The 277,516-nt window shown below is 41.4% G+C and overlaps 2 protein-coding genes and 1 non-coding gene across 3 annotated transcripts; all 3 read left to right on the top strand.

Moving 5' to 3' along the window:
- The first annotated feature begins 47,912 nt into the window (after positions 1 to 47,912).
- On the top strand, positions 47,913 to 95,460 carry LOC145341472 (transient receptor potential cation channel subfamily V member 6-like). The gene is made up of 15 exons (XM_080186438.1): positions 47,913 to 47,973; positions 50,353 to 50,447; positions 57,604 to 57,726; positions 60,591 to 60,731; positions 62,525 to 62,623; positions 67,818 to 67,990; positions 75,330 to 75,476; positions 76,747 to 76,953; positions 81,738 to 81,824; positions 84,123 to 84,199; positions 86,146 to 86,311; positions 90,784 to 90,850; positions 92,308 to 92,576; positions 95,101 to 95,210; positions 95,304 to 95,460. The coding sequence occupies exons 1-15, from the start codon at positions 47,939 to 47,941 to the stop codon at positions 95,458 to 95,460; spliced, it is 1,953 nt and encodes a 650-aa protein (XP_080042564.1). The 5' UTR covers positions 47,913 to 47,938.
- Positions 90,004 to 90,090, top strand: trnastop-uca (transfer RNA opal suppressor (anticodon UCA)). The gene has a single exon. It is a non-coding gene; the product is annotated as a tRNA-Sec (tRNA).
- Positions 95,461 to 129,153: 33,693 nt separating the features above from the next.
- LOC145341471 (transient receptor potential cation channel subfamily V member 6-like) lies at positions 129,154 to 259,891 on the top strand. Its single transcript, XM_080186437.1, has 15 exons — positions 129,154 to 129,311; positions 172,573 to 172,667; positions 183,408 to 183,530; positions 189,380 to 189,520; positions 193,102 to 193,200; positions 201,365 to 201,537; positions 208,184 to 208,330; positions 211,741 to 211,944; positions 215,619 to 215,705; positions 219,381 to 219,457; positions 230,691 to 230,856; positions 231,775 to 231,841; positions 233,238 to 233,506; positions 243,265 to 243,374; positions 259,026 to 259,891. Exons 1-15 carry the CDS (start codon positions 129,154 to 129,156, stop codon positions 259,198 to 259,200), a joined length of 2,091 nt encoding a protein of 696 aa, XP_080042563.1. The 3' UTR covers positions 259,201 to 259,891.
- The last annotated feature ends 17,625 nt before the right edge of the window (positions 259,892 to 277,516 follow it).

Genomic DNA, 277,516 nt, shown 5'->3' with positions numbered 1-277,516 from the left:
CTAATCAAATCTATCTGAAATTCAGTGAACGTTCCTGTCCCCGTGCAACAGGTTTACTAACAATATTTTCAAACTTGAAATTTGCATTTCTATGCTGTGCAGACATACTAACCTTTCCAATATAGTGATCTTAATCCTTACTCTGTGCAAGTGAATGTTTTGAATTAACTAAAATCTTGCCCAGTATCTTTACAGCAATTCCAAAATGATGTCTTGAATTATGCTATGGAATGACAGGATTATATTTTGCATGTTTTTTAGATCAAAATGGACATTCCCAATCCTTATGTGAATGGATAAGCAGACTTAGTATTATTTATTTTCATTTAGTACACTTGGTGCACAACCAGCTTCAATCTAAAGCATTATGCATTGCATGCAGTCAGTAGAGTCATACTCTGATCTATGTTTTAATGAAAAGTTTGTGAATATAAGATAGTTTATAGAGCAAAGACTGGGAATATTTAATCAATAAAATGTATCAATTTGCCTCCATCTTGAGTTTAAATCTAACCAATTTGTTGTTTCTGTTCAAATGTTTTTAAACAAGTTTGACAAGTTATCACTACATCCTTTACACTAATGACAGGTTCTAATATTTCCCATCCTTGCCTTCCTCTGTTCATGTATGGTCTTGCTAGAGTTCCTTTCCTGTCCCAAGTCCTTCCAAGATGAAGTCTCTTCCCCAATCCAGGCCTCTCTTTCACTCTACTTTATATCGGAACTGCTCCAATCAGGTTTCCATTTAATTTTTAATCGGAGACAATGAAGGCGAAATTTAACTCTGGTTGGTTGCAAAATAGCAATAGTGGATTGGCTGTCTGTTTCGCATTGACTTCATGGGAGAGGAAAATCAGCAAGTTGTACAATGAGCAGTTATCCACTGTCACCAGCATTCTGGCCAAAAAGTCTACCTTGTTTTTTTTGGAAATGCGAGAAATGAGATAGAACTCTTCTCAAATGTCTAATTTCTTTCAATTTCAATTCAATATCCCTTGCTTGCCAAAGGAAGTTTCAACATCTTACTTGCACTCAACAGTTGACTTTGGTTATTGTCTTGTGTTCGGAGATGTGTTCAACCCAACTCATTTCAGGATACATCATATACAATTTAGTGGAAGAAAACCCTCAAAGTCTACTGCTTTCATTAAGGAAACATGGAGCAAGAAAAGACTAATCATTGGATTCCAAACTCAAAAGTTTATAGTTTTTCATTATGTACAGATACCATCTACTTGTCATGGAATACTAACAGAAATTAAGATTCATTGTCAATTTATTAACACATACATTGCAATGGCAGAGCACTGTCATTCATTTTCTATTGCTTTTATATTAATAGAATCTGAGGAGGCAGCTCAGATAAATATTACAGAAAGATATGAGTACAATATATAGGCAGAAAATTGTCAGATTAAATTTTCTACTAATATGATACATGGGAAGAAAAAATGACATGCAATGAATTTTACTAAAAATGTTAGGAATCAAGTTAAAAGAGACCTTGGAGTCAAAATAGATTTTCTAAAATTTCACCTTGTAGCATGTGTTGATGTCAAGGCTGGTATTTATTTCCCATCCTCAGTGCTCTGAGCATTGGGGATTTTGGGCCTTTTCATGAACCACTACAAAGAGTTTGATATAGTGAAGTGACTGGCTAAGACTTTTTAGATGGCAGTTTACAGTCAAGCACATTAATCTGAAGCTGGAATCACAGATATATCAAATCAACTGAGTACAGTAGGTTTCCTTTGTTAATAAACTAGTTGAACTTTTGGACAATTACATTTTGTTTTATTTCCAGATTTTTTAAAATCATGTTCAAAATCTCAAGCCGCTGATTGGATTTAAAGTTACCTTCTTTGCAATTGTTAGCTCAGACCTCAGGGTGACTGGCTGATGACAATCATTACTGTCCTCGTCTAATAATACTGCATGCTTAATCAATACAAAACAGCACTTCACAAAGCTCATAGTGCAAAAGCAAAATACTGCAGATGCCGAATCTGAAACAAAAACGGAAAATGCTGGAAAATCTCATCAAGTCTGACAACATCTGTGGGAGAGAATACAGCCAATGTTTTGAGTCTAGATGACCCATCATCAGAGCTGCGTAAAACTGTCTTCATCATAGATAATGTAAACTGCATAGCCTCAAAGCAGGTCATGATGAGTTGAATGCCCTGGACAGACCACACTTTGAGTCCTATGTCTAAATTCAATCACCAAGAAAATTCCAACATTTTACAGGGATATGGTCATTGCTGCTGGGCCAGCATTTATTGCCCATCCCTAGCTGTCCTCCATTTCAAAGTTAACCATTGCTGTAGATCTGGAGTCACATATAAGCCAGTCCAGATAAGGATGGAGATTTCCTTTCCTAAAGGACATCAGTGAGCCAGATGGGATTTTATGACAATCAACAACGGTTTCAGGTTCCAGATTTTTTTATTGAATTCAAATTTCACCATCTTCCATTATGGCATTCGAACCAACATCCCCAGATCTTGCCCTGGGTCTCTAGATTACTAGTCCAGTGACAATACCATACTCCATCACATTGGAGGGAAACAGTCTGGAAACTCTTAAGCAACCTGACACAAAAAAGGGTAGACTTCAGGTTCTATCTGGATGATGAACTAAGATGGAGGGAATTGTGCTTCTTATCATAAATATTGTTAAATCTTGTAACAGGTATTTTTTTCAAAGAACTTTTGGACAAAATCGTATTTGAAATTAAATTGGATTTGTTTATTAGGCATAAATGTAAAATATTATTCAGTGGACATTATGTACAAACAAGCATATACACATGATGCATTAGTATTTTAAAAATAATTTAGCACATTTCTGGAATAGTTAAATACATTAAAAAGTAACATGTTTAATAAATAACAATTTCATCCAAAAATATTCAGTGTCATGATTAAAAATGGTTTAAAATATCATCAAAAAATGTCTTAAGGCAGCTCTTTAGTAGTAGTTTTCTTGTTATGAAATAATGCACATTCTGGAGCTTACAGGACAGTCCACAGATGCACAGTCAGCTGGCAGTTTCGGAATTCCATCCAACACCTTCAGATTTGGCACTGAGGAGAAGACTCTGGAAATACCGAAGCACATCATTTTCAATATTTGTGATATACACAGGGTTTTTTTTTGGTATAACTTCAGGTTTCTCAATCAGCTAGTCATAAAACAATTATCTAACACCCCAAAGCTTACGTTTTCTTAACACTGAGTCTTGCAAGAATTCATTGGCTGCCATTGACTAAATAGAAGCCGTGGGTACAGAAAACGTTCTGTGTCATTCCAGCATCTGCAGAAACCACTGGTTTGGCTGCTTCCATTCTGACTGCAGCATGCAAAGTAAATGCTTTTAGTCAGTCACAACCTAATGTTGAAATAGGGTCTAAAACAGCTGTTAGATTCTCCACTTGTTTATACAGTGAACCCAATGCTCATTTCAGGGAAGCACCCAAACAGATAGTACCCAAACTAATATGACTTTAAATGTGTTTTGATCATGTGCAATTGCTGACAAAAATTTTGCAGACATACTGTGCCCCCAAAAAAGTGCAACACAAGGTCCAATTCCTTTCCCTAAATTACTGCTTACATGAAAACCATAGTGGAATAATGTCAGGATATCTTTAGTGTCAGTAGCAAACCACAAATGGCTGACACTGGTGCAGTTTCAAATCAGCTCACTTTATATAACACAGTAAACACCTGGCCTTTCCACCACTGCCAATTGGGACCTCATCATTTGGACCATTGCACCAAATTAAAGGTTGGAAGCCACTTTGAGGGGTTAACTCAAGTTAAGAAAGAACTACCACAATTTGGATTGCTAACATTCTGTCAAATCTGCTGGAGAGCAAAAATTCCCAGGTCTTCTGATGATGACATTGAAGTGCCTCTGTTAAAAGAAAAAACAGAGAGCAAGAGTGGATGGTCTCTGGTGACAGATCAATTAAAAGGAGTCCACTGTTCACAACTGGGGCCAAGATAATGACTTCATTGCAGTCCTCTCTGGAGCATATCATAGATCCAGGAAAATGTACAGTGGAGGCTGCCATGACAGCTGCCTGCTTCTTTGGTCAGCATATGGAAATATTCACCAGAGATCATGCAATTTTGGACATCATAAATAAAGCCAGTTGATATGAATATTGGACTTTTAACAAGTCGAGACTTGGAAGTATTGATCCAGTTGAAATCTGAACTGGCATAATTGTTCTTGACAGCAAAAGGCCTCACCACCTAATTTGATGCATAATTTACAAACTTTACAGGCCAACTCAGCATGCACTCCTGTCATCCATGAAAGAATATGCATTCAGCTGCAAGAGATCTCACCACTAATGTTATTTTGACATTGTGACAATGAAGGAACAGCGATGTATTTCCAAGTCAGGTGGTGACTGGCTTGGAGGGAAATTTCAAATGGTAATGTTCCCAGGTGTCTGCAGCCTTTGTCTTTCTAGATGGTAATGGTCATGGGTTTGGAAGGTGCTGTCTAAATGCAAAGTTTGTGGAAGTACTGAGCAGAAAGTATTACAGAACCCCATAGAGAGAGCAAAGGATCTGGTAGACGCTCTGGAGTGGGAAGACAGCAGTTGCAGGGTGGAGTAGAGGCTTTGGAGAGAAAGCTCTGCACTGTGCCCTCTGCCAGCTTGGAGCCAGACTTCTCCATTCCTCATTGATAGTAAAAGGATGCTTTCTGGTAGACATTTTACACATTCTCTGAGCGCATCAGCATTTGCAATTTCAAAAATGTCATCCCATTGAATTCCTCATCTAAGTCCCCTGCAGCAGAACTGATCTGCGACTTTGCTCTTCAGTGAGCTGGGAGGCAAACTACCTTTCCCAGTGCCCTGACTGCAGTGCAGTTCTAGATTTGCCTCTAAGATACTGCAATGTCAATATCTGAGCTGTGGTTATGATTGTCATATCAAGTAGGATCCCCAGCTGCTCCACCAGCAGAATCTTCTGGTCCCACCAGTGGTGATTCCCCACCACAGGTTCCTCAGCAGCAGAATTTGCAAATGCAGCACTAGGGAGAAGCAAGGGCTCAAACTTACATGCAGCACTGGAGGTTTTAGTCATTAAGATGGACAGGAGGAAAGAGATCATGTTTCCACAGAAACCCAGAAGGCCCTACATGACCACCTTCTAAAAAGGGGATAGAGGTAGTTGGCCAGAGAAGTCAATGCAAGGAATCTAGTCCCACAGACTTGGCAGCAATGTCACTAGAAATTTAATAACTTCATGCAGGCAACCACAATCAGTGACTGTAGCTTTAAAAGACCTCATAATCACTGCACCACAGGCCATTCCTACTGCTCCATGTACCACACCCCCATTTTACATCCAACAATCCCTGGCACTCAGCACTTAGATATCTTACTCAAATACTCTGTCTCAATCTCAGTCACTTCCTATGTTAGCCTCACACCCTGCTCTCACTACTTCCTAATAACTCCAGTCATCCAACTGTGGCAGGCAACTGTTTCAAATTTGTTAATGATGATGCACTCCGAGAGACTGCGCAAAATGTCCAGACTGCCAGAAAGCCTCCCTTTACTGTCAAGGAGCATGGAGAAGTCTGACTCCAACTTGGCAGAGAGCACAGTTCAGAGCTTTCTCTCTCCACAGCCTCTGCTCCACCTTCTTGTAGTGTTACAGACCCAGAGGCCCTGCAGTTGCAGCCCACCCCTCCATGGGATAGAAGGGAGGCTGGAGGGAGGTTAAGAAGCACCACCATACTCTGGTGCAGACACTCATGAACCCCCATCTGTGCCTACACCATGGGGTTCACACCCTCAGACACAGAGGTCATGAGGCAAACAATGGTATGGATATCTCCTGCCATGGAATGCACATCCTGCATCAAGGTCTTCACTGTGGACAACATCCTCACAGTGATGGCCACAATGTGCTGAAATTACAGCACCACCTCCTTGTGTTTGACCCTCTCAGTTTCTGTAAAGGAAAGACACAAGTTCTGCCTCTTCATAAATCCCTTCACACACAATTCTCCATCAACACCCCAATGCCACCTGTTTACATATCAATGACTTCTATTGAGTAATTGACATCAAATTAGGACTTAATTGGAAGGTCTGTTAACCCATTCCTAACACTTGGACAGAAGGCATTGGGACTCCTCCAGTTATTCTTGCAGTCCAAAGAGGTAGTCTGTCACCCCTTCCTGATTCTCGTGACTTTGCCTTTGCAGTTCCATCAACTCTGGGATGGCCGGACCTTGGGCATGTCATCAGGATCCCTCTAGTGCCTCTGCCTGCTGCAGATCATTAGCTGCGAGTTGCTCACCAGTGAGTGACACAGAAACATGTCTACTCAGTAATCCCACCAAGGTGTGAGTATCTGTGCTGGTGCCGGGTGCGGGTGGCAAGTGTGACACTGCTTCAGTGGTGGGGTCCAAGGAGTCTCTCTCAGAGCTGTACAAGTCCGCTGGGTCCAGAGGGCTGAGGATGGTCCAGCCTTGTTGGCTGCTTTGCCTGCAAGAGAAGGGAGATAGCATGAGAGCAACACAGGGGATAAATACAGGGACATTGATTACTCATTTGAGACTGGGAGAATTGTCTGCTGCCCCCACTTCACCATTAACGCTGGAACACTCTTCCTCCTCCCTGGCCTGCTCAAGGACTCACTCCTTGCGTGACATGAGGATTTTGAGCTCTGGCATCACTCTGGCTGGGTGCGCTTGTTGTGATTGAGTTTGTTCTGCAATGACACAGATAGGGAGAGTGTAGGGAGGGGTGTTGACATTTAAGATGGTGATGACTTGTGGCAGTCTTGAGTGGGAGCTGGAGAGTGAAGGGCATGGTATAGAGTAGGGAGGGGGGGCATGGAGATTGTGGGAAGGAGAAAAGAGCCTCATTATCGGCGTCGGCAAAAACCAAAGTGGCTGGGTGAGAGATGAAGTTGAAGTTGCAAGGCGATCCAGAAAAAGGTTGCATGAGGCATGTATGCATTGGCAGAGTGAAGATCATCCATTATCCTGTGGCACTGCTGCCCTGTCCTCTCCCGCAGTGAGCTGGCACTCAACAGGGCTGCCACTGCATCCCAGGCAGAGGCAGTGACCTTTGTAAGAGGCCTTCTTCTGTAACGGGGATAGAGTGTATCCCGCCTCTGTCGCACCTCATCCAGCATTCTGCTAAGGGCTCCCTCTGAGAATTGAGGTGCAGGCTGCCTGGCTGCCATCCCCAACAATGTGGATCCAGTGCAGGAGAGCTGATCATATGGAGATCCCCAGTGTTGTAGCGATTAAGTTGAGCCGGAGCAGGCGAATCAGAAAAAGGTTGACACGAGCTTTCTTGTGGCCATTAACACTTTTACTTATGAGGTTCAAGGTTTGGTCTGAAATTATGCCAGAGCCAGCAACAAGATTTTTCTTGCTGGAACTGAGACATTGCCAAATTCTCAGTTCGATTAACCTCCCTCTTGTTTGTATATAGACTGATGATCGAGAATGTATCTGTGATACTGTGATGATTGTTCCTCTGCAGCTGGTGACAGTTAAGTTCTAAATGCTGTACGAAGAGAGGACAAGAATTCTCCAGCCATTCCAGCTGGTGGGATTCTTCAGTTCCGCTGTAGCGTGCCCCCTCCTGTGGGTTTTCCAGTAGTGTGGGGTGATATCAGTGGGAGCAGAGAATCCCGATGCCAGTGAACAGAGTGCCACCTCCCACTGCCAGGAAACATGTGGCTGAGGGGCTGGAGAAATCCCTCCAGTCTTCACTTTCATTCATGTTTATCCATTTACATAGAAACAAAGAAACTAGAAGCAGGAGTAGGCCACTTGGCCCTTCGAGTCTGCTCCGCCATTCGTTTTGATCATGGCTGATCATCAAATTCAATATCCTGATCTCCCCCTTCCTCCCATATCTCTTAATATCTTTAGTCCCAAGAGCTATATCCAGTTTTTTTCTTGAAATCAGACAACGTTTTGGCCTCAACTACATTCTGTGATAGTAAATTCACCTTGCATTCACCACCCTCTGGGAGAAGAAATTTCTTTTCACCTTAGTTCTAAAACCTTCATCAAACTATGACCCCTATTTCTGGACTTCCCCGTCATTGGAAACATTCTTTCTGAATTACCCTGTTAGAATTTTATGAGTTTCTATGAAATCTCTTTCACTCTTCTGAACTCCAGTGAATATACTCCTAACTGATTTAATCTCTCCAATAATGTTTACATATGCAGTCTGTGTATGGATATGCTGACAGAATAAATGGTACATAGCAGATATTAATGCAGTACAGAGCAGTGCCGAGTTCCCCACGACCAAAGTCTTACCAGAATTTTCTTCCCTATTAAAGATACTATCCATAGCTCATATTAAGTGTCAGACACTTCTTCTCAAACAGTTATCATATGTTTGCATTCCTTTCCCTAATGTGAGGGATTATGTGCCATTGAATTAACAATGGAGACATGTGTCTTTGCTCCTATTCTATTCAATCATTCATGAGGAGAGTGGTTATTTCAACCTGATCATGACAAATCATGCCAAAAAGAATTGCTCGGCATTTGAAAAATTCATCGCACTTTGTGAAAACCACACGGACTTCCTGCAAACATCCTGTCAGCTCCTCCTCGCGGCCCAGCAAAAACACTGCTAGTGCATCAGTGCACAGTAATTGCAAGTAAACATTACCTAGGAAGTGGTGTTAGAACTCGGATGACAGTTCAACAATCTGATTGTTAAATGCACTAAAAGTAAGAAAACACTTCCATTAGGAGCTTCACACTAGATAGGCGAGAAGTGTGAGTTCAAAGTTACATTTCAAATATCCAAGTCCTGTATTGTCCCCATAGCTGCTCCCACTCTGCTACCATGACTTTGCTGGAGGTGCTGCAGGGAAGTTGTGTGCCCGCGTAAAGGGGGTTTCTGCCAGATTTTGACAAAGTCTTGATGATAAAGTGGGAACAGTTCCAAGGAAAATCCAAATTTAAATTTAAAAGTTATACAAATTAGTAGTTCGTTAGTGCTCCATTAAACTTTCCCCAAAATTAAAATGTAATCAACCATTACACATTCTTACAGACATGGAAGAAGTCTATTTTGCTGTGGTGAGAAATGTGCAGTGCAGTTGGCAGTAATAACTTGGGTCTGCCAATTGCACATTGTGTTCAAAGATATTGGAGTACAAGGATGCTTATGTGATGCAAATAAAAACACAAATATTACTTGACTAAAAAAATTAGAGTGATCCTTCTCCCAAGGTTCAAGAATGGCTATGTTTAGAATTCTTCAGTCCCAAGAGTGGCAGATTTAACAATGAGGTGGGGTGGGGGATGGGGGCTGTTGGGGTGACGAGTGACAATGGGGCAGGAACTAAAATAAATTGTTTTCCCGCTGGCATTTAACAATGGTGTGAACATGCGCCCCTGTTCATCATGATGTGTCACTATTCTTGCCAGAGTCTTGTGTGAAACCACTCTGCATCCCATTAATGGAGTGCAGATGAAGGTTGAACTGGAATTGTCCCACCCAAGCAATCATCCATGCTGCCAGCGGGATATCATCCTTGTCAGGAATTGATGCAGCCTGCTGACCATTCCATCCACACAGGCTCCATCTTTTTCCACCCCTATCTGCTGGGTTGCTCCGTCCTCAAACTCAGTGAGGTTCTTGGGGATCACATCAGCCCCTCCCATCTTCTCTCTTTCTCTCCTATTGTGCCTCAGGCTTTTCTATGCAGAGAGCAGATTTGCGAGACCCCTCATCAGATGTCAAGGCTTGAATTCCTTCAGATGGTGGAGGCTCACTTTCTGCAATTCAAAGTCAGGAGGAAACACATCCCCACTGAATCTCAGTGCCCCACAGGCTTTTCACATTCAAATGAACATTAAGGGCCCGATTCTCCCACTGCGACATGCAAATTTTTTTGGTGGGTTGGGTTTGGAGATGCGTGTGTCGGCCATTTCACAGGATTTGTACATGCATTCCCAATGCATGTGTGTCTCCCACAGTTGAAGATCAGGCACAGTCAGGGCCATGCTGGAAACCGGCAGGAAGATAGGTAAGTGATTTAAATCTGTTTTTAATCTTATTTAATTGTCATTATCGGGCCCGGGACTGAATTCTCCAAGCCTGATACCACCTCCCAGAGTGGATTTTTTTCCCATTGGGCTTTAGAGTAGTTCCCTCCTTGAGGGGAGCTAGCGGGACTCCTGGGTATGGGCACCCTAGCAGTGCCAGCCTGTGCCCCTTGACACTACCCAAGGGGCAAAGTACCCATGCCCAGGGCACTTTGGCACTGCCCTTCAGGCATTGGGCAATGCCAAGGGGGTGGGGCCTAGGGGCAGGACCACGCAGGTGTTGGGCCTAGGGGTAGTACTTATTGTGGGGGGGTCCTAGGGGATGGGGCCAAGGATCAGACCTATTGTGGGCAGGGCCTAGGGGCGATTGGTGGGGATGGGGCTCCTGCTGCCAGTCTGCAGATAGAATTGGTCAGGGCTGGAGAGAGGCCAGCGATCGGGGCGGGCTGGGGAGGGAACAGTGTCAGGAATGAGCTGCCAGAGGCAGTAGAAGTGGGTAAATTTTAAAAAACATTTTGACAGTTATATGGATATAGAAGGATATAGGCCAATTGTGGGCAACTGGTGATAGCTTGGTGGTTAAAAACTAAGCAGCATGGACAAGTTGGGTTGAAGGGTCTGTTTCCATGCTATAAACTCCTATTACTCTACAGGAAAAATTCATGTGCAGGCACATTTTCAATACAGCACCTGGATATGACGGCAGGTCACATGTCATCAAAACTTGCCTACCATACAATATGTTGGGAAACACTTGACTGAATCATTAATTAGGTCCACATTGTGTGATTTGGTGCGTATTCCCACAAGCCTCCATGGCAGTAATCACTACTGGTTCCTGCCACAGGACTTTGGCCCAGAATGGAAAATTCCATCCTGTGTTTTGATTACTTTTTTCTGCCCCTTGATTGCTACAAAAGCAAAAACTATTGCATTATAATCAGAAGCTTATGTGGCATTTCTGAAATCTCCAATGTGTATCATGCAATCAAGGTTTTTGTTCTTGGGTATTTTTTTCTTGCTTTATATGATGTGTAGATTTAATTCTTGGTAATAATTTGGAAATGTTCCCCAATCTTTCTTACTGATACTGTTAGAGGTGTCTGTATCATCATATTTTAAAAGAAATAACCCATGAAATTAGTGACTTCCCCTGTGTAAACTATCTTTTCCCAGCAAAATAAAATTGCACATACTTGGATCTGTACTTATCCTGAAATTCACAGGGGTTCCTTTTCAAAGTAAGTGATTCCATTGGAGTTGATCCTAGTTCGGTAAGTCCTCTTAATGTCTCTATGTTGTTTTCAGTTAAAGACAAAAGTTGAATTTGGGGAATTTTCGGCAATTGTTTCAAAGACGTTAAGTGATTTTTGTTGAGATTAAGTTCTTTACATCTGCAAAGATAGAATAAGCACATTGTGTTCAGCAAGAATCTGAAAGACTACCAAATTATATATCAATCTGGGAAATTAAATCAGTACATTGCTTAATTTTCTCAATGATGAAAGAGAAAAACTTATTAAGATGTAAGGACAATGAAAACATTTGCGCTATGCACTGAAACCAAAATGATTAAATTCTCAATAAAAACCTTTTATCACAAAATCTACAGATTCAGAATTAAAACAAGTGAGTTTGTGAATTGAATGTTGAGCCTAAATACAGAAAGAACAATGAGAAAATATTAAAATCAGTTGTAATGGAAGGTAATTTGATTAACTATGTGTTTAATTTCGGAAGCATCAAATATACAGTATAGCTGTTTGTAATATTATTAAAATCAAATCAGAATGATTAAAATAATTTAAGTAAGAGGCATGTCCTAATATATCGAGGCCAAAGATAGAATAACATCATTCAGCAGGAATAAAGCATCATTACAAATCAGAAATTACAAATATATTAATTTAGTTATAGTTATGTTATCATTGTCAATTAGGGAGGGATATCCTGTAGTGTCAACAGTCACAAAGATTTCAGATTAATGATGGACAACACACAGTCATGGTCACCAGGCATGCAACAAGGATTGAAACTAAGACATCCAGTTGGAGAGATCCATTTATTGGTCCTTTTAAAATGAATAATTTTAATGCGATTTTATAGTCTGATTCAATGTGTTATATAACATAATAAACTAAGATAGTCAGAAGTCAATTTGAACGAATCCAGGAGACATTTTAAAACCTAGCCAGTTAGTGTATGACTGAAAACCAGCCAGGAATGAGTGAACAAATAGTGAGTCCCAGTGGCGAGACAGCTGAAGTAATTGATCACTGGATGAATTGGTAAAGGTTAGCAATATAATCTGTATCAGGTAGTCTGTAATGTTTTATATTTTAAAATAGCACATAATTTACATATGATTTTAACTTTCAATATACTCATGTTATATTATCAGAAATTTAAATTCATGGTTCTCAAGCTAGTTGAACTGTGCTGAAGTTGAAACCTTCACGACCTGGGGGAGTTACATTAAGTTGGGCAAAGAATTAAGTTTTATTCAAGTATTATACAAAAATCAGATATTGAAACACACCAGGTGAGTCCAATATATTGTCCTTTGAGAAACGTTCAGTAATGTTAGACAGCAATTGTTTCAATTAAATTCACCAATCATTGTTTGGCATTGAGGCTAATTCAAGATAAGAAAATATATGAGTTGAGGTTATAAAGTGAAGGTTTCAGGAAGCCATTTTGTTAGTATGTTGAAATTACTCCTCAGAGGCTGGTGTCCCTTCACCAGATTCACTTTATTTACAAATTTGATTCCACTCCAAGTGCTTCAGGTACAAAATCAGAATCCAGCGTATCAGTAGCTCTGACACTCCTATATATATATGTATATTTACAGGTGAGAGTCCCTGATTGGGGATCAATCATTACCTCAGCCATGGCGCTCATACTCCAAGAGGCCAACCTCATGGGCTTTGTTGAGGTCATTCCACATTTATCCAGGTACTGAGAGTCCTAAGGACCTGAATAGATTATCACCTATTCAGCTTGATTACCTGAGGAAACTGAGAAATCTGTTTAGTTATTAAGTCAAGCTTTTTTCCTTTTACTGTTAATTGAAAATTTGCTACCTGCAGATTGGGTGGTCATGTGGATGCTGGGACAACGTGGGTACGAAAGGGGTCACATATCAGGAGGTTAGAAGTTCTCCTCTGGGCAGGGATAAACACACAGCATGTTAGAACTGCTCAGTATTATCAATAAACCTTAATTACTGTTAGTCCCTGGTTGCCAGTTTTTGCAACCCAGTACTTCCACACTTTCTGTCTTTTTAACTTGTTAATTTGCTAGTTTTTAATTGTCAATAAATCTTTTCAATATACCATCTGAAGTGTTCAGTCATGCCTGTTGGTTATATCCAGTGTGAACCAAATTATTTATTAGATAATTCACAATCGGGGATTTATTGCAAATGAGGTATTTTCCTTAATTTATAGAATCACAGAATCTACAGTGTGGAAGGAGACCATTTGGCCCATCAAGCCTACACTGACAACAATTCCACCCAGGTCTCAACCTCGTAGCCCCACATATTTACAGTCCTAATCCCCCGATACTAAGGGACAATTTATCATGGCCAATCAACCTAACCTGCACATCCTTGGACTGTGGGAGGAAACCAGAGCACCTGAAAGAAACCCATGCAGACACAGGGAGAATGTGCAAACTCCACAGCTGCCCAAGGCCGGAATTAAACAGAGGTCCATGGCATGTGAGGTAGCAGTTCTAATGACTTTGCCACCCCTACTATAGTCAATAATATGAAACTGTGCATTCTAGGAATATAGATGGTGGATTTCACCAGCTTAGAAACTGACCCCCACACAACGCCCACCCCCACCCCTGGGGGGCTATTCAGGCTTTCCTGTCCTCCGGCATCAGATCAATCAAAGGTAAAGCAGTGACAAAAATTGGAATCATAAATTCAGGAGCAGCCAGTCCCTTTATGTATGAGATATGTGTGGCGTATGTGACAAAGGTCATCAGATGTTTCCATTTAAGTGCGAGAATTATTAAAAATAAAATGCTGAAATCTGAATCCCTAGGGAAGTCAAATATTAAGTTAACAGTTAATAGAAACCCATTTCCTACCTTGGCAACCTGATAGAACTGAGGTCTGTCAGATAATTGTCCACCAGCTGAAGCTTTTCCACTCGAATTAGCCTGTGAAGAATTTTATAAAAGTTTTCCAGCTGATAGGAATCACCAAGACCTTGGTATGAAAGGTTTATTTCCTGCTTGATGCAAATGAAAAATCTGTTAGTTTGCACATTTCTGACAAAAAAAAATGCACATGTTTATCACTGAGGCTGAAGTGGTTTGGAAAACTCTTAAATCACAGTATTTTAGTGTGATTCTGGTGAATGTGGAACAGATTCATATGAGACACGTCTGAAATCTCTGGCTGTTCAAACCTGCTGCCACTGACAGCGAGGACAGAGGATTTGGCACTCAGCCAAATCTCCATTCACTGCAGTGGGACAGAAGAATCCCAGCTGCTAGTGAGTTAGGAGAATCTGGATCATAATCTCACAGAATCACGGAATTGTCATGGTGCAGGAGGAGGCCATTTGGCCCATCATGCTAACACAGCGAGCATCAAGGTTTAGTGTCATTCCTCTACCTTTTCCCCTGCACATTGTTTCTATTCAAGTAATCATCTAATGTTTTGAATTGATTTTACAGTGAATGACATACAGTGAGAGAAAGATAGTGATTATTTCGAACGTAGTTACTGAATTGGCTGTGAAACTATTCTTCTACTACCAGTTTATTTCCAAACTTATAGTTATCAGTTTTGCTGTTGTTTAGAATTAGAATAAGGATCAGCCAATTATACCATGAAATAGTTCTGTCTACTTGTTGGCACTAGGGTGGCTTGGTGGCTCAGTGGTTAGCACTGCTGCGTCTCAGCTCCAGGGACCCGGGTTCAATTCCAGCCTTGGGACACTGTCTAGCTGGAATTTCACCGACATGCCAGCCCTGATTCCGGAGGCGTGCTTGGCTCAGAGACCGGCATTCTCCATTGGCCTCGGGCGGGATGGTGCGAAACTTGGGCAGACGTGCTGGTAAAATTTCACCCTTCTGTTCTCCCCATGTCTGTGTGGGTTTCCTCCGAGTGTTCCGGTTTCCTCCCAGAGTCCAAAATGTGCAAGTTGGGTGAATTAGCCATGCTAAGTTGCCCCTTAATGTCCCAAGATGTATTGGTTAGGTGGATTAGTGGGGTTATGGGAAAGGGCCTGGGTGGCATCTTTTGTCAGAGAGTCAGTGCAGACCCGATGGGCCAAATGGCTTCCTTCTGCACTGTAGGGATTCTATGATTCTATGAAATGCGCAATGTACTTTTCTGAATCAAATTCGACAAAGTAACATAACAGCAATTCCAGCAGATGATGGGATCATACAGCACAGAAGAAGACCTTTTCACTCACTATGCCTGTGTTGGCTTTTGAAAGTGATAATCCTTTAAATGCTATACATGTTTCACACCCACTATGGTATAACTACAAAGTTCTATCTTTCCTGTAATTAAAGTATGATATGAGTTTATTAGTCCATATTGTTCCAAACAAAATGGAACTAACTAAAATCATCCATTTCATTAAATGCCCTTAAGTGAGCCTAAAGAACTGTCAATAAAGGCTGGGCTTGCTTAATACAGTATGGACAGGATTTTACTGTCTCGCTCGACCTGAAACCAATAACTTCCACCCGAGGTCAACGGATATTTTCATTGCCTGCCCTTTGCCCACTATGAATCCATGATGGGAGAGCTGGTAGAATTCCAGCATATATTGCAATTTAAGGGTCCAATTTTTGCAGATGTGCAAAATAGTGGGAGGCAGCATGATTTTGAACTATCAGACCTTTAGCTCTACTGTGGTATTATGAAAGCATTGTAAATTAAAGATAGTTTGGCAATTGAATTTGATAATTATTGGGTAACTTCACAACACCAGGTTAAAGTCCAACAGGTTTATTTGGAATCACGAGCTTTTGGACCGTTGTCCCTTCATCAGGTGACTCACCTGAGGAAGAAACAGCATTCCGAAAGCTCGTGATTCCAAATAAACCTGTTGGACTTTAACCTGGTGTTGTGAGACTGCTTACTGTTCCCATCCTAGTCCAATGCCAACATCTCCATATCATTGGGTAACTTATTAAATTCATTTAAATATGCAAAATCATAGAATAGAATCCCCATGGTGCAGAACGAGGCCATTTGGCCCATTGAACCTGCACCAACAACAATCCCATCCTATTCCCATAATCCCACATGTTTATTCTACTAATCCCCCATAATGTACACATCCTGGGATACTAAGGGTTAATTAAGCATTGCCAATCAACCTAACCTGCACACCTTTGGACTGTGGGAAGAAACTGGAGCACTCAGAGGAAACCCATGCAGACATGGGGAGAATGTGCAAACTCCAGACAGTGACGCAAGGCCAGAAGGGAATCCGGGACCCTGGTGGTGTGAGGCAGCAGTGCTAACCACTGTGCTGCTGGACCCCTCCATGTTATACAACCTGTTTAGATTGGTTTCACAAGTCGGCGCAACATCGAGGGCCAAAGGGCCTGTACTGCACTGTTATGTTCTGTGTTCTATGCCTTATTGCAAAGTCTCACCAAACAATTCTCCCAGTTTTCAAGTAATCGTTGATCCAGTGCACCTTCGTTCTGTCTTTCCTTCACAGGTGAAATTCTTCCTTTGTCTTTGAAAAACTGATGCTCAGGTGGAGGTCCTATTTCACATTTCATTAAATTAATATAAACATTTCTGATTAATTCTAAAGACAAATATTTAAATTATCCTGTCATAATTCACTGTGTGCTTTTTCATAATTGGTAAGGTTTTTTTGTTTGTCCTCACAGAATGATCTGTTCATTTCGGAAATTCCAATGAGGCCTAACCCTGCTTAACCTTTCCTCACAAGACAACACCTTCAGCCTGGTGAACCTTCTCTGAACTGTTTCCAATGCAAGTATATCCCTCCTTAAGTAAGGAGATCAAAACTGTACACGTTACTCCTGGAATGGTTTCACCAATGCCATATGCAATTGTTGAAAGATGTCCCTACTATTATACTCCAAGCCCCTTGCAATAGACGATGCCTCCTAATTACTGTCTGTACCTCCATGCTACTGTTTTGAGGTTCATGTATGAAGTGACCCAGATCCCTCTGTACCACAGCATTCTATACTCTCCCTCATAAATTTTTCACATTATACTCCATCTGCCAGATTTTTGCCCACTCACTTAACCTGTCTGTATCTTTCTGTAGACTTTGTATTCTCATAAATCATAAGAGATTATAAATATGTGAGGCCTAGCACTGATCTGTGTGGGACGCCACTAGTTGTGCTTCACCAAGTTGAAAATCAACTATTAATCTCAACTCTCCCTTTCCTGTTTGTCTGCCAATCCTCTTTATACTGTATCATCCACAACACCATGAATTATTTTATGACCTTTTGTGTGACACCTTATCAAATGCTTTTTGAAATCCAAATACACTACATCTACTGGTTTCCCAATATCCATCTTGCTTGATATATTCAGAAAGCACTCTAATAAATTTGTCAAATATGGGCTTAAAATTTCCTGTCTCGCCCATTGTGGGAATCATAGCAGACGAGAAAATTCAACGGGCTATTTAAAGGCTTGTTGAGATCAGGTGGGAATTTCCAGTCTTGGGATAGGTGCCATGAGTTTTCCCTTTCACAAAACTATGCTGACTCTGTCTGGTTGCATTATCATTTTCTAACTGGCCATCTACCACTTCCTTAATAATCGATTCCAGTGTTTTCCTAATGTCAGATTTTAGATGGACTGGCATATAATTTCCTGCTTTCAGATTTCCTCGTTTCTTTAATAGAGGAATTGGATTTGTAGTTCCCTAATCCACTGAAACATTACTGCAATCTAGGGAATTTTGGAAGATTATCTTCAATGAATCCACTATCTCTGCCAACACTTCTTTTCTAGACCCTTGGATGAAAGTCATTCTGGCAAGGATTAGTCAGCTTTTAGATTCATTTGTTTTCCCAGTACCTTGTCTCTAATAATAATGATTGTTTTAAGTTTCTCAATCCTTTCATATCTTGATTTTCTTCTATTTTTAGGATGCTTTTTGTGTTATTTACTTTGAAGCCAAGTTCAAAGTCTCCGTGCTTCCTTGTTTGCCATTATTAATTCTCCAATTCCATCCTCAAAGCAATCAATGCTTACTTTAGCTACTTTTTTCAATTTTATATATTTGCTGATCTTTTACTGTCTGTTTTTAAATATTTGTATTTCATCTCATACCCTATTTTTTTCAAAGGACTGATTATAAATCAATGAATAAATGAGTTTGTAAGAAAGATGCTCTGAGAATCATGGGCAATTTTAATCTTCATATAGGTTGGATAAACCAACTTTGTTGGTTTCTAAAAACATCCGTATCTTCTAGTCTATCACTAATGTTGCAGCATTTTAAGCCTTTTCCTTCAATTTTATATCATCCTTAACTTCCTTAGTTAGCCATGAATGGTCTATCCTTCTAATTGAGCCTCTCTTTCTCTCTGGAATATATCCTTGTTGAGAGTTATGAATTAACTTCTTAAATGTATGCCACTCTTCTCTGCCATCTAACATTTTAACCTATTTTCCAAATCCACTGTAGACAACTCTTTCTTCATACCATTGTAATTGTCTTTATTCAAGATTACAACACTAGTTTTAGACCCAAATTTCTCACCCACAAACTGAATGTGAAATTCTGTCCTGTTGTGGACACTTATGAACAGCCTAGTGAATGCTTTATTATGAGATCATTAATTAATCATGTTTCATTAAATATTACCAGGTCTAAAATAGCCTGCTCCCTGGTTGATTCCAGCATTCAAAGAAAAAGAAAAAAGAACAAAGAAAAGAACAAAGAAAAGAGCAAAGAAAATTACAGTGCAGGAACAGGCCCTTCGGCCCTCCAAGCCTGCACCGACCATGCTACCCGACTTAACTAAAACACCCTACCCTTCCGGGGACCATATCCCGCTATTCCCATCCTATTCATGGATTTGTCAAGACACCCCTTAAAAGTCACTATCATATCTATTTCCACTACCGCCCTCAGCAATGAGTTCTAGGCACACACCATTCTCTGTGTAAAAAATCTGCCTCGTACATCTCCTTTAGACCTTGCCCCTCTCACTTTAAACCTGCGCCCCCAGTAATTGACTCTTCCACCCTGGGAAAAGCTTCTGACTATCCTCTAAGAAACTGTTCTGATTATACTTTATGAACTTATCCTCAAGTCTATATTTTCCAGTTTGATTTGTCTAAACTATATAAAGATTAAAATGGACCACGATTCTCACAGCATCTTTCTTACAGATCCCAATTATTCATTGATTTATACTCAGTCCTCCAGAGTAGCTACTGTTAAGAAGCCTATATATTACTTCCACCAGTGACTTCCTCCATTTGCTATTTCTTATCTTCACGCAAACTAATTCTATTTTGGTCTTCTGAAGCAAGACCATTTTTCACCATTGTACTCATCTCATCGTTTATGAATAAAGTTATCCCACCTCCTTTCCCTTTCTTCTCGTCCTTTTTAAATGTCAAATATCCTTGAATAATGAATGGGGGAGGCAGTGACACAGTGGTATTGTCGCTGGACTAGTAATCCAGACATCCAGGGTAATGCCCTAGGAAAACTTGAATTCAATAAAAATCTGGAATTAAAAAAGGATAATTGTGGTATCATTGCCAAATTGTTGTAAAGGCCCATCTGAGTCACTAATGTCCTTTAGTGAAGGAAATCTGTTGTTCTTACTTGTTTTGACTTACATGTGACTCCAGACACACAGCAATGTGGTTGACTCTTAAATGCCCTCAGGGATGGGTAATAAATGTTGGCCAGCGATGCCCACATTGCATGAATGAATAAAACAAAATTAAGGTCTCAGTTTTGATCACCTTGTAACCAGGTCTGTGTAATAAATAACTATCCTATCCTTCTCATTTATTTGTGTTTGTGCTATCAATTTATCCCCATTGCTATAAATGCTATGATATTCAAATAAAGAGCAATCAATTGTGTTTTTTTAAACAATTTTTCCCTATTTGGACCTTATTTATTGGTGCATTCTAAAATTTGTACACTCCATACCTTCCTGTCAGATTCTGGTCATCATTACCTATATTAGTATCTATATTTTTAAAGTGAACAATGAATCACGTGAAAAATGTCCAGAGGTGTAATTGTTGCAGTGTCATGAATGATAATGAATTGGAAGCCCATTTTATAGCTTGCCCCGTTATCTTTTCCATTGAGCTCAATACAAAGTGAATCAGGTAGATTGTAAAACTGACTGTCAGTAATTCCCCATCACCTATTCGGCACCACTACTGAAAGATAATTTCACACTCTAAATATTTCAATGCAGAAGTTCATATTTCTGCAGGCAAACAAAGGTTTGGATTTTTACATCCCTTCTGCTCAATGGGATAATATGGTCCAGGCTGAAGTAAGCAGCAATTTAATGAGCTTGCCAGATCTGCTGGGGTGGGAGGTGGAGGGACGGGGGGGTGGGGGGGGGGGGCAGGGGGTGAAGATGCTATGGCAGCCCCATCACATCCTAGTCAAAGCATTTATTAAAATATCCCCCCCGTTTTATGCATTGTGCATAAATTCCTACAATATTTTCAGGATGTGATCTACATTACAAAACAGAAGTTGTTGGGTGTTAAATTTGGTAATCTCCCTGACACAGCTTTCTTTCTGCAGACACACACAGTGAGGTCTGAGCACTCCAGGAAATCAGAGCTTAGGCTCCATCATCATGAAAATGGAGATACTCCAAGATTTGGCCACTTCTAGAATGGGCTGAGACATCATGATTGATGGAGCTTCACTTTGGAATTGGAGCCAACAGGAAGGATCAGACCTTCAGCGGAGGATGCAAGGAATGCATTTGGATTGTTGGACTCAACTTGTGGTCAAGACGTTGAAGGAAGGGTTCGGGAGTCTGGGTTTTTGGACCAAGCTGGAAAGAAGTGGCATTTGGTATGATTATAGTGAGTACTTAGCTTTTATTTAGGAGAAGGTTAGTGTTGGTCTTTCTTGAGCAAAACCAACCTTGCCACAAATACAAAGGGCCTTATGCCTCATTCAAGCGTGGGCGAAGAATACCTCTTTTGTTCTTACCCAATATGGCCTGCAATGCACTTCCAGTTGAAAGTGTGCACACGCTTCCTACACAGCACATGGAACCTTAGGAAGCTACATAAGCACCTGAAAAAGTAATGTTATGTGTCCCAATGCAACTCCTATTGTCTCGATGCAATATTGGTTTGAGAAAGTAATTCATGGATTTTATAAAGTTGGCCTTATGTTGTCATAATGCAGCTTTTGTGCCTTTTAAAATTTGACCAAAATTTGTACGATTTGTTATTTTTGTAATCTTTAGGATTTCATTTCTGATGTTGCTGTTACCTGTTCGGACTCTTGGACAATGAAGTTGAGTACCTTTGATGTTATGTCCTTCGAGCTCACGCCAGGTTCTGAACTTGAATTTATCGGATGGAAGCTTAGAAAAAAATGGCAAAGAGGTCCAGAGATTTTCACTTTATCACATCAGAATATTAATCAAGTAGTTATTAAAAGTCCCTAATTTAACACTGAAAGGACAAAAAAAGATTCAAAGTGAATTGAGAAAAATCATAGCATTCTTAACAGTATTATTAAAATATGTATATCAATTTAACTCAGAGTTTCTCACAGCTATACATTTCCTGATGGAAGATTTCCTTTTATATGATTATAAATAGGGTAAGGATGGAGATATCAATAGATCTGCATTACACTGAAATTAGATTCTCAATATTAAAAAATGTCCTCCACTGCAGTGCCTGAGTAGCACACCACCTGAATCCCAAAGCCTGCCCATCATCCACAAGGCACTTGTCAGGAATATGACAGAATATGCTCCACTTGGCTGGATGAATGCAGCTGAAACAGCAATCAATAAACTTGACACCAACCAGGACAAAGCAATTTGCTTGATTGTAACTTCACCGATTAGTCTAAACTATTGATTCTCTCCAGTACCAAGGCTACAGTATGGATCATCTACGCAATGCACTTTTGCAACTTGTCAATGGATCTCTGACAGCAAAACCACTGACTTGCAGCCTCTAGTAGGATAAGAGCAGCAGATGCATGGGAACACCATTTGTTCCAAATTCCCTTCCAATTCATACATGTACCTGGACATATATTACCATAGTTTCATTGTGTGTTGTTCAATATTCTGGAATGCTATTCTTACCAACACAGTTGGAGCTCCTCCATCCTTGTTTCAGCAAGAGTTCAAGAAGAAATCCCAATAGCACCCACACAATGGAGAAGGCAGCAAAAATGGGCAATAGATACTGACCTTGCCAGTGATAACCACATTCAAAAAATGAATTGGAAAAATAATATGTTGCATCACCAGGCTACCATGTTCATTTGTTTTTTCACAATGTGTGTAGAAAGTCCAAAAACGAATAATTTTACATGAACCATTGATGTCTCACTGTGCAACCAACAACTCAAATAATAGTTACCGTACTAATCATGCAGGATAACTTTAAAAATAACTTTCTCATTATTTGCTACATAGTTTTTCTTATTTGAAAAAGAAAATGTTCTTTTCAAACAAGATCTTTAGACCAATTACCGATTGTATAATATAATTGCCAACTGATTGTGACGACCTGTAATTATACAATCCACAGTCTGAGAATTAAAAAAAACAATTTCATCTCTCATTAAACAAAAAAAACCAGAAGATCATTACTATAAGCATTATAAAACATTTTTGGTTACCAAATATTTCTGCTAAAACACAAACTCAAGAATAAGTGGAGTAGATGTGAAACAAGAAGGTGATGTCATTGGACACTACAGACACAAACATACCCTTTTAGAGAACAAGTAATTGTGTACCTCAGGGTAGTACAGTGATTAGCACTGCTGCCTCACAGCGCCAGGGACTTGGGTTTGACTCTCAGCTTGGGACACTGCCTGTGTGGAGTTTATATGTTCTTCCCGTGTGTGCATGGGTTTCCTCTGGGTGTTCCGGTTTCCTCCCGCAGTTTAAAAGATGTGCTGGTTAGGTGCATTGGCTATGCTAAATTCTCCCTCGGTGTACCCAAACAGACACCGGAGTGTGGCAACTAGGGGGTTTAACAGTAACTTCATTGTGGTGTTAATGTAAGCCTACTTGTGACATTAATAAATAAACTTAAACTTAATCAGCTTGAAAGATTGTGAAAAAAAAAGCATGCAACTTCCCTGTTTGTCAAGCAAGTAGTCCTGTATTGTGGCTTCACCAGGTTAACATTGTACCCTCAAGCACTCTTTGTTGAACCAGGGTTGATCCTCTGGCTTAATGGTAATGGTAGAATGGGGGATATGCTGGGCCACAAGGACATTAGGAAGCCTCACAACACCACAACACAAAAAAGATTCATTTGGAATCACAAGCTTCCGGAGTGCTGCTGGTAAGGAATGACTGAGTGTAAATGCATAGCTAACTCTGAATCCTGGTGTGTTTTGATTTCTAATGAGCACGATAGATAATCAAAATGTCAAATGGGCAAAATGTAAGTACTGCTATTTACAAATTAACCTCAAGTAATTCAATCTTGGTACTTTGTGCAGACAATTCAGGTCGGGCAACAGCCCATGATCAAGGTAAATACTGTGTTGCTTTGTAAACAACATGGCAATACCACAGTATATCTACCTTTTGCTATCCTGACAAATTTATGTTGAGGAAACAGGTGAAATCTTAACATTCTCACTTTCATTAGTCACCAAGGAACCATCTAATAGATGGTAAAAATCCATCTCAGATTGAGGAATGAATGGACTTTGTAACAGTTCAGCACAATGATTGAACAATTGAAAGAAATGGGAATTTGTTGCGGGTAGCAATGGTAATTCCTGTGTCTCTAAGGTGTCAGTAAAAGCAAGGCCAGAGTGGTGTGTATAAATGATATTTGAATATAAATCTAATGATATGTGAAGTTTGTTTTGCTCAAATGGAAAAGTGCCTGGCCAAAAATCAAACCCATTGGTGAAAATGAAATTTACCACTCAGGTTATGTTGATTTATTCTGTCTGTGAAGCTCCTTTAAAGTGCGCCTCCTCTTATCCTTGGATTTCTCCAAGTTTTGCAGCAGAGGAATGGCTGGATGACCCATTTCCAGATGTGGGCCTGTGCCACAACAAAACTGACTACTCAAGATGGAGGAGATGACAATCCCTCCAAAGTTACCTTTCTCCTTGGGCAAGGTACCCTCCTTCCATTGAGTAGCTGCTTGCTGGAATGGTCAGATACAGAGACCGGGGCATGCAGAATGAACATCTGTTTGTTAACTGATTAAACTCTTGGCACATTTTGTGCACAATTGTGATTCCTAAGATGAGGTTCTCAAACTCATGGGTTAAAAAAAACTCTAATCTTACTTGAAAATGGCCTACTCCTAAGGAAAATGAATGTACACTCTCTGTTGGGCAAACAGAGATTTAACAAGATAAAGGTACAACAGTGCAGATGCTGAAATCTGTAACAGGAACAGAAAATGTTGGAAAATCTCAGCAGGTCTGACAGCATCTGTGGAGGAGAGAGAATAGAGCCAATGTTTTGAGTCTGGATGACCCTTCATCAGAGATTTAACAAGCTCATTTTTTCCAGTAGCCTGATTCAGATTGTTAAATGTGGTAAAAGATATGAGGGGCAATTTTCCCAGTCCACTGTGTTGCTTTAGCCGCGGGAGAAGATCAGGCCTGCTAAGGGGGTGGGGAGATCGTAGCGGGTGGGGGGGGGGGGGGGGGGGGGGGGCGGAGGGCGGGAGGCGGCGGAGTCGAGGCTGACCAGTAATCAGCAAAGGGGGAGTGGTAGTTGTGCGGCCAGCAGTGCGGAGTCATGGCTGGCCAGTGATTGGGAGGTCAGCATTGCATGGCTACTGAGCATGCGCCAATGTTTGCTGTGACAGATCAGCACATGAGTAGTGACCCGCTCAATGCTATGATGTTGGCTTCTTCTGTGGGAATAGGCCCTGTCCACAGACTTTAAATGAAATTCACGCTACTGCATTCTGCAGTGCACAGAGTATGGGAGAATCATTTTGAAAATCTTGCTGAAAAACCAACCAGGATTTACTCCAGTTTTTTACATGAATTCAACACTTAGAAATTTTTTGGGAGAATCTCACCCATGGTTGAAACTGTACATATGAAGAATTATTGCTGAACAATAATAAATGAAATGGTGGAAACTGGATTTCTCCATAACATGGTCGTACTTTATTTACATTTGTGAGAAAGCAAGGAGATATGCTATTTTTAAAATATGTTTTTGGATTCTCCTCTCAACTGAATTTTATATCACAGTTCAGAATTTAATTTGGATATTTAAGATGTTACAGCTGTATTTTCTCTTTTTTATCAATGGTTATTAGCTCAACTAAAGCACAGTTACGATTGTAATATTGCATATGGAAGGCAGAACAAAATGATATTTTCCATGAAAGACTTGGCCTTTATTTTGGAAACAGGCTGTCTATTGAGGTTTTACAATCTGCTTTTGGAAATAAGGTTGTATTTGATAATAAAACATCCCAGTGAAACTAACAACATGCAAGAAAAGGAATAAGGTGACATTGAGTATCGTTTGAAATAATGGAGACCAATAAGAAGCAATAGTGTTTGAAATGAGAATGATTTAGGGTCGGATTTCATCTAGAGGCCTGATTTAACTCGGAGGAGTTGCATTGTACAGGAATTGAAGTGAGTGAGAATCAACTATAGTTCTGGTGTGAGGCATAAGAAATTTTAACCCTGGAGCTTTGTTACCACATATTGCAGAAGGGATTTACTCCTGTCCAGATGGTTGTGCAACTTGTAGGGAGATGGTGGTGTAGTGGTAATGTCACTGGCCTACTAAACCAGAGGCCTAGACTAGTGGGTTCAAATCCCACCATGGCAGCTGATAGAATTTAAATTCAATTAATCCACCTGGAATTGTTAAAAACCTTCCAGTTCACTGATGTTCTTCCTTGGCCTACATGTGGATCCGGACCCACAATATTGCAATTGGTCTCTGAGATGGCCTAACAAGTCATATCAAACAACTAATGGATGAAATTGATGGACCACCCAGCATTAATCAAGATACCAGAAACATCAACAGCACACCCAATGCTGTCGACACTGCAAAATCTTCTTTACTAACATAGAATAATTTATGGCCAGTCGGTTGTGCCAGTTGTATGTGAAGCCACCCAACCTAATCCCACTTTCCAGCATTTGGTCCAAAGCCCTGCAAATTACATGCAGGCACCTTTCAAATAAATTTCAGATTTCTGCCTCTGCTGCATTTTCAGGCAGTGAGTTCCAGACCTCTACAACCCTTTTGGTGAAAATATTTTCTCTGTATCTCCCTTCTAACCTTTCTACCAATTGCTTTAAATCAATGCTCCTAGTTACCGGTTTCGTTGCTAAAGTAAATAGGCCCTCCCCATCCACTCTATTTGGGCCCCTCAGTTTTGTACATCTCAATCAAACAAGGAGAACAACACCAGGCTATCCAATTTTTCCTCAATGTTCTGCAATTCTATAGTGCTGGCAACATCCTTGAAAATCTCCTTTGTCCCTCTCCAGTTTAATTACACCCTAATGAAGTGACCAGATACAACACAGTACTCAGATTCTGGCCTAGCTAATATTTTATATGTTCTAGTATAACCCCCTATCCTATGCATCCTATATATATCTATATGCATCCTATATATTCTATGTATTGGCTAATAAAGGAAAGGATTCCATATGCCGCCTTAACCACTTTATCAACCTGTCCTGCTACATTCAAGGATTTGTGGATATTTACTGCATGGTCTCTCATTTCTTCCACACCTCTCAGTATGTTCCCATTTATGGAATAAACATCTGAGCACTTGTGCCAAAATTTGGGGAACTGTCTCACTGACTAGTCAAACATCAGCCTGACATAGTATTGCTCACAGAATTATGCCTTGCAGACAATGTCCCAAATACCACCATCACAACCTGTGAGTATGGCTCGTCCCACTGGCAGAATGGGACAGTGCAGGGAATTGGGGGAAGTGTATTGAGATGGATAGAGAGAAAACAAAGGGTAGGAATTAGTGGGTGCTTAACAAATTGGCAGGCAGTAATTAGTGGGGTGCCATAGGGCTCGGTGTTGGACCCCCAGCTATTCACAATATATATTCATGATTTAGATGAGGGAATAAAATGTAACATCTCAAAGTTTGCAGATGATACCAAGTTGGGTGGGAGGGTGAACTATAATGAGGATGCAGAGATCCTCCAGAATGATCTGGACAGGCTGGGTGAGCGGGTAAATCAATTGCAGATGCACTATAATTTGGGTAAACGTGAGGTTGTTCCCTTTGGAAGCAAAAACAAGAAGTCAGATTACTACCTGAATGGCTGTAAATTGGGAGAGGGGAGTGTGCAGCGGACCTGGGTGTCCTTGTGCACCAGTCACTGAAGGTAAGCACGCAGGTGCGGCAGGCAGTAAAGAAGGCAAATAGCATGTTGGCCTTCATTGCAAAAGGTTTCGTGTATAGGAGCAGGGATATGTTGTTAAAATTATACAGGGCCTTGGTGAGATCACACTTAGATGATTGTATGCAGTTTTAGTCTCCTTTTCTGAGGAAGGATGTTCTTGCTCTCAGTGGAGTGCAACGAAGGTTTATCAGACTGATTCCGGGGACGGCGGGACTGAAATATGAGGAGGGATTGACCAGGTTAGGATTGTTTTTGCTGGAGTTCAAATGAATGTGGTGTGGGGAGTGGGAGGGTGGTGGGATCTCAGAGGCTAATAAAATTCTAATAGGACCAGACAGGGCAGACGCAGGGGGGATTTTCCTGATGGTGGAGGAGTCAAGAACCAGACGTCACAGTCTGAGGATTCAGGGTTGACCATTTAGGATGGAGGTGAGGAGACATTTCTTCACCAAAGAGTGGTGAGCTTATGGAATTCATTACACAGGAACTGGTTGATGCCAAAACATTATCGCACTTGGGGCAAATGGGATCAAAGGTTATGGGGGAAAAGCAGATTAGGCTATTGACTTGGATGATCAGCCATGATTGTGATGAATGGCGGAGAAGGCTGAAAGGGCCAAGTGGCCTCCACCTGCTCCTATCTTCTATGTTTCTATGACAGGACCACCAGAGGAGGCAGTAGTAGTGCTAGAGTTAGGAGGGAGTTGCCCTCTGAGCCCATTACATTGTCTCTGATCCCCATGAAGTCTCACAGCATCAGGTCAAACATGGGCAAGAAACCTTGTACTAATTACTACATACCATTTCCCTCAGCTAATGAATCTGTACTCATGATTTAGAAGAAACATTGAGGTTTGCAAGGGCACAAAATGTACAATGGAGTGGGGACTCCAATGTCCATCACCAAGAGTGGGCCAGCTGGCCAAATCATGAAGGACATAGACTGAGGCTTCAGCAGAAGGTGACGAGACCAACAAGAGGAAAGAGTTTACTTGACCTCATCCTCACCAATCTATCTGTCGCAGATGCATCCATCCATGACAATATTTCCATGACATCTCAATGTGAGGATACTCTCCATCATATTATGTAGCACTATCACTAGATTCAAAGAGATCTAAAAATTCTGGGCATCCATGAGCGCTGTGGACAATCAACAGCAACTGTGTACAACTGCAATCTGTATCATTATGGCCTTGATGTGGAGATGCTGGCATTGGGCTGGGGTGGGCACAGTAGGAAGTTTCAGAACACCTGGTTAAAGTCTAACAAGTTTACTTGGATTCATGCATAATGTAGGCTGGGCATAAAGTCCCCTTATCAGTTTGTGGTTAGCCTTGCGTTACAAAAACAAAACAACATTCATGAAAACCCATGTTCATAGTAGATATCCTAGCAAATGCTGCCTCGGTGAACACAAGGAAAAACATTTTCAGTAATCTGCTCCTGTAGATTTTTTATTAACCTGAAAATTAATAACTGACCTACATCTGACTTGAGCAAGCTTGTGCTGTGCCATCATATCCACTGTGACAGAATGACACAAGTTATCTTTGAGAGACTAAGATATTTGTTTTCAGCTAGAATTTATGACTGTAACACTACATTCTGCACTCTCTCCTTTCCTTCTCTATGAACAGTATGCCCAGTGCACAAAAAACAATACTTTTCACTGTATACTAATACATGACAATAATAAATTAAATCAAAAATCAAATGAATTTGGTCAACAAAACTAACAGTAGAAAATATTGCTCAAAATATGATGAGAAAAGTATGCAAAAGGTCAATTATTCTTCAGATACAGCAGGACACATGATTCATTATCACAGAATCCATACGCATCAGAAGGAAGCCATTTGGTCTGTCGAATCTGCACTAACAGCAATCCTACCCAGGCCCTATCTCTGTAACCCTGCTGATCCATCAGGAGGAACTCTTCAGTTGGAAACAATAAAATAAAACAAGATGTACTCCAACTTATAAATCAAAAAAAAAGTTAAATGAAGAAACTTCATTACTCCAACACTTGAGGCCTCACCTGCGCCATTCCAAGCTCCACAAACCCTAGAAGCTCCTTATTTATACTGAGTCAGCTGGTCAGCTGACAACCACATCATTTTGTCATTGATTACACAGTTTACTGGGTCAGCTGACCTTTACAGCATGTTACCATTGGTCAAACTACAACAGATACAATGTTATCATTGGTTACATTCTAACAAACCTCACGTATTTACCTTGCACTAGGAGGCAATTTAGCATGGTCAATCAATCTAACCTGTGCATCTTTGGACTGTGGGGGGGAATCTGGAGCACCCGGAGAAAACCATTGCAGACACAAGGAAAATGTGCAAACCCCATACGGACAGTCACCTGAGGCCAGAATTGAACCCAGGTCCCAGGCACTGTGAGGTAGCAGTGCCAACCACTGTGTCATCATGCCCCCCTGTTTAAAGTCTCTAATTTAAAATGCAGGCACTGCTTACTGGTAAGGAAGGTTCAATATGTTCTGTCTTCTAACACTTCCAGTATCAGCATCATAGTGCATTGAAATACTTGTCTCGGCATATCTGCCTTTTGCTATACTGATACTTCATGTCAAGGGAACAGATAAAACCTTTTACTTTTGCTCAACATGAAGGAACCATCTGGTGAGGGCAAGGATTGTTGTGTGGTAATGCAGAGCTTGGCCTTTCCCAACAGCCTAGTACAGATCAAATCTCCACCACAGAACTTTGAAGCGCTATGGTGCAGAAGGACGTCATTTTCCATTGTGTATGTATCAGCTGTCCAAATGAGTGCAACAGTTTAGCATCATTCCCTTGCCTTTTCCCTGTACACCTGCACTTCATCAAATACTGAAAATCACATTGGATCAAATCTACTCTGAAATAGCTTGCGGTCAACCACCAGAAAACAATGCAACACTATCAGTACTATTTCTAAACTAATAATGTTTTTGAAGTCAAGACTTTCTGATGAACTCAACAGCTTACAATTATGTCTTAGTTTAGCAATGCTACTGTACTGGAAATGAAATATCCTCTGACTCAAGTAAGTAAACCTGTGCGTTAGTAGTAACTCTCGCATAGCATCACCAATAATACTTCAAAAGAAGGGCTGAAGTAAGTATTAATGTTCCTGATAAAAACAAGAATGGAAGAAGACAAATTTAGAACACAAAAGTTGGTCATACGAAGAGCAAAACTAGTTTCAAAAATTCCGAACTGGCTGTTATGACCAAACTGGTTGGAAATCTGAATCAAGATGGCCGATTACTGACCAAGCTAAATAAGGAAGTCCCATTATAAAGACTGGACTGCTTCCGCTGTCTGGGTTTCTTCCCCTCACCCTCCTTCATGTTTGACTAATTTGCTGGAATTCTTCGAAGATGTAACAAACAGGGATCCTGTAGATCTGATCTTCCAGAAAGCATTTAATAAGATGCTACATAAAAGATTAACACACAAGGTAAACTTACATGGGCTTTGGGGTAATTTATTAGGTTGGTTAGAGGACTGGCTAATCAACAGAAAGCAGAAAGACAGGATAAACGGGTCTTTTACCGTTTGGCAAGATGTAACTACTGGGGTGTCACATGGTTTGGTCCTCAGGCCCCCAACTATTTACAATCTATATTAAAGACTCAGATACAGGGATAGAATATAATATAGCCAAAATTGCCGATGATACTGAAATAGATGGGATAATTTAAAGGAAATAAATGGATGTGGATAGCTTTGGCAAGTGGACCAAAATAAACAGTGACCTCTTGTCTTTTAGGATAAGGGGTAGCAGATTTAAAATTGAAATGAGGAGGAATGACTTCTCTCAAAAGGTCATGAATCTGTGGAATTCACCACCCCAGAGCATGGTGGGTGTTGGGATTTTAAGTAAATTCAAGGAGGAGACAGGCAAATTTTAATTAGTAACGTGTTAACAGGAAGGTGGAGTTGAGGCCAAGACAAGATCAGAAATGAATGTAATGAATGGCAGAGCAGACTCAAGGGGCTGAATTATCTACTCCTGCTCCTAGCTCTTGTGTTCCTTCACCTTTTCCATTGAATGAGGACTCTGAGAAACGCTGGAATGAGATTTGGATCCGTTAGCATTTTGCCTTCTCACCTAAATGAAACATCGCAGACAACAATGATTAAAAGATGCAGAAATTGAGATGCCTATGGTAAATGTGAGTTTACAGCTTTGAGTGCCCTGCTTGCATTGTGCCTGATGCAGCCTTACCCTTAAGATGCTAATACACAAACAGAGGTGAGCTACATTCCATTCTAGAGATTTGACATCTGCATTCTGTGGGGTGATAAAGTGTAAATGAACTGATGAAACCAAAGTAGTTCTGAGCTTCATTCTTTAAAGTGACATACAAATGACCTTTCAGCTGGTCATGATCAATGACTGGAAATTGGTTGGCATGTGATGAATGGCACTGATTGTTAACTCATGACTGTCTTCCATTGATGGAGTATCACATATGATCCAGCTGTGTCCCCTTTACTATTGCCTTTATTTTCCAAGGCTGTATTCCTACCTTATTCCCTGTCACTGTTGAGGCTTTGATGTAAAGCTATTGAGTTCTTTATTTTATTCATTTGTGGGACATGCACGTCGCTGGCTGGCCAGTATTTATTGCCCATCCCTAATTGCCCTTAGAAGGCAGTTGAGCGTCAACCACATTGCTCTGACTCTGGAGTCACATGTAGGCTAGAACAGCTGAAGACGGCAGATTTCCTTCCCTCAAGGGAGTTGAGGAGAGACTACTTCTCCAAAGTGTTGTGAATCTGTGGAATTTGCTATCTCAAAGTGCAGTGGATGCTGGGACAGTAAGTAAATTTAAGGAGGAGTTAGATTTTTAATTAGTAATGGGTTGAACGATTATGGGGAGAAGGCAGGAAAATGGGGATGAGGAGAACATCAACCATGGTGGAGCAGATTCGATAGGTCAAATGGCCTAATTCTGCTCCTATATCTTATAAACGTATGAACACAGGAAATTCCAGTTGTTAGGAGGGCAGCAGAAATGAATCAAGAAGGTACTTTCATTTTTCCGGGAAGCAGAAATGGGATGTGCTTCTGTTGATCTCACAATTGTCAAAGGGATTTTAGAGTTGTTACCTATCCATGAAGAGCCACATGTATTAAACAATTGTATGGTCTAATAATCTTCTGTATGAAAATGTTCTTCTGATTCCCTTCTTTGTTCTTTTTGTGATAGCCCTTTGTCCTGCTCAATTCTGATTCACCAATCCTTTTACAAAGTCTTCCAAAATTTGTAGCACCTCTGTAGGATCCTCATAATAATCTTTTCTGCTTGCAAGAAAAGAAATAATTTTCTGAGCTTTTCTTCATAACTATAACTGTTGCTTTATCAATTCTACAGATCTACGATCAAATGAGATGTTAAACCATTTGCCCCTTTCGAGTTAATGCAAATAATCATATGGCTTTATTTGTAGAACAGTTGTGGAGTTCTCCTGGTATCTTGGCCAAATTTATGTATTCACAAATACTTAAAGCAGATTATTGACCTCCCACATATGTTGAGACTCTAGAAGGTGTAGGGCACTTCCCGTACCTTCACAGCCACCTTCCTCAAAAGGCCACCACTCACATGATGATCCACCATCGAATCAGCCACATCCAGTTTAGCCAGCAACAACTACAACAAGGGCCATTTGAAAACAAAGACCTTTGCAAGTCAGCAAAAGTCTTGGTTTACAGAACAGTTGTCATCACCATCCTTATGTACTGCAGTGAGACCAGGACTGCATATCTGTGACATGTAATAGTGTTAGAGAAATTTAATCAGCAGTACCTTGGCTGCATCCTCTGGATTCGATGGAAGACCATCAAACAATCGCTAGTATCTTTGAAGTCAGCTCCACCAACAGTCAAACAAAACCAAGCACATTCCTGTCCCCTAAGTATTCTGGACTCCATTCTTTGGTAGGCAAAGTGAGCCCATTGGTTTACAAAATTCTAGTGGACTCTGGGAAGACAGGATAGTACCACATAAATCAGACAAAGGCATGCAGTACCCAAAACAGCTACCAATTTCATCTAGTCCTGCAAGGATGTGAAACACTGACCCCCACGTTCCAACACCTTGCCAGTGATTTGGATCTCACAGAACGGGGGGTGCGGGGACGGGGGTGGGTGTGGGGGGTGGGGCGCGATGTGATGACCACCACGACCACTGACCTGAAACCGAACTAGAAGGGCAATGCTCTGCTTACAGAGCATCAATGAGTCATCGTGACTCCAGGACTCATGAAAGCGTTTAGTTTGGTATTCAAATGAGAAGGATGAGGTCGAGCAAATTCCCAAAAGCCAGAGTCCTCCGACATAAACACCATTCATTCTTCAGAAAACGTATGGCTATCACTGCACCGCCATTGATTTTATTGCTCGGAAACCAGCAAACTGAGTGTTCACGTAGTCCGGACTACAACAAACATTTAGAACGTTCCCTTGTCAGACACATATACCAATAATATTATAGGAGAGTGGCTTTCCCTCGCTTGTGTGTAAGAGATCAGCCAGTTAAAAGCAGAAGCATGTAGACTCTACACAATAGTGGTTGAAGACACAAAATCCTCAGAGAAAATCGCTTCCCGTTTTCCTCATCCCTCCTCATCATTAATGGCATGACTTCTGTCTCTGTGGATCTCTGCACATCATAATGGTTAAGGACAAAAGTCCTTAGAGGAAATCTCTTCCCGTTTTCTTCATCTCATCCCACCTCATCATTTGTAGACCAGCTTCCATGTCTGTGAAGCCCTGCATACCATTACCGTTCCTTCATTTATGTAGAGCAGGGAAAGATTCCAGGTAGCTCTGACTCCAACCATAAACTCCCTTATCTTAAGAAGCATCAAATCAAACAAGGCTGCACGACCATGAACACAGTCCCAAATCCAAATTTTGGGATAGAACCTCCAAAGGCCTCCAGTCAGGCTTGGCCTTCTTTCATACCTGACATAATTGATATAATAAAAGAAAAAGGTGAAATTGGGAGAATTGGATACAAAAGCAATCTGTCAGCGCAGACCAGTACCTGGCATAGCTGGTAGAAATCTCCACAAGCAAAGTAGGGTTGGAGGAAAACTTAAAACAAGCAGATATTATTTAAGAGTAATAATAGATGCTCCCTTGGCTTTTCCCCAGAATGATCTAAGCATATGGAATATCGCAACAGTCTTCACTGCAAGCTGGATAACCAGAGGAGAATCTTCACAGGAACCAACTGGACAGGAACTTGCCTACCCTGGATATACATGTTTGCCCAATGGACGCAGGCGAATGTGAGGATGGTATCATATGGGTACACCCCAATAACAGTGTAATGTTTGGATGTAACAATCAGCAGGCAGAATATAGAAAGGTGAATGGAAGCTCAAACTACTGTTATCCAAGCGTAGAACCCAGGGGTGATTGGTGGGGATTCTCTAATCTTGGGTGTACTGAGCTTGGGTGTCTAGTTACTGGCCCAGAAAAGGAGCTGGAATTAGGACACCAAAGCCCTGGAAAGCTTATAGAGGGGAAATGTATTCTGTACAAAATAAGAAATGGGCTAAGGCCAATGCCACCCCACTTGTCCAAAAGCCATTCTGAGACCCCAAAGTGAGTAGGTCTTAAAACACATGGACAAAATACTACCTGATAACATTCACCATGCCTGTGGTGGTGAACCTGTCTGGGGCTCAGCTGCCAGAGTGGTACCCTCTGCAGTGAGTCGACTGCTTTGTTGGTTGACCAGAAGCACAGGCTCAGTCATTAGGGACTGGTGCTGTCTGTGGGAGCTGCCAAAGTAAGTTGAGATCTGCAGTTCCCAACTCCTGAACAACTCCGCCTGTATCCTGTGCTGAGGTTTCGGTGAATTCCTGGTGGAGGATTTTGCCATATGTTGTTGTTTTAAATTTTTCTTAAGAGTTGGAAGTGGATTGCACTGCTGCCTCACAGAGCCACGGACCTGGATTCAATTCTGGCCTTGGGCAACTGTCTGTGTGGAGTTTGCATGTTCTCCCTGTATCTGCGTGGGTTTCCTCCGGGTGCTCCAGTTTCCTCCCACATTTCATTTGTGCGGGTTAAGTTGATTGGCCATGATAAATTACTCCTTAGTGCCGGGGGATTAGCAGGGAAAATACATGGGATTATAGGTACGGGGACAGGGCCTGGGGGCTTGTTGTCGGTGCAGAATTGATGACTGGAATGGTGTCCTTCTATCCTCTAACTCCTTGTAACAACTTAAGAAACTATAACTCCACTTAATCTGTACGTTACTGGGATGAGAGACAGGAATTGATGAGGGTAAAGGCAGACCCAGACTAAAAGACGTGGGAGGAGAGATCTGATGAACAATCTAGCTACTGTGTATGGGGCACGGGTATCCACAATCAGTGCCTTGAATTAACTGATTTAGACAACAAGCTCAGAGTTTTAATCTGAGAGGTTAAAGAGGCCTTGAACAGTGTAAATGAGGATACCAGGCAGGGTGCTGAGGGAGAATTGGTTGGAAACATCTATAGTAACCTCATGGTAACTGTGCTAGAAGGGCATGCTAAGTGTCTAATTTCTGGACAACAATAATCACTTTCTTGACTTTATATTCAATATATGTCTTCAAGCCAGGTGCTAGTTGCCTTTGGATGGTATTTTCTACCTGAGCTTCTCACACTTTAAATCGTAACGTATCTGCACGTCTATATCCCTTTGCAAAACCACTCAACAAATGTTATTTTTTAGTACGTTTACTACTTTCATTTTGATCAGGTAAACAGGAGGAAAGAGCAAAGTGCCAGCATTAGTGGACAACCAGAGGTAACTCACAGGCGATAGGATTCCTGAATCACAGCTCTGCTGTGGAGTTTCTTTTCTTCGACAGGCAACCGGCAGTGAAATGCTTGCATCGCTGAGGTTCAACCATGGTGAAGATTGAGTCTTAGGTAAGCTAATGCTGCTTGTATTCACTCCTGAAGAACTAGAAATACAACAGGAATTTGTTAAGCCAAGATATTTGATAAATATTTTCCACACATTTAACTCTACTTACCTAATTAAATTTTGAACACTGCTGTAAGAAAGGATTTAATGATGCAATGATTTAGTATATTAAATTCTTCAAATTTTCCCCCGACAAAGCCCTGACTGATCATCGTCCTCTAGTTTCTCTTCCCTCATGCTCTCTCCTTGGTTTATCTTTTCAATGAGTCTCATTACTTACTTCTTCAATCCAATCCCTGATAAACTCCTTTCCTGACACCCATGTCAGCTGACACCTGTAAATATTCCCTTTTCTAGTCATCACTTGGAAGTACAGAATTTGAATTTTATTGAAAAAAGGGACATCTACCAAAAAGCTTTTCAGTTCACACTCATCAGGACAGATTCACAAGAATACCAACCGTCAAGGGAGCAACAATTTATACTACGTGAAAAGAGAGTGCTGATTAGTTGGCAACTGGGTTCTGATTGGTAGATGCATTGCCATGGAGAATTCACAAAGGAAAATATAACTGCCAAGCTTTGTTTAAATTCAAACCAGGCAGGTCAACTCTGGTTGGTCATGGGGATTGAACCAGGGAATGGCTGTCTCCAGGCTTTTGTTTAGTTGGCAAAGTCTCAATGCTGGACATGCTCTTTAAGTTTGCAAAGGACAGGGTGCTGTGTGCGAATATACATAGTTTCTTGCATCTGTAAGTAAGACACACTTACACCAATATCCGTCAGACTTTCTTGGGCATGCCAGAAGTTAGTTATATTTATACAGGTTCTGCCAAAAGAGGTTTCTATCCCTATCATGACACTGAAATAATCCAAAGCAAAGTCGCAAATGGCACCCTCTTTCCTGACCTAACTGCAGCCATGAAGAAGATCTACTCCACAACTTAATTACTCCTCATCCACTGCTGACTTTCAACATCATCCAAAGTCATAGCATTGAAGACACTCTCTTTTCTATGTTTATCAGCCCCTCAGTCGTGTTAGTGTTGTGGAACATCTATTCCTGGCAGGCTTCAGTTTCCTCCAAAGGAACATTGCAACTGGTTGTCTTAGATGCAGTAAGGGCTAACATGCTGTGTGCCTCAGTGTGAACCTGAAACTGTACAGCAAGCACACTGTTAAACATCTTTAAAATAACCTCTTTTGACCCATTCATAATTCCCATGTGTGAGACTTTCCCTGTAAAATGAGAAAAGTGCATATAAGCTGTAATTATTTGGCATTTAAGTTTGGATTTAAGAAGGAAGTTGTGGATGATTCTTACGGTTAGGGTTACAATTAATCCCCAATTCATTCATGAGGTCACCATAGTAACTGGATACGTGAGCAGGTGTAAGTGAGCCATGGAGATAACATGTTTTTTTAATCAGGAACACATTCACAGTTGTGAAACACAATCTTGCTATTTACATATCTTACAAGGTTATCAGCTATGTATCAGTTGATATTTCTACAAACTCACAATTGTTACATTCTTTTAACCATCAAACGATGCACTTGTACTAATTTTGCCATTGACAGCTTTAAGCTAAGGTGTACTTGCCTAATCCAATGTGACCTAGCTGCAGCTTGTCATTCCACCAAACTGTTTTAAAGCTCTTACCTTTCTGACATGTTGTGCCTGGCTCACAATCCGTTTGATGGCCGCATGAGCTTCAATACTTTGTGTAAAGTTTTGAAATTGACCCGAATCCATGAGAAAGACACAGAGCACGAGAACTAACCAAACTGATGTGTTACCTGGTAACTTCTGAAAGCTAAAATGACAGACACGTGAGATGACCGCCAGGATGCGAGTTAGGTTGCATGTCAGGCGAAGATGGTTGAAAAAAACTGCTAATGAAGGAAATCAATATTTATAACAATAGATAGCAGAGGAGAACATCAATTTACACATGCAAGCTCCCACTGTTGTGCAAAGCCCACATGACTGATATTCATCATTAACCATTTGTCTTATAATTTAATGAATGGATATCAATGTCAGGTCTGAAGGATTTCTGTGTTTCCCAGGATGACAATCAGCATTCCAATCAGCGGATTGTGTATCATGCACAAGAAAGACAAATGCTCACTTTTGGCCTGAATAGAACCACCATTCTCCCAGAGATAAGACAAGCAACAGCTTGGTATTATCCAACCCACAGAATTATACCTAACAGCCAAACACACCGTCACCATCACTGACTTGATTTATCCCATCGGCAGAAGAGACCCACCAGAGATGGTGGCAAGTCTTCAGTGATGATGAAGCAATGATGAGATACTTCCAAATCTGGATGGTGTGTGGCTTGGAGGGGAACCTGCAATTAGTGCTGTTCCCGTGTATCTGTTGCCCTTGTCTTCCTTGGTGATCTTGGGTTTGGATAGTGCTGTCAAGGAAACACAGAGCCAAGAAAATTCCCCATGAGTATGAAAGAATGGCAAATCTGTTGTTCTGGTCCCTAATTTTTTTGAACATCTCCAAGATCACCGATAGTTCAAGGCTTGAATTAATTCAGATAAACATTCTATTGTTCTTCAAATGTTTTTCTATTTGAATTCATTAAACCAGAATGTCCTTCTTTTTATTCATTCATGGGACATGGACATTGTGGCTGACCAGTATCTATTGTCCATCCCTAATTGCCCAAGGTCAGTTAAGAGTCAACCATATTAGAAATCATAAAAGCATAAAATAGTTATAGTACACAAAGAGGCCAATCAGCCCATTGTGTGTATGCTAGCTCTGTTCTTTTTTAACTGCAAAAAGAAGTTTCCACAGGTAATGATGTGATTTTCTTTTGACAGCCACAATTGAATCAACATTCACCATACTCTTAGGTAATGTACTTCAAATGCTAACCACTCACTGTATAAAAATATGGAATACTATACTTTACTGCAAGAGGAATTGACTATAAAAGTAAGAATATAATGCTTCAGTTATACAGGGCATTGGTGAGACCACATCTCGTATACTTATTTAAGGAAGGATGTAAATGAGTAGGAGATGGTTCACAGGAAGTTTATTAGTTGATACCTGGAATGAATGGATTGTCCTTTGAGGATTAGACAGGCTGGGCTTGTTTTTACAGGAGTTTAGAAGAGCGAGAGGTGACTTGATTGAAATATTTACGATCCTGAATGAGGCTGACAAGGTAATGTGAAAATGATGTTTCCTCTCGTGGGTGGGCCCAGAACTAGGAGACACTGTTTTAAAATTAGGAATCACTCTTATAGGGTGGAAATGAGGAGGAATATTTTCTCTCAGAGGATTATGCAGCTTTGGAATTCTCTGCCTCACAAGGTGCTGGAAGCAGAGTCATTGAATATTTTTAAAGCAGAGTTGGATAGGTGATTGTTAGGCGAGGAAAACAAAGGTTATCAGGGATAAATGGGAATGTGGAACTTAACACAAACAGGTCAGCCATGATCTTATTGAACGGTGCAACAGGTTTGGGGGGCTGAATGACCTACTTCTGCTCCTGTTTCACACGTTCGTATGTCCATATATTCAAATCGCCATTATTGCTTTGGCCAATCACCTTAAACTGGTGCCTTCTGTTCTGAATCCTATTTCATTAACTCAATTTAAATTACACCAACTGCTGTCATGGGATTTAAACTTGTGTCCCCAGAGTATTAGCTTGGGCTTCTGGATCACTAGTCCAGTGACATTGCCACTATACCGCCATTTCCCCCTTCACTATGTAATGGAACATGAGTTAACACTACATTTTTAATAAAAGTATATCCTCATTGCTAATTCTTAATTTCAAACGGAACCTTTGATTCATTAGATCATTAAGATGACTGATCCTCTGCCTGTGAATTATTGTCTGTGAGGCACCAGAGTAAAAGGAGCCATGTCACTGTTTCAGAAATGTCACACCTTGTTATCTCTGAGGAACTACCAACAGGCAATCTGGGGACTGCACAGCCCATTGATAGATACACAAAGGCCATTTGTGTTTGATAAACCTTGCCTGCCAGCATAGTCAGTGGGTCCTATTTTGCCATTTTAATTCTAAAATGCTGGGTGGACTTGAAACTGGGACTGTTTCAGATCCAACTTTTAGACTTTTCTCAGGTTCCCCCATTCGCACTCTGCCTGAAAAAATATCACGCTGTAGAAGCCCGTGGGTGGAGTTTAATGCTCCAAGGTCCTGTAGCTCCAATTGGCGCCTCAACTGCACATGCCCAGAAAACAGAATGATAGACTATGGCTCCCCTGTCACATTCCTGCCCCTGGCCCCCACAGGTTTTGCCCCACCCCCCATAACATTACTGACACCCTTATCCCCTCCTGCCCCCGCCACCCAGACTGATCACAGGCCCCTCTCCCCTTCCCCCCACGATCTCAGGCAGCATGACAGTGGATCCACATCCCCCCCACACTTATCTAAGGTAGAGTGGCAGTGGACTCCCCACTTCACCTCCACCAATCTCAGGCAAAGTGATAGGGGATTCCCCCCTTCTCGCCCACCTTCCCCCCCAAACCCGCTCACACCCCCCCCTCAGGGTGAGAGCTGTTGTGCGCTCGACACTTACCTCTTCACTAACTGGAGCGCCCGAATTGGACTTTTATGGACCATTTCTGTTTCATGCCAATTCTGGGTGTGCTGGTGAAGTTGGACTCGCAGCCCAGTAAGTCAATTTAAGTGCATGCAAATGCATTTAAATTGCCATTGCATCCATTTCAGGCACGGTCCTGATCGTGGCCATTTTCGGGCCTTGGTAAAGGGAGAACCGGCACGGAGGCAGGCACAGATCATGCTACTTGGCTCACGCCTGACTTTACCAAGTTTTCACGCTAAAAAATGGGCGCAATGCGATGGTAAAATTGGGGCCAGTGAGTCTGCACAAACCATGGGTGGGATTTTACACCCTCGCTCGTCCCGAAACCTTAAAATCCTGCCCAAGGTCGAAGAACCTTTCTGTGGTCTTCCCGTCGCCCACTCTGATTCCCGTGGTGGGTGGGATGGTAAAATTCCAACCCGTGACTTCCCAAACTCCAGATCCTCAATAAATAGCACTTCTTTTAACCCATAATGGCTGCTATGTTATCAGCTTGAAACACACAGCCAATTTCTAGACACTGGATAAACATCCTTTGTTGAAGATACTGTAGTGATGTAAGGTCCCATGTCCTAAGATTCTGATTTGTTGAACGAGTTAATATTGCCTTTCTGAGTTGCAAGCCAGTTCACTTCTTAAACATCTGACTAGCAGGCCTTACAGAAGGAGTTCTGGCCAGATTGGCAACTGGCCCACCCCTCCTATCTCTGCTGAAAGTTTTGTACCATTGCCAAAAATATCTCTGTGTGCCTATTTTGTCTTGCAAAGTTAAAACATCAGAAAAGTGAATGTGACACCATTGGTTTTCAACCCGTCAATATCTGTGAAGGAATTTGTAATTGAACATTGATTCTGGACTCTGGGCCTCAGTGAACCAATATTTATTTTCTCTGTGGTCTCTATACTATGAAACCTTCTTTTCTCTATCCCTCTTGTTATTGTATGTATGCTGATGGGGACATTGTAGACCATCCTTTTTGTGGTTTGTTTTAATGTGTCATTAAACTAACCTTTTGAGTTCATCTTAACATGAATTTACTGTGGGGATATCAGCAGGAATTCGATCACATAAAAAATTGAGGAGTTGGTGAATAATTCAACTCTTATTGAAAAGAAAGCAGATCATAACACTTTTCTGTACATGGATGGGTAATGAGAAGAAAACTTTGTGCAGTTTGGATGGATCCTCCTCCTGTCTGGAACAGTTATCAAGCTATAAAACTGAAAACAGCTTTCTTTTTTTTATCTTTTCATGGAGTATGGTCATTTCCGTCAAGGCCAACGTTTGTTGCCTAATAGTCCTTGAGAAAGTGAGGGTGAACCACTCTCTTGAACTGCTGCAGCCAATCTGATGTAGGTACACTCATGATACTCTTAGGGATGGATTTTGAACCAGTGACGGTGAAAGAATGGTGATAGATAATGGGATTTTCTGGCCTCCCCCAGGATTGTCCAGTACAACCAAAAGTCAATAAAAGCTCCCACAGCAGGTCCCACCATGACACAGCCTGAAAATCACAGCTATAGTTCCAACTCAGGATGCTGTGTGACTTCAAAGAATCTTGGCAGTACAGAAGGAGGCCATTCAGCCCATCGAGTCTGTACCGACCACCATTCCACCCAGGCTCAATTCCCATAACCCCACACATTTACCTTGCTGTCTCCCTGACACTAGGGTCAATTTAGCATGGTCAATCAACCTAACCCACACACCTTTGGACTGCGAAAGACAACAGGAGCACCCGGAAGGAAACCCACACAGTCACAGGGAGAAGGTGCAAATTCTCTCCACACAGACAGTGACCCAAGGCCGGAATTGAACACAGTCCATGGTGCTGTGAGGTAGCAGTGCTGACTACCGTGCCGCTATGACTTGGAGAGAAACTTGCTGGAGGTGCTATTCCTACGCATCTGCTGCCTTTGTTGTTCCTGGTGGTAGAGGCCATGGGTTTAGAAAATGCTATCAAAGGAATCTTGGTGAGTTGCTGCAGTGCATCTTATGGATGGTACACCCTGCTGCCACTGAGCATTGGTAGAAACAGTGAATGTTTAAGGTGGTGAATGGGTGCCATTCAAGTAGGCTCTTTTGTCCTTAACGAGGTCAAGATTCTTGAGTGTTGTGGGAGCTGCTCTCATCCAGACAAGTGGAGAATATTCCATTATAATCCTTAATTTTGTGGACAAACTTTGGGGAGTCAGGAGGTGAAGTATTCACCTCAGAATTCCCAGCCTCAAACCTGCTCTTGGAGTCATTATATATGGCTAAGCTGTCAATTTTTGATCAATGGGAACCTCATTCATTGTGCCCCAAAAATATTGATAGTGGGATATGCAGTGCTGATAATGGCATTGAATGTTAAGGGGAGATGATTGGATTCTCTCTTGTTGGAGATGGTCATTGCCTGGCACTTTTTTGAAGCAAATGTTACTGGCCAATTATCAACTCAAGTCTGAATATTATCCAGACCTTGTTGTATATAGACACAAACTGCTTCAGTATGTGAGGAGTTGCAATTTGTGAACATTGTGCAATCATCAACAAATATCCATGCTTCTTATCTTGTGATGGAGGGAAGGCCATTGATGAAGCAGATGAAGGTGGCTGGGCCTAGGACACTACGGTGAGGAACTCTTGCAGTAATATCCTGGGACTGAGGTGATTGACCTTTAACAATTACAACCATCTTCCTTTGCACTCCATATGACTCCAACAGTGGAGATTTTCTCCCCCTGGTTCCCTTTGACTTCAGTTTTGCTAGGGCTCCTTGATGTTATACTTGATCAAATGTTGTCTTGTTACCTAGGACAATCACTCTCGCCTCATCTCATCAAAGCAAAACATTTAATGATTCTTCAAATAAAAATTTGAATGAATTTCATGTAGTTTTGTTTCAAGCATACAATAACACAAATAATGCAAAAGCATGTGGGCTGGAATTTTACCGTCCCACCTGGCACAGGAATTGGTGCAGGTGAGGAACGGAGCATGAGAAGGTCCAGTGGCCCTGGGTGGAATTTTATGGTTTCAGGAGGCAGTAAACTCCATGAAATATTCCTATATTTATGTCAAAAATGAGAAATTTAATTTTAATAAATTTACATTGCTTCATTTTTCACAACATTTTGCAGTGATCCTTGTGTTTCTTACAGGGCTGGCAGCAAAGTGAATGGCACAGCACAACATTCCCTTCCAGCAACAATTAATACACCAGACAAATTATTATACAACAAAGCACCTACATTCTCACACATTTTACTGGTCTCCCAAAGTTTTTCATTGTAAGTCAATGACAAATGTTTGAATTGACAATTAAATTGACTGACCTTTTTCAAAGCAATATGCGAGAATATGTTATACAAATTCATTTATTTATTAGTGTCACAAGTAGGCTTTCATTAACACTGCATTGAATTTACTGTGAAAATCCCTTTGTTGCCACACTCCCAGCGCCTGTTCAGGTACACTAAGGGACAACTTAGCATGGCCAACACACCTAACCAGCACATTTTAGAGTGTGGGAGGAAACTGGAGCACCCAGAGGAAACCCACACACACACATGGGGTGAAGGTGCAGACTTCGCACAGATAGTTGCCCAATCCAGGAATCGTACCTGGGTCCCTGGGTCTGCATACAATGGCTTATTCTCCTGAATTCATCTGATGAAGCCCACTGACAGGACACAAAGAAATCCAAGGAGAAGCAGTGGTGAGAGAGACTCGTTGATTAGTCTATGCAAAGAGCCGGATGGCCTCACTCATCTGTACTTTCGTGCTAGGCCACAGCAATCTAAAGCTGGGTTGCAGCGAAGGTGCCTCATGATGTTACTCCAATAGGTCTTCAATGGTGCATGCCTGCAAGGAAATAGAGCCTGGTTTGAAGCCTTGGCTGATTGTTATTTTCACTAAGCACAAGATGTCCTCACATCACTTAGCAGCACTGTTCTACATCTGGATCTCTAATCATCTGGATTATTTCAAGACAGTTGTCACTGGGTTTTTGTATCAGGACTTGCAGATAATGTTGGCGATATTTGGTGATTGTATCCAACCTAGATACTTTGACTGTAGATCATGTTGGCATTCCTCTTCTGAAGAATGCCACTGAAAGCAAGACATACTTGAATGGAGTGTTTCTGAAGTAGCATTCAAAGGTATTCAGGTGTTATAGTATTTTAGTGCTGCCATTGGATTTACTGGGAAGGGATGTATCTGTACATACAAACTGATTGCCAAAACAAACTCTTCCTTGTGTCTACAGATGTTGGTGTTCATGCATAAACTGGTGGGAATGGACATTGGGTAGTGTAATAAAAATAAGATATTTACCTTATATAAGATAAATATAAGGCTACTTATGAGACTAACTGATACTACTGAAGTCATAGTAGCACCCATGGCAGATTAAAATGTGCCGCACTCAATTATTTTGCAAGATCTATCTATGCCCTGCCTTTTCCAACATCATTAGTTCCAATTGTTTTTCCAAAAGTTGTCTATCCTGTTCCTAACCATCATAATTGGAATTTTACTCATTCTGTAAAAATATTTGAAAAAGCCCATATTCTTAAAAGAAATTTAACCTGTTCTTGATATTCTCCTTTTTGGTGTCTCCAAATCTTGTCACATTTCCCTTGAATTATGATACGTTTTTATCAAGTTGTTCATTGGAAATAATTTGAACCACAACAAGGAATCTATTCAAGTGTTCCTTCTACAGATTATTCCTTCTGTTTATTGTTAGTTACCAAAACAATAAATGCTCTCCCATAATACGATGAAAACATATCAAGAAGTTGACCTGGGTGTTTACAAAACAGTTAGACAGATAAAATCTCTCCTTCAAGGATTGTTTCTGGAGTCAATATCACATCACACTGAAAGATTTTACACAAGCATAATCAACAAGGGAAACTAAGGTAAGAATGTTAATTCTGCCATTATAGGCAACCTTCTTCAGGTGAATAAACATGAGATATTTATAAGTTTTCTGAATTTGGTAGTATTCAAATATTAATACTTGTGGAAAGACGGTGAATTCTCATCAATAGTTCTAAAATAATTCATAAAACAATTTTAAGTGATAGACACACAACTCAAAATCTTCACCCAGGAGACGGAAATAATTTTCAAGTTAACTTGACAATAAGTAATTCCTGGGGCGTAAACGACAATGTGACTAACATCGTAATTCCAATTTTGGCATTTAAATGTACAGAGGATAAGTGAATAAATGCCCACTGTCAAATAGAAATAGTTTGGCATTTTATTTGCTGTTTTATTCCTTACAAATATTGTGATAATTTAGTATAGCATTTTGCAATATAGCAGTGGAATACTCTATCATTGTTCCAGTGATTCAAACAGAGGCACACACTGATAAACTGATGCCCATTATTGCAATTAGCTTTAATATAAAGATACATTTTTCTACATTAATTGAATGGGGCACATTTGAATTGTCTTGTCACTTTGTTTCAGTGACAATATTTGAATCCTTAAAACATTATTAAGTATTATACCAAACAACGAAATGGCTTGGAATACCTCAATTTTACATATCTTCAGTTTATAAAATGAAAGCAAGTCACCAATACTCCATTTTAATTAAATAAAATAGAGCGTGTGCTCAAATAGTTCATAGGTAACAATTATGCTAACTACTCAATGGGAGAATCCATCCTAATGGCATACAATTTTTTTTAATCAAGTAATGGATCAGTTTACGAATATTTTAAGAAGCATTTTTGAAAACAGCTAATTGGCATAAATTGCAAAAGCTGGTAAATTTTAATTAAACATTAAATTAAGTAAAGCAGAGTTTGATTGAAAGATAGACTAAATATTTTCCATTTGTCTTTTAGATTCTCTGCCTGACACCGCAAAGATTTACAAATTAAAAATGTTACAGGAGTTTCATATTTGTTATCTCTTGCAAGAATACATTGATTAAGAGGTTAAACAGCTAGTCTAATGCTGCCATATAACCAGCAATGAATATCACAAACAATTCTATTTCATAAAAATCTGGTATGTGTTTACTGGACTGTGGCAGAAGATGCTGAATATCTCAATGGACAAATGTGGGATGCCAATGTGAGATCTCACTGACTGATATGGAACTTAAGGCTGCACTCAGCACCATTTGCTGGCTATTAATTTTATGAGGAGCTTACCTGCATTCTAGGCGGCATAGTGGCACAGTGGTTAGCATTGCTGCCTCACAGCACCAGGGACCCATGTTCAATTCCAGCCTTGGGTCACTGTCTGTTTGCAGTTTGCACATTCTCCTTGTGTCTGCATGTGTTTCCTCCGGGTGCTCCGGTTTCCTTCCACACGCCAAAGATGTGCGGGTTAGGTTGATTGGCCATGCTAAATTGTCACTTAGTGTCGGGGGATTGGCAGGGTAAATATGTGGGGTTACAGGAATAGGGTCTGAGTGGGATTGTGATGGTGCAGACTTGATGGGTTGAATGGCCTCCTTCTGCACTGAAGGGATTCTAAGATCCTATGTTAATATATACTATTGGTCAGCCAGGCTTTTAGCTTAGGGGTCCATAATACGTTTTTTTATTTTCAAAACTTCTAAATGATCTTTCCTCTTTCTTCTTTGTAAAGGAATCAACCACAACAGAACTACTGAAACCAACTTATAAAGTCCAAATGTATATCACAGTGAACATGAACGATACAGCGAGGTAACAAACTGAAAGACCTTAAGAACAGGGTTTATAAAAGAAGCTGAACCACACAACATAGTTAGAACTTTGTAGAACATAATGTAGGGGATGGGGAGCAACTGAGGTTGATATAAATTACGATGAAACAGTTAGCAACCAAAATAGAATTGATTGAAAAAATTGTGAATATTTTTATAAGTTATGTGTTATGCAAATAACTGTTTGAATTTATGCTTTTGAGTGTTCCATCTGGATGCTGAAAAATGAATTTAAAATTGGATACAGGGTTATGGATGAGCTTTTTAAATAACGGGACTAAGTTTCCTAAATTCATGCTTCCAATCTGAGCCTCGTTCACCAGTTGAGCAGAGCCGTTTATGTTTTGCAGGAATAATTATACTGAATTTTGGAGGCCTGTTTTTGGTAGAGGGGATACAGAGTGGGACTGTAACAGAGAAAGGAGTTCCATTTTAATTTTTATCAAAATTTTGACATCGTGTAAAAAATAAAAATAATAAATAAATAAAAATCTTTTTGATCACAATTTTGATAAAGCTTTATTTTAAGTTTGGTTAATCTGTACCATGCCTTCAAACTTTTAAAAGTCTAGGCATTGATCCTTTGAATAAGCCACATGTCTAAGAAGGGAAAATGTTTTAGAGCTGTTTAAGATTATCTGGCATTAAATGTTGATGTCATCTATATGGATTTCAGTAAGGCGTTTGACAAAGTCCCTCATGGTAGGCTGGTAGAAAAGGTTAAGGCGCATGGGATACGAGGTCAGGTAGCTAGGTGGATTGAGAACTGGCTGGGTAATAGGAGACAGAGGGTAGTTGTGGAGGGGACCTTGTCGGGCTGGAGGCCAGTGACCAGTGGTGTGCTGCAGGGCTCGGTACTGGGACCTCTCCTCTTTGTAGTCTACATAAATGACTTGGAAGAGAGCGTAGGTGGTATGATCAGCAATTTTGCTGATGACACCAAGATGGCAGGGTTGGCGGGTACTGAAGTGGATTGTCAGGTGATACAACAGGATATAGATAGGTTGATGCATTGGGCAGATAGGTGGCAGATGGAATTTAATCCTGACAAATGCGAGGTGATGCATTTTGGAAGGAATAATGCAGAGAGGAGCTATGTGATAAAAGGTAGACAGATTAGGAGTATAGAAATACAGAGGGACCTGGGAGTGCAGGTTCACAAATCCATGAAGGTTGCGACACAAGTGGAGAAGGTTGTTAGGAAGGCTTATGGAATGCTAGCCTTTATAGGAAGGGGTATAGAGTATAAAAGCTGCCATCTAATGCTTCAGTTGTATAGAACGTTGGTTAGACCGCATTTGGAATACTGTGTCCAGTTCTGGTCACCTTACTACCGGAAGGACGTGGAGTCTCTGGAAAGGGTGCAGAGGAGGTTTACCAGGACGTTGCTTGGCATGGAGGGGCTGGGTTACGAGGAAAGGATGGAGAAACTGGGACTATTCTCCTTGGAAAGATGGAGATTGAGGGTGGACATGATAGAGGTATATAAGATACTGAAGGGAATAGATAGAGTTATTAGTGAGAGACTGCTCCCTAGACTGGGTACAAATACGAGAGGTCATGATTTAAGGGTGGGGGGGGAGAGGTATAATTTGGATGTGAGAGGAAGGTTCTTTACGCAGAGAGTTGTGGGGGTATGGAACGCGCTACCGAGTAGGGTGGTGGAGGCAGGAGCATTGGACTCGTTTAAGGTTCAGTTAGATAGACACATAGAACATATGAGTGAAACGAGGATGGAGGGTTATGGTAGGGGCTATTAAATAAGGTTAGAACCTCGGGAGACACCGGAAAAGCAGACTTGTAAGATTAACGTTTTTGTCTTTTATTCCGCAGGTGGAGGTCCACCTCGTTGTCAAACGAGGGGCATGCACACGGTGGGTCGTGTGTGGGCTGCTCTTGGAGGTTCCAGGAGTGGCCTAGTACTTCGTGTCGGTGTGCGTGCTTGATCCTGGACCAGTAGACGGGCGCCGCAACAGCTCGGTGACTAGCACTGCTAGCTGTGCAGATACATGGATTTGGGCCTGTGTCTGTGGGAGTTTGTGCATTCTCCCTGTGGTTGCGTGGGTTTCCTCCGGGCGCTCCGGTTTCCTCCCACACCCCAAAGATGTGCTCTTAGGCTGATTGGTTTACCAAATTGACACTATTCTCCCCTGTATCTGGCTAAGTTAGGGGTTCCATTCATAGACGCGCAGGATAGAATAGGTGTAGGGTGATGCGGCGGCGCAGGCTCGTTGGGCCAAAGGGCCTGTTTCCCGTGCTGGGTTGTTCTTTGTTCTTTGTAAATGCATTTTAAATAGATTTGAAGTAACTCTAATGTTTCATTCCTTGAATAAATACAGAAACAAATGTGTTTTTGCAGGCATGGAAGTGAGTTTTTTAAAGCAGCTCACATAAATGACACCGTCAGCATGAAGTCCTTATTAACAAGTAAAGACTTTGACCCTGCCATTCGAGGTGTGTTTAATAATAGATGATTTCTCTCTACATTTAATTGTTTCCTCCCCACTTTACGCTCTTCTCTCCATCATGTGTTAACAATACAGGCAGGAAATGAATTTCCTCATTCGATGCTGAATGTTATCAGCAGTAAGAAAGGGATCTGGATTAACTTGTCTATATTTCTCTCCTTCTCTTTCTCCTCCTATTCTGCTCACTCCCTCCCCAACTATATACCTCCTCACATTTGTATCCCTCTTCAGTTCTGCGGAAGAACCATATGGACTCAAAACATTGGGCGCGATTTTCCAGCTGCGATTGCACCAAAACCGGAAAATCCTGCCCGAAGTCAACGGACCTTTCCATGGTTGGCGCCTCGTCCGTTATGATTCCCATGATGGGCAGGTCGGGAAAATTCCTCCCATTAACTCTGGGTGCTAAGCCAATTTAAATATTTATGACATAATTTACATGTCATTAGCAAGCCCTGGGTGTTAGCAATTCAGGGCAGGTATTGATATTCATCCATTGATGAAAGCCCAATGACACAATATTTAGAAACCAGATTGTTAGTTATGATATATTATGATAAAAATTGCAATTACAACTTACAGACTTATCACAACACTTCTGTAATGAAACACTGTTGCATCTTGACAGTGTTTTCATGTCATATATAGAAGACACTGAATAAAAATTCATGAAGTACAACATTTATTCTGTGTGTGAGAGACTGCAGCTAACTCATGAGCACTGCAGGGATTAGATTTTCATTTTAAACAGCTTAACACTCGACATCTTGAATTCCCCAACCTGTGGTGTTAAAAAGTCAAATGTGTTTTTTAAATTAGTTCTTGGATTTGATTTGAGTTGGAATTTTTAAGCATTCATACTGTCTTCCCATTTTTCTTTATTTTCTCTTAAATGCATGGACTCTTGCCAGGTATGACTCAATAAATGGCAACAGTTATGCTGGCAAGTTGTTTGGGCTGAGATATAAAGCATCACAACTGAACTGGCTAATATTCTTATGCAAGCACTGCATGTGCGCTTAACAATGGAGGTCACTGTATACAGTAGACCCACGTATTCTTCCCTTCTTGTTGGCCATCATTGGTGACTATGCCATCAACTGCCGAGGCTCTATGTTCTGGAAATCTCCCTACCTTCCCTCCCGAACCTGCCCATCTCTCTAGCATCCTCAATCATTTAAAATGCTCTTTAACGTCTACTTTGACCATCTGTCCTCATATCACTTTACATGGCTTGGTGTCATTCTGTTTGGTAATACTCCTGTGAAAAGCCTTGAAGCCTTTTACTGCATTATAAGTGCTATATAAATGCAAATTAGCATTGTTATAGTGTGTACTGAGATCAGTATTAACCTTCCTAATACTGTGAGTAATTAATTCAGCTTATAAATGATCACAATTGGAACATTTCTGATCTGCGTGGTTAGTTATGACATAAAACAATGCATTTACCCACTGTTACAATGCCCATAGCAATTGATTACTGGTGAAAAATAAATTTCCTAGCGGGTGACAGAAAGAAATGTGTGGCAAGATTTTTAAGACTATTACTGTAACAAACAACCTAAACTCGACATTAATTAAACATTATTTGATAGCCAATTAATACAAGAAAATACAGAATTTTCCCATTAACTAATTAGCAGAACCAAAAATGCCATGCCACGTTTAGACTTTGTGCTAAACTTACAACATATCTGTAGCCGAAGTACCAAACTCCTTCCAGTTTCCAACATGATCCCTTCTCCCTGCCAAATTAGGGCCAATCATTCAGTATCTTTTTAGAAGTTCCTTTATTCCATCTCCTGTGCATCATTGAACAGACTTCCAGTACCAAGGAACCCACTGGCAACTCCTTGCTCTTTAAATCTCTGTACGTTTTGTGCCTTGAAACAGGAAATCTTTTCTCACCAGCACCCTCCTTTGTTGGTTAACACAGAAACAGTCTTTTCCTTTGCTTGGCACAACAGCAGTTGTTTGTCTCTCTCTATCTGGGTGTCTGTAGTCCAAGTCTGAGGGGAGAACTTTTTCATCCCGTCCACCACGGGAATCATGACGGGTGGGGGTGGGGGGAGGCCAGGGTGGGGGGAGTGCACTGGGGGAATGGATCATGCAAAGGGCATTGACCCCGGGTGGGATTTTCCGGTTTTGGGGCGAGCGGGGCTGGAAACTCCCACCCTGAGAGTTTGCAGCAAGGCCAGCTCCCCTTCTTTTGTGTCAAGGTGTGAAAACTCAAATTTCTATACATTTTAACATAAGCCTCTGTCCCCAATATAACCAAAATACATACGGCTGTCTCCAGGGAGGTTCAGCAAACCATCCCCCATTCCAGGACATTGGGTGGAGTTTTTCCAAAAATATAATAATGGCGAGAAAAACGGAGCACAGTCGTACCACTCTTACTGTTTTTTTTGGAGATTGGTGAGTTGTGCACTGGTTCTGGGAGAGGTGGGGCTTAAACACACCAGTGAGCCAGGCTGCAAAGTGGTTGGGTGCTTTGAAAGGGTAACAGAATCTCACTGTGCACTGGAAGACATCGTTCCTCACCCCACAGATATCAGGACCCCCTTCCCTCATTGGCAGCATGTTTCTCTACCCTCTTCCCGACATGTATTGCTGGAATTGCAGCATTGAGGCCTCCCAATGGATCTCACTTTAGGACCCCTGACATGCCCACCCTTCATTCCCCATCACTTCACAATGCCTCCTGTCATTGACCCACCCTGCACAGCCCCCTCTTCATAGACCCCCATCATAGCCCTCTCTGCAAAATCCTCTGCATAATCACCCTTGGGTAAACCCCTTTCATGACATCCACTCTGGCTCTTCCCCCTTGGCCCTGCCCCAGGCACACTGGCAATGCCAGTTTGCCAGGTTGGAACTACCAGATGAGCACTGCCATTTGGGCACTGCCCATCCAAGTCTCTGACCACCTGGGCACTTCAATGGCCTCCAAGCCCTTTGGTTTGGAGACCAGGACTGATTCTCACCTGATTTGTGCCAAGAGTTGGGAGCTGGAATAATCTGGTGTTAAACAGGTTGTTGGGATCAGAATGGGGCACCTGCACAATGGCACCCAAGTGCTTTGAAGTTGGCTTCCCTGACGTGCATAGGCTCTGCCACCCTCCCCCGGCTCAAATCTCCCAACAGTCAAAAAAACTGAATGTGAGAAGATTCCACGAAATGCATCGCTAAAATATACTTTGCTGCATGAATCATTGTGAACTTCCTACAGACTCAGAGAGAGCCCTTGTAGGCAGTCTCCCTGTGACCCATGGAGGGGTCTGCTAGCTGCAAGGGCAATCCCTGTGACAATGCCCCCTGTACATGCCAACCACCCACCCCATCCCATGCTTGACTGGCCCTGGCGATCCCCTAACCACATTTCCCTTGTTCAGAGTGGAGGCCATGATGTTTCTCTTAGCTAGGTGCACTAGATAGCAATCCTGATAGCAGGATCTCAACCTTTGTAAAGCAATGCAAACCCCAAAGGCAGCTCATTAACTGTTATATTGCCTTGGAATTTTGTTGGGCTTCCCCAGATGCTCAAGGTATGATTGTCCCTAGCAACCAGTGCATCATTAGAGTCTACACCATCCCATTCAGTTCACTATTAAAATTACAATAAAGCTATAAGACTATAAATCCAATTCATTGCTTTGATACTATTGACATATATCATTACTTGGCTAGTATTTTCTATAGTTTCTTTGAAATGAGTACTTGATAATATGATTTTAAATATAATGGTCTAAATCCACAGGAGTTTAGTTGAAAATAATTCACATGAAATCTTGCTGAGGGCTTTGTTTACAATGACATATAATGAGATTGATGGTTTAGAAGTTTAACATTTACAACACATCATCAAGTAGATGTGTTTTAAGGTAAAACACAATGGGGATGAATTTCTGGCCTTGCTACGCATGGCACAGACCACACTGATCCCAAAGGGTTATGTGCGAGCCTAAAGGCATATTTTGCGCTCGGTACCAAGAGGGTTGCAATCGTCCTAGTCCCTTGCAAGTGATGCAAACTGGATCTCAACCAGAAGGATAGCAAAGCCAAATAGCATGTTTAAAATAGAGTTTAAATATGGTTAACCTGTTTAACGCCGGATTATCCTGGGGACCAGAAGTGATTCATGTCGTGAGACCGCTTGGTGACAAGGGGAGAGGCAGTAATAAGGCCGGAAGATTCTGTGCCAGTCCTGCTAATTGCATTGAAATTAATTCAATCCCAAGCAATTATCATAAAATTATCATAGATTTCCAACAGTGCAGAAGGAGGCCATTTGGCCGATTGAGCTTGCACCGACGCCAATCCCACCCAGGGCCTATCTCCATAAACCTACATATTTATCCTGCTGATCCCCATGACACTAAGGGGCAATTTAGCATGGCCAATCCACCCTAATGTGCATATTTTTAGACTGTGGGAGGAAATTGGAGCACCTGGAGAAAACTCACACAGACACAGGGAGAATGTGCAGACTCCACACTGACAGTCAGCCAAGACCTAAATCAAACCCTGGTCCCTGGAACTGTGAGGCAACACTGATAAGCACTGTGCCGCCATGCTGCCCTTTCTGGGCACAAAGCCATTTCTGCTGGCAACATGGCCTGACACGAATTTGATTTTAAGCCAATTGACCAGCAAGTTGAGCTGGTCAGATTGCACACATATCATTGCACGTCCTAAGTGATGGCACAGTGGTTAGCACTGCTGTCTTACAGCTCCAGGCACCCGGGTTCAATTCTGGCTTTGGGTCATTGTCTGTGTGGAGTTTGCACATTCTCCCTGTGTCTGTGTGAGTTTCCTCTGGGTGCTCCAGTTTCCCCCTACAGTCCAAAGATGTGCAGGTTGGGTTGATTGGCCATGTTAAATTTCCACTTAGTGTCCCAGGATGTGTAGGTTAGAGGGATTAGCAGGGTAAATTAGCAGGGGTTTCAGAGATTGGGATTGTGGTCAGTGCAGACTTGATGGGCCGAATGGCTTCCTTCTGCACGATAGGGGTTCTACGATTCTTCAAGATGCAAGGGTGCTTCAGCAAAACCTAGATTTTGCATAAATGCTCAGTGTGAAATGTTGTAATGTTTTCTCAAACATCTACTAGATTCCACAGGGAAAGAAGGGAAGCCTCAAACCAAGCTATGTATCAGTAAGCTGTATTGCATGTATTGATGTATTGCACCTCTATGACTTGATGAATGCTGTTGATGCCCACCCAGGTAATTAGAATAGCTGGTAGACAGCATGGGTTTTAGGAGGTGCTGCTAAAGACATTTTGGCAATTTCTTAGCTGTGCTAATATTGATGTGGAGATGCTGGCGTTGGACTAGGGTGAGCACAGTAAGAAGTCTCACAACACCAGATTAAAGTTCGACAGGTTTATTTGGAATCACGAGCTTTCAGAGTTCTGCTCCTAATCAGACACTCACCTGATGAAGGACCAGCACTCTGAAAGCTCGTGATACCAAATAAACCTGTTGGACTTTAACGTGGTGTCGTGAGACTTTTACAGTGCTAATATGTAATGGAGGTTAACAGCATGTCAAAATCCAGAAAAATAGCACGGCCCTATCATTTTGTTATTGGTGAAGCAAGGAATGTTTCCTTGTTATTCCCAAGTTGGTGTGTTTAATCCACATAATGGTCCATTCAAAATAATTCAGAAAGAGATAATTAACCTTCAGAGTTCCAAAATCAGGATCCTTTTTTAATTGTGATAATCAGAAACCTTGTTTTTTTGTTTCATTTTTACTCCTTTCTTAAAGTTACAAAGCCAATGTTCAGAATTGACTAGCGTACCTAACTCCTTTCTTTGCTTGCTCCAAAAATAAATTCAAAAATGAGTTTTATCCAGTTCATGGTCCCCTGAAGAAAGATAAACAATATCCAAACTGATAAAATAAGGCATTGCAAGCCATCTTGGGCTTAATCCGACAATGCTTGATCTTAGTCAAAAAGCATTGTCTCCATTCAAATAAAAAACATTTCTCACAAATCCAAAGCTACAGATCCACTGTAGATGTTGATTGGGAAGTGCATTGTCACTGGGGTTCTCTTGGTTGATGACTGTGACTTGGCAGAAGAGACAGAGAAAAGTGGCCAATGCCATTTAATGCAGTTCTTCCCTTTCCTCAGCTTTTCCAACCAAGTTATGGCAAATGAGCAGGAGAAATGTGCAGAAGTTTGCTGACCAATTCAGTAGGTTGCTTGGACACACTAAGATCCCACTATCAGGCATTCATCTGCTCCAAGCTGACGGTATCGCCCCCCCCCCCACCACCTCCCCTCCCCACTCTCTCCCCACCCTTCTCCCCCATTGACCAGAACACATGCACTACAATGTTAGCATCATTCCACCTGAAAGTGTTGGTAGGAAATCCTACAATCATTTAATAATGCAGCATAGAAGGAGGCCATTCAGCCCATTGTGCATGCATCAGCTCTTTGAAAGAACTATCCAATTAATCCCACTCTCCTGCTCTTTATGTGGAGAAAGGCAGCTCTTTTTCAGTCTTCGTTCCAGTGTTGTTAGCAGCCCTGATAACTGAAGAAAATTCACAAAACAAATTCTTTTACACAAAATGAACAAGCTATACCATTTAGAGATGTTTGGATAGCAAGAACTTGTGCGTTGATCTGTAATGCCAGCATAGGGATGGCACAGTTAGCATTGCCGCCTAGCAGCACGAGGGACCAATTATTGGCTTGGGTCACTTTCTGTGTGGAGCCTGCACATTGTCCCCATGTCTGTGTGGTTTTCCTCTGGGTGCTCCAGTTTCCTCCCAAGTCCAAAAGGTGCTGGTGCTGGTTATGTGCATTGGCCTTGCTAAATTCTCCCTCAGTGTATCTGAACAGGTGCTGGAGTGTGGTGACTACGGGGATTTTCACACTAACTTAATTGCAGTGTTAAAATGTTACGAATATATAGATAAAAATATTGTCAAACTGGCTGGTTAGATAATGACACCTATTTATACAGTGCTAGATATACTCATAGCAAACATTTGGACCTAAATCATATGTTTTGTTGTACAAACTGTAAAATATAAGTCGTAAAAGAATATCACCAGTGTTTTGGTATTCAATTAAGTCATTGTTCTGAAACTGAAATTCAATAATACAATTTAAAGGGAATTTAGAAGAAACGATACTGCATACTGCATTGTTAAATGGCAATAAGGAAATTGCGGAGTTCATTCTGGATATGATGCCATCGCTGATCAATGAGCCAATGACATCTGACATGTACAGAGGTAAAATATAGTAACAGCGTTCTTACTGTTGTAGAAACAGTTCTGACTGTGTTAAAGATGATATATAAATGCAAGTGTTGTTATTTTAGAATCTTATTCTCAGATTCATTGAAATTCAAATCCCAGTTTATGTGTATTTATCTAAATGAACACATTTGAAAGACAGATCAGGTGCTCATTTTATTAATCAGTTAATTAGCCATTATGCCATAAAATATTGGTTTACAGAAGCTTAATCTTAATCTGTCTATCTTTAATGGAGATCCTCTATTTTAAAATAACTGTTTCTGAACCTATTTAAAGAAATATCTTTGAGGTGAAAATGCCATAGAAATACTATTGAATGATGCAATTGATTAAACTCTGGCCTTTCACTTTTAACATATGGATCAAAACTAGCATAGACCGGCAGGATGAAAGTCTCTTCTGTTTTTTGGCTGTAAAATAGTTTGTACAATGCATTAGGACAGTCTCACTGCCTGGTTTGGCGTAGGATTACTACACAAAACTGCTTTTTGTGTAGTAAAAAAGCTACTACACAAGCTTTGTAGCAGTAGCTAAATGGCATTGTCATTCAGGATGGTTGTTGTGGGAAAATGAAAAAAATGTCACTCTTGTGTATTGACAAGTGCTCTCCTGAAGTTGGGCTGAAACACACTGTTGGCCAGAATGGCAAAACATTTGAAGTTGAGTTTTTGCTTACTTACATTGATAATATCAGTGTAATTCAGGCAGAATCATTGCCAAAGATTGGGAAATTGTAAACATGAGGTACGTCTAAAAACACTTGCAAATGTGTCTTCTTCAATCCTTTAAGCAGATTCAGGATTCAATTTTCTTGGATAAAGTTCTGCCCACAAAGCTGGTCAGGATCCCAGGTCTAAATTACAAGTTTAGGCCAATTGCACTGACTCCAGAATACTTTTCAAATTATACTCCTTAAGTACACTAGTAGAAATATTTTAAATGTTTTTTTCATAACAAAATGCTTTAACTTACTGTGAAACCCACTAGTGTATTCCAATGAACCTATTAAATGGTTCACGATAGTTTTAAATAATTTTCAATGGTTTTCAGTTAGGTTACTCACAGGCAGTGAGGACCAAATACCCTTCCTAAAAACACCGAGTTTGACAGATAAACCCATTTTCAGCTGTGTAAGTTAAAATGCACTGCTTAAATACTTAAAGAAAATGGAAAGCAATAAAGAAACAATTACATTCTATTATGTTGTTCAATTGCATGGGTTAAGAGAAGATTTTCCTCTAGTGATTATGCAAATTAAGTTCATTGCACACTGAAACTGTGACATAACAGTGCAATTTCAGTGCATTTTGGGCATATTTTCCAAAAAAAGAAGTTCTGCCCATGAACTTAAAATGGGAGGCACAGGACAACATATTGCTGACTGACTGCACAGAGATAATCACCAGGCAGCCTTTCCATGATGATGGGCGGAATTCTCCCAAATTGTCAAATTCACGTGAAAACTGGAGTAATTCACGCTGCTTTTTTTCAGTGGGAGTTCAGAGAAGAACCTCCCACACTCTGTGCACTGCAGAGGCCGCCAGCATGAATGTCATTAAATTTCAGGGAGCGGGGCCTATTCCTGAGGCTGGCAGCATAGTGCTGAGGGGGCTATTGCACATGCACTGATCTGTCAATGCTGAGATCGGCGCATGCGCAGTGGCCCAGCAGTAATGGTCTCCAGATTGCTGGTCAGCTCAATCACTGACCAGCTCTGCACTCTTGCAACACTGCCTCTCCGGCCCCATGGCCCGATTGCTGGTCCCGCGACCATTCTCAGGCCCAGCTCCAACCCCTCCCCAAACTCTCCTAGCCCACCGTAAGCTCTAGTGCTCCCCCACCGATTTCCCCCCTGACAGTAACCCTCCCTTCACAGTCATGACACCCCTGCAGTACTGAACCCCCCCAGCAGGTTGATCGCACCCCCCACTTCCTGCTGCTTACCCCCACTCCCCCATCCCTAGCCCGCCTCCCTGCTTCCCCCACTGATTCCTATGTCAAGTGGCAGCAGGAACCCCCACCCCTCCAATAACCTCCATCAAGCCCCACCCCCTAGGCCCCACCCTTATTACGCCTTGCCAACTTGGCATTGCCCCATGCCTGATGTACAGTGGCAAGGTGCTCCCAGGGGGCACAGGCTGGCACTGCCAGGGTGCCACTGCCCCGAGGGTGCCCCCCCCCACCTCCACAAGACCCCCAGGGGTTTCCAATTATTCCCTTCATTTCAGCAGTCAGGTCACTAGCTCCCCGAAAGTGGGAAGCGAATGTAATCCCTGCTGGAGTGAACCACTCTGGCAGGACGGGGGGAGACACTAGTGGACCCAGAGACTTCAGTCCTGGGCCCAATAATCGCATTGAAATCATATTTAAATGACCATTTAGATGACCTTTGTGCCTCCCCACCGATTTCCGACGCAGAGCAGGCACCGCTGGAAATCTGCTGCTGGGAGACACAAGCAGAGTGTGAATGTTTGTGTGAACCCCGCAAAACTATCTCTCGGCCTGCTGCGCTAAAAAATTAATGCAGCAGGATGGAGGATTGCGGTCATCATTTTGACACATTTAAGCTCAAAAGCAAGAACTGAAAATCCTTTGAAGTTTTTTGTTTTAATTCTCAGCCACAGGAGGGATGTTTGTTTTCTGGAATGTAACCTCTTTTTCATTTTTGTTCAGCATCTGACTCTCTCATGTTAAAATGAACCTTCTAGCAAAGTGAAAAACAAAAGGATCAGGAAAATGTGTTACTCAATAGACATCTTTAGCATGATGCTATTTCTCATACTGTTTATGTGAATGAACTGTTTCTATTAACACTCTCAATTCATCTCTATCTATAGGTGAGACACCCATGCACATTGCTGTTCTGAAACAAGATGTGGAAATGGTTAAAGAACTTCTAAAGCGAGGTGCTGATGTGATGAATGCTCGTGCAACGGGATCTTGCTTTGTCCCTGGAGAAGAATGTCAGTGTTACTATGGTAAAGTCTCATTTGTCTTCTGAGACTTAAGACGGTCAACTTTCTGTTATATTGACAGTTTAAGCAGTCACCAAAGGCACGTGAGGTTCAAGTTCATGAATTTGCTCGTTACTTAATCAGGTCTAATTTTGGCCTTACGTTTTCATTGATAGAATGTCACATAGAGACACTGGGGAAGGGATAAGTCCAGTTGCCCCAAAATTTTCTGATCAAGGCCTTCAGGTTTTGGTAGAACAGATCCAAAAGAGAAGCCAGTTCTCTACCCTGCTGGCCGCTGTAATCCACCCGCAGCAACCAAGAAGACCTGGGTTCAAATTGCAACTGCAGTGAGCACAGCACATCAGTGCTCATGGCTTCAGTACAGGGAAAGGCTCAATGACCTGTTGTATTCCGGCCGGGTGATTAGCTTGGTTCATCCACACAGCAGTCCAAAGGAGGGGTCATATCTGTATGCTATAGCTAAGGTGTGAGACACGGCACCCACCTCAGATTCAGTACTGAGGCTTGTATGTCTAAACTGTGTAGATGTACACAGAACATACAAATAAACACTGTGATGAATACAGTCAAGTGCAATATCCCTCTCTGCCCTGTACACCAGACTAACGTAATCATTTAGTTATTGCCTACCAAAGGGGCACAGAACAATACAGAGCTGGCCCAGACTAGGCAAGATCAACTTTCCTCAGACACGTATGTTCCATTTGCTGTGTACCATGCAGATTGTCAGGGTGCCTGAGCAGCTCTCAGTTAGTGATAGTGAATTGCTGTTAGTAGGTGAAAAAGGCTTTATTGAAACCACCTTCGAACATACTGGTAATGCCAGGGGTCATGATTGCCACTTTGTTGAGCACGATGGTATATTGGCATGAGCGGGTATGTAAGGATGGGATTGTATCATATGGGCAACATGAGCATGGTTAAGGCAGTCTGGAGTGCATTCAGAATAAGGAGAGCTATATGAAAATAACTCACATAGGTCCCAGCCAACTCTGCACCCCCCTCCCACCCCGGCGCAGGTTGATCTTGCCAGATATCTGGGTCCAATAAGACCTCTATAGGTGAGAAATTGGATGCAAACCCTATCTTTTGCCTAACTTGCAATTTACTGGCTTGCTCCCCTCATCGACCAGCAGGACAAGAAGGTAAGATTGCTTCTTTAGTCTACATTCCTTTATGTATCCTTCTCAAAGCTTTCCCTTGCACTTGGGTGCATGAATCAGTATGGGCAAAAATTATTGTCCTATCAGTAAGACCATCCTCCTCCCTTGTGTTAAGGTAAGACTGTTGGGATTTGTTTAGATGCCACTCTGGGACTGTGAATAGTTTTTGAAGTAAATTCAGCAAGGGTACATGCAGTTCTCTAAAGCAATCCAAAGAAATATACCAAGTTCAGACCTGCTCCTGCCAAGCCCAATTTGTACACCTTGGATTCCACACACCTGGGCTACCAAAATCTGACGAAATTGGGGGTAGATAATGAGTTAAATGGCCAGCTGGAATAATTATGGAATTCTTACCTAAGGGCCCCATGCACCCCAGACATACTCTCTTCCATCTTCTTCCATTGGGAAAAAGATACAAAAGACTTAGGACATGTACCACTAGCTCAAGAACAGCAAGACGTGTGGAATAATAATTCTTTTGAAATTTTTAATAGTTTTTAAACCTCTGTAAGATATCTATTGCAACTGTCTTTCACAATGTTGGCTGCAGATTTATATGCAGAATTCTTTGATCCAGTTTTACCCAAGTTATTGTGTCTGTATTTGACCATATTGTTTTATCTCCAGGTGAATATTTGTTGTCATTTGCAGCATGCATTGGCAACGAAGAGATTGTCAGGACGCTTATGAAGCATTGTGCACCATTAGAGGCACAGGATTCCTTAGGTAAGAATTCCATAATTATTCCAAGAGCTGTGCCTGAATTAAATTTCTTTTAAGAAATGTTCTTCTTTTAATCTACGGCAGATGTAAACTACAATCACAACCATTCATGCAATACAAAGGTGGTTTAAAAGATTTATCAATTCTTTGTTCTGAAATACCAGACCACAGTAGAAACTTTTTTCTGAAGTTGGAACAAGAGAAATGAAGCATCATACTGCAGGATAACACCACGGTTAAAAACATTGGGAAATAAGGTGTGATATGTTGAGAAGCATTAATAGATAAAGTCAACTGTGTGTCTACGGGCAGAATTTTACTGGCACGTCTGCCCAAGTTTCGCACAATCCCATCTGAGGCCAACGGAGAATGCTATTCTCCAAGCCAAGCCCGCCCCCGGAATTGGGGCTGGCATGCCAGTAAAATTCTGGCCTATATGTCCACTGGGATACAATTGTATTCAAAAATAAAACTAGAATAATTCTAGTTAGTGGCACGGTATAATTGTGGAAATGACCGCCCAGTGGGTGCAGAATCCTTTTTGATCTGATTTGATTTGATTTATTATTGTCACATGTATTAGCATACAGTGGAAAGTATTGTTTCTTATGCACTATACAGACAAAGCACACCAATTATAGAGAAGGAGAGAGTGCAGAATGTATTACATTTATAGTTAGGGTATAGAGAAAGGTCAACTTCATGCAAGGTAGGTCCATTCAAAAGCAGGGAAGAAGCTGTTCTTGAGTTAGTGGTACATGTCCTAAGTCTTTTGTATCTTTTTCCCAATGGAAGAAGATGGAAGAGAGTATGTCTGGGGTGCACGGGGTCCTTAATTATACCGGCTGCTTTTCCGAGGCAGCGGGGAATATAGACAGTGTCAATGGGTGGGAGGCTGGTTTGAGTGATGGACTGGTCTTTGTTCATGGCCCTTTGACATTTCTTGCAGTCTTGGACAGAGCAGGAGCTTTATCAAGCTGTGATACAACCAGAAAGAATACTTTCTATGGTGCATCTGTAAAAGTTGGTGAGGGTCATAGCGGACATGCCAAATTGCCTTAGTCTTCTGAGAAAGTTAAGGCATTGATGGGCTTTCTTAATTATAGTGTTGGCATAGGGGGATCCAGGACAGGTTGTTGGTGATCTGGACACTTAAATACTTGAAGCTCTCAACCATTTCTACTTCATCCCCAGTGATGTAAACAGGGGCATATTCTCTATTACGCTTCCTGAAGTCGATGACTATCTCCTTTGTTTTGTTGACATTGAGGGAGACATTATTGTTGTCGCACCAGTTCACCAGATTCTCTATCTCATTCCTGTACTCTGTCTCGTCATTGTTTGAGATCCGACCCACTACTGTGGTGTCATCAGCTGGCACTGTATACAATAATATGCATTGATTTAACAGCTTTAATTTAGTCTTGAGGTACTTTACAGAAAAGGTGGGAAAATATAAATGAAAGGGGAGTATTTACTGGCTGGGTTTTTCAGATTCCTCTGTTTTTGTTTCAGATCCTAGCATCTGCAGTATTTTGCTTATTTAAATCAGCAAAATGGACAAAGGACAAAGAGCCATTGTGTAGGAGTTAGGAATTCCTACATTATGCAATATCCTGCACAATGATGCTTCATTTCTCTTGTTTCAATTTAAAACAAAATAGTTTCCGCATTTCAGAACAAAGAATTGATAAAAACTTTTAACCCATCTTTTCATTGCATGAATGGTTATGATTGTAGTTTACATCTGTTATGGAGACATAGGTAAATAAAAAAAGGACCATTCCTTAAAACGTTTGGTTGGAAAGATCAGTATGAGAATCATTTTATAGAGAGGGAGGAAATTTGACCAAGTAAAGTTGTCAATGCTGAACCAACGGGAAGAGGCAATGCATGGTATGCTAGATAATGGAGTGAAAGGTAGAGACCAAATTGAAATGGTTAGAAGAGCTGGGAATCATCTGCTTAGTCCAGTCTGTTGAATGGGCAGCCCTCATAGTTCCTGTGTTAAATCCAGACAAAACCACCTCATCTGTGGAGACTACAAATTAAAAATGAATCAGCCTGCCCCATTTCAAAGCTGGCCAGGTGCCAATCTTATACAAAGTTAGACATGAGCGATGCTTATCAGCAGCTTGAGTTAGACAATGCTTTCCAATTTTATGTTACAATTAATACGCACAAGGGTTTGTTTCATTATATGTGACTCCATTCCACATGTCGCCAGCTTGTGCCATGTTTCAGAGAACAATAGGTTTGTTACAAGGATTGCCATGTATAATAGTTTGCCTAGATGATGTATTGATAACATGTTCAATAGAAGCTGAGCACCTAGCTAACTTGGAAGAGGCACTAAAAAAATTTCAAGAGGCTGGAATTCACCTCAAGAAGGAGAAATGTACTTTTCAGTCTAACGAAGTGGCTTATGTAGGTACTGGGTAGATGCACAAGGATTGCACCCTATGAAAGATAAGGTTAGAGCAATATAGGAGGCACTAGCCCCAGAAACACATTGTGCTGAAGTCCTCCTTAGGAATGGTTGATTATTACGAGAGCTTTCTGTTGAATTTGTTGACATTGTTGGCCGCCATCCATGTATTACTAAAGAAGCACCAGCATTGATTCTGGAAGGCTCCTCACAAAGAAGCTTTTAACAAGGTAAAACAGTTATTATATTTGTCTTGTTAATTGGTGCACTTCAACTCATCCAGAGAATTGGTGTTAACTTGTGATGCTTCTCCTTATGGCATCAGTGCAGATTTGTCTCACAAAATGGATGATGAATCTGAAATACCAACTTTCGAGTGCCAAATTCTCCATTCTCATTGGCAGCAGTGGTGGGGTGAATGATACCAGAGAACTCCAGCCCTGCAGAGTAAGGCAGCCATGCTTTGCTGGTGAACGTCAAAGTCATATTACTGTCAAGGACAGAGTTTATGGCTGGAATTGTACCCTCCCGCCCACCATGGAATTGGAGCAAGCGAGGACAAACAATGGGAAAGTCCATTGATCTCGGGTAGGATTTTGCAGTTTCGGAACCAGCGAGGGCATAAAAATCCCATCTTATGTGTTGTCCTACTCTGTGTGATCATTACGTTTTCTATGCAAAGAGGTGTATGTTTTTTTAACCTTGGAGTGTGCATTCCAACAAATTAATTCAGCAGCAAGCTTTTGTTAATTTCAAAACGAGAAAGGTTATTTCTTTTCATGCTCTTACCCCAAATTAAATGAAACATTACATACACTCGGCCTCACTCATGCGCTCCCACACACAAAGTTTGGATATTGATAAAGATCATTCATTTTACCGATCAGTTATCACAGTCTCTGATTCATGATCTTTGGTCTTCCACATGCAGGCCTGTCCTCTTTAAATATATTCAATGATTTAGAGTTAGAATGAGGATCTTGGAAAGCGAAGGGTTCACAGTAGGTTGCAAGGTTTCTTATAATCAAATAGCTAGGAGGTTTGTTCTCAGGCAAAGTTCGAAGTGGAAAAGTTACTCAGTCTGACTGCCTGATGTCTCAGAGTTTGAGTCTGAATCTGGTTCACAAACTGACTGAACTAATGCTTCTGATGACTTTGCTGGAACTGCTTACAAAGAACTGATTTCTAAAAGCAGACAAAAACATGGCTACCACAACCATGTGAAGTTCCACATATTTCAAGTTATTTTATCATCAAGGAATTGTATTTTTTTGATTTTACACCCTGGGTTGTAGGTTAACACTTCTATAGTGCACTCAATCTAGTGTGAAAAATGATTGTGATCCATTGTAATGGGGACAGAGGCCATTCACTTCCATCTACCACCAATTGTATTCCAATTTCGTTCCATGTGAAACATGGAGTCAGGCAGTGTGGAAAACTCTATATTTGGGCCAATCCTTAAACACTGAGATGTATGAAGACCTCAGAAGATTTTGAATCTCCATACTTACTTAGGTTTTCACTTGAAACTTGGCACCGTCTATAGCTCAAGGCCCAAAGGTATGATATATAACAGCCATTTTAATAGCTTGTTTGTCCAGTTTTCTTAAGTGTATTGACTGAAAGTTCATAATATGATGCATCTGCATTTGTCAGGATATTATCCTTAACATTTTATAACTTGTGCTTCTTCCTCTGTTACAGACTGCCTGGGCAGAATTTTCCCATCCTGCCGCCATGGGAATTGTAGTGGGTGGGACACTGACCATGCAAGGTCTGTTGACCTCGGGTGGGATTTTCTGGTCTTGAGGCGAGTGTGGCCAGCAAGTCCTGCCCCTGTCGCAATGAGCCATATTTCCTTCAAACTGATGTCAATAAGATCTAGGCATTCTGTTCTTGCCTCAGACTTCACAGATTTAGAAAAGTCTATTCCTTTGACTGCTGGATGGCAAATGCTGAATTTGATGAGGTGCAGATTTGATATCTTGCCAATTAAGAGCTAAGCTATGAACCTTGTCTTCTAATCATCCATAAAATGCTTTATTTCCCATTTCATAGCTTTAATGCATCCGCGTGGGATTTTCTATGTAGCCCATCGCATGTTAATCAGCAGTGGAGGCAGTCCACCATTGGCTGTGATTATTTGTTCCCACTGTTGTTTTGCTTTAACTTCATTTTATGGGATGTGCTCATTGCTGAAAAGAGAGGGGTGAGCTGCCTGCTTGAACTGTTGCAGTCCCTAAGGTGTAGGTAAACCCATTGTGCTGTTAGGGAGAGATTTTCAGTACTTTAACCCAGCCTCAGTGACGGAACGGCGATATATTTCCAAGCGGGCTCAAGTGTATCTTGGCTGTCCATCTCACTTAATAGTTAGCATTGTTGAAAATGTACACCAAACATTACCTGTGACAATAACAGTTCAACGTCCTGCTTTCAGCGTCAACAGTGAGATTGTATTAACCAAATGGAATCAAAGAGTATTAATTACTGCTAATACTGTAAATGCACATTAACCATGAATTTGCCAGGTTTGAATGGTATTAAGATTTCAGTTTGATTTATGAACTTACTCTAAATACAGACACGCAAACTCTTTTTTAAAGTGCACATTCACACTTGTACACGTGGTTCCTATGGGCTGTGAGTCATCAGCATCACTGTTAGGCAGATGAAGCTACATTGGTTTGAATACTTTCAAATGTTACCATGATTCGGAGGACATGCTGCTTACAATGGTGATTAGAAATGTGCATCATTTTTCTGCAGGTAATACAGTGCTTCATGTGTTAGTTCTACAACCAGAAAAAGAACAGGCATATTCCATGTATGATCTCATCACGTCACTTGTGTCTGAGAAACATCATCAATTTGTAGAAAACATTGTGAATAATGATGGCTACACTCCACTGAAGCTTGCAGCAGCTGAGGGTGACTTTGTAGTAAGTAAGCTGCTTTTCTGCAATTCAATGAACCTATCTAATTATTTGATAGGGTAAATGAGGTCATAGAAGCCCTACAGTACAGAACAAGGCCATCTGGCCCATGAAGCCCGCACCGACAACAATCCCACCGTACCCCCACACATTTACCCTGCTAATCCCCCCAAAACATGGGATCAATTTAGCATGGCCAATCAACCTCCTGTGGGAGGAAGTTGGAGCACCCAGAGGAAATGCATGCAGACATGGGGAGAATGTACAAACTCCACACAGATAGTGACCCAAACCGGGAATCGAACCCGGGTCCCTGGCACTGTGAGGCAGCAGTGCTAACTACTGTGTCATCGCCTCATGGTGAAGTAACACACTCTCTGAGTCAGGTGGTTTGGGGTTTAAATCCGACTCCAGGGACTTAAGCACTAGATGGTGGCTCTGATCCCAGCACAGTGCTGGAGACATGTTGCCTTTCTTCCGCCTCAGGTAGGTGTTATGAAGAACTGAACAACATTGAGAAAAGGGGATTATGTGGTCACTATCACATTACTGTTTATTGAACCTTGTTCCGTTCAAATTGACTACCACATTTTTTGTATCACATGTGTTGAAAATTTCCTATGAAGTAATCTATAATCATAATATCACGTAGGTTAAAAGATCCCTTTAAATATCTACCTTTCTATTTTTTTCAGACAAAACATTTTCACTTTTGAGAAGAGAGACATGTTATTGAAGCTTTTCATCTTCCACTCATCAGGACAATTCCAAGAATGCCAAATTTTAAACAATAACAACAATTTATACTGCAGGAAAAAAGGGTGCTAGTTAGTTGGCAACCCAACTCTGATTGGCAAATGCATTGCCATGGATAAGCAAAGGGGAACTCTAGGTTTCCCAAGCTGCTGGCTAGTTCAAAAAAGCTCAAGGCTTGAACATACTTATTTGTTTTTGTTGCTGAGAATAGGTCACTGTGCACAAATGAAGGTCACATTTAGCAAGTGTAACTGAGTCAGGTTATGACCTTAACTGATTATTTTAAATCGGTTGTTAGTGTCACAGTAGTTGCATTCAGGATTGATCAGCAAGTGCTGCCCAATCACAGAATCACATTTAAAAGTAATTTTGTTTTGGTTTTGCAAGTGTTGGTTAGTTGAGTATGTTCTGTACTGTGCCTATTCCAAACAACCAAAGGAACAGATTGTTTGATTCAATCAGCCAATATTTGGGGCCTGTGGCTTATAAATCTGGCATCACACAAGCACTAAAATTCACACATGACATTGCTCAATTGTATGATCGATGGAACATCTTTCTGGATTGTTGACAGCACCCTGTTAATGGGAAGTACCATTTGTGTAGCCACTGCATAATAATAACATGTAGTGGCTTGCTTAAATGTTGTTCACATTTTTGAGATACTTTGCATAGTAATTTGAAGTAGACTGAAGAATTTTCAGGTCTAAAAGTCTGAAATGCCTTTAGCCCATTGTGAATTTGTGCAATGCTGCATGGACAATGGTCATCCTAGCCATTACCCCACAGGATAGCTTTGATGTGCTCTATTTCCGCATCAACAAGCCTGCAGGATGAGCAAATGGCTCAGGCCCTATTTGCAGATAAAGCCCATTTTACACTGTGGTAACCATACGAATCCCACTGAGTATATTGACTGGTGAATGTAGGCTTGTAGTAGACATTAACCATCGAGTAAATAGAGTGAGCTGAACTGTTCCATCTCCAAAGTGAATTTTGGCTTGGGATGGAGTGTATTAAGATGTTGTAATGAAATCCTTATACACAGCTGCAGATTCAAAGGTTGCAAAGATATCAGCTACATATCAGAAATGTGCTCAAGGTAGGACGTAGGTACACAGTCCATTAAAAACAAATCAAAAAATATTAGAAAGAGCTGGGCCTGGAGGGGCTCTCCTGGCTACACTATCTATTTGGGCATATATGATCTCATTAAAACTGAACTCGACTGAGTGAGTTTCTAAGGTTATAAGCTCAATGACAGCAAGTTCAGAAAACAGAGCCACATCTGTTCTATACTGTGACATAGAGACACAGCACAAGAGTCTATGGCTTTTCTCAGTGGCACATTTGAAAGTTAGCTCATAATGTCAAACTAGCATATGAATGTTGCTAGCAATATGTAGGTCATGAAAATATTTTCAATTAAAAAATTGCTGGGAGATTATGCTAGAATTGTGTAAAACCCTTGTGAGGCACAGCGATAGTATGGCCTGCAGTTCTGCTCACTGTATTATATGAAGAATGTTATCATACCAGAAAGGAACTGAATGAAGATGTTACAAGGACTGGAGAATTTCAGAAATGAGGAAAGATAGGACATACTGGGATTGTTTTCAGCGGAACAGAGGAGGCAGCAGGGAATTTAATTGAAGTATACAAAATTAAGATGGATAGAGGGACAAAGCAAAAACAAACACAAGAGGACTATGAACAGCATTGCTGTTTCTCCACTCACAATGGTAAAACTATGTGATTGCAACAGACTTAATTATAAAGCCAGAAACAATAACAGTAGCCACACTCCGGTGAGGAACACTGCCAGTGAGGGACTGCTACAAATTATAAACCAAATCCACCTAACGTGCACATTTTTGGGTACTAAGGGGCAAAGTTAACATGGCCAATGCACAAAATCTGTAAATCTTTAGGCAATTTAGCATGGCTTACCCACTTAAACTGTACATCTTTGGATACTAAGAGGCAAATTCAGCATGATCAAATCTCCCAACCTAACAGAATATTGGGTTACAGGGATAGGATCTGGGTGGGATTGTTAAGCAGGCTGGATGGGCTGAATGGCCTCCTTCTGCATTGTATGGATTCTGTATTCTGTAAATCTAACTGATGAACAAAGAAAACAGATGACAGAGATTATGAAAGCCTTGAATGAATGCCTGGAGTCCCAAGTCAGCATTACATATGAGAGCTAAGCCTTCAACGCTAATGCACAAGAAACCATTGAACAGTACATGAGGGATAGTAACACTGTTTGCGGAAACTGGAGAATTTGGACAGCTAAAGATGATCTGATTATAGATAAATTAGTCTTAGCCATGCGAGAACCCTCAGTGGGAGCAAGTCTACTGAAAGATGGGAAAATGATGTTAAAGAAGGTAATGGATATGCATTGAAATGTTGATATTCTCAAGTATCAGCCAGAACACATGTATGGCTTCTCCAAAAATAGAGCAGAAACATTGGCCCCACTGACTCTTCTTGGGATTGCTCCCACTCTTCTTAAAGTTTAGTTACTAGTTCAGCTTCCTGGAGGAGTTGCTGCTTTTCATGCCCTTATCCTCCCCCATAAAAAATCGCTTCACAAGCCCAGTAATGGCAAGTCATCAGCTTCTGGAACAAATTCAAATGTGATTTAGGCCTCTGTGCTGGTACTATTGAATTGACTCTACACATTTAAGTTGATCTTAACATGATTGTTCAGTCCATTGCTTAATGGGCACTGTAGTTGAAAATTGGCTCCAGAATAGCTCACACTCAGGGACAGGCTCTTTCCTGCTATGTCCCTGTTCCAGTTATATCTCTGTTACATGAGGTTGAATGGATGGCACTGTGGCACGGTATTAGCATTGCTGCCTCTCAGCACGAGGGACTCAGGCTCAATTCTGGCCTCGGGTCACTGTCCGTGTGGAATTTGTACATTCTCCCCGTGTCTGCGTGGGTTTCCTCCCGACGCTCTGGTTTCTTCCCACAGTCCAAAGATGGGTGAGTTGGGCCATGCTAAATTGACCCTAGTGTCAGGGGATTAGCAAGGTAAATACGTGGGGTTACAGAGATAGGGCTTATGGAATTGTGGTTGTTGCAGACTCAATGGGCTGAATGGCCACCTTCTACATTGTAGGCATTCCATGATTACCATGGTCTTCACTTCCCATGCTGAAAATCAGTGCGGCATCTACCAGTTACATCCACTCATCCAACAGATTCCCGCACTGCCCTCTCCCACCACATTCACAAGTATTGGCTTTTCCTAAGCTGACATACGTGGACTGCTCCTACTACATGGAAGCAGTATTGAAATATAAGAATCAGGCCAGCTTTAACTGGTTAATTAGAACTTGCTAAATTGTCTTGGGTAATGGTAGTGTCGTTGTAGCAAAACAAACATAGAATACACAGTGGAGGATCTTTAAGGAGATCTTTCTCGGTGCTCAGCAGAAATATATTCCAATGGTAAAGAAGGAATGTAGGAGAAGGGATAATCAGCTGTGGTTATCGAAGGAAATAAAGGAGAGTATTAAATTAAAAGCTGATGCATTTAAAGTGGCTAAAAGTAGTGGGCGATTAGAAGATCGGGAAAGGTTTAAAAATCAACAAAGAATGACTAAGAAGTTGATAAAGAAAGGAAGGATAGACTATGAAGCTAAACTAGCACTAAATATAAAAAAGGATAGTAAGAATTTTTACAAATATATAAAGAAGAGGAGGCTGGCTAGAGTGAATGTTGGACCCTTAGAGGATGAGAGGGGGGGATTTAGTGGTGGGAGATGAGGAAATGGCTGAGGCTTTAAATAAGTTTTTTGCCTCGGTCTTCATGGAGGAGGATGCAAATAGTTTGCCGGATATTAAAGATAGAAGGATGGCAGGAGTTGAGGGCCTGAATGCGATCACTGTCACTACAGAGGTGGTGCTTGATAGACTAACGGGACTGATGGTGGACAAGTCCCCAGGACCGGATGGAATGCATCCCAGGGTTCTGAAGGAAATGGCAGAGGTGATAGTGGACGCCTTAGTGATTATTTACCAAAATTCGTTGGATTCCGGGGAAGTTCCGGAAGATTGGAAAATGGCTAATGTTACGCTGATGTTTAAAAAAGGTTGCAGACAAAAGGCAGGGAATTATAGGCCAGTTAGTTTAACGTCTGTAGTTGGAAAAATGCTTGAATCCGTCATCAAAGAAGAAATAGCAAGGCACCTGGAGAGGAATGGTTTGATAGAGCAGACGCAGCACGGGTTCGTTAAGGGGAAGTCGTGTTTGATGAATTTATTGGATTTCTATGGGGATGTGACTAGTGCGGTAGACAGAGGGGAGCCAGTGGATGTGGTGCTTCTTGATTTTCAAAAGGCATTTGATCAGGTGCCTCACAAAAGGTTGCTTCAGAAGGTTAGGGTGCATGGAGTTGGGGGTAAGGTGTTAGCGTGGATAGAGGATTGGTTGTCTAATAGGAGGCAGAGAGTTGGTATCAATGGGTGCTATTCTGATTGGCGGTTGGTGACTAGTGGAGTGCCGTAGGGATCGGTGCTGGGGCCTCAGCTATTTACCATTTATATAGATGATCTGGAGGAGGGGGCTGAGTGTAGGGTGACGAAATTTGCTGATGACACGAAGATGAGTGGAAAAGCAAATTGTGCGGAGGGTGTAGAAAGTCTGAAGAGGGATTTGGATAGGCTGAGCAAGTGGGCGAGGACCTGGCAGATGGAATACAATGTTAGCAAGTGTGAGGTTATCCACTTTGGCAGAAATAATAGTAGTAGGGATTACTACTTAAAGGGCGAAAAGCTGCAGCATGCTACGGTGCAAAGGGACCTGGGGGTCCTTGTGCATGAATCGCAAAAACCCAGTCTGCAGGTGCAGCAGGTGATCAAGAAGGTAAATGGAATGCTGGCCTTTATAGTGAGGGGGATAGAATATAAAAGTAGGGAGGTCTTGCTGCAACTGTACAGGGCACTGGTGAGGCCGCAGCTGGAGTACTGTGTGCAGTTTTGGTCGCCACACTTATGCGAGGATATTTTGGCCTTGGAGGGAGTGCAGAGGAGGTTCACTAGGCTGATACAGGAATTGAAGGGGTTGGACTATGAAGAGAGACTAAGTAGACTGGGTCTGTACTCATTGGACTTTAGAAGGATGAGAGGGGATCTTATAGATCTTATAAGATAATGAAAGGGATGGATAGGGTAGAGGTAGAGAGATTCTTCTATAAGATAATGAAAGGGATGGATAGGGTAGAGGTAGAGAGATTCTTCCCACTTAGAAAGGATAGCAGGACTAGAGGGCGTAGCCTTAAGATAAGGGGGGGACAGTTTAGAACGGAGTTGAGGGGGAACTTGTTCACTCAAAGGGTGGTGAATCTCTGGAATTCTCTGCCCGTTGAAGTGGTGGAGGCTACTTTGCTAAATATATTTAAGTCACGGGTAGATAGGTTTTTGACAGACAAGGGAATTAAGGGTTATGGGGAGAGAGTGGGAAAGCGGAACTGATCCACTTCAGATCAGCCATGATCTTATTGAATGGCAGGGCAGGCTCAAAGGGCTAGATGGCCTACTCATGCTCCTATTTCTTATGTTCTTATGTTCTTACATAAAATGAAGGCTTGTTATATTTCAAACACTTACAATCATTCCAATCATTCTTTTGGCCAATAAATTATAATTTCCTGCAAAAAAACAAACCAGATGAAAAAGATAGAATTTGTACGGGTTATGATCTCAGGACGTCCCAAAAAGCTTCACCAGGGAATTAAGTACTACACTCTTGAAATACTGTCACTGTTAAATTGGACGAAATATGACAACATATGTTTCATGACAACACAGTATTGAGGCAAATGACCAGATAATCTGTTTTAGTGACAGTGATTCAGAGATGAATGTTGGCTGGAACACTGTTCTTCTTTGAACGATGTCAAGGTATCTTTTACATTCTTTTGAAAGGGCAGACAAAGTGACAATTTAATATCTTACCCTGAAACCTGCACCTGAAAAGCAGACATCTCAGTGGTAGCATTTTCTCTACTGAGGCGGAAAGTCAGTTTTATTGAGGACTGAATTTCTCCTGCACTTTTCCAAAATAAACCACAGGCAGAATTTTCCAGCCGTTCACGCTGGTGGGATTTTCTGGTGCAGTGAATGGAGATTTGGCTAAGTGCCAAATTCTCCATCCTCGCTTGCAGCACCAAGAGGGCATGAACAACTGGAGAATTTCAGCCCAGGTTTTGTATGCTGTTAGTTAAACAGTTTTATAATCACTTTGTTTCTGTATTCTTGGGGATAATCACATAATGGTGTGGTAAAGGAATGTCAATCTCAGCTTAATTTTACATGCCTCACTTCACTCTGCTGAAATGAGGTTTATCTTTTAGGTTTTATTTTAGCTTTTATATGAGACAGAAATACTAAATTTAGCTCAAACTCTGGTTAGTAGCCACATAGAGGAGAAGATCACACCCTCGCGAAACAAATTTCAGCAGAATGAGTACATTCCAATTAAATTTGAAACATATAAAATTGTTCTTTAAAAAATGTACCTTTTTTAGTACCCTATTTAACACATTAAATGTTTTTTCCTTTGTAGATGTTCAACTATTTGGTGCAAAAACAGAAGAAAATATACTGGACAATGGGGACAATTTCTTACTGTGTCTATGATCTCACCAACATTGATACATGGGGTGACCAAAAATCAGTTCTGGACATCATAACAACAAGCAGGAATAGTGAGGTAATCAGAAGAATGAAGCTGCATGTACTTTGTTGTAATTGTCCATTAAGTATACATTTCCATGGGATAGCCCTACACTTGTTGTGACTTTAAGGTCTCCATTGTGCAAATTTACATTTACATTTACATTTTCACCTTGCTGGGAATGGCTCCCCACTTGAATTCCACAATCAGTAACTGAATTAACAATCAGGTAATGACAGTAATCAGAAGTGAGGCTACAAACTCTCTAAGTTTGGTTAATTTCTTAATAACCTTAACTTCCAGTTAAATACAGTGTAACACTTTGTGCATTGAGTGTTAATTCTTAGCAATTCACTGCTCTTTCGGGTGGAAGTTATGAGTGAAAAATCACTGTTGAGAGCTCTGAAAGGTAGTTTAACAATAATATCAAAAGCCTGTCTGTCTTCTACACTGCTCACTAATAAAACTATTTGTAAACAAAAATAAAATAACTTTACATATCCTATGAATCACTGTATAACATGGTGTATGTGGCAGGAGATTTCAAGGCTTCACAGAATCATAGAATCCTACAGTGCAGAAGGAGGCCATTTGGCCCATCTGCACTGATCACAATCCTACTGAGGCCCTATCCCCATAACCCTGAGCATTTATGCAGCTAATCCCTCTGACACTATGGGGCAATTTAGCATGGCCAATCCACCTAACATGCACACCTTTAGACTGTGGGAGAAAACCAGAGAACCCGGAGGAAACCCACTCTGACACAGGGAGAATGTGCAAACTCCACATAGACAGTGATTCAAGCCAGCAATCAAACCCAGGTCCCTGGTGCTGTGAGGCAGCACTGCTAGCTATTGTGCCAGCCCTTTGCTCGAAAATTATTTTACATTACATTTTTAAAACTGGCTTATTCACACCTGTGCTTGGGTTTGGAAGTTTTCTGTTATGGGGACGGTGGGAGGGAGAGTCAAGATTTGTCTGTGCAGGTGTCAGATGTCCACAATGTGCTAAAGGAAAGGCCAAAAGGTCATCACTGTTATCACTGCAGACCCAGTTGTGAAGTTGTGTGATTTTCAGATCGATGTCCCACTGTTTTATTTTCGAAATATTTCACTCTTTTCACATGACTTTGGAATGCTAGACGCTTGTTGTAAACAGGTTTTCCTAAGGTCCGGTATTCCAAACTGGTGGAAAATGTGATCTTTGGTGTCACTTCACTGGAAGGGGAGAAGGGTGGCTGAAAAATAAGGAAGAAAACTCTGATGGAGAATTGAACAGATGTTAATTGATGTTGTTTTTGCAGGTCCGCAAGCTTGTCGATGCTAAACCAGTGAAGGAGCTCCTACATCAAAAGTGGAATTCTTTTGGATACAAGTATTTCCTGATCTGGATGTTCTCCTATATTATGTACATTATTATATTCACCGTTTCTAGCCTTTATCGGCCCTTGAAGCCAATTCCACCTGGGTTATCTGACAACTTAACCATTAGGACACAGAAGACTTTGGCAGTAAGTATAAGCATTTTCTAATATTGACATCCTCCAGTTATATGTTGTCAGCTCAAGGCTTTTAAAATCAATTCCTTCCCAGTCTCTATTAACTTCACTGCTTTCAAACAATAAAATTTGCTGCAAAGATAAAGCAATAATATAGACTGCACTTAATCATCTACAACAATCGTCAGCATTTTTGCTGGATGATTTAAAATGAAAAGGTGTGGTTGGGGAGGAGATAATCAAACGCTGGGAGGTTGTTTCCCTTTGTCGGAGAGTCTAAGACCAGGGAGTAATAAGAGTAAGGGGTAGCCCATTTAAGACAGGGACGAGAAGGACATTTTTCTCTCAGTGGGGTAGTGAATCTGTGGAATTCATTCATAGAAATCATAGAATCCCCACAGTACGGAAGTAGGCCATTCGATCCATTGAATCTGCACTGACCACAATCCTATAATTCAATTCCTTTAACCCCACATATTTACCCTGCTAATCTCTTAACACTAAGGTCAATTTAGCATGGCAAATCAACCTAACCCACACATCTTTGGACTGTGGGAGGAAACCAGAGCACCTTGAGGAAACCCACACAGACAATGGGAGAACATGCAAACTCCACACAGACAGTGACCCGAAGCCAGAATTGAACCTGGGTCGCCGGCGCTGTGAGGCAGCAGTGGTAACCACTGTCCCACTGTGCCGCCCCATTTCCACAGAGAGCTCTAGAGATTGGGATATTACTTGTGATCAAGGCTGAGAGAGACAGATTTTTGATCACTAGGGGATTCAAGGGTTATGTGGATAAGTCAGGAATGTGAGTTAAGGATTATCATAGAGCAGTCATGGCCTCATTGAATGGCAGAGTAAACTCGATGGGCTGAATGGCATACCTCTGCTCCTAGATGTCACTGTACAGGCTGCAAATAACTTTGCTCCTTTAAGTTAACAAAAATGCAGTCCTGTGCAATAACTTTAAAGGGGTTGTTCATTTAAATAAATCACCCACACTTTTGAAAAGAAATTAGAGAGTATTTTGATCAATTCTTAGGTGTATAAAGTATGTTCATTGATGAAATGTCCCATAACAAATTGTCATCAAAACACATCACAGAATCCTATAAACTTTTAGCTGACAAATTGATCAGATTTTCCTTTCCCATAGTTTCCATGAGATATCTGTAAAATCCTGTTGTGTAAGGCTGCTGAATAATACAGTGCGACTATTTTGGTTGATCAGTTTTATTTGATTTCCCTTCACCTGCCTTTATCAGTCCCAAGTAAAGTAGGGAAGAGCAACAGGTATTTGTATAGGGAGGACAGCCAGCCCCACCTGATCTACATTGCCCTCCATCCACCTGGGTAGGTAATACCTAGAGATATCCTTGCATTGTCCCACTACATACAATAGTAAGTTAGGTAGGTAGTTAATCATTAGTCCGCTAATCCAGCAGTGGCTGCGATCACTGCTGGGGCAGGACTAGAACGTCCACTAGACCCCACTTTGGAGAAGGTGGATTAGTCCATTTGTGGATCTCTCCTTTTCTCTCTGCTCAACTTCACCAGTTCATGGAGACGTGCTCTCATACTTTAAAAAGAGACAAGAGTATCAATGGAAACTCACCTGCTGCAAAAAGAGCGGCTCCCAAAGCAGCCAAGTTGGGCTTGTCCCCAGCTTCCTGGCCCATTGTCATTGGTACCGCAGCCCTGTCAAAATCCAGCCCACTGTTTTCAAAATGAAATAATTAAATATATTTCCAGGACAATATTGCCGGTACACAGTAGAATGAATTGACATTCCCAATGGAAAGGCTTGTCCAATACAGCATTATTCCTGAACATCAGCTCAGTTTTCTACAGGCACGTAATTGGGAATATCAGAGACACTATTCAGGGCATTGAGGGGGGCATTAGATTTTCAAAATGGCGTCCATGGAGCATACTGTACAATGCTGAAAGAGACCACGGCTCACTGTGTCTGTGCCACCTGAAAACCGAGCTATCCAGCCTAATCCCACATTGCAGCATTTTGCCCATAGCCCTGCACTGGAGCTGCATATCCAGACCCCAGTTAAATGAGGTCAGGGCTTCTGCCTCTACTACCCTTTCAGGCAGTGAGTTCCAGGCCCCTCACAACTTTTTACACCTCAATCAAATCCCCCCTCAGCCTCCTCTGTTCCAAGGAGAACAACCCCAGCCAATCCTATCTTTCCTCACAGCTGCAAATTTCCAGTCCCGGCAAGATCCTTTGTAAATCTCTTCTGTACCCTATCTAAGCAAATATATCCTTTCTGTAATGAGGTGACTAGAACTGCGCACAGTGCTCAAGATATGTTCTAACTAATGTTTTACATAGTTGCTGCATAACCTCCATGTTTTTATATTCTACACCTTGACTAATAAATGAAAGGATTCCGGGTGCAATATTGTGCCAGTGAGATTTTCCACCCCTGTCAAAATCAATGGATTTTGAATGGCTCACCATATTTTCCAGCCCCACTCTTTCCCAAAAATGGACAGCATGGTAGCATTGTTGCCTCACAGTGCCAGAGTCCCGATTCCTGGCTTGGGTCCCTGTCTGTGTGGAGTTTGTATGTTCACCCCGTGTCTGTGTGGGTTTCCTCCGGGTGCTCCGGTTTCCTCCCACTGTCCAACGATCTGCAGGTTAGGTGGATTGGCCGTGCTAAATTGTCCCTTAGTGTCAGGAGAACTAGGTAGGATAAATGCATAGGGTTATGGGGATAGAGCCTGGGTGGGATTGTGGTTGGTGCAGAGTCAATGGGCCAAATGGCCTCCTTTTGCATTGTAGGGATTCTATGATTCTATATTGATGAGCCATAAAAATCCGCCCTCTATATGTCTATCTAACAATTATCAACCTGTCCTGGTACCTTCAGGGATGTTTGGACATTCACTCAAAGGTCCCTCAGTTTCTTTGCACCTGTTACGTATCCTCCCACATATTGTGCAACCCTTTGCCCAAACGCATCACTCGTACTTCTTTGGGTTGAACGCCATTTGCCATTTTTCTGTCCAGCTAATCAGCCAACGGTATCAAACGGCAGTCAACAACAATACTCCTTGCTATCTACTGTGCAGCCAGTCTTGCTGTCATCTGCAAACATCTTGATCAATTCTCTTCATTATGCCCAAATCATTAATGTATACATAAAAAGCAGAGGACCAAGTACTGAGCCCTGCAGAACCCCACTGGCAACAGACTTCCAATTACAAAAGCACCCATAAACTTTTCCGGTCCCATAAGCACACTTTGTTTCCTACCACTGAACCAATTTTGTATCCAGCTTTCTGTACTCCCCTGGATCCCATGGGATTTTATTTTTTTAACCAGTTTTCCACATGGGACCTTGTCAACAGCCTACTAAAATCCACATACACCCACATCAACCGTGTTACCCTCATTAATCCTCCTTGTTATCTCCTCAAAAATTTCAATCAAATTAGTCAGACACAACCTTCCCTTAACAAATCCCTGCTGACTGTCCTTGATTCATCCTTGCCTTTCTAAGTGATTATCTATGTGGAGTTTGAACATTCTCCCCATGTCTGCACGGTTTTTCTCCAGGTGCTCCCCTTTCTTCCCACGTTCCAAAGCCACGTGAGTTAGGTTGATTGGCCATGTTAAATTCTCCCTTAGTGTCGGGGGACTAGCAGGGTCAATATGTGGGATAATGGGGATAAGGCCTGCGTGGGATTGTTGATGGTGCAGTCTCAATGGACCGAATGGTTTCCCACTACACTGCAGGGATCTTATGATTCTATGATTCCGATGATTTATCCACTTTCAAGGTTGCTTATCCCCTTCATACTTCCTCTCTCCCTGTGTTAATCCCACTCCTCATTAACTCCAACATTGACCCCTTTTTTGTGAATACAAAAGTACTATTAAGAGCATTCAGAATGTGATTCAATGGGCTGATAATCAGCTCAGTAATCCTTTCACCACTTCTCCCAAAGGATAGTGTGTGGGCATCCAAAATGGAAAACTCGTCCACAAGTGAGACAGACACAGAGGACTCCGGTATTTCCTAGACTTTCTGGTGGTCACCCATTCCCTCTCTTCCTGCAGGTTCTTCCTGCTACAGTAATTATTTTTTTTTTTAAAAGCACATTAACAGACAACTGCTACTGCCAGGCAGACCCTACTTATTGTCCTAGCCCCTTTCACTGAAAGGGGTAAACTGTGGGACAATTTGCATCTGACACCATGCAGGTCTTTACAGTGATCATGCAAATAAAGGTATTCAGAGCAGGCAGATCATGTTTAGTGAAATGTAAATTTTATGTTTAAAGTTGCAAAAGTCCACATGCAAATGTGTAATGATTTTATGCTGATTTTAATGTTTCTGCACAAACAAGTCCTCCCCTCGCATGGGGCATTCTCTTAGAATACAACATGAATTGAAGAATGAACCAGTGGTCATACAGAGCGAGAGAAGCTGTTGGAAGATACAGGAGAAGGTGGGGTGGGGGTGGGATCTCAACAGGAGGAGATATTCCCCTAAGATGTTCAGGAAGCAATCTGTAATTTGAAGGTCAAGGGTGAACGGTGGATGCAACATCTGTGCCAGGTTGGTGTGCTTCCTGCATTGTGATCGGTGCACCAGGTTAACCATATTTTGCTATCTCTGCACCTGTTTTTGGTCCCCTTTGCAGGAGATCAAACTTCTAGTTTTACGAATAAATGGAATACAGAACTAATAGTTTTTCTGTACCTTTGTTTGTGATAAATGCATTATGTTTGTGTTAACAGTCATCTCTGTATTACATACTTAATTTAGGAATCCTATCAAACAAAGGAAGATTACCTGCGACTTGTGGGTGAACTGATAACCATCATTGGAGCACTGGTGATACTCATCAGTGAGGTAAGTCTCAGATCTTTGTCGTGTAAAACTCAATGCACAATGCACTTCTGCTTTACATGTGGAGAGAGGAGCGGCTGTGCTAGAAATTCTTTAACTACTCACCCTTGCCAGCTGTCTGTGAAGAGAAATCTGGAGAAGGCAGAGCAGTAACATTTTTCCCACAATAATTAATTACCCAGTCTTGGATACCAAGGTTGCTTTCCAAGCCTGAAAATGGTGCCATTTACAGAAGAGCTAATGGAGCTGAAGGTTGCCATGATTCATAAGCTCTGCTGGGTGGCATTCTCCAAAAAGTTGTTTCTTCAAAGGTTTGAGAGAACAACGTTTAATTTGTCTATAAGGTAAGATATTAATCACTAGTGAAGAAGTAATCTTGGAAGTCCAATGCCTTGTGCAATAGAATGGTAATATGTTCATTCACAGTTGTGAATCTTTTCATGATGAATTCCCAGACTCAATCTATAATAAAGCTTGTTAACAGTTAATGATATTGACGAAACTGATTCTAGGAATCCAGCATCAAAAGTACTTCAGCCAGAACTTACACAGTCAGGCTTCAGAGTTATCTGGGTGCATTGCACATAAACATTGATGTCCCTACACCAAAATGTCCAGACTAAGAGGCCAGAATTTTACTACTGCACCCGTCCCGGAATCAATTCTGGGGTTGGCAAGGCTTGCAGAACAGAATTCTCTGTTGGCCTTGGGCAGGATTTTATGAGCCTCACCCGAGCAAGGTCATAAAATTCGGCAGAGACTCTTACTTCTTGCTGTCCTAAAAATAAAACTTTCAGAGGTGATGCTCCACAAAAGAAGTAAAGGTAAAGTCACCGTAATCCCAGATGACCATAGGCTGTTCTCCCCTTTAAGGGGGAAAGTTGACTGGTGGTGATTTAACTGATGAATCACCATACATCAGACAAGAGGCAAGGTTGAGAAGGCAGGCCTTCATGAATAACCTCAGTTGGTACAGAAATTAAACCTGGGCTATTTCAGACACTTGGCATCACTAACCAGCCGTCCAGCCAACTGAGCTAACTGACTCCCAAAAGAAGTCAATAAGGAAAAGGATATTTGAGTTTTTCGATAGATTTATAAAAATTGAAATCTATCCACTTTGGAAGGAAAAAAAGGCCAGTGGATGTGGAAGTCACAACTGTCCCCAACAACTGTGCAGCACCTTTCCAGGCTGCATTGAAGACATTTGTAATATTAGCCAAATCACTTAACTTGGGCATCTTGAAGTAAGCATCATATATATTGTTACTAGACCATGTTGTTTCATTCACTTCCCTATGGACAAGTGATGATATGGCAGCGAAGTCTGATTTTATAAAGTGGCAAGGTTCCCAAGGTCCAAAGAATTATCACTTACACATATTTTTATGATCCTTACTATCTTGCAGATCAATAGTTAAAGATTCGATTCTCTGTTCATCTCATTTTTGACCAATAGCACCACCACACCACAAAAGTCAACATTTGCCTCCCTGGGTGCAACCATAATTCTTTTGTCTTAAGACTGACCACCATCCTAGCATTCTTTGACTTACAAAATCAGGTCCTTGAAATACTCCTTCAAGATCAAGCTTACCATCTACAATGGTGGCTAATGGCAACTTTGCATGCTGTCAAGCGATCAGCAGAGCGCTATTATAATGAAACCCGTTCATCTGCAGTCATTATAGCAGACACAGACAGGAAGATCCATGGAATACTGAGAATGTATGTGATTCATTAATCTGTGAAAAATGCCCCCCAAAAATGAAAATGATATTTGACTTTCCTTGGATTTAAAAAAAGGTTAAAACTATTCAAGTTAGATGAAGTAAACAAATGATGCATGGGGAATGATCTAGTTTCTTTATTGAGTATTCAGGGCGGCACAGTGGCGTACAGCGCCAGGGATCTGGGTTCAACTCCCGCCTCAGGTCACTGTCTGTGTGGAGTTTGCACATTCTCCCCATATCTGTGTGAGTTACCTCCGGATGCTCCAATTTCCTCCCACAGTCCAAAGATGTGTGGGTTAGGTGGATTGGCCATGTTAAAATTGCCTCTTAATGTCAGGAGGAGCAGCTGGGGTAAATGCATGGGGTTATAGGGTAGGACCTCGGTGGGATTGTGGTTGGTGCAGACTCAATGGGCCGAATGGCCTCCTTCTGCACTGTAGGAGTCTATGAAGATAGAATCAAGAACCCATGAAGTAAACTCATTTTAGCAATAGCTACTCTCCTTCATTTGTTTACCTATATATGGCATTTGATAGTCACAATTTTCAATATTTATCTTCATTTCTAGATTCCTTATCTGTACAGGATTGGTCCAAGAAATTATTTAGGGAATACATCAATAGGAGGGCCTTTCCCATTGCTCTTGTAAGTATAATCTACTGCTGTTGTCATTTTTTTTCTAAATGGATCATTCTGGACAGTATACTGCAATCTAATTAGAGAAGGTGAATAATTAACACATTGGTAAAATTGATTAGGTAATGATGTATTATTCAATGCTGCATTTATAATTTACAAAGAGTAGGTTCTCAGTGATGCTGGAATAGATTTTTCTTTACTTTTGTTAATTAAGTTATTGGTATGTTAAGTGTGGAGTCTACTTCCTGCACATTTATGGCCTTTATCTTCCACTTAGCCACAACACAGAGTCTCTGCTTGTCCACAAGGATGTGAACCAGGCAATGAAATAGCAGGGGCAATATGTTTAACATTATTTCACATTGCAAGATTGGGATGTTAAATCAGTTGTCCTGCAGTTAACTCCCTTTGGAGATAGTTTCCTTCTACTGTTCACAGCAATACTGTGTCAGGGATACAGATGCATTTCTGTTATCTAGCATTGATAAGCTACAGATGCCAGAAAAATACATTGTTTGCCATACTCTCACCACATACATCTCATTATCATAAGTGGCCCATGTTTGGATGTACATGCATGTTCGGTGCCACTTCTCTGCAGAGAATGTAAATGTGGAGGCAGTTCCATTAAAGATGCACCAGTGAAATGATGTAGCTTGAGTGGAAAATCTGAACAGCTGTCTTGCTGATGGGAGAAAGAAAAGGAGATACATTCATACAAAAAGTTAATGAGAGCCAATTGATAAAATCGAGTTATTTTCTTCCATTATATCATTCAGCTACAATATTTAAAAACAAAACGGGGATGATTTTAACTTTCATAACCAGGTGGGCAGCACTGAATTGGTCACCAAATATATACTATGTCCTACATCAGTGGATAGAAAAATCTGATGGGATGCATGATCTCCTCCTGAGAGTTTACTAATATGGAGATAATACATTATATTCATAGGGAAATGTATTAAAGTGTGCATCCAGTGGTTGTATAATTCATCAATTTCACAATAGGAAGAAGAGAAGGCTCACATTTTGTAACACCTCTTCTAATCTCAGGACATTTCAAAGCATTTCACAAAAAATCAAATATTCCTAATGTATATGCTTTGAAGTAATGTAGGGAGATGGCTACTTAGCAGGACAATTGCAGGTAATTCCGGCATAGTAATTCTACCAGAATTATCATGCCCGAATAGACATGGGTGAAAGAAGAATGGTTACAGGACCCACAATGCAGAAGCCCCTCTCCTTCTTTCGGCTCTGCATATTTTATTCTGCATAGGAAAGGGAACGGCTGTGTTTTGCAGAGCTCAGAGAGAAGTTGGAAGAGCCAATACCTGCAGTGGAAACAGTTTTCGGACCTCATTTCCATGATTCCCATCACTGCAGTGAAGGACTCTGGAGACGTGTTCTTAGCAAGGAGTTTTGAATATTGTTGGAGGGCAGTTTCAAGTTGGAGAAGCATTACACAAAGCTATTCCAAACTGTTGATTTGTTAAAATCACCTAGACATCATTTCTCAAAGTGCTGGCCTTACATCCAGTGTGGGGAAGGGGGAGGGAATAGTCCCACATTATCTCAGGTGCTGCAATGATACCTTGCAGAAAAGTGGGCGCCAGGAAGTCATAGGACTGTAGAATACCTAAAGAGGCTGTTTGGCTCATCAACTCTGACTCTCCAAAGGAGCATCCAACTCAGGCCCTCCCCTCCACCCTATCCCCGTAACCCTGCACATTTACCATGGCTAATTCACCTAACCTACATATCTTTGGGCACTAAAGTGCAGTTTAGCATGGCCAATCCATGCTGTACATCTATGGATTGTGGGAGGAAACTGAGCACCTGGAAGAAACCCATGCAGACACATCCATTTAAAATAGCTAGTTTATTCACTTCCATACAGGCTTAACTTTTATACGTCGTGAGCTTTCTATGTTTTCCTCCTGTTCCAGGGTCTGTTACTCTCTTTTGATTGCTGTGGCAGTTATCATGAGAATCCTTGGTAATGTTGAAGAAGCAGTTCCAATCTCCTTGGCGCTGATCATTGGGTGGTGCAACACCATCTATTTTGCGAGAGGTTTTAAAATGCTTGGTCAGTTTTCCATTATGATTCAAAAGGTAGGATGACTATTTGTTTTATTTAATAATGGTGAAAATAGTTTAGAATACATTGAAAACATTGTCTCTGGCTACCAACAAATTGATTTTTCACTGATGGGTCACCCTGAACATTTCACTCCTATTGTACTTTCAATTAATTCTCTCTCCCATCAAAGCCATTATTATCAAACTCAGATATGTTGTTACACACCCAGTGAATTTTGGCATTAATTCCTTGCCTTCTCAATTAACACTGACAGTTTGGGGAGTTTAAGCAGTAAATATAATTTCAATAAGATTTAAAGAACAACAAGTTGCATTTATAACAGGATCTTTAATATAGAAACATGTTGTAAAGTAGGTCAGCAAGCATAGTGGTAGTGAGTGAATTGTACCTGGTGTGGGTTGAGATGCACTTTTAGGTGGGCTGAAGTTTCAGGAGGGTGGGACATCAGCCAGGAAGTATTGGAATAGTTGAAACAGAAATGACAAAGTACGGATGAGGTTTTCAGTAGTCGGTTGTCTGTGGCAAGGTAAAAGCTTGGCATATGTTTCAGAAGAGCAAGTAGGCAGACTTAGTGATGGGAAGGCTTTGGATTGAAGTTGGGTTTAAACCAGATGTTGAGTGTGATCAATGACTTCAACCTGAGGCCAGGGCTAGCAGGGGCTGGAATTGGGAGTTTGCAAACAGAGATTGTGGCAGTAGCTCTCAATGTTTACAAAGAAAGGAACAAAGAACAATGAAAAGTACAGTGCCAGGAACAGGCCCTTCAGCCCTCCCACGCCTGTGTCGATGAAGATGCCTCAACTAAACTAAAAAAGAATTTCCGCTTTTACTCAGCCCGTATCCCTCTACTCCCTCCCTATTCATGTATCCATCCAGATGTCTCTTTAATGTTGCTAATATGTCTGCTTCCACCACCTCTTCTGGCAGCACACTCCAGGCACCAACCACTCCCTGTGTGAAAAACTTCTCTGCACATCTCCCCTAAACTTTGCTCCCCTCGCCTTGAACCTGTGCCCCTTTATAATTGACGCTTTCACACTTGGGAAAAGCCTCTGACTATGTGCCTTGTCTATGCCTCTCATAATTTTGTAGACCTTGATTAGCTCTCCCCTCAGCCTCCATCTTTCCAATGAAAACAATCCTAGTTTATTCAACCTGTCCTTATAGATAAACACCCTCAAGACCAGGCAACATTCTGGTGAAATTTCTTTGCATTCACTCCAAACTTTCCATGTTCTTTTGGTAGTATGGTGACCAGAAATGCTCGCAATACTCCAAATGCGGCCTAACAAAAGTTTTATATAACTACAACATGATTTCCCAGTCTTGTACTTAATGCCTCAGCTGATGAAGGTAAGCATGCCATATGCTTTCTTAATCACCTCAGTCATCTGTTTTGCAACTTTTAGGGAAATGTGGACCTGCAAACCCAGATCCCTCTATATGTTAGTGTTCCAAAGGATTCTGCCATACACAGTATAATTCACTAAATTTGATCCTCCAAAAACATCACCTCGTTTTTGTCCAGATTAAACTCTATCTGACATTTCTGTAACCAAGTCTCTGATCTATCTAGATCCTGTTGTATCCTCTGACAATCTCTGGTGCCATCAGCAACTCCACCAATCTTTGTGTCATCTGCAAACTTACTAATCAGACCACCCACTTTTTCCTCAGATCATTTATATATACTACACACAACAATGATCCCAGCACTGATCCCTGTGAAGACCACTAGCTACAGATCTCCATTCTGACAAACACCCTTCCACTGATACTCTCTGTCTTTTATAGCCAAGGTATTTCTATATCCATCTAGTCAGCTCACCACAAATCCCAATTAATTTTAGAGTTTGTACACATCTGTCATGTGGGACCTTGTCAAATACCTTACTAAAGTTCATGGGAGCTATTCTCCCAGCCTGCTATGTTGCTTCCTGCTGGGTGCCTGGATCTCTGCATGCCTCTGCGGCTAAGATTTTGAGCTTCATCAGCTTCACATCGGAAATCAGCACAGAGCTGATTTCAATAATTAAATTCTCATTTGGATATGATTAACAGGCCAGGGATTAACTTTTACAGCCCACTAGTGATCCCACCCTCCCATCTGCCAGGAGTGGTTCTCTCCAGCAGGGTTTACTGTTGCTTCCTATGAACAGGTAACAGATGGCCCAACACCGCTGGAGGGAACAGAAGCCATGGATTTCCCCACAAGATGTTGGAGTAAGGGGGCTGTCCCCTGGACAGTACCAACCTGGCTGTACCAGCCTGACCCCCTGGCACTGTACAAGGGGAAACTTGAAGATGCCCAATGGGCTGTGCCAAGGAGGCAAAGCCAGAGGGGGTGGGGCCTACTGGGGATAGGGCCAATGGGGAGCAATTGGTGGGGGTGGGAGGTTCTGTTCCACTCGGCACGAGATTAGTGGCAGAGGGAAGGAGGACAGGCCATCTGCAAGGGGGGGGGGCCACGGGTTGGGGGGGTGTGGTCAGGGGGGTCAGGGGCTAATAGGGGAGTTGGAGCTGTCAGGTGGTCAGGGATCAGGATGTTGGGGCTGGCCAGGTGGAGGGTTGGGGAGATCAGGTCTAACTGAGGTTGAGGATATCAGGGCTGACCTGGAGAGATCCGGAATGCCAATGATCAGGGGACAGGAGTATTGGAGGGGCAGCGATGCAGAGTCATGGAGCAGATTTGGAGGCCGGTGATGGGGAGGCCAGTACATATGCACCAATCTCTGTGCTGATGGGTCGGCGCATGGACAGTGGCCCATTCAGCGCTATGCTGCTGGCCTCCCCAGCGGGAATAGGCCCCACCCACAGATTTTTAGTTGAAATTCCTCTGCAATGCTCAAAATGCTGGAGATTCAATATGAAAATCACACTTAAAAAACCAGCAGCATTTATTCCAGTTTTCTCATGAATTGGGGATTTTGATTTTTTTTGGGAGAATCCCATCCATGTAAGTTACATCCACAACCCTTCCCTCATTAATTATCTTTGTCACCTCTTCAAAACACTCAATCAAGTAACCAGGGGAAAGTTTGTTTCACCCAGAAGTGGATGTTAGACAAGCAGGGACGCAAGGCAAAAGCTTTGAAGGAATTGGGAGCCGGGGGTGGAGAAGTATATCTGGATGTCATATGTGTGAGTAATGTCACCAAGGGGAAATAGTGGATGAGCAATAGGATATGATCTTGTCAGAGTTGTCAGCAGAGGGTTAATCATGGTGGGCACTGCTGTTGTCTTTGTAGAGCTGACTACTCAGTCCATGTTGTAAGGGATGGTCTCATGTTCTGCAGAAAGATTTGACGCAGGTGTAACTGGACAGCTATTGTGCACAAGCTCACTATTGAGCTGTCCAGTGTACCTAGTAACACCTGATGTATGCACATCAGCCTTCTTCAGTAGCCTGGGTTCTTGATGTCAGCATCTAAACCCATTGCAGCAATATTTATGAAAGATCTCAACCTGGAAGGAAGCTGATTTCTGTGGCATCTCCTTTCCCTGGACTGGGGCTCCTGCACATTTTCATTTGGTGATTCACTACGTGAAGATCCATCGATTAGCCTAGCTTCCAAAGTACACGTGGGCTATGTGGGCTAGTGGCACAATAGGTAATGCATCTGACTACAGATCAGAAGATTCTAGGTTTGACTCCTGACTGGCTCAATGTCAATTTTAAAAGTAGTTTGTAAACTTCATTTTGGCCTGGATGACCCTCAGTGGTCTGGGGTGCAGTCTTCAAATCTGTAGCTGTCTAGCGACAGAGTGGTTCAATTCCACCTTTCAGCCGCAGCTGCTCTTTTTGCCATGGGCCAGTTGGCTCAGATGGTTAGAGCGTAGTGCTAATAATGCCAAAGTCATGGGTTCAATCCCTGTGCTGGCCAAAAGTGCTTACCCGGGTCAGTGGAGTCTTGTTTTACTGTCTGCTCAGTGACAATTTCATTGTCGGCGCTGGCTGGGTTTCGGGTAGCTCCATTCAATCACTTGATCACCCTTAAACTGGGAAAAGTTCTACCTTAAAAGAGGCCAAAGTACACGTGGTGCCAGTCTTTGACCTGCTATTTGTCCCAGTCAGACCAAGCGGCAGTGCATCTTCAGGAAGATTGGCCACCACTTCATGAAATGGCAAGGACGTGTCTACATTTCCAGAACTTAAAGTAAAAGAGAGAGGCAGGAATGAAAGAAGTGAGATTTGAGAGAAGGTGAAGATATAAGATGAAGAAGGCTTGTTATGTGGAGTGTATAGGGCGAGACAGAAGTAAGGGAAAATAAATAAAGTGTGATATATTTGTAGATAACATTTCCTCCAGTGCTGTCACTGGTCATGTCAGATTCAGGTTAAAATTCAACAAAGTTCCTACTTACATATTTTTAGAAAATTCTATTTAGGCTTTAAGTTATTTATTCAAAACCAAAGCTAAATAATTTGTGAAATGCTGTGACTCTCAAAGTCTTATGTTTGTGGATTGTTATTTCCTTTCAGATAATCTTTGGTGATTTTATGCAATGGTGCTGCCTGGTTCTTATCTGTATCACTGGATTCACTTCTGGTATGTCTCTCAAGCTGATAAAAATAATTGTAGGTTGCTGCTTAAAATGAATACAACTCAAGTTTAAAACTGAACATTTGTGTCATGTAATTGAAAAGACAAATGAATGGCAGAGCAGGCTCGAAGGGCCAAATGACCTCCTCCTGCTCCTATCTTCAACGTTTCTATGTTTTACCATGCCCCACATAGTTTGATTTCATTCAAAAGTTTAGTTACAAGATTCCATGATGGACATGGAATGACATTGCTTAGTTGCTGCTAAATAAATGAATTCCTTTTGATTTGAAACCGGTTCACAGAATTAGAAAAGGTGGTCCTGATTAAAGTCCCTGGTCGGGATTTTCTGCTCCCATTGACATCTGACAGGTTTGTCGATGGGAGTGGAAAATATCATGAGAATAGTCAAAGCACATTTTACGTTGCGCAAACGTGTAATGTGATTTTTCCCTCCCATTTTCAGTGACCAGGCAGATTTCCCAGTGTTCAGTGTCGGGAACATAATTTGCATTCATTTAGATATCATTATCAGGCCCCTTATGCCTGAACCAACTCCACCCCCATCAGGAAATACATTCACATTGGTGTGATAACAGAATGGAGTGAAATCTGGTCTCCCAAGGCATGTACCTGGTGAGCAAACCTCCTGGGCAGCTCAGGTGAATGCAGTGCTCAGGGTGGGGTGGGGTGGGGGCGGGGGGGAGGGTGGAAAGGCTCATGTCCTGGCACTGCCCCCTGGCACTATCTCCTGGCAGTGCTCGGGGAGTGGGAGAGGGGGGGAGAGGTGCAGTGGAGGAGGAGAGGGTGTCATCCAGGATGAACTCCTTAGTGCTGGAGCAGTCTTTAAAAATGGTGGCCCAATCCTCAAGAGACTAAGTTGCTGTTGCAATGGGTGAATCAGAGGCTGTTCCACCAGCGATACGTCATTTTCTTTCTATGTATTGGGATTATACAGCAGAGAAAGCAGAGGTGCTGTTGGTAGCTTCAACAACACTTTTCCCACCCAACATCAGCCTTTGCCAATTTCCACAAAATTCTTGCCCTCTGTCATAGAATCATGGCTTGGCAAGAAGCCACTTGCCTATCGTGCCTGCACTGGCTGAAAAACAAGCCACCAAGCCTAATCATACATTCCAGCATTTTGTCTGTAGCCCTGCCGGTTACAGCATTTCAGGTGCATAAAATCCTTTTGACAATTCAATCTACATGGCCACTACACTGAAAGTCAATGCTGAGATTTGAACCGAGGCCCACCTCTATGCAAATTATATACCCTAATACTGAGCTATATCCCCCCTGTAAATGAATGTGACTAGTTTCTAATTGCAGTTTAAACTGCATTGTTAATGAAGATATTTGCATTATTATAGGCCTTAGGTAGACCACGGTAGTGTTCACTGTTGACATTTTAATTTAAAACAAATCTCATGTGGTTTTGTTTTTTTGCTTTTATCCTGCAGCTTTTTATGTTATGTTTCAAACTCTGGATTTGAAAAATTATCCGTATTTCAGGGACTTTTCAATGACAATGTATACCACAGTTGAGCTAATGATGGGTTTAATTGATCTTCCGGTTCCGTATGATAGGCCAACTCCCAGCATCATATACACTGGCTATGTTCTATACATGATCTTTGTGTACCTTCTGCTGTTAAATTTGTTGATTGCAATGATGGATGACACATACTGGAGAATTGCATATGAAAGAGAGGAACTTTGGAAAGTGCAGGTAAGCTAAGTTCTTAGAATTAAGTTTACAAACTAGGCAAATTGAAATGTTAGAACACAGCAAACATAATCATGTAGGAAGTGATCTAATTGATTGAGAATATTGACAGCCCTTCCTCGATTGGAACAATTTGGGTTTGCCTATTTCTGTTGCAATAGTGACTATTTTTTGTCAATTTTGTAAGTTAAACACTTACTATAATATTTAATTTTATAAAAGAAAGTCAACATAGTAATTAGTCAAATTTGGTCAATTTTAATGAAAGTTAATGAATAAATTCCTGTCAGAATTTAGAATAGATTTTTCAAGTCCTCACCCATGAGGAGATTTCTCCTCTGCTGTGAGCGCCTCCTGAAATTCCTGGTACATTGCCTGTGAATTTCACTTGCAACAGGTAATGTAACTTCCTTCTTGGAAAAATCTATCTTTGTTACACAGAAAATAAATAGGCATGGAATTGTCCACTCTGGTTTAGAGACAAATTTAATCATTACCCAACTAGATAAATAATATGATTTGCAGAGTTAGAACATGAAATGTCTGTAATTAATTCATTAAGAGTTAATGACCAAACCTTAGGTTAACCATTTCAAATATACTGCAGAAAAATCAGACGAATATTGTAACATATATTTTGATCAAATCTCTTCTGAAACTCACCAAATAAATGCATTGCATGTTGCAGTATTAGGTTGCAGCAATCAGGAAGCTGCTAAGTTTCGTCATTGATGTGCACTGATTTGGGTAGTCAGTTAGAGTGGGAGCAGGGGTTTTACAATTAGATTTACATGAGGTTCAAAAGCCTTCACAATGTCCTGTTTTACCAAGATCCCACACAAGAGATTCATGAGCAAAATTAAAGCTCATGGTATTGGAGGTAATGTATTGATGTGGATAGAGAACTGGTTGGCAGACTGGAAGCAGAGAGTGGGAATAAACAGGTCATTTTCAGAGTTGCAGGCAGTGACTAGTAGGATACTGCAAGGTTCAGTGCTAGGATTCCAACTATTCACAATATTCATTAATGATTTGGACAAAGGAATTGAATGCAAAATCTCCAAATTTGCAGACGGCGCTAAGCTGGACGGAAGTGTGTGCTGTGAGGAGGATGCTAAGAGGCTGTAGGGTGACTTAGACAGGCTGACAAAGTGGGCAAATACTTGGCAAATGCAATATAATGTGGATAAATGTGAGGTTATCCACTTTGGTGGCAAAAACAGGAAGGAAGATTATTATCTAATAGCTGCAGTTTAGGAAAAGGAGAAGTGCAGCATGAGCTGGGTGTCATTGTGGAACAGTCGTTGAAGGTTAGCATGCAGGTACAGCAGGCGGTGAGGAAAGCTAATGGCATTCTGGCCTTCATAGCAAGAGGATTTGAGTCTAGGAATAGGGATGTCTTCCTGCAGTAATAGAGGGCCTTGGTGAGGCCACATCTTGTATATTATGTGCCGTTTTGGTCTCCTAGCCTGAGGAATGACATTCTTGTTATTGAAGGAGTCCAGCAAAGTTTCACTGGACTGATTTTCGGAGTGGCAGGATTGACATATGAAGAAAGATTGAATCTTGTATTCGCTGGGATTTAGAAGAATGAAAGGGGATCTCATTGAAACATTCAAAATCCTGATGGGACTGGACAAGCTAGATGCGGGAAGAATGTTCCCGATGTTGGGGAGGTCCAGAACAAAGGGTCACAGTTTACCAGTAAAGGGTTACCAGTTTACCAGGACTGTGATGAGGAAGAACTTCTTCACTCAGAGACATGTGAACCTGTGGCATTCCCATCTTGCCTGGGTTTGCAAAACCTCACTTACTGTACTGTCTGGACACAATACACATCTCTTTAACCTATGCCTAATGCTCTTTCCACTCACATTGTCTGCATCTTTAAGACTTGAATAGCAGGTTAGCTGTAAAGACTCGCATTCTAATCAGTAATCTGTAAACTGTCTGTGCTGTTATATGCTCTGTCAGAACTCTCCATTCACCTGACGAAGGAGCAAACCCCGAAAGCTTGTGAGTTTACTATCAAATAAACCGGTTGGCCTTTAACCTGGTGTTGTCAGACTTCTTACTGTGTTTACCCCAGTCCAATGCCAGCATCTCCACATCATGAGCATCTGTGGAGACACAATAGAGCTAAGTTGAGTCTGGATGACCCTTCGACAGAGCTGGTAGTTTGGGGACATGGCTTCAAATCCCATCATGGCAGCCAGTGTAATTTGAGGTCAATTAACAAAATCTGGAATTGAAAGCCAATCTTGGCAATGGTGACAGTGAAACTGTCGTTGATTTTTTTTTGTAAAAGCCCATCAAGTTCGCTAATGCCCTTAGGGAAAGCAGAATCTGAGCCATTAACTTTTAAATAATATTGAGATGTAGTAGTATTGACGGTGTGCATGTCGGTGAGGATTTGAATGGAAGATCAGGATCATTCACATTCTTCAAGTCTTTTGTTTGCTTTGTACTAGAACCTATTGAAACATTTCAAGTATTAGAAATTAAATTGCCAGGTCAACTTTTTCAGATTGCAGCCACTATACTGCTCCTAGAACGACGTGTGCCAGTATTTCTGAAGATTCGCTCAGGGGTTCCAGGAAGATCTCTGGGCTTTGATGATGACAAGTGGTATATTGGGTAATCCAATAAACACAATTCAGCATTTTATTACTTTGTTTTTTGCATTTCAAATGCAAATTTCACTTATCTAAATGATTCTTCTGATTACAGGGTTGAAGAAATTCTTACGGAGACAGTAGGAGCAAAGGCACAGGTTCCAGCATTGAATGCGCAGAAATATTCACACCATCTAGGATGGGATGCAATTCGCAAAAACCTTGCAAAAATCATAAGCATGAAAGATTCTTCTGAGTCCACTTCTTTTTAGGGAGTATTTTCTTCATAGAGATCACCATTCAAAATATATTTTTCTCCGTTTTGTTATTTGCACTATGCAATACTATTCAAATGATAATAATGTACACTGATATATACCTATAATTTATTGTAAGTGATTATACAAGTACTTAACATGCTCATTTTAAATTCTCTCACTCATTTTACATCTGGAAAATTAATTTACATTAGATATTTTTGTTAAAATAAAGAGAGGGCTTTGATATAAACATATTAAACCATTTGTAAAGTGGTACTTTCAGTCACTTTCAGACAAAAAGCCTGCTGGCAGCTTCCTCTCATGCCAGCTGCAGTAAGCATTTACCATTTGTTTGGGAATAGTCTACATTCTACTCAGTGAATGAAGTGTTATTTTAAAATCATTGCTTAGATATGTGTTTTTACAATTAGAGATTATTTTTGTACATGGTTTCCTCACATTAATCCAAAAAACTATACATCACTACGAACCAGTGTTTCAAGTTGGGACACTCTCTCATATAACATCAGCGGGGCTCGTGACAGTGGGTTGTTTCATTCAAAGAAGTTTTAATACAGTAATTACTACATTTGTATTTTAATTGCATTTGTTTCCCTAAAATCAACTGTTACATAATCTTCTTTTACTGTTAAGAGCAAACCATTTGTTCGTCCTATAGTGTATAAATCTTGATAGTGCTTCACAGTTAGAGGTGTTTTGTTTTGTCAAAAAAGTAAAGCTAGATTTGATCTACTTAGAATGTGGGAATTGGTGTATTTACATCATGGAATAAAGTTTAACATTGTAAGATTATCTGATTTCATCCATTTTTATTTTCAATCCTTTTGTACTAAACGTCTTTGAAATGGGTACACATTACTCCTTCAAACATATTTTCTAGAAATTTCAAATGTTGCATTTATTTAATGACACTTGCGTTCATTAAGTAGTAAGATGCTGGAATAATTTCCATTTTGAGAAGCTCATATCGATAGAAACTCTTACAGGTCAGACAAAGCACAGTTTGGTGCAAAGTCACATTTCTTCCATTTTACCTCATCAGATTATCTAAGAAGAAAACATCTTGTTACATCCAAGGTATTTTTGATTTTTCACAGTAACTATCTGCAGTCTCTCTGTGATTGACACCAAACTTAGAGCCAACTAATTTTAAATCAAGTAGTGATGCATACCCACCGGAAATAGGATTGAGATTTCCTAAGTTCATTTGATGTGAGATTTTTTATCATTAGCAGAATGGCCTCTATTTCATTATTGTCAGCCAGATTTGAAGCCAGAAACCAAAAAAAGAGCCACCAATGTATTAACCCAGTTTAATCCACTAACATTTGGGCACAACTCTCTGATCTCATCCAAGTTTGGTTGTGGGTAGGAGTGCATGATTCAACTGGATGCACTCAGATTTCCAGAAGGCATTTGATAAGGTGCCACATCAAAAGTTATTGTGGAAACTAAAAGTCCACAATGTAGGGGAAACATATTTGAAGATTACCTAGCTAACAGGGCACAGATGTTTGGCATAAATGGGTCATTTTCTGATTGGAGGCTGGATGTGACCAGTGATGTGCCATAGGGATCAATGCTGGGGACTCAACTTTTTACAATTTATATCAATGATTTGGATGAAGAAGCTGAAGGTATGTTTGCTGAGTTTGCTGACAACTCAAAGATAGGTAGGAAAGTGAATTGTGAAGAGAACATAAGGAGGTTACAAACAGAAATACATAGGTTAAATAAGTGGGCAAAAATTTAGTAAATGGAGTATAATGTGTGCAAATATGAAATTGTCCATTTTGGCAGGAAGAGTTAAAAATTATCAAATAGTGAGAGATTGAAGAGCTCTGGGGTGCAGAACAATCTGTATTTCCTAGTGCATGAAACACAAGAGGCTAGTGTACAGGTTCAGCAAGTAATTAGGAATGCTAACAGAATGTTATTGTTTATTGTGAGGAGAATTGATTATAACAGTAGGGAGTTTTGCTGCAGCTGTACAGAACATAGGCAAGACAATATTCCTTACTTAAGGAAAGGTGGTTAGCACTGCTGTGTCACAAAGCCAGGGACCCAGGTTCAATTCCAGCCTTGGGCGACAGTGTAGCGTTTGCATGGTCTCCTTGTGACTATGTGGCTTTCCTCTAGGTGCTTTGATTTTCTCCCACAGTCCAAAGATATGTAGGTTAGGTGAATTGGCCATGCTAAATTTGTACTTAGTGCCCCAGGATGTGTAGGTTAAGGGGATTAACGGGGTAAAAGTGTGGGGTTACAGGAATAGGGAGGTGGGATTATAAAGATGCTATTGGACTGTTGGTGCAAACCCAATGGAGGCGATGGTAACATTATACCCCAACGACCAATGGACAGGATGAGTCTCGAGCCCGTTCTTTAAATTTATTTTAATTTAAATTTCAATGTGACTAACAAGCCTGAGATTAAATCGTCCAGACTCACTTGCTTATGTGGCCTCACTGAGAGATGTTCTCTCCAGCAAAGATCACATATGGTCTCCATCAACAGGGACCAGACGTGATGGTCTCGCTGGTAGAACTAGAAGCCATTGAGGGTCCCCCAGCTCGGGAGAGGGGAGTGGCCCTTGGGCAGTGCCAGCCTGACAGCCTGGCAGTACCCACTGAACACCAAGAAGTGCCAATGGGGTGGGGCCTGAGGGGTGGGGCACATGGGAGGCAGGACCAGACCAGGGGTGGGCCGATTAGGAGGAGACTACTGCTGCTGTGCATTGCAGTCAGTGGGAGGAGAGAGGGGAGCGATCGGTCCAGTGGGGGGGAGTTGCAGGGGGGTGATTGGTCTGGCCAGGGGGGCTCGTGAATGACCGTGAGGCCCCACAATAGCATGGGGGGCTAGGGATGCTGGGCCACGGAGGCTGGCTACAGCAGCAGAGCTGTGTAACAAGTTTGTGTTGCTCTCAGAGCAGAGATTTGCGCATGTGCAATTGTACACATTGCTGCCATCAGCTGGCTTTCTGGTGATTTTAGCCTCACCTCCTGCAGGCAAGAAATGGATTTCAGGATTTGTTCATTGACACTTGGACATGCCGAAACTTTCCCATTTCATTCTGGATTTAGAATTGTTTTCATAAGATCAACCCCAATGGGCCAAATGGCCTCTTTCTGCACTGTAGGAATTCTATGAAAATGTGTTAGCAGCAGTTTAAAGAAAGTTTACCAGACTAATACCAGGAATAGGTGGGTTTTTCTTATGAGGAAAGGTTGGACATGTTAGGTTTATATCCAGTGGAGTTTAAAAGGTTAAGAGGTGACTTGATCAAAACCCTTAAGATCCTGAGAGATCTTGACAGGGTGGATGTGGAGAGGGTGTTTCTTCTTGTTGGATCATCTAGAACTTCAGGTCACTGTTTAAAAATAAGACTCACTCACTTAAGATAGAGAAGAGGAGAAATGTTTTCTCTGAGGGTTGTGATTCTCTGGAGCTCTCTTCCTCAAAGAGCAAAGTATCTAATACTTTTAAGACTGAGCCAAGTAGATTTGTGATTAACAAGGGAATGAAAAGTTATTGGGGATAGGCAAGAATGTGGAGTCGAACATAGAATCAGATTAGCCATAATCTTATAGAATGACAGAACAGCCTTGAGGGGCCATATGGCACATTCCTGCTGCTGATATGTATGTTCATACATCTTTCAGAGTAGGTTAGGGGCAGGATGGGTTTCCCGGTGAACAATGTCAAGAAACGTATTTGCATTCATTAGCATCTTATGATATTAAAAGGCCATCTCGCTGGAATCACATTCCCGCACCAAACTGAATTCCTCTGGGCAATTGGAACATTCTGTTTTATGATAATGTATTAGTGGCACATGTCTAGTGAGCTTCAATACATGCTCCTTCCAGTTTCCTTTTAAATAATCGCTGCTACATCTCAGGTGCCTGCAGCACAAGTTGCATCGAGGCTAAGCATGGGAGGGACAACCAACAGGGAGGCTGTGGCAGAGGCAGGACTGTGGGGGAGCAGAAAGTATCAGAGGGCAAGGGTGGGATGAAGACAGGATTGGGGATTGAAGGATTGGAGGGCAAGAGTGAATGACTGTCTGGAGGGCATGTTTAAGAGACAATCCAGGGAAGGATTAAAGGCTGTTCGGTTGCTGTTTAAATAAGGAGCCATGACATTTGACCCATGAGGTAATGGTTGTTGTTGAAGTTAAACAAGACATTAGTCTTGAAATACTGTGTACAGTTCTCGTCACCCTATTATAGGCAGGATATTATTAAACTAGAAAGAGTGCAGAAAGGATTTGCTAGGATGCTACCAGGACTTGATGGTTTGAGTTATAAGGAGAGGCTTGTTAGACTGGGACATTTTTTCTTGGAGTGTAGGAGGCTTAGGGGTGATCTTAAAGAGGTCTATAAAATAATGAGAGGCAAAGATCAGATAGATCCTTTCCCAAAGATATGGGAGTCTAGAACTAGAGGGCATAGGTTTAAGGTGAGAGGAGAGAGATACAAAAGTGTCCAGAGGGGCAATTTTTTCACACAGAGGATAGTGAGGGTCTGGAACTAACAGCCAGAGGCAGTAATAGAGGCAGTTACAATTCTGTCTTTGAAAAAGCATTTAGACAGTTACATGGGTAGGATGGGTATAGAGGGATAGGGGCTAAACGTGGGCAATTAGGACTAGCTTAGAGGTAAACAAAAGGGTAGGCATGGACAAGTTGGGGTGAAGGGCCCATTTCCATGCTGTAAACCTCTATGATTCTATGGTATGGGATTAAGGTGTATATTTAAATATGGCTTTTAAAGAGAAAAAAACAAAGATTGGCTGGGGATGGAGAGCTGTAAAGCACATTGGATGGAAAGGAGTTCTCAGAATCGCACCTGTCGCTTCCTATTTCTGCCAACAAATCATATATCACTTGACCACGGTAGCCAATATGCATGGCCTTTGTCACAAAAGATAAATAAACTCAATCCAAAGGCAGAATGGAGGAAACCATAGAGGGAACTTGCAAGCAGTGATATTCCCGTGTTTCTGCTGCCCTTGTCCTTCTCGGTGGTTGAGGTTGAGGATTTGGTAAGTGCTTTTAAAGCATTAGTCAGCAGCAGAGAATAAGTTGAGAGTACCTAACCCTGTCTGCTAGCAATAGATCTGTCAATTACAATTGTTCATTTTCATCACATTCAATATAATTCAATATAATATATAAACACCTGCAATATAATTCACCTTGTAATATCTAATGTGTTTTCATTGGATCAGAAAAAATTCTTACCCTAATGAAGGAGCAAGAGCAAATTTGGGAAAAATATGGAAGGTTTATATTCTGACTAGGATCAACAGCACAGAATCAGCTTATCAATTAATAAAAAAACCAAACACCCTGGATCTCACCACCAATAGCCCCCCTTCCCCATCATCACTTTCCCACCACACCCCACCTGTAACTGAACAGCAAAGTCTGTTTATAATACATCTAAGAGTTCCAACCAATTTCTGTTCTCCAAATCATACATCATTCAGACAATGAGAAGAAGAGAGGCTTTTCAAGGAGCTATTCAAAGTGAGTTGGTATTTTTCTAAGTTTAAAATTACAGACTGAATTTTCCAGCAGTTCATGCCCTGATGCCACTGCCAGTGAGAATGGAGAATTTGACACTCAGCCAAATCTCTGCTCACTGCAATGAGACTGGAGAATTCCATCCCTGGGCAAGGTCAGAGAAATCCAGCCAGATGTGTTTCTGCGACTATTATCAACAGCGAAATTCACTTTTGCTCTGTTCTCACTTTGTTGTCTTTTTAATGTGAGTTATTTTTATGTCAAATAAAATTATTCATATATGCTATTAACATATTTACACATCCAAGTTAACTAAATAAGAGAAATAAATCACAAATCATCTCATGTAAAAAATAATTTAGAATTTGTTATTTCTTTACATTGTGCGCAAATAATTTCTGATGATCACTCAGCCCAGACTATCCATTTACCAAGGTGACATTTGACTGTAATTGGCTGTTAGTGTCCTCTTGACTCTTATCTGTTACAACATTCAATAAAATATTGTGCTTGATAATAATTCTAAGAAAGCTTTTTTTGTCATTCATGGGATGTGGGAATCACTGGGAAGGTCTGATCCTGAATTGCCCTTGAAAATGTAATGTTTAGCTGCCTTCCTGAACTAGTGCAGTCCATGTGGTGTGGGTACATCCACAGTGCTGTCAGGGAAGGGTTTCCATGATTTTAACCCAGTGACAATGAAGGAGGAGTGATAGAGCTTCAAGTTAGGATGGTGAGTAATTTGGCGGGGAGTGGTGGGGGAGTGGCGGGGGCTGCTTTCAGTTGGTGGTGCTTCCTTGCATCTGCTTGTCCTTCATTTGGAAGGTGATGTCAAAAGATTAGTCATTTGTCATTGAGCACATCTAGGGAACTGCACAGTCCTGTTTTCCATTGCTGTGACTGTGATTGCTTTCCTATTAACGTAATCACAGAGGATCTTAAAGCTTTATAATTAGCAAAAACTGTCAGCTTGACTCACTAGTAATGCTGCTCAAACCTCCATGGGCTTCAGTGGGACCAGAAGATCCTGCCAGCTGGAGTCAGGGATGGAGGTTTAGGGGGCTGAGGGAGTGATGATGGATGATAGGAAAGGTAAAATTCTATCCCATGAAATGTAAATAAGGCTAAGGAGCTACGACTCTCGTCAATTTTTACAGATGCACAATAGAAAGCTTCCTTTCCAGATGTATCATAGCTTGGTATGGCTCCTGCTCTGACCAAATCCACAAGAAACTACAAAGGGTTGTGAACGAAACACTGTTCATCACGCAAACCAGCCTCCCATGCATTGACTCCATCTACACTTTCCATTGCTTCAGAAAAGCAGCCAGCATAATCAAGGACCCCACACCCCCCAGTCATATTCTCTTCCACCTTCTTCCGTCATAAAAAAGATAAAAAGGTCTGAGATCATGTGACAACCCACTCAAAAACAGCTTCTTCCCTACTGCCATCAGACTTTTGAATGGACTTACCTTATATTAAGTTGATCTTTCTCAACGCCCTGGCTATGATTGTAATACTTCATTCTGCACCCGCTCCCCGATGTACTCTATGAACAGTGTACTTTATCTATAGAGAGGGCAAGAAACAATACTTTTCACTGTATACCAATACATGTGATGGTAATAAATCAAATCTGAAAAAAGAGTAAAATATTTCATAAACATGCAAAAGTAACAACATATCTTATAAAAGCTGTGTTAAGAAAATATATCACAAATATATAAAATATGTAGATTAATCCTCTTTAACAAATTTTTTTTTTACCAAGTTTAATGGAGAATTGGGATAATTGTATACTCTCAGCTGGGGGTGCAAGTATATGAAATTAACCACTATATATTAACTATCTGCTATAAAATATGTTTTCCTGTTAGTTTAAGAGGTTTTATAATTGCTAAAAATAAAGTACTATAAAAATAGGCTTTAAATCGACAAGAAATTTAACAACAGCACAATACATATGGAGCTAAATCATTTAAACAGGAAACCCGTCAAAGAAAACAGTAGCACAGATTTACAAAATTCACCTTTGTTTACATTTTTAAAAATCTGACACTAATGCATTTTCAAAATTATCTGTCCATAAATCTAACTTCTTTGTCTACATACCCGTATCTACTGCCTTCTTAGCAACATCACTTCATGCTTAGAGGGAAATAGCACCCCCTGTACTCAGAGCACCAAAACCTTACTCAATCAGCTTCAGCATAATAGATAAGGACACTGTCTCCTTGAATCACAAGTGCAATTGACATGTTGTTTCTATCCTGTTTGCACTTAAGTAGGGGGCAGTAATGAAAATTGTGTGGGAAACGGAATGCCAAATTAGATTTAGTTAACAGTTTTCGGGCAGGTCACAATGTAGGCAGCCAGGGCTTTTGCTGGAAATAGGTGGAGGCAACAAATAATGCAAATCAGGTAGATGCTGCAGTTAGGTCCTTTTAAGGGTTTTCCTAAACCTAGGGCTCTGTTAGTTTTTGATCTTGCTCATGGACTACTGGTGGTACTATTTAGGAAACAGCTATTGACAGTGATCTTCATCTGCTCTCAGGTAAATGGTGAACTATTTTGAAAGATATCTGTCTTGTGTTATCGAAACTTTTGGCCATTTAGACAATTGCAAAGTGTTTCTAGTGACTGTTGACTACTCTAAAAGGATCTGCAAATTACTTTTATTTTCTACTTTACTCTCGTCTGACAATTCCATGCTGGCAAAAGGAGCAAGAACATGACAAAATGAGCAGACTTTCAGGGAGAGCAAATAGATGTGCCGACAGGAATCTTACCCTCCTCATATGAGCTCAGAGCAAAATACGTAAAGTTTTCTGAGCAGCAGCTACACTTCACCAGCAAGACTGCTACCTTCTGCAACAAGACTGGCCACTAACTGCCATGACCATTACAGATGGTCATGTCTGTTGGAGTCAAGGTTGTTGCAGCCCTCAATGTCTTTGTCTCCAGTTCCTCGCAGGCTGCCTCAGAGGATGTCAGTAGTATTAGTTAATCTGCAGTTAATGGCTGCACTAATTGAGTGTCTGATGCTTACTGCAAATGCTTTCATAATTTTTCCCATTCATTTAGGGGCATAGCAGAATCAAGTGTTGAGGTTTGTACTGATTGTAATTGTCACACAATTCCAATGGTCATTTGATGTACTCATCAGCCTGTCAACTCACCCACATGACTTCATTCTTTGCTTTAGCACTGAAAGTGTGAGGTTACCTGCTTTGGGACAAGGGTTATGTCCTGTACACATGGCTCATGACTTCTCTCAGGAACCTGTGTTTAAAGTGTACTACAATCAGATGCATATTTTAATCGGAGCTCTATTAGAGCAAACCACTGGAAACCTTGAGCAATGACTCTAATTCCTGGACAATAGCTTCCTGCAATTCAGCCCACAAGGACTGTCCCATATGAGTGATTTACTGCCTGCTGCAGAGTTTTATTCTGTATTGGAAACAGCAAACTGCACCAACACCTTTCCTATGATGAGAGAAAAGCTATTGAAGGCATGGAGGATGGAAACAGAGTGGGAGGTCACCAGTATCTGGCTTCATGCAGAAGTCTCCAGCCATAGCTTATTGAAGAGCTGAAGAATCCCTCTGCCCCTTCCACTAACAATCATGTTCAAAATCTCTCAGTTCTTTCACCCTCAAAAGTGACTGCATCTACTTTAAAACCAACGTTGATCTCATGTCAACTAACAACGCAGGAAATTTGTCTGTGCACCCATTTCCCTTTGAGGGGTGGGGGAAGCAATTCCTTTCTACTGTTGACTTGGTCTTTGATTACTTCCACTGCTATATCTGAGAACTTGAGGATCTTGGCGAAAGTCACTGAGTCTACTGCTGCAGAATCTGGTTATCTGCAGTTACGGTGAAAATTATACTTCCCCTTTAAGATGCTGCAAGATGTCTCTATGTATCGCCTGTACCATCACGTCTTCCACTCTTCCAATCAGGAAGCAGCTTATAGAAGTGGGAGTTTACCAGCAGGTAACCAATCCCATTTAAATTCATCTAGCACCATAATAGCATGCTCCCGTGCCAATTACATAAGGAACACATGCCCCACCCAGCATTTGCCCAAATAACATTATATGTGCCCACACGCCACCCACTGTATGTACATGGGTCAAGCAACCAACTGCACAGATTGTGTCACTTGTCAACCTTCAGTTTGTAACAGTTGACAAGAGCAGGCTTTCTCCTCTCAACAGTTAAATTCCACTACTCTGGTCCTACCACACAATTTTTTTTATTACAAGTGATGTCAGTTAAAGAAATTAATCCAACAGCCTTTGTTTGAAATCCTGCATTAAGCAATTGTTTGTAAATTCCTCTACTACATTCGGTTAATTTATACACTCATTTAATTCAGCACAATCATTTTGAACAGAAGTCAACACTCCAGCAGTGCAGTTATGATAAATACTGCACAACCTTTTGTGTTTGTGTCATAATAGAAAGTCAGGAGAATAAAACACTACAGTATTTACAGCAGTTCTGTTGATAGTAAAAATGAGGCCAGACAGATATTTTTGCAGGTGCAATGACTTGAGTTCCTCCTTTCCGTTAACTGCCATCTATTGCTTATTGTGCAGAATGAACTGCCCCATTTACAATAGACGATATCATCTTCATGCTTTCAAAGTTACTTAAAATGTTCCATGGTATTTAGATTTTCTGTAGACTACTTACTGACGAGATAATATTTAATTCTGAATTTATTTTCAAAATATTTCTAGATACTGCTGGTATGCTTGAAACTTATTTAACTTTTTAAAAAATAACTCCTATTTTTCCAGTTAGTTTTCTTAGATTTAGTTACCTTACATTGACAATACATTTTGGGGACAATTTTCCTCAGGTTCTGCACATAGGGTTTTTCTTGCCTAGCTGCAAATTCAGGAAAAAGGGAGCAGAAATCCATGATGTATCTCTGTCCCCCCATCAAATTACTCCAGGATTTCCAGAGGTTTTCCAAAGGACAGAGATCTGAGTCTATTCCTACAATTCCCATGATAATGAATGAAAACTGAGTCTGGACCTTTTGAATGTTGAAGTCTTAAGAGGGCATCTAGTGCAGAGACACTCAGAGAAGTCCTTGGACCCAGGTGGATCAAGAAGAAAGGAGCTAGCTGCAAAGAGCAAAACAATATCCGAAGGTCACCTTGTTGTTTGTGGTTGCTATGTGGAAGACCAGTTTGGACCAGTTTCCTCTCCCTCTTGCCTTGCCACCAAGCCCCTATTTTGTTGATCGAGAATCTTCCAATTCTTTTTGACTGATCCAAATTAACTCCCATTCACTTGCTAGGTGGCAGTCTACTCCATAAGTAGAATGCATGAGTTACAACTTATGCTATATTAACACTAAGGTTTCTTCAGTTTTTAATTATGTTTCTTCCTCGTGGGACACAAGTAAAAGCTGAAATGGATTCATTTTAGCCATAAGAAGCCTTGCTGCCTGAAGGTGGTAGATTTTTGGGGTAACCTGGCAAGAGAATTTGTGAAGAGAAATAGTTCAAATCTCTGGTCAACTTTGACAAATGTCTTGCAGATGAACTGATCTGCTTAAGCATAGGACACTTGGGTGAATTTAGGTTGTTGAATCCCATATCATCTGATATCTGAGTGCTGTCTTCTTGCCTGATTGAGGGGCGGGAGAGTAAAATGTCAGCCTGCTAACAAGATCAGGATCTCTGCATGATGCTACCATAGGATTTGTCATACTGTCATGGTCGGACTCCAGATTTCTGTCTGATTAGATTCATAATGCTATAATATCAGCACCAGACCCCTCCCCCCAGCTTTGCCCACAAAGAAAAGCTGTAATTTTACCAATTATCCTCACTGCTTGGTCCAATAAAAATCTGAAAAGTGATGTACCTGCCTTTTACACAATTGCGAATAGACACATTTGAAATGTAACCGATACTGTGGCCCTGAATTTTAGTGGACTTCTTACCACTGCATGTTCAAAACCTTACCAGAAATGGTGGATGGATCCAAGTTATCAGCTTTTCAACGGTGCAGTAGCAGAATAGCTAAGGAAGTTCAGGCTTTCTGTATTTCACTTTTGTGACAAGAACAGTAAGATGCTGGAGGTGTTTAAGACCGGCAGCAGTGAGGAATTCCTGCTCCCAACTGCATAGCTGCCAATCCTAAATATAACTTGGCCTACAGCTTATTCACAATATGTTAGGGTAGGCTGACAAACTCAGTGGGTTCAGTGTGCATGGTATCTAACGAGCACCCACCTCCTATCAGTACCGAAAGTATGGTGAGGTCTTTGCGTGTGTGTACTCATGCATGCATAGAATGCTCTACCAAGAATAATGATTGAGTTACAGTCAGTTGGGAGCCAAATAATGTCAGGAGGGATTTGTTAGATGAAACCCTAAAGAGTCTGAGACTCACAACATTAGTCTATCCATATTAATATAATCCAGGTTTTGAGAAGGTTGAAAAGTACCTTCATCATGGGAAATAAGTACATAAGTGAGAAAGGATCAGAAGGCTTGACTGAGAAAGCTTTTCTCTAAGCTCTGGAATTCGCTTCCTAAGCTGCTCTGCCTCTCCATCTATCCCTCTTTCTATCCCTCCAAAACTTATATCCATCTACCCTAATATCTCTTTATGTGACTCAATGTTTGAATATCCTCCTGTGAGGCACCTTGGAATGTTTCACTATATTAAAGGTGCTATATAAATGCAAGTTGTTGCTTTGGCGGTTATATAAAATATGGTGAGAGGATTCATAAACATTAGCACAGACCAATGGGTTGATTGGCCTGTTGCTGTGAGTTCTATGCAATTATCAGTAATATGCCCTCCAGTTTTCTGCTTTCTCAGACCTGTGAGTCAATTGTCTTGTGTTTCGTTCTCTGCTTGCAAACTGTTGTTGTACTTCAAGTTTTGAACTGAAAATTTACCAGTTCAACAGATCTTCCCATGTTCCTGTTGCTGTTGCTTTGCTTCTGGAATGAAATCTTGTCACAGTGTGTGTCTGAATTCCTGATTTTGTGACAGCTTTATCCCATTGGAAATTCTAGCCCATACAGACAGTCGACTTCTTGAGTAAATCAGCAGAATCAAATATGTGGAGGACAACTTGGGAAAAGATTATTAAAGAAGAATTTAAATATAACTCCTGGATAATGTCTTTTACTTTTCTATCATTTTATTATATCAATATCCATATATTTTGCAATAATGCATATTCTTAAATTAACCAGACACACACTTTAAACAACAATTTCAAACTATTCTTGTGACCAGAGTTGAGTTTAACATCACTTTCCTGACAGTAAATGGCCAAATAGGCAAGTAACAATGAGAAGGATTGCTTAACCATTTGTGTTTCAACCTTCTCCTGACATTGTCAATTTCAGGGTCTGCAGATCGATAAAGTGCCCATTTAAAAGCTGGCAGGGGCCTCATAAGCTTTTATACAGATTGGAATTGTATTATGTCAAAAGATCCTGAAGGGGGCCTGAATGGGGACACAAAATTGAAGAGGATCCAATTCTTCAGACATAATCTCCATGGTTACACTTTCCTTTTTGGAGTCTTGGAGGAGCCAAAGTGCTCTTCCACGTCTCACAGGGAAAGTCATGTCCTCCCCTGCCCTGGACTTATTCCTCCTTGCCCCCGTGTAAGATTTTTCTGAGACTCCCCCCTATCACTTATTCAAATTTTAAAGTTTATTTATTAGTGTCACAAGTAGGTTTAAATTAACACTGCAATGAAGTTAATGTGAAAATCCCCTAGTCGCCACACTGCAGCACCTGTTCTGGCACACTGAAGGAGAATTTAGCACAGCCATTGCACCTAACCACATATCAATTAATGTTTATTTCTGGCTGATGAGGCACAACCTCTGCCACCACAGACAGTGACCCAATGAAGAATTGCACAAACAGCAGTAAAGGAATGCAACAAAGTACATGGGCCTACCAGACTAATCTGGCGTGTAAGGTTGTAAGGCAGTCTGCAATTACACTTCAACTTTAGTCAATCACATCACCACCTGCCAAGGATACATCCCATCCCTGTGAAGGTGGAAGAATGGGAGCTGGCAGTATGATACTTCCCATGCCTGACTCTAATCCTCTTCTAGAAATCACCTTGGAAAATGCCATCAAAGGAGCTCTTCTTTACAAAGAAACCTGAAATAAGACTAGGATCTATCTGAGTCCAGATAACCCTGTGTCAAAGCTTTGCCAAAGGGTCATCTGGACTCGAAACATCAGCTCTTTTTTCTCCTTACAGATGCTGCCAGACCTGCTGAGATTTTCTAGCGTTTTCTCTTTTGCTTTCAGATTCCAGCATCCACAGTAATTTGCTTTATTCTAGGATCTATCTACACTGGTTCCCACACAGATTCCTGGCCTTCCAGTATATTTCCACCTGATTGGTGGCAGGAACTCACTAGAACAGTTAAAGACTTTTGGCCCCAGGGTGTTTAATGAGACAGGGGAAAATGCAAAGTTACTTGAATTTTAAGCACATTTTGTAAAACAAGGATTAAATAGTGTTGCAAATATTATAACTTTGAGACCTACTTTATTGATTATCAATAATGTGTAATATTTTTACTTTGAGTCAGTCATCTGGTTTTGCTGCAGTAAATTTTATGTAAGACAAACTGCTGTGGCATTGGAGTGCAATGAAACCACAGTAAACAGCAGAAACTACAATCCTGATGGTGGTCTACCCATTAACAATGACAAAGAAGATCTAGTAGAATACATTCACAATTTTTAAACAACGTTGAAAACCTATGCCCAGTTTTTAGGACAATATTATTTGCAATGTAATAATCTGTTCTGTTCAACAATGGTATTTAATTCTAATGCTAAAGCAAAGCTACTACTGTAATATATGGAAAATATTACTGTCCAAATGACTTTTTCCATTGAAGACTCACAGCCTTTATTTTGGAAACAGACTATCTGCTGAAGTTTAAAATCTGCTTTCAGAAACAAAGTTGTATTTGGTGATGATACATACATATAAAACCAGCAACATGAGAAGAGAAATAAGTAAATAAGGTCACAGTGAATATGCCTTAAAACTATTACAGCAGCACTTAAATAATTAGAGAAATGACCCCCAGAGTAGGTAAAGTGTCTTCTTCCACATTGCTTTATGCTTGAGTAATAGATGTTAATCAGTTAATCATACCTATTGGTATACCACTTAACCTATGATCTAGGGTCAGAGTGCACATGGATAAGATCGAGCAGGCTCAATCCACTCACCACATCCAAAATGGTAGCTTCATTGAAGTAGTATTTGTATTATTCTGCTTGTAACTAACATCCTGATTTTTTTTTAAATGGCAATTTTTGGAATGATGATCAAAGCATAATACAAAATGCTGAACTCCTGTCCTCTGGGAAATGGGGTTATAAAGCTTATGTTACTGTGCTTATACCCCAGGGTCCTGGCTTAATAATAGAATCACAGCACAATATAGTACAGAAGAAGGCCATTTTCAACCATCTTGTGGGATTTTAACATCCCGTCCACCACAGGAACCAGAGCAAGTAAGGGGTGGACAATGGGAAGTCCGTTAACCTCGGGGTTTTATGGTTTTGGGATGAGTAAGGCCATAAAATCTCATCCATTGGGCAGAATTTTATGGCCTCGCTTGGGCAAGATCATAAAATCTTGCCCGACCAAGGCCAACGGAGATTTCTGTTGTGGCAACTTCTGGGGTGAATGAGGTGGTAGGGTTTCAGCCATTGTATCTTTGTCACTTTTTTGAAAGAGCTATCCAATTAGTCCCAACCTCCTGCTATTTCCTCAGAGCACTGAATTTTGTTCCTCTTCAAGTATTTATCCAATACCCTTTTGAAAGTTATTATTGAATCTGTTACCCATTATCCTTTCTGGCAGCATTTCCAGATCACAGATCACTAATAGACATGATAAACTCACTTTCACATCTGTTATTCCAGCTCATCCTAATGTAATGTAGAGGAAATTACATTAAAACAACATTTAAAAAAATCTCCTTATATCCAATTGGTTCTTTTGTCAATTATTTTAAATCTAATAGAAACATACATAGAAAATAGAAGCAGGAGTAGGCCATTTGGCCCTTTCGAGCCTGTTCCACCATTCATTATGATCAAGACTGATCATTAAATTTAATACCCCAATCCCGCTATTCTCTCATTCTCCTTGATCTCTTTAGCTCCAAGAGGTATATCTAATCCTTTCTTGAAATCGCACAGTATTTTGGCCTCAACTACATCCTGTGGTAGTGAATTCCACAGATTAACCACTCCCAGGATGAAGAAATTTCTCCTTGCCTCAGTCCTAAAAGTTTTATCTCTTATCCTCAAACTATGATCCCTCGTTCTTTATTCCCATCTTTATTCCCATTCTTTCCGAAGCCATCCTGTCTAATCTTGTAGAATTTTAGAAGTTTCTATGAGATCCCTCTCACACGTCTAATCTCCAGTAAATACAATCCTAACTGATTTAGTCTCTCTTCAAATGACAGTCCTGCCATTGCAGGAATCAGCCTGGTAAACCTTTGCTACACTCCTTCTATAGCAAGAACACTCTTTCTCAGATAAGGACAGCAAAACTTCATTCAACACTTCAAAAATACTTGATCAGCTGTGAAATTCTTCTGAATACCTGGTGCTTGTGAAAGTCGCTATGTAAGTAAAAGTGTCTTTTCTTGAACAGCCTTGATCTATATGGCCTGCTGCATTCTTTCTTTCAAAATGCATCATTTCACACTTTTCTGCATTAAGTTTCATCAGCCATGCATCTGCCCATGTCACCAATGTGCCTATGTCCAAGGATATTATGTCATATTGATATAACCATATGACATGGTTATAATGACCATATGAATATAGACTTAGAAGACCAGGGGTCCGAATATCAACACCAAGGGGATGTCACCAAGGGAATACTTACCTTCTGTCTAAATAGCCATTACTCACTGCTTTTTATGTGTTAGCAGGTTTGGCCTCCACATTGCCATTGCCCGTCTAATCCCACTGTTTTTCATTTTTATTAACTAGCACATTACATGGTACTGTTGCAATCTCAATAGAGACCAGTAAACTTTTCAAAAATGTTGAAATCTTAGTTAGAAAAAGAATAAAATTATGAATTCCATGGTTTAAAACAAAAATTTTCATTAGACAAGAGAAAAAAAGAAAGGAAACACACTGGGCTGAGTTTTCTCAGAAAATTTCTAAGTGTAAATCAGGTGAAAAAATGGGGGCTATAATCATGTGGTTTTTTTCAGCGTGATAAGTAATATTCATTTACGGTACTCTGTAAAATACAGAAACCATAGGGTTGGGGGGGGATGGGGAGATGAACATAGAACATAGAACATTACAGCGCAGTACAGGCCCTTCGGCCCTCGATGTTGCGCCGACCAGTGGAACCAATCTAATGACCCTCTAACCTAAACTATTCCAATGTTATCCATATGCCTATCCACTGACCATTTGAACGCCCTTAAAGGAGTCTAGGCACACCACGAAGCTGACTGCTGAGCCTAGGCAGGCACCCCTATCTCCGGCTGCTCATGCCCCACTGCTACTGCCAGTGAGGATGGAGAATTTGGTGCTCAGAGAATCTTGCTGGTGTGAACGGCTATATTTACAAATGTGCCTGGATGCCAGCGTAGGATAGCATGGAAATCAATTCCATGCAGTATCTATGTGCTTGATTTCAGACAATAGCAACAGACAAAAAAATGAAGAACACAGAAAAAGTAGAAACGAGAACTGAGATGATGAAGAAAGGCTTTAGAAATTTAACAGAAATGTGCATTACAGGAGACTAGGGAAGGACTACAAAATTCTGACCCATAGCACTGTTGGATGCTGCCTTATCGAAGCCAGAGTGAGGTGTGCTCTGCCACCAGCCATTTTTAATATGACCTGCATGGCTCTCCCTGCTGATATGATGTTCTGTTTTTGACATAGGACCACATAGGTTCGTTCAAAGTATTTACATATCACCCAGCAAAGAACACAAATTCAGTGACAAGAGAGACCCAGCATTACCATTGTTTACTGGGGCAGTCACTCAACTTGCAGGTGCCGAATTTTGAATAATATGTGCAATTACAAAATGTATGGCAATACAGTGGGGTGTTATTGGAGGTGTGATGGTGACAGCCTGAATTCGGCACTGCTGCCTGACAGAGAAGCCAGAGGGTCTGTTGACTTGTGCACAAAAAGAGCAGGATTTATCCAGTCCTACTGAAGTTGACCGCTCGAAGTGATGAGCTATGCAAAAGCCCATAGACTTCATAAGTCAGAAGGGCCAATAAGCAGGACAATGGCTTACTACATTCAGTGTGGCAAACGTCACCATGGTTGGGTGTGTGTGGTGGAGGATGGGGGGGGGGTGGTGGGGGCAGCGGGTGGGTGTTGCAGGCTGGCCAAAATCTGCAACAGATTTCAACACTGTAATTGCATTGTATCTGGATCAGCAACATGACAGGAAAATGAGGCAGAGGCTGTGGCAAGGGCAAGCCCCTCAGTACACCCACTACCATGTTGCAGCCAGGCTTCTTGAAGAGGACAGGATACTATTTGGTAGGCCACCCAGTGAACCCATCATCTTAGTGTGCATGCACATCAGCGTTCTTAAAAAAAACTTAAAACATAAGTTTGTTTATTAGTGTCACAGGTAGGCTTACATTAACACTGCAATGAAGTTGCTGTGAAAATCGCCTAATCGCCACACTCTGGCATCTGTTCGGGTACATTGAGGGAAAATTTACCATGGCCAATGCACCTAACTAGCACGTCTTTTGGACTGTGAGAGGAAACTGGAGCACCCTGAAGAAACCCACATGGACACGGGAAGAATATGATTGGGCACAGAGAGTGACCCAAACAGAGTATCGAACCTGGGTCCCTAGCGGTGTGAGGCAACAGTGCTAACCACTGTGCTACCGTGCCATCCTCAGAAGGACAGTTTGTTGAGCTTTCTACTGCATTGTTTTCCATCAAGATCTTCAGAGAACAGGACAGCACAGGAACAGGCCCTTTGGCCCACCAAATCTGTGTCAATCACATCGTCCTACCTAGGCCAACTGCCTGTATCCCTCTATACCCTACCTGTTCATGTGCCTATCCAGATAAGTCTTAAATGTCGGTAATGTACCTGCTTCAACCACCTCACTTGGCAGTGCATCCCTGGCCCTCATCACCCTCTGTGTAAAGACTTCCCCTGCACTTCTCTCCTGAACCTTTCCCCCCTTACCTGGAAGTTGTACCTCCTTGTGACTGTCATCTCTGCCCTGGAAAGAAGCTTCCAACTGTTCATTTTATCTACGCCTCCCATAATTTTATAAACTTCCATCAGGTCACCCCTCAGCCTCTGCTTTCCAGGAAGAACAATCCCAGTTTATTCAATCTCTCCTCATAGTGAATACCCTCTGTACCAGGCAACATCCTGGTAAACCTTTTCTGGATTCCCTCCAAAGCCTTTTGATAGTGTGGCAGCCAGAATTGGACACAGTATGGAATTTCAAGTGGCGGAACTTGTCTGCCACCTCATTTGCCACTGAGCTGTCAAATGGTTCACCACACACACATCCTAATTCCATTTGTAGTCTTCGCATGCAGCGTGAGTGTCTGAGCTGGTCACTTAAGTGCTGTTGTCCTTACCTCTCCTCCTGTCCTGCGGCAGGAAGGCATCCAACCTTGGGTCTGGAAGGACAAATTCGGGAAGGGGTAGGTGGGGTAAAGGAAGGCAGTAAGTGACCTATGGTCACACTATCATGGCTTGTTCATCATGCCAAATAGCAGAGTGATGAGTCTGGAGTTGAGAAGGGGAATGCAGTATGCACAGACAATATTTGCAGTGTTAAGGGATGCCAAGGATTCTGTCATAATGACATCATAATATGATGAGCAAAGACCTCTATAGGGCCTAGATGATGCATGAATCATTGTCCCACCCCTGTGTCCCCCCCCCCCCCCCCCGCCCCATTCTGCTGTACTCCCTTGTGTCACCTTTACCTACAAGATAAGCATGTCAGTAATTACGTTGCACTGTGTTTGGGTGATGCAGTGATATGTGGAAGCAGTGAGAGCTGAATGTATGGCTGGAATCAGTGATATGTGTGTGAAGGTAAGGTAGAGTATTTGGATGTTAGGCATGAGTCCTGAGTGTCAGGGGACGTTGATGAGTGAGTGAATGGTAGGGGGAGGTGAAAGGTGGGGATGCATTGAGCAGTGTGAGAGGTTGGCAGGAATCATGTGAAATCCACTCACTGAGTTTGACCATCCATGTTAGATAATTGGACTTCTTGTGGCACTGTTCCAGATCCTTGGGTCCAGACCCTGCAATTTGACTTCCCTCCCAACAGGCTGCCAATCAACACTTGTTATTCGCACACAGTACATGGCCCATGTTGAGCAGTCAGACCACCCTTAAACCAATGCTACAATCAACTAAACAATGAGGCAGCACCAAATATGTGTGCTGCCTACCTCCCCAGTAACGTACGTCAACAAGTCTCAAACCATGACAAATGTCCAAAATACTGTGTGAACCAATTTCTGGCCCTATGAGTTATACTGGAATTCTCGGGCTGCTCATGCCAGCAGGATTCTCCCACCCATGGGTGTCCTGCCAGCATGGCATGACGTCAGTGGGAATTCCCATGAGCAGTGGTGGGACCAGAGAATCCCACCGCTCACAAAAAATGCACCATTTCCCACCGGCAGACAACACACAGCTGGAAGGCTGGAGAAACTTAACCTGTATAAAGTAATGTTAAAATTGGATGTTGGAAAGTTGTGTTATTTGCATGATTGACTTATTCACTGTAGGTACTTCATCTTTCACACACAGCCTCCAATTGCTTAGTGAATGAAGACAGTGCCCAGTAAGATGCAAACCATGCAGATCAGCAACTCACAAGATTTGTCCTTGGTCTGTGGCTAGTTTTCTGATTTTAACTAAAGCAGCATTTGGTGGCATTATAATTGGCTTCAGTGTATCCTCCCTGGAATAAAGCTGTTGCCAGCATTCCTGTTTCTAATCATCTGCTGACTCTTGTTGGACAGCAAATGTGTTAAGAATCTGATCAAACTCAGCTGTAATTCATCCAACTGTCAATTCTCATTGTCCAGGTTTACACAATGAGCGGCATTGCACTGATGTTCATCAGGACATCTAGAGTGGAATTGTCCCATCCTGCCAGCTGCGGGAATTGTAGCAGATGGGCCAGGAAATTTGGCAGACCATTTAAACGTCCGTTGACCAAAAGTGGGAATTTGTGGTTTTGGGGCACCTATACACAGAAAATTCTGCCCCTAGTGTCAATACATAAGAACATAAGAACATAAGAAATAGGAGCAGGAGTAGGCCATCTAGCCCTTCGAGCCTGCCCCGCCATTCAATAAGATCATGGCTGATCTGTTGTGGCTCAGTTCCACTTTCCCGCCCTCTCCCCATAACCCTTAATCCCCTCTCTTATCAAGAACCCATCAACCCGCTTCTTAAAAATATTTAGCGAGGCAGCCTCCACCACTTCAACGGCAGAGAATTCCAGAGATTCACCACCCTTTGAGTGAAGAAGTTCCTCCTCAACTCCGTTCTAAACCGCCTCCCCTTTATCTTGAGGCTGTGCCCCCTAGTCCTACTGTCTTTTTTGAGCGGGAAGAGTCTCTCCACCTCTATCCTAACCATCCCATTCATCATCTTATACGTCTCAATGAGATCTCCCCTCATTCTTCTAAACTCCAACGAGTACAAGCCTAGTTTATTCAGCCTCTCCTCATAGCTCAATCCCCTCAACTCCGGTATCAGCCTAGTAAACCTGCTCTGCACTCCCTCCAGGGCCAAAATATCCTTGCGCAGGTGCGGCGCCCAAAACTGCACACAGTACTCCAGCTGCGGCCTCACCAATGCCCTATACAGCTGCAGCAAGTACAATGGTATACTATGTAAATGACAATCTACGTAAGAAATTAACATTGAGCTTTAATAGCTATTAAACTTAGAGCATATTCTAAGTCGCTTCAAGTTTCAAAAGACCACGGGGTGTATCGTGGCAGGTCCTGAGATAGCTCATGCTGAATTCAAGGTTTCTATACAAACCTGCTGTATCTAGAGCAAAAACAGAAAATGCTGGAAAAACTCAACAGACCTGTGGAGAGAGAAAATAGAGTTCCCATTGGGAGGGATTTTATGGGCCTCGCTTGTGCGAAACCGGAAAATCCCATCTAAGGGCAATAGACATTTCCATTGTCCACCCCACGCCACTCCGATTCTGTGGCTGGTGGGGTGGTAGAATTCTGGTTAACATTTCAAGTCTGTATGACTCGTTCTCAGAGCTAAAGAAAGGGATGAACATGAAGGATTATATACTGTATATGAATGAGTGGAGCAGGTGGAGCAAAATAGAGGATCAGTGCCTGGCAGGATCTGGGACAGATCGCAACAAAGGTGTGTAGGTCATGAGACAGAAGAAACATTAATTTTGCTCTTACTATTGTGTTATATCCAGGTATGGGTTCATTAGTAAGTGTTCTTCCTGAGATCGAGCCTGATGACATGTTGAATGAGCAGAAGTCATGAGGAGTAGGGTAAACCGCTGGAAGAGGAAGGAGAAGTCATAGAACAGAAGTCATAGAATCCCTACAGTGTAGAAGGAGGCTATTTGGCCCTTTGAGACTGTACTGACCTCAATCCCACCCCTATTCCCATAACTCCATACATTTACCCGAGCTAATTCCCCTGACACTAAGGGGCAATTTAGCATGACCACCTAACCCACTCATCTTTGGACTGTGGGAGGAAACTGAAGCATCCAGAGGAAACTCACGCTGACATGGGGAGAACGTGCAAACTCCACACAGACAGTGACCTAAGCCAGGAATCGACCCAAACCCTGGTGCTGTGAGGCAGCAGTGCTAACCACTGTGCCACCATGCTGCCCATAAGGATGTGGGAAGGGCTCTCAGAAGCCCCAGTATGTTCAAGGAAAAATTCTCCTACCTGAAATTCAGAAAGGGATAATGCGGGAGATGTCTGCAATTCACTAAGGTGTTGTCACCAAAATCCGCCAATTGCTGCAGTACAAGTCCAACCTTAGAGCAAGGTAAGGACTTGTATTTCCAATGAGTTTGAAGGTGAACATAGCTATAAATATTTGTGCATCTGACTTCTTCCAGACTGTGCAGGAGAAATTTCCAACTTCTTGCAGTTTCAGCCCATTGTGGCATATGGGAGATGACTGGCGCTACCTATTCAAAGAGCAATAATTAATTGTCATGGAGAAGTAGATGGAGTGAGCCTGTAACTTTGTGAGATAGGTTTTCTTAGCGCAGGGTGCCAATGACCGCATGAATGTACATTGTTTTGTAGGAGTTACATGATATCTCTGTCTTGTACCGCAACCAAAAAAATGATTCCAGTCCCTCAACTTGCAGCTGGAGTGTGACCTTGTGCAGTAAATTATGCAGGTTAATGCCCATGATCTGCAGCCATGATTCCTTCATTCTGTGGCAGGATGTTACAGGAGCATCTGAAACATCGTATCAAACCAAAAGGATAGATATTGGGCAACAAGGGCTATTGTTTGATTACATGGCTCATGTCTGTAACTGGAGCCATGACCCACGCACATGACCCATGTACACAAAGAGAGACATGCTACCTCAAAAAATACAATCAAAATCTCTTTGGTGAGTGAAAGCCATAGTTGAACTGCCTGCATCTCCTGGGGATATAGGATGGCCTGAATTAAAGTTAAGGTTTATTTATTAGTCACAAGTAAGGATTACATTAACTCTGCAATGACGTTACTGTGAAATTCTCCTAGTCGCCACACTCTGGTGCCTGTTTTGGTCAATGCACCTAACTAGCACGTCTTTCAGACTGTGGGAGGAAACTGGAGCACCCAGAGGAATCCCACGCAGACATGGGAAGACCATGATCCAAGTCAGGAATCGAACCCGGGTCCTTAGTGCTATGAGGCAACAATGATAACCACTGTGCCACTATTCCGCCCCCTGAATTTTCCAACTGTTTACGCTCTACCACCATGGTCAGCACTCAGCCAAATCTCTGTTTACTGCAGTGGAATCGGAGAATCCCAGCTGCAGGTGAGATCAGACAATTTGGCTCGACATCTCTGCTACTTTCCACCCACTCCACCAAGTTCTCCTGTACAGTGTTCAAAAACCTGGCTGCATGCACTCTTCTATAGTCACCCAGTGTTCTTTGTTACACTATTCTGAATGATGCAACTTCCTTTTAAAAGGCTCAGCAAAGTTTCCTGAAGTTATGTTGCATTGCCGCGACATTCAGCCACCTACTAATGCGTGCAACCAATAAATGGCAATAAATTGTTTGTATGCAAGAATCATGATAATGGGTAGACATTACAAGTCGCCTACATTACATTGGGTATGTACAGAGTAATTGTGCATCATGATCACTACACCCATTTTCAGGGAATGATATAATTTGGCCCCGTGCTGTTTCTCCAGGAGATCATAGATAACACACCTTGGGAGGGTAGATACTTTGAGGCCTCTAACTCAGCAGAAATGTGGTGTCAGTGTCCTAAAAAGTAGAGGAAATTACTTTCAACTTTGTTCTTGCTGGCACTGTAATTATTAACATTTGTTACCAGGTCTACCATTGTATACACTCCACCTAATATCATCTGGTAGTCTGTTTAGTTAGATTTTACTGCATTTTTGTAAGGTTGAGAGGAGCAGGAGTACTTTCTCCAGGCTTCACTTCCTCCTCCATATTATAAGAAAGAACCCAACACCCAAACCCCATTCAGTGGCAGCTCACATTCAGGCAGGAGTCAGACATTTCACAGAGGGTTAAAGTGGCATCGCTCTGTCTTCACTGCTTGTTACCATTATTCTCCTGCTGTGTCCAGTAATACTGCTTTCATGCCCTGCTCATGAATGGTGTGGCCATCCTGATGATGTCCCGCTGGCAGGACACTAGTGAGAAGATGTCAATCCCATGGATTTGAGGGGAGAGATCTTCACACCTTACCCCGGTCATCCCCAAACCGAGAGGCATTGAGGGTATTCCTAGCCCTGCATCCATGTGGACCCTGGCCGAGATCCTTTCCCTGCCTTCTCTTGCAGGCTGCACTTCACTACCCTCCTTAACCTCCTCCTCATTCAAGGAGATGTGGCACTCCTCCATGTCCTCCTGGTCCAGCTGCTCTTCCCATGGCAATGGCAGGCCATGCAGAGGACAGCACAATGATGCGGGACATCCTTTGGGGGCTGTACCAGAGAGCCCTCCCAGCACCAACTGGTCCAGGCACCAGAACCACATCTTATGCCTGCTCAACAAGCGCACTTGTAGATGTGTGAGCCTCATTGTAGTGAGTCTCAGTTGGTATTTTGGGCCTTTGAGCTGGAATCATCAACCACCTCCTGAGTGGGTATCCTTTGTCCTCAAGGAATCATCCCTGCAGATGCTGATCTCTCTCAAAAACAGCTGAGATCCATGAGCATCCCATAATGTTGCTGTCATAGATGCATCCCAGGAAATGAATACAAAACTGCATAGGCACATGGTGTGGTCATAGACAATCTGGCCATTAACGGAATGAAATCCCTTGCAGTTTCTAAACAGGGGAATATAGGGCCATGTGGTTCAGTCTAGGACACCCTGCACTTGAGGCAAGCTAGCTATGTGGATGAAGACCATGGCCCTGGCATCCTACCTCGCCTGGTCCCGGGCAAAGTTGATGTAAAAGTGAACCCTTTAAATAACGCGTCTGTGACCTCCATTATGCTGACATTTCAGATGTCACACAGATCACACATGGAGCCATGAAACTAGCCACTGGCATAGAAGCTCAGTGCAGTTGTGACTTTCAGGATCCAGGCAATAGGTGACCATCAGTGCATGTGGTGCTAACTCCTGCATCACTCGGCACAGATTGTCCACCCTCCCCCAGGACAGGCCTAGTCTTCTCCAGCACTGGATCTCTAATATCTGGAGTAATAATCCTCTCCCCCAGTAGGCCTATTGCCAGTATTGTCTTCTTCGAGGCTCCTCTATCAGTGGCCCTTCATCCGGTTGATCAGTGGGCCCTGCCTCCCTTTCCTCTCTGGGCTGATCCTGGCCAAATGCAGCTGCACATTGCTGCTGCTGCTCCACAGCTATCAATAAAATTGCCAAAGTGACTGATGAGAAGTCCTAACGATACCCTGACCCACAGCTCTCTCAGGATCTGGGACACCATGCACAACACCGTTACGTGAGCATCTGTCCAATAAGCCTCACTCCATTCCCCACATTTGCCCCTTTCAACTCCACTGAATGAAGTTCCTTATCCCTTGAGAATCTTAGTGGTATGTGTGACACCTACCCCCCTACCTCCAAGGTGAGGACTGAGGGCAGTCAGTCAGCCTGCATTCTAACATCATGGGGGAAATGATGTCCCTATCCCTTGAAGGGATGACTTCACCAGGTGGCCTTGCACTGAGGGACACATCAGTGCTATCTCTCTGTTATATAGACATGAATTTGAGCCTTGAAATTCAATGCTCGGGGGTAACAATTCCTCTATTTTGTATAAAACCAATTAAACTTAATTTTAAATTTAATCAAACAAATTGAGGGAGGAAGTAAAAGGGACCTTGCATTAAACAAAAGCATCTCACAAATGAAATTTAAAACACCAAACGAAAATATGATGAAGGGGGTCGATATGGCATCCTAGTCCCTGTGGTGCCCACCTCAAACGGAAGGGGGCAACTCTTCTCACTCTTTTGAGTGGGACAATGCTTTCAAGGGGTTAAAAATTGGGTACCAATCTGGCACACTCATGCAATACAATGCTGACTGAATTGGTACAATTGACTTATCAAGGAAGAATCTGGAAGCTGACCAGTTAACTGTTTTCCCATTGCGGCAGATGACGCTCGCCTAATTCGTTTGAGAACAATAAATAGCATGTCAGCTTCATCCTTAGAGGGCACCCTCATTTCCCGCAACTCTCATGGGCTACAGATTAAACAAGTTTACAACTGGAACAACCAGCCACATAGACACTAATCCTTGACAGCCAGGCTTCTATAACCAGAGGCCTTGAACTTCCAGACAGCTCATGGCCTTGGGTTTCACAGTGCTGCCTGACTGTGAACATTCATTCTTACAGTCATCCGATCTCCTGTATGAGGGTTTTCAAGCCTCATTAGGTTGGAAAACACTCTTTGTTAGAGTCCCCCACACTGCAGCCTGGCCTCTCATGGGCCTCCCAACTCAGTTCTGAGTTGAATTTATCAAGGTCCATCGCATCTTCTTCTTCACCCCCTCTGCAACTGGCCTGGCACCCCGGATGGTATTAGCAATCTTAGTGCCCACCTCTGACATCCCTTTGAAGCAATTAATAATCAAATGCGACCAGTGTCCTTGGTGCCTTAGGATTGTTCCCAAACCTTTTTTGCTGGCATCACACTGCAAGGTGAATTCTTTGAGGAGGTAATGAGCAGGCTGGACAAAGAAGAGCTAGTGGACTTTACCTACTTGCATTTCGAGAAGGTCTACGAGAAGGTCCACACAGGAGGCTGCTGAATAAAATAAAAGCCCATGATGTTAGAGGCAAGATAATAACATGGATAAGAAATTGGTTGACTGGTAAAAGGCAGAGAGTGGGAAGAAAGGAGTCTTTTCAGGATGACAGCCAGTGACTAGTGGAGTTCCACAGGGGTCAGTGTTGGGACCACAATTTTTCACTTTATATATCAATGATATACATGAAGGAACTGACAGTATTGTGGTTAAGTTTGCAGATGATACAAATATAGGTGGAGGGACAGGTAGCATTGAGGTGGCAAGGAAGTTGCAGAAGAACGTGGACAGGTTAGGAGAATGGGCAAAGAAGGGGCAGATGTAATACAATATGGGAAAGTGTGAGGTTATACACTTGGTAGGAAGAATAGATGCATAGACTATTTTCTAAATGAGAGAGAGTTCAGATATTAGAAGCGTAAAAGGATTTGGGAGTCCTTGTTCAGGATTCTTTAAAGGTAAACTTGCAAAGTGAGTTGGTAGTTAGGAAGGCAGATGCAATGTGAACATTTATTTTCAAAGGACTAAAATACAAAAGCAGAGATGTGCTGCTGAGGTTTTATAAGACTCTGGTCAGACCACATTTGGAATATTGTGAGCAATTTTGGGCTCTGTATGTAGGGAAGGATGTGCTGGCCTTGGAAGAGTATCCAAAAGAGATTCACGAGAATGATCCCAGAAATGAAATGTTTGACGTCTGAGGACCATTTGAGCACTCTGGGTCTGTACTCGATGGAGCATAGAAGGATGAGGGGGGGATCTCATTGAAACTTACAGAATACTGAAAGGTCTGGATAGAGTGGTCATGGAGAAGATTTTTCCATTAGTAGGAGAGACCAGGATCCGAGGGCACAGTCTCAAAGTAAAGGGACGACCTTTAGCACTAAGATGAGGAGAAATTTCTTCAGCCAGAGATGGTGAATCTACGGAATTTATTGCCAGAGAAGGCTGTGGAGGCCATGTCATTGAATGCATATAAGACAGCAATGGATAGGTTCTTGATTGATAAAGGGATCAAAGGTTAAGGGGAAAAGGTGGGAAAATGAAGTTGAGAAACATATCAGCTTGAATGGCAGAGCAGACTTGATGGACTGAATGGCCTAATTCTGCTCCTATATCCTCTAGTCTTATGGATTTCATAATTGACATCATAGTACTTTGGCACTAATGCCCGTTGTGGCTTGATATTTGATTTTAGTAAATGCTGCTCCTTGTTTTGTTCCCCAATACTACTGCATCTCCTTTGAAGTAAGCTTGTGTAATGTTTATACACTGATGACAAATTTTGCTAAATAGTTTACAAATCTAACAAATCATTGCACTGCTTTCATGTCTGTTAGTTACTTCATTGCTGCTACAGCTCTCAACTTGTTAGTATCCGGGCAAAGGCCTTTTGCCATCAATATATGACTTATGTACTTGAATTCAGGCATCTTCATTTGCCTTTTTTCCTTCTCAACTTCAGGTTAATCTAATGAGGTCTCTTCAGCAACTGTATTAAATTCTGATCATGGTCAGCAATGGCTTCCTCCATTGTGTCTCCACATCCATAGATTTGTAGATCATCCATTATGATTTCCTCTCCTGGAAGATCAGTGACTACCTCATGTTATCTGTGTTGATTCTCTTCTGGAGCTGTGGAAATGCCAAACAGCAAGTGCAACCATTGGTATCTCCAGAACGGTTTCCAGCACATCATGAGAAAGCTATTGCTTTCATCTAATGTTATGTTACAGAAATCATCCTTCACATCCAGGGTAGTGAATATTTTTACTTGGCAAGTTGTTTAAAAATTACTTTGATGGTTGGCATGTGGTAATAAGGTCTCTTCAGTATGATGGCACAGTGGTTAGCACCGCTGCCTCACAGTGACCTGGGTTTGATATCCGGCTTGGGTCACTGTCTGTATGGAGTCTGCACACTCCCCCCATGTCTGCATGGGTTTCTCCTGGTGCTCTGGTTTCCTCCCACAGTCCAAAAAACGAGCTGGTTAGGTGCATTGGCCACGCTAAATTCTCTCTTACTGTACACGAACAGACGCTGGAGTTTGGCGACTAGGGGATTTTCACAGTAACTTAATTCCAATGTTAATATAAGCCTACTTGTGACACTAATGAATAAACATGCAAACAAACAAACAGTACTTTATTTATATGCTTTGGGTCTAAGAATACTCACAGCTTTCCAGATTGGTTAACTGCTACCATGTTTCTAATCCAGTCTGTAGGAATTGTCACTTTTTTGATTACTTCTCTCTTTTCCAGCTCTCCTTTCTTGCCTTTTAGGCTTGACTACAGGGCAGCTGAATCTTCTCTTGGCAGATGCTGAATTGATCTTACACTCTCACCTAGCTCAGATGATACTCTCCTGGTAGATGTTCTTTAGAATCTGTTCTACCATCTCTGGTTTTGTGTGCTTTGACATGTTGTAAACATCTGTTGACACATTCAGGATTACCAGTCCAAACCTTAGTCTGGCTTCAACTGAGATGAGTGACTGTTGCATCCCATCTATCATCTGGTACTCTGGATCTTCATTTTTCCCATTGATTTAGGCCTTCAGACTAAATTATCCTCTTGATTTGAGTATCATGCCATCATATAGTCTCGGTATTACTTTTGAGGATTACATGTCCCGATTGTCATTTTGAGCCACTTTGCGCAGGTCTGCGAAGATCATTTTGTTGCATGATCACCAGTGAATATTAGACACTTCTTGTTCACTTGATACTCTCCCTCTGTGGTCATTATTATAACAGTCACAAACCATTTATTCCCTAGCAACTTGACAGAACCAACCTGTTGGATTGTATGTAATGTTTGGTGTGTACCCGGTTCACAGAAGGTTCACTTGATTGATTCCAGGAATGAAGAACTTGTGTTATGAAGAGAGATTGAGCAGTTTAGGCCTATAATCACTGGAGTTCAGAAGAATGAGAGGAGATTTAATTGTGATCTATAAGATGCTAAAGGGGATTGACAGGGTAATGTAGAGTAGATGTTTTCCCTTGTTGGACATTCTAGATGGTAAGGCTACAGTTTTAGTCCAAGGGCTGGCAGATTTAAAGTAGAAATGAGGAGGGCTTACTTCACTCAAAGAATTGTGAATCCATGGAATTCTCTACCCCAGAGTGCAGTAGATGCCGGAACACTAAACAAATTTAAGGAGAAAGATAGATTATTAAGTAATAGTGGGATAGAGGCTTATGGGGAGCGGGCAAAAGGTGGAGATGAGACCTGAATGAAATCAGCCATGATCATATTGAATGGCGAAGCAGGCTCAAGCAGGTGAATTGACTACACCTGCTCCTAGTTCTTATGGTCTTATGTTTTCTGCTGAAATTTCACTCATGACCATCTGAATAGGCTTGTGTTGCTTTTTCCTCTTGCACTTATATATGATGTGATTTTGTTTTGTACTGTTAAAACATTGCTTTCCATACGCTGGGCAATCTTTCTTTTGCCTTGTATGATGTACTGAGCAGTATTTGCATCCTGCCATCCGTTTGTGATTGCTCTGCTCTTTCAGCCTGGAATATCTCTCAGTATTATGTACTTCCTGGTCTGCTCGAACTGACATTTCACAAGCTCCACATTTCTACATAAGAATTATTGTTACATATTCATAGAAACCCTACAGTACAGAAAGAGGGCATTTGGCCCATTGAGTCTGCACCGACCACAATCCCACTCTGGCCCTACTCCCATATCCCTACATATTTTACCCACTAATCCCTCTAACCTAAGCATCGCAGAAAATTATGGGGCAATTTTAGCATGGCCAATCAACCTAACCTGCACATCTTTGGACTGTGGGAGGAAACCGGAGCACCCGGAGGAAACCCATGCAGACACAAGGAGAATGTGCAAACTCCACACAGACAGCGACCCAAGCCGGGAATTGAACCCAGGTCCCTGGAGCTGTGAAGCAGCAGTGCTAAACACTGTGCTACCGAAAATATGAAATAGGAGCAAAAGTAGTCCATTTGGTTGCTGGAGCTTGCTCCACCATTCAATAAAATCATGAATGATCTGTTTGTGTTGAGTTCCACATTTCCCCATCTACTCCGGTAACCTTTGATTCCCATGCTTAACAAGGATCTATCTACACACATCTATCACTTTCCTGAGTATAAGTTTCTCCTCTTTCAGTAGATTTTCTCTCAGTATGGGGTCTCGTCTGCTGAAGATTCATCAATCTTTAATCAGGACTTTTTAGCTGTCTGAGTTCGCATGATTCTGCAAACTGTATTACAGTAGTCACTTATTGTTTAATGGTTTTGTTTTTATCTTGAGCTTTAGTGTTGAATCCAAAGCATTGATAAGTGATGTTCTCTTGACATTTGAGGCTTGCACATCTTTGAAGTGTGTTTCTTTTGTCAGCTAGATTTAGAGTGGTATACACTTTGTAGCAGCCCTATCCCAGCAATGTTAGAAGTGTAGCTACTCTCATTGGTACTGTCTTATGAAGTAACTGCTGTTAGTTTATAGTCTTACCATTGCAAGTAGAAAAACTGTCAACTTTTCCACGTATCACTTTTCACTTCTACTGGAGCTGAAATTGGAAAGTTTACAAAGTTTGCCATGTTCACTCACCCAGTATTTACTTTCAGCTTTTGTCTGTGTTCACTTTTCATAGTCCTTTTTCAGCAGCTTTTTTGAAGATTTGAACATTTCTGTGTACCTTTCAGAGTTGCTTCTTCTCTGCAACTTCCCAGGATTCAAAAATCTGTTGGGGTAGGCATTGCAGCACAATGGTTAGCACTGCTGCATCGCAGTTCCAGGGACCTGTGTTCGATTCCCGGCTTGGCTCACTGTATGTGTGGAGTTTGCACATTCTCCTCGTGTCTGCATGCGTTTCCTCTGGGTGTTCCGGTTTCCTCCCACATTCCAAAAATGTGTGGGTTAGATTCATTGGCCATGCTAAAATCGCCCCTTAGTGTCCTGAGATGTGCAGGCTAGAGGGATTAGCAGGTAAATGTGTAGGGATATGGGGGGAGGGCCTGGGTGGGATTGTGATGGGTGCAGACTCGATGGGCCAAATGGCCTCTTTCTGTGCTGTAGGGTCTCTATGATTCTATCTCCACTTCCTGACACCACATTTTGATTTTAAGAGCAGCAGCGCTTCTTCAGTGCTTTATCATTATAAATCTTTATTGAACTGATCTTAAGATGGCAGCTTACAGAAATTGCATCATAACAGATGTCACCTTACAATAGAAAGTCAGATAGACCAGACAGAACTAATTGCATTACAAACTCAGTTACATCTATTCTGCTGAAGGAATCTTCCTGTATGTCTTCACTTTCCCCCAACTGAGGATTCCCTTCTGCCGGAGTTCACAGTGGGCTTTGTTCCCATTCCACTTCTGCTTTCATCCCTTTTTCTTCCTTCCAGAAGCACAGAAATGTGAGCAGCCTAGAGTAGATGGGGCTTATTTATTTTAGCAGAGAGATCATGGATGAAGGGGCCTTGCTTTAAAATGACTGGCAGAAAGATTAGAGGGGAGATTTTGTTTTTATTCACTCATGGGAGATGGGTATCACTGATTGGCCAGCATGTATTGCCCATTAGATGAGGAAAATCGATTTCACCAGAAGTTTGTGGGGCCTGTAACTCAACCCCTGAAAGAATAGCAAAGACAGGAACCCTCAACTTATTCAACAGCTATCTGGGTATGCATCTCAAGTGCCATTACAGGCTGCAAAGTGGGATAAGGGGAGGGGGGGGGGGCTCATTTTTTGGCCAGCATGAACACAATGGCCCAAATGGTTAGCCTCTGTGCTGTAAGCATTCTATGATACTATGAAATCCAAGGAATTGGTGAGTGTCATTGACCACAATGGAAGGCTGTGGTTGAGAATGTATTTTTAACTGTCTTGGCAAACTTAATGGTGGAGCTCTGCAAATTTGCCATTGAACCAGGGCACAAGGGATCTGACAGGGTTTCTCACCATGAACTATTAGGTACTAATAATGGTGCACACGTTCAATACATCATTGCTGTGGTGCCTGCTTGCTTGACATATTGTCCTTGAACTTGTTTCTATCTCATAATTATGTAAAATTTAAAAGTGCAGGTAATAAAGTGCAATGTGCCTTTGGCAATATTTCTGTAGGACTTCAGGATAACTTCATTCACTCCACAGACACCGTTTTATTTTTAATCGTGCCTGGCTCCAATCCTTTTCTTTTGTTACCTATATCCAGCAGACGGAGGTGACTGAAGTTACCCCTCCCTTAGTTAAAAATGAAAGCATTTCCAGCCGTATTCTTTGTGCAGCGTCAGTGTGGAGAATTTAAGTGAAAGTAAAAGTCCTGCAGCTTTGTCACTTATCTCCAGTGCACTGAGTCTAGTGCAGGCAGCCTAGCCTGACGTCAGCCGCCTAGTCTATAATACAGCCTCTGATAGTCACTGGCCAGAGGCGCTGTGATGGAAGACGGGAGATCTGAATGATTATGGCAATGGGACTCTGGATGTTTAGGTATTTCCAGATTTCACCGAGAAACATGTGGGATGGCGTTGCAGAGAGTACGCGATAATGAATATTAAATAAAACGATTAAGATGGCTGCATTCAGAAAAGCAATTGACTGTTTCCTCAACAGATTGAAAAATCCAACTTCACCCACTCAGTCAGCATCTAAGGACAGCACATCTGACAAAGTTGGACTGGGAGGCCGGCAGAAGAACTTTAATAACGTGTTTGAAGTGAAAAATAGAGGGTAAGTGTAAGGTGAAGTAAAATATATCAGAGAAAGAGCTTGTTTTCAAATTTACTTAAGCCAGGATGAGAGTATAACAGACTGTTAATCGCTTGGTTTCAACAAACGTTAGAAATACTTTCAGAAATGTAAGATGACATGGCCCCAGCAGTTTTGTATTTATATGTTGCTTGGGGTTATTTTTCTATCGTATTTCTTTCTCCTGCCATGCTTTTTCCCCTTTACCAATAAACATTGAACTCTACAGTTTGATTCTCTTGGGCAACACTGCTGTATACGTAACAACAGGAGTACTGATACTTATGTTATACTGTGTGCTATTTGGAAAGTTTTATTGAAATGCAAATAATTGAATGTCGTATTTAAAGATTAGCAACTGTTGTCCAGTCTTGCGTCCTTGACGGTTTGTTTACTTTGCTACTATACCTTTTGCAAAAGATGGAATATTAGGATTAGAAATCTGATAAACTATGGACAAAGAAGACAGCAATCTGTTTTTCTAGAGGGGATGGGGGTAGTAAAAGGCCATTCATCCTTTATGTTGTATGCAAAAGCAGAAACCTTTGAACAATTTGGTGTGTGTCACACATTTATCCTTGCTTTCTAAGAAACAATTTGTGCCTTTATTACTTTGGTTCTTTCACAAAATAGCTTATCCAACTGAAATTCATTTGATGATAACACAAGTATGTAGTCCTTTTGGATCTTGTCTGCACTCTTGCATCTCTGTAGAAGTCTGAGTTGATATGCACAATCTACTGTGGAGATGCTCTCCACTCTGAGCCAGCAGTTTGTGATGTTGATGGTGGCCATGATGTGGAGATGCCAGTGTTGGACTGAGATGGACAAGATGAGAGTTTCTCATCTTGAGAATCTCTCATCTTGTCCACCCTAGTCCAACACCAACATCTCCACATCATAACACAAGTAATTAGATGTTTATAACAAAGACTGCAATTTCTGGGCAGTTTGTCAGTAAATTTACAACAATCATTGTGTTGATTATCTGAAATGACAATCTGAAATGTTTTATACAAACTTTTCACAAATGTTTTGCTTAGTAATTTTTGTGGGATTTCCCCCATTCACAAATCAAATGCTAGGCTGATGATTTGTTGGAAGGCCCCTAAATGTATTGTTTGAAAATTAGCTGTGAAGTGATAGGCAAACAAAAACCTATTCACCACTTGCTCATTTTCCCTCTCCACTGGTTCCTCAGAGGCATGAGTTCCATATTTTTATTCTGCACTTTGCATTGTAAATGGACTAGTTGAGATTGAAATTCACGAAGTGAAGAAATATTCATAGCTCCAGTTTCTCTAGTGCAGAAATTGGCATCTTCTTGCACTTTATGGCCACCTGCTTGTCTTTTTCACTTAAGAGCAGTGAATGCAAAGCTGTTTGGTGTATTTGAAATTGTATGCTTGGATCAAAGGTACTGAATTTATCTTCACCATAAAAAGTCTTGCTCGTGCTGTCAGACATTTGATAACTCAATGTACATTGTGTGACGAAAAGTAAGTGTTCCTCAGTCAGGTGAATTTTAAGAATTTATTTTCTTGTACCACAAGGAAACCATGAATACAAAGTACAGATTGCTGTGCAAGTTAATTTAGTGCAATGACTACATTTACCAGATTATATTTGCTACCCGTTTAAAGAAAGACACTTTAGCACAGTCTGTCCTGCAGCAATGAACTTGCACTATGGTACAAGGAACTTAAAATGAAAAATTGCCAAAGTATGCATCAGGGGATAAAGATGTTTGCACATTACACTCTGCATTTATTTTGGCTACATTGAATGGTGGTTTTGAGATAATACCACCATGTGACCACAACAGAAAGATGCATGAAACCCATCAGGAAGCCCACAAAACACAACCAATGCCAAACTCTCACTATGGATTCTTTGGTTAAATTGCATCAATCCCAGTTAATGAAAAAGGTTTTTATTACACGCCTGAGTACATTTTAGGCTGAGGGATGAAATCTCCTCCAATAGATGTCTTCACACTTCTTCTGGTTATCAGCTATGTAACAGCTGGTCAGTCAGCAAGCTGAGGAACTGAGTCATAATCTGAGCAGCCGAGTGAGCAAATTCCATTGTATACGAGGTTTTTCTCCTATGAGGTGCTGAAAACTGTTATTTTTATTCACCCAATTTTGAATAAATGTGTTGTGGGTATTAACATTCATGGGGATGTGCATCGCCATGCCAACCATCCAGATCCAAAATACGTGACAAATTTATTTGAATGGAAAAACAGTATAACTCTGATCTGAGTAATTAATTGGGAGCACATTGTTCCTCAGACATGGGTTTGAAACCGCAAGCACCTATGTTATTAGTTTTTAGAGGAAAAGATTAACTTTGATGTGCCTGACCTTCATTCAGCTGAACCACTTTGGCAGGCTTCAAAAATCCTGATCTTGGAACCTTGCTTTCCAGCAAATGTGTTATACCATAAACATTTCCTTGAAGTGGCACCTTTCTCAGGAAGGAGTGACAGCAGAGCTGATTTTGTGGCTGAAGAAACTTTGGCCCATCCCCCACTAGCCTCTTGCATTTTTAATCAACCTTACAATTAGGAATTAACTTTGCACAAAAACAGAGCTATTTTTCACATTTTGTTTCAACATGGAAAGCTAAGGGGTGAATTTCTCTTGGAGATCTCCCAATTGTCCCCCATAACTGACAAAATAATCATAGAAACCTTGGGGAATTGCATAAATGGCACCAGTTTTTTCAGGTTTTTACATTGTTTTTTGCAAACATTATAGTGCATAGTTAGGAGGATCCCACCCATTCACCCCAGTTTTCTTGCCATGTCTGATTGCCCAACTACCCCAAGTAGCAAGGCATCTTTTGTTTTTTTTAACCAATACTGCAGTTAATACTTCCATTAAATCAGGTTTGGGAAATAATACCAATGCTATTCAAATGGGATGTGTGTTTTATACTGGATGCAATGAGGTAAATCCTTGTGTGACTACTTCCATTGGGTAGGAGTTAGGTAGGGTGACCCTCACACCCATCTGATGGAAGTAGTTTCCATACTTTAATGGTGTGGCTTCATTTGGATCACACTGCTTATAAAAAGGGGTGAAATACAGTGGCTCCACAGAGGAGCCAAGCCAATCCAGTTAAGTTAGATTGGGGAAGAATCAAGAGCCATGCCAGGTTGGAGAGGGGGGAATAATTCTCCCTCCGCAGCCCGATACTGTTTTCTCTTTGTCTAGTGCAGTTATAGTGGCCCTTCTAAGGATTTCTCAGAATAAGAGGCTGGCCATTTAAAACTGAGATGGGGAGGAATTGCCTCACTCAGAGAGTGGATGTCTTTGGAATTCTCTATCTCAGAAGGCTGTGGAAGCTTCTTATTGAGCATGTTCAAGACAGATAGCAACTTAATGAGATAAAAGCCTATGCTTTTGGGGGTGGTATAATAGTGTGATTAGGGGATTGGTTAACCAATAGAAGATAGGGAGTTGGGATAAGAGGGACATTTTCAGGATGGCAACCTGTTACTAGTGGACTGCCACAGGCATCAGTGCTGGGGTCCACAATTATTTGCATTATATATTAATGATTGAATGATGGAAGTGAATGTAATATTGCCAAGTTGTGTATGTTACAGAAATAGATAGGAAGGCAAGTGGTGAAGATGACACAACAGAGAGATATTGACAGGCTGGGGGAGTGGGCAAAAACTTGACAGATGGAATATATTATAGGAAATGAGAAGCTCTGCACTTTGACAGGAATAATAAAGGTGCTGATTATTATTTAAATGGAGAAAGACTGCATACAACTGCAGCACAGAGGGATTTGGGGGTCCTCACAAATCACAAAAAGGTAGCATGCAGGTTCAGCAGGTAATAGGGAAGGAAATGCAATGTTGGTTTTTATTTCAGAGGGAATGGAGTATAAACGTAGGGGAGTCTTACTAAAACAACACAAGGCACAAGTTAGATCACAGCTGGAATACTATGAATAGTTTTATTGCCATTATTTAAGGAAAGGTATACTGGGATTGAAGACAGTCCAAATAAGGTTCACTAGGTTCTCCCGGGTATGGAGGGATTTTGTAATAAGGAGAGGTTGCGTAGTTACTCATTGGAGTTTAAAAGAAAAAGAGGTGACCTTATTGAAACATACAGTGTACCCCTACAGGTGCCAGAATGTGGCAACTAGGAGATTTTCACAGTAACTTCATTGCATTGTTATTGTAAGCCTACTTATGACGCTAATAAATAAACTAAACTAACAGCTGTATCTCCGCTTTGAAAGAACTATCCAATTTGTCTTATTCCCAGCTCTTTTCATAGCCCAACAATTCCTTTTCATTATGTAGCAAATGTTTCAATCAAGTAATTTCAATCAGTGGATTCACAGCATTAGGAAGACAGTGAGTAGAACTTCATGCATATGTACTTAAATATTCTTTGCTCTATTAGAGAATTGTACAAATGAATCATATAACTTGGCACTGGCTTTCAAAATAAATACTGGTTTCAAACGGGTTCTTGAAGTTTAGCTCAAGAATTAGATTAGGATTGAGCAATCCATTGCTACTAATTACTAACTTTGATATGGATGAGCGAAGTGATTTTGCGTTATTAGATTGAAAGAATGACAGACTTAAACAGTGTCTTTCATCACCTCAGCAAGTCTCAGTGCTTCACAATCAATTAAGTTTTTTTTTTAAGTATTGTTATTTTGTTTTGTAAAACCAGAAACAACATGGATGTGAAAGAGTTTAATGGTGCAGATATGAAGGTTACCAGACAAATTCTAGGAAAGATCAAATAAAAAGCTGAACTAGAAGTGAAACTTTCAAACAGCAATGGAATTAATTCAAGAATAAGAAAAGGTATATCATTGGACAAAAAGGGAAAAGTATCTAAGTTGTATGTTAAGAAAAAAAAGATTTAGAAGATACAATGCCAGGGACTTGCATTCAATTCCAGCCTTGGGTGACTGTGTGGAGTTTGCTTGCTTATCCTGAGCCTGTGTGGGTTTCCTCTGGATGCTCTGGTTTCCTCCCACATTCCAAAGATGTGCAGGTTAAGTTGATTAGCTATGCTAAATTGCTAGGGGATTAGCAGGGTAAATACATGGGGGTACGGGGATAGGGCCTGGATGGGATTGTTGTCGGTGCAGACTCAATGGGCTGAATGGCTCCTTCTGCACTGTAGGAATTCTATGATTCTATGGTTGTACGATATCAATGTAAACAAAGCCTAATGATTCGTGGATTGATAAATGGTTGATGCAGGATAGTCCCAACTCTCACGTTGGCTCTATTTTCTCCACACAGATGCTGCCAGACCTGCTGAGATTTTCCAGCATTTTCTGTTTTTGTTTCCAGTTCTAGCAATTTGCAGTATCAGGATAATCAGAATGAGTTTTGGAAGAAATAAGAGAATAGACAAGCTAGAACTTATATTTGTATGTTGTATCAGAACTCCATGTTGGGAATACTTGGCCAGCTCTGTGCACCATAGATCTTGGTTTAAACTTATTGGCCAATCTAAGGCTGCTGCCAACCTCATGTTGGTTACAGATTTCAAGAGGGCTAACCTAATTTGGCAAATTTGCCTGAGTAGCCCCATCGGATCACAATCATAAGAACATAAGAAATAAGAGCAGGAGTAGGCCATCTAGCCCTTCGAACCTGCCCCACCATTCAATAAGATCATGGCTGATCTGAAGGTGGTTCAGTTCCACTTACCTGCCAGCTCCCCATAATCCTTAATTCCCTTATCGATCAGAAATCTACCTACCTGTGACTTAAATGTATTCAACGAGATAGCTTCCACCACTTCACTGGGCAGAGAATTCCAGGGATTCACTACCCTTTGAGTGAAGAAGTTCCTCCTCAACTCTGTACTAAACTGACCCCCTTATTTTGAGGCCAGTTCTGGTTTCCTTTCTAAGTGGAAAGAATCTATCTGCCTCTACCCTATGTAGCCCTTTCATTATCTTATGTCTCTATAAGATCACCCCTCAGCCTTCTGAACTCCAAAAAGTACAGGCCCAATCTACTCGATCTCTCCTCATAAGCTAACCCCCTCATCTCCGGTATCAAACTGGTGAACCTTCTCTGTACTCCCTCCAAGGCCAATATATCCTTTCACAAATAAGGGGACCAAAATTGCACACAGTACTCTAGTTCCTATGGATTAAGTGTATATTTTTAAAATCAAACAGAATGAAGTCATGGGCGATTTTTTTCAACCTCACCATGCCAAGCACAGGTTGCGCCAATCCCGGAAAATAATAAAGGGGCATCAATATCAGTTCCACATCTGGCGCCAAATGGTTTGCAATCGCCCTGGCCCCTTTCTACTGGTACAAACTGGATCACACCCAGAAGGGGCACGAGGCTGATTAGCATGAGATTGACTGGATTTCAATCCTATGAACGAGTTCAGTATGCAATTGACCCCCTTCCTGGAATGTTTCTACCTCTCTGGCAAGACATCACATTATTACTGGTCTACACTAGCAGAGTGCAGGTGTGATGGCCACGTCAGAGGGCTCAGAGAATTTTGAAGCCCCTGCGTGGTTGGGGACCTAATGGGACATTGTCCACTGGACATCTTGATAGTGCCAGTTGGGCATGGCCCTTGTGCCTAGGCAGTGCCAAGGAGTTGGGGCCCAAGTGGGGTTGATGCCTGAGTGGGGGCTATGATGGGGGGGTTCATGTCGGAGGTCATGGTTGGGGGGCGGGGGGGGAGTGCGGGCATGTCAGGAGTCAGGCAGGGGAACCCATTAGTTGTACCCTGACGTTCCGGTACAGGCAACCCATGTTGGGAAAGAGGATCATGCTGCCGATAAGGGGAGGCGGGGCGGGTTCTGACTTCCGCAGGGGGACAGAGGTGGTTTCCTAGTGCACTGTGAGATTGGGGTGTGCTTGCGAAATGATGCTTGAGTGCTCTGCAGCCAGGCTCACCGGTGCATTTGGCCCGCTGACCCCCCCGCGTAAACGCACAACTCACCCGTCTCCCAAAAAGTGACTGAGTGTGGGACGATTGCGGTAAAAGCTCGTCTGATGGATCGGTGCAGGTCACTCCAGTTTCCTTGCCATTATGTCATGTGAGTTTTATTTTGGGAAAATTCCACCCACGGATGTCCCAGTGGTGAAAAGAAGGAAAACACTGAAAAGCAAAGCTGCTACGGTAGATAAGAGGGGGCAGATCAGATTGGAACAGAAGACATTCTACGCACTTAAGGAACTTAACACACGGGAGAACAGGAACAGGTATTGCACACAACTAATACATTCAAAAGAGTAGTCAAGAAATTTATGGCAAAGAACTTTGTAAATAATTGTTACAGCAAAATAAACATTTTTTTTAACTCTGGAAGTTAGAAAACTATTCAGAACCATATCAAGCCAATAAAGGATTGGCTGAATTTAGGCTGATTCTCAGATTATCATAGGATGCTAAATTATTATTTTGCATCAGTCTATACTTCTTTCAATGAAGCAATATTAAGTGTACAATCCTTTCTATTTTTTATTAAAGTTGTAATATTAATAGATTATAAAAACTCAAAATTGATTAGCTCCAGTGTCTGGTTAGTATCCATCTCAGTATGATTGAGGAGATGGGACAAATGCTCTGGGAGTGCCACAACTGTACCTTCAGGATAATCTCTGTGACTGGAAGCTAGCTCGTGCAATTTCTATTTTCAAAAAGGGGACAAATCAGAGCAAAGGAACTTCATGCCCATGACCCTGGCATCATTCTAGGGAAGGTGCAGGAACAGTTTGTAAGAGAAGCCCTTTTTGATCACCAGGGGAATGATGGTGCTATTGGGAGTACACAGCATGACTTCTGGCAAAAAATACAGATAGAAGTATGAGAGAGTGCTTTGAAGATGTAATTGGGGTTGTGGTTGGTGGACATTATTGACCTGGAATTGATAAGGAAGCTCACACTCAGAGATTCCTGTGGTAACAGTGGCAATTCAATTCACTGGACTAGGAATTGGCACCAATCCTGTAGCCAAGAAGTACAGTTAATGAACATGGTTCAGCCTGGTGGCATGTTACTTGTGCTGTCCTCCTAGAATCAGTCCTAGGCCTGCTACTATTAATTGCCCAGAATTCTCCAACGTTGTACTTCCCACAACTGCTACCAGCAAGAACGGAGAGTCTGGTGCTCAGCCAAATCCCGATTCACAACAGCGGGACCAGAGATTCCCAGCCACGGATGAGGTCGGAGAATCCCGGCCATTGTCTTTGTTAATGACATGAGCAAGGGTTGTTGGAACTATGTTCATTAAACCTACAGATGGCACCAAAATCAACACAATGTTAAGACAGTAGAGAACAACAATCAAATGCTAAAATTTTTTGATGCATTGGGAGATCAGGCTACACAATGGAAAAATAGTATTTATCTTGGTTGAACCGAATGTTTACAACCATGGTTGTAGAACCAACACGGAAACACATATCATTTGCAGGGAACAATACTCTGGGTGCTTTAGAGAGAAAAAAGATCCAGTGTCATTGTGTACAGATCACTGAAGGTTCATGACCAGTGTCAAGATGCTGTAGCAAAAGCTAACAGCATTAAATTGTATTAATAGAAACATTCAGTATAAAACAATCAATATTATTTTGTCCATTCTACAGGCTGCAAATTGGGTACAGTATGCAGTTTTGGGATCTCCACATATGATAGCATGGATTTAAAGAATTATGAAAATAATTCAAAGAGTAAAGAATCACTGCTACTTAGATATGCTTGAAGACTATGGTCTATTTATTTAATGTGGACCCTTGAATAATTAAAGCACTGGATTGTGTCCCTATTGATAGAACACTTACATTTAACTGGAGAGACATGCATCCTGGTCATTATTAACAGATGTGAAATTAGGCTAGACAGTTTTTTTATTCTTTTATGGAATGTGGGCTTCATTGGCAGGACCAGCATTCATTGTCCATTCTTAATTACTCTTAAATGAAGTGGTCCTGCAAGGCTATTTCAGAAGGCAGTTAAGAGTCAGACACATTGCTATGGGACCTGGAGTTACCTGGAGTCACCTAGAGCCAGTTAAGAATGGCAGATTACTTTATCCCAAAGACATTAGAGAACCAGATGGGTTTTTTTTTACAACAATCATTGATGGTTTTCATGATCACCATTACTAAGACTAGCTTTGTACTCCAGAATTTATTAACTGAATTCAAATTACACCAATTGTCATGGCAGGAATTGAACCCATGTCCCCAGAGCATTAGCCTAGACCTCTGGTTTATTAGCTCAGTGATGTTACCAATAGAGCACCATCTCCCTGCCAGAGAGTAGTGAGCCTCTGGAATACATTGCCAGCTGGTGGGACAATATTGCAACATTTTTTTCTGTTATTGGCATTGTTTTTATTTCTGCATTTTTGTCTCTTTTGTGAGCTGGTTACTGGGAGGGAGGAGGGAAATACAGAAGCAGCAAATGTAGTTTTAATGGAGCTGGGGAGACTTTGTGGAGGGGTTACGATGGTGTCCGGGGCCCAATTCTGGGATTTCTGACCATATTTCTGGGGTTTCTGATTTTTTACAGAGCCAAGCAAAAGTGTGGACTGGTTCAGATCACGAGCTCTCAACCTGACCAGTTGCATTGTGGCAATAGGCATGTCCTCGTCCGCCACAATTTTCATGGAATTGGACCATCTTTTAAAGAGTTGTAGTTGTAGAGAACTCCAGCACCTTGATCTCTTTTGTCAATTTCACAATGTTTATTTACACAAAAAGAGATTTCAGGTGTTTGCCATTTCTACTATCAATATTTTAAAATACCTGAGTTACTGACAAGTTTAATAAACAATCGCAGAGTAAAAGATCCCCTAGGAAACAGTGATCATAAAACAGTAGAATTTAGCATTCAGCTTAAGAGTGAAAAACATAGGTCAGAAATAACTGTGCTAAACTTAAATAATGGTAATTACAAAGAAATGTGGGCAGAGATGGCTGGCATGGATTGGGAAAGATGCTTAGCAGAAGATGGTCGATCAGCAATGGCAGACCTTTATGAAAATAGTTCAGGACTCACAACGAAGATATATTCCAATGAGGAAGAAGGATTCTGCTAAGGGGATAAATCAACCATAGTTAACCAAGGAAGTTAAGGATAGTAGTAAACTGAAAATATATGATTTGGCAAAGGTTAGTGGTAAGCCAGAGGTTTGGGAAAGTTTTAAAAACCAACAAAAGATGACCAACACAATTATAGAGGGAGAAGATAAACTCTGAGGGTCACCTGGTATTAAGAGACTTCTTACTGTGTTTACCCCAGTCCAACGCAGACATCTCCACATCATGGTAACCAGTAGAAGACAGTGAGTTGGGTTAAGAGGGACATTTTCAGGATAACAACCTGTATTAATGGGGTGCCACAGGGATCAGTGTTGGGGCCATGATTATTGACAATATATATTACTGAATTGGATTAGGGGAGTGAATGTGTTATTGTCACGTTTGAGGGTGACACAGAAATAGGTGAAAAAGCAAGAAGTGAGGACAACATGAGTCTACAGAGGGATTATAGACAGGCTAAGTGACTGGGCAAAAACTTGCCAGATGGAACATAATGTTGGAAAATATGAAGTTCTGCATTTTGGTAGGAAGAATAAAGGAGCTGAATGTTATTTAAATGGAGAAAGACTGCAGAAAACTGCAGCACTGAGGGATTTGGGGGTTTTGTGCATAAATCACAAAAAACTAGCATGCAAGTTCAGCAAGTAATCAGGAAGGCAAATGGCATGTTTGTCTTTATGTCAAAGGGAATGGAGTATAAAAAAGGGAAGTCTTGCTAAACTATACAAGGCACTAATTAGACCATAACTGGAATATTGTGAACAGTTTTGGTCCTTTTCTGAGGAAGGGTATGTTGGCATTGGAGGCAGTCCAGAGAAGATTCACTAAGTTGATTCCAGGTATGGAAGGATTTTCTTACGAGGAGAATTTGAGTAGGTTAAGCTTGTATTCATTGGAGTTTAGAAGAATCTTATTGGTGATCTTATTGAGACATATGGGATTTTTAAGGGGCTTGACAAGGTAGATGCTGAGAAATTATTTCCCCTTAGGGAGAATCTACAACCACAGGGCATCATCTCTGAGTGAAAGGTCACCCATTTAACACAGAGATAAGGAATTTCTTCTCTCGGAGAGGTCATGAATTTGTGGAACTCTTCATTGCAGAGCTGTAGAGGCTGGGTTGTTAAGTATGTTCAAGGCTGAGATAGGCTGATTTTTAACCAGTAGGAAATCAGGATTTTGGCAGTAAAGTGGAGTTGAGGATTATCACATCTGATCAGTTATGATCTAATTGAATGCTGGAGCAGACTCAGTGGGTGGAATGGCCTACTTCTGCTCCTATGTCTTATAGTCTAATGGTGCTGGGTGTATTGAGGAAAACCAGATTGAATATGTGGCATTAGGTATCATCCTAATAGGTGGTCCTTAAATTGACTACCTGGTTGTCATCTACTTGCAAGATATGATTTTAAAATATACCTGCCAGAATATGAAGCCAGCAGAAGCGATGGTGAAGCCTTCTTATTGAAGCAACAAATGGAATACCACAGAGGTTTCTTCTGGGTTTTGTGTGGTTTCCACTGTTAATAGATTATATAGAAGAAAGTTGATGTTGACCAGTTGCTTCTGCATGATTCCATTCCTATCTGTCCAGTCATAACCAGATAATCATCTGTGATTTTTGAATGGGCCTACCTTATATTAAGTTGATCTTTCTCTACATCCTAGCTATGATTGCAATACTATATTCTGTACCCTCTCCTTTCCTTCTCCCTTATGTAGTCTATGAATAGTATGTTTTTCTGTAAGAAACAATATTTTTCACTGTATCCCAATACATGTGACAATAATGAATCAAATCAATAGCTTATTTTATTCCCCCCCACCCCAACCCCCGCACTGTTACCTCTGGAGTTCTCCTAGGTTCTATTCTTGGCCCTCTGATTCCTCATCCACATGTTGCCCCTTGTCTGAAAATCCAATGTTAGATTTCACACGTACTCAAATAACAGCCAGTTCTATTTCACCATCACCTCTTGAACTCTTTTTCTGCCTCTGACTTCATGCTTCTTGTCTGACATCCAATATTGGATGAGCAGGGATTTCCTCCAGTTAAACACTGAGAAGACCCAAGGCATTGGGCAGGGTGTTCCCAGCCCAGGGGCGGTGTGTTTTTTTGTGTGGATTTCGGACAGTGGGCAACACGTAGATGAGGAATAAGAAGGCCAAAAATAGAACCTTGGGGTCTCCAGGTGTAACAATGTGGTGGTGGCGGGGGCAGGTGTGGTAAAATAAGCTTTTGCAGGTGACTATTTGGTTATGATTGGGCAGATAGGAATGGAACCATGTGAAAGTCCTAGAAACTGCCATTGTGTCAGGATCCTGGTGTCTTCTGACTTTTTCAGGACAGATATGAAGGCAAACAGGGAATCCCCTTGGATTGGTTAGGTAAGTAATTAGAAAGTTGTTGAGGTAGTTAAGAAGTCAATTAAGGCCTCTTTTAACCCTGAATTCTGGTTTCCATGCCTGTTACTTAATTCCCAAAATAAAACAAATGGAAATGTTAAATAAAAACAGAAAGTGCCTGAAAAACTCAGCAAGTCTGGCAACATCTGCAGAAAGAGAAAAAGAGTTAACATTTTGAGTTGAATAAGACTATTCTTCAGATCTTATTTCCTGACCTAGCAGCAATTCATCAGCTTCTCCGAGGTGAGTATGCAGTGGAAGGAGCCAATTCAGTGATACAACCAAGCTGGGAAGGCTTACATTGAACATGTAATGATGTAATACAATAGAGTTCCAGCCATGACCATTGCGAGGCTTTCCACTGACCCTCAGCAGCACCAGTTGACTTCTTCTCAACTCTATTCCCCTCCTTTGGATAGATAGGATGGACACTGACATCCAGCTGGAAGGAGGCAAGCACATCGTCTCTTGCGGAGGCAGAAGATCACCTCTCTCAATTTGTCCGAGCACTTCAGGAGGATAAGGTTACCACAGAGGATCATTGCTAACTCTGCATCCTTTTCCCTTCCCCGTGGAACTGGTTAGCATGCATTGCTAGGGGCTGATAAATTAGCTGTCCCTGAAGGACAACCCCCTCCCCTATCCAGCTCCCCAACCCACCACCTGGATCTCTGCTTCTTGCAAAGTTGGGTGCTTTCCTATCCTGCATGGATGAAAGCAGAGAGGTGTGAGAATTCAGAATAGCATGTGTGGAGATGAAAGAAGGCCACTATTTGTACAGGGCAACTGTGAAGCATGGGTGCAAGAAAGTAATAGGACAGCAGAAGTGTTTGTGGTTCAGGTGGGGATGTGAGGTACCTGGGAAAAGAATAAGTGGAGCTACAAGACGTCTTGACCTCAGGTGTGCTGTGAATCATGTTGAAAGAAGGTAATAGGAGCGAGGCAGTATTGATGGTTCACATGGAGGTGTGAGGTGCCTCGGGAGAGAAGAATGAGTGAAGACCTTACATCCTTTCCATTATCAAGAGCATCTACTTCCATCCTATAATATTTCCTATCTCCACTGTTATCTTCAGCTAGTTGATACTGAAATCCTCATCCTTATTTTGATACTTTCAGACGTAACTATTTCAATGCTGCCCTGACAGATAAACATTTATCACTCCTGTGTAAATTCAAGCTCATCCCGATCTCTCTGTCTGTATTCCAACTCCCACTCACCCATCAGTCATGTGCTCACTGACTCACATTGATTCCCTGCCTGGCAAGGGTTCCATTTTATTATTCTCATTTTTGTGCAGAAATCCCTCAGTGGCTTCCCTTATCCCTATATTTGTAATTTTCTCTGACTGCAAAACCTCTTAGATCGCCACAAACCTGCAATTCTGGTCCCTTGTGCAATCCCAGTTTCCTCTTCTCCACAGCTGGTGGCCAGGCTTAAAATTGTCAAAACGCTAAGCGCTCTACTTCCCTCCATAAATCTTTTGTTTCTCCACTTCTTTAACTCATTCCTTAAAAACTATCTCTTTGACCAAGCCTTTTACCATCTATCCTAAAAAACGTCTCTGGGGTGGATTTTCCCATTCTGCCTCCATGAGAATCATAGCAGGCGAGGGGTGGACCATCAAAAGGTCCATTGACCTCAGGCGGGATTTTCCAGTTTCAGGGTGTCTGCGGCTGGAGTTTTGTCTGTGAATACTGTCATGAAAAGCCTGGGGAATTGTTATTACTTTAGAGGCACAATGTAAATGGTAGTTATGGTTAATAAATACATTTGCCAGAAATACCATGCATTGCTGCTCCTTTTTAGCTTGTTGAGCAATGTTTCTGCTCCTGCTCATCATACTAAGCATGTGGTCAGAATCATTGGACTTGCTGGTAGCATGGATAGCTTTATATATATAAACACTTTGTCTTTATGTCTGTGGCAAATTGTTGAATCATAGTAGTTGGGGTAAGTCACTGCCTGAGCGCAGATACCCACCCCATGAAACCTAGAAAAAATGTGCAATCCTCAAATTCATTTTTTTTTAAAGCTGAAAGATGCAAAGTGAATTAATCAGGAAAGAAACAAGTAGACAGCTATATAGAAAGAGTGGGTGACAGAGAGAATGGGGAAGGGAGGAGGAAACAGAGACATGCAGAAACAGAGGCGAGAGGGAGAGTCAGAAACAGTGAAAGAGAGACATTAATGAGAGAAACTGTGTGAGAGGGACAGAAAAACCAAACCAAGAAAAACAAAGTGTAACACTAATTGAGAAACGTAGGCCATGAGAATTATTGGGCTTGGAAATGAACTAGTAAGGACAGTGGAAGAAGGGAAAAATGCCAGGATGGGTTTTATGATGCCACCACCACCACCTCCCTCCTTCCCCCCACCCCCCCCATGTCCTGTGTGTTTGAAAGCAGGCAGCTCATATGTGGCACAGCAACTGTCCATTGCATTCCTGCCCACTCTGATCGGTCTCCCATGGTTGCAAGGGAGGGCGGGGTGGAGAGAGTGCTGTTGGGAGGCATGGGGCAGTCTGTCCAACTTTGAACGTAGGCGACTTAAGTAGCTCATCTCGGTTCCTCTATTTCACCTGCAGCAGTGGGAATGTTCACGGCAAATGAAAGATTCAGTAGTTTTCACTGAGTGAGTTGGTGTTGGGTGAAAGGAGAGGGAGTCCCTTATGCCCATCAGAGTCTACACCACCGCTACCCCAGCCCCACCAAAGGTCATACCCTTCTTTAACCTTTCCCCACAGCCGCTTAAACCCAGCCCCCAATACCAATATTCGCCTTATGGAATCTGCCAGCTAGGTTCTGCCACTGCCTCAAGCTAACCTTCAGTCTGGCCTTTGGAACCTCCTCAGCTTTGGGAATTGCTTATAGCCCTTTACTGCTTGAACCTGGACTGATCGATTTGTTTCAAAAATAAACAAATCTATATTGGCACAGTAAACCATGAATGCAAAGATACAATGTTTTGCTACAGCTGCACAAGGCATTGCTGAGACCGCATCAGGAGTATGTGCACAGTTTTAATCTCCTTTATTAAAGAAAGGATACATGCACCTCATGGTTCACTCAACGATACCTGGGATGTGGGGGCTATCTTCCCAGGAAAGGTTGGACTGGCTGGGCCAGTCCTTTGGAGGTTAGAAAATTGAGAGGAGATCTTATTAAAACATCTAAGGTCCTGAGGGCACTTGACAGGGTGTGTATTGAAAGAATGTTTCCCCTTTTGGGAGAGACCAGAACTAAGGGACACCTGTTATAAGTCTCCTATTTAAGATGGAGATGAGAACAACATTTTTCTGATGGTCGTGAATCTTTGGAACACTTCTTCAGAGAGTGGTGGAGGCAGGATCATTGAATATTTTTAAGGCACTGGTAGCTAAATTCTTGACTAACACAGGAGTCAAAGGTCATTGAGGGTAACCAGACATCAACCATGATCGTATTGAATAGCAGAGCTGGTTTCAGGTGCTGAATAATCTACTCCTTGGTTCAAATGTTGGTATGTAATGGCTAGATTTTTGTGTCGTCGTAATGATTTCCAACAGATCCTATTTTCAGTGGTAGGGGAAAGAGGACAGATTATGACTCACATGTGGGAAAGCCAGACTCAGCAGGTTTGTTTGAGCTCAATGCCGAGTTCAGACTTGATTTTTGCTTCTAGAGACTTAGACATCATCTTTCTGTTAAGACTTGTCAGGATTCCTGCTTTGTCATGGCTGCTATCTCCTTGGGAAAATAGAGAGGAAAGAAAACACAGACAAGCAAACATTGCTTATGAGATGGGTGATACAGTGTATACAGCACTGTTGAGTGAATACACTAACAAGAAAGTTGTAAAGGATAGGACTTACCTGTACAGTGAAGTCTGTAATAGATATCTAGGCTCTATTTCATTTAATCTCAAAATAGATCCTGAGGTCTCATTGAGTGAGCTGGCATGGAAGGTATAAGGATATTCTTCAAACTATCTCTGTTATTAACATCCCTCATCTCTGGAATGAAAAAAAACTTTGTCAAGTAAACAATCTCTATAAGGCACTCACATTGTCCCTAATGTGTGGGATTGGATAGTCAATTCCAATTGTGGCCAGCCCAATGTTTTGTAATAATCCATGATAACTTTCTTGTTTTAGTAATCCATGTCCCTATATATAGAGCCCAGGATTCCATGTGAGAAATTACAGGTATCTCTGTAGCTTCATCCACTTTGGCCTTGGAGGGAGTGCAGAGGAGGTTTACTAGGCTGATGCCGGAGTTGAGGGGGTTGAGCTATGAGGAGAGGCTGAATAAACTAGGCTTGTACTCGTTAGAGTTTAGAAGAATGAGGGGAGATCTCATTGAGACGTATAAGATGATGAATGGGATGGATAGGATAGAGGTGGAGAGACTCTTCCTGCTCAGAAAGGATAATAGGACTAGGGGGCACAGCCTCAAGATAAAGGGGGGGACGGTTTAGAACGGAGTTGAGGAGGAACTTCTTCACTCAAAGGGTGGTGAATCTCTGGCCGTTGAAGTGGTGGAGGCTACCTCGCTAAATATTTTTAAGACGCGGGTTGATGGGTTTTTGATAAGAGAGGGGATTAAGGGTTATGGGGAGAGGGCGGGAATGTGGAACTGAGCCACGACAGATCAGCCATGATCTTATTGAATGGCGGGGCAGGCTCGAAGGGCTAGATGGCCTACTCCTGCTCCTATTTCTTATGTTCTTATGTTCTTAAAAAATGAATCCTTTTGTTACAGGACTGTCACAATGTTTTCCTTGGTGTATTTAAAACGATCATTCCCCTCAAGTTGTCAGACAAAGTCACAGAGTGGTTTAAGATGATTTAGTGTAGCTACAGGTCTCTGATCAAATCTTTAAGATCAGCCAGAGTGTAGAATTCAGAAGTACACAAGCAATTATAGTTTCAAATTCAATTACAAGTAACTAATATATATTAATAAAAGTAAAGGAGTTATCTCTATCCACTCATGGTTATTGATTAAGGTTGCATCATGTACACATAGAGACATAGAGATTTACAGCATGGAAACAGGCCCTTCAGTCCAACTTGTCCATGCGCTTTTTGTTTTAAAAAGCCCCTAAGCTAATCCCAATTGCCCACATTTGGCCCATATGCTTCTATACCCATTGTACCCAAGTAACTATCTAAATGCTTTTTAAAAGACAAGATTGTACCTGCCTCTACTACTACCACCTCTGGCAGCTTGTTCCAGACACTCACCACCCTGTGTGGAAAAAAAAATTACCCCTCTGAACACTTTTGTATCTCTCCCCTCTCACCTTAAACCTATGTCCTCCAGCTTTAGACTCCCCTACCTTTGGGAAAAGATATTGACTATCTAGCTGATCTGTGCCCCTCATTATTTTATAGACCTCTATAAGATCACGCCTCAACCTTCTACGTTCCAGAGAAAAAACTCCCAGTCTATCCAGCCTCTTCTTATAACTCAATCCACCAAGTCCCAGTAGCATCCTAGCAAATCTTTTCTGCACTCTTGCTTGTTTAATAATATCCTTTCTATAGTAGGGCAACCAGAATTGCACACAGTATTCCAAGTGTGGCCTTACCAATGTCTTGTACAACTTCAATAAGAAGTCCCAACACATAAGGGGATAGTGTCCAATTGTGACTTGTGAATGTTAACCAATGGTATATCAACTTCTCTTTCCATTGTTGCTTTTTGTAATGGGCAACCATGAGCTGCAGCTGCACATTGTTCAAATAAATGACCCTTAACTCTTATCTGGGTCAGCTTTAATTGAGATCTGTAGTTTTTACATAGCTTTCGTCATGTGACTGAGATACAGTTTACAACTTATGTAATTTTTAAACTTGTGGGATTATTAACCCTTTTACCATTGGTGTAAGTTACCTCACCCTTTTTCCTACCAAAATGGAACATTTTTGCATGTCATCATCTACTATGTGTTTGCACCCTCTGTTAACCTGCCCACATCCTCTGCAAGTCTCTCATCATCCTTCCCAAATTTCAGTGCATTTCAAGGTTTTGTGTCATTTTCATATTTTGAAATTGTGCCAGGTATCCCCAAATTCAAGTTATAAAGTAATATCATAAAGAATAGTGGTCTGGTACAGACCCCTGGAAAGCCGATTGTATGCCTTCCTCTAGTCCAAGAAACAACCATTCGCTCTTACTCTGTCTCCCATCAATCAGCCAACATCATCTCCATGCTGATATTGTCCCTTTTATTCTTTGGGTTTCAAATTGGCAGGCAAGCCTATTATATGTCACTGTACACTTTAGATCAGTGAGTACTGCGGTGGTGAATGGAAATGGATCTTGGTGCCCATTAAAAGAAAATCAACATTCTTTTGGCTGAGCTCAAGTTTACAGATGGCAGATGGCTGACCAGAAGAACATCGGAGTAGTCGTCGGATCTAGAGGTAACAAAGGCATTGACGAAGGTTTCACCAACAGACAAGCTGAGGCAGGAGTGATAACAATGCTGTGAGAGGGAAGTGGTGTTTTAGAAGGGATTTTTTTATTATTCATTCAAGGATGTGGGCTTTACTGGCTAAGCCAGCGTTTATTATTCATCCCAAATTGATATTAAGAAGGTGGTGGTTAGCTTTGTTCTTGAACTGCTGCAATCCAGGTGGTGTTGATACATACACAATGCTGTTAAAGAGGGAGTTCCAGGATTTTGACCCCGCCGGAGTGAAGGAACGGTGTTACATTTCTAAGTTAGGATGGTAAATTGCTTGGATGGGAACTTGCAGGTGGTGCTGTTCCCAGGAATCTGCTCTCTCGTACTTCTGGTAGCGGTCGTAGGTTCGGAAGGTGCTTACTCAGGAGCCTTGGTGAGTTCCTGCAGTGCATCTTGTAGATGGTACTAACTTCTACCACTGTACACTGGCAGTGGAGAGACTGAATGTTTGGATCTGGGGTGCCCATCAAGCAAGCTGCTTTGCTCTGGATGGTGTTGAGCTTCTTGAGTGTAGTTGGAGCTCCACTCATCAGGCAAGTGGGGAGTATTCCATCACATTCCTGACTTCTGTCTTGTAAATGATGAAAGAAATCCCACAACACCAGTTTAAAGTCCAAACAGGTTTATTTGTAGCAAAAGTCACAAGCTTTCGGGACAGCTTGTCCCTTCGTCAGGTGGCTGGGCGTTCTTCACACCATGACATTGTAAATGATGGACAGGTTTTCAGGAGTCAGGAGGTTGCTCACCGCAGGATTCCTAGCCTCTAACTTGTTCTTGTAGCCACAGTATTTATATGGCTAGTCAACTGAGTTTCTGGTCAATGGTAACTCCCCAGGATGTTGTTTGTGGAGACTTCAGTAATGATAATGCCATTGAATGTCAAGGGCAAATGTTGAAATTCTCTTCTGTTGGAGATGATCATTGCCTATGTGGTCTGAATGGTACTTGACACTTGTCATCCATGTCAAGACATGGATTGATTCAGTACCTGAGGAGTCATGAATGATGCTGAACATTGTACAGTCATCAGCAAACATCCCCATTTGTGACTTAACGATAGATGGAAGATCACTGAAGCAGCTGAAGATGGTTGACAGAGGACACTACCCTGATGAACTCCTGCAGTGATGTCCTGGAGCTGAGATGATGACCTCTAACACCACAACCATCTTCCATTGTGCTGGATACAACTCCAACACATGGAGTTCTCCCCCCCCCCCCCCACCCCCACCCCCCCAATCCCTTCCCCTCACTTCATTCCCTCAATTCCCATTGACTTCAGTTTTACAAGGGCTCCTTGATGTCTGGAGTTCAGCTCTTTTGTCCATTTTAATCAAGGGCTGTAATGAGGTCAGGATCTGAGTGGCCCTGGCAAAACCCAAACTGAGCATCAGTGAGCAGGTTATTGCTAAGCAAGTGGCACTTAATAGAACTGTTGATGACCCCTTCCGTCACTTTTCTGATGATCAAGAGTAGACTGATGGGGCATATTTGGCTGATCTAGATCTGTCCTGCTTTTTATGTGTAGGACACACTGGGCAATTTTCCATGTTGTTGGGTAGATGCCAGTGTTGTAGATGTACTGGAACAGCTTGGTTAGGGGTATGGCAATCCAGGAGCACATGTTTTAGTACTATTGCCAGAATATTGTAAGTACCCAGGCCTTTGCAGTACCAGTGCTTTCAACCATTTCCTGATATCACGTGGAGTAAACTAAATTGGCTGAAGAATGGCATTGGTGATGCTTGGGACCTCCGGAGGAGGCCGAGGTGGATAATCCACTAGACACTTTTGGCCCTTTGTTTCGCACTGAAATGCTGGGTTCCTCCATCACTGAGGATGGGGATATTTGTGGAGCTTCCGCCTCCAGTGAGTTGTTTAATTGTCCATCACCATTCATGCAAGATGCAGAGCTTAGATAGGATCGATTGGTTGGGATATGTGGTCAGAACGTCATTTCAGGACCAAATGGGGCACTGAAGTTGTGAACTGTGTGGTTCAGCCTCAGACATTGGAAACAGAATTGGTGCTGGAGAGCCAAGAAAATGGCTTCAATTTTGTGCTAAGTACATGTTAAGTCGCTATGCTTCATGTTTAATTTTAATTTTGTTCTTTAGCGTCCATTCTTCTGATTTGCATCATCATTTTCTGCTTTTGCACTGCCCTCCCCCCCCATCCATCCATTGCCACATTCTGATGCTGGAGCCGCCACCATCACCACAGAGGGAGAATGAGGCTGGCGATCTGGGAGCCGGAATGCAGGGCAGGAATTCTGACCCGAGGTTTGGCCACAAATGTCACTACCACTCGCAGAGGTGCCATGGTGGCTTGGGATGGGAAGTTGCTAATGGACTGGTGAAGTGTGAGTACAGTAAAAAGTCTGACAACACCAGGTTTTAGTCCAACCTATTTATTTGATAATATACTCGCAAGCTTTCGAGGGGTTACCCTCTTCGTCAGGTGAATGGAGAGTTCTGGCCTCAGACAGAGCATATAAAGCACAGACAGTTTAGAGATTACTGATTAAAATGCGAATCCTTACACCTAACCTGCTGTTCAAGACCTGAAGTGGCTGATAATGTGAGTGGTAGGAGCACTGATCACAGTTTAAAGAGATGTGTATTGTCTCCAGACAGTACAGTAAGTGAGGTTTTGCAAACCCAGGCAAGTCACGGGGGTTACAGATAGTGCGACATGAACCCAAGATCCCTGTTGAGACCGTCCTCATGTGTGCGGAACTTGGCTATCAGTCTCTGCTCAGTGTGAGTAACCAGCCTCCGGAGGCTCTTGCTGGCTTTTTCAGTGCCCTCACCTCCTGCCACTCAATCTGCAGCCCTCCAGCTCAGTCTGTAGCCCACCCCATAGCTCAATCTGTGGCCCGTCTCCCAAACCACGGGTAAATATATGTCCCCCAGCCACTGCCAGCTCATTCTACGTCACCCCTTCTCCCTTCCCAGTACTGCTCACTCTGCAGCCCCCGAGCTCAATCAGTAGCCCACCCATGACTCAATCTGTGGTCTGCCCTTGCGCAGTTCCGTCTGTGGCCCAGGACTAGGCTCAGCCCCTACAGACAGTCAAGAACTTATCCAAACTCCGGTGAGAGAGAATGAGATACCGAGGGAAATCTTACCAAAAATCTGACAGTATGTTGGTTCCGGTGAGAAAAATGCTGTGTTTCTCCGAAGAAAACACGTTGATTCTTTTTATCCATCTCTTGCCACACTCTGTCACAAAAAAAACAGCTGGCATGTTTCATATTGTCATGTAGGAGGGGTGTCTCAACACGCCAGTAAAAGCCAGCTGCACTGATATCAAAAAGTTACCTTCCCGCGTTTCGCCGGATCTTAAGCCCCCACCAACATTCCTGCGAATGGTGGAAACAGAGAGAGAGATTGTGGCTACGATTTGTAGCCGCATTTTCCACAAATGCAAACGGCAACGGGGGCGCCAATCATCACGAGACTCAAAATGAGAATCGGGCTGCACACCAAATTTCTCACCTCAGGTAACACTCTGCACAGGATGGCATGAGAGAGAGGGAGTGGAAAAGGAGAAAAAGAGAGACATACAGATTGGGAGTGGCAAGCTAGCAAGAAGTTGAGCTGAGTTTCAGGAGTGTTGTTACCGAGGCACAGAATCTGTGCTGCTCAGGGCTCCTTTAGCGTTACCAATCTAAATGTATGCAATATTTCTGTTGTGTTCAGTATTTATTTTACTTTGCACTTTATTCCTGCTAAGAATACACAGTGCTGCACATGTAAGATACTTATGTCAATTTGTACATTTTTTTTTTCTAGGCAAGAAATGTTTGAAGCAACCTTAATCCAGCTTTAACATTTATTTCTAATGGAACCTGTGATTCGCTTGAAATAGTTCCACTTAAAGTTGCATTATTCAGCAATGTGATTGGAGCTTTGTGTGGACTTAACTATCTTTAATTGGACCATACTTCTGCTTTTCCAGTATTAGATGTTGGACATTTAATGTGGAAAATTAGAGGCAGTTCAAAGAAAGTGGTGTTGAGGTAGCATTAGATGTCATCAGCCTATGTATAGAATCTGATGTTGAGAGGCAGCATATAAATGAGTTTATAAAAATTCATTTATGGGATGTGGGCCTCACTGGCATTCATTGCCCATCCCTAATTATCCTTGAATGGAGTGGCTTGCTAGGTCATTTCAGAGGGCAATTAAGAGTCAAACACATTGGTGTGAATATTGAGTCGTGTGTAGGCCAGACCAGCTAGGTTTTTAGGGCAATCAACAATGATTTCATTGTCATCGTTAGACTTTTAATTCCAGATTTTTCATTGAATTCAAATTGCACCATCTGTCATGATTCTCAGAGTATTACCCTGTGTTTAAGGATTATTAGTCTCATGAGTAACATTGAAGGAATAGGAAGAGAAACTCCTGAAGGTAATTCTCCAGCTAAAGGTGGATGGATAGATAAATAATAAGTAGGATCCATTGGTTGAAATCAATAAAGTTCACAAAGTAGAGGTATAAGCAGATGCAGAGAATGATGATTTATGAAGCAAATCTTTTGTTGTATTCTCAGATATCTTGATGGCTTAGGGGGAAACGTTATAGTATTAGCCATGCTGAAGCATGCAAAATATTTATATCATGTACTTGGACGTTAATATATCTGGACTTTGCTTGGGAGTTAAACCCATGTCACAGCTACACATGCTAAAGGTTTTCACCTATATATGTCTGGAACTGATGAATCAGCATCAACAGAACAGATTAGTGAAAATCTTAGAAGCAATTTTTATTCAGGAATTAGCAAGACCCTCAGATCAATCATTTCTGCATCAACTGCACACCTGAATGATTATCATGACATTTTGCCAATAAAGTATAAATGAGCCAGTTGATCTTCCATGTATTTTTAACAGTCTGGAGCACAGTGGTAAAGGTTAGCATGGTCTCATTGCGAACAGAATAGTTTCTGAAATTGTTAGTAATGCTGACTAATCACAGAACTGATTATGACTTCTTGCTTATATGATTTGCCTCCTTAGACAGTGACAGACATAAGCTGTCATTCATCAGAGTAGCATATACTGTGTTGGGGTGAATTCCCAAGATGATGGAGAGCCACAGGGTTCATGACTTCTCAGCCTTTCCACCAAATTGTAATACCTGTGACTATTGAAGGTCCTCCCCCTGTGAATCCCCAAGTTGACTTTCTGCACTAAAGGCAACTCTGGTGATTTCCTACTCCTGGCTCTATCAGGAAAAATCTTTTAGTGTCCTTAAATCACAACAGATTCCTTCTTTTCAATCAGTGAACAGGCTTTCCCCTGCATTCTGCCTTGTGGTTAACAGAAAAACAGCCCTTTGCATCTGCAACTAGTCACAACTGCTGTTATCCCACGCTCTCTGTTCTTGTTCAGAGTCTCTGAGACAAATTCTGCAATATCAAGACCATCTCCTTTTGCCTTTGTTTTAAGACATAAGGACAGAATTAGGCCATTTGGCCCATTGCAGCTACTCTGCCATTCAGTGAGATCATCACTGATCTGATAATCCTCATCTCCATTTTCCTGCCTTATCCCCATGACCCTTACAGAATCATGGAATTGTAGAATCCTAACCCTGCAGTGAGGCCATTCAGCTCATTCAGCCTGCACCGATTCTCCAACAGAGCATCTTCCATCTGCCAAGCTTTTGCCCACTCACCTAACTTGTCTGTATCCTTCTGTAGATTCTGGGTTCCTCACGCTTGCCTTCACACTTATTATTGTGTCATCTGCAAACTTGACAAGAGTCCATTCACTTTCCTCATCCAAATTGTGAATATATGTTATAAATAATTGTGGCCCTAGCATTGGTTCCCTGTGACACTCATAATAGGTTGCTATCCTGAAAAGGCCCCTGTTATTCTAACTTTTTTCTATCAGTTAGCCAATTCACTATCCATGCTAATATACTACTCCCACCATCATGGGCACTTCTTTTATTAAGTAGCCTTTATTATAGTACCTTGTTGAATGTTTTTTGGAAATTCGGGGTGTTATTACATCCTTTTATCTATCCTGCTCATCACTACCTCAAAGAATTCTAACAAATTTGTCAGGCATGATTTTGTTTTCATGAAGCAATGCTAATTCTGCTTGATTATGTTATGTATTCCTAAATGCTCTGCTATTACTTCCTTTATAATGAACTCTATCATTTTCCAAATGACAGCTGTTAAGCTAACAGACCTGTTGTGATCTGTTTTTTGTCTCCATCCTTTTTTGAATAAGGCTGTTACATTGGCAGTTTCCCAGTCCTCTGGAAATTTTCCAGAATTTAAACCAAGTTTGTACATTTCAATAACATCAGACTTTAGCCCCAATCACCATGGCATTCAACCACACAAGCTTGATATCAGGCAAAATTCATTGAAGATCACATGATTGTCATTACTTCATCTTACCTTAAATTAAAGAGACAGTTTAATACATAACCATCTAATAACTATTCATAATAAGACTTATTTTTTGTAATTTTCTGGTTGTCCAGTTTTGGGTTTTCTGGTGGTTCTTCATTCCTGATTGGTAATTTTCTTACTTTCCTAAGTTTGAATTAATTAGTAAGGTTAATTGTGTTTATTGATTAGATCAGAAAAATATGACGAATTGCTTTGTACTGTAGACATATTTAAAATCTGCACTACGCAGATCTTTTCATTATAAATATTGGGTATATGTTTGGTATGTGGAGCATTAGTATTTCATAAATGTTATTATTTTTATTATTTTATCCCATATGACCTTCTTGTTAAGTGACTTGCTGTTTCTAATTGCATCTCATGCAATAGTTAAACTAGATGTGTATTTCATGAGTTGTATCAAGTTGGGGTGTACAATTGTGGTGCAGCAGATCATACATCAATGTATGAGTTGTGCCTCAAACTGTTATTAAAGAGGGTTCAATGTATTGAGTGGAGATTGAAAGAACTTGAGATGGGGGCCAGTGGAGCAGGTGCAGCAAAATAGATCAGGAATAGGTGGGGGCACAGGAGAGAGCCAAAGATACCATGGACACAAGACAAAGGGAATGTTAATGGTAATGTTAAAGACTAAAGAAGGTGCTAACCTTGGCAGAAGGTCATTTGCAAAATGTGTTCATAGCAGAACAAAGGGGTCAGTTCTCTGTGAAAGAGAAACATAAAACCAAGCTACAGATGGCCCTATTGGGAGGGGATTGTGAAAAAGTAGATTTTAAAAAAGATTGTATTGGAGGAGAAAGTTCATGGTCCAAAGTTGTTGAATTCAGTGTTAAGTCCAGAAGACTGTAAAGTGCCTAGTTGGAAGATGAGGTGTTGTATCTCTAATTTGTGTTGGGTTTCATTGAAACATTTGAAGCAGGTTAAGGATGAATATGTGGGTCATAAGAATAAGATGGGAGTTGAAATGGCAAGCAACAGGAAGATCGGACTCGTGCTTTTTTGAGAGAAGGTGTCACACCAAGCAGTCACCCAGTCTGTGTTCAGTCTCCCCAGTGTAGAGGAGACTGCATCGGGAGCAGTGTATACAATAAACCAAACTGAACAAGGTGCAAGTAAAATGCTGCTTCACCTGAAAAGAGTTTTTGGGGCCTTGGAAAAGAGAACAGAGCAGAAAAAGGGGCAAGTTGTGATTGCTTGGGTAGGTGCCCTGGGAATGGGTTGGGTGTAATGGAGGCATGGACCAGGGTGTTACAGAGGGAATTCAGATTTCCACATAACCAGCTGAGGATTCCCCTTTTTGTCAGTTCACCAGCCTCCACATTCAAAGAATCATCTTCAGCCATTTCTGCCAACTCCATCATGATACCATCACTAAACATATCTTTCCCTCAGTCCCTGCCAGCATTTCATAGGGACCGCTCCCTCTGTAACAATCTCACATCATAACCACTATTCATTTTGGTAATGATTTAGCTATGACCATTTCAAACTCCAGTACAACCTCAGATGTGTGATATTTTGTCTTCAATCTGGCCTATTGGAGTTTAGTGCAAGTTCATGTACTTTTTACTAAGTAAACAAAGCAGTGCTTACCTTTTGTTTAGTGTGGATGAGTAGTTTCTCTTGTGGATGCTTGTGACATGCTTTTGGTTTTTGTGCTATGTTACTGTATTTTGGACTCTGCATTGTTAGGAATGGGTTAACAGACCTTCCAATTAAGTCCTAATTTGATGTCAATTGTTCAGTAGAGGTCACTGATATATAAACGGGCTGCAGGTAGCACTGGGAGGTGATGCAGAATTGTATGTGAAGTTAGAGCAAAGAAATAAAGGTAGTTCATTAAGAAGCAGAATTTGTGTCTCCTTTGCTGAACTGCAACCTAGAAGCTCAAACACGAATGTGCCTTTAGAAGAAAGGTCTGATTTGTCCTCAATCAGATTATCTGGCAGATTATTTCATTAAAAAAATGCATACATAAGTTATTCTTGAAATACAGTGCAAACTTTGAAACCTAGTGTCAGTGGCAGATTTTGCTCTTTGATAAGTTGTGTACCTAATTTGTTGCACGTTTTGCAATGTAGTTTGGAGCAGCATAATGAGCTGACGTTACCAACACATACAGCCTCATTTAAGCATTAAAGTCTGATGTTCACTCTGAGTGACAAATTCTACAAGTTCAGATAAAGCCCCGTTCACAGATTGACACAATCTTACCTGCTGAAGCAAAAGATCCCACAAGGAGAGAAAATAACTTTTGTGGAGATGATATTGCTTATTTGTTTTTATTTTTGTTGTGTATTATTGGGTAGACATTACTGTTAGATGTCTGGTTTTGCCCCTGAGTATTTTTCCTTGCCAGTGCTTTTCAGTTGTTACAGCCATTTGGCCCATTGGGTGGGATTACAGCTTTGTTTGAGCGAAACTGGAAATTCCTGTCCAATGTCAATGGACATTTTTGTTGTTCACCCTTTGCTCTGATTCCATGGTGGGTGAGGTGGTAGAATTTCAATGATTGTGTCTGTACCACCTCTCAATGAGTATTATGACTTAATGCCATTCTCTTTTTCCCTGTACCCCTACATATTGTTTCTATTCAAGTAATCATTTAATATCCTCTTAAAGGCCTTGATTGAATTTCACTATGCTTCTGGGCTGGTGAATTCCAGACCTGAACCACGCATTGTGTGAAAGTTTTTCTCATTGTGTTTGCCTTTTTGCAAATCACTTTACATCTGTGCCCTCTTATTCTTGATCATTTTATGAAAAACAGTTTTTACCCATCTACTCTGTCCAACCCCTTCATAATTTTGAACATTCCATCAAATCTCCTCCTCAGCCTTATCCTCTCCAAGAAGAACAGTCCCAACCCCTCTAATCTGTCCTCATAATTGAAATTTCTCATCCCTGGAACCGTTCTTTTAAACCACTTCTGCACTCTTTACAATGCAGTCACATTCTTCTTTTAGTGTGGCACCCCGAACTGTACACAATATTCTAGCTGAGGCCTAACTCAGCTGGAATTTGGGGTGGCACAGTAGCACAGTGGTTAGCACTGCTACTTCACAGCTCCAGGGTCCTGGGTTCGATTCGCGGCTCGGGTCACTGTCTGTGTGGAGTTTGCACATTCTCCTCGTGTCTGTGTGGGTTTCCTCCAGGTACTGCAGTTTCCTCCCACAGTCCAAAGATATGTAGGTTAGGTTGATTGGCCTTGCTAAGAAATTGCCCCTTAGTATACAGGGATGTGTAGGATTAGTGGGTATAATATGTAGGGCCTGGGCGGGATTGTGTTCTGTGCAGACTTGATGGGCCAAAGGGCCTCTTTCTGCACTGTAGGATTCTATGATTACTAACTAGAATCTTGTACAAGTTCAGCATAGCCTCCTTGCTGTTGTACTCTATGCCCCCATTAATAAAGCCCAGGATACTATAAGCTTTTACTGATCTCTCCATCTGCCCTATCACCTTCAATGATTTTTACATAATATACATAAATAAAACCAGGTCCATCTGCTCCTACAAGCCTTTAAGAATTTTATCCCTTTTCTTGTATTTTCTCTCCATGTTCTTCCTACCAAAACACCACCTCACTCTTCTGCATTGAACTTCATCTGCCACTTATTTGCCAACTCCATTATCTTCTATGTGTTCTTTTTGAAGTTTTACACTCTTCTCTTCACTATTTATAATACTTCCAAGTTTTGTATCATTTGCACCCTTTGAAATTGTTCCCTGCACACCAAGATCTAGATCATTACTATATATCAGGAAAAGCAAGGGTCCCAATACCAATCCCTGGGGAACCTCACTACTAACCTTCCTCTGGCCTGAAAAATATCCATTGACTATTACATTCAGCTTCCTGTTATTTAGCCAATTTTGTATCCACGTTGCTATTGTCCCTTTTATTCCATGAGCTGTGACTTTCTCACGTCTATGTGGCATTATATTGAAGGTCTCCTGAAAGTCCATGTACACCATATCAACAGCAGTGCCCTCATCGACCCTTTTTGTTACCTCCTTTAAAACAAATTCCAAGTTGGTTAAACATGATTTCACCTTTGAAAATCCATGCTGGCTCATTCTAATCAACCCACATTTCACGATGTGACTATTAATTCTGTCTCAAATAATTGTTTCTAGGAACTTCCCACCACTGAAGTTAAACTGATTGGCCTGTACTTGCTAGACTTATGTTCATACTTTTTTTGGACAAGCATGTAACATTTGTAATTCTCCCGTCCTCTAGCACCTCCCCTGCTTCTGGAGAAAATAGTTTATGGCCAGAACCTCTGCAACTTCCACTCTGACTTCCGTTAATATATTTTCTTCATTATTCTTGTATCCTGCTGGCTCTAAAGTCACTCCCTTCCATGAAGCTCCTTTGAGGTTTTGCAGTTCACTACATAATTGAGATGATGATCCACTGATCATTCAAGCATTTTTTGCTATTCCCTTCATTATCCTAGGGCTGCTTTCTGCGCATCTCCGTGCAGTGCTGCCCTTACTTCCTGTACTTCAAAACATAGCCTCCCACAAAGTTGTTCCATCACTAAACAAAGTGCACCCATCTCTGGATCAGAAATGTAGGTTACTGCAACAAAAAACGTTCATGTGACTATATTCTCCTCAGCCATCTGCTACATCCACCCCACCTGTGTATAAGGGAGATGACAATCACTCTGTATGAAAGGGCAACTTCTTCATCAGTTCTTTTGCATACAAACTTCATCTTTCAATGAAAGACAGGATTCTCTCCAATAAAGAACTACACATGGAGGATTACTCATAATCTTATGACTTTCATGAAAAGACTTATAATCAAATTCAACTGGTTTCTATAAACATGGGCTAGATTTTATGCAGCTTTTCTTGGTGGGAACCACGTCAGCCAGGCTCTGAATCATGGAGGATGGCCTATGTCAGTCTCCCAGCATCAGAAAAATCTACCCTGATTAAGTCAGAGGCGGAAGGGACATATCTGGGATTTCTGATCACCAGCAATGAGATAAGAACGTAAGAAATAGGAGCAGGAGCAGGAGTAGACCTCCTGGCCCATCAAGACAACTCGGTTATGATCAAGGATGATCTTGCACTTCAATTCTGTTTTCCTGCCCACTCCGAATATCCCTTAATTCCCTGCGAGGTCAAAAATCTATCGATCCCACCTTTTAATATATTCACTGATAGAGCATCCACAACAGTCTGGGGTAGAAAATTCCAAAGACTCACAACCCTTTGAGTTCTAAATGATTGGTCCTTGTCCTGAGATAATGCCTCCATATTTTAGATACCCTGACCAATGGAAACAATTTCTTAGCATTCACCCTATCAAGCCGCTGCAAAATTTTGTAGGTTTCTGTGAGATAACCACTCATTTTTCTGAACTCCACAGAACGTAAGCCCAATTTACTCAGTCTCTCATCCTAGGACAATCCCATCATCTTCGGTAGCAGTTTAGTGAAGCTTTGCTGTATCTTTCTGCTTCTCTCTCACTCGCTCTTGCTCCTCCCCACCACCCCCCACCCCCGCAATGCAAATATGTAATGTCTTCAATGTGGAAACCTAAACTGTACACAGTATTTCAATGCTGCCTCAACAAAACTGTAGCAAGACCTCCTTATTCTTCTATTCTAATTCTCTTGCAGTAAATTAATGAGCCAATTGACACCCATAATTGCTGAAGCCATCACAATTTACTGGTTTCTCAGGGATTACATTGATGTATCATGGGCCTTCCATGCTCTCGAAAGGCCACCCAGCAAAAACCTGTCAGATTTTCCAATGGCCTCTGTGGATGTGGTGCCCAATTGGACATGGCACTGGGCAGGGGGGTTGCTGCTGGAAGCTACCCTACTGCCCTTACCACAGAAACCCCTTTGTGATCACCATACCCCATTCATAGGGGTGAAATGGTATTGTGTTAATGCAACCAGGCCAGTATTCGGAGGCCCAGGTGAAAGACCTGGTGACACAATTTCAAATCCCACCATGGTATCTGGTGGCATTTAAATTCAATTAATAAAACATGGGATTGAAAGCTACTTTTATGACCACCATTAATGAGACTATCAGCAATTGTCATAAAAACCATCTGGTTGACTAATCTCCTTTCGGGAAAGAAATCTGTCCCCGTTGTCTGGCCTACGTGTGACTCCGGATCCACAATAATATGGTTGACTCTTAACTGCTGTCTGAAATGGCCTAGCAAGCCACTCAGTTCAAGAAGAATTGAGGATGGGCTACAATAGCTGGCCTTGCCATGATGTCCACATCCCTTGAAATAGTAAATACAGCAATTAATAAATAATTCACCTGTGGCCTGCATTTCCTCAATGGTCCTGGGCCTTGGGTGAGAGCAGTGCATTGGTGGCAATGATGAGCTGCTTGCCTCTGGCCAACAGTTTTTAGTGGGTGGGACCTTCAATGTTGGGACCCTCAGTCAAGACTGTATAGAAGTTCTGATGAGGGCCAATTAAATGCCTGAAGGACATTTTATTGTGTTGGGCCTGTCCCTGGACTTGGCATACCCTGCCAGCTCTCCAACCAGTGGACAAAATCCTGGCTATCATCATACATATTAAGGCCATTGTATAGAGAGCTGCTTTGATATGCATAACGTTATATTTGTTAGTGCTCACATTTAATGAATGTGGTCAGATAGAGTGCCCTCCAGTTCAGAAGGAGGACATTGGGCCCATCGAGTCTGCACCAACTCTCCGAAAGAGCATCCTAACCAGACTGAACAACCACCATCCCTCCCTCCCATCCCCACTATCCCCATACCCCACACATTTACCATGGCTAATCCACCTAACCTTTGGGCACTAAGAGGCAATTTCACATGGCCAACCACCTAACCTGCACATTTTTTGACTGTGGGAGGAAACTGTAACACCCAGAGGAAACCCATGCAGATGCAGGGAGAATGTGCAAATTCCACACAGACAGTGACCCAAGACCAAAATTGAACTCGGATCCCTGGCGCTGTGAGGTAAAAGTGCTCACCACTGTGCCACCATGCCACCACAAGATAGCTCCATGAGATGTGAAAATACAGGCTACTTGGGATTTTCCAGAACCTGCAATAAGAACAGAGATTTTAAGATTTCTGGGAATTAATGGATTTTGTTGTAAGTTTGTGCTGAACTTTAACAGTGCGGTATCACCATTAAGAGAACTCTTGAAGAAGAATAAGAAATTTAACTGCATGGAGGACTGCAAAACTGCATTCCAACATTTAAAAACTGGGTTGACATCAGTGCCAATGTTATCCACTCCAAATTATGATGAACAGTTTAAGCTAGCCTTGGATGCTACTAGCAATGGCATGGGGGCTGTATTGTTACAGGAAGATGAACTTAGAGTTGAAAAACCTGTGGTGCATTTTTCAAGGAAATTAAATCCTCATCAAGCAAAATATTCTACAATTGACGAAGAGACTTTAAGTTTGGTATAGGCATTACAGCATTTTGAAATTTATGTTGCCAGTAATTCTGCTAAAACAATTATATATATAGACCATAATCCCCTAAGATTTCTGGAGAAGTTTTGAAATTGGAACACTAGGTTATCCAGATGGAGTTGTTACTGCAACCATTTAATTTGAAAATCACTCATGTGGCTGGAAGAGGGAACTTCATTTCGAGTGCTCTGTCATGAGTGTTAAGAAAAAGATTATTGGGAACCTAGTGTGTAAATACTTTGGAATATACTTTATGTTAATGTATGATTTTAAATCTTTGTAATGTTAGATAAGAGAATTAATAAGAAGTGACTAAGAAGTTAAACCATCTTTGAAATTCTGGTGTTTTATTTGAAAAATTGGAAGGTTAAGAATTGAGAGAAATCATGATTAAAAAATGAAATTGGGATAATAATGGGATAAAAGGGGAACTGAATGTCAGCTGTCTGTAGGGATGCGTTTGAGATGTGAATTAGTGTTTGTCTAAGTGACTAGAAGAAAACAATGGGGTGGCTTCAAAGTCAGAGAAAGAAATTGGCATTTACCAGCTAAAAGCCTGATCCACAGGGTGGGTAACATCAAAGGGAAAAGAACAATATATTCATGGCAAGATAATGGGGTGAGGGGTAAAGTAGCAGCTACCATTATTGCCAGCTGTAGAAAGTTAACAAGCATTATTTTCTTAATAGTTCACAAGAATGTACTGTACCTCACTGGTTTGCATGTCTTTCTCACGTTATACTAAATTGAAAATATTCATCACTAAGAACCAATGTTCTACGTTACTCTTCTGGATTTTCGTATACCCTCGCATTTAACATCAGCAGGGTTCTCAACAATCTGACAACTTAGGTAGGAGATACCTAGTTGTCACCCATCCTCCACCACACCCTCCCCTACCATCACTAGCACCAGCCCATTCATGCTGTAAGTTACACATGCAGAAACACCCTCAAACTATCTATATCCCTCCTGATGTAGATGCATCTGTGCTGGAAGTTGCTATTGAAAGAGAGAGACACAGTGTAGTGTGAAACACTGATTTCTTGGACACCAAGGGAGCATGCATGGATTAATCAATGAAAACAAAAGGAACATATAGTAGAATGTCAGCTACAAGAAATATGTAGAGGGGAATACAGAAAGCAAATAAGGAAATTTACTGGAGTTCTATGAGGATGTGTCTAGGGCGGTGGATAGAGGAGAGCCGGTGGATGTGGTCTTTCTTGATTTTCAGAAGGTGTTTGACAAGGTACCTCACAAGAGGTTATTGCAGAAGGTCAGGGGACATGGAGTTGGGGGTAGGGTGTTAGCGTGGATAGAGGACTGGTTGTCAAATAGGAGGCAGAGAGTGGGGGTCAATGGGTGCTATTCGGATTGGCGGTTGGTGACTAGTGGAGTGCCTCGGGTCGGTGCTGGGGCCTCAGCTATTTACCATTTATATAGATGATCTGGAGGAGGGAACCGAGTGTATGGTGTCGAAATTTGCTGATGACACCAAGATTGGTGGAACGGCAAATTGTGCGGAGGGTGTGGAGAGTCTGCAGAAGGATCTAGATAGGCTGGGCGAATGGGCCAGGAACTGGCAAATGGAATTTAATGTTGGCAAGTGCGAGGTGTCCACTTTGGTAGGAATAATGGTAGGAAGGATTATTACTTACGTGGAGAAAAACTGCAGCAGGCGACGGTGCAGAGGGACCTCGGGGTCCTTGTGCATGAGTCGCAAAAACCCAGCTTGCAGGTGCAGCAGGTGGTCAGGAAGGCAAATGGGATGCTGGCCTTCATAGCGAGGGGGATTGAATATAAAAGTAGGGAGGTCTTGCTGCGGCTATATAGGGCATTGGTGAGGCCGCAGCTGGAGTACTGTGTGCAGTTTTGGGCACCGTACTTACGCAAGGATATTTTGGCCTTGGAGGGAGTGCAGAGGAGGTTTACTAGGCTGATGCCGGAGTTGAGGGGGTTGAGCTATGAGGAGAGGCTGAATAAACTAGGTTTGTACTCGTTAGAGTTTAGAAGAATGAGGGGAGATCTCATTGAGACGTACAAGATGATGAATGGGATGGATAGGATAGAGGTGGAGAAACTCTTCCCGCTCAGAAAGGACAGTAGGACTAGGGGGCACAGCCTCAAGATAAAGGGGGGGCGGTTTAGAACGGAGTTGAGGAAGAACTTCTTCACTCAAAGGGTGGTGAATCTCTGGAATTCTCTGCCCGTTGAAGTGGTGGAGGCTACCTCGCTAAATATTTTTAAGACGCGGGTTGATGGGTTTTTGATGAGAGAGGGGATTAAGGGTTATGGGGAGAGGGCGGGAATGTGGAACTGAGCCACGACAGATCAGCCATGATCTTATTGAATGGCGGGGCAGGCTCGAAGGGCCAGATGGCCTACTCCTGTTCCTATTTCTTATGTTCTTATGAGTACAGCCCTAAACTTGGAAAGACCTCCATTTCTAATTTTTGAGGCTCCAGGTTATTGAGCACAATTGTTGAAAGTGCTTCCAAAAGAAAAGTAAATTTAACCAGACAGCTCCTTGATTTTGAGTTTCAACCATTAGTGCTCACATTATTAAATGTAATAAATGCTGGGCCAGCCAGTGATGCCCACATCCCATGAACAAATAAAAAGAACAAAAAGTGAGTGTATGTTCAAAAACCAGGGATATTCTTTGCATCCATGAGTGCAGATGCCCCAAAAGACACTCTAACTGCAGAAGGAACTTTTGACCTGGATATTTCAGTACATGTTAGCTCTTCCTTAGTTGCTATCTTCCTTCAAGACAAGTGTACCATGTACTTTATAGACAATTAAATAGTGTATTTAAAAAAGGCAATGGTTCTGCACAATCAAGTAAATCTACTGACCTATTTCAGCATGGAAAACAAAATTGGTCAAAAACATAACAAAGCCTGCAGTGGAAATTCCAATATCAGCCTCTTTAACCAGCTTCAATTTTTCAGGTTAAAAAGGTCAGTAACCTATCTCTCCTTTTGTGTCAGCATCTTTTTAGTTATTGGTTTCCTAGGGTGCTTTCGTTATGTGTTAGTTGAATATATCTATTATGTATCTAATGAAAATGCAGTAACTTCATTGCAGTGTTAATGTAAGCGTATGTTTGACACTAATAAATAAACTTAAACTTACTTTGAAGAAATTGCAATGAGCTACCTTACTACTCCTTCTGACTTCAGGAGTTTGTATTTAATTTTGAAATACACTTGGTGGATTTGCTGAATCTGACAAGTGTAGCATGAATGTAACTCATCTATTCTGCTTGCTTCAGTATCGCCTATCTATTTTTCCATGATAATTGGAGTTGACAATGATTTTAAAAAGTAACTTTTAATGGAAGAATCTTTAAGTTCTTTATTCAGTTTTCTTTTATTCTTGTATTCAAATAAAATATACAAGACTTAAAGAAAAGACTTGAAGTTTAAACAAGAAGGTTTTTTAAAGTTTATTTATCAGCATCACAATAGGCTTGCATAAACACTGCAATGAAGTTACTGTGAAAGTCCCCTAGTTGCCACACTCTGGCACCTGTTCAGTCACACAGAAGGAGAATTTAGCATGGCCAATGCATCTAACCAGCACATCTTTCAGACTATGGGAGGAAACTGGAGCACCCAGAGGAAATCCACGCAAACATGGGAAGAATGTGCAAACTCCACACAGACAGTGACCCAAGCTGGGAATTGAACCTGGGTCCCTAGCAATGAGAGGCAGCAGTGCCTCACTGCACCTGGGACCTGTGTTTAATTCCGACCTCGGACCATTGTCGGTGTGGAGTTTGCATGTTCTCCCTATGTCTGCGTGGATTTCCTCTAGGTGTTCTAATTCCCACAGTCCAAATAGGTTAGTGATACTGAAGAGAGCAGAATTAGTGTGTTATATTCATGCTACACTTGTCAGAACCCAGCAAAGACTGTTGCATGATTTACAAGTGTATTTCAGAGTTAAATACAACTTCTGATAAACAGGGAGACCCTGTTAAATGGGGGACAAAGGAGTTAAAATTTAGGGCAGATAGAGGATTCTCAAAGTTTGAACATAGAAACAGCATGATCAACATCAGCTAAAGTTTATGCAGAAATAAAATGATGTTTGATGTACTTTGCAACAACCCAAACAATGAGCATGTATTTATTAAAAATATTACACTTAACTTGTCACCTTGGAGGTGTGATTAATAACATTTCAAATAGTTGTCTTGGTCATTAAGAAACCACACATCATTTATGTTTGTTTTTGTCATTATATCCATATTTATTGCAAAGGACTAATAAAGCACTTTCAGAGTGTTACTATTTAGACGACACGTTACACTGGAAAATGATTTTAAAATTCCTTTCTCTCTGACTTATGCTAATGTTTAAATCAGATGTCAACTTTAGAATTGTGCAAGCAAAAAATGGAATCTGGTTTTATTTTGCTAGCAGACCTGGGACGAGATTCTCCGGTCTCCCAAATACATGTTTCCCAGGAGGTGGCGCGTTGTTTGCTAGTGGCTAGATTCTCTGGTCCCACTGCTATCAGTGGAAATTCCTATTGATCTCACCCCATGCTAGCAGGAAACCTGCATGTGGGCATGCGCTGCTGGCAGGACCGGAGAATCCTGCTGGCATGGAAGGCCAGAGAATTCCAGCCTGGTCTCTGTTGTAGAGCTTCTATAGACTCAATAAAATTTGTGGATAGTAGACTTTGTGTGACATACGAGGAAGACCTTCTGCTCATTGGCATTTTAGAGTTTGGAGCTGATATTCCATGTAATGCAGTGAGAAGATATCTTTGCTGAAGAAGATATTTCACATTTTGAAACTCGCAATGTCCCTGCCAGGCACTCCTTGGGAACATAGAGTAGGTGTGGCTTAATATACCCATTACACTGTCTGTCAGCAACTGATGTGGCATGACCTTTAATTATCCCATGGATGTCATCCTGCTTGAATTACTGCCAATTTGATCAAATTACTGACAGATTTCTTCTGCAATTAACTTAAATCCATTTTAAAAACAGACAGCCCAAACTCAACTTGCACTAAATCTTTTCAATTCTAAAGAGGAAAGAACAGTTTTTTTTCTAATAATAACAATTATTTGTATTTATGTAACACCTTTATGTAGTAAAGTACCCCCAAATGACTTCACAGGAACATTATCAAGCAGAATTTGACACTGAACCACATAAGGAGATAACCAATGTGCCACCATGCTATCTGTTGTGCAGAAACAAAGAGTGGTAAGGGTTGGAGAGGTTTCGAAAGAAAATTCCAGGGCTTAGGACTAAAGGAGCAATTAAATTTGGATGAAGTGACCAGAATTGGAAAAGTACAGAGGTTTTTTGAGGATTGCAGGCCTAGAGGTTACTGAGATGGGCAGGGATAAGTTATTGGAGAGATTTGAAAACAATGATGAGAATTGTACAACTAAAGTATTGCTCCCACAACCAATATAGGTCACCCCACATGAGATATTGTGAATGAGATTTCCTGTGGGTTAGAACATGAGCAGCAGAGTTTTAGATGACTTCAAGATTATGGAGGATAGAAAGTGGGTATGGGACAGCCAGAAGTCTGTTGGAATAACCAATTCTAGAGGTAACAAAGGCATGGATGAGAATTTCAGCAGCAGATGAGCTGAGGCAGATCAGTATGCTTGTTGCCAAATGTAGAAGCGAAACAGTCTAATTCACTGCATCACTAGAACCTGCAGGTATTCGAATAAACATATTATATTTTATTTATATCCAAGTACAATATATTTTAAATATCTAATCTGTTTCTTGTTTAGTTGTTGTGCGCAATGTGGACTTTATTTCTCTCTCTCCCAAATTAGTTGTGAACAAGGATCAGGGCAAGTCTTTTGCTTGCCACCTTGGCTCTGCAATGACACTGACCCATTTCCTGGGTTGGGAAAGTTACAGTTTGCAGGATTCCTGTAAGCAAGAAGGAGCCTTGCGCTGCTAAAGAAAGAAAGCTGTGCCACACTGGGATATTTGCTGCAGGATCAGAATGTCAATCAGTGGCATTTGCAAATTCAGAATTGCCCAACAATTCGTATTTATTTTAAGACCTTCAACTTGCTAGTATTTAGCAGAGTTAAGGTTTTGAGATCAAAATAAGTAGAATTGGTGTCCACTTTTAGGTTCCATTCTTTTAAAGAGAGCTGTGGGCTTTTGTCTCATTCTACAGCCACTGCTTACATGGTGACCCCGAGGATTGACGACAATGGTAGCGGAAGGGAGGTACATTGGGTCTCATATATCTACAAATTAATCTCAATTCTATTTTCAGTCAAATAGAAATAAATTTTTTGCAGCTTCTCCCATCTATAAAGAAAAGCTTTCCATTTCTGAAACCACAATATATCTTGGAGAATTGCCCAATCAAGGGACGTAGCTAAGAAAAAGTAACTCTAATGATACCTGGTCAGTCTGTGTAGCCAGTTCTCATAGCGTTAAGTATAGACCAGCATTCTGTCTTATCCTACAGACTGACCATAGATGGCATATTGATCTGACAAAAACAAGGGAACTCATGTTTTCAAGTTTAAGAAAGATACTAATTGCTGTTAACAATAAGTCTGAACAAGCTGAAATAAAGATGTCACGTCCTCAAGTGGAGAGATTGAACATAAGAACATAAGAAATAGGAGCAGGAGTAGGCCATCCAGCCCTTCGAGCCTTCCCCGCCATTCAACAAGATCATGGCCGATCTGTTGTGGCTCAGTTCCACTTTCCCGCCCTCTCCCCATAACCCTTAATCCCCTCTCTTATCAAGAACCCATCAACCCGCTTCTTAAAAATATTTAGCGAGGCAGCCTCCACCACTTCAACGGGCAGAGAATTCCAGAGATTCACCACCCTTTGAGTGAAGAAGTTCCTCCTCAACTCCGTTCTAAACCGCCTCCCCTTTATCTTGAGGCTGTGCCCCCTAGTCCTACTGTCTTTTTTGAGCGGGAAGAGTCTCTCCACCTCTATCCTATCCATCCCATTCATCATCTTATACGTCTCAATGAGATCTCCCCTCATTCTTCTAAACTCTAACGAGTACAAGCCTAGTTTATTCAGCCTCTCCTCATAGCTCAATCCCCTCAACTCCGGTATCAGCCTAGTAAACCTCCTCTGCACTCCCTCCAGGGCCAAAATATCCTTGCGCAGGTGCGGCGCCCAAAACTGCACACAGTACTCCAGCTGCGGCCTCACCAATGCCCTATACAGCTGCAGCAAGACCTCCCTACTTTTATATTCAATCCCCCTCGCTATGAAGGCCTGCATCCCATTTGCCTTCCTGACCACCTGCTGCACCTGCAAGCTGGGTTTTTGCGACTCATGCACAAGGACCCCGAGGTCCCTCTGCACCGTCGCCTGCTGCAGTTTTTCGCCACGTAAGTAATAGTCCTTCCTACCATTCTTCCTACCAAAGTGGACCACCTCACACTTGCCAACATTAAATTACATTTGCCATTTCCTGGCCCATTCGCCCAGCCTATCTAGATCCTTCTGCAGACTCTCCACACCCTCCGCACAATTTGCCTTTCCCCCAATCTTGGTGTCATCAGCAAATTTCGACACCCTGCACTCGGTTCCCTCCTCCAGATCATCTATATAAATGGTAAATAGCTGAGGCCCATGATTGATGCCCATGTTGCTGTAAGATAGTTTAAGATGAGGTGTTTTCTTACCATGAATGATTGATTTTTTTTTGAATTATTAGCTGCTTATTGAGAAAAAGCGTTATATTGCTTGCATTATGCGGTTGTGAAAATGATTCTTATGCATACAGAAATCTCTAGTATTCGCTTTTGGCAACAACTTGAGTAAATAAATGGTCCTCATAGATGGAGTTCAAAAGTTTACATTTTTATGCCTAATAAGAGACCATCATAAATCAGTGATTCAAAGGAAAGATTTCATTCTATATGGTTTGTGTGTGTATATATAAGGTAATGCTATGGTGTGCAAGTTCACTGTGGTATGTATGGTAGGATAAAGATGGCACTCAATGATTTCTCGTTATGACAAGTTCGTGGTATTCGATGTGATATCGGGTGGAAAGAATTAAAACTAGATTTTTCTGTCCTGGAGGGAGGGAAAGCATGCAGGTGAATTCTCCTCAGGCATCTTACTCTTTTGTGCAGGTGGCCAAGGTAATGTTGGTAAGGAGCAAACTTGGTTTGTAATTTCCATGCTGAAGGATGGTCTGTGAAATGAGTGAGCATGTATTAGAGAAAAGTACTTTTTACAATTAGGCTGAGCGGGAATTCAAAATGCTATGTATATTTGCTACTGTGTTTTTAAAAATATTAAACTTGTTAAATTAAAGTTTGTTCTTTTTTTCATGTTTTGAAACTCCACAATAACCACGTGATAATTTTGTTATATTTTGAGTATCTGGGCAAACTTTTAATCTGAAGGTAATACTACCCTGGTATCGTATTTAATTTTTCCCAAACTGTGTACAACTTTTTCAATCTCTGCCCTCATTGTACTTCATCCTTTGCAGAATTTTTCATTTGGTCAGCGTAGAAAATTCAGACCCAAAATTAAATCTACTTCTTGTTTTGAAATGTCATCTTTTTCATCTTATTCTGATTCTTAAAGTTAGAGATGCTTCTTTCATTATCTTAATTTCTTTAATACTGATAATTGTAAGGTTACGTATATTAGAAAGAAACATGCATCTGCAAGAAGCAGAGAAGGAAAAGACTTAGGATGCTTATTCATCATTTAATGGGAATATTCAGTTGGTTCAAAATCCGAATTTATCTTGAGCAGAAATAGAGCAACTTCATGTGAATAACTGTAAAAGCATGTTTGGAACAGTGTGCTACATTTTAGACACTCGGGCGGGATTTGCCACCGTTTTAATTAATGGTTATGAAATCATGGGCGGAGAGGTGTGGTCTATAAAGATACTGAAATGGAGACCAAAAGAGAAAATGCTGGAAAATTGTTGCAGGTCTAGCAACACCTGTTAGGACAGAAAAACGCTGAGATTTTGAGTCTAGATGACCCTTTGTTTGGACTCAAAACATCAGCTCTTTTCTCTCCTACATATCGTGGCAGATCTGCTGAGATTTTCCAGTATTTTCTCTTTTGGTTTCAGATTCTAGCATCCACAGTAATTTGCTTTTATACTGAAATGGGAAGATTGATGTTCCCACTTTAAGAGGAATTTAACACACTAAAGAGACTTAGAGAACAGCAGTAAGAATTATTCTGGGACTCTGGACTGCATTTTATGAAGAGTAACTTCCACATTAAACATGATTTTATTGTAGGAAAATGAATTGAGAAAGAGCAAGATCAGTTTTCACATGCTGATAGGTGTGACTTATTTGACTCAGTTTGTGCATTTAGCACTAAAGGGCATGAGTAACAAATTATTGACCTCAAGATCAGAAGGACTTCCCTATCCAAAGAGTACTGATTTCCCCCAGTAATGCTAATAGCACAAAAAACAAATGAGGTAAAATTCTCCTTTAGAGATGGTGCCAAGGGTAAAAATGATGATTGTAAAAAGAGAAGGTTGTATGTTGGGTGGAACTTGATGGTTCCTGGTTAAGATAGAGGGGGGAATCTCATAGAGGCTTAGAAAATACTAAGATGACTAGACAGGGTAGATGGAAGAAGAATGTTCCCGACAGTGGGGGAGTCCAGAACTAGGGGTCACAGCCTGAGGATTCGGGATAGACCATTTAGGATGGAGGTGAGGAGACAGTTCTTCACCCAAAGTGGTGAGCCTGTGGAATTTGTTGCCCCAGGAAGTAGTTGATGTCAAAGCGTTGAATGTATTCAAAAGGTGGCTAGATACAGCACTTGGGGTGAAAGGGATCAAAGGTTATGGGGAGAAAGCTGGATTAGGCTATTGAGTTGGACATTCAGTCATGATCGTAATAAATGGTAGAGCAGGCTTGAAGGGCCAAATGGTCTCCTCCTGCTCCTATCTTCTTTGTTTCTATGTTAAGTGAGTAAGGTCAGACGAAGGATGATAATAGATCAAGGACGTGAATAAAGTCAGATGTATATCTAAGTATTATTGAATTCTGCTCAATTTGATCCCTGAGGCAGAAGTGGGTGAATCATGTTGAATAGTTTTTCAGGAGATGAAATGGTAACATCCATGTTAGAATGAATTATTTCTGATTTGTAGAAGGAAGGGGCTTGATGGGCCAAAGGACAACTTCTCATTCCATATTTATGATTCTAACAATGGTGAAACCAATTTCACCTTTCCATCTGGAATTAGTTACAAGTTATCATTCTACTGATAGCAATTTAGCTATATATTGTATTTATATTTTTTTAATTTAACATTAAAAATCAACTTAAACTTTTAACTGATGGATTACAAAAAGAAATGATTTCACTTTGCAGAACAGAAAGTCCCTTATTCAAAGCTGCAAGAGAAAATGATGTTGAAACCTTGAAGAATTTAATACAGGAAAAAAATGTAGACCCTTATGAAAGAGGTGAGTAAAACGTAGCTGCAGGTAGCAATATATTGCATAAAATACTGCATGCCTCAAAACTGGCAAACCTTTTGAACTTAAACTGGAAAATCTTGCATGGGTCCAAATGACAGCGTTCTTACACTATAGCTCATTCAGTGATGCTGTGTGTAGGTTTTTACATCTACCCTGAGCAAAGATTGTGAATGAAACAGCCAGATTTCCATCATTGATCCAGCATACCCCACCAAAAAAATCTGCAGACTCTCATCTGTCTCAATGTTCCTACAAAGTTGAGATTGGGACAGAATGAAGAAATCACTGCAAAATCATGGATAACAATCAAACACTTGTGTGGCGTCATGGTTACAGTATTCCTGTATCTGTATAGACACAGGAGAGAACATATGTACTGTATTTCTGCACCTGAATGTGAGCATGCATGTGTAGAGATGAAGATAGGCCCCTAGAGTAACATTTAATAGCTGCTGATAATGTCTTAAAGCTGGTACACCATAGGCAAAACGTTTGCCACCCACAGTGATGTAACCATATACCATAAAGTTACCAAGGCCCATTACAGAAGTTGGTATGCTAATCTCAAACATATGTGACAACAGTAACAATTACTATATAAAGTTAAAAATTTTCCATATTTTCTTCACCTATCTCTGAATTTTGTAGAACAATGGAAAAATGTACAGAAAGCAAGAGGGAAAATTGTAGGCTTTAGCAAAGGTTTGGTTATGGTCTGGGGCATCACAAACCCATAGTCAGTGCAACCTTTTTCCATCTAGAAAGCATTTACAAACTTTTGACCAGAATCCTGAGACAGCCTGCTGAGTTAATCCTTTTTTTCTTAAATTTTGGGATCATTGGGAAGTAGATGTTGAAACCTGCACATTGACCAATGGAATTGGGACTGATTACTGCAGATGGTGGGATAAATTGGCTGATACAAAAATGGAGTGAGCCAAGTGTAGTTAAGCTTCACTATGTCTGGCAAGATAGTGCTGAATAATTATAATGATCATCTTATTAACAAGACAAGGTTGCCTGGTGTGGAATCATTGTTTGGACAGGGATATCAGCCTTCTTCTGAGTCTACTCCATTTGCTTGTCCACGTTGAAGCGATTTTGATCTGCTTGTTATGGTTTTGAGTTGCTCATCTCACTTGATTTTATCTGAGTTGATCTCTGTTCTACTTGTGATATTAATTGCACATTTTATTTGCAATAAAGGGCGTCAAGGAGCTTATGGAGCACACATAATGCTTATCTTAATGTTTATTATACATTAGTCAGAAAACTCTACATCTAGTATCAGAATTAGGGGAAAAAAAACATAGAAGTAAGTCTATATTTGCTGAAATTGTGCTTGCATTCTTGTACCAAAGTGAGAGCTTCTTCCTGGGAATGCACATTGCAGCCTTGCTGAGCAAGTTTTCGGCCATTTTATGCTAGAGATTCAGTCACAGCGACAGAGTGCAGGAAATGGCAATAATTTCAACAGAAAAATTTAATTGCAAAATGTTAAGGAATGCATTGAGTTCATTCAAAAAATTGAATGGTAGGAAAGAATTTCCAGTTTTTACAAAATGAATGAAGAAAATCAAATTTGCCTACTGACAAATGCGGTGTGGAAGTAATTAAAATATATTCTTTCCTCAATGACACTGGCAAAATGGGACAGCAAAACTAAAGAATTTTTATGAGAAGAGGTGAAAGGAATTCCATGACATGTAAAAATGTAATCTTCAAGAGTGCAACATTTAATTCAAGAAAGCAAAAAGGTGATACCTGTTGAAAGTTTCAACACAACCCTTGTTGTGACAGCATTGCAAATGTGCCGCACTTCAGGGTGAAATAATAACTGTCTTGTGGTTGACCTGTGAAATGGAAAACTTGCAGTAAATTCTAAATTAAACCCTATCTTGAAATTTAGGAAAGTAATACAGCATACAAGATAAAAACAACTGTTAAAAAGCAACATGTGGTAATCAGAAATCACTCAGATAGAAAAGCTGAGACAGTAAATCTCAACAAACAAGTATCCCAGCTTAAAATATGCACTGAAGTCACTCTGGAGGGAGAAATTTTCTGATGAATGGTAATCCTGTAAGGGGTCCAGATTTTTGCTGCACATATGAAGTATCACATGTTCAAGGAAGAAGCATTTTCACTGAATGCACTCAAAAACATAAACCACTCATGCAGGACAACGTGACTGTGTCACAGAATAAAATAAAGGACAACAAAGTTTCTCTAATAATAACTTAACTGATTTTAAAAATGAGTCCCTAAAAAAAGCTAGAGGTTGCCTTACAGAAGAGGCTGTCCAAAATCTTGAATGTGTTTAATAATTCCCTGAAATTATATGACAAATATACAGGAAAGATATTTCAATAAAAGAAGTTAGAAGACCAAGAAATTTATCATTTGCCATTAGTGTCTCACGTAATATATATTCAAAGATACAAAAAAAAACTCCATCGGCATCTGAGCAACTTTTTGGGCGTAACAGGTCAAAGAGTGGCCGCTTGCAAATCTTTTTCTTCCAATCTCTGATCTCTCATCAATCTGTGTCTGAATTCTGCTGAGGGTGAAAGAAGAAAGTACCAAGATGGAATAGAAAATTGTGGAATCGTCCACAGACTTGCATTGTTACTTAATTTTAACTTAAACCTGAAAACCAAGTGACATAGTATAAATCTGTGATTCTTGAATAAGCCAAATGCAATGAGAAATATCTACAAGCATCAGCAGACCAGATTCCATCCCTCTTGGGAGAAGCAGAAGTGGACTTTAAATAGGATGCTAGTTTAGACATTTGACAAATACCAGTTTCAAGCATTATTAAGGATATTTATCACATTGGATGGATCTACTTGAAGACATTACAGTTCAAGATTTTCTTAACATCATTTTGTTTTCAGTTGCAATTGTTCAAAGGCTTTCTATACCTAATGGAATCTTGGTATATGAGGAGATAACCGTAGGTTGTTCTGACACAAGCGAGTTGCATTGAATAAGAAAAGTGAATTTTGAAAGAAAAGGATACATTCCTAAGACATATGATAGCTTTGTCAAGAGTTCAAAAAGATTTTGAGAATAAATGCCCCTGCACATAATTATTTTATCAGTGGTTTGTACGTATGATGAGTTAATTAGGAAAAATCACACCATATCTAAAAAAGCAAACAAAATCACTCCGTGATCAATTGTGTAAAAACCTAGGGTTGAGTTCGTACTGAATAGGTAATATTTTGCACATCAAAAATTAAACATTCTATCCATGAACCGCTCAGCTTCGTGAATGTACCAAAGTGCCCCCAGCAGCCACTCAAACTCCAAACCCTGGAGCTTAAGTTGCCCCAGCCAGCGGCATCACCTGCACACATGATCATACAGTTACCAGCAGCATCTAGGATTTCCCACAAAGCGCAGGATGTGCAAATCATGGGACTGAGCTTATCCAAACAGAATATATAGACTGCAAAAATCTTATTCTTGTTTACACCAGACAAACAATCAGAACTGCTCAACTCTTTCAAGTGAAGACATTTAATTTTGAAGTTTGTAAATATTAATTATCTAAAGTTTTTAAGCTGCATTTATAGTCTAAGCTAAAATCCAAATCCAGTTGTCTGCCTACTTCTTGCATTTCTTTCCTAAATGGATGTAATCCCTTTTTTAAAAAAATGCTTTTTTTAATTCTCAGCTCCTTGATAATGCTCCCTAACAGCAGGTTTTCACCAACCAATGAACTTATGTTTATTTTATAATGTTAAGCACTAGGTGCTGCTGACTGCCTGCCTGGTATTCTCCTCTCACATTCTCCTTATGCTGTCCTGTTTGTGAAAATATAACAGCAGTATATAACTTAATACTACCATACATTAAGCAAGGCTAGCCAAAAGAGACTAAATTGCAGACTGAAGCCACAGTGGTCAATGGAAGACTAATAACCGATACTCTAAAGACACACCCGTCTAATGATTTCTGTAGTTTTGTAACTTGAGATCTTAGGGCGAGTACACGCCTGACATTAACACATTGATAAGAATAATGAGCATGCTAGACAGATCATATGATAGCCCAGCATTAGGCAATAACCTTAAATTTATTCAGAATTGTACAAGGAAATGACCAATCCAGTCAAGTACATGACACTTTCAGCTGTGCCTAATCAACCTTGGCAGAAGGTTGAGACAGATTGATCTATGTAGAAATTATTGATGTTTCTTTCACTTATGGAGTACTTCTTCAGATTTCATACCGATGGCAAGATATTGCAGAGTATTTGAGATCAACATTTGCACCTGAATGAATATCAAAAAAGGCAATTTCAGATAGAGGAACTTAATTTTGAGTTCTGGACTTTGATACATTTACTTGTCCACATTGAAGTAACACTAGCTGGAAGATAATGATCAGATAGAGAGAGCAATGCAGACACTTCATCATTCATCTTTGGCAATTGGGTAGAGCTCCACAAGGTTGCTAAAGGACAGAACTCCCAGAAAGCTTCTGCCTTGAATGGTCATACCTGTCCAGCTTCAGAAAAGGAAGAAAGCCTGAAACACAAGTCAAGTGAAAGCTTTCAGTCAACAACATGGAATGAGATCATATGAAGAATGAATATTGAGGATGAAGTCTGGATAATAAGCGCAGTATAAAGAACGATAATGTTTGAGGCAACCACACTTGATTTGTTCTTGAAGTACCAAAAACTTCAGTGTGTTGAACATACATTAATCTCTGCCATAACTATTAGATATTGATATGGCTAGAGAGTTCCACACAACTCTTACAGTATCTAAAACCAAGTGACACACAGGTCTACTTAGGTTGATAGCATATAGCCAAAGTGAAAATATTCATACAATTCTCTTGGAATCTGCTACCTAAGGAACTGGACTAATTAAAGAAGTAATTTCCAAACAAAAGTGGAAATAACATGGGAGGTATTGTATCAGTAGCGTTTGTATAATATGATCTGTCTTAGAAATAAGTTTGAAAATATACTGAATTTTGAATATTGCAAAAAATTTCCATAAATTCAGGGCAAAGATTGTTAGATACTTTTTCAGATAAATAATGGAATTTCAGGTTATCAGTGTGACATGGTTATAATAGTATCCTATGCTCATTAAAGGTTAGCTGTTACAGTGCTGTTCTCCCCCTAGATAGTTAGAAACAAAGAGGGATGTAGGTATTATTTGAATTGGGTATAAATTGGGAAAGATGGATACTCAGTGAGACCTTGGTGTCCTTGTGCATCAGTTGCTGAAAGTAAGCGCACAGGTACATAGGTAATAAAAAAGGCAAATAGTAAGTTGGCCTTCATAGCGAGAGGAATTGAGTATACAAATAGGCATGTTTTACTACAATTGTATAGGGTGTTGGTGAGACCACACCTGAAGTATTGTGTGCAGTTTTGGTGTCCTTAGCTGAGGAATGATGTTCTTGCCATAGAAGGAGTAGAGTGAAGGTTTACCAGGCTGATTTCGGGAATGGCAGGACTGTCATATGAGGAGAAACTAAGTTGGTTAGGATTGTATTCATTGGAGTACAATAGTGAGAGGGGATCTCATAGAAACTTATAAAATTCTAACAGGGTTAGACAGGGTAGATTAATGAAGAATGTTCCCAATGGTGTGGGAGTCCAGAACTAGGGGTCATAGTCAGAGGATAAGGGGTAAACCTTTTAGGACTGAGGTGAGTAGAAATTTCTTCGCCCACAGACGGATGAATGTGTAGAATTCACTACTACTGGAAGTAGTTGAGGCCAAAACCTTGTGTGCTTTTACCAAGGAATTAGATATAGCTCTTGGAGCTAAAGGGATCAAGGGGTATGGGGGGAAGGAGGAATCATGGTATTGAATTTGATGGTCAGCCACAGTCCAACAATGAATGGCAGAGCAAGCTCAAAGGGCTGAATAGCCTACTGCTGCTCCTAGCTTCTATGTAAAAGCTTGAAGTTTATATAAATCTCAGCTAATCATTTGCTGTCTCCCCACTCCTTGCATTAGTGGTCCTGGAATGTGAGTGATAAATCCGAACTTAGAATGGGAGATGGTACATAACGTGTGTCACCTCCCATTTTATGGATTATCATGAATACACCAACATGAAATCAGCAATTCAATCATTTCTCTTCACCTTCCATTGTCCCTGGTAACAAACAGTCGTGGGGTGGGGGAGGAGGCCTCATGTACCTGTACTTTTGCATCATTATAATTCTCATGTTTGTTCTGCCATATGTCTGCATCAGATTAAAAAAAAACCTACAATGTTTTTGGGTCTCTGACATGATTTCTGGTCCAGGAAAGGCTGTACCCAAGGGACAGCCTTTACTTGAACTTAAACAGCATTAGTGTTCTTGGAAATATTGCTGTAATGGGTCATTTGAAGCATTTTGTATGGGAGAAGTATAGAATGTTCTTCTGAATTCAGGAAAACCCGATGTACACAATTTCACGGCTTGTAAGCAGCACATCCAATCCTTGTGTGACTTCACAAGCCATTTTTTACACCAGGGTCAGGTTTGCAATGAGGTTTGGAGACTGTGCTGGAGTGTATGAGGAGTGTGGGCTGGTTAGAAGACCCAACTTACTTCTCCAATACAGTATCGCACCTCCCAACAATATTTAAAGACCCCTAAGTCTCATCCCTTATCCCCATTTCAGCCCCCCATGCCACCCCACTCCATGCCACTTCTATGTCCCCCTCCCCTGTATCCTCCATAGCCACTCATCCAATTGTACCATGTACAATCTGTGGACTCCATACAATATCAATATGTGGGGTGAGGTGGGTACCTCTCTCCATCTAATAAAAGCCTCCATATCATTAGTATTAAGAAAAATATATTCTGCTATATGAAAAACTTTGTAATGCTTGTAATCCTATTACCCTGTAGCAACAAACCAGCGATCACATCAAAGGAACAATCTTATTGCAAGTTCTTGAAACTTCCATTCATTTTCAGATGGCACACTTACTGTGCTGAACCCCATTAACACTTGAAATTCAGTATTGATAATTATCATAAACAATATTGTCCAAACAATAAACCACTGACTGTAGAAGAAAGAACAGAATACGCTCATTTCAATTTCAAAGCAGATTGTCTTGCAATCAGTTTAAGGGAGCTGCTAGTTATGTTTTGCAAGTGTAAGGTTTCATTTTACAGTGTCAAGGACAGTTTCCTTTTTGTCATTCAGAGCCATTCAGATCATCTGACAAAAGATGACAGCAGAAGCTGAGAGGATATTTTGAATATTTTTCACTGCATTATGGTACTTTCTCTGTTGCAAAAGCACTGCAATGCATGTGAACAAATACACCAGGCTGGTCAATGGGAGTGTCAACTTCCCTTTTAAAGGATAGGACCCTATGCAGAATCATTACATTGATAACACATCTACGGAACAATGCAGTACCTAATAGTGACATTTGAAGATATGAAAAGCACTTTATACTCGCCAGAACATTCCAAACTCCTCAGCAGCCATCCCATTTTCTTTGAGATCTCAAACCTGGTGTGCTTTTATAGATCTTACAAAATGCCATTGCACCAGAAAAAAAAGGCGTGTCTGGAAGGCAATCCAATTTCTGTCCTCGTTTTAAAACTGGGAATCCAACCTCAGTCGTGACACATATACATTTTGCACAATAAGTTTACTCGACCTATAAAAAGGCCAGAGGAGAATGATGCTGGCTCAGGAGCGTGGAGGACAATCTGTATTCCTCCAAGTAAAAACAAAGTGTAGCCACCAAAAGGTGCCTTCGCACCCAGACAAACATTTGGCACCAGAGAGGGTGCCGCAAGTAGACTTACATTAACATTGTAATAAAAAGTTACTGTGAAAATCCCCTAGTCACCACACTCCAGCGCCTTCTTCGGGTTCACCAAGGGAGCATTTAGCATGGCCAATGCACCTAACTAACACGTTGTTCAGAAGGCAGGATTAATAACCTTTATGGAATGGAAAGCGAAGGCTTGGTTGAGATATATGGTGATACATACTATCAGAGTGTAAGAGGACGTAAATAGATACAAAATAATGAGAAGTAAATTGTTATAGAAGGAGCACAGAATGTCAAAAAAATTAAACGAGTAAATCAAAAGAAAACGGTTCAATTTATAGGTCAGCATTGAGTTGTTATGGGGTCAGAATTGAATAGTTTTCATGAGAATGCAGAAAGGATTCAAAGCAAATTTGGAGAATTAGCATCAGTCGTAAGAAGGAATAATATCTAGTAACTTTAGTGCTTATATTTTCAGGAGAGATAGGAAGGGTAGACGGTAGACAGGGTAACTTTAATATACCATCTCTTTGGATAAGATTGGAAAATATAAAGGGAAATGTTACCATTTTATGATATGCAAAGAATTACAGGTCACTGGTGGAAATCAAACAGGGGAATTCTGCAGACAATTCACAGATACATTAATAAAGGACAATAATATTACATGAATTTAACCACCCCAAGATAGTGAAAAATGTGGCTAAAGTGGGGGATGTTTATTGAAATAAATTCAAAACCACTTCTTTGATCAATATATTTCTAGTCCAATGTCATGTATTTCCAGGAAATATCGTGTAAGAAATAACAAAAGAAAGTGAGAGAACAATTGAGAAATAGTGACCACAACATGGAATTGAAGTAGGAATCAAAATGATTAATGAAGAGTCAAATAAAACAGTGCTTATCAGGGAAAGTGTGTGGCTCTGTGAGATAAAAATGGAATCTGGCCAAACTTAAAAAATGAGCAAGAGTCAACAGATTAGCAGGAGGAAATATTCCAGTATGAGAAGTATAGTGTATGATGTAAATATACCTCTAGAAGTTGAAAGGGCAATACATCAAGATTTATAATCATATGGACAACTATATTAACATTACATAGAACGTAAAAGGGGAGGCATATGATAAAGTTAGTGCAAATATATTATAGATATTTATGAGGAATATAGTAAATGTGTTAACTGAGGTGGGGCGGCACAGTGGCTAGCACTGCTGATTCACAGCACCAGGGACACGGGTTCAGTTCCTGGCTTGGGTCACTGTCTGTGTGGGTTTCCTCTGGGTCCTCAGGTTTCCTCCCACAGTCCAAAGATGTGCAGGTTTAGATTGATTGGCCATTTTTAATTTGCCCTTCATGTCAGCTGGGACTAGCTAGGGCAAATGTATGGGGCCATGGGGAAAGGGTCTGGATGGGATTGTGGTCGGTGTAGACTCAAAGAGCCGAATGACTTTCTTTGGCACTGTACGATTCTGAGGTGAAAAAAGAGGTTAGATGGCCTAAAAGGAAATATGAAAAAGACTAACAAAAAGTACAGGTGACATAAAAGGAACTGGAACCCCTACAAGCATATAAAAGGAGGATAGATCTGAAGGAAGAAGTCTTATTGTGGAGATTAAAAGAATGTTGGAGATACTAATTAAATATTTTGCATTGTTTTTACAAATGGTAACGTTTTTGAGTATGCAACAAATTGGTCAGATAAGGAAATATAGTAGATTTGCAGTGGGTTAGCACTGCTGCCTCTCAGCACTAGGGATCCAGGTTTGATTCCTGGCTTGAGTCATTGTCTGTGTAGTTTGCACATTCTCCCTGTGTCTCCGTGTGCTCCAGGTGTTCCGGTTTCCTCCCACAGTTTGAACGATGTGCTGATAAGGTGCATTGACCTGAACAGGCACCGGAATGTAGCGACTAGGGGAATTTCACAGTAACTTCATTGCAGTGTAAACATAAGCCTTACTCGTGACAAGTAAATAAACTTTAACTTTACTTTAAATTTAGTTTGAATTGATGTTCACAAGTTCAATAAGGTGGCTCATAAGAGGTGTTTTAATCAAACAAAGATGTTTGTTATTAGATGGAACCTAATAGGTCAATTGGAAAGTTGGTTGAGAGACAGAAAACAAAGATTTAAGGTTAAGTAGGTGTTGCTTATAATTGAAGAAAGGCTAAAAGCGTTGTACTATAGGGGTCATGTTTGTTCTCTATATTGAACTTGGGTACAGAGAATGCAGTTCAAAGATTTGTTGACAACACAAAGGTGAGTATTTCACAAACAGTGAGGCAGAGTAGTGAAATGGAAGGATGGATACAAATTAACGTGCATAAGTGTAGTCATATATTTTTGAGGGGAGTGGAGAGTATATTAAAAGGAATTATGTTATGTGGATGGTCAGAGAGTCTCCAAGGTTCCGTTATATAATTCCCTGAAATTGCGAATATAGGTAATTAAAGCTATAAAAAGACCAATATAATTTTGAGTTAACCAATCTTAACGAATATAATTAAGACAGTGATAATTGCATCCTTTAAGAGAAAATCACATAAATGTTTGAAGCAGAAGAAGATAGCAGGCTGTGAGGACAATAAATTGGCACAGTTACGATGAATTGAGTGTCCTCCTTCTGTACTGTAAAGTTTGAATCAAACATCACATTTGTCCATGTTAGTCATGAGTACAGAGCTATCAGTGGAACAGATATGGTGACCTATTCTTGTTGACGCTTTTATATGTTCTCATGTGGTAAAAGTGACTTGCAGTTCTCTTCTTCACAGTATTTACAAAAAAATGGAATAACAGAATGAACAGTTGGAGGCACATAATTATTTGTGCAACGGAAAACAGAAATTGGGCTTTATCAGAGAATGTACCAGCTATCTTTCCTGTTTTACACTATGAATGGATGTATATCTATGCTATTAAATCTTACCTTGTTGTGTTATAGGTGCTGTTGGAGAAACTGTGTTGCATGTTGCAGCATTATATAACAGTAAGGAAGCTGCAATTATATTGCTCAATGCCTTTCCATTCTTAATTGATGAACCAATTGACTGCGAGATGTACAAGGGTAAGTGGCTGCAATCTATGATTAAAATATCAAAATCACATACTCATCCTTCAGAAAGTCTGATTTTAAAAATACATTGTGGCTTTATTTAATTTTGAATATTTTTCTTTATGACAAGCTCAGCTTTGTCAGTGTAAACTCATTTAATATCAGGCATAGAAATGGAAATAACCAGGATTATATCACATCAGAGATGTCAGGGGAATTGATCCAAATAGACGTAATAACGTTTTCTGAGTGAAATGTTAAGTGATGACAATCGTGCGAAGAATGTTTCTCTTGCAAAAAAAACCACTTGCTACTTCCCCTGTCCTTGTCAGTCACTCTGACTTATTTTATTCTGCAATGTTCTGAAACAAGTCATCATTATCCTACTTTGTGTCCCCCTCTCCATGTCTGATCCTTTCAATCTGGGATTGAATTTCACGGTATCCCGGGGATGCTGATGATAGGGAATAAATGAGGGGCAGACGGGGAGAACATTATATTGGGTGCATGCCAGATCCAACACTATCCGCCCACACCCTATTTCAATTTTGCCAGTGGTGAGGAGGCCCAGCCACTAACTGGCAGCACAAGACTGCAAAACCTCTCTGTATTATAATGGTGTGGAAATAAACTTTATAGTTGTTACTTACCTAATTGGTGAACAGGAATTACTACATTGGCAATGAGGGTAAAAAAAGGTAGTCCCAAAATTGAGAGCATAAAACCCCAATGAATCGGAGCTAAAGTTCAGACACAGAGCAGTGCTTGTAGATATGTCTCTATTCGGACAGATTGATCCCTTGATGCCTCTATGGAAGATTGGACACAGACTATTGAACATTTGGGCTACTGTTTCCAGGCCAGTGGACTAGAAGAGGAGAAGAAGAGAAAGGCAAACATCCTGGGTGCACGTGGGACTCTGGCCTACAATTAATCGGCCTCCTTACATCCCCAAACATACCTGATTCCAGATCATTCATGGGGATAGTTGAGTTGGTGAAAGCACAATATCATCCAAAGCTCTCAATCATCCAACAGCAGTTTAAGTTCAGTTAGAGACAGAGCTCCAGGGGAGACCACTACAGCCTATATTGCCAAATTGAGACAGATCTCTGAACACCTAACTTCGGAGTCACTTGCTATGCTGAGAGACGGTTTAGTCTGCGAGATAAATAACAAGACATCCAAAAGAAGCTGTTAGCAGGGGCAGATATAAATTTTAAAGAAGATACTGCAGATAGCACTGCTGATGGAGAGCGCTTAGAAGTGTATAGGAGTTTTAGAGTACACAAAATGGCAGAGTTCACTACTTTGGACGGGAAGCTGAAGTCAGCAGTAGCACCAAGAATAAATATGTGATTTTAAGATGGGAAGCTAATGCAGCCACAGGAGAACCCAAAAATCTACAAGAGCAAATCAATTGCCTCGGATTGAATAGAGTGTTAGCATTATGGGGGTAACCACTCCCCTGAAACCTGCAGGTATAACGAGGATGAATGTTTTTCCTGTCACAGCAAAGATCACTTAAGACATCGATGTAATGTCAAGTCTACCCTGTCACAGAGTTAGTAATGCATCACAAGTACATAATACAGAAGAGTCCAGGACAAATGATTTAAATGCTCATTAGTTATTCAGTATGAAAGCTGACAATGTAACACCGATTATTGTGATGCTTTTGGTAAATGGTAAGCCATGAAATATGAGTGTTGACACAGGAGCCTCTGCCACAGTGATAGGAGAACACACATTTCACAAGAGGGAGCCTATCTGTTGGGTTTGAAGAGTACGGCAGCAAAATTAACAACTCAGCCCAGCTCCCAATAACCATAATGTCGTGCCAACGACCAGCTTTTCTGGGCTGTGATTGTGTGAAGGAAGTCAAGTTAAACTGGATGGAGATCTTCCCAGTGCTACAAGGAGGACCAGCTGAGTTAATGAAGAAGTATGAGAACATTTTCTGTGACGAGTTGGGTAAAATAAAGAGGTTTACAGGCAAGGATCGATGAGGTCCAGAGGCGACCCCTTTTTTTTTCAGGACTGGAATCGTTGCCTTGTGAGAAAAGCTGAATAAGGAATTGAAGAGATGGAAGAACTAGGTATTATCCAGACAATTCAATTCAGTGGGCAGCACTCATAGTGCCCGTGATAAATCCTGACAAGAGTGTCTGCATCTGTAGAGAGTACAAATTTATAATTTATCACGCTGGCAAGTTAGATAAGTATCCAGTCCTGAAGATTGAAGATTTGTATGCAAAGTTGACAGGAGGTCAGTCTTGTACGAAGCTAGATTTGAGCCAGGCATATCAGCAGCTTGAGTTAGATGATGTATCCAGAGGTTACGTTACGATAAACACACACATGTTTGTTTCAGTACATGCACCTACTGTTTCGTGTGCTGTTGACATGTGATATCTTCCCAAGAACAATGGAGAGCACGTTGCAAGGACTGCCACAAGTTGTTGCAAACCTGTTTCGATAACTGGATCGACAGAAACTGAGCATCTAGCTAACTTAGAAGAGGTGTTCAAGTGACCTAAAGAGGCAGGAGTTAATCTGAAGAAGGAGAAATGTACTTTTCAAGTCACTGAGAGAGCCTGTTTTGGATACTCTACAGGTGCACGAGGATTACGCTCCATGGACGTTCAGGTTAGATCAATAAAGTAGGCATCGGCCCCCAGAAACACATCTGAGCTCAAGTCAGTCTGAGAAATGGTGAATTATTATGGGAGGTTTCTACCAAATTTGTCAATATTTTTGGTTCCTTAATATTTGCTGCTAAAGAAACACCAGGGTTGGTTTTGGAAGATGCCCCAGAGAGAAGCTTTTAACAGAGTAAAGCAATTGTTACATTTCAAGTTTATTGGTGCATTTTGACATGTTTTAAGAATTGGTGTTAACCTATGATGCCTCCTATATGATGTCAGTGAAGTGTGGTCCCCTGAGAAGGACAATGTAACTGAAAGACTGATAGGATATGTCTCGAGAAACCTCTCAAAGAATGACTACAATGTGAGTCGTATGAAGAAGTTCCACCAGTATATTACCATTGTTACAGATGAAAAGCCACTCTTGGGTCTTTTTGAAGAAGACAGGGCTATTTTGCCAATCACGTTGGCAAGAATTCAGCAATGGACATTAATTCCATCGGCCTACAAATGTACGTTCAAGCATTGGCCTGGAACAGACATGGCAAATGCGGGTGCGCTTACACTCTCTGGTAAAGGCAGGAGACTAACACCTCCCCAGTACCACAGGAAATTGAATTTCTTTGAATCGTTGCCAATTTTGGCATAGTAAATCAAGTATTGGATCAGAAGGGATCTACCGTTGTCCAAACAAAGGCACAGGATGCTAGTATATTGGGCCAGTGAACCAGTTTCTGAAGAGATGAAGCTATACTGTATAAGAAAGAATGAATTAAGTTGTGAAGATGGCATCATACTTTGGAAGCAAGAGTCATCGTCCCTGTACCAGGAAGGGAGTTGCCCCTAGCCAAATTGCACAATATCCATCTGGGTATTTCTAAAATGAAGTTTGCCAGGAGTTATGTATGGTGGCCTGGCATTGATGCTGACATTGAGAGTCTAATAAAGCACTGTGAACTGTGCCAGTGGCAACAAAGGTTGCCTGCTACAGCCCACTACACCCAAGGAAATAGCCTGGACAACCATTGGTATGCAAACACGTTGATTATGTTGAGCCGTTTGTGGCATTACCTTCCCCAACCTCCCCTCCCCCTCCACTCTCAAACTCTCTTTGAAATCCCTTTGGCTGACTTCATCCATCCTCACTTTCAAAAGTTCCTTAAAACTTACTCCTTTTGACCTCTGTCTTTAGTCACCTCCTGTAGTTTCCTCCCTTTCTTGCTGGGATCTCAAGCTATGAAATGCCTTGGAATATGTTACTATTGCTAAAGTTGCAACATAAATAACTTGTTAGTGTCAGGAAGGATGTTATACTTGGAAGTGAAATCAAACTCCCAGGTCAGGTGTAGCACAGCTAAATGCATGCTGAAGTATCCTAAACTTTATGCCTGAGTTCTAATGATAGGAGAGTATCAGGGTGATGTTTCAGTTTTCAAAGGCAGTCTTGAGGCTTTTCTGACTTATGATTAATGTTGAATGAGGGGCAGCTTTGTACAGTGTAATCAGAATCAGAAACTGGGCTATGCTGTATTTTCACATTGACCCTAATAGCCAAAAGAGAGTGAGAAGAGAATCCCTACAGTTCAGAAAGAGGCCATTTAGCCCATCGAGCCTGCACCATCAACAGTACCACCCAGGCCCTATCCCTGTAACCCCACATGCTTTTACTCAGCTAACCTCCGTGACACTAAGGGACAATTGAGCTAATCTGCACATATCTTTGGAGGGTGGGAGAACACCAGAGCACCTGAAGGAAACCCATGCAGACATGAGGAGAATGTGCAAGGCTGGAATTGAACACAGGTCCCTGGAGCTGAGTGGCAGCAGTGCTTACCACTGTACCACCGTTCCACTCTTCCATCTGTTTGGACTAAATTTAAGCCAAAATCAGTGCAAAGAAAGAAGAGTGTAAAATTATCACATAGATAATGCTCAGAAATTAAACTCTCATAAGTGTGACCTTAGATATGATGATTGCTCATCAGCAGTATTGTTTTCATAAAATGATAGCCCATATTAAGGCCAATGAATGAATGAAAGATGAGTATTTCTTTAGTTGTTTGTCTAGATATATTAAATAAAAGACTTCTTCAAGACATTTCTTTGCTTTTTTCTTAGTGGGATGTATATATGATATTGGAGTTATGAGTAATTAAGATCATTTGCCCAGATCTTCTAGTCAGTGCTGATGCTGTGCACATTGATGCTGCTTCTGAAGATTTCTGCGACCTGACCCTTTTCTGATTTTTCCACTGGAATTTCTTATCCCATCTGAAGCACGGATAAGTCAGCGCACACGTTCTTAGAGAAGACTGTTGGGCAAAGACAGGACAAAATTAGTTGACTTATTCAGTTAGATATTTAAAGGTTCAAGCCCTTCAGCGGGTGCCTGGTTCAGTAGGTGGTTGAATCGGGGGTAATCAAGAAGGGGGGCACAGTGGCACTATTGCCTCAAAGACCTGGGTTCAGTTCCGGCCTTGGTTGACTGTCTGCACATTCTCCCTGCCTCTATGTGGGTTTCCTCCTACAGTCCAAAGATGTGCAGGTTAGGTGGATTAGCCATGCTAAATTGCCCATTTTTGTCCCAAAAGATGTGTGGGTTAGATGGTAAATGTGTGTGGGGTTACAGGGATAGGGCAGGGGGGAGGTTTTAGTAAAATACTCTGTCAGAAAGTCAGTGCAGCCCCTGGGCCGAACAGCCCCTTCTGCACTGTAGGGATTCTATGAGGGGGTTCAGTTAAGTTACACTGGCTAATCACTGTGTTAGACCATGTATTAAGCAGCATAACTTTCGCAGGGTAAGTATGAAGGTAAGTCCAGTATATCTGACCCATGTCCCTGATGTTGATCTCCATGTCAGAAACATCCATAGAGGTTCCAGGGCAATGGAAATTAGCCTATCATAAGTATAAATTTCCCATACAATTTTAACACGTGTGTGTATGTTCGGACTTCCACGTGGTCCTGACCTACATCTCTTAACTTGCATCCAATCTCCACCAATCCAGACACTGGAAAATTTGGGTTAATTATTATTTTTAGTAAAAATCAATTGCTTCCCTTTCCAAAAACACCATTTAGTTGTATATTTTCAAATTATTAATTCATACAGCAAAAACACCAATCAAGTAAGTTGAAGATTACACATTGTACATATAATTACTCAACAAACTGTAATTTACAATAATACTAGAATAGATGATCTGTCTTCAGGTGAAACTGCACTGCACATTGCAGTGGTGAATCAGAATGTGGACCTTATTAAGGAGCTGCTGGCACTAAATGCAGATATAAAACATTCTCGTGCTGTAGGGACGTTTTTCACTCCAGGAAAAGACTGTCGATGTTATTATGGTACGGTAAGATTTCCTAACTGCATTTACAATAAAATTAAGTTCTGTGCTGCTTTCACTGTTTTAAATCATGTTGCAATGGTGATACGTATTTGATTGCAATTCAGTTGGTAGTGGTGAATGCTACACTTGATCTCAACATCCCTGCTTTAAGGTTGGCAGTAGATTGAAAGAATCCTGATTGTTAAACAGTGATTCCTGCGAAAAATGGAGTGAGAATATGATCTGCCTTGGCTGCTCTGTCCCTTGCAATCAAATATCCTGTTAATAATAACTGGACAAATTCATAATTGAAGTATTCCCACATCAGAGGGAGCTTGGAGGGATGCTTGTATTCATAAAAGTGCATATCCATAAGTTAAGTACGTATACCCCTTTCAGGACAGGAGGGAAGAAACTCGCGATGGAGGACAAAGAATAATTTTATTTTGAGTCTTTCACTCATGTTCATGTGTTTGTGATAATCCTTCCAGCACAGAAATTATTCTGTCTCTAGAGTTGATACTGTCTCTCTGTTAAAGTGAAAGTAGGTGCTAACAGATTGGCAGCCCAATTTACACTTCTACCCGCTACTTCTATTTCCATTGACATCGATGAGAGTGACAGACAAGGGTGAGATGTAACAGAGTCTGTCAATTTACAAACACCCTTTTTTTTTCAATTTGTGCATAGGTTGCCCTGCCCTAATTGTCCTCAAGTGGGTGATGGTCACTCACCTTCTTGAACTGCTGCAGTCCAGGAGGCACCCATGGTGTTTTTGCAGGGTGTCGGAGTGGTTTTAGGGTTTTGTCCAAATGCCAGTGCGTTGGAAATTTAGTTACAAATCAGAATGTTCTGTGATCTACAGGACAAAGTGAAAATCTGGTCCATTGTCTCAGATATAGTGTGTTGACACTGAAATACTTAATACTATCCTTATTTTAGAGATTTTATACCAATAAAAACATAAAATCAAGGATGGAATATGATCATTGAAACCCATCTTTATGGTATTTGAATTTTCTCAATTGAGCATCGAACTGGATTGAATAAGTCGAATGTTTTTATTTCTGTAAACTTTTCCTATTGTTCAAAATGTTAACCCAGGAGTAGAAATATTTTTCAATATTTGTCATAAATCTACTCTTAAATAAGTTATATTTGTATTATCATACTGAGTGGTTTAGCTTGAAGCAATGTTCTGGATTTATCTTGTATGTATGTATGTATGTATCGTTTAATCCTCTAAGTCTCAATGTGTTCCTGTTTTAATCATCTTAATTATTTTTTAAAGACCTGTAATGGAGTTTTTCTTTCATCCTACTGCAGGTCTTTATGATTCACTGAGTTTTCATATTCCCAATAACTTCCTCCAACTCTATTGGATGCAGTTAGTTACTTTTCTATGCAAACAGAAGCAGTTTATTTCATTTAACTTCAAAATAGTCTTCATATGCCACATGGCCATCAAGGCAGAGCTTTATAATGATACCCATAACTTTCAAAAGCAGAATTCTTTAATTTGTGTCAGAGGATCTTAGAACGGTACAGAGGGAGACCCATCATGTCTATGAAAAAGCTGTCCAATCGGTCCCAATCCCTAATCTTTCCTAGCAGGCCTGTATGTTTTTTTATTTTCATACATTTATCTACTTCATGTTTGAAATATATTATTGAATCTGCTTCATCCACCTTCTCAGGCAGTGTATGCCACATCATAACTTGTTGAATAAAATAATTTCTCTTCATCTCTCCTCTGGTCCATTTGCTAATTACCTTAAATTGTAACCCGTGGTTACAAAGCAGTTTCTTCTGATTTATTCTATCAATGTACTAGAACTTGAATACTTCTATCCAATCTCCCTTTAACCTTCTCTGTTATAAGTCAAAGTTGCTCTAGCCTTTTCCATACAACTGAAGTCTTTCATCCCTGATACAATTCTAGTAAATCACCTTTGTGCTCTCTGAAGGAATAACACCGTTCCTAAAGATCGATGCCTAGGATTGGTCACCAGGTGACCTTTCTACGATTAGTGCTTTTAAGTACCTCCTCGACATCTATTGTCATTCAATTCAATGTTCCTATTAACTCTTTCTTTATTGTCATGCTGATAGCATTCACTTCTTTAGTGTTGACAGATGCATTTTATTTTATTCATTCATGGGTTTGCTGGCTGGCAGGATTTATTGCCCATCCCTAGTTGCCCTTAGAGGGCAGTTGAGAGTTAACCACATTGCTGTGGCTCTGGAGTCACATGTAGACCATACCAGGTAAACATGGCAAATTTCCTTCCTCAAGGACATTACTGAACCAGATGGGTTTTTCCAACGATCGACAATGGTTTTACAGTCATCAGTACTTTTCTCATTTCACATTTTTTATTGAATTTAAATTTCATCATATGTCATGACGGGATTTAAACACAGGTCCCCAGAACATCAGCTCAGTTTCTGGATAAATAGTCTAGCGATAATACCAGTAGGCCATCGCCACCCCATCAGCATTGATTTAGTACCTCAGCCATGCCTTTTGCAATCATAGGAAGGTCTCCTTCTTTGGTCCTCACCAGCCCACACTTCCTTTGACTGCCTTTTTACTATTTATATGTCCTTATATATGATCCCAAAGTCCAATGAGTCTGAAGACTTGTCTCTCATACCATTTCTTCAATCACACTTATCTTCTGACCCTGAATTCATAGCAGGTAGAGACAACTGCATTTCAGATCCCACTCTATAACTTGCTGTCTAGCTCCTGAATCATAGCAGGACCTCAAACTAGTTTGTCATTTGTCCCTACATGGACCAATCCTACTGACTGTTCCCTTCCCTTTGTCAAATGTTTCACCAATTCAGATGGCAGGATACAATGAGAGCTCGAATCAGTTCTTCATTCCAGATACAATCAAAGACCATTTAAAAGTATGCTGTGGAGCAAATTTTCTGCAACATCCAACATATCAGCTCTTCAGAAAATTAACTAAAGAAAAAAACTATTGCTACACAATTTTCATAATTCCTTCAAATTAACCACCTCTTCACTTCAATTTTGTTTGGGATTTCTAATGTCACGTTTTCATAGTCGAATGACAAGGACCTTGAGTTAACGAACACGCCTTCTGATTGCCAGAGCAGGTTTACTTTGCATTGTGTTTTTGTGTTCATCATAACCAACTCCTTCCTCAATTCCTCCCAAGTTTGGATGGAGTGCAGAACACAATATTTGATACAAACAAAAGCCGTTTATATGAACACACAGAAAACAGGTTACCCACCTGGTTTCGGAACCAGTCACATCATGCCGCAGGGCAGTTACAAGGTGGATTCTGAACAGACAGAAAATTTCAGATGTGCAAACATTCTTTTTTTTGAACTTGTTTTCAATCCTTTTAACCTCACCTTGTGCCACAAATTCCATACACATTTGTGACTTGTATCAACTTATTGATGCATTCTCATTCTGCAGTGAGCGGTATTAAGGAAAAATAGTACATCATGATAATAGTCTGAGATATTTTTCTGCAAAACCATGAATCTTTGAAACTCACTTCCATGTTTTGTTAAAATTGTGGTCATTAATATTTCTTTCTTTTTATATGTCAGGGGAATATGTTTTATCCTTTGCAGCCTGCATAGGAAATGAGCAAATAGTTAAAATGATTGTGGCACATGGGGCACCTTTAAATGCACAAGATAAACAAGGTAGGAGCGTTATTTACGTTTGTCATTTTATTTACTACTTGTTCAAGCTATTTACGTCTGCAATGCCATTCATTATTTCTGCAAATTTCAGAAGAACACCTTTGTTTAAATGCAATCACAACTTTTCAAATATACCAGATTTTAAAGAGAATAAGTAGCTTTGTAATGTCAGTTTACAGCAGTCATCTCTCTGAACAGAGAAAATAGATATTAGTGTTTATTTGTGAAAATAAACCAAAAATGTATTTATTTAATGCTTGCTTATCAACCTACCCTGATCCTTCAGTCCCCAGATCTGCTGAGTCCAGATTCATTGATTGTGGTTGTTCCACAGTTTTTCAAATATCTGTTTGCCACTTTGCCATGTTCTAGGTCCAGTGTTTCATTGCTTATTCTCCATCCCCACATTGCTTTGTATTCCCTTTCTATGGTTCACGTACTATGTTAAGGTGACTGATCTTGGGAAGAGCTTGAGAACAAAGAGTTAAGGAGACTAGAAGTACATTTCCAACTAGAGAGGTCGGAGCAGTGCATTAGTGGCACTTTAATTAATCGTGTTCATTTTACAACTCAATATTGTTCCAAAATGAACATTCTTGATAAAAGACAAACAGCATCAACAAATAGTACATCTTAGCAATTAGTCATATCAATTTAATTACCAAGTCAGCTATGCAATAAAGTGGAATTACTTCAGTTATTTAAGAACATCAGAGCTAGAGTTGGCCATTTGGCCCTTTGAGCTTGCTGCACCATTCAACAAGATCTTGGCTGTTCTTCAAACTCAACTTTACCTTCCCACACTGTCCTTAAATCTAATCCCTTACTACCCAAAAATCTACAAAATTTGTCTTGAATACACTCAGTGACTGAACATCTACAGCACATTGTGAAAGAGAGTTCAAATAATTCACAATCCTTCGAGTAAATGAATGTTTCCTGATTTGAGTCCTAAATGACCAGTTCTTTTTGCTGAGTCTATGACACTGTGTTCTAGATTCCCCAGACAAGGGAAGCGTTTTCTCAGCTTCTATCTTGTCAGGCTGCTTAAGAATTTTCTGTGTTTTAATTGGATCACTTCTCATTCTTCTTTGCTCCCAGGAATATCAGACTAGCCTATTCAATCTCTCATCATAGGAAGTGCAACCAAAACCCTGAATAGAAACTAAAAGCAGGAGTAGGCCATTCGGCCCTTAGAGCCTGCTCCGCCATTTATTATGATCATGGCTGATCATCAAATTCAATATCCTGATTCCCCTCTTTCCCCCCCCCATATCCCTTGATACCTTTAGCCCCAAGAGCATATTACATTTATCTATTGAATGACAAAGGAGATAGGAAAAAAAGGTAAAGCAGAAAAAGGGGATAAATGACAAAAGTCAGGTTGATAATACATGTAAGAATCAGGTGGATAATGAAAGGCTTAGAGGGGTAGTGAGAAAGGAACTATGAGAGTCAAAGAGATTATGAGAAGAGACAAGCAATTGACATTAAAGGGAATTCAAAGTTTTCCATAGGTATATGAACAGTAAAAGCATAGTAAGGAGAGGTGCAGAGCTAATTAGAAATGACAGATCAAATCCACAGATGGAGACAGAGGGCATTGTTGAGGTATTAAATGAATATTTTTCATGTGTCTTTACCAAGGAAGAAGATGCTGCCAGAGTTGTCATGAGAGAGGAGGTAGTTAAGATACTAAGTGGGCTAAAAATTGATAAAGGGAAGATATTAGAAAGGTGTACTTGAAGTTAATAAGTCACTAGGATTCGTTCCGATTTATCCTTGAATACTGAGGGAGGAAAGTGACGAAATTGCTGAGACACTGGTCATAATCTTCCAAACCTCCTTTGATACAGGGGTCATGCCAAAGAATTCCTGTGTTCTTTTCAGAAACGGACACACATGTAAATTGCAGGCCATCCATATATTCTGGGGAAAAATTATCAGTCAGTCACTTGGATAGATGCGGATTTACTAAGGATAGCCAGCATGGCTTTGCTAAGGGCAATTTGTGGTATACTAAATAGATTGAGTCTTTTGATGAAGCAATTGAAAAGGTTAATGGGAATAATGTGGTGCACAGTGACTTCCAAAACAATTTTGATAAAATGCTACGTAATAGCTCTGTTAGTAAATTTAGCTCCCATGGAATAAAGGGGACGGGAAGCATGGATATGAAGTTGGCTGAAAGACATGAAACAGAATAGTGAAGAATAATTGTTTTTTAGGCTGGATGAGGTTCTGGTGGAGTTGCCCAGTAGTCAATATGAGGGTCACTACTTTTTGTGATATATATTAATGACCTTGACATAGGTGTATGGGACACAACTCCATAATTTGAAGGTGACATAAACTTGGGGGATAGTGACAGACTCCATGGGGATAAAAACAGGTCAGTGGAGTAGACATACATGTGGCAGATTAATATTAATGCAGTGACGTGTGTGAAGTAACGGAGAGGTAATATAAATGAAAGTGTACTATTCCAAAGATAGTTGATGAACAGAGAGATCTGGAGATCAATATTCACAAATCATTGAAGATGGCAGGGCAGGTTGAGAATGTGATTCAAAGGTAGGTGGGACCCGAGGTTTTATACATAGGGAAATAGAGTATAAATGTAAGGAAGTTATGACGAACCTTTGTAAAAAATTTGGTTTTGTCTTCAACTGGGATATCGCAACCAACTCTGGCCATCAGACTTTAGGAAAAATATGGAGGCTTTAGAAAGGGTGCAGAGATATTTTCTGAGAATGATTCCCGGGATGTGGGACTTCACGTGCACAGATAGATTGGAGAAGTTGGATTGTTCTCCTTAGAGAAGATAAGGTTGAGAGGAGGTTTTATAGAGATGTTCAAAATCATGAGGGTTCTACACAAATAGGTAGGAAGAAACAGTTTCTATCAGTAATCAGTCTGAGAACCAAAGGAAATTGATTTAAGTTGATTAGCAAAGAAAGTGGTTTGATGAAAAATTTTTTCACGTAGCTGGTGGTTAGAGTGCGGAATGCACTGGATGGGAGTATGGTGGAGGCTAATTGAATCGTGGTTTTCAGAAGGGCATTGTATAAACTGATGAGAAAAAAATGCAAGACAACGGGGGAAATGGTGGGGTGGGGCAGGTGGGGAAGGGGTGCAGTTGGGGGTCATGGTCCAGGTAATTTGCTCTTGCAGAGAGATGAGATGGACATGACAAGTTAAGAGTCTCCCTCTATGCTAGAACCATTTCTATGATGATGATTTTATGGTAGCCATAAAGCAATCATTTTGATTCGAATCTGCTCTGCTGTGACAATGTGATACGCTGGTGCCACTGGTAGTGTGGGAAAGTTCTGCAATCACTGTATTTACTATGAGAAAGATAATTTTACATCAAATGCCAGAGTAATTGTGTAATGTGTAAACTTCTGAGTGGGGACCAGATTTTCAGGTTTTTACCTGTACTACTTTTATTCATTCTTTATAATCTCCAGGACTTGTTTCAAGGTAATCCTGAGCCCAGAACTGGAGTACTATCTGCAGTCTTGCTCTCCTTACCAAAGGAAGGATGTACTTGCCTAGGAGAGAATGCAACAAAGGTTCACTAGACTGGTTCCTGGCATTTGAAAATTGTTCAATGAGGAAAGACATTTTACTATTCATTTGTGGGATTTGGGCCAGCATTTATTGCCCATCCCTATTTGTTTTTAGAAGGTAGTGGTGAGTTGCATTATTGAAACGCTGCAGTCCATATGATGTAGGCACACCCAAAGTGCTGTTAGGGAGGGAGGTCTAGGATATTGACCCAGCGACAGTGAAGGAACAGCAATGGTATTTCCAAGTCAAGACAGTGAGTGGCTTGGAGGGAAACTTCCAGTTAGTGTCCCATGTGCATGTTGCTTTTGTCCTGCTTGATGTTGCTTTTGTCCTGCTTGATGGGTTTGGAAGGTACTGTCGAAGGAGTTTTGGTGAACTCTTGCAGTGTATCCTGTAAATGGTACACACTGCTGCTACTGTTCTTTGGTAGTGGAGGGAATGAATGTTTGTGGATAGGGTGCCAAACAAGAGGGCTGCTTTGTCCTGGATGGTTTCAAGTTTTCTAAGTGTTGTTGGAGTGACACCCATTCAAGCAAATGGAAAGTATTTGATCACATTTTCAATGTGTGCCTTGTAGATGGGAAGTCAGGCAGTAAGTTACTCGCTGCAGGATTCCTACCCTTTTACATGCTCTTGTAGCCACAGTGTTTATAGTCCAGTTAAATTTCTGGTCAATGGTAACCCCCCTAGTTGATAGAGCAGACTAGATTTATATTCCCTTGCATTTAGAAGGATTATTGGGATATAATTTAAATACGTAAAATTATTGAGGGGCTTGACAGGGTGGATGCTGACAAAATGTTTTTCCCTTTCATTTAATATCTCAGTCGTGCCCCCTTTCTCCATGAGTAAATCCCCTTTTCTGTCTCTAATTGCCCAACTCTTCCCTTTACCTTCCTTAACCTTTGGATTCCCCTTTATGTTAGCTGTTGGCCTTATCTCATATTCTCTCTTGGCTTCTTTTATTTGTTTTTTCAAATGCCTCCCCGAACCTTCTATTTTCAGCCTTATTCTCAGTTGCACTATTTACCTGACATCTATCATAAGCACACATTTTCAAATTCATTTTAATCTCTATCTCTTTTCACATCATTGGAATTCTAGATTTGTTTGTCCTAACTTTCCCCCTTGGTGGAAATGTATCTTGAATATGCCCAAGTAACCTCATCAGATAAAGACAACCCAGTCCATTCCTTCCTTCCAAATGTATTTCTCAAACTTCCCATAATTACTGTCCTTTCAGTCTTCCTTGTGTCCCTGTACAGCTGAGCCAGCCATGGGACCATGGACTCAACACTGATTGGAAAGTCCGATGTATGAAGGGTACTACTGCTTGTTTCTTTTTGACTGCCCACTCTTTTTCTCCCTGCATACTTTAAGTTGAGGGTGATCACATCATAAATGTTTCCACAAAACTCTTAACCTCATGGATGTATCATAGTAGCGGCAGCAACTACAAACTCCAAAACCCAGAGCTCGAGCTACTGTAGCTTGTGATATTTCTGGAACATTTGTCTTTTGAGGTATGGGAAGAATCCTGACATTCCCACATAATGCAGGAGTTGCACTCAAGTGGCTGGAGCTACCCTGCTAATCCTCCACATATTAGAGAGTAAAACCTATGACTTAAAAATGAAAGTCAAACTAGCTATCAGCAGAGTATCTCAAATATCGCGACTCAAAAACAGGCAGTATACAGAAACTGTATATTTTTATAAGGTTCAGTGCATCAAATTTAATTGAGTAAGCTTCTTTTCAAAATTTGCCAGAAAATTTCAACTAGGCATTGTGTTGATGCAATTTTGGCCTGGACTAGCTAATGGTTTCATCGTTCACTAGGCGCTCTATCTGAGACTCCAAGCAACCATTGATTCACCTGATGTGGCTTAAACCTGAACTGTCCATGCTCCAACAGCCTGACCTAAAATCTGGTAATATTTGAAATCTGGCATGGCTTCAGTCCTGATGATCGTGGATTTCTGCTGATGTCACTCAAAAATAGCAAAGTCAGCTGAAATGTGTTTCTTGTGCCTTATTAGCCAAAAAATAAATGAAAGCTTAGGTATCTCAGCTCCATAGTCAAGCTCCCTAACTTTGTAGAGGGGAACACACTCACCAGCCAATCAACTCGTGGCCTTCCTATCATGTCAGCTTGTTTTATTTATCTGACCTTTTCAAACCCAACTGCGCCTGGGTTTCCTTCTGTAGCTGTTATCTCAAAATGTTCTCTATTCTCTCTCTTTCCCTCTCTCTGTGAACTTCGGAATTCTCCATCCTCTTGGCATCATGTGAATGTTTCCTATCCGCCCATCGGGATCAGATTTCACACAACTGTGCTGACCTCGGGCAGGATTCTCTGTTTTTGAGGCTGGAGAATTCCGCCCAATATGCATTTGAAATGAGAAATTGAAGTTTAATCTTATTTGCCCATTGAGGTGAAGATGACTACATCGATCATCTGATGTGTTTGATAGGTAGTTGACAGCTAAGTCCGATTTCTGCCCAGAAAGATCCCCTATGAATGGGACAGGGTACCACAGATGATTTGAGTTTTGGATGAGATGTTGGCTCAGGATTTCTTCTCCTTGGAGGAAATTTTCCCACCCTGCCCGCCATGGGAATTGTAGAAGGCAGGAGGCAGACAATGCAAAGGTCCGTTGACCTTGGGTGGGATTTTGCGGTTTTGGGGTGAGCACGGCCAACAAATCCCACCCCCTTCCTGGAACTCTACCAGCTTGCCCTGCCCTGGAATTGGCACAGGTGAGGGTCCGACATCAGAAATCTCTGTTGACTTTGGGCTGGAATTTCCAGTCTCGCCTGAGTGAGGCTGTAAAATTCCGCCCGTGTGTTTTCTCTCTGCCTCTGAAAGGCGCTTGTTTTTGAAGCAGGCTGCACTCTATTATTTGTGCCAGGTGCAGAAATCCTGGGGTCCTTCTCCCATTCGATATTGAAAATCCTAATAGAGGCCTCGTAGAGCAGTGGTGACCAATCTTTCCTTGTGAAGGGCTATATTTCAAATCTTTTCTCACTCACGGGGCTAATGAGCAAATTTCAGAAACACACCACATTAGAAATTTATCTCACTCTTAATCAAAGCAACAGAAAATGTGCATTTTTATGAGCAAGCTTCAAGTAAGAAGACAAATTTAATAGCTAACTTTCTCATCACGATATTGAATATTGATTTAGTAAGGTATCTGGCTTTCATTTTGCTTGCACAAGTAACCAATGTCTGCATACACGCTTAACGAAATGGTGCGGAATGTTCCGGATAGATGTCCACTTGTCAGCAGTGACCTTGATTTTGTTTGGCCATTTTGCTCTCTTTAAAAAAATTGTCCATAGCAATGTTTGCCACCAAACAGTGCAGTGGATCAAAGGGCATGATTTGGAATTTCCACAACTAAAAGAACTGAAAGAAATGTCCACAGATTGCCTCCTCTGGGTTAGAGTAAGATTCTCCCTCTTACTGGGAAATAAAATTCTCAGATTCTAGTTTTAGATGAAGATTGTACAGAATGATGCCCAAGCTGGGACCTGAGACCGGCACGAACACTGAGATTAAATTCTACTTGCAATCTCCCCGCAAAGTAATACAGAGGACCCCAGCCTGTTAGCACAGGAAACAATTTACCCCTGTGTTCTCATTTTAAAAAAGGTGTTGACTGCATCTAGGTTCTGATATTTTTTAATTTAGTGACATTCTTGCTCATTCTGTGGCTGCACACCCTGCTGTCTTAAAACTTCAGAAACCATGTATCTTCTCATAAGTGATATTTGTCTTCAGACTCTCCCCAACACTACACTTGAAAGATTAATGCCACCCCCTCCCCATGCCATACCCCAGGGTCTTGCTCCCACCTGTGCCCTGCCTCACCAGTGCTGTGTGAGATCCTAAACGGTAGTAGAGGGACTGCAGGCTGATGCCCGAATGCAAACATGATAAATGCAGCTCCCGAATCTTGGAGAACTGCACTTGGTCTTTGTCCATATTTTTTTCAGTAACACAAAGGTGGAAAAGTCCGCAAGTAGTGGAGGAATGTCTCAGCCACATTTCAAGCTGTACTGCCTCTGATCCGCGTCCCTCACCCTTGTCTCTCAAAGGTTGGCAGGCCGGACACTGGCCCAAGGGCCGTATGTTGGACAACTTTGTTGCAGCACTTCCTTTGACTGCCATTTGAGCGCACCCCAGACTCGAGCTCTCCATAGAAGATTTGCTTTGGTAAGTGAGTGTCAGGCATTGTAGCTGCACGACCAGCCCAACTCACTTGTTACTGTCTCAATATACTGTGGATGCTAGGCATCCCAGCTTGGGTGAGCACCTCACTCTTGCCATCTGAGCTTCAGTAGCTTTCGAAGGCAGCTCATGTGAGAGTGGTGGAGTTTCTTGGTATGATGCTGGTACACAAAGTTTGCTGCAAAAGGAACTTGATCCTTCCAGTGAACCTCACTAGGTTATGTTCTGTATAGCATGGGTCCTTAATGTATACCATCTATTCCTGTAAGAATGGTTTCGATGATATACATTGGCATTCTCGATAACTATTTTATAGCCGCCTATCTAAACATCTTTACCACTGTTTTACAGGTAACACTGTTTTCCACATGCTTGTGCTGCACCCGAACAAGAGCATGGCCTGCAGAATGTACAATTTTATTTCATCACTTATATCCAAGGAAAAGATAGAGTACCTTGAAAATATCACCAACAAAGATGGACTCACTCCCCTGAAGCTGTCAGCGTTTGAAGGGGATGTAGCAGTAAGATAACACAACTCTATTCAATTTCAGATAGTGATAGTTTTTAAAAGAATGCTGATATTTAGTGTCATTACAGATGGTATAAAAATTAAACTTTGTTATGGATTTCAAATAGGAAAAATAATGAAATTTAGTCCAAATGGTACTGGTTAGGTAACATGGAACAACCCAAATACTATTCTAACATATCTATCATGTATTGTGCAATATTACCCACATTTGTGTAACCGGCTTGAAATATTTCCACTGTGTGTAGAGTTTAAGAAAACTCAGTGTCAACTTCTCTTGCTTAGTAAATATATTTTTCTTAACTTTACACTTGGAGCAAAGGGTCCAGCCAGTCTCCAAATTTTGATTCGTGCAACATTCTACAAGTTGCTGCTTAGTTTTATTTGATGAGATGCATATTCCATGTAATATTTGTTAGCTCAGTATCATATGGATTCTAGTGAAACTCTATTTGAGAGGCAACAATCTCCATCAGCTTCCTCTTACACTTGAGAAAGGCAGGAACGTTTATCCCATATTTAGCAATATTGCTAAAGTGAATGTGTCTTTCTGAGGCAGCAAGGTCTAGTTTCTCTGTAGTAAGAAGAATGTAGAAACAGGAGCAGTCGTTCAACCTCTCGAGCCTGTTCTACCATTCAATCAGATCATGTTTGATCTGTACCCCAGTCCGTTTATCCACCTTTGTTCCATTCCCTTGATACCGTTAGCTAACAAAAACAAATCCATCAGTCTAAATCTTGAAAATTTCCACAGCATTTTGGAGGAGCAAGTTCCAGATTTCCACTTGCCTTTGTGCGAAAACATGCCTCCTCATTTCACTCCTGAATGGACTAGCTCCATGTTTAAGATTGAGTCCCCTTGTTCTGGATTTCGACGCAGCCCACCTGATTGCTGTCTGAAAATTGAGCCAGAGTTACTGTCAGCAAGGTAGGTTACAGGTTGGATAAGATTGCGATAGCGGAGGGAGGGGTTCCAGGGTGGTAGTGGGCCAGGTATTGTTTGTCAGCCCCCGGAGAGGCATTCCTGTTCTGCAGGGACTGACCAAAATATTTCCAAACTTAACCTTAGCTGGCTTCTTCTCTTCCATCACCATGGAACCATGAACTTTGCAGCTGTAATTGGTCCCCAGAGAGTAAATCCTGAATTCCAGATGTGTTGACATTTGGATATTGCAATTGGTAAGACAGTCCCTCCAAAACCTGGTGCAGATCAAGAAGTCTGCATTATTCAACAAGAAAGGAATATGGATACACAATAGATCATTGACTTCCACTAAAGTATTTCTTCCTTGTTGAATTCCTCTGGACTTGATTTCTTGCTGATAACTTTTAATTCCAAATCAAGGCAGTCAGTGCTGGTTTGCGTGTAGATGATGTTACAAAGCAGCTGTTTGTTACTTGACCGTGTCGTAAGTAAATAGGACTGATTACACCAGTTGCTCTGGTCTCAGTGAACACCAGCAAAGGCTCTCAAACCCACCCTAAACCTCTGGCTGGGTACTCTCTGTCTGCCACCATACCTGTTGCCAGGTATTTCTGCATCTGTGTAGGTTGTCATTTGTCAGCCAGGCTGCACTGCACTGAGAAACCCCTCTTTGTATGCCACACTACCAGAAGAATGTGGAGACTTTGCAGAGGTTACAGAAAAGGTTTACCAGGATGTTGCCTGGTTTGGCAGGTATTAACTATGAGGAGAGATGGGACAAATTTGGTTTGTTTTCACTTGTACATCAGAGGCTGAGCACGACCTGATAGAAGTTTACAAAATTGAGAGGCATGGATAGAATGGATAGTCAAATTCTGTTTCCCAGGGTAGAAATATCGATTACTAGGTTTAAGATAAAAGAGGGAATGTTAAAAGGAGATGTGAGAGGCAAGTTTTTTACACAGATGGTGATAAGTGCCTGGAATGTCAGAGGAGGTGGCAAAAGCAGATACAATAGCAATGTTTAAGAGGTATCTTGACAGATGCATGAATTGGCAGGAGGTAGATGGATATGCATTGCATATAGGCATAAAGTCTTTAGTTTAGAAAGGCATCATGTGTTGGCACAAGCTTGGTGGGCCGAAGGGCCTGTTCCTGTGCTGCACTGTTCTTTGTTCAGTCACTCCCTGTAATATTTAATACATTATGTATGCATTAGAGCTGTAACCAGATGGCAGAAGGTGAAAGATTTACACTGAACATTCTGTGAGTTTAGAACACTGGGAGTGTGAGCCCAATATCAAATCCGTTCAGTACGTGGAAAATCCGTGGGCAGGATTTTCAGTTGCACTTTCCTTAAGACCAGAAAATCCACCCAAGGTCAATGGCCCTTTGCATTGTCTGTGTCCTGCCTGCTTTGATTCAATACCCCATTAGTTCTTATTTATTACTCCCTCTTGTTATGAAGCTTGAGCCAAACAGCAGCAAGAAATTTGCATACGTGCAGGAATGATGCTGAGTTATGACAATGGGCACTGGAACCTGGTGGATGCAATCTATACTGCGGGATCTCCAGTGGCATTGCTTAATTAATTAGACTGGTATTTTCTTCTATGAAGCCAGAAATGTTACTTTGTTTTTATTTCTTTGTGCAACATGGGCATCACTGGCTGGGCTGTCATTTATTGCCCATCCATAGTTACCCAAGGGCAGGTAAGAGTCAACCACATTGCTGTGGCTCAGGAGTCACATGTAGGCCAGTCCAGGTAAGGATGGCAGATTTCTTTCCCTAAAATACATCAGTGAAGCAAATGGGTTTTTCTAACAGTAGGCAATTGTTTTATGGTCATCAGTAGATTCTTAATTCCAGACTTTTTTTGTATTGAATTCAAATTTCACCATCTGTCGTGGCAGGATTCGAACTAGGGTCCCCAAAACATTAACTGAGTTTCCAACATTAGTTGGACTAGTGATAATACCATTAGGCCATTGCCTCCCCATAACAATAGGTTTTGCACAATGGCAGCAAAAATCCTTGGGCTTACTCCATAGGTGTAAATGCTGATTTGCACCCACCAATTTCCTCAAGACCCCCAGGGAATGTCATCTTTTTAAAACCCAATAATGAGAAGTTACGAGCACATTTTGGGCAATGACTGGAACAGACGGAGCCAGAAAATGTGATCCTGTCTGGTAGTTATAGGCATCACTGCCCCATGTTTAAAATGCAAATTTTCCCTCAGTACACCCCTCCCCCCCCCACACATCCCACCACCACCAGAGGACTGAGTTACAGGAATTGTAGCTAGGTTTGTTGTTCACAAGTCCATATGAGGATCACTGCCTGGATCCCAAATGGCACTTATGCCCTTCAATGTCAATAAACCTGGTGGATCTTGGGTGTAAGCTAGTCTCAGCAGGCTGGGAAGGAGAAAGATCCTAGTGTAAATAATCCCTCCCTGACTTATCCGGGCCATGTTTGCAATGGACAATGATTTGGTCCCAAAATGACTCCATAAGAAATTGGTAAATGTAGGTCCAGGTTGATCTTCAGTCCCTTCTGCTAAATTCCCAGCATACGTGCACAATGGTTAGCACTGTTGCCTCTCAGCGCCAGGGACCAGGTTCAATTCAACCTGGGATGACTGTCTGTGCAGAGTTTGCACATTCTCCACTTGTCTCTGTGGTTTCCTCTGGGTACTCTGGTTTCCTCCCACACTCCAAAGATGTGTGGGTTAGGTGGATTGGCCATGCTCAATTGCCCCTTAGTCAGGGGGATGAGCAAGGTAAATACGTGGTGTTACAGGGATAGGGCCTGGGTGGGATTGTTGTCAGTGCAGGCTTGATGGGCCAAATGGCCTCTTTCTGCACAGTAGGGATTCTGTGATGCCACGAGGCATGCAGATTTTCAGACTGAATATATTATTCTAATACTCAGAAGGTGATCTCTTTCTCTCTCTCTCTTTAAGGTTTTAGAGCCTTGAATCAATTTATCTTTAGTTGTTTGGTGGTGGAACCGTGCACAACAAAAATAGATTAATTATTTTTCAACCTTGCTTGCACAACCCAAGACAACATATCTGGATTGCTTTTTTAAGTGTGATTGCTAGAGTTATTTCTTGATTCCTAGGCTGCAAACATTATAATTCCTTCATTAATAAAATATTTGTTACTTATGAAGAATTTGCGAGTACATTGCAAATTATTGGATTTCTCTCTTCAAAGATTATTGGAACAAATTTGTATGTGAGCCAGTTTGTTGAATAAAATGTATTTGCCTCCAAGTTGGCTAAGATAGATGTTGGGAACAGGAAATCCTGTGTGATAGAAATTGCATGTACATGTATTGATTTCTAGACTACAAGGTTTTGATTTCTCGACGAGGACTAAATTCTATGGAAGAGAAATTGAACATTATCGCAATAGTTTGTTTTTGTTATAGATTGTTTGCTATAGGGGTGGGGAGAATAAATCTGCACCACGATCCCCTTCACTTGATCTTCATTGGAATGGTACCACCTATTAGGTTGGCGACTTCTAGTAGTGCAGATATCCCATCTAAGATGGCTATTAGATGGCCTTATATGCAAATCAACGTTCCAACGTCAATTGTAGGACACCAAATGTAATTAGTCAGCAAATCGGCAGAACCTGTGCTACACAAACTCCATGCAGCTATTCTAAACCTTTACCTTTAGGTTATATGGAAATATCACGGGCTGTTGTCAGCCTGTGTTCACCTCCTTTGCTTGACCTCTCTGCCTCAGAATTTGTCTACAGCCATCTCAGCATCAGAATCGACAAAATTCTCCTATGGTTCCAGCTGCCTAACTATATTGGATCAGAGGCTAGCCCACACAACCCATGGTGGCACAATGGTTAGCACTGCTGCCTCACAGCACCAGAGACCTGGATTCAGTTCCCAGCTTGGGTCACTGTCTGTGCAGAGTCTGCACATTCTCCCTCTGTCTGTGTGGGTTTCCTCCCACAATCCAAAAGACATGCATTGAGGAATGTAGCTTTGGCCATGCTAAATTCTCCCTCAGTGGACCTGAAAAGGTGCCTGAGTGTGGCGACTAGAGGATTTTCTCAGTAACCTCATTGCAGTGTTAATGTAAGCCTACTTGTGACACTAATACTTAACCTATTTTAAAGTGCAATCCAATGTGATTGAATTCCTCCATCACAGGTTCTAAACTTGTTTTTGGCTGCTGAATTATGTCTGTGGAAGACGGGAAGTATAACTTCTAGTCAGAGTTATTCACTGCAATGTCACAGATTCTCTTCAGCACGTCGAGCAATATATGTGGAAAAAGAGTTAACATTTCAGGTTGATGACTTTCCATCAGAAGTCCTTTTGAAAAGCTATTGACCTGGAACATTAACTCTGTTTTTCTCTCCATCTCTACCAGATACTATCTGACCTGCTGGGCATTTCCTGCACTTTCTGCTTTTTTAGATTTCCAGCGTTTGCAGTGTTTTGGTCTTACTTCAGTTTAATCTTTGAGCGTTAAGTACTTAGCAATAAATCTTCATGCTCTTCATTGTATTATAATTGTTCTCATTTGTATGTGTGTGTTATAATGATCCATGTGCTACAGATGAGAAGGTTATGTTGATCTAATTTCAAAGATGTAACTTAATTAGATTCATGTATCTTGACACTTCAGTTCATATATTCTATCTGAATGGTAAAACTGGGTTATAGATTGAGTTTGTCCTTTCGGGGTATGATTTAACTCACCAAGACTGTCAGGAATGGGCTGGTCATGCATTTAAAATGGCATCCAAACACTGCCACTTTCACTGGGCCCTTTGTTTAGAAAGCCTAGGAGTCACCTTGGAACCACACTAAATATGTAAATCAGGCTCCTGTGTGATCATTACCCCATAGGCATATTAACGGCCAGTTGAGCAAGACAGCCAGCAGCAAAAGCTAGCTGACTCCAAAACCACTGCCAGGAAAGAAGCAGAGTGCTGAAAACATCAACTTTAAACTTGGGCTCAAGATGCGATAAGTCTGGGCCCTTGCGGCTCTAGGCTTTCTCCCTTTCCAAACATGAGACCTTGCCAAAAGTTCAAATAGTTCGGCATCAAATTGATGTCATCTGCAATGTTTGATGCTTACTTCACTCTTCTACCTCATGGTTAACATTGCTCCCTTACAGTGCTAGGGACCCAGGTTCGATTCCCATCTTGGTTCACTGTCTGTTTGGAGTCTGCACATTCTCCCCGTGTCTGTGTGGTTTCCTCCTACAGTCCAAATGATGTGCTGGTTAGGTGCATTGGCCATGCTAAATTCTCCCTCAGTATACCCGAACAGGCACTGGAGTGTGGCAAGTAGGGGACTTTCACAGTAACTTCATTGCAGTGTTAATGTAAGCCTGCTTGTGACAACAACAAATAAACTTTACTTCCCCAAATCCAACTCCAGATTAAAATTGACGTCCTTTTCGGGCAAGATGACAAAAATCCTATTTTTAACTGTGTGACAATTGGTGTTGACAAGTTTTCATTTGAAGAACTATTAATCATCGGACATAAACATAACACTGATAATGTCTATGAAGGTCAATTTGAGTTGCTAACTAATTTCAAGTTGAAGAATTCCTTAGTTTTCTTCTACAATGATTTTGTGTATTAAAATTGTAAAAGTTTGGCATAATTTAACATTTACCTGACTCAAGATATACCTTGTGTGCTTTTGTTGCAGATGTTCAGTCACTTCATGAAAAAGAGGAAGCAGATTTATTGGGCTTTTGGACCTGTATCGTCCACCTTGTATGATCTGACAGGAATCGATACCTGGGGTGACGAGCTCTCTGTCCTTGACATCTTATGCTCTAGCAAGAAAAAGGAGGTAAGTTACGTTCAAGTATTAACTTTTACGTTAGGAATGGCAAAATACACAATAAGACTAAAAAGATAGGATAGACATATATCATTGTGCAAATAAAGCAAGAGATAGTGTTAAGTGCACTAGAAGGGAGGAGGGAAAATAAAGTCTGATGGACATTTATAAAAAGATATAGTAACTGGATGTTATGGTATAAGAGCAATGATTGATAGTTTGAAAGCAAACACTGATACAACAGGTAACTATGTGGATTATAAGGATATGACCACGCAGAGAAATAATGAAGTAAACCAACAGATCACTCCAGGGAGTGGGAGACACAGATCTCTCAAATTTCTGTATTTGTACCAGGAATCTTGGAATAAAATATAAGATCTGGCAGTCCATACAAAAAAGGGAGACCCTCAGGACTGATTATCCCACTACTTCAGGCCTAGGAACAGTCATTCCCTGAGCAGGAAGCAGAGGAAAAGGGGTCAAAAAACCCACCATTGCAGAATAGTTGCCCTAGCAATGCTCCTGAATTTCAGAGCTTCATCTGAGGGTGTGCCGGGTTCTTTGATGAAAATAGTTGTAAGGCAGGAGTGATGTCTTCAGGCCTCTCACCTAATTTCCTTGGGGCTTCAGTTGGCAGAACTCAAAACCACAGATAGCTGCAAGCAATATTCCTTCTAAGCTGCCCTTTTACCTTGTGTGTGCTACAAAAAATGGACAGGCCTGTAGTTAAGGGAAGAGCCTGTGCAGTGCAAATAGAAATTTGGGGGAATATTGCCTACAAGTAGCAGCCTTTCCTGATAATACCTACACCCCTTTCACTCAGATGATCTTAAAGGAACAGATAGCTGTGTCCTAATCAAGGATAAATCTCAATTCATTTTCAGGAACCTTATAATAGGTTACTTAATATAATAAGTCAGGGTAATGCCTGAGATTTGGAAAGCAATGCCAATCTTTTAAAAAAAGGCATGAGACCCACGATCAACTTTCCACCAAGGAGTTGAACCAATAAGGAGCCAATATATCGGAAGAGATCTGGATAATTTAGGAAAGTGAATTGACAAGTAGCAAAGGTATTCCATATGGGCAATTACAAGACAAAGAAGACAAGGAGGAGAAATAAATAGGACCTAGAAATTCAGTTGTTAAATTAAATGGTTGCTAAGTTATGTGTGAGTAATGTGTCGCTTTCCATATTGGATTGGCCTGCTAAGTCATTGTGCAAGAAAAAGCCTCAGTGTATTAAAATGAGCATCCTGTGTTTGTGCAGGACCCTTCTGTAAAATTAGTCTGACTCATCACATGATAAACTTGTCCTGCAAACCATAGCACTGAGGCAGCAATGATCCTGCAGAATGAAGGTGAAGAGCTGGACTGCTCCATACCTGTTGCTGGTTGGAACTGTTGGGACTTTCTTTCTAGTCTTTGTTGTCTGCTTTCTATAAATGAATTCCAAATTCTCGGAAGAACTTTATGAAGATGCAGAACTGTTTTTGTCTTGTTTGTAAAATAATTTATTTTAAGTCATATGTGGTCAGGTAGGGCTGCTTTTGATGGTTGGAGGATCAGGGGAAGCAGTGAGGAGTATCAGAGAGAGCTGCAAAAGCTGGCAGAAGGATGGCTCTGTGGGGAAGGCCATCTCTGTGGGGATGGCTGTATCCACAACGAATCTTCAGGGAGAACTTCTCATATTTTAACTTGAAGACCAACATGTGAAACGCCTGTCCTTCAGCATTGAAGCTGTCACCAGCCATGTCGCTTGCTGCAACCAAAACTTTAAGAACATAAGAACATAAGAAATAGGAGCAGGAGTAGGCCAACTAGCCCTTCGAGCCTGCCCCGCCATTCAATAAGATCATGGCTGATCTGTCGCTGCTCAGTTCCACTTTCCCGCCCTCTCCCCATAACCCTTAATCCCCTCTCTTATCAAAAACCCATCAACCCGCGTCTTAAAAATATTTAGTGAGGCAGCCTCCACCACTTCAACGGGCAGAGAATTCCAGATATTCACCACCCTTTGAGTGAAGAAGTTCCTCCTCAACTCTGTTCTAAACCGCCCCCCCTTTATCTTGAGGCTATGCCCCCTAGTCCTACTATCCTTTCTGAGCGGGAAGAGTCTCTCCACCTCTATCCTATCCATCCCATTCATCATCTTATACGTCTCAATGAGATCTCCCCTCATTCTTCTAAACTCTAACGAGTACAAGCCTAATCTATTCAGCCTCTCCTCATAGCTCAACCCCCTCAACTCCGGAATCAGCCTAGTAAACCTCCTCTGCACTCCCTCCAAGGCTAAAATATCCTTGCGCAAGTACAGCGCCCAAAACTGCACACAGTACTCCAGCTGCGGCCTCATCAACGCCCTATACAGCCGCAGCAAGACCTCCCTACTTTTATATTCAATCCCCCTCGCGATGAAAGCCAGCATCCCATTCGCCTTCCTGACCACCTGCTGCACCTGCAAGCTGGGTTTTTGCGACTCATGCACAAGGACCCCGAGGTCCCTCTGCACCGTCGCCTGCTGCAGTTTTTCTCCACGTAAGTAATAATCCTTCCTACCATTATTCCTACCAAAGTGGACCACCTCGCACTTACCAACATTAAATTCCATTTGCCATTTCCTGGCCCATTCGCCCAGCCTATCTAGATCCTTCTGTAGACTCTCAAAACCCTCCGCACAGTTTGCCTTTCCACCAATTTTGGTGTCATCAGCAAATTTCGACACCCTACACTCGGTTCCCTCCTCCAGATCATCTATATAAATGGTAAATAGCTGAGGCCCCAGCACCGGCCCCTGGGGCACTCCACTAGTCACCATCTGCCAATCCGAATAGCACCCATTGACCCCCACTCTCTGCCTCCTATTTGACAACCTATCAACCTATTTGATCTTAAAAGATAAGCATGATGTGATTTCCTTTGGCTTAACCTTTATCCAACAAGATGGAGTTGCTGACGTTAGTGAGATTGCTTAGTTTGCTGTGTACTGGCATATTAGGGAGGCACTAGAATGTCAGGAGTGACACATTCAGTATAATTCCAATGCACAATGTGAAAGAGGACAAGGTATCATTGAAGTTTGCCCATATTACGGGCTTGTCCATGACTCAAGAAGCTATTGACTGCACTGTTTCAATATTGTCATTACCATCTACAAATGCTACACTGCTTCACCCCATAGGGAGCTCTTTGATCACCTTCTATCCCTTTCCAAACTCCTCTCCTTGCATTTGGTGTTTCTTTTACTGCTGTGTGAAGCGCATTGGAATGTTGTTTTACACTCTAGGTCCCGTAGAGATGCAGGATGCTGCTGTATATTTCGATATTTAAGATGTACAATACAAAACTACTGACGTATGACTTAATAAGCTTTGTAAAACTGCAAGTGCTAACACTTTTTTTTGTGTTGTTTATAGGCTCGGAAACTATTAAAGATTACACCAGTGAAAGAAGTGCTTCACCATAAGTGGACTAATTATGGCTTCAAGTATTTCTTGCTGTGGACTGCACTTTACTTTTTGTACACAATCATTTTTACTGTTTGCTGTGTGTACCGCCCTCTTACACCAGCTGGTCCTGATGGGGACAACATCACCATCATGATTCCAAAACCATTGAACGTAAGGGCAAATATTAAGCTTCATTACATACACAGCTCTGAATAAGTAACAATTGCTCAACTTTCACTATTCATAACAGCCCATTGTCAGCATGGATAACACAGTTGTGATACCAATTGTAATAGACTGCATTAGGGAAGTTGAATTAAATACCATGGGAGTGATTCTCCCAGCTTGGTGTGCTGCTCAAACAGTGGCGGGGGAGTGCCCCTGGGCAGTAGCAACTTGGTCCCCTTGCTGCCGGAGTGGGTGTGGCAGGGTCGGGGCGCGGTGGGTGGTTAGAGGGGGTTTGGGACTGCCGAGGATGCGGCGGTGGTCATTGAGATCAATATGGCTGGCTAGGGGCAGAGGGAAGGGAGGGGGGCGTTCATCAGGGCTTGCCTGGAGAGGTCCAGGAGGCCAGCGATGTGGGGTCACGGGGCTGGCCAGCGATAGAGCTGGCCATCAGTCAGGAGGCCAGCAATGGCGGGGTGGCTTGGTGGCAGTGCACATGAGCCAATCTTGGCACTGACAAATCAACACATGCACAGTGGCCAGCTCAGCACTATGCTGCTGGCCTCTCCAGCGGGAATAGACCCTGCACCCTGATGTTCACAGTGAATCTCACTAGGGCACTCAGTAGTACTCAAGGGTGTAAGAGATTCATTTTGAAAATGACATTTAAAAAATTGACAGGAGTTACTCCAGTTTTTATGTGTCTCGGTGCTTAGAATTTTTTGGGAGAATCGCCACTCTGCACCCCCAATCCAATAGAGAATGGTGATACCAAAGCAGATGAGCGTCCAGAATGTTAGGAGCTGGGCCCATTGCAGATCTCAAAATTTATGACAAGGCAATTAATTTCCCAAGGTTGTGCTTGTGACTGCTCCGTCTGGGACCACAGTTTTATTAAATAATTGCTGAGGTTCCTCATTAGTACAGTAAAGGATTAAGAACCTTCATTTATGTCTGAAGTCATAAATAACTTTAGTAAATACCACTCATTCCAGGTTTCCAACTGCTGTTTGCAGCATCCATGCTTTGCCTTATAATTGCCCCTTGAATTTCTTCAGTGCTCATGCTGTAGAACTTGTGACCATCCAGTCAGAGTTTATACCAGCCAAATGTTCCTTTCCACTCTGTTCTGCATAATATTTTCTCCTTTCTCATTTGATTGTCTCTCTGTATCTGGTGGTTGATTTTGACCGTGCCATAATAAAGACAGATGGTAGTGAATTGACAGCTTGTTTTACAATTCTTCTGAGGTAGAAATCAGGAATGATTCACTATTGCCAATTTTATCCACTATCATCTATCTAACCCTTTGTTTCTTATTGCTTCTTTGCTTTTCTCATTTGTTATATTTTCTTTCTTCCTGTTTTTCCCATTTGCTTCTGACTTTCTTTACAACACGGTTAGTTCTATCTTCATGCTCTATATTTTTGTTGTTTCTGGAACTTGTTTTCCTCCCTTGTTTTATTGCACCTCATTGTTCATAACGTGTATCCATTCATCTGTATAAATTATGCCTACTGTGCTTCACTGCACTCAACTATAGTAAGTCCTCGTTTTAAGTTGCTGTGTTCCTGGAAACACAATTTTAAATGAAAAGACTTTATGCGAATCATGGGTTCCCATTGTTAAAACTTGGAGTTTGGTTCTGTCACCCGTTTCTCACTGGGAAAAATATATATACGAGTTGAAAAACTGTAGTGTTCTGTATAAATTCTAATTAGGTAACACTCACTAACCTCAAAATATTTTAAAGCATCCAATTTCATTGCTAAGATTATTTTGCTTTCTTAACAGCAGCAGGGATGCTAACACCCCTCACGGAGCATTTCTGTCTCATCTTTAAAAATACCACCCATAATGGGCATTCCTGAAATTCCATAATTTAAATCAAATTTAAATCCAAATTTTTGTTTGAAAGAACAGCTCTGGCTTGGATGCCTCTGGGTTTTTAAAAATTGATGATGCCTTGAGTATATCCTCCTTAACAATGGTGCAATTGACCATAGCACCCGATGTTACATGAAAGGAGCCAATGTGCGATGTCACACAACACACAATGGCAACAAGCAGTGATAGCATAATACGACTATAATGCAGAAATCACAACTTAAATTGAGGAAACGCAGCCTAAAACAAAAAACAACTTTAGGATGGAACAATGTGCAGTGGGTCAACTTAAAACAAGGGCTTGCTGTATGTTATTCTGCTTCAAGCTATTTCCTGGAATTCTGTTGCTGTTGTATATCATTCTGACACCATTCCATCTGAAAGAGATGATGGTCAGGCAGCAAACAATCTATTTCAAATAGAGTGTCTTCCTATGATGCACATTGGCTGATGCTCAAGAGGTAAGTGGCAGATTCCTTGAGTGGCAGATTCTACCAAGAGTGCCACACATGAAGCTACCATGTGTCATTTTGAGTTGTTACTCTTAGCATTGGCAAGACACTGTAGCCACTGATCATTCTAGTGGTGCACACCAACCCATTAGAGGTATGCCATTTTCCTCTTTCATCGGGCAGCATTGTGGAGATAGAAACGGAGTTAAAGGGCGGGATCCTCTGTGGCCCCATTCCTCACTCTGCAGTGTGTTTCTTGGCAACAGGAGCTGGCTCACCATTGGCTGACAGTGGGACTTCCCATTGAATCCACCCCACAATGCTGGGAGACCGGGGTGGAGGGGGTGGGGTAGAGATCTTGCCCAATGTTTCAGGCTTGGTGTGATGTGGGTAATTAAAGAAGTACCTCACTAGATTTTGACAGGTGTCTTTGCCACCCGCTCAGAATAACTCAAGGGAAGTAAAATGTAAAAGAGCAAGTCTCTCAGCAGATTCAAAATGCTGAATCACCAATGCCTGACCTTTTTGTTCTCTGCTTCATTAGCACATTGCAGTGGACCTGCTGTTGGGGCATAATACTTCCTGTGATTTGCCCTACAACTTCAGAACTGTTGTATATTTTTCACTACAACAATCACAGCTGTTAAGCATGAAATTACATTGGCCTAACTTTTGGTCATCATTGTAATTAATCTTACACTTATAAACTCACTAACCTTTTCATCTGACCCCAATTATCTACTCACTGGTCTAACACTTACTGCAAACTCTTTATTAATGTTCATAACAGACAAAAATTACTTCATTTCTCTCATGGTTAATGTCATTAATTGATTTGGAATTGTGGGGTGTGAGGTGAATTAAGAGTGATAATGTGGAGCTTAATAGTTAGGAATTCACAGATTATATTTTCAGCTACATGTGACCAACCTTTTTACTTGTTTATTTTTCACCAAAATTATCAACGTTCAAGAACTTCACCCTCCTGCATCCACATCCACCCCTCCTCTCTGTCCCAAAGATTTTGTTGGTGTTTGACTTGAGAATAGCAATTAGTTCAAGTGACATGGGTTTTGTCACTTTTGATCTCGCAAGTATAGAATTTTGAAAATTTAAAATGTTAAATTTAATTATCATTACTCCAGCTTTTGGTGAATTGGTTAATCTTTTGATTAATTGCTTCAGAATTTCCTTAAGGGACCTCTTAATCATGAGCTAGAAGAAGTGACAATGGAATAAACACAACTTCTCCTTTGAATATTGTTAGGCTAAATAACCTATGAAGAAGTATGAGCACTTGGCGTTTATAGATTATCATTGATTGTGGACTCATTATTCCAGGAAGCCTATGCTACGGCTGAAGATTTTGCTCGATTAGCAGGAGAAATTTTGACAGTTGTGGGAGCAGTTCTGATCCTAGTTACTGAGGTATGTAAAGCATTTTAAATTCAATATGCTGGCACAGAGAAAAATGTTAATAATTACTCCCCCCATTTATTTCTGTGTAAACACCACAGAAAAATACCATGGATATGAGAAGAATACTAGAAAACAGTGGTATTTAATATGGAATTGTCAGTGCTTTTTGCTTGGACCGGGAGCCAATTGGCTGAAATTTGGTCACCAATTGACAGCGTTAGTTCTGAGGTTTTCAGGTTGAGAAATTTATTTCAATAGGAGGGCCATGTGAAGATGGCCTTTTCCCTCCCAGTTGTGTATACCCTTCTGTGGGAGGTCTAGAAGATGATTTCTGAAATGTTAAGACCAAAACAAAGCTGTAATGAAGTTAGGAGCTGAGTGACCCTGATGAAACCCAAACTGAGTGTCAGTGAGCAGTCAAAGCTGAGCAAGTGCTGCTTGATAGAATTGTTGATGACCCCTTCCATCACTTTCCTGATTGAGAGTAGACTGGGCAGAAATTGGGTGGATTGGATTTGACATACCTGGGCAATTTTCCACAATGCTGGGTAGGGGTCAGTGTTGTAGCTGTCCTGAAACAGCTTAGCTAGGGATGCAGCAAGCTCTCAAGCACAAGTCTTCAGTACTATTGCCAGAATATTCTAGGCTTTGCCAGTGAATTGTTTAATTGTCCACTCCCATTCATGGCTGAATGTGGCAGGACTGCAAAGCTCAGATCTCACCTCTTCGCTGTGGAATCACTTAGATCTATCATTTGCTGCTATGCTTTTTGACATGCAAGTAGTTCTGTGCTGTAACCTCACCATCTCACTCCTGCACTCTTCATTGACCCAAAGTTGATCAACTGGCTTGGTGGTAATGGTAGAATAGGGAACATGCTGGGCCATGAGGTTACAGATTGTGCTTGAGTACAAATCTGCTGCTGCTGATAGACTACAACACCTTAAGATTGCCCAGTCTTGAGTTGCTAGATCAAAATCTATCCCATTTAGCGGAATGTTGGAGGATGTCTTCAGTGTGAAGATGGGACTTTGTCTGCACAAGGATTGTACGGTGTTCACTCCTACCTAGTCTGTCATGGACAGATGCATCTGTGGCAGGCAGGTTGGTGAGGATAAGGTCAATTATGTTTTGTCCACTTGTTGGATCACTCACCTCCTGCTGCAGACCCAGTCTAGCAGCTATGTCCTTTAGAACCCATCCAGCTCAACCTGTGTATAGTAGTTATAAAGCTTAACTTCCTGTTGTCATATTTTTAAATTAACTCTTTCCGTTATAAACTTCTATGGTCACATTGATAATGGAAACCAGTCATAACTTGTAATTGGCTGAACTGTGGAGTAATTTCGTTGCCATGTAACTTCTTCAGAAATGTTCTTTCCTGAGTTAAACAACCTATAATTTTAAGATTCTATGGGGTAGATTTTCCACTCTGCCCACTGTTGGAATTGTCACAGGCAGGATGGAAGATTTGACGGACAAGCAATCAAGTTAACTTGGGGGAGGTGGTGCTGAAGTGTTAATGTCATTGGACCAATTATTCGGAGACCCAGGTTCAAATCCCACCATGGCAGCTGATGGAATTTGTATTCAATTAAAAAAAAGCCTGGAATTGAAAGCTTGCCTCAGTAAAGGTGACCATGAAAACATCAGTTGTCGTAAAACGCCATCTGGTTCACTTGACATCCTTTAGAGAAGGAAATCTGCCTGATCCTTATCTGGTCTGACTTGCATGTGACCCCAGATCCATAGTAATGTAGTTGACAATTTCAGAGGGCCTCTGAAATAACCTGGTAAGCAACCGAGTTCAATAGCAATTGGGGATAAGCTATAACTGCTGGTCTTTCCAGTGATACCCACATTCTATGAAAGGACAACTAAAATAAAACGGCAATAATACTTTAAAACCCACATCCCACTTACCAGAAGATAGAGAGCAACAAGGAGTCTTATTTGAAACAACACACATTCTTAGGAAGTAACTGATTTGTTTCTTATTCATTTGTGGAACATGGGTGTCGCTGGCTGGCCAATATTTGTTGCCCATCCAGAGTTGCCCAAGAACAGTTGAGAGTCCACCACATTGCTGCAGGCCAGACCAGATAAGGATGGCAGATTCTCTTCGCTAAAGGACGTTAGTGAACCAGATGGGATTTTTCGACAGTCGACAGTGTTCATAGATTCTTCCAGATTTAAAAAAAAATTGAATTCAAAATCCACCATCTGCGGGATTTGAATCCAAGTACCCAGAACATTATCAGAGTTTTTGGATTAGTAGTCCAGGACATCGCCTTCCCTGACTAACACAGCTATTTGGTGACTAGAACTTTACACCATGAACAGAATGCTAGGGGACTTTCCTAATTTTCCTGAAATATGAGCACAGGAGTTTTACCCTCAAAAGGCAAGATGATACCAGCTTAGGTCTCAACCACAATGTGGTCAAATATCTACTCAAATTCGTAATTTAGTTTGTATTCATATCGAAATTAGAATACAGTTATACACTAAGACACTGTGGCAGAGATTTTCCAAACCCCATGGCGGATGCGACAAGGCAGTCAAATCTACATTGCCTTTGACGGGACTGGATGATCCCACCTTTGGGGGTGATGGCAAAATCCTGTCCTTTGGTTTTTCAAATAATTTTTGAAACAACTACACCAATCCTGTTAATGTGTAGTTCTAACAGGATTGATTAGAACTAATCCTGTTCTAACCTGTTATTTCCCTTCATAACATGAAAGGAAAGATGTTTCCAGCTGTAACAGCAGGATGCTGCTGCTGCTGCATCCAGGAAAATTGTGATCACTGAATGTGCTTAGACTATTGGATATGTCTTTAGTGAACAGAATCACAGCTCCAAGGGAAAATATTGAGACCGAGCCAAGGCTTTTGTGAAAAATTGAGATCTTCGGGTGATTAAAAAAGTATAGATGGGTAAATGTAATCGTATCGTGAAAAATATACAATGGTTGGGATTCTCTGTCCTCACATAGGCATAGTGCAGTTGGCCAGTGGCAGGATCTTCTGGTCCCATCGCTGTCAATGGGATTTCCATCGATTCCACCCCACACTGCCAGGAAACTCATGGTGGAGGTGTGCAGTTGGTTGGACCAGAAGATCTCGCCGACGCAAAGAGCCAGAAAGTTTCGGCCAATGTGTCTCTTTTAATTTTGAATCTTATTTTGGACATCATAAAAGAAAATGTGGGAAGTTCTGTAGTCCATTTCAATTTGGCTATTCTTGTCAACTACTAGTGAGTGGTCATTCAGGGATGGTAGTTTCATAAGTCTTAAAGAAATTCTTTCTGTCATATTTATCCACTTCCCTTCATTTTGATTTATGCCTTACCTATCTGTCCAGTCCTGCTTTGCTGCCATTTTGATGTGAGCTGGTGTGACGACAAAAACGGCAACAGAAATTATGCACAAGATGTTGGGTTTCAATATGTTTTAGATAGATGTGTTGTAGACCCGTGGGTAAAAACTTACTAAAACTAATACATCCTCATTCTTGTGATTGAAGGTTTTCTCCACAAAAAAGGACCTAATCTCTTTTATTTTGCCTGAAATGCCTACAATGCAATAACATGCATATTACTATTTCTGAAATTTAACCTGAGCTGATTCATTATCTTCTCCAGAACAAAGTAACATGTTAATTATTCTCTTGTCTTTTCAGATTCCACGACTAATTCACATAGGACCTGCAAAATATTTTGGAAACACAGTTACTGGAGGTCCTTTTCACATTACAATGTGAGACATGTTCAAATTGAATTTCATTTAAACCCTCTGATTTATTTTACAATTCATTAAAGCTCATTATAATAGTTTATTGAATTATGATTATTTTCCTATTGTTTTAAAGCAAATTTGGACCATAATACAACAGGACCGCTAAGTATTTTATACAAATTTAGAAAGTTGTACCAAATATCAGAATACTTGGTTTGAACAGAAAGTCTGCTCTGGTTTGATTAAAATTTTCATATTCACAACATTCTTCCTCAAGTAACAAAGTGGTCGTAAATTTTGGTATTCTCATGCCATTTTGAAGAATGTAGTCTGGACTGTGTAGATGATAATAAAGTTAGACCTAAGTTCAATTTTTACTAAATTAGACAACAGAAGAGATGGCAAATATTGAATTTAAATTAAAAATCCACAAGTTTAAAAAAAGTTAAACTACTTAATGTATACTAACAAATGAATAAATGTTGTTGCGCAATACATCTGAACTGCATTGTGAATGTAGAAATTTTAATTGATTAACAGTCTCAGTTAAGAATGATTGTAGTATAGTGCACATTGTGCTGAGTAGCTTACCTTTTTAACTGAGTTCTTCAAGGGTTGGATTCTCCCCTTTGAGGTGGGAAGCAAAATTAAGGAGATTTTCCAACATCACGATCCCACCTCCAGCTCAGCTGTGTCTGCTCATGCTATTTTAATGCTGGGGTGGTAGGGACAAGGTGGCGTCAGGGCTGCCATCTCTGAAAGTAAGCCCAGGGTGTGCGGACAGTGAGGTAGGAAGATTGGAAGATCCGCTTTTGTTCCCTGGGACATTGGCCCAGTTTGTAGATGAATGTGAACTTTCCCTACTCATTTTCCTCACGTACTCATCCATTTTCCTTGCTTCCATGACTCCCATGATCCCTATATCCCCAATACCGCCCCCCCCCCCCCATTGAATACTTGCCCCATACCTCTCATGACCTGCATATTCCTCCCTCAATCTCTATGCTCACTCACCCCAGTATCTACTGTGTAAAAGAACTTATGACCTCTACAATAATATTGGGAAGACTTTAAGATGTTCATGAAACTATCAAAATAAAGTCATGCATAAACTATAATTCTATTAAATCTAAAACTGTCAGAATAAATAAAGAACCATTAAAGATAGTTTAAAACATTATCCTATTAGGAGATCATAAAATTGTCAAAATGACAAAATCATTCAAAAAAATTCCAAAAAAATGTTTTGGATCTTGTAAAACTGTCAACATAAATAAACTGCTTGACAGCTGTGTCAACAATTTCACTGAACTGAATCCAATAATGGAATTTGGGGCTCAGCCAAGTATTCATAGTGTGATTCTATTTGCGCAACTGCATCAACAATACCTCCATAACTGAATTCACTGAAGTCTTTGAAGACATATAAGAGCTCATCCATCTGCTCAAGCTTCGATTGATAGTTCAGAAGAATTCTGCTATCTGTTCAAATTTTGAAACAGAGAAACAGAATTGAGGCTGCAATAATATGATCAGAATTATGTCAGTGCATTTCACACTAAAATGTAATAGAACTGAATTTTTAGTTTTAAAAGAAATTTTCATTGCCTGTTCGAGAAGCGAGGCTTCCTGAAAACTTTCAACATGACAACAGTCATGACTTTGTTGGTATATAAAATCATGTTAAAATAAATGTAAGGGGGGATTTTCTGCTCTGATGTGCCTAGCTGCTCAGGTGTGCACTTGCTTTGGAGCTGTGGATGGTCTGAGTGGGAGCACTGAAAATGTGTTAGGAGTGCAAGGCTTAAGATTTGTTGATTAGGTAGTGCTTGGCTGCTGAGGCCTCATTAATCTTCTGAGAAGTATGCAAGTTAAGATGAGGCTGTCCTCCGTTGCATTGACCAATGGCTGCACCCACATGTATAGTCATTGCTGTATGATGGTATAAAACAGATGTACTTCCATCAACTTTCAAACCTCAGTTTGTTAAACATTTTGCAATATCAGTGATGTAGATTTTTTTTTAGTCTGTTTTCCAGTTCCCACCCCTTTTTAGGTGCAGTATTTTTTGTGCCATTTTGCAGGTTACTGCAACTCTCTTTGTTTCTTTCCACCATCCTGCCATTTCAGGCAATTGGTCTTTGGTTGGGAAAAATACTGGACAGCATTGGTATTCCTATGGTCATTCCTCTTGTTCTTAGGAACCTTCGGGATAAAGAGAAAGTGTGCAGAAGTGATCCAGGGGAAGTCTGCATTCACCTGAGGAAGCTTGCACAGACCCATCGGGTGGAATTTAGTCGAAGCTGCTGAATGGGACATGGTGGCAGGCAGGCTGGGAGAATCATGCAGGAAGCTGCACATTTCACTTAAGGTGGCAGAAAAACGGTCTCATACAATGGCAGGAAGAGGCCAGCACAGGAAACCTGTCTGCTGGCAGAGCCAAGGCAGCAAGGCCTGTTAGTGATCAATTGTCCCTGAGCCCACCAGGTTATCATGGTGGCTCAGACAGTACACGATCATGCATCTCATATCCCTCCAGAAAGCTGACCAACAAACCATATTGAGCTTGGCAGTGGCCAGTCAGTGAGTGTGCCTCATTCACAGGGGCTCCATGTCGAATTGAGGGACCTGGCATCAGGAAAGGGTTTAGGGGGCTGGGGGGGGAAGACAGGAGGTTGTGGTGGTCTACTGAAAACCAACCTCCTTGCAGACCCACTTCTCTCAGCATAGGGATCCAGTAACAACCCCTGTTGCAGGCCAGTAGTCCCAGTGGTGGTACCATATTGGAAAGGCTATGCAGTTCCTGGTTACTTTATTCTTGCACCGGCTTCCTGGAGAAAGTGATGCAGGATTCCAGTTGATTCTTCAACCAGTGTGTAAGATCCCTGTGGTCACCGCGAAATTCCATCCATATCCAGGAATGTAATAAATTCCACCAGAGCTACTTAGCCACATAAGAGCAGTCAGAGTCATAGAGATTTACAGCATGGAAACAGGTCCTTCAGCCCAACTTGTCCATGCCGCCCTTATTTTTTTTTTAAACCCCTACGCTAACCCCAGTTGCCTGCATTTGGCCCATATCCCTCTATATCCATCGTACCCATGTAACTATCTAAATGCTTTTTAAAAGATAAAATTGTACCTTTCCTCTACTACTACCTCTGGCAGCTTGTTCCAGACACTCATCACCTTCTGTGTGAAAAAATTGCCCCTTTTGGACACTTTTGTATCTCTTTCACTAAGGACATCTTTCTGCAGTTTAGTTTTGTCATCATAATATGCACGCAGAAAAATACTAACATGATGCTGAAATCCAATGGAACATCTGTTCTAATGAGAAACCTATCCCAGTCTGCATGTTGACCTGGATTTTAGTAAGTGATTGTGTAGTCAAGTTATTTTACATGACAGAGATGTTATATCCTTGGAAGACAAAACAGTGGCAAGGTTTTGCTTTGCATGTTGTGAAGTGGAAGCATATCCTGTGGAAGTTAGAATTGCATGAGGTACGGTCAATAATCTTTATGCTTAAGGTGGAAAGCAATAAATATGCTTGCTGACAATTCTTTGTGGCATACTTTTTCCACAATATAGGTTACTAATGGGTAGTTTTATCTGTAATGTTAGATTATCTTGCATAGCAAGATTTAATGTGGGGTTGGGAAACAGGACTGCCTACAGTATGATGTAAAGAGGCACATGACCTGAAATGAAGGTTAATAGTGGACTGGACACTGACCTGTGCAGAAACAAGAATGGAGTTAGCTTACAGCTTAAGCTATACCCTGTGTGTATATACGTAGTTATGCATTATCAATAAACAGTTAATATTCCAACAAAGAAGACTTCAAACTCTTTGTGAAATCTATTGAACGTACAACATGGTGGGAGCTAATGAGATTTTCAGAGAAGTTGAGGCAGAAATTTGAAAGCTGGAGAATTAAAGGAGCAGCATTCTGACCTAGCTGAAAGCATCTAAAGTGAAGACACAAAGGGAGAGAACTGGAAGCAGAAAGGCAAAAGGTAAAAACAGCACTGTACAGCTGAGGACGCCACAAAATCTCATGGTGTTCCAATGTGAATGTCCACAGAGTGCAGAGCCAAAAGACCTTGACGACATGAGCAAGCACTTTCATTCTAAGCCAGGATTTGAATTTTCTGGACCCTATCTAAGGAACTTTCTACCTGTCTTGTTTTGATTACACTGGTAAATAACTTAGCGATTCAGTTAAATATATGGACAAGACAATCAATGTAAGAAAGAGCTGAATTTTTTTGTGGTTTTGTTTTATTTCCTTATTACTTTGAAGCACCTTGAATACTTAAACAGATTTTCAGACAATAAATATACAGTCACACGCTGTTTACCTGAAATCCTCATCCCTGCTGACAAGATCCCAGCACAGCAAGACACTCCTGGTTGTGTTAAAGCCATTATTGAGAAAGAAATTTTCTCAGTTACGTGGGCTTGCAAGAAGTTCTCTGATTACATTAGCAGCCTGAAAGTTACCATTGATAGACTGCTGGTTCCACTTTTAGATGAAAAGGAACTTGCAAGGTGCCCCTCTGGATTCAGAGATTCTGTTTATGTCTCAGGAGATTCACAAATGACACGGTGTACGTTCAAGGGGAATGTCAAATGACTACAGACATACTAACCAGGACCACATTGACCTTCCTTTGACACATGATGTCAACCTGATTAAGGAGCTCAGCCATACTTCTAAGTGACTAGGAGACATTTGCTACCTACCTCAGGAAAACTCCAGCAAATCCATTAGGAGCAGAAGATGAGGGGTGCGTCCACGTGTGGTGTCACTGTCAATAAGGGTGTGCAAAGCTTAGGTCAGGCAGCAACATTATGAGAATTAATTCTGAACAGCAAGAACACTTTGCCATAATGGATAATTTGCTAGTATACAATCATTCCAGTCACCCTGTGGTCAGAAGTTCCCAAAAATTCCCCAAGACCACTTGGGCTTTCCAAAGTTCAGAGCGTGTACCCAGTCTGCAGGATGGTGGTCAGAAATATCATGGGCCATTGAAGAAATTATCACAAACTCTCAGGAGTGTGTACTGCATGACCTGGACCAGAAAGAGCCCCTCATCCTCACACAGTTCCTGACCAGGCCATGGGAACAGATGGGAATTGATCTATTAGTTTTTAACGGCAATACTCTCATCTTTCTTATCGCAATAATTTATTTCCCCTTGTGGTTGACTGCTTCCCCCGATGGATTGCGATGAAACAATAACACATGATGACCACTGAGGCAATTGTGAGATCCTTATCGAAATGTTTGCTGTGATATCCCAAGTCAGATGATGTCTGATAGCAGCCCACAATTTGAAAGTGAATACTTCACCCAATTTGCTATCAGTTATGACTTTTAACGTTATACCGGCTCCCTAATGTATACACAATCGAACGATGAGGCGGAAGTGGACACCATTAAAACTCTTCTGAGAAAAAAACAGCAATTTCCCTGTGGCACTTTTATCTGAAGTTCACTCTGCTGCAATATGGATTAGCCCAATGGGCAGAAAACTCGGCACCCAAATCCCAATGCTGCCAAAAAAATTAATTACAGGGTTGGCAGCCAAAGCCAACTGAAACGTCTCAGCACAGTCCTCCAGACAATGACTACTTCCACTTACAATAGAAAGTACCATACTAGAAACCAGCCATAGTTACAGAAAGGGGACAAGGTGTGGATATGGAACCTTAAAAGAGAGGGCATCATTGTCCGGATCGATGATGACCAGCCAAGGTCATATCCTATCCAGACACTGGAAGAAATGATCAAGAGGAACAGGAGGGGCCTCCTCCTCATCTGTCAAGGTAAACTTCTTCCTGTATACTTGAACTAATTAGAAGAGCACCAAGTGCCAGAAACACAAACCAAAACTCAAACTTTGTCATAGAGTGAAAGCGGTCTACAGCACGAGTAAAGGTCCTTTGCCCATCATGCCTGCTCTGGTCAAAGTCAAACCACCCACCTATTCTCATCCCATTTTCCAGCACTTGGTCCATAACTTTGTATACCTTGGCATCACAAGTGCACAACTAAATACTTCTTAAATGTTATGGGGGTCTCTGCCTCCACCACCTTTTCAGACAGTAATTTCCAGACTCCCACCACCCGTTGGGTAAAAAATTTTTCCCTAACATCCTCTCTAAAACTCCTGCCCCTTACCTTAAATCTGTGCTCCCTGGTCATTGATCCCTTCACCAAAGGGGAACATTCCTCCTTGTTTATCTGTGCCCTTCATCATTTTATACATCTCAATCGTGCTCCCCTCAGTCTCCTCTGCTCTCAGGAAAACAACCCTTGTGGATCCAATCTTTCTTCATAACTAAAATTCTCCAGCCTAGGCAACATCCTGGTAAATCTCCTCTGCACCCTTTCCAGTACTATCATATCCCTCCAAAAACGTGGATTCCAGAACAACACATAATAGTCTAGCTGTTGCCAAAACAACATTTTATATAGTTTCAGCAAATCCTCCCAGTGCTCCCTCAGTGTATCCAAATAGGCGCTAGAGTGTGGTGATTTGGGGATTTTCGCAGTAACTTCATTGCAGTGTAAACGTAAGCCTACTTGTGATACTAATAAATAAACTTTAAAACTTTAAACTCTTAAACTCTATGCCTTGGCTAATAAAGACAAGTATACCATGTATCTTCTGAACCACTTTATCCACCTTTATTCTACCAACTTTATTCTATCAAGATACTATGAACACATCTCCTGTTCCACCAGACTCCTAGACCACTGCTGCACAAATATCAAAAATGCCTAGTGCCTGCCCACGCTTTGATAAATCAGACCACAAGGCTGTGCTCCTGCTCTCAGCTTACTAGCAAAAACTAAAAAGAGAGAATCTGTCTAAGAAAGTCATGCAATGTTGGTCTGAGGAATCAGATGATCTGCTTAGAATCAGTAGGCTGGTCAGTATTTAAAAACTCTGCAATCAGCCTGAATGAGTACGCCACTACAGTAACTGACTTCATTAGTAAATGCGTAGAAGACTGTGCCAAAGAAGCAAATCCACATGTTTCCTGGAAACTGTGAATGAACAGGGATATTCACTGCCTGCTGAAGTCCAGTAAGAAGTCCCACAACACCAGGTTAAAGTCCAACAAGTTTATTTGGAATCATGAGCTTTCAGAGGCTGCTCCTTCCCACCTGATGAAGGAGCAGTGCTCCTAAAGCTCGTGATTCCAAATAAACGGTTGGGCTTTAACCTGCTGTTGTGAGACTTCATGCTGTGCCCATCTCCATCCAACACCGGCATCTCCACATCATGGCTGAAGTCCAGGTCTGAGGCATTCAATTTAGGTGATCCTAAGCTATACAAGAAGGCCAGATACGATCTATGGAGATCCATCAAAGATGCCAAAAGACAGAACTGGACCAAGTTGGAATCCCAGGCTAGCCACAGGGACTCCCTGCTGAGCTCAGTGTATTCTATGCCCGTTTTGAGCAAGAGGTCAGTGAGAGCACGCCCTCCATCCCAGAAGCCTCAGGCAAACCAGTATCCAAGGTCAACATTGCTGACATCAGAACAGCCTTCTCAAAAGTTAACCCGCGGAAAGCAACTGGCCCAGATGGGGTACCTGGACGTGCACTCAAGTCCTGCACGGACCAGCTGGCGGGGGTATTTGTAAACATCTTCAACCTCTGTCTACATCAATCTGAGGCCCCTTCCTGCTTCAAGAAGATGACCATTGTCCAGGTACCAAAGGAAAACTAGGCAGCGTGTCTTAATGACTATCATCCGATGGCTCTGACATCCACCATTATGAAGCACTTTGAAAGATTAGTCATGGCACAAAAATCATGGCCTGCCAGATTGCCTGGAACCACTACAGTTCGCCTATTGCTTCAACAGGTCCGTAGAAGGCACTACCTCCCTGGCTCTACACTCAAACCTGGAATAAATAAGTAACAAAGACACTTATGTCAGACTCCTATTCATGACCACAGCTCAGCTTTTAACACCATTATTCCTATGAGACTCATTTCCAAACTTCATGGCCTGAGGCTCGGCTGCTCCCTCTGCAACTGGATCCTAGACTACCTAATCCACGGAGCGCAATCAGTAAGGATAGGCAACAACTCTTCCTTCATGATTGTCCTCAACACCGGTGCCCCACAGGCTGTGTTCTCAGCCCCCTGATGTACTCCTTATACACCTATGACTGTGTGACCAAATTCCCCTCGAACTCAGTTTTCAAGTTTGCTGACTATTATGCGTCGGATCTCAAAAAATGATGAGACAGAGTACAGGATAGAGGTAGAGAATCTGGTGAACTCGTGCAGCAACAATAATCTGTCCCTCAGTGTCAACAAAATGAAGGAGATAGTAATCGATTTCAGGAAACGTAGTGAAGAACATGCCCCTGTCTTCATCAATGGGGACGAAGTAGAAATGGTCAAAAGTTTCAAGTTTTTAGGTGTCCCGATCACCTACAACCTGTCCTAATCCCTCCACACCGACACTATAATTAAGAAAGCCCACCAAACTTCTACTTTCTCAGGAGACTAAGGACATTTGGTAAGTCCGTTCCAATTCTCACCAACTTCTTCAGACACACAATAGAAAGCATTCTTTCTGATTGTATCTCAGCTTGGTGTGGCTACTGCTGTAAGACCACATGAAACACAAAGCATCGTGAATGAAGCCCAGTCCATCACTCAAACTAGCCTCCCATCCATTGACGCTGTCTACACTTCCCACTGCCTCAGAAAAGCATAATTAAGGACCCTACACACCTCGGACATTTTCTCTTCCACCTTCTTCCGTCGGGAAAATGATACAAAAGTCGAGGTCACATACCAACTGATTCAAAAACAGCTTCTTCCCTGCAGCCATCAGGACCTGCCTCACGTTAAATTGATCTTTCTGTACACCTATGACTGTAACACTACATTCTGTATTCTCTCATTTCCTTCTCTGAACGGTTTGCTTTGCCTGTATAGTGCACAAGAAATAATACTTTTCACTGTATACTAATACATGTGATGGTAATATATCAAATCAAATTAAATCACCTGCCCATGTACCTTAAGGGACCAGTGTACGTAAACACCAAAGTCCCTCTGACCCTCGGTGCTTTTCAGAGTCTTGCTGAATCAATAAAGGTTGCCCAAATCAACAGAGCCTATCGCTACTCCAAATGAGATCTGGAGGAATTGCCGTAGATTGGAGGGAGTGGGAGAAGGGGTAGCCTGAGTAAAATGTAAGTACGTGTTGGATAAAGATTTGGTGATGGATGTATTTAGTATTAAAGTATCTGGCATTGCAAGGATTAGAATGCAGTTAGCAAATGGCACCACCCAGAATATGATGCAGAGAGACACATGACCTGGCAGTAGAGACAGCTGTGAACTGGACAGAGACAAGTGTGGAAGCAAGCCTGGATACATACAGTGGGGATGGGGGGGTGGATTTTCAGTCCGCGTTTAAAATGGTGGCATGGACAGAAAATCCAGAGAGACTCGGGAATACAATTTGCTCCAGCGACATCACGTTTCCCGATTTTATCCACCCCTCGCCAGGGACATCGTGAGGTTCACACCAACAAAGAGCAGGAGCCTCGTTTAAATAGATTTTCATGAATTGAGACATCAATAATGGGCTCCCCGCCACATGACCGTCCCTCACTAAGTATTCATATCTGTCATGTCAGTGAGGTTCACAACAGATTTGTACAAACGAGAAACAGTCAAGGACACAGAGATAAGTATACCCCCTGGGGCAGGGCAGGAAAGGGACATACCCAACTGCCAGGTTAGTACAGTGCCAGCGTGTACTGGGGGCAGTGCCAGAGATGAACTCCAGTGGGAACCCCATGGAGGGGTTCATTTACATGTGGCGGAGGGTGTGGGCCCTGAAAGGGGAAAGGGAATGCCAACAATGATTATCAGTTGGGGAGTGGGGGGAGGTGTAGAGGTCCCGATGCCTCTGTGGTGGTGAGGGGAGGAACTTATTTTTTTGTTCTGATCAGGATCATCCATTAAAGATGGTACCTCAATCTCTGTGGAGTGCGTCTTGCCATCGCTGAGGCCCAGCCCCACCAGAGTGACAGTGTGAACCTAAGCAATTCATTTATTTTAGATTAAGAGGCTGAGGAGCTGGAGAGAAAACTGGTCTATGTAGCTGGAGAGCTTCACGCCAGTTTTCAGTCTGTGCCTGACACTTAAGTTTTGGTAAGATTTCACCAACAGTAACGTGTTATCAATGAAGTTTTAATACTCAACTGTACAAAACTCTGAATTCTTCATGAACGTACAGCATTAACTTATGAAACTCCCTTAAATGTATTGTTCTGTGTGTCTGTTTTCGTAGCCAGCGTGTTGTGTACACAGGTAGAATGTTAAGAACGATGCAGTGGTGTCTTCTGAGTTGGGTTGCTCTGAAGAAATGCAGTGCAATCTAATTCACATAGCTGCATATTCGTTTATCTGACCAAAAACTGAGCACCAGTTGTCATATTGCTTTGTCACTCGTGCAAATAATTTTTTAATGCTTAACAGTTGGCATTGGTGTGACTTATCATCTCTCCCCTCTCCCAACCTGAGAAGTTCTAAAATGTGTAAAATGTCATTTATACAGGTTGTGACAGTGTAACAATCTACATATGTAGTCTTGCCATTATGTTTGAACATAGATTTAACTTAAGTCTGTGCACCAAATAAACTGTAGCTCCTCATTAAACTCGTTCCCTGTCTAAAAACACAGTGCAGCACAGTGGCACAATGGTTAACATTGCTGCCTCACAGCGCCAGGGACCTAGGTTCAATTCTGGCCTCCGGAGACTGTGGAGTTTGCACATTCTCCCCGCGTCTGTGTGGATTTCCTGCCTGGTGTTCCAGTTTCCCCTCTCACTCCAAAGATGTGTGGGTTAGATTCATTGGCCGTGCTAAATTGCTCCTTCATGTCAGGGGGTTTAGCATGATAAATGGGTGGGTAGTGCCTGGGTGGTACAGGTGCAGGCTGAATGGGCTGTCTTTCTGCACTCTAGGAATTCTATGATTCTATAACAGGCAACCATGAATAGTTAACTAAGTGAGCTAACATTGGAAATCTCTAAAAAGGTAGCAATTCATTTAGTAACTGGGCAAAAAATGCCTGAAATGAACTATAGCAAAAAAAACCTCCCTTCAAGTGTCAACAACTTTATAACATAAGACTTTTTCTCTTTCTCCCACAACTTAGGAAATTGTTTTCTAATTTTGATTTCCAGGATTGTTTATGCTTGCTTTGTTCTTATCACCATGATACTAAGAGTTTTGAACCATGAATGGGAAACAGTTATAATGGCGTATGCCCTGATAAGTGCCTGGTGTAATGTCCTTTACTTTGCACGTGGATTCAAGTTGCTTGGTCCCCTGTGCATCATGATTCAAAAGGTTGGTAGTTTATTTTCTTAGTATGTCATTCAGCGAAAAATCAACTTGAACGTTCTAATTATAAGCATGGTGTCCCTTTTTAAGGGTCCTGTGTTTCTTTTTATTTGAAGATTGCATGAATATTCGTGTGGTTGATCATCTGTCACTCCAGAAGGAAACACTGACTTACTCATTTACAAGTTAGTTTTTTGGCTTTGACATTTGTTATCTGTGCCCAATTTTCTTAACTTTTTTTTCAGCAACTTTTAATGATTTTCGTAACCTGTTTTTATAAATTCAAAATGGACACCAATATTGTTCGGGGGTGGGGCGGGTCTGGGCTGAGTAAGAAAGACCAAATAAACTGTAATGCTTTTCCAAACATTTTTCTACCACGATGCTCCTACTTTCATCATTGTTCTTACACTTCCTTAAAACATTGGTGCAAGATGGAAAAAAAACATGTGTGTTTTAAAGCCAAAGATTATGACTTCTTGGGAGCTAGGCTCACAAAAGAGCCTCGCCCGATGGAATGGAAGACTCTTTCTGTTGGGTCTAAGGTTCCTGCATGAAATTAATTTCTCAACCTACCATTTAGCTTCTGGGCCCAAACTCAAGTTGTGGAGTCTATAGTTAATAGCCCCATAGAACATGAGTAGTAACCAGTAGGTTTAACAATGCATGATCTTTTATATGCACATGGCAATTAGTTGATATGAGGAAAGTAAGTGGAGTCAAAATCTCTGAAATGCTAAAATCTATAGTAAGATCAGTCTTTCCTTAAACAAAAAAAATGGAGTTGATGTTATCCAAGCTTCTTTGTAGTATAATTGATTTTACTTTTAGACTACTTTCAAATCTACTGTCAGCGACACACTGTTATCATAATGTATCTGTCTCTAATGAAACTAATAAATTATTTCCCTTTTCTCTTATTAGATGATCTTTGGTGATCTCATGAGGTTTTGTTACGTGCTGATAATTGTCATTATAGGATTTGGTGCAGGTGGGTAAAGTGTACAATGTATTGATACCAAGTAAACACTGCAAGTCAGAATTAAAGGAAAATGCTGGGAATACACAGCAGGCCCATCAGCGTCTGTAAAGAGTAAAGAATACATTTAACGTTTTGAGAGCCAATCCTTCATTAAAAGAGCAAACTGACAAATTACATCAATCTAAATTAAATAGAGAGTAGGAGTGGGTAGATATTGGATTGAATAGATTTTATTGTAATGCTGAAAACTGCTGCAGGAAGTATGCACGTTTAATGAGGAGATGAAAAATGAGAAAGTAATTTATTGAGATAATTGTAAATGCTGGTTATCCAAAATAAAAAAAACTGAAACTGCATCTGCTTATTCCCCCTCCCATTTGAAACTTGTTGCTTGCAAGTCAGTCTCGAAATCCATGCTGCTATACTTTGTTTTATCCCCACCATGCAGAAGCCCATCGAGCCTGCACTGACAACAATCCCATCCAGGCCCCATCCCCATAATCCCATATATTTACCTTGCTAATTTGCCTGACACTAAAGAGCAATTTACCATGGCCAATCAATGTAATCCAGAGATCTTTTGGACTGTGGGAGGAAACTGGAGCACCTGCAGGAAACCCACACAGACACAAGGAAAAAGTGCAAACTCCATACAAACAGTCACCCGAGGCTGGAATTGAATGCAGGTCTCTGGTGCTGTGAGATAGCAGTGCTAATCACTTTGCCATCATACTATTACTTGGCTGCTTCCAGTTTGACAGGGTTACCTCGCCACTTCATTTTTTTCATTTTTATTGTAAAGAATTGCCTGGCAAGCTGATATAAAAATAATAATTGCAATTTTAAGTCACTGGGAATGTTTACAGGGCAACTAAGGCTGATATAGGTCAAACAAAATGCATGTAAATAGGGCAGAAACAGTGAAACTTGTGAGGAACACAGAAGTAATCTCAGTAAGTGTGGATCTGACACAAGAACGTTGGCAGTGCAGAATATAATAAATGGGTGTTCAGCATGATTTGCCTGTACTATCCAGTGGATAGTAAAGCCATCTCAAAGAAGCTGATTGAAGTCTCCAACAGCTGTCATATTTTTCTTGGTCTCCTTGTATAGGAGACTGAGGAATTCATGGGTGGATAGTTGAGGAAGAGATTTGCTGGCAACTTCCAACAGCACCTTTCAGTCAGAAGTTCTCTGGGCCGCTGGGTCAAGTCCCCACTTGCTGCAAGAATGCAGATGAAAGTAGCAAAGATTCCCAGCAGGCATACCATGGCACATAGTGACAGATTCATGGATTATCTACCCCGCTGTGTAGTTCCAGTATTTTATCTGTTTGTTTCATTAATTTTACTGATTTAATACTTTTTACCTTTTTAATGATTTGTTTATTTTTGAAACATCATAGGTTTCGACGTTCACTTTCAAGCCTTGGATCCAAATACTTATTTGTACTTCAGGGATTTTACCATCACTATTTTCACATTGTTTCAGCTGATGATGGGTCTCACTGAACTTCCGGGTCCACCTGAGATCAAGATCCCCGATATTATCATTGTCCTTTATATGGTGTACATGTGTTTTGGCTTTGTTCTCCTCCTGAATCTTTTCATTGCTTTAATGGGTGATACTCATTATCGCGTCGTCAGCGAACGAAAGTCTCTGTGGAAAGCTCAGGTAGTGAATACTTCAATATTCTTTGCAAAAGATTTTATTTTTTCAGTTAGTTTTCTTTTATTCCAATTTATGAAAATATATGGTCTTTTTTTTAGATCACATGCATTGAAAATAGGATTAATGGTGGCAGGTAAATTTAGGACCATTGTCAAAAATTGTCAAGGGTTGGCTTGCTGCAAGGAGCAAGGGGACAAAAAAAAGGTCTCTTGGTCAGAATGTTACCACTGTTCACGCCGGCAGGATCCAGCTGTAATGAATGGAGATTTGCTGGGCGCCAAATTCTCTGACCTCACTGCAGCAGAGTATGGTGTGAATGGCTGGTAAGATCATGTCCCTTGTCTTTTAAGAGACGAGTTGATGTTCTAATGGGAGAACTTCTAGATCAATGTTCTGAATGTATGCTCACCATAATTATGATATAAGCCATGTCATTCTAACTATCTCAAAATTTGACAAATACATTCAAAATAAATATTGATGGTTTCTTATAAATTATGATCAGAGACAGGTCACCCTTCCGGACTAAGGCAGCATTCCAATGAGAGTCATGAGGTTGACTCTCAGGACAGGATTGTTTTGACAGTGACGTTTCCTGCCCTATCTGAAGAGTCAATGAGGAATGCATCCTGCCAGCCACAACAGCCCAATACACATTTAACACTCCGAGGAATGTTCATTGGCTGGCGACAGGACTTCCACCACTCACTCAGACAGAAGTCCCTCTCCAGAGTGCTGACAACCTATCATTCAGCAGCAGTGGTCAAGACTGGGACTACAAGCAGTCCCCATGTTCTCAGTCCCAGAGACCAGGACCAGCTAGGTGAGGGAAGGGGGGCATGGCCATTGATGGGGAGGTCAAGGGAGTGAGAGCATTATGAGGGAGCAGACCTTGAGAAGAGAAACCTGATGTGGAAAGGAGGACATTGAGGGTCCATCTTTCCCTCCTAAGACCTGAATAAAGTGACTTGCCAGGGTTTCCGCTGCCCCTGAACTCCTGCCAGCCTCAAAATTGAGGTCGGGTGGGAAGTGACCAATTACTGACCACTTAGATGCCTTAGTTGGGGTGAGGACAGGTTACCATAAGCTTTGTCTGCCCCATGTAAAATTATAGACAAGTCAGAGGAGTGCCACAAGGGACGTGGAGACCACTCGGAATTTGAAGGGCTCCGTCTGTAAACATACCAGCCGGGGTCCATAAAATTCTACCCTTGTTGATATATTCCAGAACTCTAGTGAAATTTGAACTAGAGACAATGCATTAAGGAGCTTTTTTTATTTGACATTTCCCACAGTAGAGCAATCCAATTAATGACATTCTGTTCCCTTTGATGTTGTCACTTCAGTTTCTAGTTCCTCTAACAACCCAAGACAAACCTTTGTCTGTTTAGCTGTTGCCTGTCAGCTGAAAGATTTGTTGTTTGTGTGATCTTTCATGAAAAGGTTTGAAATAGCTGCCTGCAGCATCTCTATAGCACATTGTGCCCTGAGATCTGATAAAATGCGCAGGGTACTCATTAACTATACAAGTCACGACTAAACAATAGCTACTTATAATGATTTGTGTGTGCAGCCATGCTATTCATTGGCTCAAGGACTGTCAGGGGTCCTCTTCATTGGAGAAGGGCATTCTGACTGCAGAGTTGCAGCAATAATTCACTGAGCAAATGGCTGGAGGAGGAAGGGAGTGAGCAGCAAGGTTTTCTGGTGCTGCAGTGGAGACATCGGTACAAGCAGTGTAGAGGAAGACATTCTTCCCCCTTACCCCCCACCATGGAATAGGACATTCTCCAGGATTCTACTCAGGAGGAAGCATATAGCAATCATGGAGTACGTCAGTGTCAGAAGCATTGCCCCAAAGAACAGAACTGTAATGCAGAGAGAAATTCAGTCACTTAACTAGTTAAAATAAAATCTGCTGAAATACTTCCACATCAGACTAGTACCACTCACTGCCTTAGTACTTTCAGAATGTGTGATGTCACCCTCCACCCACGATTCTGCCCCATCCTGCAGTCGCTGTATCGTGAATCACTAAACAGCCTTCTCCTTGGGATGAATTTTTAAGGTCCTGTTGGGGATGTAAAAATTGTGCTGCCAACTGCTATGCCAGTTTCCTGGCAGCATCTCACCCCAGCTTATCTCTCAGGAGGAAGGGTGGAGGATCATTGCCAATATAGTTTGTTATTGGCTCATAAAAGCTGAGTGTCTAGAATGTTCCTGTCAGCTCCAGCTGCCGGAGCCAGGAGATGGCCTTCCTGGAGGCTGCAAATGCAGGCTGACTGGCAGAGGGGTTCTGTTTTGGGGACTTCTTGCTTCAAGTTTTAAAAAAGCTCTTCCAGCTTGAGGCATATACTCACACACTCTCTCTCTCTCTCTCTCTCTCTCTCTTACTGCAGCCTCCTATCTCCCCCTGGCTTTGAGAGCCCACTTGCCATCCAGGATTAGGCAGTGAGCCTGTCCTTTGCTATTAATTGGCCAATTCAAGGAAAATTTTAGCTGAATTATCTTTTCCCACAATGTGCAGGTTTCTGATCCTCATTTGATTATAAAGATGGAGCCCTGAAACCTGTGGGGAAAATCCTGTCTCTATGTTCACACACTTATCACTGTTACAAGCCTCACCCTACACACACGTGCATGTATACACTGCCCTGTTGACAGCCCTTTTCCTCTGGAAAGAGCATCTTGATAATCATGAAGAAAGCAGACCAGAAGTATGGCAACTGGTCTCACTGGAGAAGTCCTTTATACCTAATCCTTTATGCCTCTTTCTACTTTTTTTTCACATCATACAATGCATGATGAGCTGCAGATGATTTCAACAGCCACTTCTCTCTCTTTGGTTTTCCTCACACTGCAAGCAACATTTTATTATTTCAGCTACTGAGATGGTCAACATCCCTCAGCCAGTAGAGAAAGAGGATCAGAGTATTACCTTGAAAATGCATCATTACTTGATCTGACTCTCGCAAATATCAGTTCTGATACTGGCATCACATAGACTTCAGAGGCTACGTTGGAAGAAAGTGACTTTGTGGGCATAAATTGCACAGCAATTGGGCATAGGGATAGGATGACACTGATGCAGCTCACCAAATGACAAGGTCACATTTCAGTTCTATTGCTGAGGACTTTGATGCTGTCTTCGGCTCAGGCTACTAAGGGAGACACACAGAAGGAAATTCCAGCTGTACTGGATGGTCTGCAACAGAACTTGTACACAATGCATTGAACGTTGCTGCCATTCATAATCCAATTAGGCAAATGAGTCAGAAACAGGTATCAGGCCATAACTTGCATTTGGTTTGAGGCTTTTGGCCCTGAACATTGAGCAGCCCTAAGCAATATACCAGGCAGATCGTTTATGATATAGAAGATCATGTCACGCTGCCATATTAGAACCTTGTGCCTTGTCCCAAAGTTCTCAATTCGGGGAAGTGGGATGCATGCCTTCAAGGAAGAGAATGCATGCAGGTATGATCAGATAACCATTTCTCCATCTAAAACACCTTGTAAATGAATGGTGACCGACTCACAGGAAGGATTATTCTTGCAGTGACATGTTTACAAACAAACCCTTTGGATGTTTCTAGATAATCTAATTGAGGAGAAAATGTTGATGTCGGGCTTATACGGCCTACTCCTGCTCCTATTTCTTATGTTCTTATGTTCTTATGTTCACAGTGAGAAAACTCTATGGAGAGATAATTAAGCTTCAGAAGATAATGAAGTCCATTAACAAACTTGACTTGGAAATTTTTCTGTAGTGTGGCAAAAGATTCAACTACAAGGACACATAAGAACATAAGAAATAGGAGCAGGAGTAGGCCATCTAGCCCTTTGAGCCTGCCCCGCCATTCAATAAGATCATGGCTGATCTGTCGCTGCTCAGTTCCACTTTCCCGACCTCTCCCCATAACCCTTAATCCCCTCTCTTATCAAAAACCCATCAACCCGCGTCTTAAAAATATTTAGCGAGGCAGCCTCCACCACTTCAACGGGCAGAGAATTCCAGAGATTCACCACCCTTTGAGTGAAGAAGTTCCTCCTCAACTCCGTTCTAAACTGCCCCCCTTTTATCTTGAGGCTGTGCCCCCTAGTCCTACTGTCTTTTTTGAGCGGGAAGAGTTTCTCCACCTCTATCCTATCCATTCCATTCATCATCTTATACATCTCAATGAGATCTCCCCTCATTCTTCTAAACTCTAACAAGTACAAGCCCAGTTTATTCAGCCTCTCCTCATAGCTCAACCCCCTCAACTCCGGTATCAGCCTAGTAAACCTCCTCTGCACTCCCTCCAAGGCCAAAATATCTTTGCGCAGGTGCTGCGCCCAAAACTGCACACAGTACTCCAGCTGCGGCCTCACCAATGCCCTATACAGCTGCAGCAAGACCTCCCTACTTTTATATTCAATCCCCCTCGCTATGAAGGCCAGCATCCCATTTGCCTTCCTGACCACCTGCTGCACCTGCAAGCTGGGTTTTTGCGACTCATGCACAAGGACCCCGAGGTCCCTCTGCACCGTCGCCTGCTGCAGTTTTTCGCCCCGTAAGTAATAATCCTTCCTACCATTCTTCCTACCAAAGTGGACCACCTCACACTTGCCAACATTAAATTCCATTTCCCATTTCCTGGCCCATTCGCCCAGCCTATCTAGATCCTTCTGCAGACTCTCCACACCCTCCGCACAATTTGCCGTTCCCCCAATCTTGGTGTCATCAGCAAATTTCGACACCCTACACTCGGTTCCCTCCTCCAGATCATCTATATAATTGGTAAAAAGCTGAGGCCCCAGCACCAACCCCTGGGGCACTCCACTAGTCACCATCCGCCAATCCGAATAGTACCCGTTGACCCCCACTCTCTGCCTCCTTTTTGACAACCAATCCTCTATCCACGCTAACACCCTACCCCCAACTCCATGTCCCTCGACCTTCTGCAATAACCTCTTGTGAGGTACTTTGTCAAACGCCTTCTGAAAATCTAGAAAGACCACATCCACCGGCTCTCCTCTATCCACCGCCCTAGACACATCCTCATAGAACTCCAGTAAATTTGTCAGACACGACTTCCCTTTAATGAAACCATGCTGCGTCTGCTCTTTCAAGCAATTCCCTTCAAGATGCCTCGCAATTTCCTCCTTAATGACAGATTCTAACATTTTACCTACCACAGACGTTAAACTAACCGGCCTATAATTGCCCGCCTTTTGCCTGGCACCCTTCTTAAACAACGGCGTAACATTAGCCGTTTTCCAATCATCCGGCACTTCCCCGGAATCCAGCGACGTCTGGAAAATAACCACCAAGGCATCCACTATCACCTCCGCCATTTCTTTCAGAACCCTCGGATGCATTCCATCCGGTCCTGGGGACTTGTCCACAATCAGCCCCTCCAGTCTGTCGAGCACCGCCTCTCTAGTAACAGTAATGTCATTAAGACCCTCCAGTCCTACCACCTTTCCATCGCTAACACCCGGCAAATTATTCACGTCCTCCTCCGTGAAGACAGAAACAAAAAAGTTATTCAATACCTTAGCCATATCCCCATCCCTACCACTAGGTCCCCTTTCTCATCCTCTAAAGAACCAACGTTCACCCTAGCCAGCCTCTTCCTTTTTATATATTTATAAAAACTCTTGCTATCCTTTTTTATATTAAGCGCGAGCCCAGCTTCATAGTTTCTCCTACCCTTCTTTATCAACTTCTTTGTCAATCTTTGTTGACATTTAAACCTCTCCCAATCCTCTTCTCGCCCACTACTCTTAGCTACTCTAAATTCCTCCGCTTTTAATTTAACACTTTCCTTCACCTCCTTCGTTATCCATGGCTTATTACCTCTCCTCCTACTATCCTTTTTGACCATTGGAATAAATTTCTGCTGAGCACCAAGAAAGATCTCCTTAAAGATCCTCCGCTGCTCCTCAACAGACCCTCCCTCCAACGCGCTCCCCCAGTCCACATTCGCCAATCCTTCTCTCATCCTACCGTACTCCCCTCTATTCAAACAAAGGACGCGTGTCCGGGAACCCACTTTCTCCTCCTCCATCTGCATCAGAAACTCCACCATACAATGATCACTCTCCCCAAGAGGATCCTTCACCACAAGGTCCCTAATTCTACCCGCCTCATTACATAGCACCAGATCCAAGATAGCTTGCTCCCTCGTCGGCTCCAACACACACTGTTCGAGGAAACTATCCCGCAGCATTCCAAGAACTCTTCCTCGAGCCCCCCGCGTCCAACATGGGTCGACCAATCAATATGCAGATTGAAATCCCCCATAACTACGGCCGTCCCATTCCTGCACGCCGCACTTATTTGTGCGTTAACAGCCCGCCCCACCTCCAGATCATTATTCGGGGGCCTATAGACGACACCCACCAGCGTCTTCCTCCCTTTGCTGTTCCTAATCTCCACCCACAACGATTCCACGTTCTGCTCCTTGGCTCCAATATCATCCCTTGCTACCACCGTGATGCTATCCTTAATCAGCAGAGCTACGCACCCCCCCCTTTTCCCTCCTGCCTATCCTTCCTAAACACTTGATAGCCCTGTACATTCAGCTCCCAGTCCCTGTCACCCTGCAGCCACGTCTCTGTAATGGCCACCAGATCGTATCCATTTGTGTCAATCTGCGCCACCAGCTCATCCACTTTATTCCGAATGCTTCGTGCATTCAGATAAAGCGCTTTCATCCCAGCCTTCACCTGGACCCTATTTGCCGTAACGCCACCAACCATACTCACGCCCCCTACTCCCTCTATTATTGGGACATCCTCAGCCTCTTCCCTTACCTGTACCCTCTCCTTAACTTTAGACCTCGTAACATCACCTACCCTCGCACCCTCCCCCCCCCCCCAATTAGTTTAAAGCCCTGTCTACAGTCCTCTTTACTCGATTCGCCAGCACTCTGGTCCCAGCACGGTTCAGACCAGCCCCATCCCGCCCGAACAGGTCCCACCTACCCCAATACTGGTGCCAATGCCCCATAAATTCAAACCCATTCCTCCCACACCAATCCCTGAGCCACCCATTCACTTCCTTAATCCTGTCAACCCTACGCCCGTCTGCACTCGGTTCAGCCAGTAGCCCAGAGATGACCACCTTGTCAGTTCTACTTTTTAATTCCATTCCCAGCTTTTCATACTCCCTCCCCAGATCCTCAGTCCGCATTTTGCTTACGTCGCCGGCACCCACATGTACCACAACGACCGGATTCTCACCCTCCCACTCCAGGTTCCTCTGCAGCCCAGCTGCGACATCCCGTACCCGAGCACCAGGCAGACAACACACCCTTCTGTGCACTTTGTCATTGTGACAAAGGACAGTGTCAATACCCTTCACCCCACTATCCCCAATCACTACTACGTTCCTTTTCCCCCTCTCTTTGCCTATGTCCTGCTGCATCACTGTACCGTGTGCAGTTTGCTCACCAACCTCACCTGCCTCGTTCTCGTCCAGCCTGGAAGCAAGAACCTCAAACCTGTTATGCAGATTAAGAGGCTGAGGCCTCCGCTCCTCACCCCCCTTCCTCCTCCCAGCAGCCCCCTCTTGTCCCTGACCCTTAGAGTTAGCCAGTCTAGGGGGGGTGGATGTCACTTGCACCCCATTGACAATGGCACCCTCTCTCCCCTTGATGAGCCTCAGTGTCTGTAGCTCAGAGGCCAGCTCATCCACCTTGAGCTGGAGCTCCTCCAGCAACCTGCACTTACTGCAGACATGGTCACTGGGATGGACCCCGAAGTCCACCAGTTCCCACATCATACAGAAACCACACATCACATGCCCCTCCATTATTCACTGTAGTAGTTTTGAAAAAAATTTTTTTTTGTTTTTTTTTCCTTGTTTTTCAAACGAATTCACCTGGCCTTTTTTCCCTCCAGCCCTTTTTGATATTAAGCCCTATTAGCTCACTCTGCTTCCCGCTCACTCCGCTGCCCGCTCAGACGCTGCCCGCTGTCTACACCAGGCCTCCTTTTAAACCTGGCGCTGATTTAAAGCTGATGGCCCACAACTGCCTGCTAACCGCTCCCTCAGAATTCTTAAAGCAGTAAATACAATAAATAAATGCTTTAAACAGTTCTACAAAGAACAAAGTGCTTTAAACTTATTTTAAACAGGTTTTTAACAGGTAAAATCTTAGCTCTCTCTCTGCTCCTTCACTCGTCTGCTCCAGCATACAACACCATTTTGAAATGAGAATGTTAGCAATAAAAGGACAGAATTCTTCACAAGTTATCAGGCAATGCCATTTATTCTACCTGAATTAATAATCTCATCAGACAATAGTGTGCATGCGGAGAAGGAAGGGGTTACCAGAAATGGTAAGAAGACAAGAGTGTGAAGTTGAGACCAATCAAAAATGAGCTAGCTCATTAAACCACAGAGTCTGCTCTTGTGCCTAAAACAAAAATGTTCCCCTATATGTCACTTGGTCAGCAGCATTCTTCACCATGGACCAAGGTCAGATTTAACGGAGCACAAAGTAAGTGCATCTATTTCAAGAAGTGGATGTCAGCCATCTCACTTATTCTTCACCTGGTACCGCGCCTGAATGATTAAATGTGTCATTCTTTTCCCAGTTTTAGAAATTTCCTGGTACAGTCTTGGGCCAGGGTTGGAAGAGGTGGTTGGCTACATGTGTGGCACAGCAGGCTTATGGGACTTAGGTAGCGTTCTTCTTATTGCTGTTTTGCCCTGTTAGTAAGTTGCTGCTGATTGAATCACTGATACCTGTAGTGATACAGTCTGGGTGCCACCACCTGAATTGTTTGGTGCAGAGGGAGAAGTCAGGTTTCTGACATCGCTGCTGTCTTGAGAAATAGCTGCCTCATGTAGATCATCTCCAGCTGCCAACATTGTACTGGACCTTGGACTCATTTGTCCATTGAATGGTGAGATGGCTGGTTTAATAGCCATTATCACCTCCTTTTAGCCTTGATAGTTGGCCCCAAGTACATGAGGGCCATACACAATACACTGTCTAATTTGGCCCCAGCTGTCACCAGTGCAGCAGTCTGTGTATAATTGATGGGATGTAAGCATCGTTGGCTAGGCCAGCATTTTCATAAAGAAACAGACTGGTCCTGGACCACTTATACAATGAGAGGCTCTCTCAGATTCCAGCTGAAGATACCACACATTCCATTTGCACCTGTAACAAGGAAAAACTTCCATAATTTTCCTATAATTGAGAGCAATACACACAAATCACAGCTGGTTACAGAATGTCCATGGAACTGATCATGGAGTCTGCATGAAGATATGTTGTTCGTTGAGCATCCTTTTTGGGTTAAAAACATTTAAGATCAGGATTCCATGATTCTAAACTGGGGACAACCTTTTCTACTCCTCATGCTGAGAATCCATCACATCCTCATTCACTATTTAGCTCCAGAAGTTGTCAACCATTTCTTACAATTTAAAGGCTGCACTGATACTTTTGACTCATCCACCAACACGCTGCTTGTGCATTACACAAAAGCTGCGTCACGAAACATGAGAGGATATTTGAGTTGGCTGACAAATGTTTCAAGGCAGTGTTAAGAGTCATGGATGATTGGGGGATACAAGGCCCAGCGCTGGGGGTAAGTGTAAATTTTCCCATGTATTTTTGGGGCGTAAGTAACACCCTGAAGAGTAAACCAGAATGTAACTTAACATCAGAAACTTAAAATAATTTGGATGCTGTTTCTCCTTTATATTCAGAGCTTATACTTTAATTTAATTACTGAAAAGATTAATGCTCTTTCAGATTGCTGCAACCACTCTTCTACTTGAGAGGAGACTGCCAGCCTGGCTGTGGCCTAGAGCAGGAATACCAGGAGATCTGTTGGGTCTCAACGTGGAAAAGTGGTACTTAAGGTAAAAATGTACAGCTGTGAGAAGAAGCGTTTTCTAGAATATTTGCTGCTTGGAAAGAGTTATTCACCAAAGTTATTTAGTATTTGAAATAAATGTGTCAGCTTTCGCATATAAGCATTTGCTACTGGAGGTTCTTAGCTTGTTTCTCATCACTTCTGTCTACTAATTATCACATCACCGTATTAAACCATCAGTTATGAATCATGAATGCATCCCTTTTTATAGTCAGTACTTTTGGTGTCATTGAACAATATTGCTATGCAGTGATATTATGTGTGTAGAACTGTGTGTTTAGGGAGATTAATTATGGGAAATGTGTGGAATTATGTGGACAGACAGGGGAGAGGTCCCGAGTAAGATATTGGCTGGAATTCTACCGTCCCGCCCACCACCGGAATCGGAGCAGGCGAGGGGTGACCATGGAAAGGTCCGTCGACCTCAAGCGGGATTTTACAATTTTGGGACGAGAAAGGCCATAAAATTCTGCCCATTCTGTCAGAGAGTCGGTGCAGACTCAATGGGCTGAATGGCCTCTTCTGCATTGTCAGGATTCTATGATTAGCACATGTCGCACAATTGATTGACACACTGAGATATCAATACGAGGGTTCTAAAGTAAAGTAGCACAGATTTCCTTTTTGCAGAAATATTCCAAAATTTATGATGTGTCCTGTATGCCCAAATTATTTTACAAAAGGCTAAAGGAATATAAATTATTATTTCATTATTTACACCATTACAAAGTAAATCATGTTTTAAAATTGCTTTCAAAATGTATATATTACCTTCAAAAAGTAAACTTCGGGTAACCAAAATCAATGCCTGCACACTTCCTAGTTTATAATTCCTAGTAGTAATTTATGTGCTTGTACAGATGTGGTGAGCAGACCTGTCATACCTACTGAAGCCAGCAGTGGTGCGGCTGCTGACAGCAATCAAGCATTTATAGCTGCTGATATTCAGTTGTTTGCAATTGGATTTAGTTCCAAATGCCTGAGATGCTCTCATTTAAGTTTGCTTTGTCTCATCTTTCAATTTTAAATTACTTCATGAACTCATGATTTGTTTATTCCTTCCGCATTCCGCATTCTACTCTATGGAAGTCAGTGAGTCATGACATCTCTTGACTTATTAATAGAATTTATTCTACAACTTTAATTTTCCATGTACAATTCTGGGAAAGGGTGGAGTCTTGTGACAAGTCTTGCGTTTAACATGATAACAAATCCTGAAGGCTAACTCTGTAATATTCTCATTGCTGCTACTCTGCATAACCAAACAAACAAATAACATCTCAGTGATGGAAGCAAAGCTTAATCATGCATTCAATGGGGAAATTTGCTTTAATCTCTATTATGGCTTTAGATCAGTGGTGCAAATTAAAATTGCTTTTGGATTGGTGTTATCTTTTGAATTTTTAACCAAGGGACAATGGGAAGAAGAATCAAGTGGAAAGGAGAATCAGGTGGGATGTACAAATGCAGCTGATCTGATAAATTCCCCAGTCCTGTCAGAGCTGCAAGTTTAACTCCTGAAGTCTCTATGTGAAAACAACTAGATTGTCGAGATTACAGGTGGGATTTTCCAGCCACGCTTGTCCCAAGGCTGAAAAATCCTGTCGGAGGTCAACAGACCTTCGCATGGTCTGCCCTCACCCGCTACAATTCCCATGGTGAGCGGGACAGGAAAACTCTGTCCTACATGTCAGCCAGGATACAATAGTTTGGTTATAAGGAAAAAAAGGACACTTTATTTGAAAATCAAACATTAAGGATGGCATCCGATGCAGTCAGGATTTTTTTAAAAATTGTACAATCAGATAGTTGGAAATAGCTGTTCACACCTTAGCGACTTGTATTTTAAAATAACTAATGCATTCATTTCTTGATCATTGAGAAGAATCAGTTTTACTTTCAAGTAAGAGTGCTTAAACTGCAGTTTGTGGTTTAATTTGTTATGTGGTGTACCATCAGTTTACTTCTCAGTATTCCTGTTCCTACGAAAAATGAGGGTAAATGAGTGTTACGGGAGTAGGGCCTGGGTGGGATTGTGTTCGGTACAGACTTGATGGACCAAATGGCTTCCTTCTGTACTGTAGGGATTCTATGAATTCTATGGGAAATTATCTTACCTGTAAGTAAATTTTGCTATAAGCTTTAGACTAAGCACAATAGTTTGAAAATGCTAGCCCAAGGAAACTCAGGGGAGGACTATTTTTCTGTTCCTGAATCCGAAGAGAATGGCTTAACACATACAAAACAGGTGAGTTAGGATCCAGTTGGTTCAGCCCATAATTTTTCAGAATAATTATGAAATTTAATTAAAAGCAGAAGATATTAGAAAACACACAAAGTCCAGCAACATGAAGAAGGCATTCAATATGCTCGGTTTCATTGGTCAGAACATTGAATACAGGAGTTGGGATGTCTTGTTGAAATTGTACAAGACATTGGTAAGGCTGTACTTGGACTACTGTGTACAGTTCTGGCCATCCTATTATAGAAAGGATATTATTAAACTAGAGAACGTGCAGAAAGCATGTAATGTTTGGCATTAGGACTGATATCAACAGCAAAATGATTACTATATTTTTGGTGGCACAACGGTGAGCACTGCTGCCTCTCAGCACCAGGGACCCAGGTTCAATTCCCGCCTTGGGTGTCTGTGCAGAGTTTGCACATTCTCCCCGTGTCTGCGTGGGTTTCTTCTGGGTGCTCCGGTTTCCTCCCACAGTCCAAAGATATATGGGTTAGGTGGATTGGCCATGCTAAATTGCCCCTTAGTCTCAGAGGGACTAGCTAGGGTAAATACATGAGGTTACGGAATAGGTCTTGGGTGGGATTGTGGTTGGTGTAGACTTGATGGGCTGAATGGCCTCCTTCTGCACTGTAGGATTCTATGATTCTATAAATTTACAGTGCAGATTATAATCTTGTAAAGAATGATACTTCTTGTTTTTGGTTTGATGCCAGACATTTCTTGACATTAACATAAAATTTACAGAAAGCTGGGAGCTATCCTTAAAATCGTGGTTGGGGTGAACTTGCGATGCCTTACGATGAAAAATGCAAATTTATTTTAACAAATCATTTTCTGGAAATGGCTCTGGATGATTTTTTTTAAAGTTGTGTGAACAATGGCACAAAACCCCAGGGTAGATAGGTGAGTCAGCCAATCACTTTTCAACCTAATGAGTGCCTAATGAGGGGACGTGGGAGAAGAGATCTCGGACCAGTCGAATAGCAGACTGCTCACCACTTCACGTTATCCATCAGCATTACATGTGTCTGTTCAGCACAGCCCAGCAGATCACAGAGGGAATGAAATGTTATAGGTGCCATCCATGCTGATTCAAAAGGGGGAATCCAGGGCACGTAGTGCTGCTAAGACATTAGATCATCAGAGGTAAAGGTGATACTAAATTGACTTTGGTGCAGTGCATTTATGATGAAGAAGGTGTCATCAGAAGATTTATGTGATATATCTGATATAACTGATGGATAGTGATTAAATTGCATATGGTTGAGGTCCACAAAAATGGAATTCTCTGTGCAAATGATGGCCAGGATTTTATTATGGACAAATGAAAAATATGTGGGAAATGTAGTATCATTGCAGTATAATGCACTCAGGAATGATTCAAACTTTTAAGATAGCTGTAGCTCTTAGAGCTAGTGGATATAATATAGAAAACAGAACCAAGTCAAAGCAGCTAGCTGCGGTGGTCACTCTCAACATCGTAAGACGGCAAGGTTTCACCAGTCTTAATGACTCTCGGATCAAACTTTCTGGAGGTGCAAGTCTTGCTGCATTAACCCAGAGGTCAAAGGAGGTAATTGGAGGTAATTAAATCACTCCAGGAGTATCACTTTGTCCAGACTAATCTTACTGGTATGAGTTCAAGCATGGTGGCATAGTGATTAGCACTGCTGCCTCAGAGCACCAGGCATCTGGGTTCAATTCTGGTCTTGGATGACTGTGTGGAGTTTGCATGTTCTTCGTGTGTCTTATGAGTCAGGAGTCAGGAAATTCACCAACTTGCCGCATCTGCCTCGGGAACAGTGCTCTATCTAGCCTTCATCTGTCACCCACATCGCGTGAACCGTTCGTGCCAACTCCCATCTCCTATGGCCTTTTATTGTCCCTATACTAATTTAATGCCAGCCCATCCCTTTGACCTTTTTATAGTCCCATTATCCAATGTAATGCATCTCGTGCCAATACGTGGCTCTAACCCACCATCCTTTAGATCCCCTACAGTGTAGAAGAGGCTATTTGGCCCATCAAGTCTGCACCAACTCTCTGACAAAGTAACTTACCCAGATCCTCTCCCCCACCCTATCCCCAGAGCTCCATATATCTACCATGACCAACCCACCTAACCTGCATATCTTTGCCCTTGCCTGGTTTCTACTATAGGCAGACTTCAGGAATCATTTTGAGATGAAATAAAATCAATGTCTTAAAATGTATTACGGCCTTTATTATAGTTTAAAAATATCTCCCATTCACAATGTTTTAAAAACCCGCAAGTACCATCTCTAATTAAAAAAAGACTTGCATTCATAAACCCATATTAAAAACAGCTAATCCTATAATAAAATCTTTGTCCGCCAAATGGTGAACTTGCATCCTACTCCATGCCCTCTCTCCACAACCCCCCCCCCGCCCCAACCACCACAACCACCACCACCCCCCACCTCAAAAGAACATAAGAACATAAGAAATAGGAGCAGGAGTAGGCCATCTAGCCCTTCGAGCCTGCCCCGCCATTCAATAAGATCATGGCTGATCTGTCGTGGCTCAGTTCCACCTTCCCGCCCGCCCTCTCCCCATAACCCTTAATCCCCTCTCCAGCTAAGATAATTGTTGGTTGTGGCAGCCAAGTATTAATAACAATAACCCATGGGGTAATATCAACAAACAGCAATTGCAATTCTTAGGACAGATTTCTTTTGCAACTTTCGTTGACACAGGCAGGTTGTTTATTCCATTTTTAAAGGGTTGGAGATTTAAATAACTTGACAGCTCAACATTTCTACAAACCTTTTCCATCCTTCATGAGCCTTTATGTCTGTTCCATAAATTTGTGTCTCCTATACTGCAGGTTAAGACCCATGCTTGATGAAAGTGGGGATTTAAACTCAGCAATGAATCCAAATGGTGCAGCTGAGTTCAGGTTTCCCTCATGTGTGAGTCACATCTCATCCCCTTTTCGCTCCTGGCAAAAATTAGAAATGGAGGACAAATATGGATTTTTGAAGGGCTGCAGAGACTTCCTGACTCTGCGAAAACCCTGCCCTTGGTAACTGAACTGTTAGAAATAGAAATATTGGTAATTCATCAAAATTAAAATTGTAGGATACTTCATTCTGTGTTTTGATGATGGTTGATAGAAAATGCTTACTTCTTTATGAAGCATCATTCAGGGTGAAATTTTAACAGTTGATAATCCAATCTTTTAGTTCTCTCTAATCAAAGAGGATTTGAAAATGAGCAGCACAAATCGTGGGTTTGATTGTTAACTATAGATGTTTCTAGAATGGAACTGCAATCTATCTAGAATATATTAAATTCACTGGGCACAATGGACCTGCCCATGCTCTGCCCTTCACCCGCTCCGATTTCCGTGGCAGGCCAGTAAAATTCCAACCAGTATGTATATTGTGTGCTCCTTATTAGGGTGTCACCATATATTGTCATCCCTCTGTACGGCCCGTCAATCACCATTAAGTGAACAGCTGCTCGCTGCACTTTTACCAGTAGATGGCACTCCAAAAGCTCCAATTCCTTAGGCTTCTGATAAATTTCAAAAACTTTCCTCCTGCTGTCCAGTTATCTCTTCAAATAGGTTAAAGTTTCAAATGTTATCTCTTTTTATAATAAAAACATTTTTTCATTCATTTCCTCCTCCTATGTCCTGGCTGCTGCAGCTGGCCTTCTCCACATACACCTTGGGCCTGTTGACTATTCATTTGATTTAGAATTAATTTTTAATTTTAATCACTATTTTATAGTGCAGCAGCATTAACAGTCTGGCTGGATATAATGTTGGAGATTTTATTATATGACCTCCTCCCTCTAACTGCACATTCAATACTGACGCATTGCGCCATTGCTCCTAGTGCAAAGCTTTCCCATGCAAATTTGAAAGTAGACTGATTCTTCACTACCCGATTGGATGATTCCCCACAATCTGATCAACATTTTCTTTACCATCTAACAAACCTTGAAAGAAAGTCATGTGTTTGATTGCCCAATAATTTCTTCTCCTGGATCACCCCCAGCATTGTTTAACCTTCAACTCCTGGATCCTCTAGAACAAATCTAGAAGCTTGGACACCTAAATTTCATCTTGATAATATGACCCTGCAGCCAACAATAGACTCGATACAGTCTGATTAGCTGTCTGCTAAACTGGCTCCCGGTGTAACTGATTCATCCACCTGAAGTTCACTGCTGCCTCTGGTTGATATCTTTAATTATTTACCTTCCCATTTTCTCATTCGATACCCCTTCACATGCCCCCCCCCACCCCCCACTCCCATTGGCCGTAGCTCATGGTTGGGTGACGATTGTCTCTGACACGTGTCCAGTATCCACTGCCTGGATAGTTGCGTCACTGATTCTTCAGAAGAATTCACACCTCTAAACAGGAGGTATTTCCATTCTAAAAAAAACAATGTGTATTGTATATTTATAATTGTTTTATACAGGGCAGAATTTTCTGCTTCACGTTATTTTCCTCAAAGGTTTTTAAGCACTAATTATAAAAGCAATGCGGTACCTCTATAGCTATCTGTATTTTGTTAGAACACCTTGGCTTTGAAACTCTGCTGTCCCTGTTAAAGGGGGAGGAAGTCCAACAAAGCTGGATTTTTGCTTGCTACTTTGACAGACATTATCATGAGGTTGAAGCTATTTACATAGTTGAAGCAGGAAGCCATGACCGCATGCCCAATGGTTTCTCAATGGTGCTGCTGAGGGACAAATAAAGGGTGGGATTTTATGGCCTCACTTGTCCTGAACCATGAAATCCCACCTAAAGTCAATAGATATTTACATTGTCTGCCGCTCGCCCGCTCTGATTCCCATGGCAGACGGGACGATAAAATAACGGCCAAAGAGTCACAACCTAACATTCCAAGGAGGAGTTCAAGACCTGCGCTGCATTTTGGGAAAGCAGTCTGATGGTAATCCAGTCTCATTGGAATCAATTACTTACATCTATGTTTCTTTCAGGAGAAGCAGAACAGAGCCCAGAAATCCAGTGATTTAACTGGGGCTAGCTGGATTGAATTCTGGAGGTTGCATCAGGAAAGATCAGTCATCCCCTCAGATGACAACCAAATTGTAAGGGAAACAGCTGGATGACACTTCTGGCCTCCTCAGATTGGGATTTCTACACTGGACAAATAAAAGCACCCTGGCTTCAAGTTCCACTCCTGAGAGCAATCCACCATCCACAGCACTGTCACCACGCACAAACCCCGCCCCCAATATCTCCCCTCACCTCTCTAAATATATGGCCACTTATAATAATTGTTACAGGATGCACATGTGCCATGCTCCTTTCGCCTGCAAGCTCAAATTGATCTTGACTCCCTTACCCACGTTGCCCAGGAGATCAACTAATAAGATATACTTTGTGTGTTCTTAGAGAATTGAGTGGCAAACTGGGCCACAAGGTTATAACAATACTCAGGTCCAGGTTCAATTCCCAGCTTGAGTCACTGTCAGTGTGGAGTTTACACGTTCTCCCCATGTCTGTGAGTTTCCTCCAGATGCCTCCCACAGTCTGAAAGATGTGCTAGTTAGGTGCATTGGCCATGCTAAATTCTCCCTCAGTGTCCCCAAACAGGTGCCAGAATGTGGCGATTAGGACATTTTCACAGTAACTTCATGGCAGTGTTAATGTAACCTTACTTGTGACACTAATAAATACATTTTAAAATATTCTAGGCCTGTACTCTGCTTCAGCAGGCATGTTTCTGACCCAGAATTTGTATCAGCTATGATAACCATGTCAGTTGGTTTCTGGCCTCTGAGTCAAAGTGTTGGCTAAAATTCTCCAAACATTCTTGCGCCACTGCAAGTGAGAACAGAGAATTTGGGATTCAACCAAATCGCTGATCACTGCTACTGATCCAAAGAATCCGGCAGAAAATTCCAGCCTTTGTGTTCAAGTCTCATCCCAAAGGCTTGATCTCAAAGTCAGATGCACACTCAAGTGAATTACTGAGTGAGCATTGCATTGTCAGAGTGCTGTCTTTTAGATGAGATATTAGATTGAGACACTGTCCACTATTTCAAAAGAACATAAAAGATCCACTGGCATTAATTCAGAGAAGATCAGGGGCTTTATCCCTGCTATCCTGGCCAACATTGATCCTTCACTCAACATCACCAAAAAAACAAATTACTTAGTTACTATCATGTTGCTGTTTGCAATATAAAAATTGACTTTTGTGTTCCCAACATCACAACAGGATGCAGAATGGCTGTAAACCACACAGGGTGTCCTATATTCATGGAATGTGCTATGAAAAAGCAAGGTTTTCTTTAAAATACAGTTAAGAGAGTAAGAGTTAAGAGCAGCTCTTCAATCTGCTTGAAGCGTGTTGTAGCATGTCTCATAGAGCCAGAGTTCTGGACCATTATCTGCTCACTATGTATATCAATGACTTGGAAGAGGCCCAGGGGGAACAAGGTTGTAATTTGCAGATGATACCAAAATGGACATTGATGTATATTTTTAGAAGATGAAAGGAAGCTGCCGGGATTTTGATAAAATGGAAGGAATGTGCTTAAAATGTGTAAGGTAGAATGTAGTATTTATAAATGTGAAATGATGCACTTTGGATAAACATGACAACAGTGTTTATACTCTGAGTGACACTAGGCACAATGACTTGGAAGAGGAGAACAAGTTGTAAGTAACGGCTCACAGAATATTAAAGGCAGCACCTCAGGTTGATAAGGCTGTAAAAAAAAAGCTACTAGATTTTTTTGTGTTTTATCGCAAGGTGTACAGTGTATAACAATACAGAATATAACAATAAGCCTTTATAAAACTCGTAGAGTTAGAATATCGTGTGTTGCATTGGACTTTAGAAGATAGAAGGAAGCTTTAGAGTGGGTATAATGCAGCTTCGCTAGAACGCTACCTGTTGTGAGGAAACATAAGAATACTTTGGGGGGATCTTTGCCCTCCCCAAGATGGTTCTCATGGCGGGAGGCACTGTGCCATTTGCTGGCAGCAGGATCTTCTGATTCCCACCACTGAATTATTTGAAGGATACATCTAATATGTAAAATTATAGGATAGCGGATTGGACAGGTCTGTGCTATGGATTCAGCAGCCACTATTACAGCAACAGCTTTACCCTCTCCATTTGACTGCTTCAAATCCTGATCTCTCGTCGTGTACACCATTTACATATTCTCTTTCTGATATTGCAACATTCCCCCCTTTTCCCCCAAGATAACATTACATACGTTAAGAGTTGTGAAAAACTACATGGAAAATAGACCCATGAGTTTGCATCTGTATAAAGTATAGGTGGTTTTGCTGGAGCAACAGAAGTTGAGGGCAGACCTGATAGAAGTCCACAAGATTATGAGAGGCATGGACAGAGTGGATAGTCAGAAGCTTTTTCCCAGGGTGGAAGAGTCAGTTACTAGGGGGCATAGTTTTAAGGTGCGAGGGGCAAGGTTTAAAGGCAAGTTTTTTACACAGAGGGTAGTGGGTGCCTGGAACTCGTTGCCAGGGGAGGTAGTGGAAGCAGATACAATAGTGAGTTTTAAGGGGCATCTGGACAAATGCATGAGTAGGGCGGGAAAAGAGGGATACAGTCCACAGAAGGTAGGGGGTTTTAGTTCAGTCGGGCACCATGGTTGGTGCAGGCTTGGAGGGCCAAAGGGCTTGTTCCTGTCCTGTAATTTTCTTTGTTCTTTGGTACATAGAACATTACAGCGCAGTACAGACCCTTTAGCCCTCGATGTTGTGCCGACCAGTGGAATGAATCTAATGACCCTCTAACCTAAACTATTCCAATGTTATCCATATGCCTATCCACTGACCATTTGAATGCCCTTAAAGTTGGCGAGTCCACAACTGCTGCAGATAGGGCATTCCATGCCCTTACTACCCTCTGAGTAAAGAACCTACCTCTGACATCCGTCCGATAATTATCACCCCTCAATTTAAAGCTATGTCCCCTCATGTCAGCCATCACCATCCGAGGAAAAAGGCTCTCACTGTCCATCCTACCTAACCCTCTGATCATCTTGTATGCCTCAACTAGGTCACCTCTTAACCTTCTTCTCTTTAACAAAAACAACCTCAAGTCCCTCAGGCTTTCCTCATAAGACCTTCCCACCATACCAGGCAACATCCCAGTAAACCTCCTCTGTACCCTTTCCAGTGCTCCCACACGTTTCTTATAATGCGGCGACCAGTACTCTGTGCAATATTCCAAGTGCAGCCGCACCAGAGTTTTGTACAGTTGCAATATGATCTCTCGGCTCAAATTCAGTCCCTCTACCAGTAGAAGCTAACACACTGTACGCCTTCTTAACAACCTTATCAACCTGGGTGCCAACTTTCAGGGATCTATGCACATGTACACCGAGATCCCTCTGCTCGTCGACACTACGAAGAGTCCTTCCGTTAGCCCTATATTCTGTACCCCTGTTACTCTTTGCAAAGTGATTCACCTCACACTTTTCCGCATTAAACTCCATTTGCCACCTCTCAGCCCAGCTCTGCAGCTTATCTATGTCCCTCTGCAAAGTGTAACATCCATCCTCACTGTCTACAACTCCTCCGACTTTAGTATCGTCAGCAAATTTACTAACCCATCCTTCTACACCCTCATCTAGGTCATTTATAAAAATGACAAACAGCAATGGCCCCAAAAAGATCCTGCAGTACACCACTAGTAACTGAACTCCAGGTTGAATATTTCCCATCAACCACCACCCTTTGTCTTCTATCAGCTAGCCAAATTCCTGATCCAAACTGCTAAATCACCCTCAATTCCATGCATCTGTATTTTCTGCAGTAGCCTACCATGGGGAACCTTATCAAGTGCTTTTCTAAAATCCATATACACCACGTCACCTGCTTTACCCTTATCCATCTCTTTGGTCACCTTCTCAAAGAACTCAATAAGGTTTGTGAGGCACGACCTACCCTTCACAAAACCGTGTTGACCATCCCTAATCAATTTATTTCTCTCTAGATGATTATAAATCCTATCTCTTATAATTCTTTCCAAAACTTTGCCCACAACAGAAGTAAGGCTCACCGGTCTATAATTCCCAGAATGGTCTCTACTCCCCTTAAACAAGGGGACATTTGCCATCCTCCATTCTTCCGGCACTATACCTGTAGCCAATGATGACATGAAGATCAAAGCCAAAGGCTCTGCAATCTCCTCCCTAGCCTTCCATAGAATCCTAGGAGAAATCCCATCTGGCCCAGGGGACTTACCTATTTTCATATTCTCAAGAATTGCTAACACCTCCTCCTTATGTACCTCAATCCCATCTAGTCTAAAAGCCTGTATTTCAGTATTCTCCTCGACTACATTGACTTTTTCCTGCGTGGATACTGACGAAAAATATTCATTTAGTGCCTCTCCTATCTCTTCAGGCTCCACGCACAACTTCCCACTACTGTCCCTGACTGGCCCTAATCTTGCCCTAACCAATCTTTTATTCTTGACATACCTATAGAAAGCTTTAGGGTTCTCCTTGATCCTACCCGCCAAAGTCTTCTGATGTCCTCTTCTAGCTCTTCTTAACTCTCTCTTTAGCTCCTTCCTGGCTAATTTGTAACTCTTCCTTCCTGGCTAATTGGTAACTGAATGATACAGTGATTGAGGGAGGCAATCACAAAGAGAATGGGATAAAGGTGGAGAGAGATCTAGAAAAGAATTAGGCCAGAGATGGCAATGAGAAAAACAGAGAAAGGGAAAGAGAAAGAGAAAATTGATTAGAATGGGGAAAGAAATATTAACTGATAAAGAAATGAGAAGAGTAATGATGTAAGGGGGCAGGTGGAAAGAGAATGTTAAGGGAATGTGAGGAAAATAGTGTGAGGCAATTTTGAGGGAGATTCTGAGAAACAATCGGAGAGGGAAAAGGAGATGGTGGATAGTAAAAGAGCAAGAATGAGAAAATGAAGAATGGGCAATAGGAATGAGAAAATTCCTTGTGATGTCAAGGAAAAAGTTGTAAGCTAAGTCCAGTTTAACTATGGTTTTAGCATGAATATAATGACTTGACAGAATAGTTTTGTTGCCTTTTGCAATAGACAGGAACATCAGATTTCCAGCGTGATGAAAGGATAATTATTAGTCATGTGGTATGGCTGTCTCTCAATAAGGATGTGAGTTTCAGTTATGGTTTGGTTATAGAAATTGTCATTTTGCTGTGAAATTGAGTTATTACAATTGGAACACAGCTACATTGAAATAATTCCTCTGGCATAAGAACATAAGAAAACATAAGAACGTAAGAAATAGGAGCAGGAGTAGGCCATCTAGCCCCTCGAGCCTGCCCCGCCATTCAATAAGACCATGGCTGATCTGTCGTGGCTCAGTTCCACATTCCCGCCCTCTCCCCATAACCCTTAATCCCCTTGCCTATCAAAAACCTATCAACCCGCGTCTTAAAAATATTGAGCGAGGCAGCCTCCACCACTTCAACGGGCAGAGAATTCCAGAGATTCACCACCCTTTGAGTGAAGAAGTTCCTCCTCAACTCCGTTCTAAACTGCCCCCCCCTTTATCCTGAGGCTGTGCCCTCTAGTCCTACTGTCCTTTCTGAGCAGGAAGAGTCTCTCCACTTCTATCCTATCCATCCCATTCAACATCTTATACGTCTCAATGAGATCTCCCCTCGTTCTTCTAAACTCTAACGAGTACAAGCCTAGTTTATTCAGCCTCTCCTCATAATTCAACCCCCTCAACTCCGGAATCAGCCTAGTAAACCTCCTCTGCACTCCCTCCAAGGCCAAAATATCCTTGCGTAAATGCGGCGACCAAAACTGCACACAGTACTCCAGCTGCGGCCTCACCAATGCCCTGTACAGCTGCAGCAAGACCTCCCTACTTTTATATTCAATCCCCCTCGCTATGAAGGCCAGCATCCCATTCGCCTTCCTGACCACCTGCTGCACCTGCAGGCTGGGTTTTTGCGACTCATGAACAAGGACCCCGAGGTCCCTCTGCACCGTTGCATGCTGCAGTTTTTCGCCATGTAAGTAATAGTCCTTCCTACCATTATTCCTACCAAAGTGGATAACCTCACATTTGCCAACATTAAATTCTATTTGCCAGTTCCTGGCCCATTCGCCCAGCCTATCTAGATCCTTCTGCAGACTCTCCACACCCTCCGCACAATTTGCTGTTCCACCAATCTTGGTGTCATCAGCAAATTTCGACACCATACACTCGGTTCCCTCCTCCAGATCATCTATATAAATGGTGAATAGCTGAGGCCCCAGCACCGATCCCTGGGGCACCCCACTAGTCACCAACCACCAATCCGAATAGCACCCATTGACCCCCACTCTCTGCCTCCTATTTGACAGCCAATCCTCTATCCACGCTAACACCCTACCCCCAACTCCATGCCCCCTGACCTTCTGCAATAACCTCTTGTGAGGCACCTTGTCAAACGCCTTCTGAAAATCAAGAAACACCACATCCACTGGCTCTCCTCTATCCACCGCCCTAGACACATCCTCATAGAACTCCAATAAATTCGTCAGACACGACTTCCCCTTAACGAAACCATGCTGCGTCTCTCTATCAAACAATTCTCCTCAAGATGCCTCGCTATTTTCTCCTCGATCATGGATTCTAACATTTTTCCTACAACAGACGGCGTATAATTCCCCGCCTTTTGCCTGCCACCCTTCTTAAACAACGGCGTAACAATAGCCGTTTTCCAATCTATAACAAACTGGTAAACTGCATCCTATAACAAACTGGTAAACTTTCTAAATACAAATGAAAGGCTTGAGAGCTAAGGGGCCAACCATTTAAGACAAAGATGAGAAGAAAATTCTTTATTTAAAGAGTTGTGAATCTAAGATAGACAAATCTATGGGGGGCTAATCTTAGCATTGCACCCCATCGGCTGACAGGTGAGGTGAGCTGGTAAGATTGCTAGAGAGCCCAGAAATCAGGTTCTCGCCTGATTTCTTGCCTTATTATTTGAATTTATTGTAATGTTGATTTGAAAGAAATTAGCAAGCCCTCCCCACCCCTGGCGGTTGGTGCAAGAGGGTGGTGCCCTTTGTGCAGTGCCAGACTAGCACCATGGCAGTGCCAGCATAGCACCCTTGGTCTGCCCACCAGGCCATGTCAAGGGGCAGGGCCTGAGTGGGTGAGACCTATTGGAGGGCAGGGTGAGACTTCAGGAGGGCCAAATGGGGGAAAATAGGAGGGAATCGCTGTGCACTTTGCAGATGCTATCAGTGAGGGGGGCATGCTGCCACTCTACATACCATTCAATGGGGGACTGCAGTAATCGCTTGGTCTGGCCAAGTGGGTGAGGGAATGGGGGTCAGTCAGTCTGGTTGGGAGTGAGATGGGGGTCGATCAGTCTGGCATGGGGGGAGTGGGGTGGGGGCAGGGGTCATTCCTCTAGGTGGGTGGGTGTCGTGGGGGTCAATCAGCCCGATGGGGGAAGGCCAATGATCAGCCAAGGGGCACCAAAGTAGCACAGGATGGCGGTGCCAGGTTTAGGCCATGGTGCCAGCTGAAAGCAGCACAGGCTGTGTGAGAGGTCTCTCTGCTGCACTGAGAGAAGTGACCTACACACGCGCAATTGCGCCCTCTGCTGCTATCAGCCAGCTTTAAGCCCCGCCCACTCCCCGTCCAGGTGGATATCAGTTTTCAGTATAAGTGCATAAGATACCACATTTGGACTTGCCAAAAGAACGGATCTGAAACTCTCCCATTTTCATCCTTGTTCTGGACTTATAATTTTTATCATGAGATGGTCTTTCAAGGAATTGAGATAAATGGACAGCAGGCGGGAAAGTGCAATTGAAAACCAAGATCAACCGTGCTACTTAATGTTGGAGCAGGCTCTGTGGAGCCACATTTTATACTCCTGTTCCTGCCTCTTGACTATTGAGTTATAACTTGTGCTACATCAAAAGAAGTGTAATGTCTATATCTGCACAGAGGAAGAGGACATTTAACAAAAATGTCTGAAAAGCCAGCTATGGCCTGGGAAGGTGAAATTAGAAAGAGCACTTGAGTGCCCTTGGGCTGACATGGACAAGAAGGACTGAATGGCCCCCTACGTTGTAACCTTTCTGTAGTTCAATGATTTTTGTGGCTTATTGGAGGTAACACTGGGAGAACTATTACCTCTTCCTCAAGTGTAACGCCATACCTGGAAAAGCAGAGTTTTCCCTGACGGGGTCAGAAATTATCAATATTTATTATGAATGGAAAATGTCACACGGGACGTAAGCATTCTAATACAAATTCTTAAAGGCATTGCATAAATTTTGGAGTCCTGAATTCCAACTATGCCAGGTAGAAAGGATCTGAAAAATGTTGGGTACTTCCTCTTTTGCAATCTGTAACTAAATGTAGATTACTCCCTTTTCTTTTCAAGGGTTGAAGAAAGAAGTGACTACCAAAAGGCGAGAAAGAAGTCTGAAAATGAGGAGAAAGAAAACGTAACCCACCCAAGAAAAAACCGAAGCGCCTATCGTTGGAAACTCATCCATAAAAACATTTCAAAAAGTCTTAAAAAGAATGATGATGCATGTGATATGACTACTTTGTAAATTATGATCACTGTAACACTACAGGTATTGGTTTTCAGGATCACATAATTACTTTTCTGAATATTATGAAGCCAGGCTTACAAGACCAATATCCCATTAGACAGTGGACAGCTCTTCCTCAGGTGTACACACTCACATTAAAGAAACATTTAAAATTTCAGTGAAGCTGAATTTCAACAGATCATTTAAAGTTCTAAATGTTCTTGAATGTGACATGACCTATGCTACGGCTTAGACAACTCAACACGGATGTTGTTAGATATTACATTGTTGTATATTACGATTGGATAGCTGCTTTAATAGATACCCAGAATCAATATTAACAAATGTAACTGGAAATTCTGTTGTCATTTGCAAAATATAGTGTTGCAAAGTGGGACTTAATATTAATTGACTGCAGTAAAAATATTTCAAAGAAATAAGACTACAATAATACAAAGAGTCAAATTTAAAACAAGACTAAGTGGGCCTTTGATGTGCATTTATAAATTATAGCAGTTTTGTTGCAACAGTTTTTGGATAGAATCTTTAAACTGTGACAACAAAACAGCTTGCAGTGTGGAGTTATTATGACACAGTTTCTAAATGATCTGTGAAATGTAATACCGGATGTTACTGAACACAGAACAAGAGTGAAAGTTTTTTTATATATATAAAATGTAAGTAAATGGAAAATTATAATCTTATACAGTATTTTATTATAAGGTACAAAATGCTACTGTATTCGAAAGGGGTGACACTGCTGCTGACTATTGTAACACTATGTACCAAAATAAACCTCAAAGAAGATTTTACTGAAAAACAATCAAGAAACATACAGTGGCTCTGTATTAATAGCTTGTTGCAGGAACGGAAAATGTACAGAGTTTGAAAGCTGCAAAGTAAAAATTTCAACAAATCAGATGTTTGAATAGTGAGCATAAGACATAACTTGAGAATAAGACAATAATTATTTGACATTGTTTCATTCTAAGTGCTAAAATGTTCTTCAATCTGATTAAACCTACAGTATGACTTGCACAACTGAGCAGTGGGCAATGGGAGTAATTCAGGTAGGCTATGACCATTCTAAATACATTGAAATTCTATGGCTGCTTTTCTGCACAGTGCTTTCTTTGCCAAGGTCAGTAATATGAAGCATCGCAAATTTTGATGTCTTGCCAGGATTGCTAAATATCAAATGCAAACTCACAATTAAACGAACTTCATTCAAATTAGTTTGCTGATCTCATCCAGTGGCTTGTTTGTTACTTTAATATCCATTCTTTGATAAACAAAAATGTAGCTCATGAAAATAAATGTCTGATGGAACTGGTCAGTGGAGTTGGAAACTAGTTTGTATGGTTAAAACACTTCTACAATCTTGATTCTCTTCTGTGTAATGCTAAACGTCTTTTTCTTCTATATTTGGAAGCAAAAAATCCAGCATAAACTAAAATTTTTGCTCAACTTACATCATTTTAGGTCTCATATCCTTTAAGATATCATGGATGAGTCCCTGGTTAAGTATACTAGCAGACAGTCGTAAGGACAAGTGTTCTCCTGTGATTCTGAGCTTGTGTAATAAGAAATTTAGCAGAGTGGTGTCATTTCTTCATACTATGTGACAAAGTACATATAAGCAGCCACACCACAAGGTTATAACCACTATAATATAAATATTGTTTACTATAATTCATTGCTCCCAGTTAAAGATATTCTACTGAGCAGTGTGCAAAGGGTTTTAGAAAATTAACAGTTTTCTTTCAGCATGACAATTGTCCTGATTCTGACTGTAATATTAATAAAATTGACTTGGGTGTCCAGTTTCAAAACTTGTGGACAGTACAGCTTTTGACGAGAGTGTTGATAGACTTCAAGAGAATGTAGACAAGCTGGTGGAATGGGTAAACATGTGACCTGAAATCTTAATGTAGAGAAGGATGGAATGATATATTTAGATAAAAAGAATGAGGAGAAGGCAATATGAAATAAAATGTATGATTTTAAAGGGAGGCAGAGATTAATGCTCATAATCTTTTGAATGGGAAAAGACTGGTTGAGAAAGCAGTAAATGAGTATTCAAGATTCTGTATTTTATAAGTAGAGGCATGAGGCTGGATTTTCATCCTCAGGATGGGTAGCAGGAGTTGGGAACCCACCACCTTTGGCAATAGGTCCCACAAAGACAGGATCCTCATTGTTGATAGTTGGGGGGAGTGGGGGTGGGCAGGTGGTGCTCAGGCCAGCCAACCTAGGAAAAAAGTCACTCTGAAGGGTCATCCTGATTTGAAATGTTGGCTTTATTCTCTCTCCACAGATGGTGTCAAACCTGCTGAAATTTTTCAGCATTTTCTGTTTTTGTTTCAGATACCACAAGCCATAGTATTTTGTTTTTATCTTAGATACTGCCCCTACCCCTCCCCTCATCAGGGGACCTTGAGGTAAACCAAACCACTGTAAATGCCCTGTGATAGACACTCAATCCTGCAATCATACAGGACAATGAGTTGGGACATTAGGAATGCCTTCTTCCATCTCAATTGCAAAGCTACATTAAGCTTGCACCTATTGCAGTCCAGCCCCTTATCTGTGCACCTCTCAAATACTCCCTACACCATTAGAAAGCCCAAAGAAAAAGAGGCAGAACTGTAAGAAAATGGACTTCCACCCTTTTGCCGCAACATTTGCACCAGGGACATTAGTATCCTTAGGGACTGTTGTTTCAGCAGCCAAGGAATCATTTTTGTCTTCTGATAATTTAATCATGTCTCTATATAGTTGTTTAGTTCTTGGACTTACCTTTTTCTGGATTATCACTCAGTATTTATCAGACATGTTAATTAACAGGTTTAATCACCAACGCCTTTCACTAGGAGTCAGTTCTGCATTCTTCTGCTTCTCTATATGTCCCAACTTGATCACTTGAATGTAGAAGAATTTATGTAACAGCACATTCAAGATGAATAAATGATAGAAATCTTTAACAACTTAACAGCCTGATCGTCAGATTGATCAAGTAGTCAAATTATTTTGTAATTGGCCAAGAGAACATATAAGTTTGCAAAGAATATGTAGGATGGTATGGTGGCACAGTGGTTAGTACTGTTGCTTCACAGCATCAGCGACACAGCTTCAATTCCAGCCCTGACTGTGTGGAGTTTGCATGTTCTCTCCGTGTTCGCGAGATTTTTCTGAGTGCTCTGGCTTACTCCCACACTCCAAAGATGTGCAGGTTAGCTTGATTGGCCATGCTAAAATTGCCCCTTAGTGTCAGGATGACTGGCAGGGTAAACACGTGGGATAGGGCCTGGGTGGGATTGTTGTGGGTGCAGGCTCGATGAGCCGAGCGGCCTCCTTTTGCACTGTCGGGATTCTGTGAAAATCGCTATGAACTTCTGCTCGTAAGCTACCAGCTGTTGAATAAAAATCAAATAATTATCCATTTCCTTTGCTATGAGCAACATTAGCTGCATGCATTCAATGAAAATGATTGTCCCCAAGCATTGGGATAAATGTTTAAAGACAGCCATGGTGAATTAACTCAATGATTACAGATGCTGCTTCCAAAAGTGGCTATCATAACACTCTGGGGGAAAAAAGCATAATAGAACATTGGCAGGTGTTAAACAAGACACAACTGCCACCAACTGAAGTTTAACATAGCCATCCTCATCAAGGTTAATCTTAGTGCAAATCACACTTATCAACTTCTTCTTGCCTCCTATTGGACAGTCAGTCACTTCCTGACATCACATTTCTGACAACTGATCTCGCTGTTCCCACAAAGTGCAACAAAATGAAACAAGAACTTGCATTTATGCAGTTCCACATGTGTTGGAAAGCATTTTAAGGTGAAGAGAGCATTATCAAATAAAATTCCACACCAGACCACATAAGGAAATAGCAGCAACAGAAACAAAGAATGCTGGAAAATCTCAGCAGGTCTGACAGCATCTGTCGGGAGAGAATAGAGCTGATGTTTCGAGTCTAGATGAAGGGTCATCTAGACCCAAAACATCACTTTGACCTGTTTAGATTTTCCAGCATTTTCTGTTATTGTTTCAGATTGCAGCATGCACAGTATTTTGCTTTTAAGGAAATAGCAGGGCAGGTAACCAAAGTTTAGTGAAAGATAGAATTCACTTATTAAAAACAAACTTACATAAAAGATCAAATCTACTTCATAAAATAGTACACAGCATGGTTTTTAATTCTAAGAAACAACATTCAAAAATTTCCTAAGCTTTAATTAGTGAGTTGAATATTTTTCAGTTCAGGCCTGTTTTAATGTAAGGCAGTCAACCATTTTTAAAAACGTGATCGGGAAAATTTATACTCTCGTCAAGGTGAACAGGAGTTTCATTTTGCATGGATTAGAACATCAATATGTCTGTTGCATAGAGGGAGATAATAGATTCTATCACGTGTGGAACTATTAGCGTGACCTGTAACCCTGCTGAATTTCTCACTCTGTTTGATTAGCAACATGTAAGTTCACACGTTTGTCCACACCCAAAAATCATCATCAAAACACCGTCATGGACAAAGAGTTTTTACTCAGCTGTAAAAACCAGCATAGAATGCACTGTAACCAAGAACATACACTGGTTTTGCCTTATTTTATTATGATTACATGTACAGTTCCATAGTTAACATGTCCTGAGTGGGTAAAGTGTAGACGCAGTAGAAGAGAATAAGACATTTTGACTACCTTGTCTTTCAAAAGGTCTTTTAGTCAAAATGCATAATGTGTTTTGTAACACTAACAGTAGAATTAAAAGTTAAATCTCATGGACCTTTTTTTAATTATTCATTCATGGGACATGGACAGTGCTGGCTGGCCAGCATTTATTGCCCAAGGTCAGTTGAGAGTCAACCACATTGCTTTGACTCTGGAGTCAGACCAGCTAAGAAAGGCAGGCTTTCTTCCCTAAAGGACATTAGTGAGTGAACCAGATGGGTTTTTCCAACAATGGTTTCATGGTCATCAGTAGTTTCTTAATTCCAGATATTTTATTACTAAATTCAAATTGCACCATCTACCATGGTGAGATTTGAACCTGGGTCCCCAGAACATTAGCTGAGTTTCTGGATTAATAGTCCAGCAACAATACCACTAGGCCATTGCCTCCCTTTACAAGCCCCAGAGTTTATAAAATTAATTGGACATTTGCAAGGGATTAGCACAGTTGGAATGTGCTGTGCTTGTTTGTTGCCAGCTCATTCAACAAAGAGAAGGAGCAAGCTGTTTGGTGATGGTCTGTCCTGTGACCAGCTGAAATGCAACTACTTTTTCCCCAATTACCCAGCATAACACGTGTAACATATTTAGCATTTTTTCCTCCCACATGAACAGTGCTTATCATGCAAGAACCAATAAATACTATTTAATTTTGTACCCTCAGTGCAACCTCACTTTTATTTTCACAGCAACAGCTAAAGACTGATTCCTTTTACTCCTGGCTGCTGGAATCATTTCAGTTAGGAATGCCAATGCTGCTTAATTGACTGGACATTTCCTGAGCACTGTTAGCAGCCTCGGAGAGCAGCACTGTGTATTGCCAGTTTGCATCTGCCTATCTCCCATCATCCACATTTATAATTTCTGCCTCCACCACCCTATCATTTTAAGAAGCAGTCTAAATTTTCCTCAATGGATCTCACTCTGTTACCTGAAATGCAGTTTGCTGCAATTTTGGTGAAATGATGGTGTAAAGTAGGACCAGCTATAATGTAAATTCCTGCTACCTTACTGAAAACCTCAAAACTCCCGTCTTTCTGCCAAAAGCACATGACTGCCAGTACACTGAGGTGATAGAAGCTTAAGGAACCCTCTTGGTATGTGTTAATTTAGTGCTGCACAATTGCTAACAGTTGCATTTATATATTTAACATACAAAAGTGCCCCAGCTTTTAAATAAAATTGTCACTTGGGGGAGGCAATGAAGTCGGCGAACACAGGGATGATGGATGGAAGAATAGGACTGCAGGACAATTTTCAATAATGTAACCTTCAGCAACCCTGTACTCTCAATATGGTCTCCCGTTATTTTAAGTACAGTGCAGTCATACAAAAAAAATAGCCGGCAATGTAAGAGGATTAAAACTACTTTCACAGTCTCCTTAAACCATAATTCATGACATTTCAAGTTGAAAATACAATTTAATCTCTCCTGCCTTCCACTCTATCAGATTTTCTCTTTTTTCCTTCTCTGCCCCCTTTTCCTGCCTCTGCACTTGCTTAACACTATCATCTCTCAAACATTTGCCATTCCTGATGAAAGCTCCTCAGCCTGCAACATGAATGTTTCCCTCTCCAAGTGTTGCCTGGCCTACTGAATATTTCATCTCCCCCGCATCCCCCCCCCAGTCTATTTTCAGGCAGGTGGAGCTGACTAGTCCACTGCCATCCCTCAAGTTATCCCCCATAATGTGGGAGTTGTGTAAGGCACTGCTACCCCATGTGTTCTTCAGCCTATTGAAGACCTTAACTGGCTAATTTTCTTTTTATTCATTCATGAGACAAGGGCGCCGCTGGCTGGCCAGCATTTATTGCCTATTCCTTGTTCTTGAGAAAGTGATGGTGAGCTGCCTTCTTGAGTCCCTGCAGTCCACGTGTTGTGGGTTGACTCACAATGCCTTAGGGAGGGAATTCCAGATTTTGACTCAACCACTGTGGAGGAACAGCAGGATTTCCAAGTCAGGATGCTGAGTGGCTTGGAGGAGAACTTGCAGGTCGTGGTTTTCTCATGAGTCTGCTGTCCTTGTCCTTCTAATTAATTAGTACAGTCTCAACTGCAATAAAACACGCGATTGGGGAAGGCAGAACACCCTGGATGAAATGGCAGAAAATAACGTGTGGGTACCTTCTATGCGATAATACCACTAACCTCCACTTGTGGGGGAGGGTGTGATGGAGAGTGTATGACAACTGGCATCTCCTAGTTAAATTGTCAGCTTGTTGAGAACTGTACTGATGTTAAAGGAGAGGGTATCCCAAAACCCAGAAGAGTAGCTTAGAACACCGGTTCTTATTAGAGTATATTTTCAATATGCTATAATGTGAGAAAGATATGCAAACCAGTGAGGATGAGTACAGTCTTGTGAACAATTAATATAGATTACTTAAAAGAAAACACATGACAAGAAAGACTATGGGTGTGATCATGCCACCTGTTAACACCACATTCCCACTGCAGCAAAGACGGAGAATTTGGTGACAAGCCAAATCGCCTCCGTTCACTGCAATGGGATGGGAAAATTCAACTGGCATGAATGGTTGGAAAATTCCAGCCTATATATAGTACACTACATAAGTACACCCAACTACACTAATGGCTGTACACACCCAGTATCTCTCACCCTGGTTTTGAACTACCTACGTCTTGTGAACACTGAAAAATGCCCCTTTTTCACCAAACAATATCTAATATTATATAACTCTTATCGGCTAAATCCAGGATATAGTTACCATCTTCACAGGTTATTTGCCAGGTTTGGGAAATCCTTCATCAGTACTCAGCTTAGAGATTCTTCTGAGTTTTGATTTTAAACAGCAGTCTTTCAGCAGCATTTTGGTTTCAGGAGAGCCTGCTTTCTGCAGCTCGGTCTGGTTATCATGGCAGCTGCTTAGCTATCCCTCTCTCCAGTTACCTTGTCATGGATGTATTATTTTTTTCCCTTTGATGTTACTGACCCTGTAGATTAGGTTTTTAGCATATAAATGCAAATTCCCTTATCTCCCCGTTTTAAAGCCACCTCTTCTATACACCATTGTTTTCCCCTAGTCACTTAGGTAAACATTAATTCACATCTCAAGAACATACCTTCAAACAGCTACAATTTGGTTCCCCTTTTACACCATTTCTTTATTTTATTTTTATCCCAGATTCATTTATCAATCTTAATTTTTCACAGTTAACACTTTCTCCCTTTTTTAAATGAAACATCAGAATTTGAAAGACAATTTCATTTCTCAACAATTTCTTATCAGTTTTACCTTATCTAACACTACAAAGATTTTAAAGCATGTGTTAACATAAAATATACCTCAAAATATTTACACACACTAGGTTGGGAAGCTTACCAGAAATTGGCAGAACGTTGCTTCCGGAGAGAAAACCAGTGTCTTTCTCTCCAGAGAAACAGACTGGTTTGCTCTCCAGATGTTACGACACTCTGCCTAAAAATGTTTCACGTTGCCATACGGGGGGGACAGAGCTTCAACACGCTGACAAAACCTGGGTGCACTAAGATCTGTCACCCCGGTCAGAACAGAATAAACCTGCCCCAGATCATTGGCCCTTTCCCCTCCCCGATCATTATCCCCAGCTCCCTCCACCGATCATTGGCTCTTCCTCCTCCCCACCCTGCCACAATCGGAGCCAGCAACCCACCCTCCCTTCCCGCCATTGCGGGCATCCTCTATCCACTCCTGGCCCACAACCAAATCTAAATAAATCCTCTCCTCCCTCATGAGGCTCCCACTGGGGCCTCGCCCCTTGGCATTAGTGGCACTGCCTATACTTACTTTTATGCTCCCATCTCTAGCTGAACCTGTTGTAAACTCTACCGACATGACACCATGTATGTCAATGTACGGCAGGTGGGGAGCGGGGTTAATGATGTTAAAATCCATTCAGATTTATGTAAAGCAGGTCACGACCATTATGGATAACTTCCAGATCTTGAGCCGTTACCAGCATTTGCACGGATGACGAAATGGGCTCAGGGTTGGCTGTCAATAGTCTTTTGTTTACATTCATGATAGTGCACCATCAATGATGTTCCCTCTTCCAGCGACATGAATGATTTTCAAATTAAACGGTTGCAGTAACAAACTCCATCTGAATAATCCAATTTCAAAACTTCTTCAGAAATGTTAGGGGATTATGGTCTATATATATGATTGTTTCTAAGGAATTACTGGCAACAAAAATTCAAAATGTTGAATTGCCAATACCAAACTTAAAGTCTCTTCATCAGTTGTAGAATACTTCAATTGAAGAAGATTTAATTTCCTTGAAAAATGCACAACAGGTCTCTCAATTTCAAGTTCATCTTCCTGTATCAATACACCAATGTCACTGGCATTCACAGCCAGTTTAAACTGTTCATCATAATTTGGAGTGTCTAACACTGGCACTACTGTCAACACAGTTTTCAATGTTGGAATGCAGTTTGACAATTCCCCATGCAATTACATTTTTTATTCTTCTTCAAGAGTTCTCTTAGTGGTGCTACCACACTTCGGCACAAACTTACAATAATATCCATTAATTCCCAAACATCTTAGAATCTCTGTTCTTATTGTACATTCTGGAAAATTCCAAATGGCCTGTATTTTCACATCTCATGGAACCATTTGACCACAGCCTACAAAAGGTTCTAAATATGAAATATGAGCTTTAGCAAATTTTTGCCAAATTTGTGACCAGATTAGCTTCAGGTGTTCAAACTTTTTAGTGTTGCAGATGTTCTTCCCAACTTTGGCTAAACACCACTAAATCATCAGTGCATACCACACAGTGACTCAGTCCCTGAATAACTTTTTTGTTAGTTTCTGAAATGTTGCGGGTGAGTTCTTTATTCTGAATGGCATATCTTTAAATTGATGAAGTACATTTTGCATCATGAATGCTGAAATTTCCTTTGCCCACTCAAACAAAGTTTCTCGTCAATATTCCTTTAGCAAATCTATTTTTTAAATGAATTTCAACTGTCCAACTCTTTCAATGCAGTCTTCCAACCAATCTTCCAGTGGTATACGAAATAATCCCTCTTGGTGACAACATTCACTTTCTTTTAGGGCACACAAAGTCTTTATGTTCTATTGGGCTTTGGTACCATTACAATAGGTGAATTCCAATCACTACAACTCAATTCAGTAAGGTCATTTTGGAGCAGATTGAACCATAGAACCCCTGCAGTACAGAAGGAGGCCATTCAGCCCATTGATCTTGACCAACAACAATCCCACCCAGGCCCAATCCCCATAACTTCACGTATTTACCCTACTAATCTCCCTGACACTAATGGTCAATTTAGCATGGCCAATCAACATAATCAATGTATCACTGGACTGTGGGGGGAAAAAAAAGAGCCCCCAAAGGAAACCCATGCAGACACAGGGAGAATGTGCAGACTCCATACAGACAGTGACCCAAGGCCAGACTTGAACCCAGGTCCCTGGCACTGTGAGACAGCAGCACTAATCACTGTGACACCATGCCTCATTTTTTGTACTTGTGATAACTTTGTGGGTTTAACCTATATGGATGTTGTGTATTGGAAGTAGTTCACCCACATCTATGTCATGCATTGCCACCTCTGTTCTACCTAATTTATTTCCATAAATAAAACTGCAGTAACTCTTTCAATTTGCATCAGTTCTTATCTGGAAAGTAATAACCAGTTGTTTAAATTTCCTAGTATTTCCTCATACCAAAATGAATTAGACGAAAGTTACTCTCACAGTTTAACCCATCTTCTTCTCTCTGCTTCATGTTTGCCCTCATTTCCTCTATCAAAATACTTATTAAGCATGTTAATATGACACACTCTGTGAGATTTGTGCCTATCTGGTGTGTGTACCAAATAATTTACTTCAGTAAGTTTTTACTCAATCTGATATTGTGCATTAAACATAGCTGTCAATGGGCCACCCAACACTGGCAATAAAACTAACATTTTCTCCCATGCTACAAAACCAAGTCTGCATTCTCCTATTAGCCATTGCTTTCATTTCCTCCTGTGGTACATTTAAATGCTTCCTTGCCACCTCAGAAGCCCCAGCCTATTTCTGAAATAAAATATGTAGTCCAAAAGTGTGGCTTCTGATTCCTTACTTAAAAATTTTTCTTGTATTTATTTTAGTGGATCTCTAACTTCATTCCCATGAGCAATTCAAAAGGACTAGATCTTGCAGAATCATTTGTTGTAACTCTAATGACAGCTAATAAAAAAAAACCCCTTTGTGCCAATCATGAGGGTAATCTTGACTAGATGCTTTCATCATTGTTTTCAAAGTTTGATGCCACTTCTGTAATGTTCCCAATAACTCTGGATAATGTGCCAATGATTTATACCGTTTATTTCCAGACTATTCATCATCTCTTTAAATGATCCTGAGATGAAACTTTACCTTTGATCCAATTGTATCTCTTTTGTAAGCCAATATCTCATAAAGAACTTGGCTAATCCTTCTACCACTCACTTGAGTGTAATATTTTCAATAGTTGATGAGTATTGATTTCCACTTTGCATTTTCGAATGTGGTCCCTTCCTGGGTATGAACCTGATTACATCGCTAGCAGGGGGTGGTGGAAGATCTCAAACTGAGACTTTGCTCTCGCAAATCCCATTATGGCTCTCTTGTGAGAGTTAGCGATCATAACAAGATTTGTGCCCACAGCGAATGGGCCCTGAGAGTTGCGCCATGTTTTGAATTGAATAGAAGAGTTATATTAAACTTGAAACATTAACACTGTTCCTCCTTCCACAGATGCTTCTCGACCTGTTGAGTATTTTCAGCACTTTTTGGTTTTTATATCAGCAGGAAATTAATTTTCCAGAATGTAATTACTGTCAATTAAGTTCCAACTTGAACTTTAATGATTTGGGATGAAATTAAAGAAGTTGGCAGTCCTCAGAATAGACTTAAATAAACCATTGTAATCCCCATGGTTTAAAGTGGGTGTATTGATGCTAATGTGATTAGCTTATTCTGGTGGATGGTGCATTGTCTGCTCTTGCTAATGGAAGGACAAGAGAGATGAAGAGCACACACACACACTCATTGTTACAGTAAGGCACCATTCCATATCTGTTTTGTTTCTTCCTTTCAGAGAAGCCGAGATTCTTGCAAAGTCAGCAGGGATTGCTCTGTTTGATTACATTTCTCCAAAACTAATCACTGTTTATCTCCAACCTTGTAACCTCCTATAGCTGATGAGGTAACTGTATAAACCCTGACATCACCAAATAAAACTCATCAAAACCTACTAAGCGCCAATAGCAAAAAAAATCACATACAAAGAATGAGCGCTGGAGGGGTTTAAATACATTACGAGGTATGATATTTCATTGAATTGACCTGAAATAGCCTGCACACTCAATTTAACATAAACCATGTAACCTGTAACTGAATTCAACAGAAATTAGAAATGATTAACCTGCATTGCTCAGTTGCCCACAATTAGTTTGGATGGTGAAATTGATGGGGGCAATGATAGAGATATAAGTGTCAGCTAAATGGGCAGCATGGCACGGTATTACAGTGGTTAGCACTGCTGCTTCACAGCTTCAGGGACCTGGGTTCAATTTCCCGGCTTGGGTCACTGTCTATGTGGAGTTTGCACATTCTCCTCATGTCTGCGTGGGTTTCCTCCAGATGCTCTGGTTTCCTCCCACAGTCCAAAGATGTGAGGTTAGGTTGATTGGCCATGCTAAAATCACCCCTTAGTGTCTTTAGATGCGTAGTTAAGAGAGATTAGTGGGTAAATGTGTAGGGATATGGCGGTAGGGCTTTGGTGGGATTGTGGTCGGTGCAGACTCGATGGGCCAGATGGCCTCTTTCTACACTGCACGGTTTCTATGATTCTATGATAAACAGGCTCCTGATGACAAAAAAAAATTGTAGGTAAAGATGAAGGTGGTGGGAAGAGCAGGAAGGCAAGATATTTAAGTTGATAAGATGTTAGTGATGTAAAATGGGAACTAAAATGAATAAAGGAAAGGATATCAACTATGCTTTCAAAAGTGTTTAAAATGACACCGAAAAGGTTAAACTAATGAAGTGTTGATCTGGGAGAAAAAGACTGGGTTCATTTTCCAATTATTATGACGCAACAAATCATCTGATGTTATATATGTAAATATTTGAGTTGGTATAACAGTCAGTTCCAATCTGTTTGAAAACCAGAAGACAGTAGGAATTAATGGTTACTTCCAGGTCCTACTTAATGTTGAAGTAATGAATGGACATGCATGTTGAAAGGAAAACAATTTGAGCCAGAGAACCTGAAGTTTCCTAAATGAAGGAAGTATAAAAGCCAAAGATGTGATCAGTCCAGACTGAACCTGAAAGGAGAGACTGGAGGGAAAGCTCAAATTCAGTGGTGAAAAAATAAGAGAGAATAATATGATTGTTAGTTGTATTTGTGAATCTTTAAGCAAAGGTAGTAATGGGCAGTACAACACAGGGTTGAGGAACCAGAAAATTGATGTGGCAGGAGGACAAATGCTCTGCAAGAGATCAGTGTCAACATGGGATACAGAGTTATTGGATGGGGATGTATAGTAATTGGGTCACAATCCAGAGAAAGATTGGAGTACCAGTTAGATACTTACCATTTAAGTAGAGGATTTTTTTTTCAACAGCATAAATCAGCAGATTTGACAATTAAGTCAGGCTTAAACCTAACAGAACAGAGATCAGAAATTTCTGAAGAAAACAAATTATAAATGAAGAGAAGAGAGTCCCTGAGAGGATTACTGTCATCAGTAATTCTTGATTAAAATAGCAAGCCATTAGATTAGCAGAACATGTTGGAAAATATCCTTCTTGATATCTATTCAATCAATTCCCACGATGTTGAAACTTTAGATCATCTTTTGTTTCCTATGAGAAGAGTTGAACTACTTAGGAGCAACAATCCCCTTATGTATTTGCTTATGAATACTCATCTGTATAAAATTCATTTGTCTCTTAGTATAATAAGAATATGAGTGTCTGGATCACTAGTCCACTGACAATGCCATTAGGCCACCACCTCCCATAAATGGTTGGGACGGGAAGTTTTAAGAAAAGCCTTTTGGAAACAAATTCAACAGTTGATAAGTGGGAGTTCTAGTTAAGGTCAGAGGAGTTGGTGAAGGGAAGGACATTAATAGATTAAGAGGAATAAGGATGAACTACCTAACATTTGATCATTGTTGGTTAGAAATGGGACTGAGGGGTATGCATTCTGTCTTTGACCAATATTGCGTAACGAGTGTATTGGGTCAGCTGCCTGGTTATACAACTCTCTTTCCCAATTTAATTTCCAATTGCAGATTATTGCCCATTTTACACTCGAGCCCAAAATCCGATAATACGTAAAGGCAGTGTCATTACATGTTAAAGGGTGAGGAAGAGACAAAGGTGTATTGTCCAGGCATTGCACTGTGAAGTGGTTGGAGAGGATGAGCACGGAGAAAATGTGATTGGTAAAATTGATTGTACAGTGGGTCAGGTAGGCAGTGGAATGGAGAGGTCATTGTTATTAAAACGGACAGGTGAAGTTAAAATCTACTTCACTACTTAGTTAAAATCTAATTAAAATTTGGATCTGTCCAATAGGACAGGCTCACCAAAGTTCCACACACAAGATTTCCAGAAGGAATGAACAAGTATCAAATTCAGTAATTGAGAGATAGCTGTATTGGTAATCATAGTCAAGAATTTACAAGACAAAGGACATCTGTCTGCGTGGGTTTCCTCCGGGTACACCGGTTTCCTCCCACAGTCCAAAAATGTGCGGCTTAGATTGAATGCATGATAAGTTGACCGTAGTATTGGGGGATTAGCAAGATAAGTGTATGGGGTTGTGGGAATAGGACCTGGGTGGGATTGTGGTTGGTGCAGTCTTGATGGGCCAAAGACCCTCCTTCTGCACTGCAGGCATTCTATGATTAATATCATATTACATGCACAATGAGTACATCACAGACACACAGCATAACCATAACTGACTTTCCAAACACATTGAAGCAGTATTTGAGCCCAGACTCTCCATCTGTGGGAATGGTGATGTGTCCAGAGAGCGCAACAATCCCAAATGATATTTCTATTGTCTGGCCCCCTCTTGAGTTTGAATGCCTTCTCTCATCCTCCTTTTCTCCATGAAGAACAACCTAACTTCTCCAATCTAACCATGTAGATAAAGATCCTCTTCCTGGGCAAAGAGGGATACAAAGTGTTCATTTAGAACCTCAGACATGATGTCCTCTGTCTACGTGTGTAGATCTTCACTTTGGGTTCCTTATAGGGCCTATACCTCTTACTAACTTTTACTATTTTTATTGCCTGTAGAAGACTTATGGATTCTGTGTTAGCAGCCCTGCTCCCTCTCATACTCTCACTTAACAAAGATGTGCAGGGTAGGTAGATTGGCTATACTAACTTGCTGCTTAGTACTCCAAGATGTGTGGGTTAGATGGATTAGCCATGATAAATGTGTGGGGTTACAGGAATAGGGCTGGGTGAGAGGGCCTGGGGAAAGATACGCTGTCAGAGAGTTGGTGATGTGATGAACTGAATGGCCTCTTCTGCTCTGTAGGGATTCTATGTTCAACGAACACCACCACCACTCCCACCCCGTCCCACCATTTCATTTTTCACCTCTGGCATATTCTCTAACTCACCAGAATTGAAACCGCTGGAGGTCAGATTGCAGATTTATGTATATATAGCAGTAGTGAATGACACACACAGATAATCAGCCACTTACATTGTATTTCTTTCTTAATCACAATCTTGCTATCAGAACATCCTGTTTCCCAAGTAACTTGGTGTATCCACAAGCATAAATATTTAACTTAAAATGCATTTATCAAGGCCATTGGTAAATAATTCTCCCAGCAGGGTTCCATGAATTATTGTTGGTCACAGTAATTCTTTAACAATTTCTGTCTAAACTGTTGCGTATTTTCACTATTACAAAAAAATTGGCTCCACTTTTAACCTACTTTGTTGATTGGGTTAGGTTAAGGCAGAAACCTGCACATCCTGTCCAATTTTACTCTTTATTGAAACCAACAGAGGATAAAATTGGACAAATCTAAAATGGGTGCCTAATGGGAACACCATCCCTCCACCGATGCCAGTGGGTGGGTGGGCTAGGTTAAGATTAGAGGTACTGTCTAGAAAAATGTGGAATGTACATATTCCCACATTCTTCACTTAAAAACAGGCTTAGACCAAAAAGACTAATGTTACTAGCAGCTAACATTACTAATCCGAAGGTTCTCCTATAACTACATGCATTTCCTCTGGGTGCTCCGGTTTCCTTCCACAGTCCAAAGATGTGCAGGTTAGGTGGATTGATCGTGATAAATTGCCCCTTAGTGTCAGAGGGATTAACAGGATAAATACATGAGGTTACGGAGGTAAGGCCTGGGTAGGATTGTTATCGGTGCACACTCGATGGGCTTAATGGCCCCCTTCTGCCCTGTAGGGTTTCTATTCTATGATTCTAAACCTAGATAATGATCAGACTTCAGTAAATTTTCAATTGAAGGCTAACAAAAATAAATTCACCAAAAAGGTTGATATAGATAAGGTTCTGTATATGAAGCATGATTAAAATAGACAAATAAACTGTCCAGCAACTCCAATCTCTGAACTAAGGGGATATAAAATAAAATCTAAAAATACCATCCAAAGAAAGCTAAGGAAATTTGTGTTGAAACGGTAAGATAGACTTCAAGGGAGTTATCTTTGTTGCGGGATTCAAATTTTGAGGGCTGAGTGAATCTGAGGGTTGTAATCAGAGGTTGTTTATAGTTTGAATTAACTCAAGAAAGGGTTTCAATGGCATTGATGCATTCACTGAATCTGTAGAGGATTCGTTTTAACAATATGTGCATTAAATAGCATAAACTTATAGTTCTTAATAAATTACTGCCACCATACTTTGTAGAATAACTCAAAGTTTCAGACTCCTTTTCAAAATCCAACATAAGAGATTTAATTCAGCAGTAAAGCTGATTACATAATTTTGCACTTTGTTTAAATCAAACTAGAAAATGATAGAAGCGCCCTTCAGGTCAGTGGACACCAGTGAAGGGGAATAGCTGGTTAAGTTTATTTATTAGTGTTACAAGTAGGCTTTCATCAACTCAGCAATTAAGTTACTATGAAAATCCTCTAGTCGCCACACTCTGGCATCTGTTCGGGTACACTGAGGGAGAATTTAGCATAGCCAATGCACCTAACCAGCACATCTTTTGGACTGTGGGAGGAAACCAGAGCACCTGGAAGAAACTCATGCAGGCATGGGGAGAACGTGTAGACCCCTGCACAGACAGTGACCCAAGCCTGGAATCAAACCCTAGTGCTGTGAAGTAGCAGTGCTGATCACTGTGCCACCATGACGCCCTGATAAAGTGTCTACACCCAGACATATTAAACTTTCTCTTCCCTTTTTACAGATGCTGAAAGACTTGCAACATATTTGACTTGGATTTTATTTCAAACTTACAATATGTATAATTTTATCTCTTTCTTATTTCCAGAGTAATTAAACCAGTATTGATGCTCTTTGTACTCCACATATTGAAAGGAATCAGTACTAGGATATAGAATGTTTCATTAGTGCAATTTATGTTTGCAGCATCAGTACCGAGTATTCTGGAGTGAGGACAAAGCATAATCCTACATCAACTTCAGAGAAAATCTCCAGTTATTAATGCAATTGTAGCTGTACTTTTTGACAGTCATTATATTTACAGTTTCTTTAATTCAGCTACTAATTAAATGCAAACCAAATAATGGTTCCTTTCAATCAGTTTTCTGAAATCAAACACTAGCAAAAGTATTTTATTTGAAACATCCCCTAAAATAACTACTGTAAGTAGAATAGCCATGCATTCCCTATAGTTGAATAATACAAAATGCTGTATCCACCTATTTAACCAAGACGGAGCAAGTAGTGCCCTGACATTCTCTTGTCTATCACACAAAACTCATGTGCATCTTGTGGGCACAATCTGTTTCATTATAAAGTACACTAGAAAATTCAGAATTTTGTTGTATTGTTCGTTCATGGAATAGTGTTGCTGGCTGGGCCAGCATTTATTGTCCATCCTGAATTGTCCTTGAATTGAGTGACTTGCTAAGCATTTCAGAGAATAGTTGAGTGTCAATCATATTCTGTACCTCTGGAATCACATGTAGGACAGACCAGATAAGGATGGCAGATTTCTTTCCCTAAAGGACATTAGTGAACCAGATGAATTTTTATGACAATAAATGATGGTTATGGTCATCTTTAGACTTTCAATTCCAGATTTTTATTGAATTCAAAATTCCACCATCTCCTGTCGTGGGATTCAAACCCAGGTTTCTAGAGCATTACCCTGGGTCTCTGGATTACTCTTGTGATTATGCCACAACCTGGAGTCCTCTTGCTCACAATCTGCCAATTCAATCACTGACATCTGTCTAATAATTATAAAAATCTCAATCCCCCTGCAGACAGTCAGAACAAAACTACAGGTTAACATGATGACTACAGCCAGATCTTCAAGCTAACAAGGATTGGACGTAATATGGGCACCAAAATAAGGACGA

The sequence above is a fragment of the Carcharhinus amblyrhynchos genome, chromosome 3 (genome assembly GCF_965287045.1).
Source record: "Carcharhinus amblyrhynchos chromosome 3, sCarAmb.v2.hapA, whole genome shotgun sequence".
Taxonomy (NCBI): domain Eukaryota; kingdom Metazoa; phylum Chordata; class Chondrichthyes; order Carcharhiniformes; family Carcharhinidae; genus Carcharhinus; species Carcharhinus amblyrhynchos.
The sequence above is the reverse complement of the archived record's forward strand: the minus strand, read 5'-3'. Positions and strand labels throughout refer to the sequence as shown.

Bases quoted from the DNA above. Each gene is read 5' to 3' on its own strand.
- LOC145341472 (XM_080186438.1), top strand. From the start codon at position 47,939: ATGTATATCACAGTGAACATGAACGATACAGCGAG. The intron at 50,448-57,603 runs GTGTGTTTAATA...TACAATTTAAAG, and splicing joins CTTTGACCCTGCCATTCGAG to GGAATTTAGAAGAAACGATA. The intron at 67,991-75,329 runs GTAAGTAAGCTG...TTTCCTTTGTAG, and splicing joins CAGCTGAGGGTGACTTTGTA to ATGTTCAACTATTTGGTGCA.
- LOC145341471 (XM_080186437.1), top strand. From the start codon at position 129,154: ATGGCTGCATTCAGAAAAGCAATTGACTGTTTCCTCAACAGATTGAAA. The intron at 172,668-183,407 runs GTGAGTAAAACG...GTTGTGTTATAG, and splicing joins TGTAGACCCTTATGAAAGAG to GTGCTGTTGGAGAAACTGTG. The intron at 243,375-259,025 runs GTAAAAATGTAC...TTTCTTTTCAAG, and splicing joins GTGGAAAAGTGGTACTTAAG to GGTTGAAGAAAGAAGTGACT.